The sequence below is a fragment of the Euprymna scolopes genome, chromosome 10, assembly GCF_053919585.1.
Source record: "Euprymna scolopes isolate OS-2025 chromosome 10, ASM5391958v1, whole genome shotgun sequence".
NCBI classification, from domain to species: domain Eukaryota; kingdom Metazoa; phylum Mollusca; class Cephalopoda; order Sepiida; family Sepiolidae; genus Euprymna; species Euprymna scolopes.
Genome location: NC_136491.1, coordinates 68,959,568 through 69,247,925, shown reverse-complemented (window position 1 = coordinate 69,247,925; position 288,358 = coordinate 68,959,568). Strand labels below are relative to the sequence as shown.

The window sequence follows — 288,358 nt, the reverse complement described above, 5'->3', positions numbered from 1 at the left end:
AACTCAAAGATATTTCTAAACTGTAAGTTGTCTTATTTCTTCTCTTTTCCGAAATAAGCTTACATATAACATACAAATTACAATAAACCAATAACTAATGTTAAGAGCAATTGTACAAACTCACTGACATTGAAGCTATTTTATTGTGTTCAATCCAATTCCTCCTTGTAATACATTCACAGCAAGAACTTTTTTTTGTTACAAATAAAAAACATGAAATGCAAGATCTAATGGACAAAATGGAGGTAGTGGATACAAGAATTATGAGTGCTGCAAAAAAAAAAAAAAAAAAAAAAAAAGTCCAGTCCACTTCCTACAATTTTATTTTTTTTAAATTATCAATTATATCTGTAAACAAGACAAATTAAAACTTTTGTATAATCTTTGTGCTTTTTTTTTGACAAAAATGACATTTTTTAAATTTAAATTAAGATTGCCAGTTATTTCTAAATTTTATTTCAGGTGTTTCAATAACTAACATTTTGTTTTCATTACATGTATGATAAATTCAACTTATTTGGCAAAATCAAGCAGGTTTCAACAGCCAAATAAGAAAAGAGTGGTAGAAATTTGCACATGAGAGAATACTGTAGCTCAGCACCTGCCCAAATTCACCTTGAAATGCTGCATTGTTGACACATTTATTCCGCTTGGAAGTCTATTCTAAGGTCAATGGATTCTGATTAAGAAAGCATCCCTCCTTCAATTCAATTGGAATAGGTCAAAGTTTGTTCTGGTTCAAGTTCTATTGTAACAACCAGATGGTTAGGCAAAACGAAATCACAGCAGAATCAGGTCAAATGATAGAAAGTTAGGTTTCAAATTGGCTTTCATAGGAAATATCCTATTAGATATGGAGCAGAGGACAACATACTCTAACAGTGGTTTGCAGAAATAATAGAGTGCTTCTTGCTTTGTTTGCAGCTTGAAAGACAGGTTGACCAGAAGGCCACGATTTTTGTGTCAATAACTTTCTTGAGCAGAGCAATGTGATTGCAAGAGCCAAGTCAGGACAATATACTGTAATACATCAACATTTCTCAAAATTAAGGTTCATGTTCCATTTCCAAACATGCTAAAGGCTAGACTTAACTATTGATTGGATGTCAGCAGGTTTCCACTAATCATTTTCGACATGTTAGAACCCAGCACAGATCCTCAAGGAACACAACTGTCATGCAAGATGAAGACAACAATTTATTTGAACCTTGTATATCAATTAGTAATTATCTTATTCACTTTATAACGGATTCATACAAACCAGAGGTAAACTCATAGAAAAGTAAGCGATTGAGAGTCAAAGGCCTATATAGGTCAAATAGTGCACTCACATTCAGTTAAGCCTTTTAATGAGATGAAATTAGGAAAAATACAAGATAAGAACTTTAACTTTTAAAATGTAATAAAGTTAAATCGGAGGACGGAACCTAAAATATTCTAATTTATGCAGATTTTGTATTTATAGAGCCATTCTCTATCGATTATTATATTTTACCCAGTATGTAAATGATTTTAAGAGTAAAAAAAAAGTCTTAGTGTCATCAGTTAGAATTAAAGCTAAAACATAACTACCGAGTAATTGGTTACCATATATGCATATCAACTTGAAAAATTAATGTAAACTTAAATGTAGATGTTTAGTCAACTTATACCTATCAAGTTATAATTTTGACCCCATAACAGCTATTTTCACTGGGTAAAAAAAAACAAATAGGGATTTGAATCTGGAACAAATTCTATCAAGTTTTATGCAGAACCCCCCCCCCCCCCAAAAAAAAAAAAACTGACTAGTTCATTAGAGACAGTTCTACACAGAGACAAGGTCATACGAGGTCTTTTATTTCCACTTTTTACATTTTATTTCTGTACAGCTATTAGCTAATGTAGTCTACAAATATTAATTGAAAGTCATTAAGTATAGGTAAAAGACATTCTGAATTAGTTTTCAGATGAATTTGAACAAATTCAAGCACAACAAAACAGACTATTCCTTACTCAATTGTAGGAATTGGGGGGGGGTATAAATAACTTCAACTAAAAGAAAAATAAGCGCAAGTAAGAATCCAAACTTAACATTACCATGTAACATTTCTTTGTCCTATTTTTTCTGTATTGGGCGGTTCTGGCTGAAATTTTGTTTTGATAAGGTGCAGCAAACCAAGTATTATGGTATCTGTTCGATGCACAGAAGTTAATACTTAAAAAAAAAAAAAATTATATATATATATATATATATATATAAAAATCCTATTTTAACCATCAATTTTGTATAAAGCACACATTCTAAGCCAATGAATTATAATTTTTGCATGTTTTTAACAGATTAAAAAATTTGTGTATATATGTCAAGGTTTGTTTGAAAGTGACATGTTAAGAGTTAGAATATTCAAATAAGTTTCAATGAGGGTTAAATTTTTCAAGGAATCTAAATATACCATTGAAATCTTTCTTTGATTCTATCTAAGGTCACTAGGCATAATTGTCTGTCAGCTCCATAAGAACTGAAATATTAAAACATAAAACAAGTCGATTTTTAAAATTATATTTTCTTTATTTCCTAAAACAAAGGAAATCTAAAGAATGTATTTAAAGGAGGTTTAAACAATTCAGTTTTAAGATTTAACATTAAAGCTATTTGCTATTTTGCAGAAATAGCATAGAAAGTTTACAAGTATTTTTTTTTTCTGTGTTTGGCAGCTTTTTATTACTTCACCTTATATTGGAAATATTTTTTTAAACTTTTCTTTCAAGACAAAAATTGTAAACTATATTTCAAACAAATTTACTTTTCCTAAAAATGTTTTGACCAAGAAGATATATCCACCGAAGCAAAGCTGGGTGAACACTGCTAGCATAAAACAAAACAAATAGAAGGGAAAATGATTTTTCAAAACATTCACATTAAATTCAACCTACAAACGATGCTACTGTGTTCAGAAAATTAAAGTTAAAAAAAAAAAAAAAAAAAAAAAAAAAAATTATGAAATAAATTTTTAACCTGACAATTAACTAAAATTCATATTTTTTTATTCCTTTTGATTACATTTTAATGGAAAAAAACGTTCAGGTTTATCACTTTGGTTTAAAATCAATCTGAGAGGAAATGTCAAGTGTGTGCTGTGTATTAAGGATTTAAATTGAAGTATCAAAATGCAATAACCAGTAATTTTAACTTTGCAATTTTGGCATCAATTCGGAGAATAGTAAGGACTAATTTACTTAGATTATTCTCGAAGTGAGCAAAAAATTCCTTTAAAATATAGAGCTTCATATCAAAATCATGCATTTCATTTATAAATGAGAACAATCACAAAATTATCAAATGGTGATTAAATGCTTTTTTTTTTTTTTTTTTTTCAAATTAAATATCGAAAAGCATTTGTAAATTAGTTTTATGACTGAAAAAAAAAAAAAAAAAAAAAAAAAAAAAAAAAAAATTATATATATATATTATATAGGCAAAGTATGGTTATTGAATTGAAAATTAAGTTATTAAATCATTTTTATTTGGAAACTGAAATTCAATATATAAAACTCATTGTCTATGTCTCCATTTTTTCAAAGTGCATCTTTGAGGCGCAAGGTCACAGCATGGCACATCAAATGATCACATTTTGTGGACCTTTTTTACTATATAAAAAGCCAATAAAAATAGCTCAAAATTTAAAAGAATTGGAACTTGGCAGATGCAAGTCAACTTAAAGTGTTCTTGTACACAGAAAAATACATAAAAATCAGTTTATTTTACCCATTTATCTGTCTGATGAGAGCTCAAAGGATAACGACTATAGTTGGAACACTGTCTTTGTTTTGATTCAAACTGATAGCACCCAAGCCATTTTTTCTTTTACTTTTCGAAAAGAAAAAAAAAAAAAAAAAAAATTATATTGAATACAATATAAAGAATTAGCTCTATAATAAATGAAATCTGGATAAATTGAAATATGTTTAAGCATATTTTACGACCAGGCAACGCTAGGTAGCTTGCTAGTTGACTATAGATTATCATGTAATGAAGTAATTTTTATTTATGCACTTTTGTGTAATCATCTATTATATAAATCTCACCCGTGTTTAAATCTGCCTAAAACTTGACAGAGGTGATGGATTTTCATAAGATCGTTATTGTTTTGAAGCTCGACCCTTCTGACGACAAATATTTACTTAGATTATTCTCGAAGTAAACATTAATTCCTTCACCCTCAACTGGGCACTTTTCTACAAGGAGGGGGGGGGGGTTCACGTTTTCTGCCAATATTTTCAAGAGTTGTCCCCTCTTTTCGATTGACTAGCCTTATTTTAAACCTTCACCACTTCTGGTTTGGCAATGACAACGGCAAAAACATCACTTTTTTTCATGTTCTTTTCCTCCATGGTATTGGTTTGAATCTGCCTGCCAACTACCACTTTTTTTTTTTTTGTTCAACACTCACCTCAAACACTCGAGCAATGCCAGACACCCAGGCTAGTTTTTTTTTTTTGTTTTTTTTTTAATAAAAGAAAAAAATTTTTTTTTTAAATTATAGTTTATATTTCAGAAAAATAGTTTGAAATGCAAATAAATTACTAAAAAAGTTCTGTGGTAATTTAATACGATGAAAATGTTTTTCAATAGTATTTTGTTTTAAAATATTTTTTCTTAATGTTAGGAATATATTTTAGTTTTAGACACTAATTTCGGTAGTTAAAAAAAGTGGGTGGGTGGGGGGGTGTAAAAAAAAAATTATTGAAAAAGACATATTTAAAATTTTGTATTTGGTTTCAAAAGAAGCATTCTTTCATAAAGAATAATGAACTTAAAAAATGCAAGACAAATTTATTTAAAATGTCTTAACATTTACTGCAGTTGGTTAATGAAAAAAGAAACAATAAAACAACCCCATCGAATTAGTTTGAAATGAAAGTTATTGTCACCATTAATAAGAATTCCAAAATATTTTATTTTTTAAATGTCAGCTGTAGTAGATTACATTTTGTACAATATTGTATGAACTGGAAGACAAAAGATATGCAATTTTTATTTGAACAGGATACTAACATGTTTATTTTAATTGCCAACAACTTTATTTTTATAAATAAGTTTTGAAAATAAGATTAAATAATTGGACAATTTGATTGAAAAAAAAAAAAAAAAAAAAAAGAAAAAAAAAAGCAGAGTAAGATTTTCACAAATTTTCAAATTTATAACTTTTCATTTTTATTAGAAAGAATGGAAGGAGAGCCTCCTGATAAAACCCCTTCCAATATACACAATATGCTTTAAGACCATGTGCAGATGTGCGTACGCGCACACACACACGCAAATATATACAGCAAGTGTTTGATGTTAAGTAGTAGTAAGAGTAATAAAATCCTGCTGTCTTTAGGAACTAAAGCCAGCATCAAAAGAGGATTGAATTAAGTATTAGTCCATTCGCAGAAGACAGGCGAGTAGTATAGATTAGTAGAAAGGGACACAAAAGATGTTTGAGGTGCGATGGTGGCGGCTGGGGACGCTGCAACATAAATAATCTGGGCTTGGGACAAAAAGAAAATTCAAGCCATGTAAATGAACATATTAATATTGTCTTCATCTCGGCGCATGTATTTGTGTTCTATCAACCATTCAATCTGTTCTTTAATTAGTTTCTTGGAGGGCAGAAACATATTTTTCAGAATTTCAACAAGTTCCGTTTGCAGAGCAGCATTTGTGATCTTTTTCCGCATCTTCATGATTTTAACAATGGCCTCCTACAAAAGACAACATTGAAAATATTAACTAAAACAGCTTTTAAGCAATAAACCAAGATTAACTAGTGAAAGAGTTTTTCTTTTCTAAAACACATTTTACAGAAAATTTCTTTAGAAATGACTGAATGTAAAGATTACTTCAACATTGCCAGCCAGCATTCACGTATGAAAATTTATGTATGAAATAAAAACTTGTGGCAGATTCTACTTCTACTCTAGATTTGTCTATACTTCTAGTCTCTGATGCAAAATTGAAAATAAAGCCCTATACTGAGATCAAATCATTTTGCAAATAAGTAAAATTCAGTGGTAACAATCTCTAATGTTACTGGTACTACATGTTAGTACTACCAGATCAGAATGTTTGAAGCTATTGACTTCCTGACCTAAAATATACCAAACATTGATGTTATATTTTTCGTTTGCAAAAATCATGTTCTGCAAAGTTAAAACATTTTTTCTTTATAAAACACCGAACCTAAACCTCATAAATAAATATTTGAAGAAAAACATTTTTAAGCATAAACTCGTTTCCAAAATTACTGGATTCAGCATTAAATAACTTAAAAAGGATGATATGTCAGAAAACAAAACCTCCACACCATTTACTTTTAAACTATGACGTCTGCATTTGATATCCATAAACTGGTTCATTTTACTTAAATTATATAAAATAAAAATTCTATGAAGTTTCAGAGCTGGAAGCAGTTTAAATTTCTTCCAAGAACACCTGTGCCTGTGAGCAAAATAGTTTCACCAGCTCTCCTTAACATCAAACCCAGTTTAATAAATAAGTGGCATATACATAAACTAACTCCTTTTTACACCATTTTCACTTTATTATTTCTGGTGGCTTCATTAGCACTAAATACTTTTCTATTTAATGCATTTATAGATGCCTCTCTTAATGCCATATTTTAATCTCCCTTACATATTCGTTATCAGGATTTGAGATGAGGATTGACAATTTATATTATTTATACTGTTCTCGCATTTCGGCTGGTGTTCAACTCTGGAATTTGTATAGAATTTTTAACTGAACCTTTTATTTGTTCTGGTTTCATCAGTCATGATTGGGTAAAAGATTTACACAATTCTTAAGATTAAATCTTCAACCTCCAGGAGACAGACGTGTCAAGACACACGAGTCAGTCAAAGTGTTCCATCACGTTTGGTCTGTAACTAGGTCTGTAGTATCTCTAGTTTCTGCCCATTTGCTTCCAGTTCAGTTTTGGTTTCTCTTTTCTTAGGTGTTCACTAAAGCACTTTGTTAATAATTCTTTCTGAATGTGAAACTTGGTTCCTCAAAATCAAAGACAGGAAGTTAGACATATTTGATTCTAAATGATTTAGGAAGATTCTAGGAATTAAATGGAATTACCAACCAGAAAGTCAAATCAATAGCCTGTATCATCAATCTGCAAGTGACATCTAAGCTGGCTCAAACATGTCCTAAAAACACTGTTGCTTATAATTACTGCTTAGCACATTATCCAGTGCACCAGAGGTTCAGTGAACCATGTTGGAAGTTGCACACAATTTAGTATTAGGTTCAGGAGAGAGAGAAAATTAAAGGAGCATTCATACTTGTAAAGATTAATTTTCATCAATGCTTGCTAGGTTATATTTTTTTCTTTTCCAAACAGACAAAGAAAAAAAAAACCTACAATAAGAGATAAAATCAAATGCTTTTTAATTTTCCTGAATCCTAAGCATTTTAAGATAATATAAAAGCTTCAATATTATCAACAATGATAAAAAAATCCCTGAAAAATATGTAAGTTATTTATCCAAACTTTTAATCTGGTGTTAAGTAAAATCCACTGACCTGAACCCGCAAGATCCTCAGCTGCATAATCCCTTCATTATCTTCCTCTTTACTTTTCTCTGTGGATAATTGCAATCGACCAACCAGGTTAATTCTACCTCGTTTCTGTGGTCTGCCATTCTTTCTGTAATTGTTAAATAGTAAAGTGTGACAAATTTCAAATGTGCAATAGTATATACAACATAAAATTAAGTCTGATTTTAAACATTTAAGCTGACAAATCAAATTGATTCTGACTGATTGTCATACTATGTTATTGACAATACAACACTTTGTTACTATTTATTTTGAAAATGATATAATCTCACCCAAACCCTGGGCTATATTCAGAAAATTTGTCCATAATGGTAATAAAATCTGATCTATTTTAGTTAGCAAACAAACATTTACTTCTTTCCTCACTACTTATTTTTTCCAATTCTCTACTATTATAGTAACAAATCTTTTGTTTATACCAACTTAAACTTGTTTTCTCACAATGAGACACACAGCATATGAATAAATATAAAAGCCCCCCCCCCATCCTAACTATATTAATATCAAAATCAGTTATACTTATTTAATTTTAATGCTAGAAACTTTTGAAATGCTGTATATAGTAATATGCAAACTCTCAAACAAATCCATATTCCTCGTCTGCATATTTTTGAAGTTTCTAATAAATAATATTCTGTAGTGTACATTTCTCATTTGTATTGCCAAATATTTTATATATGCAATCATTTTGTCAATAGTACTATTATTATAATCTATATAAATAAAACATAGGTGTGTGAAAACATTTAACCGATAAACTCTTAAACTACTGGTCACATAACATTGAAATTAACAGGAAATAGTAATCATACACCAAGGATGGTTTATAATGAGTAAAATTTTGGATGGAAAATAATGTGCACAGAAATATCAGCAAATTTAAACTGTTCATTTCAACTTGCTGACATATTTCTATTAATTTTATACGTGCACAAGTTCATTTATAGTTTAAATGGTTTAATTTTAAATCTTATCTGTCGATAGCTCAAACAATAAGGAGTATGGTTTGTGTGCTAAATGTTTTGGTTTCGGTACTAGCTGATGGCACCAAAGTCTATTTTTTAACTTTTGAAATCATTACTATATACTGGGTACAATATTCAATAGAAAATTGGCTCTAATAATACGAAATCTGCAGGAATTAAAATATATTACATAGATGGGGAGTGTAATATAAGTTCTGTAACTCTTATTGAGGGAGGGAGAGTAGTGCTAGTTCATAACATCTGCTCAGTCAGGGGTAAACGTAGCAATACTATCTTTTCAGCCTAGCAAGAAAATGTAAGAGGGAGCTACTGTCAAAGCACATGTTTTTTACGAGATAAGAGAAAAATACTAAGAGCAACATTTTTTCCATTTGAATTTTAAGTTTTTTTTTTTTTTTTTTTTTAAACTTTAAAGTTTACACTTAATAAATCCGTTATTAACATTTCTTGCTCCACTCTAATAAATAAAAAGCTATTCTGGCCACTTATTTTTGTCCAATTTACAGGACTGAAATAAAGAGTATTTTTTATCAAATCATTCTTATAATAGTATTAAAATACTGCTTTGAGTTTGATTCTTATTAATCATTTAACTTTAAAGCAAAATAGATTTCAGCATTACAAATAAACTAATATTTCTTTTACTTAAAGTTTTAGTTAAAAAAAAAAAAAATTAAAAGGTTTTTATGCCATAATGAAACATGAATTGCCAAAATAAAAATTAGGCCAGAAAAATATAGTTGCCATCTAAACAAGTCAAGAGATTAGCTAAGGTAGGATAACTTGAGTTTATAAACGTCTTTGTGATATCCTCAGCTATTATCTCCACCTTGGGAGTGAAGGAGGTCTGTAAGCAGTGTTTTTGTCTACAGCAAAAATATGCAACTGGAGGGAGCATATTTTACACATACATACCTATACACAAATCATGCCTTGGAAGAACAATAAAAAGATATTAAAAATTGCCCACGTGTTTGTTCTTTATCTTGCATTTGACTAGTCTTGAAATACACAATTAAAATAATATTAACACTTACAGGATAGATTTAAGGATCTCAGGCAACAAACATACTTTCTAAGTATTTCATTTTTTGTCTAAATAAAATGCTTTCTATAAAATCTAATATATTTATCAATAGAAAAGGCAGGGTGTCAATACCACATTATAAACGTTAAGTGACTCACATCAGGGCAAACTTTTGATTAATCCAAAATTGTGTGCTGTCTTCAAAATCTTTTGGAGACTTTGCTTCTGGTTCACAAAGGAGAACTTGCTTCTTTAATTTTGGAAATGCAACAAATGACTATAAAATAAAATAAATTTGAGAACTGATTTTTAGACAAGAAAAAGATAAAAATTGCAATTATTTCTGTGTTAAGTTTAAAAAAAAAACAAAAAAAAAAAACCATGATATAAATCTTAAAGAATTTAGAAAGAAATTGATTTCTATATTAGAAAAGATTAAGAGGATCTAAACATTCATAATTATGAATGTTTATTACAAACAGTTTTACAATATTGGAAAAGTTTTGTTTTAGCATTACAGAAATAAATTACCCTATTATAGGTAATTTTTTGTTCTGGTTAGTAAACATTTGGAAATTTAAGTCTGATAAATAAACAAATAAAAGAAAAAAACTTTATTTTTGACATTTTAATAAATATCTAGAAAGTAATTCAATAAGTTTAAATTTTTGTCAAATGGAAAATGTGAATTAAAAATCCTTTGATGAATTTTGGAAAATACGGAATTAAAAATTTGGTACTTGTACAGTTTAATCAAGACATTAAAAAATGAAAATATCGAAAAAAAAAAAAAAAAAAAAAAAAAAAAAAAAAGCTTATATTGTACGTATCCGTTTTGGACTGAAGATCTTCGAAAAACAAAACTTTCATTTAATTTGATTTAGTTGTTTTTTTTACAGCGGAAAAACACGTTTTTATGAGAACGCGTTGAAGTCAGTCATTATGGAATTTGTTAAACACACCACGGGGAAATAACTCCAGTTAAAGTGCCAACATTCCCTCCCCATCTTTAATACTAGCTTTTCTTCCTAAAAATCGAACCTTTTGCTCGGTATCAGAACAAATTGTTTTTTCGCTGTATATATAAAAAAAAACAAAAAAAAAAAACTACTTGATGAAATTAAGTGAAATTTTTTTCTGGAGAACTCCGTAACGGATACAAGCAACATAACCTTTTTTCGATATTTTCATTTTTAATGTCTTAATTAAACTGTACAAGTACCAAAAATTTAAATACATTGAATATTTTTTTACCAATGAACAAAGATGGAACATAACAAAAAATGTTGATATTTGTTAAAGTTTTCAATAGTTTCAAATAGAAAAGATTTGTGTAAACATTCACTTCCATTGTACATCCTTTTTGGTTATTTTTAATACGTCTCAGTCGAACTTCATAGTCTGTACCTTGCACCATTCTTTTCAGGAGCCAAAGTTTGCATATGTAGAACATGATCTCCAAAAAATCATGCTTAATTTGAAATCGTTTGCGTCTTTTTTTTTTTTTTTTTTTTTTAATAAACTCTTGCTAAGAAAGCAGCCATATTTTTCTTTTAATATTTGCATGAGACATTCATTTCAAATAAAGGAGTCATTTTTCATTCATCTAAAGCTAATATTAAATTCTCATACTTTAAAGTTTCCATTAAAGATTCTAATTAAATATGAAATTCGAAATGGGTAAGATAGATATGAACTTACAGAAAGAGTTCGCCTAAGTTCAGAGTCTGGTAATTCTGTAGCTAATCTTAAACTTTCATATGAGATCTTATCTTTCGGCCTTTGATTCCAAGCAAACAATACTCCCATTTGAAAAGTTGTCACTTCTAAGTCAAAACGGCCAAAATCATTACAAAAAGTGATCTGCAAGTAAAAATTTTATACAGATGGATTAAAGAAAATTTTATACAGATGGATTAAAGAAAATTTTATACAGATGGATTAAAGAAAATTTTATACAGATGGATTAAAGAAAATTTTATACAGATGGATTAAAGAAAATTTTATACAGATGGATTAAAGAAAATTTTATACAGATGGATTAAAGAAAATTTTATACAGATGGATTAAAGAAAATTTTATACAGATGGATTAAAGAAAATTTTATACAGATGGATTAAAGAAAATTTTATACAGATGGATTAAAGAAAATTTTATACAGATGGATTAAAGAAAATTTTATACAGATGGATTAAAGAAAATTTTATACAGATGGATTAAAGAAAATTTTATACAGATGGATTAATCAATCTGTATAAAATTTTCCTTAATGAAAAGAAAATGCAAGTGAGGATCACAAACCCACCTAGTTTAGATTGAGAAAACTAGTAAATCTAGTGAAATTCCATCTTATTTTGCTAAAATTACAATATAAACAAAATTTTATATTTGTTATAAATTAACAGTTCTTTGTTCAAGTTACTTCAAGTCTGACTATTTTCAGTGTTTTTTTTTTTGTTTTGTTTTTTTTTTTTACATGAAAGAAAAAATATTTACAAAATAAATTATTTTTTTAAAATATTCTCTCTTAAGGCAGATAGTAAGATACATAAGTATTTATTTGCATAATGAAGTTAACTGAAACAATTTTTTTTCCAATTCTATGTGCCACTTTTTCTTTTTAAATCTTTGTAAAATAAAGTTTTTTTAGATTAGTCATACCTTGATTTTACTAATTATGCATGACTAAAAATAAACGATTTTATGTACGTCTAAATCCTAAAAGATGGAGACAATTTGGCACACTGTAGTGGAAAAAATAATTCTTAGTCATTAAGGGTTTAATTATTCGAAACAACTTCGACAGTTTAAAGTTTAATTTAAAAAGCAACAGACAAAAAAACAAGCAATAGTCGATAATGATACTTTGTAGTAAGATTTTCTAATGTTACATTAGGCATAGCCAAAACAGGAGGAGGGTATTTTTGACAGAGTGTTTAAAAATCTACCAAAAATCAAGTAATTATCCAATTGATACAAAAGTTTTACTGATTAAGTGAACAATGAACTTTATACCAGTGTACTTTTTTTTCATGCTCAATATTTACATATTTTTTGCCTACAAATGAAGAAGGCGCATTGTTTTGTTTTTTATTCAATAATAAATTTGTTTTTATTTTAATAAAATAAACTTGTTTTATTTTTTTATTTTACAAAGATTAAAAAATAAAGTGGCACACTGGATTTAAAGTCTCAGTTTAAGAATTCGCCAAAAATAATCAAATCCAAGTCGTTTTATAGTTATTTTTAAACATTCTTTTGCGTTAACCAACTCAGTAGATCGCCCATGTAAGAGGGAATATTTAATAAAAATGGGAAGTTTTCTTTAATAATTATCTTTTTAGAAGAAAATTAGTTGGAGATTTTCAATTGAATTGATAAAAAGATATTTGTCAAAAAATAAACTTTAGAAACTTTTTTTTTTTACAAGATTGTTTCACGATATTTTACACTGATGGACAGTTGCTTTAATCAGCAATTAATCGTACAGTGATTGTACATAATTTAGTTGTACATATTAAGTAAAACCACACTGAAAATTATTTTTTTAAAACAATAACACAAGGCAAAAAATATTTTGGTGCTAATCTTTATCAAGATGCAAAAGGTAGTTTAAAATAAAACAGTCAAACTTATAAGTATCAGAGAAAAATATTAGAGTAAAATAAATAATTAGTAATACACACGGATGATAAAATGCTTTGGATAATCACAGATTTCAACATGTTCTACTAAAATAGCCATATTTTTTAAACCAAAGCACTTCAAGTCTTCAAAATACTGTTTTGTTTGGAAATGAATATACTTTCAAATTAATAAATATGAATATACATTATATATTTTAAGAGTTTTAAGCAAATAAAATGATAAAAATGTGAATGCCATAAAATGGTGTTTTCAGTAAGGTTTTGTAATGTTTGAGAAAAGGAGTTAAAAATAAAAAAATATACAAAATACTGTTAAAAACCCACTGAATATGTCAGCCTATGTTACAGTAACGTATTGAGTTTCTAACAGTATTGTCTAGTTCGAGTGGCAAGCCCCCCCCCTACCTCTGTAAGCCACATACAAGCGTCTAAAACAAAATAGATCCTTCCTTAAAGAAAAATGCACATGATTTATCTCCCATAAAAAATAAATTGATTAACTGTTCTAAAATGCTAGAATGGCTTGGAAATGGTAAATTATTTTACATTAAATTTTTTTTAACTACCCCCCACCTCTAATATTGTTTTTGTTTCTGTCAAGTATTCAGTATGTTCACAAGTTTCCTTAACCCTACAATTAATTCAAAGTCCGAATGGCAATCCTTTCCATATTCTCATTGCATAAAAACCCTCTTAAAAATCACACAAGTCTTAAGGAAAAAAATCCTGTAGGCTTTTTTTTTTAATCTCCCATAGAAAAAAATACAACAACCGGTTAACTGCGCTAAAACGCTAGAATGACCTGTAATGGCGAATTATTTTACATTAAATTCTAAAATAATTTTATTTTTCATTAAAGTTTTTCATTGCATTTCATACATAATTGCCTAAAAAAGTAGAATCACATTTTGGAGGGGAGGGGGGGATCAGAAGAGGTTGGGTGGGGTTGAACAGAAGGTGTTAATCTACAATAATACCAAAAAAATATTGCAATATATTCATTTTTAAATGGTCCTATGTTTAGATTTAAGTTTTTTGTACATAAAGCACATTACAATTCAACTTTGAGTTCTCCAACTTTTGTTTATGGATACATGACATTTTTAAGGAATTGCAGCATATTTATGCACATTTACTGCAGATTAGTTGGAAACCATGAACTTTTGGAGATTTTCAGTCGCATATTCCGATTCCTTGTACAAAAATACACTTATATGGTAAATTTCATTGCTTAATCTTGTGTTTTAACAAAGATATGACAGTTTTACTGAAAAAGTAGTGTAAAAAAAATGTGACGAAACGCATATAGTCTTAAAGAGGGGAAAATATCCAAACTGGTGAAGCACAAAAAGTCATAACTTTCTTAATTTTAATCAGATAATGTGTATTGCTAAAATAATTAAAGAAATAAACTCTTGTTTCCTGCTTTTCAGCTGACTACAATATGGTCGTCTTCAAGTCCAACGTAAACAAGTTCTTAATGAGTAATCCAATTTACCAAATTATCACTAACAATTACTACGATATTGTCCCATTGAGTACTGTACACTCATTAACCTTTACTCTTGAGTGGCCTCCGGGCCTTGATACGTGGTGACTCCTTTAAAAAAAAATAAAATAAACGAGTAGAATTTTATTTTAAAAAATTTTAAATTCCGACTTAACAAGCCAGCATGATATTATAAGGGAGATAATCTGTGCTGATTTGACAAATATCATCCGTAGTTCAACTCCGAATAGCAAATTAATTTTTAATTTAAAAAAAAAATCTTACTTTCCATACTATTTGGTGTACATCAATATTTTTAATAAATTAAGTATTCCTGTTAATTTTATTTTGAACTTCAAAATTTTGCATGTATCTCAAAAATAAGCACCAATTGTTTTAAATTCCAACAAATTTTGTAGTCATAATTTGGTCTTCACAATTTTGAAAAAAAAAAAAAAATCTTTTCAACTACCTCCAGATAATCTATTCCCTACCTACTCCAGCATGTCAAGTTCATTCTAAAAATTTCCAAAAGAAGCATCCGAGTCAGACTGCTTTCTTTCAACAGATCCAAATGGAGAATCTGATGACCTGGATGGCTTTATCTTGAAAATTTGCTGGCCTAGTGGTTTCCCATCATTACAACAGTTAAGACTAAGTATTTTATCGGATCAAATTCATGCTACGTTAGAATTGTTTGCGGAGAGAAGCGTAATCTTCCAAGATTAATGCACCAATTCAAACATTTAAATTTGATAATTCTAATGAAGTTGAATATCTTATCTGACCATCACAATTATCAAACATTTATGGTGCTTTGTAAAAGAAAAAAGCAGCTGGAGACTTTCACTTGAATGGATAAAAATTCTTTTATAACTTTTTTTTTTTTTTTTTTTTTTTTTTTTAATTAGTTCAGAATTCAAGCTGTAATTACCGTGAAATACTATCAACATATAAAAATATTTTAGGGGGGGAGGGGGAGATTTTAAAGCTTCCATTATTTTGTTAAATTCCTATATAAAAAAATAAAAAAAAATAACATGTAGTAAAATATACACATACAGAGCGCTTTCTGCTACTAGATTTCACTTGCTGTAGTAGACTTGTGTTTATAGGTAAAGACCTCATGTTAAGATTGTAGGTTTCAACCTCAGCTTGAATTACTTGTCTAGACATTAAAGCTGTGATACAAACTGGATGACATTTATATAAGTTAAAATTTTACAACACTTGAAGCAATGACAATTGTAAGCAAACAAAGAATTGAGGAAAATGAATTGAATCAAAATATTTTACATACAACGCCATTGGACATGAGATGATGCCATTGTAATTTACGGCCATTGTGTTTCTGTCTATAGAATTCTTCCACCTGGGGGATATAGTCTTCCAACTCCATGGGCAATGTGACTGAAATACGATCACTTGTCCTAGCCCAAGCACCAGCATTCAAAATCTTTATATTAATTGCATCTACAAAGAAAAAAAAAAAAAAAAAAAAGGACTATTAAATTACTTTTCCATTTTGTCTTAATACTGTATAAAAATAAAAACAAAGAATTCAATAAAAGTATATATATAGTTCATTACTTTTTATCAGAGAATCTTTTTAAACTTGGCTTAAAAAACGGGAGAGAAGCAAAGAAATGATCGTCAATTGTAATTTGAATTGTGAAAGTTATTTTAACATTTTAAAGTTTCCCTAAATAACCTATTTAATAGGAGTAGAATCCTCAGGAAAGCAAAGTTTGCTTATCAGTATTTATATCTATTTAAGATCAAAATATTTCTATGATTTAATATCTGTGCATAAGAAAATGCTTTTTCATTATATCCTTATATAAAAAAATCAAATGAAAGATGACTGGTTTCGTTCAGATTAATGAATATCCTCAGAAGTGAAGATGTTTGTTGAATCAAATGAAACTAGTCTAGTTCAGTTTTACCTGTGTTTGTTTTTTCCTTTCTGTCTTCATACATTCATCTCCACAGCATTTCATTTTATGATATATTGAGCAATTATATATCCGATAGATTTGGACAGGGCTTTAATAATGTTTTTATGAGCCATTACAAAGGTTTTTGCACTTCTGGCGATTATCAAATTACTCAAAATATGAATTGAATTGCTTATTTTTATTGTTCTCACTTCTGGTAATCTTCAAAAATAAAATACTGACTTCCAGATATCAACCCAATTTTTAGTTTTCAAAGTTTGGTGGTGAAAATAGGAACCGCCTTCCTTTCAAATGCCCTCGTGTCTGTCTTTCCTGCGAGTAGAGAGGAAAAGAGATCCAAGATGGCATCTGAGGTTTTAACACACATGGTCTCAGATGATCTTGCAAAGTCGCGCCACACGCATGCAAATGAGGTGTACCAAGCTCCATAAAGCAGGTCGCTTGGAGTTGGGGAGGATTTTTTTTTTTTGGACACCTTGCTTTGCGTTGTAGTGGTGCGTTGCTCTGCGGCAGATATTTTGAAACATGTTGGCACGTTGAGGTGTGCAGAAAAGAGAAATAAAAAACATCACTTGGGATACACACCTTACAACAAGCTATTTCGGCATGTCAGCAGGATTTGACCCCCAAGTTAATTCCTCTGTAACCTAGCATAATAGAGCTCAGCTTCTTTGCAGCAGCCCTGGCAATGTCTTCAATGTAAGTGTCCCAATTCATGTTACCTATAAATGTTAAGCCGAGGAATTTTAAGTACTTTCAGGTAGTATACCATTAGGCATGGCAATCAAAGGGTGACAAGGTTTCTTGTAATTATCAAAAGAAAGAAGCTTAGTCTTGGCAGTTCTATTCACCTATAAATTGGATGTCTAAGATTTTAATCATTTTCTTAGATATGTTTATTAGTTTGCCTCTCTTATAGCAAATATACCCATCTCAGAAAATTTAATCAGGAAGGTCATTTATGAATATCAGGAATAATAAAGGTTTAAGGATCGACCCCTGTGGCACACTTGCATTTATATCATATTGTCTTCATGTATGATCAAGTACAACTTAAGATTTTTCTCTTATTTAAGAAGGATTTGATAATGTTTAGTGTTCGTCCACTAATACCATACGATTTAGTTTCCATAAAACCATCATGCCAAACCCTATCAAAGGCCTTAGATATATCGAGGGCTAATGCCCTAGCCTCCCCTGTCTTAACCAGTATGTGGTATACATGTTCAAAGATTAGTTAGGATATCTGCAGTAGCAGAACTTGCCTAAATAATTTAGAATTTTTTTAAATCCAGTTTATTTTTGTATCTGAAAATTGTTCCTGTTGCAAGCGAAATCAGATTTGTGTTTACAGAAAAACAAAAAAAAAAAAAAAAAAAAACATATGCAGTTTTCATAAATCCATAGTTAAAGGCTATTGATGGCAAACTGAAAATCTGATCAGTAAAGAGTAAAAAATTATTCATTTAATCATCAAGCCATTTTTTTTTAAAACTAGAATTCAGTAGAAAAAAAAAAAAAAAAAAAATTTATGAAAATGGGAAGAAATACTTACCCGCTAATGCATCATTATTATTATTTCGAAAGACTTCTTTAAATTCTTGGTTTAAATCTTCACTGACTTGAATATCCTGGAACATTCTGGCTAATTTATTTACATAATCAGCTGGCATACCCACTTCCTGGAAAAGAAAGGCCAACATAGAGATGTACTAAAATTTTATCAACACTGTGGCACAGTGACCAATGTTTAAATCGTGAAAATTTGATTTGAGCTTATTTAGATTTCAATGTGGTTGATATATGTAGACGAAAGGACACTGCCAACAGAAATATACAATAAAGTTGGCCAGTTCTATGAAGTTTTTAGTAATAAAAACATGCACTTTAAGGTTTAATTTGTGTAATGAAAACATGAAAGCTAATCTGATAAGAGTTTATTCATCTGATCAAGAAAATACAATAAAGAGACAGTAAAACTGTCATTCGATTTTAAAATATAGAAAATCTAGATAGGAATAATGCTTAAATTAGAGTGAATTTTTTTTTTTTTTTTACACGGTCATCATAAATCTTTGGAAAAAGGAGTCAGAGTATTTTTTCAGCCTTCCCCCCAAAATTAATGGGAAGAACCAACTCACCCTAAGCCATTCAACCATATTTTCTTCTTTTTCATTATCTGCTGATGTATCCATGATGAGACGCCGTGTGAGGTGAGCTTTATGATATCGCATAAATACATCTTTATTTTGGACATATTTTAAGACGAGCAACTGAAAAATAAATTAGCTCCATTTTAATTTATGAAATACTGATAATGTAAAAACTTTAATATTTGATACTACATGCAGTAACACATTGCCCTTTCTCATGATTAAAGATTTTATGCTTTTACAATAAATTATAAAACTGAATTACTGTCATGTGAACAAATTAAATTCTGTAGAGACATATACATATAATTACTTCATATAAACTATACTTTATTAATTTTCACTATTTACTTCAATAGTGCACAATGTGAGCAATGCAAGGTATTAAGTTATGAAAATGAGAATTAAGCTATACAGAAGAGTTTTTGAGAGGCATAAGAGATTCAAGGAAGGTAGGGAATCTGTGAGGGATGAAGAGGTGTGGGAGAAGTAAGGAAGTTAGAATACCAGAGTTAATTGGCCAAATAAAGAATTTTATGGATAAGGACTGTGTGTCTATAGAGACAATAAGTGCACAGTTTGATGTCAATTCATTTTTTATACCACTTTCAAGATTCTTTATAAGTTTTGCTTTAGGTGATCAATATGCGCATGGAAGTAATTTGTAATTAAAACAAAAAAAAAAAAAAAAAAAATACTGCTTTGAGTTATAAGCAGAAAACTTTAATGTTTTTGCTCCACGAGTTTACTACAAAAAAGGTAAGAGTCAAACTTTAATTTTGAAAGTTGCCCATAGAAACCATCTAATCTTGAAGACCAGCAGATATGTTTTTAATATTAAAAATTTACAAATATATACTGTAAGTCGCCTTTTTTTTTTTTTTTTTGTACGGATTATTAAAAAAGTGATCATTTCAGATATCGGGCTGGGAATAAGCAAAGAATACCACAAAGTGAAAAATGAGACTTGCAGGTTTCAAACCCATTTCTCAGAAAAGAGAAAATTTAACATAGATGTCATTTGTCACCTGGACTAATGAGCCATATTTCCAGAGAAAGTCATTTTTAACTTTGTAGTATTCTTTGCTTATAATCGCTTCTTTAGTAATATCCACATTAGAAAAAGAAAAGTTTAACATTATGTATATAACGTTTTATACAAGATATTTTAGGCATAATTTATAGAATCATCAAAGTACCAGAAGATAAAAACCTCGAACATTGTATCCAAAGGCTTTGATGTAATCCAAAAGGTACTTTGAAAGTTCAGGATGAAAAGTGGTAAATGATATTTCTACCAGATCTCCTATAAATAAGGTTTGCTCTGCTTACAACCAAAACCAACAAAATGTCTATGCTTGACAAAAACATCTGGAAGATAGCAACATAGTTGAGTGTCGAAATGGAGAAGCTTTGTTAAGCTTCTCCATTTCGACATTCTATTTTTAATAATATTTGAGTTAAGTTAATGTTAAACTTTATTGAACTGGAATAATTTAATTGAAAAGATAAACCAAACTTACCACATCTTTTAACTTTTTCTCTACTTCCTCTGGGGTGAGTTTTTTACTCAATGACGTTTTCCTGAGTAACATATCACAGTAATTGGCAAGCAGTTCAGGACAACGAGATTCTGGCTGAGTTTTTACATTCATTCTATCAAAAGAATGAAAAACAGATTTAGCATTTAAAAAACCTGCAACTACAGAAAGCTACTTAGCTTTAGCAAAAGTTTAGTATCAAAATAACATTATCAAACAAATAGCTCACTTAGGATTGTGGTTGAATTATCAAGATGCAAAAAAAAAAAAAAAAAAAAAAAAAAAAAAAAAAAAAAAAAATTATGAATGAATGGAACATTTTATTTTGTTTTTATTAACACTGATATCTCATGTGCAAGTAGCAATTTCATTTAACTGTCAGCTTAAAGAAAAAAAGTACCAAAGTTTTGACATTGAACTTAAGATTTAAATTGATCTCCCCTTTTCTTTAAATTACTAATAACTTAACATTGACAAAACTATTGCACACACATCTGTCACGAAATGAAAATGTTATATACCAAAAATTACATAAATTGATCAAGTAGTTTTTTATATAGAAAATAGTTCTAGTGTTTTATAGTATACTATAGAGATTACAAGGCTGATTTTAAAATCGTACCAATTCGAATTGAGTTATTTTCCTTTATTAAATAACAGATCAAAACAAGGTCTCACCTTCTAACATTTGATTTTCTTAGTTAAACTACTTGATCAATTTACGCGATTTTTGGAATGCAAAGACTTTCCTGTATTTTTGTTTTAATTAGGTTGAATTTCTGACAAAAAAAAAAAAAAAAAAAAAAAAAAAAAAAAAAAAAAAAAAAAAAAGATATTGTGGAGAGAAAAACCTAATGAAAAGTTCTTAAAATCTTTATTTGGCCCCAAACAAAAATATTCAAATAAGACTTACCCTTTTGTTTTACTTGGTAGCTCTAATTTAAACACCGATATATCATTGACCACACTTTTATAAGCCTTGTCTCGAGAAGTCAAAAAACGTGGGTCATCAACGAAGGCCTCTTTCACTAATTTACTAAATTTGTTAAATAATTCTAAAAGTTGCTCAACATATTTTTCAGAATCCTGAAAAAAAAAAAAAAAAAAAAAAAAAAAAAAAGTCATGTTCTAAATAGAAAAGATATGCAAGTATAGCTTAATCTGTTTCCTTACAAAAGGATAAACACAAGTTACAAGAAATTCAATTAAATGATAAAAACTGAAATTATTAATAGCAAGTCTTGCACTAATGGCGAGGAAGAAGTTAAACAGCATTTGACTTATTTGAACTACTGTTCTCATATCGCAAATACTATGTGTGATGTAACCTCCAACTTTTTTTTTTTTGGTGTTGCATGTAAAACTCTGGAATCTACAGAATTTCTAACTGAACCCATTATATAATCTGTGGGATAGATGGTTCGGATTTCATCTTGATCATATTACTAGTATTGCATGTACTCAGAATCACAACATTCAACCTCCAGAAGACTGGAACTTAGAAATAATTATTACTTAACACTTTATCCATTTCACCACGGATTCATTATAAGATTTTAAAGATTCTTCCTGAATTTTTTTTTTTTTTTTTTTTTGAGAAGTGTAGTATTACTTATTACTAATATATAATGCTATTCTAATTTACTATTTAGAATTAATGGTTCCCACATTGCATTACATTCTATACGAGATCTTGTTATCCATCACATCAAAAGGGTTGTTTTTGTGAAGAGTTTTGTTATGGCCCTATAAATTAGTTTACAGTTATAAATTAAGATTTTGTATTTTATGTTCATAAAAAAAAAAAAAAAAAAAAGCAACAGACTTAAAATGAATAAATTATGCATATTTCATCCAGGTTTGTAAATAAAAAACAAACATTAACCAATTTATACATATTCTGTAAGATTGTAGATATGTTTTCATTAAAAATTAATTAGTGCTTTAAATAAGATTCCAAAATAAAGTCTAGATAAAAAAGCATAAACAAAAAAAAACTGATCAATCATGCACTGCTTAAATGCTAGCTATACAAAATTGTCCAATTCAAAACCAACTATCATTTGTTAAGTTTATATCAAAAACTAATGAAGCATAAAATATTTGTTATAGCTCACAGTGGTGATCGTTCTGGCAGCAGACATCATGTCTGCTAGTCCTTGGCTGACTATATGAGCTTCCAGATCATGCAGCATAGGCGCAATACCATCAGGGACTCTATCCATCAAGCTAAACATCAAACGTAATTCTGGAAAAAATAAAAGTCATCTATGAAAAAATTATATTTTATTTATTTTTCTTGTTCCTACTTTTCAAAGAATTGAATTAAATAATTTTAGAACAATCTAATAAGTTTGTCTCAGTGAAACTTTCATTACATTGGGTGATTTTTTAATAGCCTTCAAATTTCTAAACAAATTTCCTGAAATCTGTAGAGAAAATTGGTCGAAATACAACAGAACAATGAGGTTAGAGTTACAAGCTATCAATGTTAATGACAATTAAAAATTATAGACAAAATAAGCATTTTCACTTCATTAGTTTTAAGTATTAGCTATGCCAAGATTAGATAAAAAATTTAAATTTGTATAATTAAAAATTTATAAATAGTTAATTATAATGAAGATTATGTATCTGTACCTGAAATTGTCATTACCCACATCAGAATTTCAGGCGATTTTATTTAAAAAAAAAAAAGTATGTTTACCTATCTGCTTTTAATATATATTTAGATAAATTTTAGATGCAAATACATTATTTAAATAGCAATTGCATGCAGAATGAGAATTAGGTAATTTTAAACATTTAAAATATAACCATAGATTATTTTGATAAGGTAATGTTTTGATAGAATTTACTTTTGTAGACTTAAAAAAGCCAATGTAAATAACAAGGATTAAAGATCAAATTTAATTTGAAGTGAAGGGTAGAAACAGCAATAGAGACATGTTTGCTTCCTTAAAAGCCAACATGTCACACCCTAATTGCATTCAATACTTTGAGGCATTTTTTTTTCTTTTTGTTAATTTGTATGTTTTTTTTCTGTATGCTTAATTGTTTATTTACAAAATATTTGTCAAATAAAAATCCACTTACTTTCAGTTTCATTGACTTTAATCATTGCAGCACATTCATGGAGTATTGTATCTTTGAATGCAGTGACGAGCACATCTACACAACAATCAACTAACTGGGGAAGAAAGGGGAAAAGCAATGAATGCAAACTTAAAACAATCCAAGGATGCAGGGTCACCCTCCACGAGGGAAAAATTTATTTTCATCATGACTAATGTTTTTGCAAAATTCCAAAAAATCCAAAGCGAGGTTATTGAGAAAAGTGCGAACAAATGAACAGAAGTGAATTACTAGGTCCAATACTTCTTTTGTCGGAGGACAAAAGATATTTATTACCAAAGATTTTCCAAAATTCCATTCTTTCACACGACCAAGAAGTTTGAGATTTTTTTGTTTACTTATTTTATCAACTCTTTTACAGTTATTTTTTAACGTACACGATGCATACACCATATTTGAGATATGGTATAGTAGTTATTTACAGGTTTTGGAATAAAAACAACCAGGATAAAGACAACAGTCTTAAAACATGTAAATGATGGAACACTTTCCACAATCACAGAATCAATTAAATGGAATCTTACATAAATTTCAAAAATTATTTCTAAAAAAAAAAAAACTTAAATTTTGTTATTTTTAAAATCAAACAAGATATTTTGATAACATTTCTAAATTTTTTATAACCAGTTTCCTTTATAAGATCTGAAAAGATTTACATTTAAAATTTATTTTATTCACGTTTTAAAGAAACTTTATCTAACAAAACAGTGGAAAGTCAAGTTCAGAAATGTCTGATCAAGTTAATTTGTGGAAATATATATAACTAGCAGGTTGCCTAGTTGTAAAACATGTAGAAATATCTTAATTCAGAGAGATTTCATATTTATTATTATAGAGCCAATTTTCTGTTGATCATATATATATATATATATATATATATATATATATTAATTTTATTTATACAAACATTAATGACTACATATGTGCATACATGTTTCTGTAATCCCCCAACGCGGGTGATTATAGAAACATGTATGCACATATGTAGCCATTAATGTTTGTATAAATAAAATTAATATATGTATGACTACATATGTGCATACATGTTTCTGTAATCCCCCAACGCGGGTGATTATAGAAACATGTATGCACATATGTAGCCATTAATGTTTGTATAAATAAAATTAATATACCTGCTCTGTTCACTCATTGAGCACTATTTTGGTAGACACATGTTTCATTGGATGTACTTCTAGGAAACTAAACTCTACTGGCTATATATATATATATATATGTATATATATATATATAAGAACAAGTAGTTTATAAATCATGTTAAAAAACACTTTGAAAAAGAGTTAAAAACATTTAATTTTAAAAAGGAAGCACAAAAGGAGTGAATAGTCCTTAATCCGAAGTTTTGAAGAAATACTTTCCTTATCAGAGGGTAGGAATTAGCAAAATGCGGGATCAGATTTTGCTTGCAAAAGTATTCAATGAAACTACAAGTCATAGATCTTACTTGGTAACAAAAAGTGAAGCAGAGAGAATAGGGTGAAGAAAAAGGTGATTTCATGTGAATGAATAGTCTGGTGAAGGGTAAAATCAATACCGGTAAAATCCCCAAAAAGTTGATTAAATTTCCATTTCCACAAGTAAAATCCAAGGAAATCGTGTTATTGGAAGATGGTTCAAAGTAATCCAAAAGGCAGAAATCCGTGGAATAATTCACAAATAGGTACAAGGAAAAAGGGAAGGAGTTCAAATAATATTAAAAGAAAGATAAGTTGTGTAGAAAAGAGAAATGGAGAGACTTAAAACACGACTGTCAAGGCTGAGTTGATTTAAGAAGAAATGAATGAAGAAAAAAAAAAAAAAAAAAAAAAATTATATATATAGCTAAAGCTGAATGTCTGTGTGTCTGGTCACGAATAGGCTCCTATATGGTTGACTATTTAAAAAAAAAAAAAAACTGATTACATATGATAGATGTATCGAGACACAGGAATGGGTATATTTGATCCTGCAGAATGGTGGTTGGTTCATTAAAATTGTGGGATTTGCGTTCGCACCTGGTCCACAAAGTATGGAAATAAAAATAAAAAAATTAAAAAAACGTTTACAAGGGTTTTTGATATAGATGTACATAAAACATACTTATCAAAGTATTAACTTAAATAGGGATGGTATAATAAAATTGTGGGGTCTGCATTCGCGCCTGGCCTCCATAGAATGGAAATAGGCACAAACTTTAATAAAGACTTTTCTTATCTATCTGCGTAAGAATACTTTGATAATTATGTTTCAGTTTGAAGAAATATGGTATAAAATTATGGGGTGTTCGTTCGCGCCTGACCTCCATAGAATGGAAATGTCACAAAGTTGAACAAGGTTTTTTAATATAGATCCACAGAATATTGTGATAAGTGTTTCAGTGTGAACAGGTATGGTATAATAAATTATGGGGTTTATCTATTTTATTTTTACTTTCACCATATTTTTTTTCTTTAGTTTTGATACCCCCGAATTCGAAGCTATCTCTTTACAACCCTTCCTTTTCATAACCTATCATACTTTCATAAATCAGAGTCCATTTTCTGTAGGCTGTTTTTGAACCCAGCCAACGACGGGTACTTTTGCTAGTATACATATATATAATGATTAAAAGAAATACTTGGGTGCCATCTGCTACAATCAAAATCAAAACATTTAGCGCTCCAACCTTAGCCGTTCGTTATTTGTCGCTCCAGCATTGTTACTGTATGAGCAATCAAGATTTATACGAAAGTGTAAAAAAAAAAAAAAAAAAAAAAATTACTATTTTCTATCCTGAGCAATTCTTGTCATCCCAAGTAATGATGTAATAGTATCCATGTTGAATACAGTTATTTTGTAGAAGGTTTTTATTCTTCAAGCTCTTTGTATTTTCAATTGCTAGTTTGTCGTTTTTGGTTTGGTTGTTTAATAGTGAATTTTATTGTTTTTGTTCCCTGCAGAACATGAGTTTTGCAATGGGAAAGGGGTTACAGTATTAATATTTGGTACAGTTTAAGTTAGGAAGTGGGGGAGATACAAAGAGAAAAGGGAAATGGGAAGGAAAAGAGGTGGGTTGTTATTTTTGTTTTTGTAAAACATGATTAAGTTTTGCAAAAGGAAGTAGAAAACCAAAAAGCATCAATGTTAGGTGCATTTCGTCTCCAGAAGCCAATATCTTCAGACAGCCTGATCTGATAGCATCAGAACCGCCATATCAAAATGACCTAAGTATCAGCAAGATTAACATCATAGCAAAAATGATTCATCTACACCAAAATTTAACCAAATCAGGTAAAATCTGCTCTAACAAACTGAATGCCTCAATATTGAATCAGATGCGAGACAGGACTGTGGCCTATCTTCATCACTAACTATATTATCAAATGGATTCAGCAAAACATGGTGTTTATCTGTTCCAATGTTGTTCTCACAGAACTTGATTATAAAAGGAGAGTCACATTCCAATAGGACAAGCTGCCCTAGATGCATCCATCAGTTGGCATGTGGATTAATGTAGCATGAACAAAGATCATGTCAACCTGTATAAGTCCAACATCACTTTGAATGAAACATTAGATCAAGTACCTGGATACACCATTCAAAATATTACTTAATGCTCCTTTATGGGTATAAAACCTGGACAGTGCTGTGAAACTATGTATGCAAACGAGGTTGTTTACTAATGTGTTCAGTAAAATACTTTTAAGCTAGAACATTATACATTAGTTCATTTTGTCCAAGAAATTTAGATAAAACTACAATGTAAACATCAAATAAAGAACTTTAGCTTTTTTGGTTTCATCATGAAGGCTGTAGAAAATTAAATATAAAAATATAAAAAAAAAACTTACTGCTGACACTGAAGTGCAACCCCAGCCAGTTTCAAGATAACGTTTTGCACGGGTTTCTTCTTCTTTGAGTTTTGCATCGGCAAACCGCATGTAATTTTCTACGCCATTTGCCTGCAGGTATTGTGGTGCTTTTACACGGTAGAAAGAGTTGGTTGCCTCAAGATAGGCCTTCTCAAAATTTTCATGGTAAATTTTAAGTTTGTCTTCAGCATCAGAGCTCAGATTCACTAAGAAAAAAAAAAAAAAAAAAAAAAGTATAATCTTCATTATTTGAAAAGGTATTTATAATTTTGTTTTTATACTGTATTCAACAAAATTGGTTTCTTTATGATACTGAAATAATTTTGGAAAGTTTTATGCAAAGGATTGAAGCACTTCATTAAAAATTTGGATACCTCATTTAAAATTTTAATACATATTATATATTAATAAATATTCCAAATTTCAATTTCTTTTGAGCATTTTAAGGGGTTCTTTTTACAGAGAATAACCTATTTGAAAAATTCAACTACATCAGATTTACATTGAATTTGATCCAGAGTCAAATGTTAAGATTCTCTAAATTTTAATTTCTTAAAACCTATTAAGTTGAACTTGAATTTTAGATATTTTCTGTAATCAAAATCGTGTAACTGATTTTGACCAAAATTAGAATAAGGATTCTAAACATAATATTTAGTAGCATTATGTTAATTTTAATCTTAAGTGGTGCAAAACAGTTCAGTTCAGAAAATTTTACCCATCCCGAGATGGGTATTCTAGTTAATTATAAACTTGAAATTAAGAATCTTGTGTTCCTCAGTTTTCTCCAGGCAATGCTGTGAAATGAGTAACTAGTATTTTAGAATCAATTATCTGTTGCTTATTACAGGCTCCAAAACTACCTGACAAAATTTCAAATTTGGCAATTATTTGAGAAATAAAAATGTTAAAATTTAAACTTAAAAACACTTAGAAAACTATTGGTTAGAATTGTCTCAAATTTTGTATAGAGTCATTGGAATGTAGTGTCATAAGGGATCAACATTATCAGGGCTCTACGGACAGCCTTATCTTTAGTTGACCTTTAACAACTAAATATTTTCATTTACTAGCCAAATAGAAAAGTTACTAGCAAAACCAACATGATTTTTAGAATATGATACCATAGTTCTGTGGCGAGTATGTACATAAAGATTTTTTAATAAGTGTAATTCTAAATATACAACAAATTTTATATTGATACTTGAAGGTATACACATTTTAATTACTTCAGATATTTTTTAAATGAGTATATTGTTCTATTAAACTTTTGTTTAAATAACTTTGTTCATTTTATATAAAAAGGTTGAAAAGATACTTTTCATTCAGTAGTGAGCTTTGGAAGATTGATGAAAGAAATACAATTGCCAAAAGATAAGCATTTCATTATTTCTAGTCACTACTTTGAAAAATCACTCGCAAATGCAACGGTTTCACTCAATGTAGAGCCTTGATTATACTACTAACAATAAACAGAACCCCCTAAAATAATGGGCAGAATAGCACTACTTTTGCATGAAGAGCCTTGGAATTTCATGTATATAATAGAGGCTTAAAGCATACCAATGGTTAGCAAAGATACCATAGCGTACAGCAAAGTCCCGACTGTAACCTTGGAAAAAAAAAAGTGTGCACCATTCCTAGGTCATAGACCATGTTAGGTTTGGTCATGATTGGTCTAGTGGTGTAGGAGAAAATATATAAATGGGCTATGACCTTGAGCTTAAACCTTGAAAAATGGTGTGCACCATCCCTAGGTGAGGAACCATTATCATGCCAGGTTTGGTCATGATCGGTCCAGTGGTGTGTGCTGTAGGAGAGTTGCGCACACACATATTCTATATATGTGCGTAACTCCTACAGCCCACTACACTGGACTGATCATGACCAAACCCAGCATGATGATGGTTCCTTACCTAGGGATGGTGCACACCATTTTTCAAGGTTAAGATTGAAGGTCAGTCATAGCCTATGTATTTCTTTTTTTTTTTTTTAATTACATTTTCACCCTAAACAAGACACATTGCCACTTTGTTGTAGGGGGCTACTATCAGGGACATAAGCATCAGGGGTACTGTGTAGGAAGTTGGGCAGTAAGATGTCGGTTCACCTTGCACTTGAACTTCTGCATGTCAGTAAAGTCTGGGAAGCAGGGAATTCCAAAGTCTAGCTGTTCTGGGGAAGAAACTATTGGAGTAAAAGGCATCTAGGGATCTCTATGAAGGGGTGGGATTTAGCTGCTTGTCGGTATTTACATCGAGGGGGCACAAGTACTTGCAGTTCGTCAGAGCATTCACCATTAAAGTACTTGTAGAACAGGCAAAGGGATGCAACATTTCATCGATGGGACAGAGGCTGAAGTTTAGCTGACAGTTCAGGACCAATCAGATTGGCGACTCTTTAGAACCTTGTCTAGGAGCGAGAGACAAGTGTCAGATGCACCAGCCCAAATATGACAATACTCCATACATGGGCAAATGGTGGCCTTATAGAGGTATAGGATACTTTCAGGCGTTAATAGCTTTCTAGCATAGTAGAGAGAACCCACCTTCTTTACAGCAGTCCTGGCAATGTTCTCAATGTAATTGTTCCAACTCATGTTTCCTGTGAACGTTAGGCCAAGGAGTTTAAAAGATGTATTTTCAGATAAAGTCATTGGCCATTGCTATTGGTGAGAGGGAAGGTTTCTTGTAATTATTGAAGGAAACCAGTTTAGTCTTGGCAGCATTGAAGGTCGCCATCCATTTTTGTCCCCATTTCACTATGGATCGGAAGTCTTCCTCTAGTGTTTCTGCCATTTCTTTAGATATGTGTTCATTTGTTTTCCTGTCGTGTCTGTTATAGAGCATGGTGTTGTCAGCATATATACCCATCTCAGACAATTTTGTCAGGGAGGTCATTTATGAATATTAGGAATAACAGAGGTCCAAGGATAGACCCCTGAGGCACTCCCGCATTTATATCATATTGTTTAGATGTACAACCGTCAAGGACAACCTGGATTTTTCTCTTATCTAAGCAGGATCTAATTATGTTATGTATTCTTCCAATGATGCCATATGAGCTGATTTTCTTAAGACCCTCATACCATACCCTGTCAAAAACCTTAAATATATCTAGAGCTACCGCTCTACCTTCCCCCGCTTCGTCCAGTGACTGGTATATACGTTCTGAGATTACATTTAGGATGTCTGCTATGGAACCATATTGTTAGTCTGTCAGAAGTTTAGCATCTGTAAGGTGATGGACTAGAGCTTGGTTAATTATGGTCTCAAATATTTTGTTGAAAAGTGGGAGGAGGCTAATGGGGCGATAATTTACTGGGTCAGTTCTTTCACCAGAATTCTTGAAAACTGGCACTACAGAAGCAATTTTCCAGCAGGCAGGAAAGCAAGATTCAGTAAGGCATTTGTTGTAAAGTTTGAAGAGAACTGGAGCTACTTCGGCGGCATACTTTATACTTTTTTTAATAGCACAGCCGGGATGAGATCAGGTCCACATACGTTTGCAGTGTCAAGCTATCTTATGATAGCATGCACCTGAGCAGGGGTGATTTTCAGATCGTCTAGTGTGGCGTCTGTCTGCAAAGGAAAATCAGGGAGGGGGTAGTTAGCAGAGTCCAGTGTGGAGTTGGAGGCAAACCGTCTGACAAGCATGTTAGCCTTTTCAGTTGCTGAGCAAACAACCTCATGATTGTTGGATAGTGGGGAAATTGTTGATTGCCCATTATTTACTACACTGTTGTAGATTTTCCAGAAGTCTCGGGTTCCTAATTTCTGTGCTCCGATGCGTTTTTGGGTAGTTTCAGTAAATTCTCTCTTAGCTGTCGTTATTTCTTTCTTACAGTTATTTCTGGCTTCTATGTACTTCTGTGTTTGAACTGGACTTATGTCGGTTAAATTTGCAGTATGCACAAGTTGAAGTGAACCATTCGGGAGAGTGGGGTTTGCTATAGAATTATGTATGTATACTCTACTATAACTCACCACTGAAACGATCATGACAAACCTGACATAACAGTCACCGACCTAGGGATGGTGGACACTATTTTTCAAGATCAAATGTTAAGGTTGGGACTTAGCGAGTATATACATAATTATAAATTCCATTATAGACCCTCTAACAATTTTGACAAAGAAACCCTAGTATAGTGGATGTAATAAAATACCAATTGTAATGCGTAGCTAAAAAATTTGTATAGCATGAAGATAAAAAAAAAGGTGACTACCATAAGATTCTCGAACTCCAATAACAAGTTGAGAGTTAAATGCTTCACCGTTACGTTCAGAATGAACCAATTTCATTGCACTGTCTTGCAAGCGATGCTTGATGTTGTTGAAAATACTTTGATTCCATGTATCTAGCATCATCTGAAAGAGAAGAAGTAGTTAAGAAAAACACGAACCAAAATCCTTAAAAAAAATACTGAAGTGTAATGGTTCAAAGATAGAAAATGGTGCAAATTAAAAAAAATTCCAAAAAGGAAAAAAATTTAATTTCACAAACCTAAAAGCAGTTTAATTTGCAGCTTTAGATTTGTTACAAACATATTTGTTTGGAATGGCAAAGATTGTTAGAATCTCCATAATTATTTCCATTAAGGAAGTTATGACTTTCATCAAATTTGTATTCAGCATAGCATGTGAGCATGTCTATGTGTGCAGAAAGTCTTTACCAAACTCCTCTGAATTTTTGGTCTACAGGCTTGAAACTTGATATCTTAGGAGATTTGGATGTGTGGAACAATTGATTTTTTTAGCCTGTGAAAATAGTTGCTAAGGGATCAAAATTGAAAAAAAAAAAAAAAAAGTTGACCATGGCAGAATAAGTCAAATAAAGCTGCTACTCTTATTACTTTTGTGCTTGCTCAAAATTAAACATGGCTTGATCAAACTTTGTCAAAATATTGATCATAGTTTAACTTAGAACCACTTTAAATTTAGGATATCTAGGAAATCCTGAAAGTTTCACTTTTGGTGATAAGTTGTTATATTCATCATAAAGAATCCGTGCTTGGTTTATATTACAGCCAATGAAGTCTTGCATCTTACATAATCTTCAACGTTGACCTTGAAAAGTTAGGTCATGGATGAAGTGGATAGAATTTCAACATCCAATTTTTTTTTTAATTTGATATATGGATCTAATGCTCTTTGATAATAACCATCATGCAACATTTTAGCTTGATCATATGAAGCTTCCATAAGATAACTCAGAATACTTCATACAATATAGAGAAGTAAGGCCCACATAAGACTTGTTCATCCTTATGTTATCTTAAGTCTGTACTCCCATGAAAGACTTTGGTTCTTATTTGCTATGCCTATTTAAAGAAAAAATTACACTAGTTACATTAATGATATACATATATAAATTAAATTTTATTAAATATTCAATAGCCCACTCTTCTCATGCCTTATTTCTTTTAAATATTTCATCTTAAAATGATAAAGCAATTTGTTCCAAAAATAGCAAATGAATTCAATTTATTAGTAGATATATTTTTAAATTTGCTTATATTTGTATATTAAGGGGAGCAATAATGTAAAAAGCTGAAAAATATCTGGATAGTTAATTCTTTATATACAAAACAGCATAATTTGGAGTAAATCTACATACCTTGCGGACAATACTTTCTTCTCCTTGACTTTTCTTAGGCATTGTGTTATGAGCCTTCCCCGCAAGTGAAGCTTCTAGTTGACAAAATGGTTTGGGTAAATAGCCACACTGTGTGAAGAATTTACCCCATTCTGCAATATATGCTTTCAGAAGAGCAGAATCCTCTTGATGCTGTAAAACTCGCTGGAATAATAAAAGGGCTAAAATATCAGAGTTATTAACTAAATTTAAGACAAAATTGTGTAGCTACTGAATTTAATTTCATTAGTGGAGAAAATCATTTAACATTTTCACTACCAAATAGGCTCAAGCCAAAAATATTTCATTTAACATTGCTGTAATGCTACAAAACTTGCACATACATAAAAATTGATTTAAAAACCTTTTGCACATATAAGAAGCGCAATGGATAGTTTGAGCCTATCATTTGATTCAATAGGATCATTGACATTTGCTAAATTAAAAATGTTTGCCTTAATTGTTAATTTTTGTAAAATTGATTCAATAAAAGTCTACAGCATGTTTACTATTTTTATGAAATATGTGCATATTAATTCATTTTGTAAATGGCAGATATTCTTGAATTGATTCTAATAAAAAATAAAATAAACTTCAGTCATCTTTGACCAGATCTTTATTCCACTTTCAAAACCTTTCTTCCTCCCATGTTTTTCTTGGTCTCTCCTGCTACCTCAACTGTTAGCTAAAGAACTCATCCATTTTTTTCAATATGACCATACTAACAAATTTCTTTTTTGCACACATCTCCCTGTACTGTCCAGATTTAACCTTCCTGAGGTCATTGGACCCAAGCTTATCTTTATGACAAACATTACACATCCATCATATTCTCATCCCATTTTTTCCCTATGCAACATGTCCTCAACCTTCACTTGTATACATAATTATACTGTATGCATGCCTGACAAATTATTTCCTTGGTAGATAGCAAGTTCCTTAATTCTTGCAATTACACTAGCACCTGCTCCTTTCCATGCTCCAATGATAAGGTAAGAAAACTCAATGCAACCTCAATATATGTCATCCAAATATACTTTCTCCAGAGTTATTCAGTCTTCATTGACTTAAACTGCTTAATTTATTTTTAACTTGACAAATTTCTATAAGTAATATTGTTACTTACCGTTTGAGCTTGTCTAATAAATTCCAGGATGTCATCTTGTAGAGCTTGGTAGACTTTTTGAGGACCTTTGTCATCCCATAAACATACCGAATGCACAGCCCTGAAGAATAATGTCAATGATCGATTAGATAGTAGGAAAATGATTGTACTAATATCTAGAATTGGATTCAGTTATTAAAAGTGTAAGATCACTTAGAATAAGGTTATTCTTTGAAAAGTACTGCATTATATTACTTCACAAAATGTAATGACACTGTTGAAAGAGTGATACCATCTATAACAGAAACTTTAGAAAATATATGAAAGAAATTAATCAGTTTTAGAAAGAAAAGGTTTTCATTATGAATGTGAAATTCTGTGCACATGCAACTAGACTTATTTGTAGAGAGGTGAACACATTGAAGTGGGATAAAAATAGGACTTAAAAACAAGTTGAGATTATCATTTCTGGTGCTTGTCTGGAATTCCTCCACATTCAACACAAATAAAAACATCTGAATGATGTATGCACCTGTGACTAAAATATTCTATTCCAAAAATCGCATAAATTGATCAAGCAGTTTAAATTTTTATAAATAATATCTTTAAGTGATTGATAGGAATTCATAAATTTACAGTTTGAATTATGTCCAATTACCTCCCTTGTTTCCTTATCACAAGTGCATACATCGGATTTTTTTTTTATATAGAAGATATTTATAACCTGGTTTTGAAAGAGTTCCAAATGTTATTTCTATTCCTAGGTCAGAGTTACACAAGATCAGTTTAGTGTAGAAAAATCCAGTTCCCAAAAAGCATTCTAGATAGAGACAAAAAATAAGATTTCTCCTTCATTGACCAAGGATAGAAAAATGCAACATCATAACAGATACTACACTTCGCTCATAGCCAGAAAACCAGTCTGCTATGCTCTAAAAATGTAAAGTCAAACCAAACAGAAAATCTTTACATCTAGGTTATTTCTGTTTATGCTTGAATGGTGCTTTTGACTCATTTAAACAAGTCCAACCCACCCCCACCTGACAGCTATAAGGAAATTCAAGTGATTAGCATTTATTGAACAGCATGTAATTTGAGAAATTTGGTTTTGGGGTTTTGGGTTGATAAAAAGCAGGAAAATATGATTTACTAATCAAGATCATTTAGAGTACTTGTACAAATCTTTACTTACTGAATTTATTGCTTCCAAAAGCAATAATGAACTATTCTAAAAACGAGAAGTAGATTTCTATGCAAAAGAGTATCCTATATCTCTACAAAGCCACCATTCACCCATATATGGAGTATCATTGCCACAGTTGGGCTGGTGCATTTACTACTAAACTCCCTCTCAGACAGGTTAAAAAAAAAAAAGTCTTATCTAATAGGCTGCACTATTTATCAAGCTCCAACCCAGGTTGCAGTTTTGTCTTTTTGAACCAAGCAGGGAATACAAACTCTTGAGCCGGCTTCACTTAGAAAAGGACAGACTTCAAGTGATACTGCTTTTAACCGTCACCTTGGCACGTTCAAGTAATTTTCACAACCAAGTGTTTTTTTTTTTTTTAATATATATTTACAATTTTAATTAATCTTTGTATTGATATTTTTATTTTAATAAAAATAAAAAATTCTTTAATAAAACTATTTAAATCAGTTTTTAAGGGCAGAAACAAATATAATAACTGACTTGTTTGGATGTTTGCAGAAGTTTTGGATTTTTGCAACTAAAATTGACCTTTTTATGCGGAGTCTTTCTGTGTGCATTTTTAATACAAATCAATATTTAATTATTCAAAACATTAATAATTTTTTTTCTGATTGTCGTGACTAAGTGTGGTTTTTTTTTTTTTTTTATAACTAGTTATTTATCTGTGACCAAAACAAAAAAGGTAGAAGCAATATAAAAAAAAAATAAAAAAAATTTACAAAAGATTTATATTTACACAACTTTAGTGTTTGCAAATGTTTTGCAGATTTTCCCAACCAAGATTGATTTTTTTTTGTTTCATGTAGAGCGTTTATTTTATAAAACTATTTAAACCAAGGTAAAAATATTAGTTCAAATTTTGGTTTAAATAGTTTAAAAAATTTTTGAAAAATAGCATGATCTGTAAACTGCACAAGTACAAAAAAAAGTGTAGATAAGTCTTGACAAATTGATTCTCTACATATAAACATTTTGCTAAAAAGGTGTAGGGTGGGGAATACATCTGTATAGTTTTTAATAAAAAGGTTACCAAAAATTTTAATTTTAGGCGGGCAGTGTTGCATAAATTATGATAGAGACTCAAATTTTAAATCCCCAGAAATCATATATTCAAAACAAGCTTTATCTTTCTAAAACAGTCAATTTGAAAAAGTGATGACATGATACCAAACGTTTTCCCCTGATGTTTTGTTTCATTGAATAAAACCAATAATTCACTTTGATCAGAAACATCCTATTATTAACCGAGAAATTTTAATCATATCTACTGAAATTAAAATTTTATTGAAGAAAAAACAATTTTTGAATTAAAACAATTCATTTTCATGAGAAAAAAAATGTACACAGAACAATTTCATGAGAAAGTAACAAATCAAGTATTGACCTGTTTTGTGTTACTTTGTTTTCTTATACACAAGAAAACATACATGAAAAGATCAATGTTGAGAAATGGGAAGCAAATACCTACCAAAATAACTCTTGCCATTCAGGTTTTGTAACGCTTTCTTGTCGTAGAAGTTTCAGGACTGTGGGGCGCATAGTAGGCCATTTTTCTTCAAATTGTGATTGTCCTTGCTAGATAAGTTAAAAATATTAAAATTTAAAAATTTTTAATTTTCTTTTACAACTAAGTGTGGAAGGAAAACTTCCAAGTACATAAAATGTCAAAACAAATTCAGTATATGAAGCCAATAAATCAATAATTAGCCAGCTCCTACAGTGTTTACCGCTTAGGTAATTCCAATGTATCATTTAATATTTCAACAGAAAAGGAAGAGAAAAAGTAAAAGTTACAGCATTACAAACTATTTTTAAGCTTACAAACTGAAGTTTTAGTTAATTCTTTTAAATATTTTTAATGTAGTAAAAACTTATTCCGACAAAATTATATATAGTATATAGCTATTCCGACAAATTTGTTCATATGCTGAATTTTCCTATTATCTATATATAAAGTAGTAGCGTTTGTGTGTATGTGTAAAACTTCTACAACCCACACCACTGGACCAATCATGATCAAAACCCAACATGATGATAGTCTCCAATCTAGGGATGGTGCACATTTTTCAAGGTCAGGTACCCGAGCGAAATCCTATGCAAACCACAGGTATCTTTGTGTGTGTGTATTAGGTTGGTGCAAAAATGTCATTTTTTTTACGTCGATATATCTGATAGAAAAAAAATATTTGCACCAACCTAATATCTCCTTGGAATAAATTGTCAAAATATTCTTAATCATCTTCATGCATCACTCACCAAAAGAAACTCTAGAGTTTGTTATACAATTGCTATTTTTTTTTATAGTCATAAATCTCACCTGTCTGTTTAAATGTATGTTTGTCTGCCTAAAATTTTCGACAGAGGCGACGGATTTTCACAAGAGCTGTATCATTTTGAAGCTCAACCCTTCGGATGACAAATATCGAAAAATTGGCTAAAAACATTAATTTCTTCACCCTCAACTGGGCACTTCACACTTTTCGCTGATATTTTCGAAAGTCATCCCAGCTTTTCGATTGACTAGCCTTAATTTAAACCCACATCACTTTCGGTTTGGCGATGGGCGCAACAGAAAAGACGTCACATGTCCTTTTCCTCCTTCACGGTACAGGTTCGAGCCTGCCAACCTACTACCACTTTTTTGCTCAACACACCTCCAAACACCCGGGCAATGCCAGACATCCAGGCTAGTTAGTGATATGCAAGAATCCCTGTGTATAACAATAGAACAGCTTATGCAAATTAAGCTGTGTTGCTGTGTTTCTGTGCCACAGCACATGTCTATGAAGTTGGAAAATGCAAACTGATGAAGCATAATTTTTTCTCTATTTTGAAGAGTGTGCATTCGTAAAAATGAGAATAGACTTATTTTTAGTTATGCAACAAGATTGTAACTTTTTCAATTTTCTTTTGTTCTAAAGATGGGGGACCCCCATCAGATGCTAGACATTCACCTATCTCATACATTCTGAAAGGTCTTTTTAAAATTCTAACCATCCCTTTACGTGATAAAGATATGTCACAGTTTATGCATAGGTAAAATAAGGCAGAGATAAAACTGACTGTTATTTTGTTTGTGATTTTAATTTATAAAATTTATCAATGGACAAAACACTTGTATTGCAAATAAAAGGATAAACATGTAAATTATTTTAAATTGCATTCACATGGAATAACAAGAGCACAAATGAGATTCACATAGAAAAGTTGTTTTTCTCAATACCTTTTAGAATGAAAAAAAATGCCATGAAAACCATTAAAACCAGTGTTAATTTTATTAAATTTTACTTGTAAATCATTTTCAATGCATGTCATGAATTTTGCACATTTAAAATTTTCAAACGTTTTGTCTTTTTTACTGGCTTAAATTTTCCTATTCTCTGCATTTCAATATATATTAAGCAACCTGTCAGCATCATCTATCATTTATTTTTACTATGTCAAATATTCATTTAAAGATATATTTTTCCAATTAAAAGTTATACTAAGGGTGGGTGTCAAAACATTAAATGACAAATGCAGCTAATCTAGAAGTTGACTTGGAATCAGTTGTAGATTGGAGTACAAAATGGCTTGTTGATTTAATCCTATTAAGATGAGGCTTCTGTCTTTCAATCGTAGGTGTGCCTCTTTTCGTCCCGAGATTCTTATGGATGGCTCTGCGTGAGGAATAATAGACTGAAACTTTATTTTCTTTTCTCATCCTTTCTGCTTCTCAAAGTAGGTTCTAAACACTTTCTCAATCTCTACAAATTTACTATCACCCCATATAGAGTATTGTTATATTTGGGCTAGTGAATCTGTCCCATTTGTAGGTTCTTGATAAGGTACAGAAACATATCAGCAATTTAATTGACCCCACTATCTTCCGCAACCTCTTTCTCAGACTTGATGTTGCTAGTGTCAGTCTTTTGCTATAAATACTATTATGGCATATGTTTTTCAGAATTCTGATCTTATTCCCTGGTTCTTTTATTCCAGGTAGTTTGATTCATTGGTCTAGCGGTCTTCAATTCGTTATTTTAATACCTTATTGTAAGGTAACTTACAATAGTTTTTCCAAGAACCGCAGGTTTACGAAACTCTTCCTGCTGACCATTTACCACCTACTTTTAACCTTGCTTTTTTCAAAATTAAGGTCAATAAGCACCTCCTGTTTTTGCGATAATCATCTTTTGTTCTTGTTAGCTTGTTACATTAAGCGACTTCATGTTTTACTTTGAACAATTTCCATAAATTTTTTTTTTTTAATTAAAAACATTTTTACAGAGTTCAGAAAAGATGGTTTCAAAAGGCAAACGAGCAAGAATGGGGAAGCACTATTAGTCTTGTGTGCTGATATTTTACTTAAAAAAAAAAAAAAAAAATTTTTTTTTTTTTCTCTCTCCAAACTTTTCTTTAAACTTTTCAGGCATTAAAAGTTCACATATCAAATAATTCTGAATATTTTCTATTAATAAGTAATGGAGCTTATTTTTTTTTATAAAAACTTGTCAAATTTACTTCGTTGTATTTTCTTAACTGGCCAGAGAAAAAAAAAAAAAATACAAGTCTAGTTGTAATTTAAGGAGTGTTCTGATGATTGGGTGTACAATTTGAAAATCGACAAAAAAAAAAAAAAAAAAAAAAAAAAAAAAAAAAAAAAAAAAAAATACAAATTACATATTTGAAAATACTTATTCTTTCCCACCATATACATATGAAAAAAAAAAATTAGCCCGTAAATAAGAAATTGAGTCAAAGAGAATAGAATAAGCATTCCAACGTTAATTTATTTTTTTCTTTTATGCATTCAATGTTTTTATGCTCCAAGTTAAAAAACGAAAAAAAAAAAAAAAAAGGTAAAAAAATGACGATAGCAAAAAGGGATACTTTTTTAATGTTTACATTTCATACGTTACGTTTAGATACACATGCGTGGGGTCAAACTTGATTGGATATGGCTGAAATTTTACAGGCTATATAAAACATAGGTCCATTTCTGCTGGACTTTGATTTATATTTTTACGATCACAGGAAGCAAAGTAACCACCGAGCAAAGTTGACAAAGAATATTTCAAAATTGATAAGAAATCAGCATATATCATCCATTTCCATATAAATAGTTTCATATTTGATGATTATTAATTGTGCGGAAATTTCTTTAAAATGTTATCTTTTATAGAAATTCAAATCCGCTTAATGGGAAAACGGCTCACTATGCGCTGAGCTGACTAGAGTATTCTCTTAAAAATAGAAAGCTGTTTTTCTACTTTCGTCTTACTAAACTAGTTATTTTTTATTCAGAGTTTGTCAATTTAAAAAAAATTTAAGTTTTTCAAATTTTATTTCTAAATACGCACCAAAACTATTGTTTTTAACGTTTTTAGTACAATGTTGAATTTCTTAATTTTACTTAAAAACAAAAAAAAATATTTTAAAAAAATACTTTAATTTTAAATAAAAATTGATAATTTTAAAAAAATAATTATTGAAAAATATTGCAAAGTGTTTACATAGCTTGTTCTTTGGGATGAAACCTCCCTTCCAAAACGAAAAAAGCTTAACCGTTTTTACTATTTTAAAGTTTTTTTTTTTTAAAGTTTTAAAACAAGTAGTGACTAGTTAACTCAGAACAAGTGCACATGGTGGAAATTCTTCAGGGTTTAAATGTATTGTAATGCTTTTATGGTGGTTGAAAAACGTTTTCCATTTACTTGCCTCTTGGTTGGTTTTTTAATGTAGAAAAGCATTTGTTACTAAAAAACTAAATGTAAAAGCAAGTTAAGCTGAAAGTTAAAAGAAAAAAAGTTTCAGTCTATTATTCCTCACGCAAAGAATTAAAAAAATTCCAAGAAATTTTGAAACTCATTAAGATAAATAAGAATTACCTTTTAAGTAGTTAATAAAATTCTTGTACATCATATTAAATGTTATGAAAAGTTCTGACGTTTTTATCATAAATTTTTGACAGCAAACAAATAGTTCAACTTAAAAATATAAGAGAATCGTAAATCTAAGATATTTTTAACAACGCGATTCCGAATCCCCCCATAATACACGATTCTTACAATTAACGATTCCGATTAATCGTCCCACCACTAATTTTAACCAATTTTGACCCCTTAATATTTGTTTTGGGCTCAAATTTAATTAAAATGTTTAATCCATGTCCAAGTAATCTAAATCTAAAATTTCAAGTGTTTAGACCCAAAATTAGCGGAGGAGTTTGATAGAGTCTGCAAAGGTCAACTCTGTAAACTTTGACCTTTTGACAGCCAAATTTTCGCCTAAAAAATGATTAAAAAGCTTGCTGCATGTCTGAATGCCCTTTATAAAATTTCAAATGTTTAGACTCAAAATTGGCTCAATAGTTTGCTAGAGACTGCAAATAAAAAAAAAAAAAAAAAAAAAATTAAAAAGCTTGCCCTATCTCTGAATACACTTTATGTAAAATTTCAAATGTTTAAACCAAAAATTGGCTGCATAATTTGGTAGAGACCGCAGAGGTCAATTTTAAAACTGACCCCAATTATGGCCCCTTGGGCTCAAATCAAATTATAAAATCAGATCCATGTCCAAGTAACCTATATCTAAAATTTCAAGTGTTTGGACTCAAAATTGGGGGAGGAGTTTGGTAGAGTTCTCAAAGGTCAAATCGTTGAACTTTGACCCCTTAACAGCCAAATTTCAGGCCGAAAACTGATTAAGATTTTCCCAAATCTCACTACCCCTTATTTCAAAATGAGAGTCAATAGACCAAAAACTGACAGAGTTATTTGGTAGGGAAGTGTACAGACATTTTCACTTTTATAGATATATAGATTAACTCACTTATCATAATATAGGAATACTCAATGAAAAAAATGTTTACCCTTATTCATTTAGTGGTAGCTTCAAACCATTTCTAGGCTTTTGGACATGGAGCCCCCATAATCTACATTACATACTTGGATAAGTATATTTCATCTTAAGGCATACAACATTACAAGATATGGACAGAGAGGCACATACCCCATTAAAAAAAAAAAACAATTTAAAGATTACATTTTTATGATAAAATAAATTGTGCTTGGATTTGAAATTGCATCAATTCTTATTCAATAAAATAAATAGGATGAGAATTTTACATTAAATTACTTTGCCTTTGTGTCTCATGCTGAGGTCAGAAGTTTCATGACTTTCTCCTGTCTGTTGCCATTTTGCTTGCGTTGCTTACTAAGTTCAAGTTGTTATCAACTGATCTCCATTTATATTAAATGGTCTATCACATGGCGTTTAGCCATCAACATTGATGTAGGACATGTGATAACCGACGGTGATAGATATATCAGTAGAGACATCTTTGTTTGGCAATTTCTTGCGGAAACTTACAGCAAAACCGGCAATTTTCTCCATCCAATGTGTTACAAGGCTAGTGCCATTTTTTTGTTGACCATGTCTTGAAGTAATAGAAAGCAAATATATGCAAGAGTTAGCATACGCTAACTCTTGCATATGATGGAATCTACCATTTTTTTTTAAATGTTGAGCTCTCTGAAGATTCCAGGCAGCTAACATACATGGTCTTAATGTCAGTTTGTCCATTAAAATAGTGTTATCAAGTTAAATTTGACTTTCAACACCTGCAACAATTTGTTTTTGTGTTAGTCAAATTTCAACAGATGCTGCGAATGAAATTGCATTTGCTACACATAATAGAAGATTGGAGCACATTTTGTAACACCATTTATTGCACATGCAGCTTTTGATGGAGTTTGAGTCACTTCAAAATTTATTGCCTTGCATGACATCTTTAGCATTAGATATGTTTCATCTTTGTCATTAACTTGGAAGCTCCCCCCTTAAGTACAGATTTCCACTGATTAAATGCTTGTGCAGAGTGTGCTGATAACTAGCATCTGCATACGAGACCTCCCACGAGGCACCACATCAAGTTTCTGTCACCGTGTCAAGGACAATTATGAACAGCAACAAGCTAAGTACTGATCTAGTGCTCACCTAAAACAATAAAATAGGTCAGAGTAGATTTGTAGTAAAATCTGGAAACTTCAATTAGTTGCTCAAGGGCCCAGAGAATAGTTTTTCTTGGCACCTTGTCAAAAGCCTTTCCTATATTGAAGATGTGAATATGCTTTTTACGTAATCTTTGACTTCAATGCTTGAAAGTCGCAAGGAATCAGAACCTTACTCTGTTGAATTTGCAATTGACATTTTTAAAAAATATAAAATCAATTGGTTGTATTAGTGCTTTAACATTTGCATGGTAGTTTTGAAGCTTAATTTTTTTTTTTTTTTTTTTTCATTTTATTTCCAGGGAAGTAATAAGTCAAATGGGTAATGGTATGGGCTGCAGTGCAAAATTAGAATCAAAAGAATTCCATACCACTTTCATTCAGGGATATTTGCAACCTTCATGTGGTCCCTTCTGCTGTTGGTATCAGAATCAAGATTGGATTCATTAAAAAAAAAAAAAAAAAAAAAAAAAACACTTCTACCTACTTATGGCTGACAGTAACATGTTAATTTCAGGCAACAGATGAACAATCATAAATTCGTTTGAGAAAAAGCTCTAGATTTTTTTTACAGACACAAAAAAACAAAACTTTTCCTTTATTAGAGGTACAGGTAAACCAAAAAGGTCACAACCGTTATTGGTTGCATTTTGATTTCATTAAAAAAAAAAAATAAATAAAAATAAATAAACCGGGATACATCTTAAGATAATTTTATTATTTATGGACTTAATTAAAAAAAACTACCTGGCAAATATACTCAATTAACCAAGTGCAAGAGAGATGCAAGCAATTGCACTTAAAATGACAGAATCTTAAAGATATCTCAGTTGAAATGTATGAGAGTATGTAAATGTCTGGCATCCGATAGGATGCTCCATTTCCAGCTAGAACAATTTTTAAATTAAGAAATTTAAATAACTAAAAGTATCTTTACTTATATTATCCTCATGGATAATATATAAGTAAAGCTATCTATTATTTTACCATATTTTTTGTACTAAAGAATTGCTGTTGCCCAAAGACCTCAAGAGGGTAAGAATACATTTATCAGGTGGACAGTGAGACAACACCTCCAGAATTAGAGATGATAGTTGAAACTGAGCAGAATATAATTAAGAGGATAGATAAGATAAGAATTTAACATTGGACTCAAAAAGGAAAATGTTGTAGCCAACTGGAAAGCAGCCCCATAGTATTGTATTCCATAAACAGGTAGTTCTTGAACTTGGCTCATAAAAGTTTCTTAGTTTTAAGTATATAGAGGAAGAAACGAAATTCAAGTGTGTAGCTTGAGTTTTTGCTGAGAATGCTTTACAAAGTGGGGTGTGGATCAGACATGCAGAAGTTCAAGTGTAACATGAACCAACATCTTGTTGCCCAACTCCGTACATAGTAACCCAGTAGTTCCTGATAGTAGCCCCCTACACCAAAGTGGCAAGGTGTCTTGTTTGGGGGGGGGGGTAAAAAAAAAATTTGAGCAACTACCATGAACATGAAAGAGTAGAGAAAGATTGGCCCATCTATTCTATGAGAAAAAAGTGATTCTATGATGACAGACTTTAATGGTCTAACAAATTTTAGTGAAGATACAGAATATTCTCCATGTTAAGAATTTCTACAAATTCGATGGGTATGGTAGTAAAAATATTAAAACCGGTTTTGCAATAAAATTACATGTACGAAATGTTGAAGTTTAAAATCTCAAATGTTCTTTTGTTTAATTATCAAAATATTTTTTAAATAGGATAATGAATTTTACCATTATTTCCGTATACTTTCGTCCTTAAGTTAAACCAAATAAAACTATTCATATTCTTAGGATTCATCAGACTACTGTTCTCATCTTTAGTGTGATGAAGCATTTCTGCTGATGTAACCTCTGACCTTCAGGTATAACTTGTCAAACTCGGGAATTTGAATGGAATTTTGAACGGAACCCTTTATTTACTTCATGGGTGCAGCATGCTTGTGTTCCATTAGCCATGACTCGATATAGGTCCTAAGAAATTCGCAATTTTATTTTTTGGTCTCCCACACTGAGAATTGAACCTTCAGGAGAAGGTCACTTTTATAATCGATTTTTCCAAGTACTCTAACCACTGCGCCATGGGTCCTTACGGACAATTTTAGTATGAATTTTAGGAACCTTAAAAAATTCATATTAGAATTGTTAGCAAAGACCCCTGGCGCAGTGGTTAGAGTACTTGGAAAAAAATCAATTATGAAAGTGACCTTCTCCTGAAGGTTCAATTCTCAGTGTGGGAGGCAAAAAAATACAATTGCAAATTATTTAGGATCTTTATCCAGTCATGGCTGACTGGAACAAAAGCATGCCCCCCCCCACCATGAAGTAAAAGCTTATGTTCAAAATTCTGTCCAAATTCTTGAGTTCGACAAGAAGGTCAGAGGTTACATCAACCGAAACGTTGCGAAAAATCACTCAAGATGAGAACAGTAGTCCGATTAATCCAAATGATACTCTTAAAAATTCAGAAATGTCAAACAAAACTAAATTTTGTTGCAATATTTTAATCTATTAGATATAAAATAGCTTTCAAAATCTTTTCGCTTAGAATTTTAGGTACTTTGCAGAATTCGGACAGTGCTACTTTTTAGATAGGGAATCAAGTTAAACTTAATTTATGATTGTTTATTAAATCATTAAGTGAAAGTACATAATAGCTAAGAAAAAAAAAAGTGTTAAAAATGAGTTTCAAAATAATATTTCAACATGGACAATTAAATGCTTCCAAATTCCTTTAAAATTTAAGTAATTCATTCCTTTTTTTCAAAGATTTAAAATGGTTGCCTTTCTTAAGATATGAAACAGCAATTTTCAAGTCTTTAAACTGATAAAAGTTTTTTGGCTTGAATTGTTGACTTTATTTTTAAAGCTTTTATATGAAACTGATGAATAAATTATTAATGAACACAATATTTACATTTCTGGAAGGAATTCAATAAAGAGTATGTGTATAAAGAAACTGCTTGCAATAAAACTGATCAGTTGTCATTGAAATGCGAATTGCACAAATGCTTTCAAATATTTTTTAATTCTTAAATTTATAAACTAAGGGCCAGGGGTGTAGTAAAAGTAACAATTTTCTTTGAAGATTCGAAACTTGCATTTATTATATTTTCTTTTTAACTAACTAAAATTTTGGCTTAATTCATATATACACACAATCATACAACATATGTTCATATTTGATAAAGATTAAAAGAGGGATTTTTTTTTTTTTTTTTTTTTTTACAACTTAAACCAGCGTAGTTTTACCTCAAAAGAAATCAAAATCTTTTTTGGCTAATACATTTCAACGACCTTAAAAGATAAAAGGATGTTTTTTAAATAATAAAAATTTAATATTTTACAGTGGGGATCACTTTCCTATAATAATTTAACATAAAATGATTACCCACTTCTTGGCCAGTGGTCAACGAGATCTGTAATCGTAAGCATTTTAACACTTCAAACATTGGCATTGGGGAGGGATGAATCATAAGTTCCAAACATTTTTAAAACACGTAGAAACATTTCAAACATTTGTTTGGCTTAAAATTTATAACTCCACAATTTCCGCTTTTTTTTTTTTTTAAGATTTTCCTTGGCAAAAGATCTCACTGTTAAATATTATTTCCTGATACTTTTAAGGTCATTTACACACAATAAAAACCAGGGTAACATTTAATACAGAGTAAAATTTACTAGAAAAAAAAAAAAAAAGACTCCAGGATGAAAATACTGTTGGTTGGTACAATGCAACTCTTTATTTTTTTTCATGGATTATCGATTGGACACTGATCTCCCATATCAAAAATTTCAATATTTGATAAGCCCCCCCCCCCTCCCCATTGGAACCACTTGACGAGAATACACAACACTCCTTTATAAAAATTTTTTTTCATTTATTAATATAAGGGCAACGATATTATCCAATGTATTCTGTATTATTTTCCCTAGTCATGTTTGTTTTCACGCATATGCATGCAAAAACTGAATATACATGCATGCAAAAACAAACATGGTGACCAGTGAAAGCAATGCAGAATACATTGGACAATATCATTGCCCTGGTATTCATAAATAAAATCTCCTTTATATAATAGGAGTGCGAGTGTTCTTGTCAAGTGGTTCCAACATGAGGGAAACTGAGCACCCTTTACAAATATTGACATTTTTGTGTTTGAAGGCTATATCAATGCGGTTTGTAGGAAACACTGGACACACGTTAACATAAAAGAATGACAATATTAGAGATTTACAATTATATTACATTTATTTGCTAACATAATATCGTATACGATAATAGATGTTGCTGTCCCTAATTTTCAAGAGTATCCTCGGGGGGGGGGGGAATAAAAAGATAGCTTCGCCTAACAGTTATATACATCTTTTTATCCCCACCCCCAAAGAGATAATACTCTTGAAAATTACGGACATCAACACCTACCCTCTTATATAACACATTGTGTTGGCAAATGAACGTAATTGAAAATTTCTAAGCTTGTCATTCTTTCATATGGCAACTCGTGTACAGTACTGTTTGGGTTTGTACACACAGATTCGAAAAAGTTGTCAAAAAAACAAATATATAACAAATAAATGTTATCAAAGGCAAGATAAGTTACTTTTCTACCTAACTGGATATATTTTTCGTGTTTTTATTCAATGTAACATGTTTATTCAGCTCGAAAAGCATAGTGTTTACCGATCTATTGGAAAATTCAAAATGGCGCCCGACACTCTTTAACACGGTAAGTTCAGGAAAAGATGTTATAAAAAATAAACTAGACAAAATACTGTTAGAAATTCGCTCATTATATGTTACCGTGACATAAGTTGACATATATTCGGTGTTTTTTAATAGTATTTTGTCTAGTTTATTATTTATAACACCTTTTCCCATACTTACCATGTTAAAGAGAGTGTCGGGCGCCATTTTGAATTTTCCAATACATCGGTAAACACTGCATGTTTTTCGAGTTGAATAAACATGTTACATTGAATAAAAACAAAAAAATGTATCCAGTTTAGTAGAAAAGTAATTTATCTTGCCTTTGATAATATTTATTTGTTATATATTTGTTTATTGACAACTTTTTCGAATCTATGTGTAAATACAAACCCGCGAGACCTTTTGCCAAAGAAAATCTGGAAAAAGTGGAAATTGTGGAGTAATAAATTTTACCCCCCCCCCCCCAAAAAAAAATGTTTTAAGTGTTTTAAAAATGTTTGGAACTTATAACCCCCCCCCCACTCTCCACCGCCACCAAACATGAAGAAAATGCTTACGATTACATGTCTCGTTGACCACTACGTGACCAAGTAGTGGGTACTCATTTTACGTTGAATTTATACAGGAAAGTGATCCCACTGTAAACTATCAGTATTATTTTTAAAAATCTCTTTCATATCTTTAAAAGGCCATTGCAACGTATTAGAAAGAAAAAAAAAATTTTTTTTTTTTTTTGGTAACTAAACTACGCTGGGTTAGGTTGTGTAAAGAAAAAAAAATAGGGTGGAGGATAAACGAATACTATTCACTACATAGCCAGAGAGGAGAGGAGATTGCAGGAGTACTATGAGAATATTAAAACAAAAACAAATTATATCAACTTAGTATTTATGCAAGATACGGACCGTACTATTTTTTAGAATGATTTTCGAGTAAATTTCAATTTGAGGAATTTGTTTAAATTGTTAAGTGAAAGTACAGAATTACAAACGACTCTCATAGCAAGAATGGGTTTTTAAATCGTTTTAGCACGGTCCATATTCTGCACAAGTGCAGGTAACATTTAATACAGAGTAAAATTTACTAGAAAAAAGAAAAAAAGACTCCAGGATGAAAATACTGTTGGTTGGTACAACGAAAATGAGAATCCATTATTCGTGGAAAAAACTCAATCGAATAAAATTAAGGACTTTTCTTCGATACTAGGGGGAAAAAATACTTAAAGTCTTATTCTATGACTAAAAACATCCAAACTTTTTCCACAATTCCACCTTTGTCCCGAAATAAGCTTCTCACATTTACCACCGGCATTTTATTAGTCATGCCTGGGAACTCAACATAAAATCGATCGATTTAGATGCTATGCAATAAACAGTAATGAATCTGAGTATATGCGTGTGTGTGTGTGTGTGTGTGTATATAATTTACATATTTCAAAATAAGATTTGAGAAACAAGACATTAAAAGTGTATTTTTTAAGACTTAGACTATGTGAAAATGTTAAATGAGTGTGCAGTAAATAAGGAGAATATATAAACAGTTAAGTTATATTTTAAAGCAGCAGATGAATAATAAAAGGCTGTGTACAATAACACAAAAGTGGTCAGCGAGCGTTTCTTTTGTTTATGATTGGACGTACTCTGCTATCATTAAAAAAAAAAAAAAAAAAAAAGGGGGTGAGACAAGATGGAACTAAATGGACGCAAGAGAAAGGAGAAAATTAATTCCACCTTTAAGAATTGGAATTATGGAATAAATAAGCGGTGAACCCGAACCCCTCTCTTTGTGGCCACGGTTTTTAGAGTTAGAAGGTAAAACAGAGTATTGAGTTGAACTATTATCCGTGAAATATACAATTAAAAGGGAATTACTCAGATTGTCAGTTAACATTAATAAAGGTTTGGTTTTAGAAAAAGAAAAGAGAAATGACATCAGAAAATGTATGAATATTATATTGCAATAAGGTAGAATAGGGAGACATTAGTTTGTGTTTTCGGTTTTATTTTTAGTTCGGCAACAAAATAGCGAAAGCGTTTTATTAACTCCCGTATCAACCCGTTTAGGACATAAAGCTATGCAGTTTCTTGCAATTTTAAAAGAGCTAAATTTACTCACTGAAGTTTGAATAAAGTGACCAAAAGACGGAGAAAATGCTGATTGTGCATAGATAATTAAAACATTTGTAATTCGTGTTGTAATAAAACGAGAGATGATGTGAAGTAGGGATAAAAAAAAATCTCACCTTTAGCATCGCCATGTTTGGATTCTCGCGCCGGAGAATCTCGCGAGAGTTTTAAACCAATCTGAGAAGATGGCGACCGACGAGATGGAGCAAACTCGAAACCACAGCGGTATTCCACAAGCAGATTTTGTTGTAAGCCTCTATCTTTTATACACTTGCTATAATTAACAACCTTTTTAAGCCCATTTTCAATTCGACTCTTCTCAGTAATTATTTTATTCTAATATAAAATAACAGCTTAGACAATATCTCTTCCCTCAGAAAGACTTGCAAGGAAGGTAGAGTTCATTTTATAATAAATTGTACTTAAAAAGACCCCCCCCCCCTTCACTTTTCTACTCTTACTTTTTTCCTCTCTTTTTATTTATTTTATTTTTTTTTAATAAATATAAACGCATAATTTTCTTCTATGTAGTCTCTGCTATATTATTTTGCATTTCAAACAAAATTCTTTTCACGGTTGATTTTAAAAAGAGATTTTAATAAGATTTTAATTTTTGGAGTCAATTCGACTCCACACACTACTAGTTGAATATAAAATGTCTTTCTAGTTTAATTAAATCTTATTTCACATCATCAATTAGTTAATTTATATTTAATCTAGACTAATTATTCTAGGATGGATACCAATCAGTATTTTTATTTATTTATTTTAATTTATCTTTTTAAGATCAATGCATCCTCCTCCTCACACACTTTTGAGACATGCTGGCTGTTTTTTTTTTTTTTTTGTAACCAACATTCGTAATTAATTACAATAAAAACAATTATTCTTCCGTTTCCTAACAAATAAATAGTTTTTCTAATTGAATTTTGTGATACATATCAAAAGATGACAATAGCAATAATTTGTTAAATTATTTTTACAAATTGATGAATGAATGGATCATCGTATTGGATAATGATATTTAGTATTTATCAAAAATCTATTTGTTAATTATTCGAAATACAATCAATGAATCAAATTTAAAAATATAATTTTTTTTACGAGAGAGGCTTGGGTTTTATAGGACGCGTTGATTCGCCCAAATATTAGATAAAAATCGATTTTTTTTTTAATTCGAAATTTTTTGTCCCGAAAAAAATTCTGAATCATTTTTTTTAACGCATAGCATGTTTACTTGTCACGGCAATTTTTTATTCGAAAATCTGTTAACTTAAATTATTGACTAGTATATTTAAACTCCTTCATTTTAAAAAAAAAAATTTTTTTTTTAAATTTGTAAAATTCCGCTAAAACTTTGGTACTTTTACAAATACGGACAGTGCTAATTTTAGATAGGATTGTCAAGTTAAATCAATTTTTACGGTCTATTTTGTTTATTAAATTGCTGGATGGAAGTACAGAATATTTAACAAAGCCCACTCCCACTCCTCATATTAAGATTAGGTTTTAAATATTATTTCAGCACAATCCATATTTTTTTGTACTAATAAATCTTTTTCTTTTTGTATAAAAAGAATGTTCCAAATTTTTGTAAAACAATTGTTTTTGTGCAATAAAATTTTAGAACACTAACTGTAAATATTTGATAAATTTTATAGAATCGCTCCCGTCCCAAATCGTCTTTTTTTTTTTTTTTTTTTTTTTGTGCGACACTTCTCTTTTTTAACCTTACCACTTAATCTAAATCCTGGTAGACGCATTCCCAATGTAACTTAGGGTTAGTGGTGGGTGCGGTTAAGGGAGGACTTTTGGAGCTCTCTGCTTGCAGATGGTTAGTTACTTAGTCCATCCATGAGGATGACGACGTTTTCATCATTAAAAAAAATTTTTTTTTTTTTTTAATTGATTCTATGACTCCATTGATGACTGTTAAGCCTAATGCGTGATCTGCACTGTTTTGCACAAATAGAACACAGGGAGACAGGATTTGGGATGATGAGTGACTGCCGCTTGTCAGTGTCTCTGTGTGACGCTCCGTAGCTGCTCAATCATGCTTGTTGTTGAAGAAGGCCATCCCAATATCACATGTGGAGCGCAAAGTGTTTCTGTCCGCTGCCAAAGTCTCCAAAAGATTGAAGGGAATATTGCAGCGCTTGAAGGTGAGCTTGATGTAGTCTTTGTAGTGTTTCTTTGGACAGCTGACGTTTCGTCGTCCGTGAGCGAGCTGACCAAAGAGAACACTTCGAGGTAGTCTGTTTGAGGGCATCCTGATGGCGTGGCTCAACCATCGAAGTTAACGACGGATAAGGAGTGACTCTAGAGGGGCAACAAGCCTTTCTGCAAATCTCTGAATGGGACACCTTGTGTCACCAATGGAGGCCGAGGATCTGCAGTAGTCATCTGATGTGAAATGACTCCAGCAGTGATGGCGATACGGAACCCATGCTGCGGAACCGTACAGGAGGGTGGGTATGACGACTGCGTTGTACACAGCAACTCTTGCATGGGTCCTGAGATTGCGGTTGGCAAACACTGTCGTCCAGGTGGTATGGTACTCAATTGTAAAAAGATCTTAAATCCACGGTTTACCTTTTCTTTCTTCAAATAGTTTTTCTTTTTAATTTTCATTTATCTAAAATCAACAAGAATGCAAAACACCAGACCTAAGTTGAAAATGATTAGATTATTACAAAGAAAGGGTCCACCATCCAGTAAAACAACTTTTTAAAATTCTGTGTATTGTGGTAATTGATATCATTTAATTGTAATATAATTATAACTTAAATCTAATGTTAAGGAGTTAAGCAATAACTAAAAAATGTTTTCTACTTCATTGATTTTAAATAAATGAAAATTAAAAAAATGTCTTACAAAGAACTAAACGCATTTGTCATTAAAATACATTAATTCAAATCAATCTAAAAAAAAAAAAAACACTAATTATTCTACAAGAAAATTTATATCATTAGAAAAAGGAAAGATTACATACTAATTTCACACATAAATAAAAAAACAAGCCTTCTACAGTTTGGTATATTTTATATGGTTTTATCTTGCATATATAGTTGGGATATTATCATAATTATTATTACTTTCAAATCAGGTGAACTTATTAAAATTTGGTTAATAATTATGGCAATATCATAAAACTTACAACACCCAACATAAAAACGTTATCTTATGAGATTTTGAAAGTTTGGATTTTTTTTTTTTTTTTTTTTTTCATTTTTCTTCCAGGGGTGGGACATCCAAGCAGATGTCTGAGATTTACCCCTATTTTAGTGAATTTAACCAAGAGATCTTTATAGGATTCTAGCCGTCCCTTTCAGTGCAAACGTTTGTATCCCACTTGCACTTTGTTCACCGGGTATACTTGCTAAGTACTTTTTAAAATTCTATTTCATAAGCCTAGTTGCTCCTATGATGATTGGTATAATTTAAACGTCTTTTAGTTTCCAATTTTGGTACACAGTGATTGGGTACACGGATCTCTATTATGGTCTCTTTTTTATTCGCTCTTTTCCAAATCACTAGATCTGATTTAACGGCTGCATTTTTGAGATATGTACCAGTAGCAATTACATAGTCATAGTGAATGGTGTAGGTGTCATTCCAAACTGTTCGCTCGGGTACATGTTCCCAGGATTTCTTACTGCACTCAACGTTTAGCTTCTTACATATCTTCCAATGAAGGTATTTGCAAACTCCATTATGACGATTTGTATAATAGCTATCTCTAAGTAAGACTTTGCAACTATAGATCAGGTGGCCCACATTCAACGTCAGTGTTGCAGAACCTGCATTTATTGTTATTGTTTAGACGACTCAAACTGATGTATCAAACTTTGATTCTGATTTGTTATTGGCACTATTTCATACTTTACTACAGTTTATTTTTATACATAATTGTGTTTGACAGTTGGTAATATGGAAACCTTCTTTTAATTATGACCGAAAAATCAGCAAGAGGAATAACATTATTAATTAATGAATTGTCTTCCTTACAACTAAATGTTTTTTTTTTCTGTATAAGTTTTAAAAATGTGCAAATACAAACTAAAATGACTTCACTGCATCCTGGGCAATGCCGGATAGATACAGCTAGTAAATACTAAATATGAATTTTTAAAAAGATCAGTGAAAAATTCTGACTTGTTCAAAAGTTTGGATTGTCTATATTTTCAACTGATAAAGAAATCTCAAAGAGAATTAATGGAAATTATATTATAAATATTTTATTTTTTATATTTGTAACAATTATATAAATTATTTTATAATTTTGATAGTCATACTATAATGAATATTGTGTGTTGCAAGATTTGTTTTGAAAATCATTATTTATATCAGCTTAAGTTTAAAGAAAATGAAAAATAGTTAACCTGTATTTTTGGTTTATATTTGATATTTTTATAATCATTAAAACTTTTGAAAGAATAGAATTCAGTAGTTGACCATATTATTTAATACTATCTTTTTCCCCATCTTGCCCGAGTGGAGATATATTGCTCAGAAAAAATAATTCAAAATGTAATCGTTTTAAGTTTTAAATAAAAGGGGGGGGGAATTTAGCGTTCTCTTATTTTAATTTTTCATTTCAATAAATAATCGATTTATCATAAATAAAAAATATTCAATGTGTGTGTATATATTATAAATCAAAGTTACATCTAAATGAAAACACAAACAAGATCTTGCTTGCTAGTTTTATTAATAGAGAGGTTTGATGTTTTTAGGAAGATGTGGATAGTTTCATGAAGAAAACTGAAAACAATGAATCTGCTGAAGCTGTCCTCAAAAGTTTTGACGAACAACATTGCAAATACAAATTTATGGACTATAACTTGAATACAAAGAAAGCAAGGTAAGTTGGTTTTTTTCTTTTTTCATTTCTGGTTACTTTCTTGAATAACAAGCAAAATCTTAAAGGGGAAATGTTGCATCATGCAACTGTGATTTATTTTCTGTATTTGTTGCTAATTAGAATTGGGTTATTCTTAGCCAGATTTTGCATCGTGCAATGCAAATTTTTAATACACTTGTGTTTTTAAACTCTTTAGATATATTTGAATCTTATGTGTGATATGAAAAGTGCACAGTTAATCAAATTGGTATTGTAAGAGTAAAATGATAGTTAAGGTTTGTATTTAGATTATTCTGACTACTGTTCTCATCTTCTGCAGTTTTCTTATAATGTTTCTGTTAGTGTAACCTCTAACCTTATTCAGGTGCATCTTGTTGAATTCTGTACAGAATTCCGAACAGAACCTTTTATTTCATCTATGAGGGTAGATTATTCTCATTCCATTAGCCATTAGAATTCTTATGTAATTTTTTATTTTATTCATAGTAGTGAGGATTGAACATTAAACCTTCAGAGAACTAACTTAGAACTGATTAATATTTAAGGATTGTATCTGATTATGGCTGACAGAACAAGAAAAATTTACCGTACATGGATTAAATAAAGTGTTTAGTTCAGAATTCTGTATAGATTCTAAAGTTTGACATTTAATGTTAAAAAGAAGGTTGGATGTTAGATTGACTGAAACGTGAGAATTACATCTAAGAGGAGAACATTAGTCTGAATATTACAAATTATCAATCTTCATCCCAATGGGTTTGTTGTTTCATAATGATTACGTGGCTTCTTGATCAAAATAAAGGATAGTTAAAGATGGGTACATAAAAATAAGTTATGCTAATAGGAGTTTTCTCTCTGCCAGTTAGGATCATACATGACTGTTAACATAGCTTCCTTATTATTTGAGCTGATCCGTCGATGCTAAATTGTACTTTATTCCTGCTTTCTCTTATGGCACATTTCTTATCGGCCATCATCCAGTGAGACAATGTATTTCCAAATTCAATTTCACATATTCCTGGTGAGTTCTCTGCTATTTAATTGAAATCCATTGCTTTACTAGGTGTATCAGAAAGTGGCCATTAAAAATGAAGATCAGAACTTTAATAATTCAACTTAGTATTTTTCGAAGCTTATAACTACTTGAAAAATGTAATTCAAACCCTAATTTTTTTTTCAATTAAAGGAGCAAAAACCAAATTTTTAAAAAGTAACAGGTTTAATAGCAAATTATGCAATATTTGCTTTTTTAAAATGGTTTTCTTTAAAAAAATATTAAAAAAATCAACTTACTTTGACTTGCTTATAAATATATGTATATATATATATATATATATATATATATATATATATATATAAATGCCAAAAAATTACTTAAAAAAATATACTATTAAATGGGTAGTTCCATCCTTAATTGTTAAGAATTTATCCATATTGATATTTTAAATTCCATGTATTTTTTAAATAAAAGGATTTTTTATAGCAAGGGTCGTAGAAAATCGCATTTTCGCAACATGTTTTGCGTGAAGCTGCTTCGGCTAAAATGGAATTTATGAAATACGAGTGAGTCCAAGGGATATAAATAATGTCTTTTTTTTATTGCATGTGTTAACCAAATTAGTATTTTTCATCCTCCATATTAAAAAGGAAACGCACATTCACTTATAAGTTTTCCCCCTAGAACAAAAAATCCGCTTCGTCAATTTTTTTTTTTTTTTTATGAAATACACGAGTTTTGATTGATATATTTTAATAATTCTTTATCGACTAAATTTTTTTTTTTTTAAATATCTAAAAAAAGAAAACATTCAATGAAATAGAAATATTTGCCGTCAGCGTCTGGTATTTACTTGACGATGTAAGCATAACATGAGCTTTCATTTAAAAAAAAAGGTTTTACACTTTGGACTTTACAGGTAAATTTTCAAAAACTATCCTTTTTTTTTTTTTTTTTTAAATTAGAATATTTTCTTTATTGATCTTTTATCTTCAATTTGTGATATATAAAACTTTGGCACATAAATTAATTATTAAAATTTTAATAGACATTTCAAAATGGGGGGGGGGTGAATTTGAAAAAAAAACGTTTCTCTAAAATATTATATTTAGTTTATTGGAAAGAGCATAAAATTTCACATTGACCCTGAAAATATCATAAAAATTGAACCAATAGAAAAATTTTGATAGATTTTTAAAGTTTAAAAATTGAAAAATATTTAACTGGTAAACTTCTATTGATTTTATTACGTAAACAAATGGCTGCCTGAAGGCACGCCGGCATTTTGTAAACACTGTTTTTTAAAAAATAAAAAAATAATATTTCTATTATTTTTTAAACAACTTTAATAGTTTATTTTGGAAGTATATTCCATACAGAAAATAAACAACCCACTTTAAGAAATTACGAGTTTTTATATTTTATTCACAGTTTTCTGTTAGGGATGTCAAAATTTCCTCCAAATTTCTGATACACCTATTGCTTCACCCCTCGCCCCATTTAAAAAAAAAAATTTTTGTGTGTCGATTGTAATCCTTTGTGTAGATGACAGTCTGTTTTCTTTGAAACTGAAAACTGTAATTTTGGAACAAGGGTGGGTGAGTTATACATTGCTAGGACTTAAACATTAATAATTTTTTAGAAACTAATATAGACAGGATCGAGGTGGGGGGTAATGGTTTTAGCTGTTTCATCAAAGAAAGCATTTCGGTATCTTTTCCTTCCAATTCAATAATTGTTTTTCCAAAATTAAGCAAAAAAAAAAAAAAAAACAATCTGAAAAATTGATCTTTCAGCTTATTAATAAATTAGATTAATTTATATGTAAATTTTACTATTTTTTTTTAAATGTAATTATTTTGGAATTTTCCTCAATTCTAGGCCCCATATTTATTATTAGTCTGATTATTTTCAGTCACAAAGTCAACTCCCACATAACTAATCAGAGTGTATGTGCATGTAATGAAGTCAAGAATTTTAGCACATTAGGCTGAAACGTGTTTTTTTTATATTAGTTTTATCTGCAAAATTTGAATTATTTTCACATTTTGTTCTTCTAAAGCCTTGAAATTATACATTTACTTAAGGAGGATAAAAAACCTTTAAGTGTTAACTGTCTTTATACCTGTAATTTAAATTTTTGCAAATGTTTTTGGGTGTTTTTAATACGAGTAATATTATTTATTTGCTGGAGAATAAGAAAAAGGAAGAAAAATCATTTTTTTTAATAGTAACAATATTATCTGTTGCTATATGCTGAGGAAGAAAAAGAAGCAACATCATTTTAATAGTATTAATATTATCTACTGGAAAGTAGGAAGCAAACTGATGAAAGACTGTTTCTGAATATTTTTAAATGGAGATTGATAATTTGTTTTATTTGGATTATTCATCGTGAGTGTTATTTTTCACAATGACACTCCAAATACAATTGCAATTATCAATTACCCAGTTATGATAGAACAAGAACATGTTACCCCCATGGTTTAAATAAACGATTCCATTTGAATTTCGTGCAGATTCTTGAGTTTGACAGAAAGATAAGTTCGACAAGATATACCCGAAGAAGATTGGAGGTTGTATCAACCAAAATGTGGAAATAACACTCGAGAATGGCATTATGAATAATCCAACTAATATGAATGATCAGAAACTGTTAAACATTTTTTTTTAATAGATACAGTTAGAGATATGAGCGAGATTGTTTTATTCGAAATAAGACTACACATTAATTGTTCCATTTTTTTTTTTACCTCCTTTTTAACTCCTTTTTTTTTTAACAAATCGTTTACACTTTAATATTATATATGATGTTGGTTACTTCTTTATTTTTTTTTTATTTAAAGACAAAAAGAAAGAAACCCGATGAAAGTAAAGGTTGTGCAAGGTTGGCTAGGTACAGTTAGTATACTATGTAGTTGTAGCCTTGCTTTCTTTGCCTATGTGTGCAATTGAAAACATGAAAATCAAACAACTTGTCTTCAGGAAAATGTTATGAGGAATCCAATACTTGAATACATTTTTTATTTGGGGTTTTTACATTAATATTGTGGGGTTTTTGTTTGTGCCACACATCTATAAATAACACTGATAACTTTTTATTTTTTTACTAAAGTTAAACAAATTAAAGAAAAAACAATATCAATGGTAAGATACGGTCCAGGTCAGTGAACAAGAATAAACGACTTCTCATTCATTCCCATGCCGAGTGTTACTTACAAATATTTATTTGTAGTACTTGGTAAAAGGTGAAAATGTTTTATTTTTTTAATCTAATGAAAAAAAAGATATTATGCAAAAAAAAATATATGAATATCATTTGTTACATTTAAAATAGTAATAAAGAATTTTGAACGACAGTTTTACACAGAATATCTTATGTTTAAAAACCGACAGTTTAAATGCTTCAGAAACGATTTAAAATAAAAAAGTTATTTTCTGTAAGAAGTTGTTTGCATGATGTTTTTTATCAAATGGAAAAAAATGATTTGATATATCTGAAATATTTTCAGAAAGGTTTTATTTTTTATCTAGTATCAATTTTTGGATCTGTAAATGCATATATTGGTTTAAGTTAACAAAACAAAAACCTATGACTTCAATGGATGCCATTATTTGTTCAGCACTGCTGAACTTTAGCAGTAAATATTTTTATCTTGTAGACTGCATCGATTTCATGTTTTTTCATTGAAACATAAGTAATGAAAAATAATGAAATGGAAATGTGTGTGTGTGCGTGTGTGTGTGTATATATATATATATATATATATATATATATATATATATATATAGGGGAGTTAATAGGAATAAGATCGATTCTTGAAGAGGAGATATGTCGGGATAATGCAGAGCTCAACAAATTGCTTTGGAGCTTATATAGCTTATCAATAAAAAAAATGACAATATAAAAATATATACTAATGCAGAGAGATTGTGATATAGAAGGAATATAGCTTTATTCTTTCTATATCACAGACATCACTGCACAATTATTTCACTCCTAATGTATTATATCTAGATGTTGCATCTCTATTATGTTACCTGGCATCTTCTCTCCTCTTCTGATGAGAAGCATTAGGCTTCAAAATAATATGGTATAAAGGGCTTTACTTATCCTACACCTCTAATTGATGTATCATCTCTATTGAATAAACAAATAAATCTATATACATTTGCATATATTTTTATATTGTTGTTTTTTTATTTTATTGATACTCTATAATTAAGTAATAATTATTCTTTTATACCTACAGACACTAGTGTTTCATGCTCATGCAATCATTAGTGTTGGATGACAATTCCTGCCAGTTGTGAGATTCGGGAGATATATATATATATATATAAGGCAAACCTGTAATTTCTTTAACAGTGGGTGACTAAGTAAATGAATGACAAAAGGAAGAGCGGGTTCTTAAAAAACTGATGTCTTGTACTTTGTCATTGTGAACTCAATACTAATAAGGTTTTTTAGCAGTAAATGTTTTTAATCAGTTTATAATTGAAATCAATGGTATATTTAGAAAAAATTATATAAACTTGGCATTAAGTAAACGGAAAAATGAAACACTCCTATGTTTCATATGAACATAGAAATAATATATAAGAACCGTGAATATATTTACAAAGTTTGTGCTTTAAAAAAAGAAAATGTTGAGTCAGTTTTGTTATTTCTATTCTAATCTCAGAAAGATGCCGTTTTTGTATTATTTATAATTAGAAAACATAATTTTGTTATGTTTACTTTTATTTATCATTGAATCATAAGTCATTATAATGAAGTGATTGAATGCACTGTATAATACAAAAAATTGACTCTTAATTAAATTTCCTTACAGTGTATTGGACTACAGAGAGAAAAGTTGTGATTGAAAAAGGGTTATTTCCTCAACTTTTTTTTGACATTATTTTTTTATTTTTTTAAAATGCATACCAAGAATTTGTCTGACTGATGTAATAGATTTTGTCATTAAAGTTATTGTCAAATGTAAAAGCAATTTCTTGTCTATACTTTATAAAAATAGACTTTGTTCAATTCATAATATGTATCTCATCTTCAAATATGTTACAGCCTAGAAATCGATTGTATAATATGAGTATGAATTAGGTTTATAAAAATATACAAAAAACTAGAGAAAAAATGTTATGCAGGAGTTTTTTTTATATATACAAAATAGTAAAACAGTCTTTGAATAAATAAGAGAGGACAGTGACCTTCAAAAAATATAAAATTGTTAGAAAATGGCTTCTAGTAAATGGAGTACATGCAGAGAATAAGTGGATGAAAATTATTATGGTTGATAATGATGCTAATCTTGCAAACCAATTAACTATGATTTACAAAGAGATCTTCAAAACCCACATAGTCAACAACCTATCATCAGCATTCTAAACTAAAATAGTTGAAAGCTAAATGAGAATCAAGCTATTATCAGTAGGGTTGATCGATACAGCAATTTTTGTTTTGTATCAATTTCATTTTTTTCTAATATTCGTAGTTTCTAGTTTAATTTTTTTATTTAGTATCTTTATTTCTAAGGAAGTCATTCTCTTATGTGAACAGTGACTAGTTATTTCATGTCTTCTTCAGTTTTGTTACTATTTCAATAAGGGGGTGATCATCTTTGTGGCTCTCGTTCTATTATTTAATGAGTTAGATGTGAAAATCAAATTTCTATTACTTATTTTCGACAATTAACTCTTGAGTAACCATGATGAAATTCTTCAACCCTCTTTATTTTAATAATGTTTTTTTGTATATGTGGGATGGGGGTGTTCATACCTAAACAACGATATTCATTGATGAGATGTTCATATTTTGAAGTAAATTAATGACGTTAAGAGACATCAAGATTAAGAGGAAAAATATTTGGAACAAATTTCGTTAGCTACACTTTCACTTCTATTGTACTCCATAATCTCCATATTTTCCGTGCATGACAGGGATACTGGTTACTCCAGCCTGAATCCTGCAAGTAGGATTTTGGATAATTTCAAGTGATGTGTTGGCTTAGATGCCTCGTGTCTAACCTCACCCAGACTAGATTAAATCTTTATGATTCAATATTTTTAATTTGAAATTTAATTTCCTTTATGGGGTGCGTTTCTATGATTATGTCAAAAACGCCTATTTGCGATGCCTTCAAAAATCCTCCAACACCTTTTGCAAATTAGAAGTTCTATACATTATGAAAGGCATACTTGTACCTTATGATATGCTTAATAACTTCAATCGACAATGTTGAAACATTTTTTTCCCTTTCCAAAAATGTCCTCTGATTTTGTTTCCCTTTTGTATATATTATCTAATCTTTAGTGATTATATCAAATGAAATAAGGTTATTTGATATATTTCATTGTGTATACAAATGTTATTTAACTAATAAAGCATGAAAATGTTCTTTTTGTTTTTAATCTTTGGTAATTTTCTGGTCAACAATGTTGAACCAATTTTTATTGAAAATATATAGTTTGAAAGAAAGTTTTGTATATGTCGGGGTTTTTTTTTTTTTTTTTTTTCAAAGACACCATCATATCTAGTGTCAAACAAATTATATAATGGCATTTTGGAAAATGATACAGAAAATATATGAGGCATTTTTTCAAAATAATCAAGAGTACTAAAAAAATTAGATCTTTTTTTTTTCTCCCTACTTTTTGAATTTTTATGTTTAGTATCAAAATTCCATTCTTATTTATATGAAGTTTCAAGATTTTTTACCAAAAATGTGTTGATTTTCTTTTTCCAGATTGAAGACTCAAATTCCTGATATTAAAACTTGTTTAGATATTGTGAAACATTTACAATCTATAAAGGTAAGTCCACTGCATATGATTTTTTTTCTTTTTTGTCTGACAATGTTCATCAGGATGGACCTATGTTTTTTATCACTTTCTGATTGTTAATTTTACTTTTGTTTATCTTTTGGGATTAAAATGAGCAACATCTACAAAAAGTTAAGATTCATTGTTATTTACATCAATCAAACCAGGAGTGCTTAAAATACTACCCAAATTTGTTAAGGTTTCACTTTTTCAGAAATATCTAAAACTAGAAGGAGTATATGGAAGAAAAAATAGAAGAGTTAAAAGTTTTATGAATTATCAGTACATTTGAAAGAGAATTTGGCAATCTAACGTATTTATCAATCCAAGCAATTATCTGAAATGGAGAAAAACTACATTTAAAAAAAAAAAAAAAAAATTTCAGATATCTAAAAAAAAGAAGAAAAAAAAAATTATTGTTTTTGTCTTAAATCCACTAAAAGTTATGATCCATGATTCAATTATTTTTGACTCCAAAGAAATTATGCTTTGCTCTCAGGGAATTGAAAATATCCTCAGGTGAACAATTGCAACATATCTATAGTCATATTATGTAAAAATTCTTCTTTTATGTGAATGAGACTTTCAAAATACATAGAAGATGAATTGGTTATAGTCAACTAGCGTATGAGGGGCATGCAATAAGTAATGCCCCTGACCCACTTCCAGTTGTCTGATCTAGCTGAAATTTTGCATGTGCAATGATTTATATCTCTACGGGTTATGTAGCAAATTACAGCTCTGAACTAATTGTGGTTTCTGTTTTACAGGTGTTTGAACTGATTCAGGTGTGAAATGGAGCATGTTTAATGTCGAGCAATGATCCGGTTTTTGTATTTGAAAGGATGCACACCACAGGACTTTTGATGAAATGAAAGAAACTTATGGTGATAATGCCCCATCATATGAACTTGTAAAACGCTGGCATTGTGAATTCAAACATGGCCGGAAGTCTGTGGAAACAGCTCCCAGACCTGGTCGTTCCCCCCCCCCTCTGTCATTGATGAGACATCTGTCCGTAAAGTTGAGGCGGCTGCCATTTTGGAAGATCGGCACATTACTATTTGCCAAATAGCCAAAGATGTCAAGATTAGTACAGGGTCTGTGGAAACTATCATTTATGACCATTTGCATATGCATAAGGTGTCTACCAGATGGATTCCCAGGTAGCTCACACCATTCCAGAAGTGAGAACACGTCGAGTGCTCGAGGATGAATATGGAGATGTTCCATGAAGATGAGTCAAAGTTTTTCAAAAGTCTTATTACACAGGATGAAACCTGGGTCCATCACTATGATCCAGAGACCAAAGCCCAGTCAATGCAGTGGAAGCACTTGGACTCACCACCTCCAAAAAAGGCAAGGGTACAGCCCTCCGCTGGCAAGGTCATGCTCACAGTCTTCTGGGACCAGGACGGAGTAGTGATGACAGATTTCCTGGCAAAGGGTACCACAATTACAGGAGCCTATTATGCTTCACTTTTGAGGAAATTAAGAGAAGCTATCAAATTCAAGAGGCGGGGCAAGATCAGCAAAGGTGCCCTCTTCCTGCAGGACAATGCTCCGGTCCACAACTTGCATGTCGCCAGATCAGAAGCACGGGCGTGTGGTTATGAAATTCTCCCCATCCTTCCTACTCTCCTGACTTTGCACCCTCTGACTTTCACCTCTTCCCATCCATGAAGTTGCTTTTGGAAAGGAAAGCGTTTCCCAGATGATGCAGCCTTAATTTCTGAAGTCACGTCGTGGTTGGAGGACTAACCTGGGGTGTTCTACAAAAACGGTCTCCAGAGCTGCATCAAACGATGGGAGAAATGCATAACTCTGGGTGTTTCCTATGTAGAGAAAGACTAATAACTGTGCCAAGTTTCGTTGCTCTACTGCTATGGGAAGTGGGTCAGAGGCATTACTTATTGCACGCCCCTCGTACTTCTTAATTTCTGGCGTAGTGCTACGGAAAGTGATGACAAGGGAAATCAGTTCCTTCACTTTTATTATTCTTCAGTATTTCTATTGTGAAGTGATTTATTGAAATAAAATATCAGAAAATGACATAATTGAAAAGTTTACAATAAAATTAAGTCTTTATTTGCACAAAACAAAATTTAAAAAATAAGTTTTTATTTTATTTGAAATTTTATAAGATATTATGAAATTATAAAAATAAGTTCTTTGTTTTTAATTTTAAAAACAAAACCTTTTTTTTATCTATATAATAAATATATGTTTATGAAAAAATAAAATTATTGAAATCAAAATAACAAATATAAGCATGAGTGAAATAAGCGAAGGGACAGGTTTGCCTTGTCACCGCTTCTGATAGCACTACACTAGAAATTAGGAAGTATGTTAGCTAACTATAACCGATGAATTTTATTTAAAGGACAAATCATGCAACAGTAGACTGCAAACATCTCTAAGTGACTTTTAAACACTTGATGAACTAACTTTACATTGAATTCGGCTAAAAAATAAAAAATATGGTTGATCCTCGCCTTTCAGCAGTTATTCACATCATGTGGAAGACTAACACAATTTAAAAAGAAATGTTCTTTTTCAAATATGAATTTTTGGGGTTATACAAATTGCATGAGCAAATCATTGCAGCATTTTGTCATCTGTTGTTTTTTTTTTTTTTTTTTTTTTTCTTGAAAAAAAAATTTCTAATGGAAATATCATTGAAAATGATAAATGAATTTGCTCCAAATATAATCAAAACTTTTAGGAAAATTATGTTTTTTATGTTTGATACAACATTATGAATTGTGGAATCTTAATGAATCCTATTATGTTGAATTGATGGTATTTACAAGACATGAATAATACTACATACTGTACAACAAACATGTTACTTAATTGAATTACTCAACTTAAATTTAGGATGAAAAATGGTAGACATGACATAATTAACAAACTTGTAAGGGTTGGTAATGTGGGTTGTATTTAGATTGTTAATTTAAAAAAAAAAAAAAGATGGTAGAAGCCCGGCATGGACATTCAGAAATCTTCTGTTTTTATGGAATTTTAAAATGGATATCAATTAATAAATATTCTCCAAATTTCAGTTTTTTCCTTGGATCTTTTAAAACATTTTATGGATGATATAATGGACATAACCTTTAATTCAAAAATTTGAATGTATTAGACTTGTATTGAAATTCATCCATCATTAGACACCAACAAAGCAAGATTCCCTGAATTAAAATTTTTTAAGGCCTCTTAAATTTTAGGCATTCTCTAAATGCAATTACGATTCTAGAAATAATGTTTAGTATCATTATATTATTTAATTTTCATAAAAGGGACAATAAAAGTGGTGCAAAATTGTTCTGTCCAGAGAATTAAATTCATCCATCCTATATAACTATTCTTCTAGTTATTTATTAAAACTGCTTACTACAAATTATCACATAATTCAAATATATTTCTTTTTCCATGTTTTATTTACTTCTTACCAAATTTTTTTTTTTTCCAGGATTCCAAAGAATCATTTGAAACTCAATTTTTATTATCAGATTTACTCTATGCAAAGGCTAAAATTCCACCAACTGACAAAGTTTGCCTCTGGTTAGGAGTAAGTATCAAACCATTTAGTGTTTCTTTATAAGGCTGGTACATTCACTCTAGTTTATCCTCTGTATTGATTTTTTTTTTTCTATAAGCAATAAAATTAATACATTGATATAAATTAACTATTTCTCACTCAGTTAAAAATTTAATGGCCGGCAAAAATGTATATACATTAAACAGTTCATGCTTATGTGTATGTTATCACCTTTACATGCACTTTTTTTAATGTGATTGTCCGAATAGTAAAGATTAGCGATTTATGTTGCTAGTAAAATATACCAACTTCACTCATTTTAAAATGAATTATTCCAAAATCATTTAGAAAACAGAATATTTATTGTTTTAAAAACAATTGCATTGCTACAAATTTAAATAAAGAAGAAATCTGTTTTATTTATTTAAAGAAAACTTTACTAAACATGACAATTATTTTTACAGAAGAATAAAGAATCATTTTTTTCTTCATATTATTAACCCTGACAGATATTTAGTACTTCACTAGCTGGGCATACCAGGCTTTGCTGGGTTGTAAAATGTGTAAATATATTTTAATTCATGCAGATTTATGAGGTGCCTTAAATGAATTTCCAGACTTTTTCTGTTTGGGCACTTTTATTGATAGTACATACATGAAACTCTAGTCACCTTCAAAGTAATCTCCTCTGACTGCAATGCACTTGTACTATTTCAACAACTTCTGGAGGGCCCCATGGAAGTCCTCTTGTGTGAGCATGTCAATGACCCTGGTCACAGTCTCTTTCATTTACTTAATTGTCTCATAACGACAGCCTCTAAGGTTTTCCTTGGGTTACGGAATAACCATGCCACAAGGAGTAAAGTCTGGGCTATAGGGAGGGTGAGGAACTGTCTTGATCCTCATCTTAATCAAATAGTCTTCTTTTTTTTATCAAGGCCCAGAGGCCATTCGAGGTTAAGGGTTAAAGAGTGTACAATAGTAAAATTGGACAATATAGTAATTGTTAATAATGGAAATTCGGTAAATTTGTTAACTTAAGTGAAACGGCTCATCAAGAACTTGTTTACGTTGAACTTGAAGACAACCATATTGTAGTCAGCTGGAAAGCAGGAAAATGGAAATCAGTTCCACAGGCGTGCACTTCTAAGGAAGAAGCTTTGTTAATGGAATTCAAGTTTAGGTTTAGGCACAGATAAAGAGTGGGGGGAATTATTGATAGTGTTTTCAGCTAGACGAGTGTTTCTTGTGAAAGTTTGGTGAGGGTGGACCATAGATTGAAGCTCAGTCCAGCACTTGCCATGAAAATAACAATAAAACGGAGACAGGCTCGCAATGTCTCTTCTATGAGAAAGAGATTGCAGGGAAGAGAAAAGGACATCTCCTACGAGACTACGAAGTCTATTTTGAACTCTATCAAAGCAGGATAAGTCCTTTCTAGCAGCTCCTGCCCAGATGTGGCAACAGTACTCCATCCTTGGACATACCTGGATCTTATATAGATAGAGAATTGCATCAGCAGTGAGATATCTACTGGATCGATAGAAGGATCCCACCATTTTTCCAGCGGCCTTGGCAATGGATTTGATGTATGTGTTCCATTTCAGATCAGGAGTAAAGGTCAAGCCCAGAAGCTTGTCAAAACATGAGGCCTCCTCAAGACGTTCATTTCAATTGATGTCAGATGGGAATCAAAGCATTGATGATGTAAAGATAAAAGCTTGGTTTTAGATGCATTAAAAGTAACCAGCCATCTCTTTCCCCATTGTACCATGTGCTCAAGATCAGAGGAGAGAGAATCGGAGAGAACTTGGTTGTTTACGGTCTTAGATGTGCTACCATGGATGATAGTATCATCAGCATAAATGCCTATGAATAATCTAAGGATGTGATTTAGAAAATCATTAATGTAGATCAGGAAGAGAGTTGGACCCGAGATGGACTCATGAGGGACTGTGAGCTTCTAATTTCTGCCCATCAACCACTACTCTTATGAACCTATCAGAGAGAAATGAGTTAATAATTGAGAAGACATTTCCAGCTATACCGTAGCTGGAGATCTTGTGAAGTAAACCTTTATGCCATACTCTATCAACGGCCTTTGATATGTCAAGAGCAATTGTCCTAGAAAGGTAGCCTCCGTTGAGAGATTCGCTAATCCTATGAGATAACTGTAAGCACATCTGCTATAGATCTAGCAGAATGGAAACCATGGTTTATTTTATTTTATTCATTTTATTTTTTTGTTTTTCTATTGCTTTTCTTAAAATTGGTTCATTAGCTTTTCACAAAATTTTGCATTAAGTTATATAACCATAAAAGCATGAAACTGACTGAGCTACAAAACTCTGGGAAGCAAAAACCAATGATAGACGAATCAAGGTGTAAAAAAATAATGCGATAAAATGGTACTTTTATAATTTTATTATTCATGCTATTGAAATATGTTTTGATATGCTTTAAAATTATTTTCTAATATTTGTGAATATAAGTGAAATACAGAAGCAATCTTTTCAATGTTATTTTTTTTTTTTTTAATAATCTAACATTAATTTTTGTTTTAATAATCTAACATTAATTTTTGTTTTAATAATCTAACATTAATTTTTGTTTTAATAATCTAACATTAATTTTTGTTTTAATAATCTAACATTAATTTTTGTTTTAGGCTAATGTGATGCTGGAGTATTCACTGAACGATGCTCAAACTTTACTGGAAAAAAATCTCTCTATGGCTAATACTAGTTTAGTACAAGTCGAGGAAGATTTGGGATTTCTTCGAGATCAAACAACTACATTGGAAGTCAGTATCCTTTTGATAAAGATAAAAAGAAAAACCTGCAAAAAACTGGTATGGGCAGATTAATTCTAGAAACTTGTCTCTTTAGAAAAGCTTCTTTTAAGTGTTTAAATGACAAATCAACTCCACAGTAAACAAATATAAAGTTTAAATCCTTTCAATGGAGCTATTTGTATTAAAAAATTTTTTTTTTTCTTTATCAGCATTTATTTAAAGCATTATCTTTTGCTATGGTGGTACCAGTCCAAACAAATTGGTAATGAATCAATTTTTTTTTTTTGTTCACTCCAAACAAGGCATATTGTCACTTAGAATGTATGAGGCTACTATTTGCGATCGTGTCTAACAGGTGATTGTAGCGAGTTGACCAGCAAGATGTCTGTTTACATTACATTTAAACTTCTGCAGGTAAGTACAGTAAAGTCTAACAGTTTGAAAGGAAGAAACTTATTAGAGTAGAAGGCTTTCTGGCATCTAAGGACTTCAACAGTGAAGGACTTTGCTGCTTGTCAGGTTAATCGCGAGTATGTACATTGAGGGGGTCACAAGTGCTATGAGTTCATCAGAGCATATTCCATTAAAGTACTTATAAAAATAGACGCAAGGATGAAACATTGCAGCGATGGGACATAGGTTGAAGCTTTGCTGAGTCTACTACAGACTAAAGTTCTCATTCTAGGGTTTCTACTATTGCCTTGGATATGTGTACTTTCATTTTCTCTTCATGTCTATTATAGTGTGGTGTCATCAGCAAATATACTCATCTCGGACACAATTTTATCAGGGGCGTCATTTATGAATATCAAGAATAATAAAGGTTCAAGGATCAACCCTTAAAGTACACCTGCATTAATATTCTGTTGTTTAGATGTATGGCCATTGAGGACAACCTGGATTTTTCTCTTGTCTAGGAAGGATCTGATTGCGTATTCATCTAGAACTACCGTAGAATTTAATTTTTATGAGAATCCCGTTTATACCAGACCTCGTCAAAGGCTTTGGATATATCTATTACAATATCTGCAGTAGAACGGACTTGCCTAAATTCATACTGTTAGTCAGAAATTTAGCATTTACAAAATGGTTGAAACTATTAACTCCTCTCTCTTTCTCTCTCTCCACACACACATATATACATGAGTTTTTTGGGTTTTTTTAATTACAATTTAGCATTGATCAATATGCAATCTCTCAGTCATATTTTTATAAGATGTGTGATACCTTGTCCTCAGTCACCAACGACATGTAACAGTTTTGGTGACTATGTAAGATTGTCCATGTTATTTACCGGTCCTAAAAATGAAAAGTTGTTACAAAAAATATTATATAGCTTACAACTTATAGCAAGTGGAATGTCAACATTGCTATTAGGAAACTACATTATAGTTACAGCCAACTCCCTACCTTCATGTCAGGGGTGGGGCTGCTCACTTTGGTCATCAAGTTTGTTTTGTTGTTTTTTCTCAATCTGTTCTCAGCTAGTGACATAACTTTGCAATCGTTTTTAATATGTTGTTCAGTTGACATCAAAATAAAACCAATAGGGTTTACAATATAAATTTTAGTTTCAACTTTGCAATTATCAAAACATTCAAGTTCACATTTCGAATGCACCATCTGTGATGATTTACATCTCCTTACCATCGAGGTTATATATATACACTATCCTGCCTTTTCTGATCATTCCAGAGTAATTTCATCATAGTTATAGCAGAACTGCCTTCCATGGCTCCATACCATAACAGCTTTTTCAAAGTTGCTAGAAGTTTAAGATTGTAACATTAGAAACAAAATGTACAGCTGTTGATAGTATTGTTAATATATCATCTACTCATATGGGGTAAGTCATTTCTTTACAAACATGTTCTCTTATACAAATTATATGTAAATATCTTTGATTTATTGGTGGCTGAAGAGATATATATTAGTTGTTCAGAATTTTATTTAATCATGGTAAATATTCGTATAGTGGAAGAGATTAAACTTTTATAGAAGACTGAGATTTTTTTAATTGAATATTTGATGGCTAGAAGCAAAGTATAGTATCAGTTTTGATAGTACACTTCATATTTTTTTGTTCTTAGTGAGTGAAGGAGAAATCCTTCTAAACTGAGGTAATTTTTGTTCCAATTCAGTGCGATTTGAATATATTGTACCTAAAAGAATGGATTTTGTAAGGGAAAAATGAAACAAATAAATGATTCCCTGAGTTCAAATTAATGAATTCTACTGTTGGATAGTGAAGGTGGAGGCTGAGAGATGACAAATGCTCAGATTGATTAATCAAGCAGAATCAGAAGAGGGGAGAAGTGGGTATTTGAAATAGTTTATCAGTTGATATTTAGTGGTCATTGCATCTGGGTTTTCTATCCCAACAGTTTTCCCAAAAAGAAGAAAAGGTTAATGGAAAATTTGTGTGAATTTATGTGCAACTGTCTGATTAGAGAGATTCTTATTTGTACTGTCTTTTTTTTCTGTCCTCTTATTTCTGACATTTTCTGGCAATCTGTAATCTCAGTCTCCAAGCTTGGCAGTTTTGAGGATTGGTTTTATTCAAATTCCACTAAGATTTTTGTTGATGGTTTTCTCAAGTTACTCATCTTTTCTATGGTTTTCCACCTGAAGGTCTCTGCATTTTCCTATTTCAGATTTGCACCTTTCAGTGTTGCCAAACCAATATAGCTGACCAATGTTCAAGAGTTCATCAAGCTTTAATATATTCAGTCTCGTCAACAGGGTATCAAGGCTGATATGCAAGGTCTGATGCGTCTAGACTTTTCATATTCATCTAATCATGACTGTGTCATTATACTGAAGACTAGTGAGTAACAACTGGGCAGGGGTCCAACACTCAGCTCCATACGGCATCACACACATAACACCTCTGTTATATACTTTACACTTGGTAATGAGAGAAATATCTCACAATGTCAGGACTTGCAACTGTTTACAAAACTTACTTGCAGGATCAAATAAATGTTAGGTCTTTATTTATCTGAAGTCAATTTTCAACTACAAGGGTTTTAATTTTTTTTTAAGTAAATTGTTTTAGGCAAGGTAAGAAGCCACTTGATGTAAGGAGCTAAAAAAAACAACATTATTTCAAAGTCAAAGTAAGTCAATAATCAGTATTATATGGATAGATTTCAACCCAGAAAACAACAATTCTTCCCCCTTTGTCAGAAACTTCCCTCAAGACTAAAGGACAAAATAAGTGACGTGAGAGTTATGAAACTGACAAAAGTAAACCCAAGCTCTACTTTCTACTCTCTTTAAATTAATAGATTACAACATACACTTTAAATCCAGATAAAGCCACAAATTATTCAACACCACCACTAGAACAGGTCTTGAGATGAAATAAATTTTAGAGAAAAGTCATAAAACAAAACCAATGTTTTATATGTCATAATATCATGCCTTTGTTTTAATTCACCCAATATAAATATGTAAATGTTTTGTTTAAACCGTTTTCGATTTTCCTTGACTCCTTCTTTTAGATATGGCTCGAGTTTACAACTGGGATGTGAAACGTCGTCAAAGCAATAAGGAAACAAAGACTTAGAGTTTACCTTTGTAGAATATCTCTTCGTTTTTCTTGTCTTTTTCTGTTTTTTGAATAATTATTATTATTCTTTCTTCAGTTTAAAGATTTCCCTACATTCGTTGCTCTCCACTATTCTCCATTTTGTTTATTTGGATGAATAATGCAGCAAAGGATGACATTATGGGAACAGATTTGCTGTGTACAAAGATTCTGTAATAAAAGCATTTATAATTGATAAAGAATAATACTTGAAATTGTTCATGTTGTTGGTTTTCATTGCTACTTTTTTTTTTAGGTTTGACTTGGATTTTTGTTTTTTCCTTTTTGCTTTACACTTACAAGGCATATCACCACTGAAGTGTAAGAGGCAACCTGAGCAGAGAGTTGCGCAGCAAAATGTTTGTCCACATTGCATTAAAATTTCTGCATGTTGGAACAGTTGTAGAAGCAAGGAGGGGATTCCAAAGGTAAGCAGTCTGAGAAAAGATGCATTAGAATGAAAATCTTCTGCTATTTCGGTACTTTTACAGTGACAGAGTGGGATTTTTCTGCTTGAATGGGTCGGGTTATTTTTGCTGCAATAATACAAATGGAGTAAGTTTCTCAGAGCACAATCTGCAGAAACTACTTGTAAAACAAGCACAAAAATGCAACACTGCGACAGAAACTGAAGGACATAGGTTAGAAATTCTAGTGTTTCTTTATTGTTAGTCACAATTGAAATTTGCATTTCAAGCAAAAACCATTAATGTACTTAATAAGTATCCTCACTAAAAATTAGAAAAATATGATCAAACAAAAGATTAATTGCAGGTAAAAATCAATTTTATAAATTGCAGTTTTGTTGTATCATTTACTATTGAAGAGTACTTTGAAAACAGGGGAGGTAACTATAGTATTTGGGGGGGCAATTTTTATAAATGGTTTCTTTTTATTTAAATAAATTTTTCATTTTACTATCTAAGTTTTTAATATATATATTGGCGCTTCTACACTATTGAGACAAGATTTTGTAGTCGATAAATGGAGTGTTCAGATAAAAAACAATGGTTTCAACTGATTTTTTTGTCAATTCTAATAAATTACAATGGTAGCTTCCAAATTATTCAGTCAGAATTACCTGAATATTAATGAATTATTAAAAAAACAACTTTAATCGTGGGAGCAGGTGAAAAATCGCCACCATCTTGTCTAAATCTCCCTTTTGAACTCTCCTGTGTCTTATGGATGTTTTCTTCAAATTATATTTTTTAATAAATAATTTATACCTTATCGATTTTTGTAATTTTTGGATATAATCATCTTAAAAATACGAGGAATACGTAAATACCATTGTTTTCATGTAAAATTCAGTATTACGATTTCCGAAATTTTGTTCTGATAGGTTAGAAGCGTCTATATATTGGTTTATTTAAAATCTTTCGATTTTTACTTGGTTATATGATTTATCTCCCCTGCTTTAAGAGTATTTCACATTAATTCCACACTAGTCAATAGCAGATTAAGAAAATAAGACAAAAAGTTCTAAGTAGTCCACTTTATCGTTTTTTCTTAATTTTGAGTGAAGATACTTATTTTAGCAGAATATTTAAGTACATAAAAGTGCAGATTTCTAAAAAAAAAAAACATCAAAATTCTACTTTTGCAGCCTATCTAAGAGGGAGTGGCTAATAGTGCATGTGGCTAAATGTAACAAGAATACGCTATATTTGATAAGGAGGTAATAAATTTTAAATGACTTGCCTAGGAATATGAGTTCATAATTTTAATGTCTTCACCATCATGACAACATAAACATTTGGCATCTGAGGAAGGCCTGGGATCATAATGGTTGAAATATTATGAACATGCTAACAACCAAATTAAGGGCAACAGTGTGAATATTACTTCTCGTTTCAGAACATGAAAAGATTGATTTGTACTATTTGTCTTTAATACAACACTTCATCCATGTTGTCTTTGGTCAGTGAAACAGAAATCCTCCTAGACTAAGGCAATTTGTATTTTTGCCCCAATTCAGAGTGACCATATTGAGAGAGCTAGATTTAGCCCACAAAGAAATCCAACCTTATGCCTGATTCTGCTCACATAGATGATGCGGTGAATAATGATTTGATGACTTTATCAAATGTGTGTAAGAGAGGGGCACAATCAGGTGGACACAATGGTTCTCGCCAGATCACCAAAGTTGAACCTGGCTAGTACCAGATAGGTGACCATTTGGGAAGGCTAGGCACTATGTACCTTCTGGGAAGATTGGGCGTGGGATCAGCACCCTCAATCCGAAAAAAGAACCCCTCGCTACAAAAGCATCTACAAAGTTACAGATGGCCTATCCCCCTCTAGGGGCTCAAGGCTATGGATGGATGGATGTTGAGGGAGCTAGATTTATCCCACATAGAAATCCAACCTTGTGCCTTATTCTGCTCTTATAGATAATGAAGTGAATAATGATTTGATGACTTGATCAAATGTGTGTAAGAGAGAGGGTCACAAGAGTTTATCAATTAGCCTGATGCCTGAATATTGCTTGTATGAGATTACTTGCTATTCCCACCTCCTAGATATAACAGAGAAAATAATATCACTATTATAATAGAGAAAAACAATCAGGCACATCTTGCATATCAGTCGGTAAAATAATCATTATCTCTATTACCAACCATTGTTATCTTGTTCATGTCACCAAACATACAGGGTGGTGCACCAAAATCCACAAAAACAAAATGATAGAAAAATTCTGTTTATTCAGAAAAGTATTTATATGAGAAATTGCTTTTGAAAATTATTGTATGATTTCTTCTTTTCCATATTATTCCATCCAGCACACTCCATCTTCAATTATAACCTCCACATAAGATGAAAATCTCCTACAGGCATTTGTCACCTTCTCCCTAGACAAGTTTTTCATTGTCCTAATAATGACAGTCCTCAATGAGTCAATAGTATTGTGTGCATCTTTGTGGAGCTGTCTTTTAAGTGTGCCTCATAAGTAATAGTCACAAGGATTCAAGTCTGGCCACTTGAGGGACAGAACCTGTCCAGATGCTCGTCACACCAGGCCTAAACGAAACTGAAGCCTTGGACTTTCTGTTTGTTTGTAATAGCTCATGGTAGCAGCAACGTTGTTTGACTGTGGAAAATGAATTATATATATATATACTAGTGATGGTACCATTCCAATATTTTCACAGATTCCTTACTAAATTCCTGATTCCGATTCTTTATAAATCTCTAAATATTTAACTATAAAGTTGTTTTTCCCCAATTATCGTAAAAATACATATTAAATGTGCAGATATTTTCTCAAGCTTAAAAATACATTTTTAAGTTTTATTATTAGTTTAAAATCAATAAATATTCATTATTTTATTATTACTACCAGCAGTAGAAAATTTTGCTTTTAACAAAATCAATAAAAAACGACAAAACAATTGTTTTTAGCATTGGAAAATAGGTACAAATTTCTGATTCTGATGAATCGTCCCAACACTAATACACACACACACACACATGATATATATACACATACACACATAATATATACACACACACACACACACACACAACTAACTTAAGCAAGATAACAAATGGAACAGAAATCTGGAAAAAAGATTCAAGCAAATAGAAAAAATTGAAAATAATATTGTTCAGAATTTGAGTTTTGAACAACATAAAAAGTGCGGTTTTTTTTTTTTTTTTTTTTTTTTTTTTACATGCAGTGGCCACCATAAAACATTGGTGGGTAGATAACGATCTATTTTTATTTTATTTTAGTAAGACTAGTTCATATTTAAAATCAGTCCTTTTAAATCTATACTCCCATAAAAAATTTTTTGTGTGTAATGATATTCATATTAAAACCCCTTTTTTCTATTTATTTAGTTATTTATTTGCTTTTAATTTTTAGCTTTGCAGCAAACATGTCTTCATAGCTCAGGCATTATTGTCAAAGAAAAAGGTAAATTGTTAGCTAAACGTTTTGGTTTCGATTATTGGTGGTGATGCACGAGTCATTTTTTTTTAAAACTTTTTAAATCATTACTATATATTGGGTCAAATATAATATAATATAATAATACAAAATCTGCATTAATAAAAATATATTATTTATTTATTTATATTATTTTATTTATAGTTTACAACCGAGCAATGCCGGGCTGTGCTTGCTAGTATATATATATATATATATATATATATATATATTGTTATGCCGAATCCCAGCTCTACTGGGAGCAGTAGAGATGGATGACATAACGAGATATATATAAAAAAAGAAAATTCCCCAAGTTTCTTGATAAGGCGTGGTCATGGGAAAGGCTATCCGTCTTGAAGACAACGATAAAATGAAATGTACTGGACAACGAAAACACATAAGAAATAACAAGTAACAATGAAAAAGTAACAAAATTTTATTTATATAAAAATAAATAAAATTCAAGTCAAGAAATGCAAAAGAAATATATTGAACTAAATGAAATGGTTTTATGTTATTCAAATTCAACCGAGAGAAAAATATATAATCAACATAGTCAATATTCACATCAAAGACAAAGGTCGTCTTTTTTTTTTTTTTTTTTTTTTACACAGTGATCACCACTTATCAAGGCCCGGAAGCCACTCAGGGATAAGGGTTATTGCAAGTACATTACGTTAGTGTGGAGATTTGATGAAGTGTTTACTTAAGGGGGCGGTTCATTAGGAATTTGTTAACATTGGACTTGAAGACATCCAAGTTGTAGTCCGGAGGGAAGCAGGCAGACGGAACAAAGTTCCACAGGCGTGCAGTTCTAAGAAAGAAGCTTTGTTCATGGAATCCGCATTTTGATTTAGGCACAGATATAGAGTGGGGGAAATTTTTCACAGTGGATTCAGCTAGACGGGTGTTTTTCGTGAAAGATTGGCGAGGGGGGGACCAGAGATTGGAGTTCAGACGAGCATCTGCCATGGAAATAACGATAAAACAAGGACAGGCTCACAACGTCTCTTCTGTGGGAGAGAGGTTGCAGGGTAGAGAAAAGGGCATCCCCCACTAAACCACGAAGTCTATTTTGTACTCTGTCAAGGCAGGATAGGCTGTTTTTAGCAGCTCCTGCCCAGATATGGCAACAGTATTCCATCCTTGGACGTACTTGGCTTTTATATAGATAGAGAATTACATCAGTAGTGAGATATCTTCTGGAGCGGTAGAAGGATCCCACCATCTTTCCAGCGACCTTGGCAACAGACTTAATGTATGTGTTCCATTTCAGATCAGGAGTAAAGGTCAAACCCAGAAGCTTGTCAAAACATGGGGCGTCACCCAGACGAGAGCCATCCATCACAATTGATGCCAGATGGGGATCAGAGCGTTGATGATGCAAGGATAGGAATTTGGTTTTGGATGCATTAAAGGAAACCAGCCACATCTTCCCCCACTGAACCACGCTCTCGAGATCAGAGGAGAGAGAATCAGAGAGAACTTTGTCATTTACAGCCTTTGATGTGTTGCCGTAGATGGTCATGTCATCAGCATAGATGTCAACGAATGATTTAAGTATGTGTTTAGGGAGGTCATTGATGTAGATCAGGAAGAGAGTTGGGCCCAGGATTGACCCCTGAGGGACTCCAGCATTTATATTGCAGGCCTCCGATTGCTCAATTTAAGATGGTTTATAGGATAAGAGAGATGTTGGAAAGATGCGAGAGAGGTGAAAAGTTTTGGTTAGAAAACTCACGAATTTCTTTTCAAATATGTCTCTTCGTTTGTTTTAGGTTTCTTTCTTTTGATCTGTCCGTATTTGATTGTCTTCCTTTGTTGCTTATATTTGCAAATTCTCGTTCCCGAAGATCATGAAATTAGAGGTTTGTTAGGATTTCGCCATTCTTTCGATTTTCCATCCAGCTGTGTCGTCGTTGGGATTTATTCTTGTTTTGCTCGATAGCATTTGTATTTCCCACCATCCAATGCTGTCATGAATTACATGTGCATGTACGTAGTGAACTTCTCGCTTTATTTGTTGTCTCTAATCCTCTCCACTCATGTTTTCATTAGCTGCACATGCGCGAGCATCTCTTGCCTATGTTGATTGTTGTAGTCGGCGCTGTAGTTACCTGTCATCTTTTGTTGGCTTTGCCACCCTGACTTTCGCTCCTCAGAGCAAGGCTCTAACTGACTGCTGACAACTTTTTCAGTCCCCCCCTCTCTCTCTATACGGTCTATCTCTCTCTTTCTCTATACGGTTCATCTCTCTCCATATACAGTCTATCTCTCTCTATATACGGTTTATTTCTCTCTATTTTTCTCTCCCCCTCTATCCCTCATTTATGAGCTTTCTTTTCTCTTTCCTCTTCCACCATTAGTTTATAGTATCTATTTCTCTTCCTTCTCCAGCTCACAGGTCTCCTCCTTTTTTCTGTTTTTGTTTACAAAATGGGAGCAAGCAGACGATAATTGGCTTTTTGGGCACAAAATAATAAAATAATTAAAAATCAATAAAAATAACTTATTATACATTTTTATAAATGTATCACATATATATATATATATATATATATATATATATATATATATATATATATATATATACATATGTATTGGTCCCCCGATTTATCAGAGAGAGAGAGAGAGAGACCTATGTTTTCAGTGGCGTCCGTGCCTCTGTTAGTCCGGACGATTGCCAGATAACCATCCATTAGTTTTTCCTGAAATTTTGCCACAAATTGTATTTCAGTAAAAAATAATTTTTTGCAAAAATTCCCGTTGCGTCCCCAGGGACTCAAAAGAGGTCAAAAATACCCCAAAATGGCCAAAAATGCCACATTTTACCTCATAACTTTTGATTCATCCATTAGATTTTTCTGAAACTTGGCCAAAATATGGAGGCCATTGTTCTTAATATAAATCCAGTATGGGTGACCCTGGCAAAATTCTGGTTTGTGTCCCCGAGGAGTTATAGTGCTAAAAACACTCCTTTTTGTGGCTCTTTTTTTCATATTTCTCAACAAAAACTTAATGTGTCTGATTATCTAGTGTTTTTTTACAGTGATCAACTCAAATATACATGTGTTAAGGCCTGAAACTGCACCGTTTTCCATTTACACTGAGATTCGGCATATCCAGAGGCACAAAAGAGGTAAAAAATGCCCCAAAATGGTAAAAAATTACACTTTTTGCCTCATAACGTTTGATCCATCCATTAGATTTTCCTGAAACTTGGCCAAAATGTGGAGGCCATTGTTCTTAATATTAATTCAGTATGGATGACCCTGGCAAAATTCTGGTTCGCATCCTTCTGGGATTTTTAGGGTTAAAAACATGCCTTTTTGGAGCTCTTTTTTCATATTACTCAAAAACTTGATATCTATGTCTATATAGTGATTTTCCATGGTGCTGAATTCAAATATACTTGTCTTAAGGTGTGAAACTGCATCGTTTGTCCATTTTCACTGGGATTCGGCATTCCCAAGAGCTCAAAAGGGATCACAAATGCCCCAAATTGCAAAAATGACACTTTTTACCCCATAACTTTTGCCCCATCCATTAGATTTTTCTGAAACTTGGCGAAAATGTGAAAGCAACATTGGTCCTTCACACTTCTCCCATTCATCATTTCTTCACTATTTTGTGGCATGATCTCACATGCAGCACAAGAGAGAGACCACGCATGCGCGGCTTGTATATATTAAAAAAAAAAAATGGTAATAATTATGTCAACCTGTTTAAGAACTCAGTTCTTATTATTGAGCACTCCAAGTTGAAGTTAAAAGTCAGTCACTTAAGCTTATATGCATAGATCATGATATCATTGACATTTAAAAATAAATGTTTACATTTCAACCATATTTCTCGTGATTAACGGTGACCGTGTCGGTTTGTTCCTTGCTAATGGAGTCAAAGATGGCTTGGTTGCCGGGTTTGAATCTCCCGACCGGCAGTAATCGTGACTAATTGCACTGATGATTCTTGAAAGGATGAAACACTAGTGTCTGTAGGCATAAAAAATAATTATAGTAATAATTATATATGTGAATGGTCAATAAAGATAAGTTGAAAATTAAGAATTGTAGAGGAGATTTTGCTATACAGAGTGGAATGATAAAGTTGTCGCCCTAAAGAAAATAACATTACAGCTTTATTTTACAACTTTTATTAAAAAATCAATTCAGATAATTTGATTATGTAGTAGAGCTGACATCTATTCAATGTAGCCACCTTCAGCCTCGATACAGGTCCGGAACTGAGAGCATGCCTTTTCCACAAGTGCCGGCGAGAGCTTGGCGGATGGTGGCGATCAGGTTGACTTTGGTGTTATAGGAGGTCATGTTGGTGATGTTCTTGACGTATGACCAACCAAACGAAGTAGTCCAGTAGATTCAGGTTGGGGGAGGAGTGGGGCCAATAAGAGAAGGGTACAAAGTTGTAACACTCCTTCTGAATCGAAGTTTGGGTCACTTTGGATTGTGGGCCAACGCTGAGCCTTTCTGCCACACCTAGGGTCTGTCAGTGGCCACCTGATTGCACCAGGGGATCATAACACTCTTCAGCACATCCAGGTACACTTTGGTGTTTACTTTCAAGCTGATTTGGAAGATGTGAGGTGGCATGATGTGGCCCTCACTTGAAACTACACCAAAGACCATAACCGTGGCTGGAAACTCATTTTCATCACCATGAGCATGTCCCTGTTATGCGTGGTAATCCAGCAATGCATTTTGAGAATGCTGGCAATGGTCCTGTTGACATAACTTGGATCGTTAGAGAGCATGAGTTGTACAGCAGCTTATTTCCGATCTCGCTCATTAAACATTGGCTCACTTTCAGACATGATAGAAGGATCCTATCGCTCTTGGGATTTGTACATAACTGACCAACTAGTGGATGGTTTATAACAACAAAAAAAAAGAAAACCAGTTTCCATTAAATGGAAATGGAATTATATCGTCTTTTCTAAGGCAACAATTTTATCGTTCCACACTGTGTGTATATATATATATATATATATATATATATATACTCTAAGAACTTAAGCGAAAGAATAATGTGGATATTTGTGTATTTTTAATTTGGAGATTAATGACATGCGCAGTGATATGAACTGAGCTGATATACAGTGTAATTCAAAAAAGTGACTCAAATTAGATTTCATTAATGTTGTTCTGGGTCAAAAAATGTTTGGATTGGGAGGATCGGGGGGGGGGGGGGATTCCTACTCCTGTACTGAAATTACTAAGCAATGAGAAAATGGCTGAGAAGATAATATATTAAAATTGATGAATCTAAAGAAACTAAAATGTTTTCTAAAAACAAGTACCAAAATAAAGTGACTAAAACACATACATTTTATATGAAGCTCGTTTTTGCAATGAAAGAAGAAGATAAAATTCTGATTTTACTTTGTATATAAAATTACTTGAAAATGAATAACATTATAAAGAGTAAATGGTAACTTTTGGAAACCTTGTAGACAGACTAGACAACACATGACTTGTTGGTTGGCTAGTGTATATAAATATACTAACAGGTTTACTCAGCCCTGTCTGATTGTCAAACACGTTGAATATTTATGAATATTTATATGTGCATAAAATTCTGATGTTGTTATCTTGCTTGTTTGTCATCTGTACGTCAATGTATTAAATGGTGAGTTTAAAGGTCGATAACATAAAGAACAAATGATAAGAGAAGTAGTGAGAAGAATGAGATAGTGTATATAATGAAGAGGGAAGGGGGGATTTATTATAACATCATGTTTCAACACAGTTATATATGTGTATAACTTAACCGCACACCCAAATTATAACATTATAAATATCAGATTATAAGAACATATATGTAATAATTACACATGAAATATTTACTTAGCACTACAGTTTACTTTATATAATAAAAGTGAACGTATGTCCAGCTCCAGCTCACTTCAATAGTCGTGTATATACATTTATTCTTATGAGCAGATAAAGAGATGCTTAATCTTAATATTGATAATAATGAAGAAATGAAAGAATAATCACGTATTCAAAAAAAAAAGTTTCATGAGCAAAATAGTAAAGGCTTAATTTTAATAACTGATTATACATATATATTTTCATTTATAAAAAAAAAGAATGAGAAAACCTAACTAGGTAAAGCATGAATGAAAATCAAAAACGCACGTAAGGAAAATTAACTTCTACTTAAAGAAATTAGAGTTATTTCCCTTAGCTAATATCTTTTTGAAGGTGATTATCTTAGAATTTCTACATATTAGAAAACTGACAGATCAGATAAAGAAATTTTTTTCACAAATGAATCGTCTTGCAAATAACATGCTACAACAATAACAAATAAATTTCTTTTTCAAAATCAAATTTCGATTTGTCAGCTTAAATGCTATTTATGTCCAACTCTAACATCTAGCCAACATTATTTTATATATAAGTAGTAGAGTACCTGTCCCAGGATAAGTATAAGCAATAAATATAGCAATAACTTTAAATTTTCATGTTTTTCCTTTGTTTTGAGAATATGGTAGTTTTGGTGGCACTCAAAATAATAATAATAATAATAATAATAATAATGTGCCCACATCACTTACAATAATTCACAATAATGAGTTCAATATTTTAGGATTTTACCAAGCACATATATATTATTGCTACTTACACATGCTGAACGTTTTAAAATTATTTAACATGATTCAAAATTTGATGTAGAGCAATTATTTTGTATCTAACTTATTTTTTTAAATTTTGGGGGGGGGTGTAGGGGAGCTTGGTTCGGTACACTCCTTAAATATGAATGTTTACAAAAAAAATAATAATACTAATGTGCCCATGTTACTCACTTGACTGCAGAGAATATATATTACAAAATTCATAATGATGGATTCATCAAATTTAAAAAAAAATAATATACATGCAGTCTTAAAATATTAAAATTTACAAAAAATAATTTGCTCATGTTACCGTGTTGGCTAGAATATATTATACTCTAAAATTTATAATAATCTATTTAAGTTTAAAACAATGCTGATGGATGAAAACCTGGATCCTTGCGCAGTGGTTAGAGCACTGGGAAAAATCAATTAAAAGTGATATTCTCCTGACGGTTGAAGGTTCAATCCTCAGTGTGGGCGACCGAAATATACATTTGCGAATTACTTAGGACCTCTATCCAGTCATGGCTGATGGAACAAGAGCATGCTACTCTTGTGAAGTAAATAAAGGGTTCTGCTCGAAATTCCGTCCAAATTGCCGAGTTCAACAGTAACATTCCTGAGTTTGACAAGATACACCTGAAGAAGGTCGGAGGGTATATCGACCGAAACGTTGTGAAAATCACACTCAAGATGAGAACAGTAGTCTGATGAATAATAATACATATAACCAATCCTCATCTCAAAAATTCAGAAACGTCAAAGGGGGAATAAATAAAAACCTAGCCAGAGATGGGTTACCTTGGAAGTCAATTCATAAAAGCCTTCCAACACATGCTAGCATATACAATAAACATTAAACCGATAATGATATTTCATTTTTTTAATCATATTTATGTAGCTATTTGTTTCTTTTTATAAATGGAATATCAGTAATTGAGAATAATAAACAAATATCTAATCTTTTTCATATTCTAATCTAATATATAAATTTAAGTCTGACTAACCAGTCAGTTACATTATTTATCAGTTGCTTTTCTTCTATTATTGTAACTTGAAATTTCAATTGAATTTATTGATTCCTAGCAGGACCTGTTAACCGGCGTTGCCTGGTGGTAGCATGCATATTATTTTCGTTTTCAGCACATCTGAAACCCTTTTTTTTAAACAAACCTTTTTTCATATATGTTAAAGTACTTGGCCTAAATTGTAAATGGGATTTTTAAGGATTGGTCGAAAGTGGAAAGAATCCTCATATTCCCCGCTTTTTATTTTTTTTTTTGTATTTATTAAATAACGTGGTAAAGTATTTGTTTGCCGGAATTTTGAACATGATTTTTGTTTTCAGCACCTCAGAGGTTTTTCTGCACCTCAGAGGTGCTGAAAACATGTAAGTCATAATTTTAAAGAATCCTCATATTTATCCCTTTTTTTTTTGTATTTGTAAAATAATGTGTTTAAGTGTAATTAAAATTTAATGACATCCTCACATGTATAATAATAGTGTGATTGGAATTTATCCATTTATAGTTTGTGTATATAAACAAACATGGGAACATATAAATCGAGTCAGAAACTGGAAAACCAAATGAAACAAAGTATTATCGGATACATCCCTAGAACTACTATTGGGGTATCTGTATTAATAAAATAAAAGGTTAAACATCTTAACATGTGAAATAATATTGTGAATTAATTTTAGCCATTTATAGTTTGTGAAGTAGTTATAGTGCAAATAAACGTGCAAACTTAAAAATCAAATATCCGATTATAGTTTGTGTATATAAACAAACCAGCAATCATATAAATCGAATCGGTGACCGGAACGCCAAATGAAACGAAATAATGTTAACTACATTCTAACATGTGAACTAATAGTGTGATTTAATTTTAGCCATTTATAGTTCTCTCTCTCTCTCTCTCTCTCTCTCTCTCTCTCTCTCTCTCTCTCTCTCTCTCTCTCTCTCTCTGTATTGCTCACTGGTCGGTGAATGAGTTATGTTTTGGAGTGTAATATTTTCACAAATAAGCAGTAAAAGTATAGAGATTCTAAGCAGAACAGTTACATGAATTGTATAAGCAAATTTGTGGAATAATTGTATAAATATAAACATAAGAATAGAGTGTACTTAGAGAAATGGCGGCATGGTTTATAGTCTAGAAGTGTTCGTTTATTGTTGGAATAATTGAATCAGGAATTGTAGAATATATATAATTCTCAGCCAATAAGATTTGCCGGATTTACATACAAAAGAAATCATTATTTTTGTATGCTGTAGAGGAAAAGAATATACAATTGTGTAGAAAATCTGTAATCACTTAATGACGACTAACATGCAGGAAAGTAAGAAAAATTATAAATGCACCCAGTGTAGAATGGTGTCATAAGAGGACTCGGTATAAAGAGGGTGAAATTTTAGCTACTTCCTCTGCAAGTTAAGAGGATGATGGTTATGGTGCTCCTCGGAATAAAAGTAATGTGTATGCAATTGCATTCTACAGTTAGATAATGTAACGGCTAATGACATAAACATAATAATTTTCTATGTGCCATCTGTTGTTGTCAAATGACAGTTTCGTCCAGAGGGGAAAAGTTGCATCTACTTTATTATATAATAATATAATATAATATAATATAATAATAATATATAATAATATAATATAATAATAATATATAATAATATAATATATGCATATACATGCACAAGAACAAGAACATATGCTATATACAGTTTAACGTTTACTTCAATAACATACAGATCAATACCAGACACTTTGGTTTGTTAATAGGTATATACATTTGCAAATAGCTACACAATTTTAAGTCAGAGATGGATAAAATTGTTAAAAAAGTTGTACGATATCAGTGACACTAACATAAATCCTCCTCCTCCTCCTCCTCCTCCTCCTCCTCCTCCTCCTCCTCCTCCAAAAGTATTGACTAAGCCGCAGTTGATCGTTTATATTTGCTTCTTATTGTATTCCATCAAAACAGATTTAATTCTCTCTTTTTTTTTTTTTTGACAATTCATCCGCAAAGACCCATGTTGCAATGGATAAAAATACTAAGTGATAATCAGTTTAAAGTGACAGTCTTCTGGAGGTTAATGGTTTAATTCTCAGTACAGGCAATACTAAGAATACAAATTACTTAAAACTAGTAATGGCGGAATAATAAGCTGCCCCCTATGAATTAAATAAAAGGTTCCATTCGAAATAATAAGCTGCCCCCTATAAATTAAATAAAGGGTTCCATTCGAAATAGTAAGCTGCCCCCTACGGATTAAAAAAAAGGGTTCCATTCAAAATTCCATACAGATTCTTAAGTTTCACAAAAAGATTCCTGAGTTTAGCAAAATGCACTTAAAGAAGGCTGAAGGTTATTTTGAGTGAAACATAAGATGAGAACAATAGTCCATATAATTCAGAAAATACAAATTATAAATAGAAATTAACACAACATTACCCGAACAACAATTAGTGAATAATAATTTTTAACTTTTTTTTTTTATTTTTTACTTACGTTCACCCCTTACAAAGCATATTGCCACTTGGATCTAAGGGCTGCTATTTGGGGCAATGTCTAGGAAAGATTAACATGATATTTGTTTATGCCACATCTAGACTTCTGCATATCAGTACAGCCAGGGAAGCAGGCAGCAGGAAGGGAATTCCAAAGTCTAGCTGTTCGAGGGAAGAAACTATTAGAAAGCTTTCTGACATTTAGGGACAACAACTATGAAGGGGTGAGATCTTATTGCTAAGCGTTTGTTGAGGGTTTGTTGGGGATATGTACATCGAGGGGGTACAAGTGCAACAAGTTCATCAGAACAAATTCCATTAAAATATTTGTAAAACAGGCATAGTGATGCAACATTGCGGCGATGAGACAGAGGCTGGAGCTTAGTTGATAAAGTGGGACCGATTAGATGGACAACTCTTTTTTGGACTTTATCTAAGAGGGGAGAGACTAGTGGGAGATGCATCAGCCCAGATGTGGCAACAATACTCCATGCATAGGCAAATGGTGGCCTTGTAACGATACAGGATACTCTCAGGTGTGAGTAGTCTTCTAGCTCGATAGAGGGAACCCACCTTCTTTGCAGCAGCCTTTGCAATGTCCTCTATGTATTTGTTCCAGTTCATATTGCTTGCAAATGTTAGGCTGAGGAATTCGAAGGTAAAATTCTCAGGTAGGGTGCTATTTGTCATGGATATAGGGCGTTGGAAAGGTGTTTTGTAATTGTTAAAGGAGAACAGCTTAGTTTTATTAACATTTGTGGCCCCATTCCACTATAGTTTGGAGGTCATTTTCTAACAATTCTGCCATTGTCTTAAATTTATGTACATTTGTTCTTCCCTCATGCATATTATAGAGCGTTGTATCATCAGCAAATATACCCATGTCAGACACATTATTATCAGGGAGGTCGTTTATAAATATCAGGAATAATAATAGTCCAAGGATCAACCCCTGAGGCACTCCTGCATTAATGTTATGCTGCTTGGATGTATGTCCGTCAATGACAACCTGTATGCTTCTATTGTCTAAGAAGGATCTAATTATATTTAGTATACGTCCAGTTATAACGTATGATTTAATTTTCATTAGCAGCCCTTTGTGCCAAACTTTGTGAAAGGCCTTGGATATATCAAGGGCTACATCTGTAGCTTCGCCTGCCTTATCCGGTATATGGTAAATGCATTCAGAGATGACTGTTAAAATATCTGCAGTAGAACGACATTGCCTGAATCCATACTGTTTGTCAGAGGGATTTGCCTTTGCGAGATGGTGAACTAGTGCTTGATTAATTAAGGTCTCAAAGATTTTAGTGAAGAGTGGGAGGAGGCTATTGGGGTGATAACTTTAAATATTCTACTTAAAATAAAAATCAAATTAAAAACAAATCCTGAGTAACACCAAATAGATACAATTAATATTAGAAAATTTAGTGAAAAAACATAAATAATTTGCATGTGTTTTACGAAATCAGGCATTTTTCCTTTTTGAACATCTAAATGAATAAATGCAAAATTTGTTTTTATTTATCGATTTTTTTTTCATTTTTTTAAATTTTAATTTAAATAAGAGTAAACCTATAAAAATATTTCTATATTATCATCAAAACGGTTTACTATTATTTAAATCAATAATGCGACACAATATTTTGAAATATTTGAGGCTGCCAGATTTATACAGTACCATACATGTATACCTATATATGACGCTTGATACTGCATGATTCTGGGGCCTAATAGTGCAGAAGAAAGGCCTGAACAGAGTTATTACAATGACTAATTTGCATAACTAGTTTTTAAACAATTTATAATAAAATAGCTAACTTGTGTCTGGTGTTGCCCAGGAAAGTAGATTAACTCAAGAAATTTCATGTCCAACGTTGAATGATTTGTAGCAGATGGATTTGCAACAAACACAAGCAGGAACGAATTCTCACAGCTGGAGATTTTGAAATACACTTCTGTTGCAATATTTTGGTTCTATAATGGGGTATGATCCCACAGGTTTAATTTTACAGACGAAAACCCGTCATATGAAGAGGATGAAATTATATTACCTCAAATAATTAGAACAAACGAAAACAATAAAAATGACGGAGACGAGAGTGTCCATGATGATGATGATGATGATGATGATAAAGTCGAAAGATATCCCAAAAGAAATAGAAGACGACCCGATTTCTTTGTGGTTGACAATATAAAGGATTATCAAATCGACTATTGCTATTACATGGAAAATGCACCAAAAAGCTTCAACGAAGCAATTAATTCAGAACATTGTGATGAATGGAAAATTGCCATGAAAAAAGAAATAGACGCCTTAACCGAAAATGATACCTATACGGTAGTGCCTCTCCCAAGAGATAAACATGTTATTTCTACCAGATGGGTCTTTACAAAAAAGAGTACAGCATCAGGCGTAGAACAGTACAAAGCAAGATTTGTTGCTAAGGGGTGCTCTCAGATTTACGGTAAAGAATACTTTTCTACGTTTTCACTGACCACAAACCTAAAGACAATCAGAATTTTACTGCAAGTCGCATCACAATATGACCTAAACAAAGTTCTCTCGGATTCTCTCTCCTCTGATCTCGAGAGCGTGGTTCAGTGGGGGAAGACGTGGCTGGTTACCTTTAATGCATCCAAAACCAAACTTCTATCCTTACATCATCAACGCTCTGATCCCCATCTGGCATCAATTGTGATGGATGGCTCTCGTCTGGGTGAGGCCCTGTGTTTTGACAAGCTTCTGGGTTTGACCTTTACTCCTGATCTGAAATAGAACATGTACATCAAGTCTGTTGCCAGGGTTGCTGGAAAGATGGTGGGATCCTTCTACCGCTCCAGAAGATATCTCACTACTGATGCAATTCTCTATCTATATAAAAGCCAAGTACGTCCAAGGATGAAATACTGTTGCCATATCTGGGCAGGAGCTACTAAAAACAGCCTATCCTGCCTTGACAGAGTACAAAATAGACTTTGTGGCTTAGTGGGGGATGCCCTTTTCTCTACCCTGCAACCTCTCTCCCACAGAAGAGACGTTGCGAGCCTATCTTTGTTTTATCGTTATTTCCATGGCAGGTGCTCGTCTGAACTCCAATCTCTGGTCCCCCCTCGCCAATCTTTCACGAAAAACACCCGTCTAGCTGAATCCACTGTGAAAAATTTCCCCCACTCTATATCTGTGCCTAAATCAAAACGCGGATTCCATGAACAAAGCTTCTTTCTTAGAACTGCACGCCTGTGGAAGTCTGTTCTGTCTGCCTGCTTCCCACCGGACTACAACTTGGATGTCTTCAAGTCCAATGTTAACAAATTCCTAATGAACCGCCCCCTTAAGTAAACACTTCATCAAATCTCCACACTAACGTAATGTACTTGCAATAACCCTTATCCCTGAGTGGCTTCCGGGCCTTGATAAGTGGTGATCACTGTGTAAAAAAAAAAATTAAAAAAAAAAAAATCCATCAAATGGACGTAAAAAATGCTTATTTGAATGCCCCAATAGACTCTGAAATTTATATTACCCCTCCAGAGGGATTTATAATGAAAAATAAAAATAGTGTGTGGCGACTTAACAAGTCATTATATGGTCTAAAGCAGAGTGCTCAGTGTTGGAACACAGTATTCCATGATTATATTACTAAATAACAATTTAGACAATGCGCTGTAGACCCCTGTTTATATACCCAACACAAAGACGATAAACTACTGATTTTGGTTTTGTGGGTCGATGATATTTTAATCGCATCAAATTGTGATATAATGTTAACTGATGTTAAGAACAAATTAAGTAAAAGATTCAAAATGACCGATCTTGGCAAAATATCCTGGTTTCTGGGGATAGAATTTACTCAAAGCAAAGGACTTGTTACGATGACTCAATCGAGATACATCGACAAAATACTATTAAAATTTGGAATGGGAGAGTGCAAGAAACGCTCTACACCGGTCGAAAATGATATTAATAAAAATATACACACAGAATCTGAAATAATAAATGACACACAATATCGCGAAATTATAGGTAGTCTTATATATTTAATGACTGCTACCAGGCCCGACATATGCTATACAGTAACAAAACTGTCACAAAAATTATCACGACCGACAATGAAGGATTTAAACAGAGCTAAACAAGTCCTACGTTATTTAAAAGGAACTAAAGAACAGAAGTTAGTATTTAGAAAATCAAGAAATCCCCTAAAATTAGAAGGTTTTTCGGATTCAGACTGGGCAAATGACAAAGATCGCAAGAGTGTATCTGGATATTGTTTCAGACTCTCAGAAAATAGGCCTATTATTTCATGGAAATCTAAAAAGCAACAGATTGTATCTCTCTCTATGTGTGAAGCAGAATTTATCGCGATCACACACACGACCCAGGAAGCACTCTATCTTCAAAATATCCTGAAGACTATTTTAGAGCCAGAATTGATTACAAGCCCCATAGTAATTAATTGTGATAATCAAGCCAGTATAGTCTTAGCACAGAACACGATAATCAACCAAAGATCTAAGCATATAGATATAAAATACCATTTCATAAAAAACGAGATAAAAAAGGAATCCATTATTTTGAATTACATATCATCAGAACAAAATATCGCTGATGTATTTACGAAACCGGCGACAAGGATAAAGCTACAACGTTTTTTCTCAAAACTTGTTGGTGAATTCGACTGAATAATTTTTTTTTTCTTTCACTGCCCTGTATGTATATAGATTTCTATATATTAAAAATACAGACCAGCGAAGTTCCACTTATGAAAAGGCTCTTACTTTTTTGCATGAATATCAGCGGAAAACCCTAGGGGTAATGCTCAGAGTATATAGATTTCTATATATCAAAAAAAAAAAAAAAAAGTCCTGGACAAGACGTTAAACTGTATCCATTTTATTTGTATTAACACTTTAACCTACTAATGCGTAACTAATACATTTGCTTAAAAAAAAAAAAAAAATCTTTGTAATTTTCCTTTTTGACATTTGAACATAATTAAAAATGGCGTCTTTTTAAATGCTAAAATTCTAAGATCCAAATGATTTCTAATTTTTGTTATGTCTAAGTGAATATAAAAATATATATTTATTTTTGAGCAGAACAAATACAAGGGACTTCCCAATTATAAAAAAATAGGGAGGATGTTGCAATATTTTGGTTCTATAATGGGGTATGATCCCACACAGTCGGACGATTCTATTTATAAACGATGCTGCTAAGAACTGATGAATCAAATAAATTCACGTTCTGCTACCAACCAATCAGAAACCAGAATTGCTTCATAAATATTAAACCTTTTCTGGAGCAATTTCACATGTTCTTTTCCCGGGTTTCGACACGGTAAGAATATTTTGTTCTGTGGAACTGCCTACTATAAACAAGTCACCTCCCAGGACTTGTGTGTAACAGCGAACCATCTGAAACTGTTCTGAAAGTCAAAATGGCTTACACTTCTAGAACTTCCTTCCTTGCATGTCCAATCAGAAGCCAACTTTCAGTCATGTGACCGAGTTTATAAAACGTTAAACCAGCAATACACGTTCTTTCTTCTTGGCTTCTTGCTGACAGCACACCCCTCTGTTGGAGCATGACTGCCTGGGCCCTTAACATGAATACAAACAAGCCAACATGGCTACCTCCGCACATGAACTTCTATGCAGTACATACACATACTTTCTTTTTACCACAGGACTCTCTAATCTTTTGGCCCCATCCATACATGGATGCATGCTCTTACTACTAACTTCTAGGAAACAAATAATCCATTATGGCGACAAACTATAAATTCCAACCTACACACATAAACTTTTCCTCTTTCAGCAAGCCTGTCTAATCTTTAATCTATGTCTATACACAGAAACTCTTTCAACGTCTAACCTTTTTTTCATACAACCTTATTCTTACTAATAAAGATAACTAATAAAGTTGTTTTTAAATGTTCTTGTATATTTTGGTGACTCCTGACTTGATGGCACACATGCAATGTTTGTCAACATCTTTGTTCAACAGATTCGACGTAATCATGCCCATTGTATGTACTGATCTATGGTGATAACTTAGACAGGATAAAATTCATTTTATTAGATTGGATATTTTTCTAATTGAATAGAAATGTCATTTGGTATCTATAATTTAAAATAAAAATTGTTAAAAATGCAGTTGGAAATTGAAGATTGAAAACCGTTTAGAAACCTACTATGAACATGTTAAGTATTTGGTGCTTTCACCTAATAATTTAATAAAGACACAGTGAGAATTGCAACGTGAAAATCCTAGCAAATAAAAGTATGGTCAATAAATTACAGAAGTACCAAAATATGGTTATGCATGTACAGTTACAGATAAATCGAGAAGGTATGTTTTTACCTTTTCTTGGTTTTGTTTCTTATTTCAGTCATTTACTGAAGACAGGGTTAATTCTTGAACAATTGAAGATAAAAGTAAAAAAAACAAAATTTTTAATATTTGCATCATATGAATGGATTATTGCTCAATTTCTCAAATTGAAACTTTTAAGATACTTTCAAAAACTGTTGTTTCATCAAATACTTTTGTATGCAAAATCCGATCCCGCATTTTGCTAATTCCTATCCTCTGATGAGAAGGAAAGTATTTCTTCGAAACTCCGCGGATAAAGGACTATCCACTTATCAAGTGTTTCCTTTTCAGATTAAATATGTTTTTAACTCTTTTTCAAAGTGTTTTTTAACATGTTTTATTAACTGTTTGCTCTTATATGTACATATATATATATATATATATATATATATATATATATATATATATTTGGCACATTCAATAAGTTCCTCATTAGAACTCTTTATTTTCGACATAATATTATTTTGTACGCTATCGATTTTTTATGCTATCGATTTTCTCCTGATGAGATGATAGCCGAAAGGAAAGAGCTCTTGAGAAACTTCCGCTTATTATTTTCAAAACTGTATATAAATTCTGTACCTCCAAACATTAATATATATATATATCTATATATCTATAAAAGTGAACGTGTCTGTCTGTCTGTCTGTCTGTGTGTCTGTCTGTCTGTGTACATTTCCCTACGCAATAACTCTGTCAATTTTTAGTCTATAGACTCGAAATTTGAAATACCGGGTACTGAGATTTGGGAAAATCGATGTGACGGGTGTCAGCCAGAAATTTGGCTGTTAAGGGGTCAAATTTCAACGATTTGACCTTTAAGAACTCTACCAAACTCCTCCGACAATTTTGGGTCTAGACACTTGAAATTTTAGATTTAGGTTCCTTGAACATGGATCTAACGTAATAAAGTGATTTGAGCCCGAAACAATAAATTTTAAGGGGTCATAATAGGGGTCAAAGTTTTAAAAAATTAACCATTTTTTTTGTTTTTTTGCTTTTTTTGCACAGCATACACCTCCAAACACCCGAGCAACGCCGGGCACCCCTGCTAGTATATATATATATATATATATATATATATATATATATATATATATATATATATATATATGAGAGAGAGAGAGAAAGGGGGAAACAAGAGAAGAGAATAAAAGATGTTAGCCATTCTATGTTAAAGAAGCAAATATGTCAGCTTTAAATTTAAAAAGAAATCTGTTTGACTTGATACTTTTAATGATTGTATATTGACTTTTAGGGCAGAAAAAATAAATGTCTAATAAATGTATCACAAACAAGTTTTTTTAATCTAAAAAGAAGAAGAAAAAAAGGAGCAAACAACACAGTTTTAAACTAAAACTGCATATTTAAAATGTAACAAATTAAGAAATCGATTAATATTTATTGATTGAATTAAAAAGAATGCATGGGTTTTAGGTTTACTTTTAACGCCAGAAACAGTTTTGTACAGAATTGGAAACTAAATTTTAAAAATTGGATAAAAATCATAATAAAGAAAGATTTAAAGAACACGGCATTGATACTGGTGGGAACCACAGTTGAAGGTATACTAGAATTTGCAATTCCAAAATGACAGTAACTGTCATGTTTATACTTTGCCATATCAGCACTCTGTAGATTTGACATGCATTCCGATATTCATATATTCTCCAGAATAGTCTGAACAAAGAAAAAGCAAGTGAGGGAGCATTCTAGAATTATATTTTGAGTAATAGAATATTTTTTTTTTGTCTATGAAGGGATGAAAAATATTTGAACAATTAAAGTATTTCTGAAAAGTATTATTTTGGAAACAGAATTGTTCCTATTCTTTATTTTCTTTTTTTTTTTTTTTTACCGATGTTCATCCCAAACAAGGTATATTGTCACTTGGATATAAGGGGCTACTATTTGAAACCATGTTTAGGGGAGTTGAGCGATTAGTCAGTTTACATTACATTTAAACTTCTGCATGTCAGTACAGTCGGGGGGGGGAGGTTATGTGGAGAGAATTTCAAAGTCTAGCAGGGAAGAAACTGTTTCCTGCATCTAGGAACCTCTACAGTGAAGGTGTGTGATTTTGTTGCTAAATAGGTTTGTTGGGGGTATGTACGTCGATGGAGCACAAGTGCAATAAGTTTATCAAAGCACGTTCCATAAAATACTTGTAAAACAGGCACAGGGATGCAACATTGCGTTGATGGTATGGGGGTTGGAGCTTAGATAACAATACAGGGCCTCTTCGGTTGGAGATTCTTCTTTGGACTCTATCGTATTTTGTTCAGAATTTGTTATTACTTAATCGTCTAACATACGGAGCGAACATGGCAGGTATATCTGATTGTTCATGCTGTAAAAATTCTAAGGAAGAAATGGTTGCACACATGTTTTTTCATTGGAAAAAGTATGCTCATTCTGGAGTGACATCATATCACTCCCAAACTCTTGATACTGCTAAATGTAGCATATGTTGTGGACAGCATCAACTCGCTGTGACCTTAGTTATAATGTAATGAATGGTCATAGTAAGAATAGTAGTAGTAATTGTAATAGAACTTTGGAAATGTCTGTTTTTCTCATCAAAATATGATTATTCTATTCATGTGTCAGCTTATGGTTAAGATTGGATGGGAAAGGAAACCTTGCATTACTTAGAGTTTGGCAAGTTGTAAGAAAAAAAGTGAAGTGGGAGTGCACGTTCTCTGCTTGATCATAGCACATACAGTCAATAGCCATTGGAGTTCTGCCCTGGTCAAGTAAAAATAGACTCTTTACTAGTGAAAGAGTACTATCTCCACAATTTTATTTTTCTTCAGCCCCCTTTAAGATTCCAGCACCCCGCATTTTCTTACATCATGACCCCATAAGCTTTTCATCTGAGAAGAACTGTATAACAACACAACTCCACCCCATAATAATTTTTAGTTCCACTCTAGAACATCATTTTCTTTAGAAATCCATCTGCTTGCTTCCAGTCAACCAGAAACAGTAGCTATACTATGCTCGGGTGGGGGGATACTCCACTGTACTTCGTTTTTTTTTTTTTATGAATAATAAAAAAAAAAAGTAAAATGAACATATTGATCAGGATTAAATATTACAATTTAAAAAATCTATTGGAAATGAAATTATTTATTTTTATCAATACAGAGCAATATCTAGCATGTTTTACTGATGAAATAGATCTTTTTATGTAGCTTGTAGATAAAGCTATTGATTAAAAAATTATGTGGAAAAAACTTTATATATTAGAAAATTTTTTCTTTATTTATAAAAAAAATGTTGCTCAGGACTAAATATTAAAATAAAAAAATGTATTGAAAATGATTTTTTTAACAACACAGACCAATATATTTTGGCATATTTGACTGATGAAACAAGTTTTTTATGTGTCCTGCAGTAAAAATCTATTGATCACAAAAGTAGGACTGACATTATATATATATCAAAAAGAAAAACTAGAATAGGTGAAAAAGATGATTGTCATTTGCTACTGTATAGAAATGAGATGCACTACTATATTTTAGTAATATGTAATGAAAACCATCAAATGGAAAGAAAGACAATCCTTTTTTATAACAACAATGTGAGGATTTATCTGCACTATTTAGCATAAATGGAAGAAAGGCTGTCAAAAGTCTGTCACCAGTTATCTTCAGGCAAAATAGTGGATAGTCGATGTGTGAACATCCAGTGGACAGGAACAAAACAGAGAGAGAGAGAGAGAGAGAGAGAGAGAGAGAGAGAGAGAGAGAGAGAGAGAGAGGGGGGGGGTCTTTTCTTATTGTTTTCAGAGTTCCTTCTGCTGACCAGCTGTGATTCTCAAAGATTTTGAAGTAGTTCGTTGAGGAATAGATAAAATCAGTGAGCCCTGATTGGTGAATGTGTAACCAAATCGCCGAACAGAGACATTTCTCCACAAGAAGAAATAAGTCCTGAACATAAGATTACAATATATATATATATATATATATATATATATATATATATATATATATATATATATATATATATAATCTATAAAAGGCTATATGTCTGTCTGTCTGTCTTCATATTTTCAAACTCTATCTCTACCGAAACTAAAAGTCGCAGAGTGGCGCTAGGGGCCTCAAATGACTGGATTTTTTATAAACCGTTCTTTTGTGAGTTTTTGCCAATTAAAATAGTTTTTAAAAATGGTTCAAAATTGAAAAAAATCGTTATACATTTTGTATAGGGACCGCCAAAACTGGGGGGGGGGCAGTTAAATACTTTTTGACGGACCATCTTTTTAAAAATCTACTAAAAATCAGGTAATCATCCAATCAATACGAAATTTTCTGCGATTATTAAGAGAAGAATGAACTTTATAACAGTGCACTTATTTTTCATAAACAATATTTATATATATATTTTTTTTGCTTACAACCCCCCCCTTGTTTTGAGGGGGTTCCAAATATGCTTAAAATAATCATCTGAAACTGAACAAAACATATTATGTTGTTGTACGGGACAGGATTATAGATAAAAAAAAACAAAAAAAAACTTGTTTGCATACCTTATTTTGATGTCTGAATATCAAAACTTCGATTGTGTTTAATTATCCCGCTTTTGAGTTATGAAGTGTGAAATTCGGTGAATATGATAAGTAAAATAATTAATTTAAGTTAAGCAAGACAAAAAAATTTTTTTTTAATATTTATACGAAAAAAGCCATTTTAAAATCTTTGATAAATAAATTAACAATTTCTTTTTAGCGAGCCGAATAATGCATTAAACAGGGCATGCTTTGAAGAATTGATACAAAAAAAAAATTCGATAAATATTGTGCCCTTTGTGTTAAAAATATCATCATTATTTTTTCGATCAAGTTTGGAAATGTTTGCCGCTTTTCGACTACGGTGGATCAAACGCGCTGAAATAATTTTTTTTATTCTGCTTTAAATTGCCCCCTCCCCATTTTGGAGAGCCTGGCCCCCACACACATATACATTAAAAACCAAACTCATACAAATGGTCACCCATCTGGTACTGGCCAGCCTTAGCGTTAATAATACATTGAAATTTTCGTCACTGAAAAATAAGTTTTTATTTTGGCTTTTTGGTCTTCCGTAGTTTGCTTTTTATCAAGCACAAATGTAAACAGTAATCAAATCGACTCGAAGTAACTGGTTGCCTATATGGATAAGTGGAATTATTTGAAATCCAGGTACTTATATTATAATATTTTTGCATATTCTCATAGAAAATCACCCTAAACAAAAAACGCCAATTGTTAACTTTTGGGGAAAATTTAACATTTAAAATTTAATTAAAAATAGTAGAAAAAGTTTTACATTATTCTGTTTTCTATATGATAAAATTCAGGATTTTATCTTTCTGGAAAAAAAAAGTTACTCAGAAATAATGGATTTTAATAAATGTAATTTCGTTTTAAAAAACAACAACAACTTCATTTTTCGGCCATTTTTGGCGGTGCCTGATTTTGCACATTCATCTTAGTTTATTTTAAATTTAGCTAAATTTAAAGTTGTTTTTAAATTTTTAATTTATCTATTTTATGGGTTTATGCTTTTGTCCAGTTGGGTTTTGTCAGGTAGGTTTTTGTCTGCTCCCTCACTCAACATTGACTAATATGACAAAAAATGGACAAAACGTTGAATTGAATTTGAAATGAATTTGTGAATTTTAATGCTTCTAGCATCAAATTTTCTTTGATTCTGCCGTTATCATTTGCTTATACTTAGACTTAGGGATTCCAAGGCGCCAGATGGCGACTAAAGCCCAATCAAATGTTTAAGTATTTTTTGCATCTAAATAACGCTTCTAAATGTCTAAATAACGCTTCCCAGAGTTCACTGTTCAAATGAATGGCTAAGTTTTATTTTCTTGGAGCCGCTTTGTCTGACCAACATGTCCTCTGAAAATGTTAATGTTTTATTCTATCTTTATCTAAAAAAAGTTAAAAATATACATTAATATCTCACAATAAATTTATGAAAGTCTTGGATAAATTACATAAAGGGAATACATTTACATGTTTGTCAAATTAAAAAAAAAAATTATATCTACATTTAAAAGTACGCTCCCCCCCAATGATAATCTACTTTTTGAGACGATATTTATGAACCCACTAAAAAGAAAATTATTTAAGAATTTAGGATGGAAGGTTAATAGCGCATATATATTTAGAGCAGTTATTGAATAAATTATCGATTGAAAAAAGCTCATTGTCCAAGAGTCTTTTTAAAAAGCGGCTACCCCTCCCCCAAAATTTTATTAAAAAAAGATATCTTAAATTGTTAAGAGTTCTTTAAAACCAAATAAAATTGATTTTTATAAGCTATAAATGAATCTAGGAAAGCTCGTACTCGGAAAACTCGTATCTGGAAAATGTGTACCCATAAAACTCGTCCATTTTTGCTAGGTAGGAAAACTTGTCTATTATTGAATAAATATCGATTGAAAACACATTTTATGACCGTTCTTAAAGATGTTTTTAAAGGCGACTACGCACCCCCATAATATTTTTTTAAAATTATTTTTACTTGTTTACTCTTGTTAAAAAATAAATAAATAAATTCGATCACATAGTCACGAAGTCAAGCCATGAAAAACGAAACCATATATTTATTTTAAGAACGGTCATAAAATGTGTTTTCCATCGATATTTATTCAATAATGGACCAGTTTTCCTACCTAGCAAAAATGGACGTATTTTCCGGGTACGAATTTTCTGAGTACGAATTTTCCAGGGACGAGTTTTCTGGGCACTGTTATGAATATGGTTCATACTACTACTTGCGTCCTCTAGAGGGTAAAGTTAGACATGAGGTTGTTTTTTTTTTTTTAATGTGGGGAATATCCAGCTCCAAAAAAGGGGCACTCTGGGTTGGAACAAAAATTAAAATTGCCTCAGTCTAGAAGGATTTCTCCTTCACTGAACGAGAATAGAATAAGTCAACAGATTTTAACGTTTCGATCGATGTAACCTCTGACTGAAATTCTGTGCAGATTCTCAAGTTCAACAGAAAAATTCCCGAGTTTGAGAACACAAAACAGAACAATTAATACATTGATATTTTTTAATTGGAGTGAGGGATGAGGGACCTCGTATTAAAGCAATATCTCCTGCAAGAACTGTTCTAAAATTTATTTTCAATCGATATTTATTCAATAATTGCACTTATTTCTAAACTGGTCAAAATAGCCATTTTTCTGTTGCCCTTTCTTCCATTGCCTTTTTTCCATTGCCCAATTTTCCATTGCCCAATTTTCCTAAATTCAAATAAAATGTAAATGATCACCCGTTTCTGGGCCATTCTGACGGTTTTAAAGCAGTTAACTAAATGTTTTACCACTGAACCCAAAAGCCCAATCGGCAAAATCATAAAGCCACAAGTAATCGCTTTATTTTTCGTAATATCACCCGGACTTAGGCTTAGTAGTAGAAAGAGTTTGTGTCTTTTGCGACTTTTGACAATGAAATATTTTATACTACAGTTTGACCAGGAATATGAACATGGCCAAAATTAAAAACAAACAAAATCCTTGAAAGAGGTGATCATTTTATGTTAAATTTATATGTAAAACTGTTTTTCAGATTGCAATAGCCTAAACAACAGCAAATCAAAATTTTCTTTTCACAACAAAAAGTTATAATTGCGATTGGAGAACAATGAAAATGAAAGAAAAAGCAATAATTTCATGAGAATACAGTATTTACATGTACCGTTTTACATGTAACTGTTATAAATTCGATAAACAAGCCATGCATGTGTGGCCTCTAGTGCTGCATGTGAGATGACGCCACAAAAATAGTGAAGAAATGATGAATGTGAGAAGTGTGAAGGGCCAACGTTGCCTTCACATTTTCGCCAAGTTTCAGAAAAATCTAATGGATGAGGCAAAAGTTATGCGGTAAAAAGTGTCATTTTTTGCAATTTTGGGACATTTGTAACCCCTTTTCAGCTCCTGGGAATGCCGAATCCCAGTGAAAATGGACAAACGATGCAGTTTCACACCTTAAGATATTTGAATTCAGCACCATGGAAAACCACTATATTGACATAAATATCGTTTTTGAGTAATATGAAAAAAGAGCTCCAAAAAGTCCCAGAGGGATGCGAACCACAATTTTTCCAGGGTCACCCATACTGAATTAATATTAAGAACAATGGCCTCCATATTTTAGCCAAGTTTCAGCAAAATCTATTGGATGGATCAAATGCGACGAGGCAAAAAGTGTAATTTTTGACCATTTTGGGTCATTTTTGACCACTTTTGAGCCCCTCAGGATGTTGAATCCCAGTGTAATTGGATAATGGTGCAGTTTCAGGCCTTAACACATGCATATTTGAGTTGATCATCATGGAAAACCATTATATAGTCAAATATATCAAGTTTTTGTTGAGAAATATGAAAAAATAGCCACAAAATGAGGCGTTTTTAGCACTGAAAGTCCCTGAGGACGTGAACTAGAATTTTGCCAGGGTCACCCATACTGGATTTATATTAAGAACAATGGGCTCCACATTTTGGCCATGGTTCAAAAAAATCTAATGGATGGATCAAAAGTTATGGGGTAAAATGTGTCAGTTTTGGCAATTTTTTGACCTTTTTTGAGCCCCTGGGGATGCAAAGGGGAATTTTCACAAAAACATTTTTTTACTGTGCATATCTATTTAATGAAATACAATTTGTGGCAAAATTTCAGGAAAAGCTAATGGATGGTTATCTGGCCATAGTCCGGACCAACGGACTCATGAACACACGGAAGCACAGAAGCATGGATGCTACGGTAAAACATAGGTCCCTCTCTGATAAATCGGGGGACCAATAATAATAATAATAATAATAATAATGATAATAATAAAAATTGTAGATTAACACTCTCGGCTAAATCCCCATTTCAAAATGAAATGTTACTTCTATAGGTGTGAAACCCCTAAAAAACTTGAGGGAAAGAAAAGAAATCATTTTAGTATTTAGAGTGGGAGCTCAATTTAGAATATAAATTTTGGTTCGTATCCCTTTGGGACTTTTAGGGCTAAAAAAACATGCCTTTTTGAAGCTTTTTTTTCATATTCATATTTTTAAAGAACTTGATATGTATATCTATATAGTAGTTTTCCATGGTGCTGAATTCAAATATACTTGTCTTAAGGTGTGAAACTGCATCGTTTGTCCAGTTTTACTGGGATTTGGCATTCCCAGGAGCTCAAAAGGGATCACAAGTGTCCCAAAATTGCAAAAAATGATACTTTTTACTCCATAACTTTTGCTCCATCCATTAGATTTTTCTGAAACTTGGCGAAAATGTGAAGGCAAGGTTGGCCCTTCACACTTCTCACATTCATCATTTCTTCACTATCATTTCACATGCAGCACAAGAAGGGGACACGCACGCGCAGCTTATTATTATTATTATTATTATTATTATTATTATTATTATTTGCATCTCAATTTTTTTTTTTTTACAACAAAGCAAATCAATTTAATAACCCACAAATTTTTTTATATATTAAAATAAAATTTTCACTTTATTCACAGAGAGAAGGCACGGAATAGTTAACAAAACCCATGCCCTCTACATGTTAAAAATAATTTTCTAAATAGTAGCATTATTATTTAAAAATTAATTTGTAAAAATGGGAGGCATTGTTAAATATTTTGTTCTTACATCCTTTTCTTATTATTCCTTCCAATCGTCGACTACTTTCAACTGTTTATGAAAACTTTCAAGTATCATATAGCATGTTGTACACTAATGACAAACTGATACAATTTCATCTGGCTTTGTTTTAAATCAAAATGACTCTTTTTTTGTCTTACAATTTTCAATCAATCACAAGGAAAACGTTTCAGAAAAATATATGTGGGGTTTATGTCAGAATTTTAAACCTTACAAAAAAAGACAACAAATCTCTAATTAAATATTTATAAATTTGAAAAGAATCGGAATAGAGAATCGTATCGGAATTGGAAATTTAGAATGGAATCAGTAATTGTATCCGAATCGGGAAAAATTTTGGAATCATCCCAATATATATATATATATATATATATATATATATATATATATATATATATATGGGGTGGAGAGGGCTCCTGTAAGCCGTGATGAAGACAACCTCCCTAGGAGAATGAAAACCCTGATATAAAACCTGTGCTGACTGCCGCATCCAATGATGTTGACTTGCTCTTCTTTTTGGTTCAATGTGGCAGTTGTTCAGAGACTGGGATTGGCTTGGTGCAAAGTTTTTTCTCACTATAAAATGTTTCAAGCACAGGCATTAGTTGATACGCAATGGAATACACATTTTACGATCAGTGTGTATCTCGATAACAAAAACGGCAAACAAATATTCAATGAAGGCTAATACAGATATGAACACCAATGAAACAATTCTATGTTGCCAGAACTAACTTGTGTCAACTGCGGGCAAGATGTAGGCGATTTAAAAGTGACCGTCCAGCATGTGCTGCTAGTAGCACTCATTTCTGCTGCGCCAAAAAATGCCTGAGTTTGGCCAGTTTTAAAAGCCACTTACATATGGCTCACCGGTGAGCAGTCTTCCTATATTAAGTAATGGCAATATTCGAGAACGAATTTGCTTCCATCATATATATATATATATATATATATATATATATATATATATATATATATATATTAAGTAAAGTGATTTTCAATTTAAAAATTAAAAAAAATTTTTTTTAATTTAAAAATCAAATTTTAATTAAATTAAAATAAAAATAATTGTTCTACATAACTTCATGTATACCACAAATAAAAAGCACGGATTTCCGAAACGATCGTACAGATAATTGACTTTGTTGTTGTTCCTTCTTATGAAACTGATTTTTTATTTAATTAAAATTTGATTTTTAAATTAAAAAATTTTTTTTTTAATTTTTAAATTGAAAATCACTTTACTTAATATTGAATTAGCTCTAGGACATTTAACTATCGAGCTTATTATATATCTAAATTACAACGAGCATTTCCTGTATTTTAATTAAGCTAGTAATTTCACTGTTACATTAAAATACACTTAGCTCTTTAGACTATTATTCTAATCTCCTTTAAATTATATATATATATATATATATATATATATATATATATATATATATATGTTTTATTTTTTTTATTACGATTTTATCTGTTTGGTTACATATATTTCGGATGTTGGACCATGTTTACGATCCAACAACCTCGTCAGACCTTACAGAAATGGTTGTTAGCATTTGGAAGAAATGTTTTAGACGAAATACGAGAAAAAAAGGGGGGAGGTAAGAGATAATAAGAGGGAGGGAGACGGGTATCGACAATATTTAAGTTTTGAAGGTTAAAATACATTAGATTGTAGTGTATGTGGGGGGTAGCAGATTCAGGTAGGCGTGGGTGGAGATATATGGATATAGGGAGGGGGAGGGGGAGGGGGAGAGAGAGGATGGTAAAAAAAGGGGTGTACGAAGAGGAGGGGGGAGGAATTTCAATTTTTAGGTTTTAAAATTTTGGCTGCTTTTGGTTGTTTAGCTAGCTATATGAAATAGATGAGAGAGGAGAGGGAAAGAGAGAGAAAGGGTTTGTGTAAGTGTCATATGTGTTTGACAAGTAAAAGGTTCCATTTTTAGAATGTTCGTAGCTATAAGTCGACTCGTTCATTTCAGTTGACAATGAGTTGTTTTTAGGTAGTTAAGGATTAATACATACGCCAACCCAACGCACGCACAAATACACATACATACAGACACATACATATGTACATTTCTACACATCCACATACAGACACATACGCACATACACATATATATAAACAATGTATATGCAGACATACATGCATCTATATGCAGACATACATGCATCTATATGCAGACATACACACACATACACACAACTCCTATACATATATACATATATATATATATATATATATATATATATATATATATATATACACACACACACACACACACCTACATATATACATATATGTGGAGATATAGATCTCCAGTAAGAAGTAGGTGTACATATACATACATACATACATACATACATACATACATACATACATATGTACCCATATACACGTATATACAATTACATAAATATACATATTCATAAAAATATAAATATACAGACATATATAGACATATATATACATATACATAGACATGTGTGTATTTATACTAAGTAATTTATTTCAAATATTCGAACACCATCCCGGATGCTGTATAGGATTTTATCCTTGGATCACTGAAAGAGTTGTTCTAATGTATCACCCCAGTAAAACCTGCTGCCATGTTTCAGCAGTTGTCTGAAAGGTGACATGACAGGGGCCTGGGCAAATGCAGATGAAACTTGGTTGATCAGACCAAAGAAAGATCTAACTCCTGTAATATTTGGCAGTAATTGGAAGTCTCTGATGCCCTCAAATAATTTTTGAGATGGTTTGTATCCTTTAAGGCTGATGTCAAAACCAGCAAACTCCACATTGTCTTTTGCAAAACGGAATTTATCAATGTTAAATACGGTTCTGTTTTCAGCACATATTATGTATCTAATCGTGTGCCAAAAAGATAGTGCCATATCATCATCCCATAAAATAGAGTTTTCCACACAGTGGGCCACATGAGGGAAATCTTCTGTAATGGTATAAAATCTATTTATGTAGCCGTCATTGGATGTTTCGAAACTTTGGGGAGTTTGCAAATGTTGGTATCTGCCTCATTCTGTGATAAAAGTCATGGCATCCCATGCTTTTGCAGCAAAGAGAACACTGTGATATCCATTCCAGGCATCAAGAATGGTTTTCTTTTGTTCTGGGCTATTGCGTTGACAAGGTTGTATGGAGAAGGTGTGTGGTGTGTCTCCCTTCTTGTTGCTGCATTCAAATGCTGCAGGTTGACCGTTCTACTTGAGCTGCCATCTTTTTGAAAACTGTAGTCATTCTGAAATTGTGTCCCTGCTGGTACTGGTTCAATTATGTTCAGTGCTGCATCAGCATCTAGCTGGGATTTAACAGCTTCTTTCGGGTGGTGGGGAATCAGGATTGGTTTGTGAATGACTTTAGGTTGGTAGTTGTCCAGAATGGTGAGTGGATCTCTGGTCATAGTCTGCAATTTTTGGTGAGTATATGTGTTGAACACGCTGCCGGCAAAGTGACATTTGATCCAGTTTTCTAGATCTTCTTGATATTCAGGTCTGGCAGCTTGTTTGGTAGTGATGGGCAAGGTGACCTGTATGGGAATCTGCTAGGGGGTTAATATTTTGTCACCTAGTTTGGGGTCTACCTTTGTTGTAGCTATTTGACTCCTAAGTTCCCCTGGAAAATCATTGTCGATAATCCTTAGTTTTTTCAGGGCCGTTTGTGATATATACGGGCCTTTAATTCTTGGGTTGATGTATCTCACTTCCAAACATGCTGTATCACCAAGTGACATCATGGCAATTAAGGCTCTCATGATGGGCAAGTTGTCATCATTTACGGCATGTAAACAATGCCTAGTGTGCAGCAGATATTTAGAGGTCACCCAAGATCATTTAATATATCCACTCCGGCTGTATATGTTTGAGCTCCCGTATCTACTATGGCAGTCAATTGGGTGGGCAGGTGTTTCAATATCTACATGTATTAATTGTCCAAAGTACTGGTGGACCTTTGTGTTTAACATGACTGTAATATTGATAAATAGAGGTAGCTCCGGCCAACATGGTGTGAATTGTTTGTTGGTCCATGCACCATGTGGGTTTCCCTCTGCTTCCTTCAGTCATCTGGGCCGTACAGTGATGGTTGATATGAATGAAGAATCCTCACCCTGGTCATCATTAGGGTCATCCTCCATTATGGCAATTGATGATGCCATGCTACAGCATGTACTTAAGAAGTGGTTCTCCTTGATGGATTTGTGGCATGCTTTGCCCCAAGTGGGGCATTGTTTCAACCTTTTGGGTGTCTTGCATCCACAACCCTTGCATATATTGTCATAATTTTTTGTCTTATTTAACGGCAGAAATTTTTTTGACAACACAAATTTTAATTGGGCAACTTGTGTGGTTTCTGCTGGTCAAAAGTGGTTCGATGCTCTGGCAGTAGATTCCAGAGTCAAGAGACATCTGGTTAAGTCATCTAGAATTGGCAGGGAAGTAATCTCTGCACAAATTTTGCTCTGGTGGGAGGTGTCTCTTAATCCAGCAATAATTTGGGACTTAATCATGTCCTCAGAGAATGACGTTGTGTTACTACAACTGCATTGTCTTTTAAAGGTGCAGAGCATTGCTTGTGATTTCAGCCAGGAAATGAAAGATGTGATAGTCTCCCCATCACTCTGTTTCATCACAAAAAATTGTTGACGGTAGACCTTTTACTGCAACGGTTTTAATATACCTGAGCAGTTGTTCTTCTGTGGTGTTATTCAGTGCATGTGGCCCAACAAAATTAAACAGCATTTCGTTAAGGGACAAACTGCATGCAGACCGTTGCTCATTTTGGGTTTTGGTAGGGTCGGTGAGTCATATCATTTCTTTGTAGTGTAATAACGCATCTTGGAATATAACTCATCTATTATCTGATGAGTCAGGTTCAATAATTGGCTGCACAGCTTTCACACGTAGATGGTGCAACAATGTGGTGGGGTGCGTTGCTTGGTGGGTAAAATATGTATAGCAAGCTGTTGTTGTTGCATTTGCAACATGAAAGTCAACCTTAGTGTGTCTTGGAGTTTAGGTTAGACATTTTTAGATATTATTAAAAGTTACCTTGTGATGTGGATGCACATCCTTTGGCTTTGCTGTGTATTTTTTTTATTTCCTATTATGATATAGAAACATTACATAATGAGGAATAACAACAGGACACAAGCATTTGGTTATTCATCTATGATGTATGTAAGATCTTTTATTGATTCCGCCATGACAGTGCAATTCTCTCTCCACTCATGGAGAGCTCAGATCAAGGATAGATAACTCAGCATTCAGTTAATACTCCCCTGTAGTGACTTGTTCTACAATACATTGTGGTCTATATTGCACTGTAAAGAATCTACTGTTTATTGTGAAAATTATCCGTAAATAATGGCTTGTATTAAAGTTTAAAATGCAATAGTCAACTATCATTGTTCAATTGTGCTCTAAATGAAAACATTAATTTCAAATGTGCCCCTGTCTTATCAAAGAACCAACTGTTGATTTTTATGAAATTATTTTTATATAATCATTTGAATTAAAGTTAAATTTACAAAAGTCAAGTATCATGGTTCAATTGTGCTCTAAAAAGAAGCATTCATTTCTAATGCGCCCCTGTCTTATAAAAGAATCTACAATTGATTTTATAGGTTGGGTCTATCTGCTTGTGTGGTGATAAAACTTCTTAAATGTACTTATATTGTTAGGTTGTATAAAAGTGTTAACTTTAGTCAAAATCGGACTTTTTTCTTTAATTGGATTTCAAAGAAATTCTATTGTGTGTGTATTGAGCTTTTTAATTTTTTTTATTTCGTTAGGATTAAAATATCTATATATAAATACTGGTATTTATATTAGATTGAAGTTTACCATTGCATATATCTGGTAAACACTGCATCTCCTAGACCACACACTGTCTGCACATCCCTCGGCTAACATCCACATCTGTGGTGACTTCAACGTCCATAATGTGGAATGGCTGACCATTCAAATAAGACAGACAATGAGGGGAGGTTTTGTCATAATTTTGCCATTGCTTATGACCTCACTCAGATTGTTCGCAAACCCATCCGTGTGCCCGATACTCCCGGTCAATATGCAAGCCTCCTAGACCTTTTTCTCTCAACTTCCCCTGAGCTATGTTCATGTTCCGTTCATTCTCCTCTAGGATCCTCCGACCACTCCGTTGTATCAGTTAAGATAAAAACGAAATGTAATAAGTCCCCAGACGTACCCCTCCACCGTACTGTATACCGATACTCTATGGCTGACTGGGATAGCTTCCGTACATTCATATCTGATTTACCTCTGCACTCCATGTTTAAAGAGGAAGTGTCCTCTATAGTATCAGATCTGACCGAATGGTTAATTGTAGGCATAGACCAATTCATACCATCTAAAAAATTCCAACAAAAACCTAACAGCCAGCCATGGTTCTCCCCAGAATGTACTGCTGCTATCGCGCACAGAAATTACTTTTTCCATAGCTACCAACGTAATAGATGCACTGAGAATATAGCTGCTTTCAGGACTGCCAGCAACCACTGTAAAAGAGTAATAAAAAATGCTAGAGAGCTATATGGCCAGTCTGTTAAATCCAAGGTAGCTGATCAGCGGCTTGGTTCCCACCAGTTTTGGCAAATAACAAATAGGATCCTGAACAGAAGTGTGCGTTCTATCCCAACCATTATCAATGGACCAGAGGTCATCACGTCAGCGTCAGACAAGGCCAAACTATTTGCAAAGAACTTTGCAGCTAATTCTACCCTATGCGACGAAGGCCATCAACTCCCCATATTTCCTCCTATAACACAGAACAAGCTAGGTAACATACAAATATCCGTGCATGAGGTCGCCAAGCTAATCAAGAACCTAGATTCCAGTAAAGCAACTGGCCCTGATGGCATCCCAATTATAGTGTTAAAAAAGCTTCAACCAGAACTTGCTCCCATACTTACGAAACTATTTAAGCGATACCTTAAGGAGAAGTGCTTTCCGACTCGTTGGAAAACCTCATCAGTTTGCCCTGTATTTAAGAATTCAGGTGATAAGTCATCTCCCTCTCATTACAGACCAATAAGTCTCCTGTGTGTTATGAGTAAGTTGCTGGAATCCATATTAAATAGAGAAATAGTCAACCACCTCAGCAGGAACAACCTTATTAGTGACACACAATATGGTTTCCGCTCTGTAAGATCTACTGCAGATGTGCTGACGATTATATCCCACAGGATTAGTGAATCTCTTGACAAAGGCTTCCTTTCTAGGGCAATTGCTCTTGACATATCAAAGGCCTTCGACAAGGTATGGCATAAGGGTCTACTTCACAAGATTTCCAGCTACGGTATAACTGGAAATGTTTTCTCAATCATTAAATCATTTCTCTCCGATAGGCTGATAAGAGTAGTGGTAGATGGACAAAAATCGGAGGCCTGCAATATAAATGCTGGAGTTCCTCAGGGGTTAATCCTGGGCCCAACTCTCTTCCTGATCTACATCAATGACCTCCCTAAACACATACTTAAATCATTCATTGACATCTATGCTGATGACACGACCATCTACGGCAACACATCAAAGGCTGGAAATGACAAAGTTCTCTCTGATTCTCTCTCCTCTGATCTTGAGCGTGTGGTTCAGTGGGGAAGACGTGGCTGGTTACCTTTAATGCATCCAAAACCAAACTCCTATCCTTACATCATCAACGCTCTGATCCCCATCTGGCATCAATTGTGATGGATGGCTCTCGTCTGGGTGAGGCCTCGTGTTTTGACAAGCTTCTGGGTTTGACCTTTACTCCTGATCTGAAATGGAACACGTACATCAAGTCTGTTGCCAAGGTCGCTGGAAAGATGGTGGGATCCTTCTACCGCTCCAGAAGATATCTCACTACTGATGCAATTCTCTATCTATATAAAAGCCAAGTACGTCCAAGGATGGAATACTGCTGCCATATCTGGGCAGGAGCTGCTAAAAACAGCCTATCATGCCTTGACAAAGTACAAAATAGACTTTGTGGCTTAGTGGGGGATGCCTTTTTCTCTACCCTGCAACCTCTCTCCCACAGAAGAGACGTTGCGAGCCTATCCTTGTTTTATCGTTATTTCCATGGCAGGTGCTCGTCTGAACTCCAATCTCTGGTCCCCCCTCGCCAATCTTTCACGAAAAACACCCGTCTAGCTGAATCCACTGTGAAAAATTTCCCCCCACTCTATATCTGTGCCTAAATCAAAACGTGGATTCCATGAACAAAGCTTCTTTCTTAGAACTGCATGCCTGTGGAACTCTGTTCCGTCTGCCTGCTTCCCACCGGACTACAACTTGGATGTCTTCAAGTCCAACGTAAACAAATTCCTAATGAACCGCCCCCTTAAGTAAACACTTCATCAAATCTCCACACTAATGTAATGTACTTGCAATAACCCTTATCCCTGAGTGGCTTCCGGGCCTTGATAAGTGGTGATCACTGTGTAAAATAAAAAAAAAATCTCCTTTGATTTCATTATATATATATATATATATATATATATATATATATATATATATATATATATATTCGATTAAAGAAAAAAGTCCGATTTTGACAAAAATATATATATGTGTGTATGTGTGTGTGTTTAAATAAGTATAATTCTAATTAACACCGATGTTTCTGTAGTTTTATTTTTTTTATCAATAAATAAAGCACCCTATTTTGTAATATGAATAAAACAGTAGATGTATGTATATGTATGCATGTATGTGTGTGAAAACATTTAACCGATAAATTTTTAAACTACTGGGCACATAACACTTAAATTAACGGGAAATAGTAATCATACACCAAGGATGGTTTATAACGAGTAAAATTTTTGTTTGTATGGATGACTAATAATGCGTACAAAAATACGTAGGCAAGTTGAAATGCAAAATGTTCAATTTGTCGACATATTTCTATTACTTTTGCGCATGTGCAAATTCATTCATAGCTTGAAGTGGTATAATTTTAAATCTTTCTTATCTATATGTCGATAAGTCAAACAATAGGGAGGCGACTGGAGTGGTTTCTGATGGCACCCAAGTAATTTTTTTTTTTTAATTTTTGAAATTAATACTATATATTAGGTTCAATATTATATCAAATAGAAAATTGGCTTTGTAATAATAAATACGAAATCTACATACATTAAAATATATTTAAGCGTATTTTATGACCGCCAAGGCCGGACGCCCCTGTCCCTTCCTTCGCTAGTTAACTGGACTGATTTAAATCGTTACGGGATTTGCGTTTTAATTCTGTAAGAAAACGGATTTTTCTAAATAAAAAAAATATTTCTGTTAATATTTCTCACACACAAAAATGATTTTAAAAAATTTATTTATAAATAAAGTGAAATTTCTATTAGAATTTATCGATTATCTGATTTTCTATAAATTACTTTCAGTCGTAAATTTTGTAATGATAATTATTACTTCCCTTTTTAGTGGCAAATTACACTTTATTTCAAAACACAATTTTTTAGATTTCATGATATTAAAAAGAAATGGAGTTTCTTCCATCTTATTGCTATGAAGTGATGCAAAATATTTACAATAAAATTATTATTTTTATAAATATGTTGTAAAAGTTAATCGGATTAGTTTATTATTCGTCGTGCAACTCACGGGGAGCTCACTCTGTAGTTTATTTGTCACCGGTGATTCAGGTTTTTTGTTGTCATTATTTTAAACGCTAGGTTGTTTTTGTTTTGTTTTTTCTTAGTTTCCATTTTTATTTTTGCAATGACAGTATTTTTTTTATCATAAACAAATCATGTCGACCAGTCAACAAAAGAAGAAAGAGCATAACCGAAGAAAAGAAAGCAAAGAGCCGACTTCGAGTGGATCAAGTTGTTCTAAAAAACCTCGTCCGGAAAACAAGGAAGAAAAACAAACATTAAAACAAACGGAAGCCGAAGGTAAATTCCTTAGTGGCCTACATATCTATATATTACCAGCTGGCATGATGAAAATTCGGGTCGATTTATTTGTGTCGAAGCTAACGTTATTTGGTGGAATCGCTGAAGATTATTTTGATCCCCAAAAGTGTACGCACGTATTAGTGGATGAAGAAATGACACTGGATCGTGCGTTAAAGCTTTTAAATAAAAGCAACCATCATAAAAATATGCAGCAATTAGTTTGTTGTCCAATTGTGCAGTCGCTGTGGCTGAGTGAATGCTTAAAAGAGAAAACACTTCTCCCGGTTAATGATTATTTATTAAATAAATCCCTCCCATCATCATCATCATCATCATCATCATCATCATCCACGGAACCGAACCTGTTTTCAATGGACAAGCAGAAACTTACAAGTGACTATATGGACAAGTCATCTCTCCAGACCAGAGTTCAGAGTTCAGATTTGGGAGTGACCCAACCTAACTCCAATGAATCTCCGTCGAAAATAATATTACCTAAAATATGCGACAGTGATACTAGTGACTATATAGCTAGTGATGATGAGGATCGTTTTCCTGAGTCTACACAAACGACACTGACACAAACTTCCTCCTCGGAACATGTTTCCAAACAGTTACCTAAGGGTAACTGGATATGCTTTAAATCTTCAAAAAAACGTTCAGACAACAAAAATCAACACATAATCGAGAAATTGCAAGAAATGGTTAAAACCTACAAAAGCACAAATGATAGGTGGCGATTGTATAGTTACCAAAAAGCTATAAGTGCTCTCCAGAGATTTCCAAGGAAAGTTTCTACTTGGGAAGAAGCCAGGTCGATACCAGGAATTGGTGACAGTCTTGCTGACAAAATATGGGAAATTATTGAAAGTGGTGAACTTCGAAAACTTAACGAATTTCAAAATTCTATAGACTGTCAGACGCTGAAATTATTTACCAACGTGTGGGGTGCCGGTTCCCAAACAGCAAGAATTTGGTACCAGCTAGGTTACCGAACTCTTAACGATCTCAAAGATAAAGCAACCCTAACTAGTCAGCAGAAAATCGGTCTTGAACATTACAATGATTTCTTAGAGCGTATGACACGAGAGGAAGTGGCAGAAATTGAAAAGGTGATTGTTGAAAATACACGCAAGTTATTACCAGAAGCGATTATAGATACATGTGGGTCTTATCGCCGTGGAAAACTGACCTGCGGTGATGTTGATTTCCTTATTTCTCATCCTGATGGCAAGTCACACCAAGGTATTTTGTCCAAGTTACTTTCTCTTTTAAAAGAAGAACATTTTATAACCGATGATCTTATTGAAATTGAAGAGAATGGGAATCAACGGAAATACATGGGCGTCTGTCGTCTGCCTGGGCAGAACCAAAAGTATCGTCGTATTGACATTATTGTGGCCCCTTATTCTGAATATGCTTGTGCACTTGTCCATTTTACAGGATCAGCTCATTTTAATCGATCCCTTAGACATCTGGCAAAAAAAATGGGGATGTCACTCTCTGAGCATTCATTGCGCACAGGAGTCATCCGGGGTGAGAATGGAAAGCTCGACAAAGGAATAATCCTGCCAACTCCAACAGAAGAGTCCATTTTTCATCAACTTGGAGTACCCTATCGGCCTCCAACTGAAAGAGATCACTAACATTTTGTTGTATGCATTATTTATTGAAACTTAAAATTTTATTACATTCTTTTAATGAAGAATCCTACAAAAAATGTTTCTTCTAACAAGAAATTTCATTCAAATAGATTCAAAGAATGGTGTTGGTTTTGACTTTATACTAAATTATAAGAATACCTCTCCCAGTACAGGTACAAATCATGTGTATAGCATTTTGAGCTACACATTTTAATACTTTGTGATATATAATAGATATGTATACACCCCGCCCATCTCGTCAGTGATGGAAGGTAATTTATTTTTAACATTTGACAGATTATTTTTTACTAAACGTTATTTATTTGATAGAAAATTCTATCTTGCTTCTTTAATATTTTGTGTGTGTGAGAGGGTAAGGTTTGGCTTTGGAGAAACACTTTCTAAATGGTAAAGTTTACAAAAAATAAATAATGTGCGCACATTACTGTGTGGCCTAGAATATGCATCCCATAATCTATTATAATAAAGTCAGATTCCTGTCTGTTTGTTTGTTCACAATTTAATTAATATGAACAAAAGACACACTGTTTCAAATTAATTAATTGTTATACTGAAAACGGCCGTGTACACACTTTCATTCAGTATGATTTTTATATATACTATTTGTTCAAAGGAAATCTACGTTCAAGAAGTAACCCCATTTGCATATTACATTAAATAAAATCTCTCGTGGGTGAGATGGCTAGGTCCTAGGTTTATTTTCCATTTCATTTCCACCGCCACGTCAAAGGTTCAGGTTTCAAGCCAACGTTCCTACTAAAAAATCTATCTATATTTATCTATCATGTCATTAATTGTTTGTTATAATAGAATTTTTAATTGTTCTTTTTATGAATATTATTTAAAAGTGATGTAATTTATTTAATTTTAATTTAATTTGTATTTAATTCAATTTATTTTTAATTATTATTATTATCTGAGACCATTTGCCTTTAAAAACGAAAGTAAGTTTATTTAAGCCGTGAGAGATATTTCCCTTGAAAGATATAAAAATTATTTCCTGTTTAATTTTCATACAATGTGTGGTTCACATTCAGGAAAATAGGATATTTGGTGTATCTTAAATAGTATGTGACTAAACCCTCCACCCACCAATATGTTTCAACCTGGCAACATCTAGTATATGCAGTTAGTTCATAATAAGTTCATTAGTTTAGGAGTTTACTCCACAAATACATATTATTGATGCTTACATGTTCAAATCCAGTAAAAAATTACACTGGATGTAGAAAATGGTGTAATGTAAACATATTATAAGGTATCTACAGTTTCTTTTCCAATTTTCAGATTTTTAATTATGTCAAAACGCACTTTATCTCCTTTTGATGGATTGATTGTTACTATTTCTTCTGATTAATAATTATATATTATAAAGGCAAAATAGATTCACTGATTGATATATTAAATCATTGATTTTGTGCTACGAAACGGATACTGTTAAGAATTGTAAATGTCAACTGAATTAAAGGAATAAATTATAAGATGGTCAACATCATGAACTTTGGAATATAAACTTTTGTTATTCATTCACTATATTGCTCTGTAATTACATTGAGCTTCTTAAATAAGGATTGGTATATATTATAAGGAAATAAAGTATATTTCTACAGAAATATATATATATATATATATATATATATATATATATATGTATATATATACTCACACACTGCGTATCAAATTATTAACGAGTTTACATTTCAAAAAAAATAGTTAAGAAACATTGAGAAAGTGCTTACAATACAGCTACTCCGATCAGAAAATAAAAGTATTTAAAGCAGTATTAGCAAAACTATGGCAGAAGATAGGAATATCAGTTGATTTCAGTGTGTCAAGTTATTAACGAGGTTAAGAAAAAACACCATATACCCATAACTTGTTTATTGAAATAATTTTCAAACATTAAATGAACTAGGAAAAATGCTTAGAACACAATAACTACATAGCAATTTCTACGTCGACATAATTAGTAGGGGATATGCGATCCTTTTTAATGAATGACTTGTAAAAGATGTTGGTCCACAGAATTAGTCAAATTTGTGATTTCGTCAACAGTTATTCCTTGCAATACCTCTTGGAGAATATCCTACAACTCATCTTTGCTCTTCAATTGGCGTCCACTTGCATAGAGGTGTCGCTTCATCACACTTCAAAGGTTCTCAATTGGGTTCAAATCTGGTGAATTCGCAGGCCACTCCATCTTCCATAACCCAGAGAACCCCAGTTGTTGCAAATACTCTTTGCTTTGGCTTGCTGCATGCAAGGGAGCATTATCCTGCATAATAATAATGGTTCTTTTAAAAATCAACTTTTGCTTCTTCAGCCATGGTTCAAAGTGCTCCTTTAGAAAAGCTACACCTTCTGGGACTCTCCATAGGCCAACTAAAGTACCTCCGATAATCCCAGCCCAAATCAATATCCCACCACCACCTTGTTGGTGCCTTAAATGCTGATGACGATGTCGTCCATCTAGGACCCATCCCTTGCTCTAGCCATCTGGGCCATCAAGAGTGACACTCACTTCATCCGTGAACAAAACTTTAGAAAATCCATTTTCATGTTGTCCTCTGCCCTTCAATCGGTTTTGTATGTTATTTTGCTTTAATGGAGGCTTTGTCACAGGCTTAACAAACTTTGCCACTTCTTTCAGAAGGCGACATCGAGTACTGTTTGAGACATTCTTCAATCTGGCTTGATCAAAGACTTCTCGACGTCTGCCCAGGGTTCCTAACAACTTCATGTTTAATTTGGAGTAGAAAACGGCATGAAATAACTCTAGATTTTCCTTTATCAGCTTTCTTATGTACCTTTGTAGGGTTCTTGACAAAGTTCTTCACCGTTTGATGGTATCATCCTATCATTTTTTATATTTTGAGGGTAGTTTTACCTTTTGCTAGCTGTTCTGTAATAATACTCTTTTCAGAACTAATCAAACCACCTTTATGACCCATTTTATTGGTGAAACAAACTGCCTTGTTAATAATTTGACAGACCTCAAATACTGTGGATTCAACAATTACGATGGCAAGTTGTTTGTATTGCGCGGAACAGTATGAAAATTTCACAGTACGTGCAGCTCAGCATTGCCAACATTTCCGAAGCTTTTGATATGAAATTACTGGTAAGTTTCTGAAACTGGTAAAAAAATGTTATGTTGTTAATAATTTAACACGCAGTGTGTGTATATATATATATATATATATATATATATATATATATATATATATATATATATATATATATATATATATGTTGTATATAAATGTATGGGATGATTATGTTTAAACATCGGTTCTTGCCAGATCACCGAAGTTAAGCAACGATGAGCCTGGCCAATACCACATGGGTAAGCATTTGGGAATGCTAGGCACTATCTGTACCATGCCAGGATGTAGAAATTTCTAGGTTGGCATATGAAGGCCTGTTTGATCCAGTGGGAGAGATGCACCCTCAGTCTTCATTAACACATGCATCTAGGAGAAGAAAAACTCTGATGTAAAACTTGAGGTTTACTGTCTGTTCTGTCTTGTGGCATCCATTGCACTGACTGAGATTAGCACTTGTACCAAAGAGTATGGTTGGTTTTGCACAAAGTCTTCACTGCTATAAACAAATCATCTGTGGGATTTCCAAACAACTTAGTTGTGGTGACGGACCTCATATGTTGAAATTGACAGGAGTATCATCATATATATATATATATATATATATATATATATATATATATATATATATATACATACAGTAGCAGCCATAATATAAGGAACAGAAACAACAAAGACATTTATATGTGTATTAGTTAAAAAGTAATGCATGATTAGCAACAAAAGTTTTACTGAATAAACATTAGGGTGTAATGCATAAATATTATACAAAGTTACAAAATGCTACACAATAGTTTTCTTAAAAGTAAACATTAAACAGAACAAAGGAAATAAAATACTGGACGAAAAGTTAAAGAATAATCTTGTTAATATTTGATTGTAAACTTTAGGATGGCAACACACATACATACAAAAAAAAGCACATGGGTAAATAATAATAACAACGGCAATAACGAAAATGATAATCATACTTAATAAATAAATAAATGGATACATAAACAAATACACTAGTATAAAATAAAATGCAAGTTAAGAATAGTGATATTAAAACCAGATCAGTTTCCAATACAAAGAAAAGAGAAAACCGATCCCTGCCAAAAAGGACAAAGTAGCAGGTGAATTAGAGATCAAATAACCTTTGCCTAATAAACGCATGCCCATTGGCTACAATTAATGGGTGTGTGAATAACAAAGAATCTGATTGACTGACTAGGAAAATCAGTACTATGGGAACATATAAAAACATATATCAACATCGATTCCATGCAACAGCCTAACGAAGCCTCACAAGGATGAAATGCGGAAAACTCTGTGTAGCTTTATATATATATATATATATATATATATATATATATATATATATATATATATATATATATAGAGAGAGAGAGAGAGAGAGAGAGAGATCAGAAAATTTAATTAAAATAGTTTTTCATACAACCGACATGATATTTTGAAATTTTAATCATTTATTTGTTTACCATATAATTTAGCAACTACCCATGATATAATGTATAGAATGTACTTCCATTAAATTTTCTCTATATATCATTGTGATCACCGGACAAATTTGAAAGGTTTACTTATTAAATTTTTAACAGCATTAAATGGTCACATTATTTTATTTTTAAAAATCGATTCTGTAAAAACGAAAATTAATAAATTTACAAATTAACTAAGTGCACTTTTTTGTAATGATTTATATTGTCTTTCAGGGAGAAAGAAAGAGAGAGATATGTGTAACACTACAAGAACCAATTATTTTTCCAATAGATTATCTTGATAGCGGCTTATTAAATAAACAGCTGGAATCTTGTTGTGTAGCTGACACATAGTAGTAATTGGTTCTTTCTTCTTATTTTTTTTCACATCTGTCAGTAATCTATTATAATGCATGTTGATTTTTACCTACTTTTTATACCAGATGTTGTAAAAACTATTAAAGATCAGTTCAAAATCATTTGGGGTTTGCCAAGCAGTCATAAACATTTACATTTTTTTGTTTATGTGGAAAGCAGCCCCTAGCTTCTAGGACACATTAATTTGAACAGAGCTTTGAAGGACTACTTTCGAACCCCATAGGATTTGAACAGAAGCTCCAGAGAGAGTCTTAATACCAAAGACTTTTGAGAACTAACCAAACTTTCTTAGTTAATTCCTTTCTTCGCTTTGACACTGTCCTAACTTTCACTAACCTACACCCGATGGTGTAGGTAACATAAACAAATACTTTTTGGCATTGTTTATAAAAGGGCTTTGTTTTGCTTTCATTTGATGATGGTCCATGTTGTTACAAAATATTATACAAGTCTGTCTTACAGTCCATGCTAAGATATGCTTCTATAGTTTTTATTTTGATCCTTATCCAGAATTCCCCCATATTAAAAAACAAAAATAAAGAAAAATCTGCATGATGTATGTACACATGATGGAAAAAAAAATATCATATTCCAGAAATCACATAGATTGATCATATTTTTGTGATTGAAATCATTTTTAAGAAAATTTGTCCCCATGTTAAAAATTGCTTTCTAAAATCTTGCAAGTTTGAATTATTTGGAGTTATTTCCCTTATTTCCAAAATGGTGTCACAACATGTCGCTGTTCACTTGGCCACAAAATTTCATTTTCTCATTTAGCAATAAAACTACTTATCAATTTACATGATTTTTGATGTATGATATTTTCTTTCCATCACAAATATGTACATCATACACATTTTTCTTTATTTTGTTTTTAATATAGGGAGAATTCTGGATTAGCACCTTTCTTTTTCTTTATATTATACATTGATTCTACATAATAACCTGTAAGTGTACTTAATAAAAGTCCAACTGACGTGTTTAAGGGAAAGTATGGTGATAGATTCCCCTCTCACGAACTAAAAATGAGTACAATTAGGTAATCTATTTTTGCAATCAACTCGGTAGATAAATAAACATTTATGGACGAGAAAAAAAAAAGCTAGCATTTAATACAACAGAAATACATAAATTAAATACTGAAATAAAATGTAGTTATTAATATTGGAATCTAAAAATAAAAAGTGCGAATTAGTAGAGAAAATCACTTATCACAACAACGCTTCTTCCGTCTCCAAACTGCAAACTAGTGAAGAATTTAACTTTTAATAGCGTTCAGAAGATTTTTTTTTTTTTAAATTAACCGTTAAGAGAAAGCGTGATTTTATTCTGAACTTTAACTAATCACGTTTTAAGCAACTAATGATATAAAGGAAAATCAGATGGGGGGGGGGGTTCTTCCGAAGTTAGTTGGTGACGTTATAAGTAATTGCGAGATAAGATGGGAGCCAGAAATTAGGGGTGGGGGACTGAAAATGATAATATAATGGATTGATTATACAATATTTAAGATCAACTTGGTAGATAAACATTTATGGACGGAAAAAAAAAAAAAAAAAAAAAAGCTAGCATTTAATACAACAGAAATACATAAATTAATTTCAATCTTTCTAGGGCAATTGCTCTTGACATATCTAAAGCCTTTGATAGGGTATGGCATAAAGGTTTACTTCATAAGATCGCTAGCTATGGTATAGCTGGAAAAGTCTTCTCAATTATTAAATCATTTCTTTCTGATAGGTTCATAAGAGTAGTAGTTGAGGGGCAAAAATCAGAAGCTCACAGTATTAATGCCGGTGTCCCTCAGGGATCCATCCTGGGCCCAACTCTTTTCCTGATCTACATTAATGATCTTCCAAATCATATCCTTACATCATTTGTAGACATTTATGCTGACGACACTACCATTTATGGTACCACATCTAAGACAGTAAACGACCAAGTTCCCTCCAATTCTCTCTCTTCTGATCTTGAGCACGTAGTACAATGGGGAAAGGAGTAGCTGGTTACTTTTAATCCATCTAAAACCAAGCTTCTCTCTTTACATCATCAACATTCTAATCCACATTTGTCATCAATTGAAATGAATGGCTCTCGTCTTCAGGAGGCCTCAAGTTTTGACAAGCTTCTGGGCTTGACCATTACTCCTGATCTTAAATGGAACACACATATCAAATCTGTTGCCAAGGCCGCTGGAAAAATGGTGGGATCTTTCTATCGATCCAGTAGATATCTCACTGCTGATGCTATTCTCTATCTATATAAGAGCCAGGTACGTCCAAGGATGGAATACTGTTGCCGCATCTGGGCAGGAGCTGCTAGAAAGGACTTGTCCTGCCTTGATAGAGTTCAAAATAGACTTCGTAGCCTCGTAGGAGATGTCCTTTTCTCCTCCTTGCAACCTCTATCTCACAGAAGAGATGTTGCGAGTTTGTCTCTGATGTATCGTTATTTTCATGGAAAGTGTTCGACTGAGCTTCAATCTATGGTCCCCCCTCGCCAAACTTTCACAAGAAACACTCGTCTAGCTGTAAACACTATCAATAATTTCCCCCACTCTTTATCTGTGCCTAAACCTAAACGTAGATTCCATGAACAAAGCTTCTTTCTTAGAACTGCATGCCTGTGGAATTGTCTTCCGTTTCCCTGCTTTCCGGCTGACTACAATATGGTTGTGTTCAAGTCTAAAGTAAATAAGTTCTTGATGAGCCGTTCCATATAAGTTATTAAATTTACCAAATTTTCATTACTAATGATTACTATATTGACCAATTTCTACTGTACACTCTTTAACCCTTATCCTTGAGTGGCCTCTTGGCCTTGATAATGTGGTGATGCCTTTGTAAAAAAAAAAAAAAAAAGAAAAGTGTTCCTCCAACCGATCCCTTTCATTTATTCGTAGTTCAAAAACAAGAAAAAGATTTAATCAGCTTATTCATTATGCATCACTGGACTTTCTATCTATGACATCATATCTGAACACATTCTAATCCTAATATTTAAACTGCTAAAGGAATTTTCTACCTTTCTATTTCATCTAACCTTATATACACAATACTGTTTTTAATATTATTTTGCACACTCATATCTGGACTAGCTAAAGAGAAAGGAGGACAAGTATTTTCTAAAATAATAGAATGATTATATTTAGAGCATGTTGACCAAGAAAGACTTGGCTTGAATGAATAAGTGATCTGACTTGATACAACTCACTGATGTCAACCCTTTAGATCAGATTGTATTGAGAACAGACGTGAGACATTGTTTGGTGTTGCTCACCCTAGAATAAAGCACACTCACAGCACCCTAAATCCAAAAACCGAATGGATGAGGAATTTACACCGTTATTTTTTTTTTCTTGCAATAGATTAATTATCCCATAATAGATATTATATAGAGTGTTTTTTTAGAAGCAGTAAACTTTAAATTAAAATAAATCAGAGAAAAATATTTTTATTATACAAATATGTGGTTCATTCCAAAGATTAATTTTTGTCATTTATAAATTAAATAAAATTTCAGGCAAATGAACCTGTCGCTCGCATGTATATCGCATAATCTAAAGGTCCAATTTTCAGAAACTCTATGCATTAAATTAGGCTGTATTTCAGCAATGTGTTGATTGTTGTCTTCCAAGTAGTCTATTGTGTCTGGTTTATTAGCATAGACATTGGACTTTGTATATCCCTAAAAAAAAATAATCTAATGAACAAGGTGGCCAGTTGATTGGTCCATTTTGTGAAATTATTCCTTTATCAAATGTTTCTCTTGGTAAATTGATCATATTATTTGCAATTTACAAATGCTGTTCAGGTGTAAGCCTTTTCATGATGAATTGCCAAACCAAGTTGAACTAAAAATAACTTATAGTTGTCAAATCTGCAATTAAAGAAAATAGAGTTGTCAATTTAAAGTTCCCCACCTCTCAAAAAAAAAAAACCTTGGACTTGAACAGGTTGTTCTCTTTGGCCTTTAACGCAGGACAGAAGACTAAATGATGAACAAACAAAAGAAATTACAATTTAAAAGTTTTATCAAAAAAGTTTTTTCATTTAACAAATTTATATATCTTATATCTATATAATAAAATTGTTAGCACATTTATATATCTTATATCTATATAATAAAATTGTTACACCAGATATTATCTGTCTGTGACGATTTCCATTCAAACATCAATTTTTAACATACATCTTACATGCTGGCATGCATTGGACAGCTTTATTAAATTAACTTCCAAACCAACCTATCTCTATCTAGGTCTTTATGTATCTCTCGTTCTCTTAAGTTCATTTTCATCCCCCCCCCCCATATTTTCTTTGGTCTTTCCCTGGGAACTAAATTTGCTAGCTTAACTGTTCAACATCTACTAACCTAAGAACTGTTATCCATTCTTTCAACATGGCTATTATACTATAAAAATAAAACAATTCTTGGTATTATTGTACATTATGCTAGCTCAACTAAAAATAAAAAAGTAAGATTTCACATTTTTGGCAATAATGTACTCTGAAAAACTTTGCGGTAAAAAATAAATGAATATTTAAAACTTTAGCATATAAATTTAATGTAAAATGATCGCCCACTTCCTGATCAGATAGTGTTTCAGCGATATGTAACCATCTAATGATTTTAGTTATTTTTTTCTTTTGGATGTGTGTTGTGATAGGGTCAATGAAGGCATGTAGTTAGAGACTTCTAGCCCAAAATAATTGTTTATTCATTTTTTTTCTTTTTATGTCTTAACATATAATTACCCAAAAAAGTAGAATCTCATCTTTTTGTGTGTGTTGGGGATTACCCAATTTGGCGCTTCTACACTATCAAAACAAAATTTTGTAGTCAGTAAATGGAGTTTTCAGATAAAAAACAATGGTTTCTACTGATTTTTTTGTCAATTCTAATAAATTACAATGTTAGCTTCCAAATTATGCAGTCGAAATTGCCTGAATATTACTGAATTATTAAAAATCAACTTTAATCGTGTTAGCAGGTGAAAAATTGCGGCCAACTTGTTTAAATCGAAATGGAAAATTACTTCCTTTTTTAACTCTTCTGTGTCTTACATAAGCAAATATGATCATTTTCTTCAAATTCTATTTTCTTTAATAAATAATTTTCTACTTTATAGATTTTCATAATTTTTGGATATAATCATCTTAAAAATATGATAGTAGATTCCATTGTTTTCATGTGAAATTCAGTATTACGATTTCCGAGATTTCGTTCTGATAGTGTATAAGCGCTCCCAATTTTTTTAAAATTACAGTAATAAGCAAACACTGCCATAAGTAATTTAATAAAACTTCACAGAAATCTGTTTAAAAAAGATCAGTATGCATTTATTTCTTGGAAAAATATCCGAGAATTAAAAAATATGTATGATTGAAACCTTAAAATTATATTTGGAAGTCCTAAAGTTTTATCCTTAATCTTGAAGGATTTCCAACAAAAAAGAAAGCACTGTTTTCAAAGAGAATTTATCGCCTGTTGATAAGAACTTATGAGTAAACTTTAAAAAAACATGCATACACAAGCAAATTTTTTCTTAAATATATATACATTAGTGTTGGGACGATTATTCGGAATCAGAATCGGAATCAGGAATAAAAAAAATCGGAACTTTTTGGGGTATTGGAATGGGTATTGGAAAAATTATAGCCTAATTTCTGATTCCAAACCGATTCTTTTAATTTTTTTTTTGACAATAAAAATTAAAACAAGCACAAATTGTTTTTTTTATTAGAAGTGGTTCATTTACAACATAAGACTGAGAAGGGCGACAAAATGGATTATAAATCTCATTTACAGATTTAACATTGATTCACAGAGTTTAATTTATTTTATTTATTGGTCATTTATTGAAAAATAACTTGCCTATGTAAACTTTTTACATGGATTCGCTAAATATCTATGTGCCCCCATCTGAGGGAGTTGATTTGATTATTAAACGTTTTTAAATGCTCTGGACGGGTTTTTTAAATTTCGTTGGCGCCAGCAGAACATTAGCGGTGTCTGTCATTGACTTCTTCTAAAACAATTAAAGTTTAAAAATCTTGGATAAAATACATAAAGAAAAACATTCTGAAGATTTTCTTAATTAAAAAGGAAATTATATCTACATTTAAACTTATACACTACCTCAAAAAGAAGAATTGGTTTGGGACATTTATTACTGTAATTAACAGAAAAAGAAAAGAAATAATAAACAAATACTCAACAAATAAATGTTACCAAAGGCAAGACTCTACTACATATCTGAATAAATTTATTTGTGTTTAAACTTCTTTTAAAGTGTGTTTTTGTTTCCAAACAAACTTAGTGTCTTCTCTTTGAGTTGGAATTAAATAAAATGGCTGCCCAATAATGTTGACAGAAGGACCATTGATAACTGCTCAAAATTGAAAATTAAACAAACGCTGGTAGAAACACACAAATAAATGTTAACAATCGATCGAAGCTGTTATGGTCTAAGAGTATTTTGTTTAATTATCGATTTTTGAGTGATTAAGCACGAATGGACCGGAAATGCATATTTTTTTTATGTTAATTTAATGTGCGAAACAGTTTTTCTACACGAAATTTTAAAATAATTGTTTTTTTTTCATCACAAAATCATTTAAAAATGTAGAATCCCATTTTGGGGAAGTGATTTAGGTAAAGGGATTAATATATTTGCTGCTGCTATTATTACTACTACTACTACTACTACTACTACTATTCGTAGTATTATTTGTAGTAGCATATCTAATTTGTTTTACTTTTACATTAACACAAATCAATCTAATAATCGATCAAATGTGTATAATTGCGAGAAAAAATATGAACATTTTTACAAAGAGGAAAGCTACAGAGTAGTTAACAGAAATTCCCCCTAATGTTAAGAATGTTTTTTTCTAAATAATACGTTATTATGTAGAAACTCATTCTTGACATGTGACGGTCTTTCTTAACTATTATCTCCTTACACTGTTTTCTTATTTTGCAAACCAATCATCGGGTAATGTTTGGGGGGACGCCAGCACGCCATATTTAAATCCGTCATTTTGGTTCGCCAAAAAGTATGCCAATGTGCCAAATTTCATTCTGTCATAAAAACAAATTTCTATAAATAAAAATTATTTTTACATTTTTATCTAGCGATTAAACATAAACGCACATATGAAAAGCCACGTTTATTAAATTAAAAAGTCCAACAATGGAGCTGAAGTCAATGTTTTGCCTCTAAAACAAAATTAACTCTTTTAATAAATCTCTGCGTGGTATACGGGGAAAATATTTTTCTAATGAATAAAAATGAATGCAATATATTTTTACAAGAATCTTTATGCATTTATCTAGCCAATAAACATAAAATTACGTATGAAAAACCACGTTTATTATTTTAAAGAATTCAATTTATATTCTAATACACCTAAAAAAGAAAACATGATTCTCCACTTTTAGGCGATTATATGTAAACAGCTTGAAAATTTTAGTGGTAAAAATACAATAAAACACCAAACAATAGGTTTCCTTTATAAATATAATGCAAAATGATCACTCTTTGTTGATCAGACAATTATTATTGGCTCACATGGAGCTTTCACACAAGTCAACAAACGATCTGATTGGAAATCTGTGGTGTTCTCTGGAAGCTGAGTGAAAACAAGTCTCCCCAGACCTCCAGCTCTCTCCACCTCCTTCGATAGCATTTGCAAATGAATTTGCATCATCGCAACAGCCGCTTACCATTGATTTCACGCTGGCAGCGGCCATTGATTTATACTGAAATTTGAGTGGCACTAAGCCTCCCCAAGGTCTCAGTTCTCTTCGCGCTTGTCCAGCCGATGTCTGGCCAGCACTCTCTCCTTGGTCTTTCAGTCCTTCTTGATCCTTCTCGGCTCTTTGGTATCACATTTATTGGGAGGACCGGTGATGAAACAATGGGGAGGGATGCATGATGGGAGTGTAGAACTTGTAGATATGCAGCTTTCGTGTTCTTCATTCCCTGTAACGTTTCTTCGTTATATTGTCTTCTTGTATTATTCTCTGCATTCAAGGGTTTTCCTTAATATTTCAGCCGTTTTCATTATCGTTAGTCATTATATTTTTGCAGCTATTCCTCTAATTCCAATTTCTGACATTCTTTTTTCGAAGTTTTTCGGAATTGTTCCTAGTGCTCCTACTATTATTGGTACTATTTTGATTTTCTTCATAATCCAAATCCCTTTTAACTCTCTGGCTAGCTCTTTGTATTTGCTTCATTTCTCCTTTTCTTTCATACTCACCCTGTGGTCAACTGGGACAGCAAAGTCTACGATTTGACAGGATTTTTCTTCTTCTTCTTCTTCTTCTATTATTATTATTATTATTATTATCATCCTCCTCCTCCTCCTCGTTTTTATTTTTGTTTTTTTTATACCAAAGGAAATCAATTTAATAACCCACCAAATTTTTATATATTATATATATATTCCAAAATGGTAGCCTCAACTTGATGGACAGATGCCTCATCAATGGCAGAAGGAGGCAACCAGTTTTGGGAGCTGTTTCCACAGATTTCTGGCTATGTTTGAATTCACGATGCCAGCGTTTTACAAGGTCATATGATGGGGCATTATCACCATAAGTTTCTTTCATTTCATCAAAAGTCTCTTGTGGTGTGCGTCCTTTCAAATACAAAACACGGTTCACTGCTCGACATTCAACAGGCTCCATTTCACACCAGAATCAGTTCAAACACCTGTAAAACATAAACTACAATTAGTTCAGAGCTGTAATTTGCTACATAACCCGTAGAGATATAAATCATTCCACAGGCAAAATTTCAGCTAGATCAGACAACTGGAAGTGGGTCAGGGGCATTACTTATTGCACGCCCTTCGTATTTAGAAATTCGTTCGTAACAATGGGAGGGGGGAGCGTTGTTAATATTTTGTTCTTACATCGTTTTCTCATTTTGCCCACCAATCGTTGACTATTTTCAACTGTTTATGAAAACTTTCAACTCGCATGTTGTACACTAACGGCGAACTGATATAATCTGGCTTTGTTTTAAAACTAAAATAAATCTTTTGTTGTCTTACAATTTTCAATCAATTACAAGGAAAATATTTCAGGAAAAATATACGTGGAAATTCTTTGGAGAGTTATGTAATAATTTGAAAATTTGCAAAACAATTAACCTCTAATTAAATATTTATAAATTTTAAAAGAATCAGAATCGAAAATTTAGAATGGAATTGGTAATTGGATCTGAATTGGGAAAAATTTTGGAATCATCCCATCACTAATATATATATATATATATATATATATATATATATATATATATATATATATATATATATATATATAATTGTAAAGGTGTGATCTGTAAGTATTTTAAGTATTACTTTTTTCTTTTTATATGACATATGGACAAATATGCATGTTAATAATATTTTTCCTTTATTTTAAAAAGTATTTCTGATTCTTTAATGTACAAGCTATTATATAATTTTATTCTTATTGTTAAATTGTTATCAAGAAAAAGAGCGTATAGATGAATATGTCTTATAACATAATTTTTTTTCTCAACATTAGTTTCCATAGCAACACAGTGCAAACCAACTACATTTCTTGCGAACTTGGCTGTTTTTTTTTTTTTTTTTTTACAAGGTGATCACCACTTATCAAGGCCCGGAAGCCACTCAGGGATAAGGGTTATTGCATGTACAGTACATTAGTGTGGGGTTTAATAAAAATGTCTACTTAAGGGGGCGGTTCATCAGGAATTTGTTAACGTTGGATTTGAAGACATCCAGGTTGTAGTCAGGTGGGAAGCAAGCAGACGAAACAGAGTTCCACAGGCGTGCAGTTCTAAGAAAGAAGCTTTGTTCATGGAATCTACGTTTTGATTTAGGCACAGATGAAGAGTGAGGAAAATTTTTGACAGTGTTTCAACTAGATGGGTGTTTTTCGTAAAAGATTTGCGAGGGGGGACTAGGGATTGGAGCTCAGACGAGCACCTGCCATGGAAATAACGATAAAACAAAGATAGGCTCGCAACGTCTCTTCTATGAGAGAGAGGTTGCAGGGAAGAGAAAAGGGTATCCCCCACTAAGCCACGAAGTCTATTTTGTACTCTGTCAAGGCAGGATAGGCTGTTTTTAGCAGCTCCTGCCCAGATATGGCAGCAGTATTCCATCCTTGGACGTACTTGGCTTTTATATAGATAGAGAATTGCATCAGTAGTGAGATATCTTCTGGAGCGGCAGAAGGATCCCACCATCTTTCCAGCGACCTTGGCAACAAACTTGATGTACGTGTTCCATTTCAGATCAGGAGTAAAGGTCAAGCCCAGAAGCTTGTCAAAACATGGGGTTTCTCCTAGACGAGAGCCATCCATTTAAATTGATGCCAGATGGGGATCAGAACGTTGATGATGTAAAGATAGAAGCTTGGTTTTAGATGAATTAAAGGTAACCAGCCACCTCCCCCCCCCTGAACCACGTGCTCGAGATCAGAGGAGAGAGAATCAGAGAGAACTTTATCATTTCCAGCCTTTGATGTGTTGCCGTAGATGGTCGTGTCATCCGCATAGATGTCAACGAATGATTTAAGTATGTGTTTAAGGAGATCATTGATGTAGATTAGGAAAAGAGTTGGGCCCAGGATAGATCCCTGAGGGACTCCAGCATTATTACTGTGGGCCTCTGATTTCTGACCATCAACCACTACTCTTATGAGCCTATCGGAGAGAAATGATTTAATGATTGAGAAAACATTACCAGTGATACCGTAGCTGGAAATCTTGTGAAGTAGGCCTTTATGCCATACCTTGTTGAAGGCCTTTGATATGTCAAAAGCAATTGCCCTAGAAAGGAAGCCTTTGTCAAGAGATTCACTAATTCTATGAGATATAACCATCAGCACATCTGCAGTAGATCTTGCAGAATGGAAACCAGATTGCATGTCACTAAGAAGGTTATTTTTGCTGAGGTGGTTGACTATTTCTCTATTTAATATGGATTCCAGCAACTTACTCATGACACACAGGAGACTTATTGGTCTGTACTGAGAGGGAGATGACTTATAACCTGAATTCTTAAATACAGGGCATACTGATGAGGTTTTCCAGGGTGTTGGAAAGCACTTCTCCTTAAGGCAACGTTTAAACAGTTTCGTAAGTATGGGAGCAAATTCAGGTTGAAGCTTTTTTAACACTATAATTGGAATGCCATCAGGGCCAGTTGCTTTACTGGAATCAAGGTTCTTGATTAGTTTGGCGACCTCATGCACAGATATTTGTATGTTACCTAGCGTGGTCTGTGTTAAAGAAGGAAATATGGGGAGTTGATGGTCATCGTCGCATAGGGTAGAATTAGCTGCAAAGTTCTTGGCAAATAGTTTGGCCTTGTCTGATGCTGACGAGATGACCTCAGGTTCATTGATAATGGTTGGGATAGAACGCACATTTCTGTTCAGGATCCTATTTGTTATTTGCCAAAACTGGTTAGGCCTACAGTTTTCAGTAGACAGCACCAGAAACATGCACAAAGATACGGATTAAACAAAAGATAAACATACATTTATACAATGTTGTCTCATGTACAAAACTTACAAATTGCCACATGCAATCTCACACGGCAACAACCGAAATAAACAGCTCTGCTTAATTTTTTCTTGTAGACAAAGCAACTCTTTCTTGTCTTAATACATTCATGGGCTTTTTGAATTCTCATTTTTATCCACTCTTTTACTGGTTTGAAACCGAGCTTATAAATATGTTTTAATTAATATTCATATAAATTGTCTTTATCGGTCATTCATGTTGCTTCTTCTCTACAATAAGAGAAAGATCGAAAGGAGACAAATAAATAAGAGGAAAGGTACAGATAGATAAATAGATAGATAAATAGATAGATAGCTAGAGAGAGAGAGAGAGAGAGAGAGAGAGAGAGAGAGAGGGAGGGAGGATAAAAACGAATGGTTATTATCCAGGAAGAACTATATATATTTATTAGAAAATGGATGACTTCACAAAATAAGCTTTATTTTTTCAAATTCATCCTTTATGATGTCATTCAATAATTCCTTGTACAGAAAAAAATTATCAAGCAATGTCAAAGTTAAGGAATTATATATTTAATGATATATATCTATCTATCTATCTATATTTTTATAAAGTAATAGGGTTCGTGTGTTTCTGTCTGTGTGTACAGCTCTCCATCATCAACGAAATATAAAGGAGGTAAGAGGGTAGATCTCTCCTGGTAGAGAAACATTAGAACCCATTTTAGGATGTTTCTGTTATAGGAGACATAAGAATCAATGCCTAATTTCTTTATATACTAGTCTACAAACCACCCCCATATCGAATGACTTATGCTCATTTGCATATCACATTATATTAAATCTCTTTAACTAATTACCTCGACCTTATTACATATTGGAAATATTCTAATCATTTCAACTGTACTATTTACAAAATCTATTTAACATTTAATTATTTAATATATTTTCATTTAATTTTATATTCGATTTATTTCACTTTACGTATATTATTAAAACAATTCATTGGCGAGGAAAGCTTTATGTTTTGGGATTGTATTGAAAATGTAATGGAAATTTCAATTTCGTTCCGTTTTAATCTTTTATATTTTACTTGCCAATATAATTGAAAGAATACAATTCAACTATCGTAATTTTATATAAATAAACAAAAACAAATATTTTAAAATAAAACTTTATTAAAAAAGAAATAATTTTATTTTTAAATGAAAAAAATCAATTTAGTAAAATAATTGTATTAAACACCCCCAGCCTTGTCAGCAAACCTGTAAACCTATAAAAGTTAACATTTCGAATGTAAACAGTGATTTTTCGATTTTGTTAGCGCTTGCCGCAATTAAAGACAATTAAAACGGAACTAACTTTATTTCCATTCTATTTTTTAAACAACCCCCAAAACATAACGCTCTCTTCCAGTTATAGCCAATGTTTTTTTAATTAAATAAAACAGGTCAAAATAAACAGATAAGCGCATTTTCTTTTACATTTTTCTTACAACCATTGTCATTTAACCAACTGCAGGATATCGTTACTTTTGTGGGGTTGTTTTGAAAATGGCACGGAGATTATAATTTCGTTCCAATTTAATCTTTCTGGTCGAGCCTATTTCGAAAGCCTGTCTTATCATAGATTTGAACTACAAATAATTTATTACATTTTGATTATTACTATCTTAAGACTTAAAGCTTATATTTATTTCATTTTTCTATTTATATATTGAATTAGTTATTTCCAGTCTTATTTAAACTTAGCGCTTTCTTTAAACCGGATGAACCTTTTATAAAAATATGAGTTTGACGTAAAGAACACGAACAAGGTTTTATTCAACTGAATTTCTTCCAGTTTACTAACAAAATATATAAATTTAAAAGAGATATAGATAATAAAATAAAAAGGTTATGTAATTTAAAAGAAATACACGTACTCACAAAAGCAGAACTTTTTTTACACATTTTTTTCTTTAAAACCATAACAATGAGACTAACAATTACCTAGATCTTAGTAATTATTTGTTTTAATAGAACTGTTTTAATTGTACTGTTTACTTAGTTAACCTAAGTTGGTATTACATTTATTTTACATTTACTTTTTTTTTTTAATTATTACTTTTAGATTGTGACGTTTACACCCGGAAGTAATGAGTCACACGTAGGTCGCTTTTATTCATTCCTTTTGGTCAAGATCAAAGTGTAGTATCTGTTCTTCAGATGCTGCACTTCATTTTCTTGTTCTCTTTCGGTGGAGGAGAAATCCTTCACGACTGAGACAATTTTTATTTTTGTACCTTTTCTCCACGTTAAAAAACGACCCTGGTGTCTAACTCTGTCCCGTGGGGAGGCATAGTAAATAGGTACAATATAATTGTTTATAATTGTACTATTCAGAAATATTATTTATAGTTCGTCCATTTCAGTTAGTATACATTTCCTTTACGCTTAATTAATTTACAATCATTAATATCGTTAAACAATTCCGTTTAAAACCGAAATTATGCCACCCAAACGAAGTAGAAACGAAAGTGAGGAAGAAAGAATGGAAAGATTGGAAGCTAATAGACTAAGAGTTGCTGCAATTCGCTCCAATGAAAACAATTCAGATAGAGAAAGACGTCTAGAACTTAACAGGATACGTCAAAGAGAAAGGAGAGCAAGACTGTCAGATTTGGAAAGAGAAACCCAACGTGAAGCTGACAGAACTAGACATGCTGTAAGGCGGTTAAATTCATCACAAGATGAAATTCAAGAAAGGCAAAGATATGCACTGGAAAGAGAAGCAATATTACGATCGAATGAATTATATGAGGTAAGTAGACGTACACAAGGTCAGTTGAGAGTGGCTCAACGACATCAGAATGAATTGGAAACCCAACGAAGCTTTCGCCTATACCAAGGGCAACAACGAGAGGCTGCATGGAGAGAGAGTATGACTTTGCCCCAGCAATTGACAGAAAACGAGGCAGCTAGACAACGAATGACTGCTTTGAGACACCATGAAATAGAACACTGCAATAGAAAACGATTGCTCTACAACAAAAATGACTCTCTCACTACAGCTGATATAGGAAAAATGGACAAAGTATGTCAACATTGCTCAGCTGTAAAATTTAAAGGAGAAACCCCTGGTTGTTGTTGTTCTTCTGGCAAAGTTGTGCTTGATAGCTTTCCACCACTGCCTCAGTTGCTTCAAGATTTGCTCTCCAGCAATGGTCCCATCTCTAAAGATTTTCTGCAAAATCTACGCAGTTATAACAATTGTTTTGCAATGACATCATTTGGTCACAAAATTGCGGCAGTACATGGGTGGAATCCTTCTTTTAGAATTCGAGGCCAGGTTTGCCACCAGATTGGGAGTCTTTTACCACCTTAAGATGAAACAGCAAAGTTTATTCAAGTCTACTTCTTGGATAGTCTGGAAGAGGAACTACATAATCGGGGACGTGACAGTAGACTCAATAGAGACATTCTCCGAAGTCTGACTGAATTTTTACATGAGAACAACAGCTTCATTTGTCAGCTGAAAACAACAAAGGAGAGGATTGAAGAAGAACACTTGGTAGAACATAAAGTTGTCATAAGGGAAGACCGAAGGCCGCAAGAAGAGCATCCACGGCGATTCAATGCTCCAACAACAACGTATGAGATTGGAATATTAATGGAGAATGAACCAACAGCTAACCGGGATATTGTCTTGCGTTTTAGAAATGATACATTAAAATGGATCTCCGAACTACATCCCCTCTACGATACTTTAATGTACCCGTTAATGTACCCCTATGGTTCTCCATCTTACAACATCTACATGAAGGCATCCAATGGGCGAAAAGTTACCCAACAGCAATTTTATTCGTACCATTTAATGACTCGGCCTGGAAACTATTTTCTCTGGTACCGAAGGCTATTTCAACAATGGCTGGTGGATGTGTACTGCAAGATTGAAACAGAACGTTTACAGTTCCTGAGGCGTGAGCAACAGACCCTGAGAGCTGACAATTATAGCAACTTGAGAGATTCAATTCTTAGGGAGGATGGGAATCCAGAACAGTTTGGTCAACGAGTTGTACTTCCGGCAACTTATACAGGAGGCCCTCGATACATGTTTGAGCGTCAAAGTGATGCCATGGCATATGTTCGGCGAATGGGCCGAGCCGACCTCTTCATCACGTTCACAACAAATCCAAAGTGGACAGAAATTACAGAAAATTGTCTTCAAGGGCAAGACCCTCAGGATCGTCCAGATATTGTTGCCAGGGTTTTCAGGCAGAAGCTAAAAAAGTTACTTGAATTTATTAAAAAGGGAGGATTTGGCAGGCTGAGGGCTTTCCTGTACAGTATTGAATATCAAAAAAGAGGACTGCCGCATGCACACATCCTCACCTGGCAGGCCCCAGAGGACAAACTTCTACCAGAAAAAATGCATATCTGCAGAGATCCCTGACAAAGAGGAAGATCCTGATCTTCATGCTAAAGTGATGGCACATATGGTGCATGGACCTTGTGGACCATTTAATCCAAATTGTCCATGTATGATTGACAACAAATGTTCCAAAAAATACCCAAAAGAATTTCTTTAGTGTACCGAGCAAGGCCAAGACTCTTACCCCAAGTACAGGCGAAGAAAACCAGAAGATGGAGGCCAGACTGGTACAATAAGGATGAAGAGAAATGGTCGGTATGTTAATCAAGAAATAACAAACCAGTGGATTGTTCCGTACAACAAGGTCCTCCTTCAGCAGTTCAACGCTCACATTAACGTAGAAATTTGCAGCTCGATCCAAAGCATCAAATATGTCCTCAAATACGTGAATAAAGGATGTGATCAAGCAGTGTTTGAACTACAAAGAACTGATGGAGCAGCTAACCAACAAGGCCAAGTACAAAGTCACATTGTGGATGAGATCCAGTAGTTCCAGAATGCAAGGTATGTCGGCAGTTCAGAGGCGGCCTGGAGGATATTGGAACATCCCATCTATGAACATTTCCCCCCAATTGTACAACTTTCTGTTCATCTTGAAAATGGGCAGCGTGTCATGTTCTCAGCTGATACTGCTCTGGAACGAGCCCAAGGTCCACCGCCTGCCACAACTTTGACAGCATTTTTTCAACTCTGTCATGAGGATGACTTTGCAAGGGGTCTCAAATACGCAGAAGTCCCTGAGTTTTACACTTGGAACAAATCGACAAAGAAATGGATGAGAAGAATGCGTGGGGTACAAGTTGAAGGTACTGAAAATGATGATGTATGGAAGGCACCATGCATTGGGAGAATCTACACGATTAGTCCAAAAGCAGGGGAGTGTTATTTCTTACGCCTGTTGCTCAATGAGGTTGCTGGTCCAACTTCATTTCAAAATTTGCGAGCATACAATGGTCAGGTGTTTGAAACATACAGAGCAGCGTGCCTTGCTCGAGGCCTTCTAGAAAATGACCATCACTTGCATCAAGCAGTAGGAGAAGCAAGTGCCACTCAATCACCTTCAAATTTGCGAAGCCTATTTGTGATAATTTTAACAGCCTGTGAGCCAAGAAATCCTCTTGAGATCTGGATGGCTTTTCGTGATGTAATATCTGAAGACATTCTTCACAGATACAGGCAAGAAGTTAACAATCCAGAAGCAGATTTTAATGAGGACATCTACAATAAAACTCTTTGTCTAATTGAAGAAAAAGTTCTCCTTATGTGCGGTCAACCATTGGCAAGCTATGGATTACCTGCACCAACGCAAGGGAGAGATGAAAGACTCGCGAGAGAGTATCAACGTGAAGTTACTTATAATCTTGAAGAACTTTCCCTACAAGCAGAAAATATGCAAGAAAAACTGACCGATTCTCAAAGAGAAGTTTACAATTCATTCATGGCAATGTTGGAAGCACAAGGTGAAATGAACAAAAACATGATGTTTCTTGATGCTCCAGGTGGTACGGGCAAGACTTTTGTAATCAATTTGATCCTTGCAAAGATTAGATCCATGAGAAAGATTGTGCTTGCAACAGCATTCAGTGGCATTGCTGCTACTCTACTACAAGGTGGCCGCACTCTTCACAGCACTTTTAAAGTACCCTTGGATACTCATCGAATGGATCAGCCAGTTTGCAAAATTACTGGTAACTCAGCCTTGGCAAATGTAATTAGAGACACCTCTGCAATCATTGTAGACGAAGCCCCAATGACGCACAAGAGTGCTTATGAAGCAATTGACCGAACACTGCAAGACATCACAGGAAACAAGAATCCCATGGGTGGCATTCCAACCTTATTTTGCGGTGATTTCCGTCAAATCCTCCCAGTGGTTAAAAATGGCACAAGGGCTAACATTGTCAATGCAAGTTTGAAACAATCCTATCTCTGGAGGCACGTTATAGTGAAGAGACTGACTACTAATATGAGAGCCTATATCTCTGATAACACAGCTGCAGCAGACTTCTCAAAATTGCTTCTCCAAATCGGTAATGGTCAGTTTCCTATCACTTCTTCACCTGACACAATTAAGATTCCAACTGCGCTTGGTAAATGTGTCGGTAATCAGAAGCAACTGAAAGACAAAGTGTACCCAGACCTGCAAAACAATGGAAAATCACCGGATTGGCTTGCTGAGAGGGCTATTATTTCGCCATTAAACAGCAATGTGAATCATTTGAACAATTCAATAATGGATGAATTTCCAGGAGACAAAGCAATACAAGTCAGTTGATTCGGCTACTAATGAATATGAAGCTGTTCACTACCCTGTGGAGTTTTTAAACTCTTTGGAGATATCTGGAATGCCTCCACACATTTTAAATCTCAAAATTGGATCGCCAATCATGATTCTTCGATCCTTGGAACCGCCAAAAACAACAAACGGAACCAGATGTGTTATCACCAGATTGCACACCAATGTACTTGAGGCCACCATTTCCTGTGGTCCCTACAAAGGCGAAACCGTTCTACTGCCAAGGATCCCCTTAGTTCCATCGGACTCAGAACTTCCATTTAAATTCCGGAGACTCCAATTTCCTGTGAAGGTGTGTTTTGCAATGAGCATAAACAAAAGTCAAGGTCAGACATTTAACACCATTGGCGTAGACTTGACATCAGACTGCTTCAGTCACGGTATGTTCTACGTCTCCATCAGCCGGACAGGAAGTTCAGAAAAACTCTACATTCTGGCTCCAAATCAAAGCAGCAGAAATGTAGTTTACCCTGAGGCTCTTCAGTGAAAAGTTCGAGAAATGGATATGAGGAAAAACTGACATGATCTGATTGTGGTAAGTTTTTAGTATTGAATGTGCAAGATAAAATTTAAGCAAGAGTTGAAAATTACTTCAATGAAAAATTTACTATGTAACATCAAGTAACCTTCCTTTTTGATGAAAATGTTTTGTGAAGTTCCTGATTGAATTTCAGTCACTACAAGAGGTAGTTAAAATGTTAATCACCTTATGCAATCGTTGCTCTTACAACATGAACTTACTGGAAAGGTGCCCACAGATTTTGGTACCCGAGTGCGCAGCAAAGCTCCGTGCGAAGCACGGGTATCTTTGCTAGTATATATATATATATATATAACAAATACTGACCAAACATATATAAAAAGATAAAATTGTCTGTCCGTACTCAGAAGCACACTCACATAATATATGATATTATAATTCACTTCTCTATATTCTTTTAAATGTGAATACTACCAGTTGAAGATAGCAAAAATGACGATGTTCGACATTTCACCCTCAGCCTTGAAAATTAACTTTTGTCTATTCGCTGTGGTGTTGGCCTTTGCTTGTTGTTGGTTTAATTGATTGAAAGCATTGAGTGCCCTCTTCTCAAGTGGAACTTTTTTAGTTTCTATTAAAGTGCAAGATTTATTAGAAAATGTGTCTATTTATTTCGCATAATATGCAAACATACCCAAAATTTTTTGTTTTAAAATGATTTCAAGTTTCCTGATAGTGGTAACTCTCTTTAGGGACAAAATATTTCTTGGTTAGGTTTAAAAACCAGGCTACCGATAAAGTATATTAATAGAATGTGGAAAAACTACATATTATGATTTGTTAAGAGTAATTTAATCTCCATATTAGTTTCAAGAATTTTACATTTTGATTGTGTCCTCAAATCAAGTCAAATTTATTGACAAAAAATAGCAAAATGGAAGAAACCATGTAAAAGGACAGTTAGATGCATACATCTGCATAACATCTGAATGTTTGTCGAAAGCAACTTTAAACATGGCTATGATAGGCATCATCACAGGTAAGTTGTTCCACAGAGCAGAAATACGGACAGAAAATGCTGTCTTTCTTCTAATAAAAGTGCATATGATACATTTTTGCTGGGCCCTGTGGAGAACATGGCTTGTCACTGCATTGAAAACTTCTCAAAAGGTAGATTTAAATACCCATTCTGTTTGTGGAGACTCTTCAAAAAGAAACCACCATATAGGATTTATTTCTTTAATGTTTTGTCTATAGTTCTTTAAAATGTTGCACTTACATTTTTGACTTGCTATGGAAAATAAACGACTATTCTGCCTATTCCATCTATACCAAATGGTACAGGTAATAAAATAAACTCTCCCATTGTTGTTGTTAAGTGCTGAGACATTATGTTGAACAAATCGGTGAAGAATCAATGTAGTTCCAAGCTTGAGTGTTAAGTAATTCCTAGTAAAAAGGATGGCAGCGAAGAATCAAATACAGTTTCGATCTTGGGCAATTCCTAGTAACAAAGATGGCAGCGAAGAACCAAATGCAGGATTGTGACAGAGACGACGGCGAACTGATTGAATCCAAAATTCGACATTTTTTTGAAGCTTCTGATTGGTTGATTATTATTACTGTGGTTATAAAAACGATCGTCAAAATCATTGGAGTCAAAAACATTTTTTTAAATTTTAAAAGGTTTTGTTTTTCTTTTCATGCAACGGTTTTTATTACTTACTAATAATATACAGTAGTTTGTCCCATTTCTCATACATCTTATTTTCAACTTAGTATATACTTCTACTTACCTGACCAGATTGCCTTACAATCAGTGGTACAAACACACACACACACACACACACACACACACACACACACACACACACACACACACACACACACACACTCTTTCATACATAACATCTTTATATGCAGCACTTTAGCCTGCTAATAGAGGGTATCTTGTTCAGTTAAATTAATAAATATATTGGGCATCATTTTCATCTGACAAGATGGAGCGTATACAGCCTACAGGAAACTTATAAGAATTAATCTTGACATAAAATGCAAGACGAACTCATAAATAATCTTTAACAAAAAGAGTTACCAAAGAAAGAGGAAAAAGGGCTTCTATATATAACAAATTATATGTTTATTTAAGTGACTTACACTATAAGATGTTGCCTGAAGTTTAGACAGTAAAAAAGGAATAAAAGAGTAACAAACATCGGATGCCAAAAGTACTCTCTTCAGCAGTATATTGTCCAGTGGAAATAGCCTTGTTCCATATCAAATTAACAGAGGCAGAAGAGGGGATATCTTTCTTTGTAAGTGCCTGCAAGCTTTCTGCCTGCTCTGCAAATTCCAGAGAGTTTGGATATAGTCCAAAAACAATCTGTTTGAAATTAATCTTCCCAGTTGTCTGATTGGTTATTCTGTGACCAAAACGACCTCACAAGTGCTGTTTTCTGTACAAGGAAAGAAATATTAATGCGTATGATTGCATTACAGACTGATCATAATCACGGAATTAGATGTGTGCTAGAAGGGTTTTTAGAGGGTGGGATTGGAAAGTGTTGTTAAGCTGAACTTTGTTATAGGGTTCTCTGATGCCCTCTCTATTACATTCTAACAGCTCCAGCAGACACGGACTATGGGAAACTAATAGCAAAGGTAAGAGTACTGATGATGAATGGAGCCCTGATGTAGTCACAATTGTGCAACCATCTCAAAGTGATTTCGTAATTCTGACAGTAGTCTTTTCATCATTGTTGTCTACAGGATAACACAACAAAAGATTGCCAAAATTTCTTGGAGGTGTCAAAATAAAGAATTGTAAGATTTTTCAGGGATTGCACTTTCTTCCTGTTTACACTCTTAATGCTACTGCACTCTTTTCTACTGTCTTTTCCATCTTCTTCTTCTTCTTCTTCTTCTTCTTCTTCTTCTTCTTCTTCTTCTTCTTCTTCTTCCTTTCTTCATCATTACGTTTACTTCAATCAAACTCATGCTACATCCACTGAAGAATTCTTTGCCTTATATACTTAAACGAATATTTGTAGTATATATAAACTGAGGCTGCCTGTGCATTCATCTTTTCCAAACTTAACATAATGGACAAAAGTGAGAGTGTGCTCATTTGATTTCACGTCACAGGTACACTGTTATTATTCTCTTTTTGCTATAATCTATTTTAGTATTCCCGTTATATCAAGTACCAAAAGAATACCCGTCCCAAGAGGAGTAAAATTAATTAGCCGAACAAAAAAAAATTTGCACCACTTTTATGTCCCTTTATGAAGATTATAATCAAGATATAATGATACTAAACATTATTTCTAGAATCCTTATTTCAATTTGAGCCAAGATTTATTACATGATTTTGATGCTAAATAATATCTAAAATTTAACACTTTAAGAGGTTTTAAGAAGAAATTGAAACTCATAAGATCTTGCTTAATTGGTGCCTAATGACTGTAGATCAAATTCAATGCAAATTTAATATATTTTAAATTTTCAAATGGGAGCTTGTATCCATATTATGTTGCTTAAAAAAACGTTTAAAACGTTCCAAAGAAATTAAAATTTAGAGAATATTTATTAATTGATGTCTAATACCCATTTCTAAAATTTCACAAAAGCCGGAGGTATTTGAATTTACTCTTTTGCATAAAACTAAATTAAACTAAATATAGCTTGCATTACCTACCCTTACGTCTAGGAGCTGTGTTCCAAAATTCATAATGATCGGTTAGTTAGTTTGATAGCTAATCTTGTACATATAAATAAATATATAAACATACACATACCTATTTTTATAAAGAAATATGATAGCAAGGGAAAAAAACCTAAAGAAAAATTTTACAATTTAATCGAAAATACAATAAAAATAGAAATAAAACCTATAGAGTTATTTATAGATGTTATTGCCTTTGTTACTGTCAGGTGATTGATTTTGTGGACACATAAAATATAGTTAATATTAAAAAGATAATATTATTCCCAATAAGTTTATTATGTTTATTGTTTTTGTGCTATTACTGTTGTTGTTGCCATCATGCGAGCGGTCTTATGAACATCTGAATTATAATTTGAAGGTTTTGTTATCTAATTGGTATATATAAAGATGAGCTTGTAAGTTGGTTGGTTGTTTTTGTTTTATGGCATATCAACCCTTTTCGGATTATTTAATGCCGAATCCAAAGATTTTGAAGAAAAATTTTTTTAATAGAATATATTTGTTGTTTTCACGTCGGTTTCTATTTAACCCATAGTTGGAACCCTAACAGGTACTACCATTCCGGGTCAGAGTGGACCTGGGAGCAATGGTAATTAAAGGGTGGCTCCACACTCCCCAAAGCCCACAAGCTGGGGCCTCACCACTGGATATAGTTTAAAGTCATATCCATTGAGGGACTTTTACCCTCTGCAGGGACGCAGTCGGCGTATACTAATGCCCAACCGACAGGACCGGAGCTTGTAAGAGAAGGGAGAAAATGTTGCCATCTGCAAGTAGAAGGTTACTATTAAAGAAAAGGCAAAGTCAAAGCTGTCAATTGTAAGAGGAAAAGAGAATATCGCTATTAGTAAAAGAGAAAGTAAAGAGGTGTTGAGTAGATGTCCATCCTGTAGGATCCATTAAGTAAGAAGAAAAAGCCATTACCATTAGCTTGGTGATAAAGACGAACACTTATTTTACATTTTAATCAATTTTATTCATATGTACATCTGTACTATTAGTCTTGAGTTCACTTGTTTTGTGCACATCAAGTCTTTGTTTGGCAGACAAGAATGGAACATGAGCATCTCTTCAGTTTGGTATCTAAAATATTGGCTAAAACATGATACATGGTGCAGTTCTTAATTGAGAATGATGTGTCTAGTGATATCTAGGAGATCAACTGTAAACTTCTACTTTGCTCATATGGATCTACAGCTAAAACATTATGCAGTGGTGATTCAGTAGGAGAACGGTAAATACGTGAACACTCATGCATGATGTTTTGTGGTTTCTTTGTGAAGGTCACATTTTCGACGTACAATGCTCACTGATTGGTTGAATTTGGTAAACCAGTACTTCAAGTCCAGATGAAGATCATTGTGTAGGTGGTTAAGATTCAAACAGTTCTGCACATGCGTGTGACGTTCACTCATTTCTGTTTTGGTGCGCAAATTCAGTTTCAGTCTAGACACCAACAAGAACAAATGTGATTTGCCTCTAACTCGGACTTTGGCAAGGGGTAAGTTAAAAGACTAAGACTCAATTACATTTCTACACTAATATGTGCCCGCCAAACCAACTTTCCTTACATTTCTGCATTTCTTTGTTCTGGTTTTGTTGAACGATACTATTACATGGAAGTGATTTTATTGTAGAGAAAAAGTTTTTTTTTTTTTGGAAGCCGATGATTCTTTTCTTATTTATTTCAAGCGAAATTAGTCACAGAGTACATTACAACATTCAACTCACACCAATACACCACTCTACAGATTCTTCTCAGTTAGGCTGATAAACTTTTCTTTTTGTCACTGTACAGTCATGTTGGATAGGCTGTGTGAATCATAATGACAATAGACATTGTCTTGGTCTTTATTGGCAATCTCTCTGGCTTGATCATCATATTACAATAAAATGTTTTTGTTGTGTTATCAATCTCATGACATCAAAGAAAAATGTGCTGGGAACATGAATCTCATCTTCATTTTTGTTGCATGTTTCTCAAAATTTTTCTTTGCTGGCTGCTAAAGCATTTTCTGACTTATTTCGCTAGTGAGTCACATAGGGTGCTTGTCTAGAATTGTCCCTATATTAAAAAACAAAAATAAAGAAAAATCTGTGTGACCGAAAGAAAATATCATATTCTAAAAATCACATAAATTGATCAAGTAGTTTTATCTTAATAAAGAAAATCAAATTTTGTGGCTAAACAAACAGCCATCATATTGTGATGCCTTCTTAAAACCGGTCAGAAGGATCAAGGGAAATAACTCCAAATAATTAAAACTTGTGAGATTTTCTGAAAGATATTAACGTAGGGAGGAGGGGACAATAAAAAAAAGCTCAAATTTGCTTAAAATGATTACCTTTACAAAAATAAAACTACTTGATCAATTTATGTTATTTTTAAATATATTTTCTTTCCATCATCAGTAGGTACATCATGCAGATATTTTATTTTTGTTTTTAATATGGGGGAGGGGGGTTCTGGACAAGCACCTCACATAGTTTATATAATCATGACATGACAATTGTTAACTCCCAGTCGCTAGTTCCATATTTAAGAAGAAAGCTTCACATTCGTTAAAATGTGTATTCCAGTAAAGCAACTGGCCCTGACAGCATTCCAATTATAGTGCTGAAAAAGCTTCAACCAGAACTTGCCCCCATACTTACAAAACTGCTTAAGCGTTGCCTTAAGGAGAAGTGCTTCCCAACACCCTGGAAAACCTCATCAGTATGCCCTGTATTTAAGAATTCAGGTGATAAGTCGTCTCCTTCTCAGTACAGACCAATAAGTCTCCTGTGTGTCATGAGTAAGTTGCTGGAATCCATATTAAATAGAGAAGTAGTTAACCACCTCAGCAGAAATAACCTTCTTAGTGACATGCAATATGGTTTCCGTTCTGCCAGATCTACAGCAGATGTGCTAACGGTTATATCTCATAGAATTAGTGAATCTCTTGACAAAGGCTTCCTTTCTAGGGCAATTGCTCTTGACATATCAAAGGCCTTCGATAAGGTATGGTATAAGTGCCTAGTTCACTAGTTCCAGCTACAGTATAACTGGAAATGTTTTCTCAATCATTAAATCATTTCTCTCTGATAGGCTCATAAGAGTAGTGGTTGATGGTCAGAAATCAGAGGCCCTCAGTATTAATTAGTCCCTCAGGAGTGCATCCTGGGCCCAACTCTTTTCCTCAATGATCATCCAAAAACACATACTTAAATCATTCGTTGACATCTATGCTGATGACACAGCCATCTATAGCAACACATCAAAGGATGTAAATGACAAAGTTCTCTCTGATTCTCTTTCCTCTGATCTCGAGCACATGGTACAGTAGGGAAAAGGTGGCTGGTTACCTTTAATGCATCTAAAACCAAGCTTCTATCTTTACATCATCAATGCTCTGATCCTCATCTGGCATCAATTGAAATGGATGGCTCTCGTCTAGGGGAAGCTCCATGTTTTGATAAGCTTCTGGGAGTGACCTTTACTCCTGACCTGAAATGGAACATGTACATCAAGTCAGTTGCCAAGGTCGCTGGAAAAATGGTAGGATCCTTCTACCGCTCTAGAAGATATCTCACTGCTGGTGCAGTTTTCTATCTATATAAAAGCCAAGTACATCCAAGGATGGAGTACTGCTGCCACATCTGGGCAGGAGCTGCTAAAATAGCCTATCTTGCCTTGACAGAGTACAAAATAGACTTTGTGGCTTAGTGGGGGAGTCCCTTTTCTCTTCCCTGCAACCTCTCTCCCACAGGAGACATTGCGAGCCTGTCTTTGTTTTATCATTACTTCTATGGCAAGTGCTCGTCTGAGCTCCAATCTTTGGTCCCCCCTCGCCAATCTTTCACGATAAACACCCTTCTAGCAGAAACCACTGTCAAACCCCACTCCTTATCTGTGCCAAAACCAAAACGTAAATTCCATGAACAAAGCTTCCTTCTTAGAAGTGCACGCCTGTGGAACTCTATTCCGTTTGCGTTTCCCAGCTGACTACAACCTGGATGTGTTCAAGTCCAACATAAACAAATTCCTGATGAACCGCTCCTTTAAGCAAGACACTTTATCAAATCTCCAATACTAACGTACTGGTGGTGACTACCTTGTAAAAAAAAAAAAAAAAAAATGGCTTCCAGAAACAAGTGTTTTATTTCTGTGGGAATGTTCTTGATTATTTCCAAATCAAATAAAACAATCAGATATTGATAACAATATTATAACATTTTCTATCTACACTATTTAATTAATCTTTTCTAATTTGTGTAAATAGCTTCATGATATCTTCCAGTACTTCATTTTTAAAGATTTTAAACTTTGTTGGCTTCAAGAAGAACAGTATGTATATAAAGCATAAATCTAATTACTGAACAATGTAATCCAAAACTATCTCAACACAATCATTGTAGTAGCAACCTCATCCCTTCAGTCCAACTCTTCATCAACATGCGTTCCACAGATTCAACTGACATAAGTCCAGTTCAAACAGACAGAAGTATATAGAAGCTAGAAATAATTGTAAGAGAGTAATAGCGACAGCTAAGACAGATTACACTGAAACCACCAGAAAACGCATCAAAGCACAGAAATTAGGAACCAGTGATTTTTGATTTTTGATTTTTGGAAAATCTACAACAGTGCAGTAAATAATGGGCAGTCAACGATTCCCCCACTATCAAACAATCATGAGGTTGCTTGCACAGCAACTGACAAGGCTAATCTGCTTGCCTGTCGGTTTGCCTCACACTCCACACTGGACCCGGCACACCACTCCCTCCTCGACTTTCCTTTACGCCACACTAAACGATTTGAAACTCACCCCTTCTCAGACTTGTATAGTCTTTTTATGCATTATTATTATATATATATTTTTTGGTACATGCTCAAAAATTATATTCTTCAAGAAAAAAAGCCAGAACAAGCAAGATGCTAGGTAATATTTTTCTTTATTTTATAAAGTGATAATATGAACTGCCCCCACCCACACACACACACCAAGCCAAGACTCTGGAGAATGTGAGGAAACGATCGATCAGAAAAGCTAAAATCATCAGATGTATGAAAAGTTAAAGACGATTAAGCACTGACAAAATCTTTTGAATTCTCGAGACAGTATGGGGTCTCACAATTGGTGGTCAATTTTTAAGTGGATAGCTGAAAGCTGAAAGTAACTGAGAGAGAGAGAGAGAGAGAGAGAGAGAGAGAGAGAGAGAGAGAGTATAGAAGTATATCATAAGAGTGTGGTAACGAAGATAAAAACTGGACATCGCATTTTCGGTTATAAGATAATATATTTAGTAGTTCCTGAGAGAGTTTAGATTGGAGCAAATTGGGGTGGATGAGAGGAAGCAGACAGACGTTGGTAGAGATTTAGCAGATAATGAGATGAGCTAATTTCAGCTGAATAACAATAAAGCCTAAACAGACAAATTATCTATTAGGTCTTAGTTGATAGTGTTTAGGATCCTTTCCACGACAATGTCATACACACACCCAAAACACAATTGACCTATACATAATGTATCTGAAGTGTTTTTTCTTGGGAGTTTGCATTGATTTGTTTTTGTATATTTGTAAACAAATACACAGCTATCGTTACTGTGATAGATGAATGACATGGCGAGAATGAAAGATGAAAACAAACAAAAAATCATGACACACAAACATTGGGGTCAGCAGCAATTGTCAGGTACCGGAATATGGTCTTAGTAATCCTGGAATAAAAAATTCAGTTGGGCATTTTACTTTATATATATATATATATATATATATATATATATATATATATATATATATATATATATATATATATATATATATAACAATCAGATGTGGTGAGAATTCAAGCTGTAAAGTATTGAGAAATAAGAGTGAAAATTCTGTTGGAATGAGAAGTTTTCATTTTTTTGTTTTGTTTTGATTTTTTTTATCATATCAGGATTTCCAATTTATAAAGAGGTAGAATGGTGTCAAATTGCCATTTTGTAGTTGGAGTTGCTGCATAGATATCCATTCTACTGGTCTTGTTGGATATGAAGAAAATGGATTATTAAGTTTTGGTTAAAAGGACCAGACTTCTACTCACAATTTAAACCACTGTATTCAAACAATGTAATCAACACAAAGAATGATCCAGCATGAATTATGAAAACAGGAATACAAAATAGGTTCAGTTCACAGATGTATATGTACTATATAAATGATATTAAGTTTGTTAGTTTCATTTTGTTTAGTGAAGCCATAGCTAGAGACAAGTGGAGGGAATTATCAGGTTTTATTTACATGGAAATCTCAATTGGAACTGTTTCAGGATAAAAGATTTGAGCAGAAGTGGAAGTTCATCTATGCATTTTTTTTTATCACGCAACATCTATATCACTCCATGAGTGAGAACTTGCAAATGTGTTTTTACTGGACCATGTATTAATCACTCTGTGAGTAAAAACATACAAGTGTAAAACAAAATATATTGTAATGTAACTACTACAAGTCCAACACTTATGAATTCCACTGTCCTTTTCAGGACAAGTCTCAGAATTTTATTTTTTAACTCTATCAGCCAGCAAGAGGTGCCGGGTGTAAGATAGGGGTTCAACCCTTTTTGCCTTTGTGGAGTGGGAAGCCTGCACTTCTTGACCTGGTATGGCTGGACATAGGGCTGTGATCCTTTACCTTCCTTGCCCTGACAGGAGTGAGGGAGTCAGTGAGGGGGGTCTCTTTGTCCCTTTTCTTCAGATTGAATATAACCGGCCTTAGAGGAAGGATGCTGATTTCGTTCTCTGTTAAGTTGAATAGAAAGTTCCAAATTGTTCTCCTTTAGAGAAAGACGTTTGTTTGGAGCTTTGTTGAGTGTTACTAAACTTTCAACGTAATTTCATTCCAAGTTAATTACAAGGCAAAAAAGCTTTATCAACTGGGAAATTATTAGTCTCAAAAAGATCAATGGAAGAAACCGACTGTGTTTTGGGGGATTTCTTCTGTAAGAGACAGAATTTAATGTCTGGCAAGAAGAAGATGAGCAGATTATTGGTTCATGTGATCTCCAGGAAGGGAAATTCCTTCTTTGTTTAGAGAACTTAAAAGAAGAGACCGTCTTGGAAGACAATTTAACCGAAAGTGTTTAGAGAAAGAAGTTCCCTTCATAAGACATTTTTATTTTAAAGAAAAAAAAAAAAAAAGAAACATTAGAACCAGAAGATTCCAGAAGATTGAGAGAGCGTTTACTAGAAGAAGAGAACATTTTAAAGACTCTTTCTATTTTTAATATTTCTTGCATTTTAGGTTTTTATGTCAAGTAAGATTGTTTTTTATTTTAAAAAGGAAAACAAATATTTTCCCATTTTTTCTTATAATTTTTTTTTCTATCATTTGGACAATAAATTTAACTTTGTCGTTCCAGTCAATAGAGTTAATTCTAAAATAGTCTCTCAATTAGAGATCCTTTTTTACATATGTTTCTATTTTTTATTTTTTGCAGTTGTTACTTTAAAGTTGATTTTTTGACCCTTGCTTTTGGAAATAAAAGCAACGACATTTCATTTCTTTTCAATAAACTTAGACTAAATTAACATTTGTTTCTTTTTTTTACTTTGCTCTCCCTTTGTTAATTGTGTGGTTTGAGTTGTCCCCCTTTGCAAATTGGCTGTTTGGAGAAATGGAAAACTAGATGGCTCTGGTTGATAGTCAATTTGCATAAGTGGAAAAATGGGCAGCATATAAACGGTACTTTTTTTTTAAGCGGGTGAAGAGTGCAGAGAGTGAAGCGACGGTTGGAAGAAGTGACGGTGAATTCTTTTTGTGACGGTGAATTATTTTTGGACGTTGAAGAGCTCAACCTTTTGGAAGGAACAGCTGTGTCTTATATATTTTTTTTAAATTACTTTTTTTTCTACTTCACTACAAGCTATTTCAGCGGGAACTATGGAAGCAAAGAGGATCAGCAGTGAAATGCTTAAGACGTTCTCTGGAGAGGGAGATGTTATAACCTGGCTGACCAAGGTTAAACTTGTCGCTAAGTTGCAGGACATCGCGGAGGTAGCCAGCTTGATACCGCTGTATCTTGATGGTGATGCTCTGGCCCTATATCTGGAGATGCGGGAGGAGGATCGACTGTCTGTTGATGCCATTGAGGAAAAGTTTAAGGAAGCATTTACCGAAGGACCGTTTGTGGCATATGGCAAACTAAGCCATATGGTGTGGACCGGAGAGCCTGTCGATGTTTACGCAAACAATATCAGGAGGTTGACGGGACTAGCAGGATTCAATGGAGGAGGCCGTCGACAGATGGTTAAGATGGCCTTTATCAATGGCTTCCCGGACCATATTTCTATAGCTTTGCAGCAACTGCCCGGTGTAAATAGTATGGAGGTGGCGGAGTTGATTACACAGGCTAGGGTGCTGGCCAGGAAAAAAGAGAGTGAGCAGGGAATCGTAGCTGTCGCTCAATGAAGCAAACTGCAGCAGGAAAGTGTGAAGCACGAAAAGCAGAGAGGACTGTGGCAGAGGCCCAGGTTCTCTGGCAGATGCTACCGATGCCAAGGCCCCCATATGGCGAGGGAGTGCAGGGAGCCAAAGCCAGAAGTCACGTGTTACCGCTGTGGGGAAGTCGGCCACATCAGCAGATTCTGTCCCCAGGGAAACGAACAGGGGGAAGCCACTGCGCCGGTGGCTACCCCACTTATTCGATGAAGGCGCTTCAGGGTATGTCACCACAAGTAGAGGTGACCCTAAATGGACGAAGTGCAAAAGCCCTTGTCGACACGGGCTGTACTTCAACAATTGTCACCAAAGACATGGTTGACACATGCAATGAAACCAGCAGCATTACGGCAGTTGACGGCAGAGAGGTGAAGTGCAATGGCACAAGTATCATTCAGTTGATGGTACGTGGGATGTCACTAACAATCCAGGCGATTGTTATTAACAAAATTGTCACGGGTGTCGATGTGGTGCTAGGGATGGATGCAATTGCTCAACTAGGGGGCGTTATGGTATATAGGAACTCCGTGAGATTTGGAGGACATCAAGGGGCTGCAGGTGTGCAATTCGAAAAAGGTATCACAGGAACGGCCGAGTCTGACAAAAGTTGCACGATAGAGGACCAAGATTTCTCTGCACACTTTGATGGTGAGAAATGGACAGTCAAGTGGGCATGGAAGGGAGAACCTCCCATACTGAACAACAGAGTGGAATTCTACGAGCATATGTTGCGAGGAGGCACAAGAGTTGAATTTGAGAAGGAGGTGGACCGATGGATCTCAGAGGGGATTTTAAGACCATGGACGGAGAAGGTGGAAGGTGTGCTGTCATTAATGGCGGTTGTTCAGCCCACAAAACAAAAAGTTTGGCCAGTACTAGACTTCAGGGAGCTGAACGTACATGTTGCATGTCACACGGGAGGCGATGTGATGGACGTGTGCGGAGAGACCATGCGAGAGTGGAGGCAGATTCAGAAGGCTGCAACGATTTTCACAGGAATTCTGGAAATACCAGCTGGTCAGATACAAGGGCCGAACGTACTGCCTTACTAGGTTGGGTTTTGGCCTGAATTCTGCACCAAAAATCATGGCAGCAATCCTCAAAACGGTGCTAAGCAAGGAGGACGCAGTCAGAAGAGCCACCAGTTCCTACATAGATGATATTTTGGTGGATGAGACGGTAACAACTGTGGAGGATGTAGTAAAACACCTCAACAGCTTTGGACTAATTGCAAAACGCCCGGAATCGTTGGAGGGACGAGCTGTGTTAGGGCTCCAACTAAGAAAGGATCAGATAGGACGATTAGTGTTCCAGAGGGGAAATGAGATCCTGGAGGTGTCGGAAAAATTGAGCAGGCGAAAACTCTTCTCAATATGCGGAAGACTGGTGGGCCATTACCCTATTGCTGGATGGCTACGGACTGCATGTAGTTATATCAAAAGGCTAGCTAGTGGAGCGAAGTGGGAGGATGGAGTTGATAAAGAGACTGTGGACATTATGAGAGAGATTATTGAAGAGGTGAAGAGGGAGGATCCAGTGAGAGGTGTTTGGTATGTACCCAACAGTGCAGAAGGTGTTGTGTGGTGTGATGCAAGCTGTATAGCAATGGGGGTCACCTTGGAGATAGGTGGTGTTACTGCAGAAGATGCTGCTTGGTTGCGGAAGAAGGACGATATGGCTCACATAAATGTGGCGGAACTGGATGCGGTTATGAAGGGCATCAACTTAGCCTTGAAATGGGGGCTACAGAATGTTGAGGTGAGGACCGACTCAGCCACTGTGTTCTCTTGGATCCCGTCCGAAGCTACAGGAGAAAGGAGGGTGAAGATGAAAGGCACTGCCGAGATGCTAGTAAAGCGTCGATTGATGATGTTAAGGGAGCTGATTAGGGAATTTGATCTTCAACTTAGGGTCACTATCGTTCCTTCAGCGAAGAACAGAGCAGATGTGATGACGAGGGTGCGGAAGACTTGGCTAAAGGTGCCGAATGAGGCAGCTGTTGCAATATGTTGTTTGAATGAAGACACTCTGAAGGATTTGCATGACATGCATCATTTTGGAGTGGATAGAACCTTGTTCTTGGCCAGGAAGGTGGACCCCAGAATCACAAAGGAGGCCGTTAGGACAGTGGTTGAGAGATGCAGCCGGTGTCAATCAATCGACCCTGCGCCGAGTAGACACGAAGCTGGTGAGGTTCAGGTGGCAGAGAACTGGAGCAGGTTGGCAATAGACATAACGCACTATCGACAGAGGCCATATCTGTCAATGGTCGACTGTGGACCAGGAAGAGTAGCCATTTGGAGGGAAATCAAGGCGGAAAATGCAGGTGAAATTGCAAAGGTCTTGGAAGAGGTGTTTTTGGAGAGGGGTCCAGTGACGGAAGTGCTAATGGACAATGGAACTGCCTTTCGCCCAGCTGCCATGGAGAATGTGTTGGATAAGTGGGAGTGCGGCGCTATTTCAGGGCTGCATATAGACCAGGCGGAAATGGAATTGTGGAGCGGCATCACAGGACCATTAAGGCTATAGCTGAAAGGGGCCAGATTTCGCCGCCAGAAGCTGTCTTCTGGTATAATATGGCTCCAAAGTCAGGGCAAAAAGTGGAGTCAGTGTCACAGAGGGCAGTCTTCAAGTACGAGTGGCGGCATCCCCGAACTGCACAGCTACCTGCGGAGGAAGGCGAGAAGCGAGTGACTGTGCGAGTGGGAGAGGAAGTGTGGATCAAACTGGCTGATGCTCGCTGTACCACACGCTGGGGGAGGGGCATTGTGACAACTGTCCAATCCCCGAACAATGTATCTATCGACGGCATCCCTCGACACATCCTTGATGTGCGGCCGGTAGTGGTGTCATCAGAAGAAGACAGTGACGTCGAGCCAAGTAGCGACGTTCACGAAGAGGCTCCGCGGAGATCGCAGCGAGAGAGACGGCCGCCATGTTGGTCGAGTGACTATGTGATGGGTTGACATGTGATGTGTGATGATCGTGTAGATCAAGGGGGCGTGTGGTTTGAGTTGTCCCCCTTTGCAAATTGGCTGTTTGGAGAAATGGAAAACTAGATGGCTCTGGTTGATAGTCAATTTGCATAAGTGGAGAAATGGGCAGCATATAAACGGTACTTTTTTTAAGCAGGCGTGAAGAGCGCAGAGAGTGAAACGACGGTTGGAAGAAGTGACGGTGAATTCTTTTTGTGATGGTGAATTATTTTTGGACGTTGAAGAGCTCAACCTTTTGGAAGGAACAGCTGTGTCTTATATATTTTTTTTAAATTACTTTTTTTTTCTACTTCACTACAAATTGTTACTTTTGCTTCTATTTACGAAGCTTTGTTTTACTTTTTTCCCATTTTTTTTATATATTTGTTACACTAAAAAACGTATTTTGGCAACAACAGCTAAAAAACACATTACAACACTTGTTCTTATCTGGACAGTTTTTCTTGCAGTCTGCCAAGCTTTCCTTCAGCTATAATACAATGCCGATACCTCACTATCATTAATGAAATGGTAATCTAACCCTACACACAACATTAACGTTCCTCTGATGCCAGCAACTGAACTTTAACATAAGTAATTGTATGTTTTGTCCAAATAAAACAAGCTATATTTGTATATTCAACTAAATTTCTGCGTTTATCACCTTTGCTCATTATCATATTGTCTTTGTATCTAAAATATTGTCAGCAGGGTTGCAGAGACAAAAGGTTTATAAATCACAGGATAAAATGTTTAGGCATAAGTGGAAGTTCACTTACTATAAAAATATTGTTCTTATCACACAGCCTTATATCATTCCATGAGTGAGAATATGCAAATGTCTTCTTACCAAATTATGTCTGATTCTAACTTTAACGCATAACATTTAAAAAACTCGACTCCCATTGTTTCAAAATATCCTATTCCGGCTCTTTATTTTAAAGTCTTCCAATATTTAGATTGTCTGTTTATTCTTTGGAGATTAAATCACCTGAATTCTGGCTCTTTTCCAAACCTTCAACTCTGCAACCCTAGTTGTAAGACCGCTTCATATTTTGGTTCCTTCGATAACTTTACCTGGAGAAACCTGTAACAGTCACAAATAAACATCTACTCTTGTAAATCAATGCCTCCTCCCTGAATGATTCAGTTACCTGCATAATGGTCGATGCAGTATGGAATTTTGGTTTGCTTTCAAGTTACATTGAATCTTTCGATAGCTCAGATAATATCACCTGTGTGAGCTACGTCTACAAGTGAAATGTAGTAGTCTCTCAATTAGACTGGTTGACTCTGACCATTGTTTAGAGATTGATTCTTCTGCTCAGCATCTTTTGTACCCTGTCATTGAACGGTTCTTTAGTTCTTCTGTCAAGGCGCTCCACTATCATGCTGCTCCCCATGACATCACTAGACCCCCGTTAGCTAGTTCAGGTTCTACATAATCCTGTTACATGAGCTAGAAAAGTCTGCAAATAGCATTGGTCTTTATGTTAATGTGGATAATACAAAGTTTATGACTTTCAATGTGGAGGAGGAGATCAAAGCTCTAGATAGAACAACACTGAAAGAAGTTACTGAGTTTACATACCTGAGCAACAACATAGGATCTATGGAGAGAGATATCGAAATTCACATCTCAAAAGCATAGGTTGCATTGGATAAGCTGCAGTCAGTATGGATTTCAAGGCTAACTGATAAACTGAAAAGGGAATTCTTCAGAGCAGTGATGAAATCTTTCTTTGTTTATGGTGCTACAACCTGGACACTCACCAAAAGATTGGAAAGAAAGCGAGATGGTACGTACACCCATATGCTATGAACAGTGGCAAGATCACCCCACAAAGCAGCAACTTTATGGCAACCTATATGCCATATCTTCTACCATTAGGGATCGACATCTACGATTTGCTGGTCACTGCCAGAGGAACAAGCAACAGCTGGTGAGAAATGTATTGTTGTGAACTCCACGGCATGATGGCATGAGCATAGAATGACCTAGATACACATCCATCCAGCAAATTGCACATGACTGTGATTGTGAAGATCAGAGGCAACTGATGGAAGACAAGGAAATCTGGAGAGAGAGAGAGAGAGAGTCACATTGGTCTGGGCGAGGAGCCTGACTAGATAGATAGAATGATTTGCCCACACACTGACCAATCAGCTGGCAAATAAATATAAATAACTTCTTTAGCCCCTTTTGGGAACAGTAGTCTGCTAGCAGAGAGAAAAACCAATCAGAAGAGAAGCCAGACATCTCTCTCCCTTCTCTCTTGTCCCTGTCCACTCAACATTGCAGCATCAAAGGTTTTCACAATAAACAACTGCTGTCAACTCAGCACTCCACAAAGAACTGCTGTTTGACCGACACAGCCAAAGAACGTTTCATTCCTTCTTTCTTCAACCCAAACACTGTCTAACTTTTTGCCACTCAAATAAATGCTTCTGTTATTTTGTTTCTAAAAGAGGTTTGTTATTCATTCCATGCTCAGTGTTTGAAAACTACTATTTTATTAGAGGTACAATCCCCTAAAAAACATTTTAATTTGAAAAGCATGTGTGTCTTTTAAGTAGGATTTTGCAATATTAAGTTGGAACTGTAGAGTGAAGGGGGATCGACCAGTTTCTGAATTCATGACGAAGATGGGAGCAGTGGTCAAAACTCCTTTCTGTAGCAAGAGAAAAAAAAAACATTAGCAAATAGCGATGACCCGGGAACAATTATAAACATTTAAAATAATTTTTATTAACAAGAAAAGAATCATTTTGTGTGTGCTGTATATGTAAGTCACAGTACTTCTTGAATGTGCACTATCTCCCCATGTGTATGAAATTAAAAAGATTGGGGTCCATTAATGGTGAGATGTGTATTTTTTATGAGATGTGTATTTTTTATACGACAAGAATTCTGGAAATTCCAGTTGGAAAAAAATGTATTACTGGAAGCTTCTAGTGACTAAAGAAATTCTCCGAGACTAAGGAAATTATTAATGTCAGCGTAATTTTACGAAGAAAACTTTATGAATGAGAAATACTAGGGAGAAAAAGTTTGTGAGCATAGAATATTCATCCATCGTTACTTGCATAGCTTCCTTAGTAAGGGCTAGAGTATTTCGTTCATTTTCAGTTTTTTAATGGCACTTTTATTTGTGCTGCCTTTTTTTGTAAGCAGTTGGTAATAATTTTGAGAAGCAGTTATTAAGTCTGCGAAAAGCTGACTGGCGATCATGGAATCGTTGCTAGGACTTGGCGCAATTTAACGTCCTTCGGATGGAGTTAAATGTGAGCAACATGACAGGCATCAACGAATGGTGACTTGCAGATACACTGTCTAGAGTGTTTTAATTTTGGCGGGCTAAGCCTTTTATAGCCTGTTTCGAGAATGTTCCAACCTGTTTACTGTCTTCATACGTGAAGAGATAAAAATATAGTCCCATCGATTTGTGTATCAAATACAGCCACCTCTCTTACGCAATACAGTTTTGCGTGGTGACTGGTGACAAAATTAAATTGTTCCTGAAATGAATAAATTCCGGCTGTATAGATTCTTCTGTTTATGTGATGAGTTATTTGATTTTGCTGGTCACTATAGAACTAATATGTTCTTGCAAATATATTTATTTGGAAATTTTTTATTTTTACTTTTGATATTTATGTGAGAAAAGATTGCAGAGGAAAGAGTGAAAGGTAGCAAGTCAATTAAAATTTAAAATTACATGTAGGTTCCCCCAAATATTTTGTCTAAAAATACAACCCATGTTATGTTTTAGTAACTTAGAAATTTGGATATTTCAATTATAAAAGATTAATAAAAAGAAATTATTAGTCTTTTTTACAAAAAAATGAATTTCCTTCAAAACAAAGAAATGATTTTAATAACTAAAATCAAGATTTTTTTCTCCAAAATAACTATTTTCAATATTTTTTTTATTTTTAAGTACAATTGTATAGAACATTTAATTGAATCAATTGATAATTGACTTTTTATATGCATATAAAAAACAAAAACACGTATACTAACAATATAAAATTGAAGTTGATTGTTTTCATTTTTCTGAGAGGAACTTTTTCACTAACACCGAACGTGTGTCTCACTACGCATGCGCAAGAGAAAGAGAGAGCAAAAGAATGAGAGTGTGTGAGAGAGAGAGTTGTTGCGCCATTATGGTAAGCACAACACGCATAGACTTTCTGACAACTGTTTATTTATTTCTACATCAAACACGGTGATACATTTTGTTAACATCCATTTCTTATCAAGGAGTCTTTCTGGTTGGTGATGGCTTGTCTGGCCACTTTGAAACAAGACATTAAACTACTTGAAACTGCATTTCCTAAGGCTCACGGACGATTTCAAATTCTGTCAGCTTCCGTAGACGAGCTCGCCTGTCGTTTTGTCGGACGGAGAGGCGAACATTACGATATTCATGCCAACATAACGGTAAGATTTGGCGACCTAAAAGGTTCACTTTAAAAAAGAAAAGAGTAATATATATATATAATCTTTTTATATATTTTTTTTTCACGATAAAAACCTCTTTCATTTCTTTTCTCTATTTTTTTTAAAAATCGCTCCACCGCCTTTTTTCCTTGTCATTTCTATCTGACCATAAATTGGGGGCTCTGTTTTTGTATATTGATGATATTAAGTAGATCCACCATTTTGTGACTTGTGCTAGAATGCGCGTGGATATTGTCTTTAAACAAGGCTATTCATTTTCTGATGCTCCATCGATTGAGAATTGATTTCGCGATGGGAGATTATTCTTATGCTCATCAGAGAACCCGAGTTTTTCTGTCGGCGAAGAGAAAGAGGTTTGCTTTCCCTTTTCCCCCTCCCCCATTTCACCCAACTTTAACTCTTGAATTATTTAGTTTTTAATTCAAATTATATTCTTCTTTATTTTTTTATTATTTTCCTTTACGATAGTATTTCTTTAAAAAAAAAATACTTTTATAATTTTTTTTATAAAAAAAAAAGAATGAATAAGTGTCGATGTTATTGTGACAAACAAAGAAAAGAAACCCATTCTTTCTTTCAATACCGAGCGTTGCTTTTGATATTTTCCCCCTTTTTCAATCCGATCAATATTAAAACTTTAAAACCTTGATTAAATCTTTACTTGAATCCTCGTTTATTTATTAGAAAGGAAACTTTCTGACTTCATAATGAACAAATCCCATTTCATTGCCACCTTGTGAAGAAGCGCTACTTTTCATTCGCTCTTTATCTCTTCCCATCCATCATTTTTTTAAGCGTCTCTTCGTGTCGTCATTCTTTCAATGATGATGGATAGTTTTATCGAGCCACCTCAACCAAGTCTCAATTCTATCCTTCCAAATCATTTTCGGATTATTTATCAATGATCAAATCCTATCATAATGATAAAAATGTCTACTATTGACTTGTAAACACGGATGCTATCGAGTTTACAAAATGGCTGCAAAATACTAGTAAACAGCTTTATGGTAATCGGTTTGTCAGGTTTATTTTTTTTTTGTCAGTAAACAAAAGATTTAAATAGTTGTAAAGTTTTAAGGATCTACTTCAAATAGTATACGTTTACAAATCGATCCTATGGCTGCCAATATTGGCTCGCTAAAACCGTAAATGAGTTATGGCAGTCGAAAGTCGACCATACGAAATGAAACTCTAGTACTTGAAATTGAAAAAACACGGCATTGTATTTTTTTATTCAGTTCATTGGATCTTATTGTAAATTAGCACCCTCAATTACCCCCCCCCCCAATGATATTCTACTCTTTTTTTTTTTAAGAAAACTTGGAAATAAAAAATATTTTACAATAAGGGATCAGTTTTACATGTAAATTTAACGAAAATAATCCCCGATTTTCACTCTAGTATTTGAAATAGTTAAACATTTTTTTCTATGGGAGATAAGTTTTATGCGTTTTTTTTTCTCTTTTTTGTGGGGTGGGGGTATGTTTGCAGGCAATTTGGTGGAATTTTTCACGAATTTGCCAGTCGGACTTTGGGTTAGTGGTAAAAATTTAGTTAACTGCCCTAAAAATTTAGATGGCTCGGAAATAGGATTTATAAGTTAAATTCAAGTTTTACATTATCTTTTGGTTATTGAATTGGGTACTTATGCACTTATTGATCCGTGCTGAAATAATAACGTTATTATTTAAAAAGCCATTCTTAACATGGGGAGGGTGTTTTGTACCTATTCTGTACTTTAACCTTACAATTGAATTAAAAAAAACAAAAAAAAACTTTAATTAAACTTGGAAATACAATTTAAAAAATAGCGCGGCGCGGATCAGTAAGTGCATTTAGCACCTTAAATTGCTATGTGAAAGTAATAATACTCGTTAAATTTATATACGAAACTGATCCCCGACTCTAACTCATTTTTTTCTCTCCGCTAAATTTTGCAGGCTGCTCACACGTAATCACCTAAAAAAAATAAAATCGCTTTACTTATCTTTTATTGTTTCTATTTTCTTTTCTCGGTCAGGTGGACATTCTATTCGTTTTTGTAAATTGTTTTATTTTCTTTATTTTTGGTAATTAATGAATATTAAATTTGCAATGGCTTTTGTATGTCGGGGGAAAAATGGGCCGAATGAGCCTATTGGCTTCATGTCTGAGTCTACCTAATTCACGGAGTGGTTCAGTGTTCACCTTACAGCACAGCAGTCCTAGCTAGAAACAATTAATAAAAAAAAATTATAATGTCCAGGAGACGCTATCCGGGAGACGATGGGGTTGCATTCAAAATAATTTAAAAAATGCAATATAAATAAATCCTAAGTGTATATTCGTTTCAAGAACCCGGATTTCATTTGTTGTGGTTGCCTTTGGACTGTTATAACGCATGAAAAGATTTCACCAAACCAATATTGACAGCCATGGGGCTCGATCTGTTAAAGCACTTCCAATTATTTCAACACAGATTATCTTAAACGTTTTTTCTTTGTTGATAAACCGCCTTACCTGCTTCTATGTCGCTTTTTTACGATGCACATAAACTTGTCCTTAAAAATATGAATACCGAATAAAAAGCAAAATTGTTTCCTTTTTTTTATTCTAATTTTTACTAATGTCAATTGATTTTTAAGACATGTATCTAATGCAAAAAGTCGATCACGTCTGCTTGCATTTTTCTAGTTAGTAAATACAGGTTAAACTATCTTTCATTATTGAAAAAGTTTATTGATAATGTTTAATTTCATAAACATTAGCAAACAACTGTTCAGGTTTTAAAAGCCGATATTTTTTAGACGTCTTTTTGTTAGATTATTACTTCAATTTTTAAATTCTTTATTTTGTAAATATTCTGAAAATTGAAATTTTCATCAAGTTTATCTGAAAAAAGGAAATATGAACAATAGTTTAAATAACGAAACCATCATTAGAACCTATCCGCCCTAAGATTTTATATTTTTTAGTTTGAGAGAAAAAAAAAAAAATCAGTATTTTAGTTATAGTTAGTGATCACTTTCGTATATAAATTTACCATAAAATGATCACCCACTTTTGAACCAGATAGCGGTTTTAAGGCATGTAACCATTAAAAAATTTTAATCTTGGCCATTTTCTTAATTTCTTGGAGATCAACTTTTTGGTTTATGTTAAAGAGAATCTATTTTTTTTTTTTTTCAGAAAAATACATTAAAATGTGTCATAAATAAAATAATTATCTTGGTACTTTTGCAGTTTACGGACCGTGTTTTATTTTTTAGGTAGGATTTTAAAGTTAAATTCAGTTTTTACATCTTTTGTTTATTAAATTGTTAGGTGAAAGTACAGAATGGTTAACAAAGCCCCCTCCCCATGTTAAGAATGGGTTTCAAAAGCGTTATTTCAGAATCGTCTGCAGAATTACCATTATATTTTCCTCTATATTATGAATGAATTGTGGTCATGACTCTCCCTTCCCCTTACCCACGATGCTCTGCCAGAATTACTGCACATTCAGTCCCAAATCATATTTATTCATTGCCCCCCCCCCCAACCTTTCTGTGTTAATTCCTACGAGCCATGCCCTTTGTTTATTTTCCCATACGGTCAATCCGGAATGATAGGTGGACATTTTTATCTCCCTTAAAAAAATATTTGTTTATATATTCTTAAAAACGGTGTTTGGATGGGATCATTACATCTGGTGGTAAAAAAATTATAAATATATACACAAAAATAATTCCGGTACTTATGCACTTATGTTATTGTGCTACTTTTTTATTTTTATTTTTTTATAGTATTTTCAACTTTTACGATATCTTTATTATTATTATTATTATTATTATTATTATTATTATTATTAAATTCTTAGGTGATAATAACAAAACACCGTCCTCTCCCCATGTTAAGAATGACTTTCTAAATGATAACGTTATTATTTCAGTACGTTAACATAAGTACATAAACACCATAATTCCTAATTACTATTCTTTTCACTAAGTTTTTCATGCTGTTTACATGTAATCGCTTAAAAAATAGAATCTCATTGGAGAGAGGAAAAAAAGTTTGTTTTACCAAAAAATGAAAAATGCAAGAGTTTGTTTTAATTTGTCCTAGTGAAATGAAAATCTGAACCAGGGCACTTATTTATTGCATTAAATCGCCTGTAATAATAATATCTCTATACTACTAAAACTCTGCATCTTGTTTGTATCTGTGCACATGATGTCATTCGCTTAGAGAATGTGTTCAATAGACAGGAAACAAAAGGATGTCATTACCCATTAAAGTAGAACATAGGCGACCTGTGACCCAAAGCATCACATATCTATATGGACAGTTACTATGTATACTAGACAAGCCATCTAGATCTGGAGGGTATCCTACCAAAACTTGCTTGTTTATCCTAGTGCACACGTGATGACATCATTAAAGGATAACATCATCCATTAAAATAGATGAAAGATAACCGTACACTGTGGATGATGTCATGAAATGATGTCTTTCATCAAATAAGAGAGCGGTGGGGAAACAGATCATTTATTGTGTTTTATCTATACAACCTGTGACCCGTAGAGTCGTCTATTCGATTCTTGGGCTGTATTATATTTAAAAATTTGAAGATAATTAAAATGATAAAAAGAAAAAAAGAAAACAATTGAAATGTTGACAGGTTCCACATTATAGCAATAAGTGATTATGTAACTCTGTTCATCACACTTGATTAAAGGTTTCTATAACTTCGATATATTGGATGTGTACATATTTTTCCAGGAATTTGAAAGATTAAATAAATAACATCTCCATATATAATATTTTGATTGCAGAAATTCCCCTCTGGATCAAAGTACTGTAGTTTTACAACAAATGCCACATACAAATTTATTATGTCTAGATTATTAGACACTATCTTATGTAACTTTAGAACAACATTTTAGATATATTTAGTTATGATAAAATTCTACATTTCATCCTAGGATCAACACCATCACAATTACAGCATCTTTAGAGGAAGTAATTCCTATTTTTCCTCCAAAATATTAAGTTCTCTTACTGACCCCAGTTAAGATTAGAAGGAAATATACACATTCTACAGATATTGTGCTTGCACCCTTCATAACTGGATCATAAACTCAGACATAACATAATTTTTCCATTTCCCGATTCAAAAATAATAAATTCTCCCTTCTCAAATTCCGCCCATTCTCATTGCTGAGAGCTGACAATTCGATTATTCTGGAATCTATCACTTAATACATAACTTTTCAAATATGGCGGCACTCTCTACAAGAGGCAATCGCTTTAAAAAAAATAAACCAAATACAAACATCGCTCATAAACAGAAAATTAAATACTGATAACCTTACACTTACCTATGCGCACATTAACAACACGCCACTATCCCCCCACCCCCAACAAAAACAAACTCTGAAAAAAAAATATGTATGGGTACCATTATTTAATTTTTGATTTTGGAGTGGCTTAGTGAACCTTACATGATGGTATTTTTTTGTTTTCTTTTACATCTAATTTTTTTGTTGATTTATAGTATTTGCGGGTGGGTATCCTGACAACAATTATAAAGGTTAAATTTGGGGCAAATTCTTCGACAACCCCCCCCCCTCACAAATTGAGGTGTCTATTTCGATAGCCGTTATGTTTGATTTTAGACAAATTATACTTTCTGTGGGGTATTTTGTTTACTTCTCTTTTCCGGACTCTGTATCAACACTGCACATACATTACCTTTGTTTACATATATTTATTTTTTTATTTTATAGATAAATTTTTACCTTAGCTCCACTTCCACACTTCTTTAAAATGATGACTTATATAGGTTTTTGACGCTGTTGATTAAGAAAATCTCATATTTGGCAGATACAAGTAGTTTTTGAGATATAAATACCTGTATTATGCACTTGAAATCAGTGGCCGTCAGATTTGTATGCATGCGCGAGGAACAAATCTAATTCTATCTGACCGACATCCCCCACCCCAATTTTTTTGTTGGTTTATAGTATTTGCAGGTGGGTATTCTGACAATTATCAAGGTTAAATTTGGGGCAAATATTTTGACCCATCCTCACAAAATGGGTGTCTATTTCGATAGCCATTCTTAACATGGAGAGGTTGGGGGTGTCCATTCCGAAAGCCATTCTTAACATGAGGTATGAGGAGGTGGGAGGCTGGGCAACAACAACAACAACCATACTTTAATTTTTTACAAGGGGGGGATGGTATGCTTCCACCGGGTAACAGGTCCTGCTAGTTTAAAAATAAAGTAATCTATAAATATAAAAGCAAAAATGTGTGTATGTATGTATGTTCGCTTTTTGTGTATGTCTGTAAAAGGTTTTTTTTCGAGAAGCGATCGTCCGGTTCACAACTTAAAACTTTTTATATCACGTCTAAATCATAATATCTATGAGTTAACAACGGACGTCGCCTGTCTATTTAATTTGCTCGACTTTAAAAAGATAAATATTCAACATTTTTCGCTCGCCGCATGTGGATTAGGCTTTTTCGTATAATAAAAGCGACACTAATTTTGGCGGTATTTTTCCGGTCGCGATCGCCGGAAATGTCCGAAATCAATCAGATTTGATCAATGTGGAGTTTTTCCTTATATCGGACAATTGCTATTCAATTTGGACAATCCCCTTTTTATTGGGAGCTGGTTTCCCCCCCCCAACATCTTGGGGGGGGGGAATTAAAAAAGCGTTCCCGCAGTAAATAAAATACTACCCCACAATCAAAGTTGACCTCATTAAGTAATTAAAAACGGGCACCTGCTAATTCTAAACAGTTAAATAAATTCAAATGTGTTTCCGTTAGTGTTTCGTGGTGGCCCAGTGGTTAATGTCGCATGTTTTTTGTTCACACTTTAATTACCAACTTTTCCTCAAGGGTTCGGGTTCGATTCTTCATACTTACCTACCAAAATTTTTTATTTTAACCCCCCCCCCCCCCCCGACACAAGCACTCGGGCAACGCAGGGTACTAGTCAAATATATATGAAACTAGCATGTGTGCCCCGCGTTGCCCAGGTGTTTGGAGGTGTGTGTTGAGCAAAAAAAAAAAAAAGTGGTAGTAGGAATGCAGGCTTGAACCGTACCGCAAAGGAGGAAAAGAACTGGGAAAAAAAAACGTGACGTCTTTGCTGTTACGACCACCGCCAAACCGGAAGTGACATAGGTTTAAATTAAGGCTAGACAATCGAAAAGAGGGGAGGACTTTCAAAAATATTGGCGAAAAAAGAAAAGTGCCCAGTTTAGGGAGAAGAAATTGTTTTTAGCCAATTTTTCGGTATTTGTCGTCTGAAGGGTCGAGCTTTAAAACGATACTGATCTTGTGAAAATCCATTGCCTCTATCGAAAGTTTAAGGCACACATGCAAACATACATACATACATACATATATTTATATATTGGTAGCTCAAATTTTCGACCCAAACCGATTAAAAAGCTTGCCCTATCTCTGAATGTCCTTTATGTAAAATTTCAAATATTTAGACCAGAAATTGTCAGTAATTTCGTAGACCACAGAAGTCAAATTTTTAAAAATTTTGACCTCTGAACATTTATTGTTTTGGGCTCAAATCAAGTTAAGTTAGATCCATGTCCAAGGAACCTATATCTAAAATTTATGTTTATACCCAAAATTGTTGGAGGAGTTTGGTAGAGTTCTCAAAGGTCAAATCGTTGAACTTTGACCCCATAACAGCCAAATTTCTGTCCGGAAAGATTACAAAGATTTTCCCAAATCTCAGTACCCTGTATATCAAATTTCGAGTGTGTAGACTGAAAATTGACAGAGTTATTGGGTAGGGCAATGTACACACACACTTTCATAGATATATAGATATCTGATTTTAATAAGATTATTTTGTTAAAATCATTGTTAGAAAAAATATTGTATGTTTGATAAAAAGCAAATACTATCACTTTTAATTTTTGAAATTTAACGTTCAAGAATTTTTTAATTACATTTTATATAAATACTCGTGTAGGTGCCTGGCATTGCCCAGGTATTTGGAGGTGTAAAAAAAAAAAAAAAAAAGTGATAGTAGGGAGGCAGTCTCGAACCCGCGATGTGAAGGCAGAAAAGAAAGTGAAAGAAAACCTGATATCTTACCCCTACTCCATGACGCGACCGGAAGTGTAAAGCATTCAAACTTAATGTAGTCAATCAAAAAGATGACTTGCAGAAATGGCGTTGCTTTTAAACCTCCTACGACGGTCGTTTTTAATGTGGGGGAAAAGCCGCTACCACCTCAAAAAAGGGGCACTCTGGCAGTATACAAATAAATAGTAATTGTCTCAGTATGAAGGGTTTCCCCTACATTGACCAAGGATGAATTACAGAACAGATACTACCCCGGTGAAGGCCGGGAGTTAGCGCCAGCGTTTAATTAGTTTTGTTTTATTTCTACAAAAAGACAAACAACAGAGACGACCACACGGGAATTTTTTAAAACTCTTTCAAAAAAAAAAAAAAAAAAGATAAAGACGATGTCCATTTGCGAATCTGAAATATTATGATCTAGGAAGTAAAAGAAAACTTCTCCCAGAATCTAACTGACATGAGAACCCCTACCGTGTAAGCCTTTTCTGGACATACACAAACACTCGCGCCCATTTTGCCTTTTATATATTAGACTATATGAAATAGTTGACATGTAGAAAATGAAAGTTAAGTGAATGAGTTCAGTCAGGTGAAGAAATGAAATCACGCACTTAGGTTTGGCTATAAGCCAGTTAAGTTTCCAGCTCCCCCCAACAGGGGGGGGGGGCTTTAGCAGTGTCTTAATTAATAGCTATTGTCTGATATGAAGGGTATTCCCCACAGTGATCAAAGCTGATTGCCCTTTAAGACGTGTTGGCCATGAAGCAAAACATCGGAAAAAAAACCCCACAAAAAAAAACTAACGTAAGGCAAACGAACGATGTTAAATGTAAAAATCGAAAAAACAAAAAACAGAAAAACGAACGTTAAAACTTCAGAAAAATACCCCCCCCCCCCAAAAAAAAAAAAAACATGTGAAAAATGGCTTAAATAAGCCTGTTTCAATATTAAAATTTAAAAAATTATTGGGTACCCGGATGTTTTTGGGTGTGTGTGGTCGGAGGGGGGTGTTAATGAAAACCTAAGAATAAGCGAAGTAAAAAAAAAAATGGAAAAACGAACGTTACGTGAAAAATGGCTTAAATAACCCTGCTTCAATATTAAAATTTAAAAAATCGAAAAAAAAAAAAAAAAAAAAAAAAAGAAGACATCTCACACCACGATTTGAACCCAAAACATTAAGATAATGACCCAATGTTCTAACCAACTGAGCTAACACGACGTACATGAAATTGTCAGTTCTTCAAATATTTAAACTAAATCAGGTTATGACGTCGTCTGACGCATGCATAGAACTGATCTCGTCATGAGAGGATGGTTTTTGCTGACCCCCCTCCCTCCCCTGTAGAAAAGTGCCGATTTCAGGGTGAAAAAAATTAACGTTTTTGGCCAATTTTTCAAAATTTGTCGGGCGAAGGATGGAGCTTTCATATGAGACCAAGTTTGTGAATTTTTGTTCTGTCTGTCGAAAGTTTTTAGCAGGCACACACACAAACATACATACATACATACATACATACATTTTCGCTTTTATATATATAGAAGATAGATGAGCATGTAAATACTGTTTTTCTTATATTTTTTTCTCTAAAACTTTTGATGATATAACTTCAGTATTTTATTTAAGAGTTCTTTTTTATTTCTTATATTATATTTTAGATCCATAATCTTACATTGTTGACAGAAAGAATGATTCGATTTAAGAAAATTCGAATTTTAAGTGTTTCACATTTTGTTAAGTTAACGGCAATTTTTTTCTCTGATTGCATATTGTAAGCAAATTATCATGCCTGTTTCATCTGAACTGATCCTTTTTCTCACTTGCAAAAAATGCCAGAAAGACTGAATGTATGGGATATTTTTTTGGTTTCTCTTGCTGCCCAATATTGTCTTGTATGTTTCAGATTTTCATAATTATTCATGCTATTATTCTCATTTTGGTGGTTGTTTTTGTGTTTCAGTTGATGTAACCTCTGACTTAAGGTGTGTTTTGTTGGACGTGGAAATCTTTCTGTTTAACTCAGAACCTATACAAAATTAGGCTGTTCTCATTCTATCAGTTATGACCGAGTCGAAGTGCTAATTTCTATATCATTTTTAGTTATTTATAAAGAGGAAAATTAAAACGTGTATCGTTTATTAAAAGCTTTTTTACCCCCTCTCCTAAAAATAAAAAAATACGAATTATCATTAATAGATGCTGCTACCAAAAAAAAATACAAAGAAGGGAATTTATTCTCTAAATACACTGTTTATCAATCACATCTCTGCTGTTCTAATGTTGGATTTATATTGTTTTGCTTTAAACATAACACTTTCATTCGGACAATTATTATTTTAATATATTTTAACAATGTAATTATGTTTCATAACCTATTTTCTTTCATTTATTTTTTTCTTTCTTCTGGTCTCTGTTTTCGTAATTTATCGACTTTCATTTAAAAAAGAAAACCTTTGCTGCAAGGCTAAACTTTTGGTACACATTGAAAACCTATTCTTGAATTTTATTTTTGAGAATTTTATAAAGTATTCTAATACTGAAAGTCTGACACATGTTAAGCAATTTTTTTTCTCTGTTAATCCCCAAAAAAACAAAAGCATGTTCGATTTTAACATAGAGGTTATTGAAATACATCACCTTTCTTCTTTCGACCAACTTGTATATAGTCTCAATTTAAATTCTATTTACTGTTTCATAGATATAATTTTAATTTACCATCCACTTAAACTTATTAACGCATATGTTTGTTCATTTTTTTTTGTTGTTAAATTTATACAAATATAAACTCACATTTTTACTTAAATTTTTTTATATTAACAATGTTAAAAAATAGTTTTCTTCTACATAAAATGAAATATATTAACTTTTAATAATTTATCTGCCATTTATTACAAAAAAAAAAACAAACATAAAATACAAACGAATTACTCCCAGGTAACACTAGTTAGATATAGGTAGAATAAATGATGTTATCTCGGTGTTCTAATGTACTATTTATAATTAAAGGTTCCTACATTGTATTTAATCTATATAATTATAAAACTCAAATGACCTTGTAACGGGTGTTGTAATCCCACATCTGGTTTACGACTTCCAGTTGCGCATGCGTACATAAACATAAACCCATAACAGCGTAAACAAATAAACACAAATCGCTACTTTTGCAGAATTTGACCTGCGGACTGAAATATTAATTTCTTCTCCATTTTCTAATACACCTTTCTTAAAAAACATTCATACATTTTCTTCTACACTACCAACATAAATAACCTGAAAATGTTTTTTTTAATTTGCGTTACAAATAAATAATCAACACGACAATAAAACGTATTATTTTACTATGTATGTTTTCAGCGTCCCAATTGTTATTTTCCGCGTTTAAATTATCCAAATAAACAATTGTTAATACTTTCTGCTTTTTTTAAAAAAATTTTTATATCGTTCATTTCCGCATTATCTTAGTTTCATTGACCTTATTATTAACATATAAATTAAATATTTGACTCAATAGGTCATGAATGTTTGTTTAAAATAAATGAAAAAAAGTTAGCTTTTATTTTCAGTTTCTATTTAAAAAGACATTCTTAACATTGGGAGAGTGTTTTTAACTATTCTGTGCTTTCAACTAACGATTTCATTTAAAAAAGATATATCAAAATTTGAATTTAACTTTAAGTATTATGGTATCTGTTCAGTGCACATTTACCTATAAGTATGGCAAACCACTTATAAATCAATGGCTGTAAAGTTTTTTTTTTTTTTTTTTTTCAAAAAACAGAACAACTCATAGAACTCTATCTATTCTTTTTTCATTTTACTTTCATAGAAATGTTTCTGTTATGCCACAAAACTATTTTCTTTATGTCACAAGTATTACGCTCATACATTAATTTTGTTGGTTGGTGTCTTTCTGAACAATGCACCACACATAAATAATCCATAGGTTTGCAATCTCAGGCAAGTTCAGAAGAGTGAAGCAGATGTTTTATCACTTTTTTGCACTGCATTTTCAGTAAAAATGTTATATCTTTATTAAAACACAACATAACTTAAAGCAAAGTAGAATCTTATTTTTAAAAAATCATTTTGACTAGAATTAAAGTTCAAAAGTTGAGTACATTTAAACTCTTAAATCTAAGAAAAATTATTTTGCAAAAAAGCCACTGTTTTATGAAAGAACCTCAAACTGCATTGATTTTTGATAGTTAATTTATTTGAAGAATACTTTGTTTTTAATAAAATAGTTTATAATTTGTTCCGGAATAAATATAACAATTCATCAAATTTTCCCCCCATTTATATAGAAAGAATATGCACAGTTTTTGATTATGAAGTTTTTTGTAGTAGCTTTAACTGATAAGATATTCTTGAAGAATTGTTGCTTTTAAATACTGTCTTGATTACATATCCTTTGAATTATTTCAAACAAGCCTTTCGTATATGGTAAACAAGATGAGGTTTAAAGCTCCCTAAATTCATACTAGAATTGTAGACATGTGGCATAACAGGTGTTGAGTAACAGTTCTAAGTGACATTCTGAAAGTTGACGATTCAGTCCTTACTTCAAGCGATAGTAAGTATAAAATAAAGATTAGCACTTCTATTCCATCACTGCTGACAAAAGGGGAATTGTTTACTCTGTGAAATAAAGAGTTCAGTTTGAAATTTTGTATGAGTTCTTGAGTTTAACATAGAAGATACATAAGTTTGAAAAAAAAAATGCTCCTGAAGAAGGTTGGAGGTTACATTATGCAAATGATGACCAAGATGTGAACAGTTGTCTGAATAATATGTATTGTGCTGCATGTATATCTACTGCTAGAAAACCACACAGTTTTGATTCATGCAATTCTTTCTTCAGCAACTGCGATCTTGTTAGACAATGACTTCTTGCAGACTTGGCATCTTTTTTTTTCTCTTGAACATTTACATTTACCAACAACATAAATGTCATTGTGGACATGTAGTTGGCCTTCACCGTCTTGTCGCCAGAGTGTCAGTTGAATACCATGTCACTCAACGATTGATGGCATTTGATGAGCTTTAGATTTTAATGGCTTCCCTTCTATTTTAGAATCTGTTGGTTTTGACGGAACTGATGGAAAAAGATAAGTTAAAATTATGAAATTCACCTTCAAATGTAAAAAATCTCATCTGCTATGCTACGTATTCTGATTCTTTTTTGTATCCATACTATTACCTCTCCAAAGCTATCACAAGAAATGTTGAAAACCACAACATAAATACCTGTTTCTGATGGGTAGTTTTTTTTTCCTATCTCAGTTGTGCCATAATATTACACCTTTTGATGCAGCTGTCAAAATCAAAATGGGAGATACACTAGCTGGCCAGAATATCAGAAAATCTCTGGAGGAAATCATTTCATAGCATATTTTTTAATATAATTTGTTCTGAAAAAAAAAAATACAGAATTTTATAAAAAGAAATATGTTGCAGAAATAAGATTGTTTTATTTCATTCAATAAAATCCGGATGTATTTCTTTGTTGGCATAATAATTAAAAGAAAATGGACTATTTGGGAATTAACCTTTTCAATTTAGTTACGAGTTAACCTCTTCAATATAGCCATATTAAACTTCCATACTTTGTTTTTTGGCATAATAAAAAAAGAACACTATTGTATTTTGTAGGAGAAATCTTAATGTAAAAGATGCAAATATTTGGGAACTAAACTCTTCAATATATAAATTAGCAATACACATGACAAAATCGAAATGGCTTAACTTATTTCGATATTAGTCTATATAGAAAGAGCTTGATGAGCTAAGAAAGAATCTTTTTAAATTTTTGAAGTCCAATTAAAATTAAGGAAGTTATGACTATTTTTGTGCCTCACACGTTTGGATATTTTCCCCTCTTTAAGACCATATGCGTTTTATCACATTTTTTACACTACTTTTTCAGTAAAAATTCTATATCTTTGTTAAAACAGAAGATTAGGCAATAAAATTTACCATATAAGTGTATCTTTGTACTAGGAATTAGAATATGCTCCTGAAAATCACCAGAAATTAATGGTTTTCAAATAATCTGCAGTAAATGAACATAAATATGCTGCAATTCCTTATAAATGCCATGTACTTATTAAAAGAAAACATCTTACCGAAAACGCTGTTTTATGATGTTAGCATTTTTATCATTTTATTTGCTTAAAATTCTTAAAATATATAATGTACATTATTATTATTATTATTAATTCATTTGAAAGGATATTCATTTCTAAACAAAACAGTGGTATCTGGAGGACTTAAGATGCTTTGGTTGTTAAAATATGACGATTTGAGCAGAATCCCTTTAAAATCTGTGATTATCCAAGGCGATTTATCGTCTGTGTGTATTGCTCTATAAATACGTATGTAATGTGACGATTTGAAACATCGCCAATGTACACGTAGTGTGTTTAATGTTAAAAAAAGAATTTGAGAAACTGTAACTTTGTTTTGATGTCATTGTAGTCACAAAATAATTAACAAATACACTTCCGTATTTTACTGTTTTTGTTTGTATTTTGTTTTTGTTAGGAGAAATCTTAATACAAAAGATGCAAATATTTAGGAGCTAAGTTTGTCAATATATAAATATATATGCTATACGACCGTTTGAAAAATCACCAATGTACATGTAGTGTGTTGAATTTGTTTGCATTTGTTTTTTTTTATGATAAAACTTAATGCAAAAGACACAAATATTTGGGAGATAGTTTGAAACCTCACCAACGTACACATAGTGTGTGTTTAATGATAAAAAAAAACTCAAGAAACTGTAAGTTTGTTTATGTTTTGACAAAGAAACAGTTAACAAATACACTTATATATTTTGTTAATTGTTTTTTTTTGTTTTTGTTTGTTTTAATTTTTTTAGAAGAAATCTTAACATAAAAGAATTGATGGTGGGGGAAATAATGTCTCTTAGTGACACCAACTAAGTGACAACTGGTAGCAGTGGGAAGACTAAATATTTAGAGAGAAAAATAGGGAATACTTCCTCTGAATATGTTGTGATGCAACCATAAATCATACTCTACGTGAATCCTTGATGTAGCTTTCACAGTACCAGGATACCAGGAATCCTGATAAGCAACAACTATATATTCACCAGTTGATGGTAATTTTCGTCATTTCTATTCTGTTGTTTTACTGAAAATTAAATTATGTAAACAAAGAAATAAAATGGTAATCTTTAAAATGATTACTTTTTTAGGTTTTAGGGTATGCTGAAAACAAATATCGCATTTAAATTTTCTGCAAATAAGTAGTTTTCCGGATATTAAGCAATGTCGTTTCTTATGTTATCTCTGGTGGCTATCTTGGTACGCGTGAGCGCGCAAACCTAACCCCGAGAAACTATACTATTATATAATCGAAAGTTTTTGTGTTGCAAAAAAAATTGGTACAGCGAAAAAGTGGAAATACAATTAAGGGAATTTCGAAATCGATTTGATTTTTTTTTTTTTTGTAAAATTTCTTTCATTGAAAATAAAAGTCAAAACAAAGATTTCTAACCATGAATGAAACATGCACCATGAAATTAATAACAATCAATTTCAGGAGTTATTTTATATATTAAAAAAATATAAAGAAAAGGGCGGACATCCACAAATGCTACCCCTTTAGTGAAATATGCATCGGCTCTGATATTGTATGTTGTTCGACTGAGGGAGAAGTTATTATTTTCACAAGGGAAGAATTTTTGCGTGTGTGACCTAGTTTTAAAAAAAAAATTTTTATTTTTATTTTGCCCTGAAATTTGCGCATAATTTTTGTTATTATGATTTTGTTTTTTTGCCGGAATTTATATAATTATTAACAAGAAAATTGGTGAAAGTCAAAATGGAATCCGCGCTATTTTTAAATGTTATTTTCAAGTTTATGTTCACGGGACTATAAACGATTCACAAAATTTTGTGGATCCGCTTACTGGTATTTGCACTTATAATATTGAAACCTACTGGTCTCGTATTAAAAGAAGACTGAAATACATATCGGGATCAGTAGGAGAAATGAAATGGTCTCATGTCGATGAAGCCATGTATGGAGAGGCTTATAACATGAAAAGTGAAAAAATATTAGATAATTTTGAAACATTTTTAGAGCATGTTCACGAAAAATATGGTAATTAAAAAAAAAAAATCTCAAACTTTGGGAAAAAAACATGTTTTAAACAATTGACATTTTTATTTTTTTTTATTTTTGAATAAAAATAATTATTAAAACAAAAACAGTAGTGTTCTCATCAAGTAGTTTTTATTTTATTCAAGAAAATAAAAGTTACTCATGCACTTATTGAGCCGTGCTGAAATAATGACATTATTTAGAAACAGGGTTGCGGAGTCGGATGGTAAAAGTCTGACTCCTAGAATACAGACTCTGACTCCTTTTATATCTCCGACTCCCAACTCCTATGTGGAAATCTATTCTGCAGATCCATATACCAGCCTCCCACATCTATTTAGCATGCATTTTATTACTTTTCATGTATATCATTTTTGACGTTTAACATTCACTTGTATGATAAATATACTCACATATACATTATACCAGTTTTATTTATTTTTTTACTCACGTCTACTCCTAACAAGGCGTATCACCACTTGGGCGTAAAAGGCTACTATTTGGGACCATGTTGTGGAAAGATTAACAAGAAGTTGGTTTATGTAACATTTTAACTTTTGCATATCAGTAAGACCAGGGAAGCAGGAAGTAGGAAGGGAATTCCAAAGTCTAGCTGTTCAAGGGAAGAAACTATTAGAATAGAAAGCTTTCTGGCATCTAGGGATCTCAACAGTGAAGGGGGGAAATGTTATTGCTAAGCGGGTTTGTCAGGGATATGTATGGCGAGGGGGTTACAAGTGCAACGAGTTCATCAGAACACATTCCATTAAAATATTTGTAAAACAGGCACAGAGATGCAACAGTGCGGTGATGAGACAATGGCTGGAGCTTAGTTGATAGTGGGACCGGTTAGATTGACAACTCTTTTTTGGACCCTATCATGTGAACAATACTTCCTACATGGGCGAATGGTGGCCTTGTAGAAGTACAGGATACTCTCTAGTGTGAATAGTTTTCTAGCTCGATAGAGGGAACCCACCTTCTTTGCAGCAGTCTTTGCAATGTCCTTGTATTTGTTCCAGTTTATATCGCCTGCAAATGTTAAGTTGAGGAGTTTGAAGGTAGAATTCTCAGGTAATGTTATTTATCATTGATATAGGTGGTTGGAGGCGCCTTGTAATTGTTAAAGGAAAGTAGCTTCATTTTACTAGCATTAAATGTTACCATCCATTTGTGGCCCCATTCCATAATTTTCTAACTATTCTGCCATTGTCTTGTTATAGAGCGTTGTATCATAAACAAATATACCCATCTCGGACACAATATTATCAGGGAGGTCGTTTATGAATATCAGGAATAATAATGATCCAAGGATCGACCCCTGAGATACTCCTGCATTAAAGTTATGCTGCTTGGATGTACGTCCATCAATGACAACCTGTATGCTTCTATTGTCTAAGATGGATCTAATTATATGTAGTATACGTCCAGTTATAACGTACGATTTAATTTTCATTAGCAGCCCTTTGTGCCAAACTTTGTGAAAGGCCTTGAATATATCAAGGGCTACAGCTATGGCTTTGCTTGCCTTATCCAGTACATGATAAATGCGTTCAGAGATGAATGTTTAAATATCTGCAGTAGAACGACATTGCCTGAATCTATACTTTTTGTCAGAGAGAAGATTTGCTTTCGCGAGGTGGTGAACTAGTGCTTGATTGATTAAAGTCTGAAAGATTTTAAACGAATATGGGAAACGAATAGGGCGATAAATGAGAGGGTCTCTTTTTTCACCAGAATTCCTGTACACTGGTACTACAGAGGCCATCTTCCAGCTATTAGGGAAGCAAGATTCAGCAAGTCATTTATTGTAGAGGTTGGAAAGTATAGGGGCTAGCTCAGCTGAACATTTCTTAATTAGTAATGCAGGGATGAGATCAGGCATTTGAGGTGTCTAAGTTTTTTATGATATTGCGGATATGAGAACGGGCGATTTTTATATCATCTAATGTGGCTTCAATCCGCATAGGGAAATGTGGGAGGGAGTTGTTTGTTGGCTCTAAGGTGGAGTTGGAGGCGAATTGCTGGGTAAGCAGTTCCACCTTCTCCATTATCGTGCATCCAACCTTCTGGTTGTTGCTCAGTGGGGGAATTACTGATTGCCCTTTATTCACTACACTAGTATAGATTTTTCAGAAATCACAAGTTCTTATCTTTTCCAATTCTATGCGTTCCCTGATTATTTCAGCATGCTTTCTGTCTTTCCAAGTGGACTGTGGGTATTAGTTACACAATCCTCAGATACTGTGGCAAGGAATAGGTCTAGAAGTGAAGCCTGCTGAGGTTCACCATATGGTAGGCGGGTTGGAAACATTACTATCTGTGTGAGGGAATGGGCTATAGAGGAGCTATAAGTAGAGCGTCCAGCTGCATCTGTGTAACCTGAGAAACCAAGCCAATTTTTATGGTGGACATTAAAGTCACCAAACACATGTATTTTGGCGTTACTATCTAAGGAGAGTGCTGCATCTATATTATCAGAGACATGATCGATTAAGGTACAATCCTGACTTGAGGAAAAACGGCAGAGAAAATATAAGTAACTAACACAGTGATGAAATGTTAGTTGAAAGCACATAAAAGCCTGGTCATCTGATTCAAGATTTTTCTCTCTAGTTTAAGAGAGGGTGCTACGGATATAGACTCCAAGCATGTGCATATATCTATCAGTCCTTACGGCAAAGAGCGAGGTATCTTGTCATGTTAAAGTAGTTAGAGGGGATTGAAGAGTGTAAGTTAATGCTAAGATATCTGAGGAGTTTACTAAAAAGTAAGACTCTACATCATCTATTTTACCTCTAAGCCCACGGATATTTGAGAAAGTGAGCCTCAAGGGCAAAGGTGAATTGGTTTTGTTTGGGTAGTTGTCTGGTTTTATTGTGATATTTGTTTGGGTTGTCATTTCATTACGTTTTTTTTTAATGTTAGGGGAAGAGTGTTAAGCAAAGTGGGCCGGTTTTGACACCAAGTATACACACAGTAGCCCATTAGCTGAATTCTATCTAGAAGTTGTGGTCTCGTAAAAGCCCACCAGATATAGTAGCAGGGTCACTTTCCATGCGTGACATGGCACTACAACTATCCTGATATTATACAACTGATGACAGACCAGTTGGTCTAAGCATTACCAAAGAGTTAGGGCTCCTGTACTGTCAGTCGGAAACAGCAGCCAGACAAACTGTCAATCAGTTACCCTCAACCTCTCGGACAAGTCCGGCACAAATAAGTCATGTGAGCACAAGTGGCATGCAAGCAAACCCAATTTTCTCAGTTTCTGATAGAAAGAGTGAAATTTAACATAGGGAATAGGGGGACAGCGTTCAGTCTTTTTCTCTCTTAATTTCCCGCTCTGTCCTGCTCTAACCAAGTCTGTCGACCTGTTCCACAAATACCAAAACCTCAACATGAAATATCTCCAGAAAAAAACATGAATAAACCTAGAACCCCATCCTCAACGTAGACCCCTACTACCATGTCTCCTTCTCCAACATCAGGGGTCTATATTCCAACCTTGAAACCCAATTACAGGAGACAAAACCGACCATATTCTTTCTAAGCAAAACTGGCATAGGGCCAACCACTTCCCTAGATGAGTTCATAGTTAAAGGATATTCTAACTTAATATCTAAATCTAACCATCAAGATCGCCATGGGCATGGAATATGTGCCTACATTAAAGATGGTTTTCCGTGTGGTAGGGATATCTCCAGAGAAGACCCCAATTTACCTTATATGTGCTTCTGGGTTGCACTTGCTTACACCACCGCATTTATATTTGCCCTCTGTCACCCCCACAACAGTGAGTTACTATCTTTAAGAGTATATCTTTTAAGAAAATTGACCATATTTTGTCTGCTCATCCTTCGGCTTAACATTCACATTTGCGGTGACTTCAATGTCCATAATGTGGAATGGCTGACTCACTCAAATAAGACAGATAATGAGGGGAGGTTCTGTCATGATTTTGCCATTGCCTATGACCTCACTCAGATTGTTCATGAACCCATCCGTGTGCCCGATACTACCGGTCAGTATGCAAACCTTCTAGATCTTTTTCTCACAACTTCCTCTGAGCTATGTTCATGTTCCGTTCTATCTCCTCTGGGATCCTCTGACCACTCCGTTGTATCAGTTAAGATAAAAACGAAATGTAATAAGTCTTTAGACGTACCTCTCCACTGTACTGTATATAGATACTCTATGGCTGACTGGGATAGTTTCTGTACATTCATATCTGATCTACCTCTGCATTCCATGTTTAAAAAGGATGTGTCCTCTATCGTATCAGACCTGACCGAATGGTTAATTGTAGGCATAGATCGATTCATACCATCCAAAAAATTCCAACAAACACCTAACAGCCAGCCATGGTACTCCCCAGAACGTAATAGATGCACTGAAACTAAAGCTGCTTTCAGGACTGCCAGCAACCACTGTAAAAGAGTAATAAAAAATGCAAGAGAGCTAGATGCTCAGTCTGTTAAATCCAAAGTAGCTGAGTAGCGGCTTGATTCCCACCAGTTTTGGCAAATAGCAAACAGGATCCTGAACAGAAGCGTGCATTCTATCCCAACCATCATTAATGGACCTGAGGTCATCTCGTCAGCATCAGACAAGGCCAAACTATTTGCCAAGAACTTTGTAGCTAATTCTACCCTATAACAGACAACACTCTATGCAACATACTACAAATATCTGTGCGTGAGGTCGCCAAGCTAATCAAGAACCTTGATTCAGCAAAGCAACTGGCCCTGACGCCATTCCAATTATAGTGTTGAAAAAGCCTCAACTAGAACTTGCCCCTATACTTACAAAACTGTTTAAGCATTACCTTAAGAAGTGTTTCCAACACCCTGGAAAACCTCATCAGTATGCCCTGTATTTAAGAATTCAGGTGATAAGTCATCTCCCTCTCAGTACAGACCAATAAGTCTCCTGTGTGTCATGAGTAAGCTACTGGAATCCATATTAAATAGAGAAGTAGTCAACCACCTCAGCAGAAATACCCTTAGTGACACACAATATGGTTTCCATTCTGCTAGATCTACAGCAGATGTGCTAACAGTTATATCTCATAGAATTAGTGAATCTCTTGACAAAGGCTTCCTTTCTAGGGCAATTGCTCTTGACATATCAAAGGCCTTCGATAAGGTATGGCATAAAGGCCTACTTCACAAGATTTTCAGCTATGGTATAACTGGAAATGTTTTCTCAATTATTAAATCATTTCTCTCTGATAGGCTCATAAGAGTAGTGGTTGATGGTCAGAAATCAGAGGCCCACAGTATTAATGCTGGAGTCCCTTAGGGGTCCATCCTGGACCCAACTCTCTTCCTAATCTACATCAATGATCTCCCAAAACACATACTTAAATCATTCGTTGACATTTATGCTGATGACATGACCATCTATGGCAACATATCAAAGGCTGTAAATGACAAAGTTCTCTCTGATTCTCTCTCCTTTGATTTTGAGCGCGTGATACAGTGGTGTAAGAGGTGGCTTGTTACTTTTAATGCCTCTAAAACCAAGCTCCTATCTTTATATCATCAATGCTCTGATCCCCATCTGGCATCAATTGAAATGGATGGCTCTCGTTTTGGGGAGCTCCATGTTTTGACAAGCTTCTGGGTTTGACCGTTACTCCTGATCTGAAGTGAAACATGTATATCAAGTCTGTTGCTAAGGTCGCTGGGAAAATGGTGGGATCCTTCTACCGCTCCAGGAGATATCTCACTATTGATGCAATTCTCTATCTATATAAAAGCCAAGTAGCTCCAAGGATGGAGTACTGCTGCCACATCTGGACAGGAGCTGCTAAAAACAGCCTATCCTGCCTTGACAAAGTACAAAATAGACTTTGTGGCTTAGTGGGGATCCCCTTTTCTCTACCCTGCAACCTCTCTCCAACAGAAGAGCAGTTGCAAACCTGTCTTTGTTTTATCGTTATTTCCATGGTAAGTGCTCGTCTGAGCTCCAATCTCTGGTTCCCCCTTGCCAATCTTTCACGATAAACACCCGTCTAGCTGAAACCACTGTCAATAATTTTCCCCACTCTTTATCTGTGCCTAAATCAAAATGTAGATATCATTAACAAAGCTTCTTTCTTAGAAGTGTATGCCTGTGAAACTCTCTTCCGTTTACCTGTTTCCCACCTGACTACAACTTGGATGTCTTCAAGTCCAACATAAACCAATTCCTGATAAATCGCCCCCTTAAGTAAGACACTGTATCAAATCTCCAATACTAACAATTACTATAATACTATCCCATTGATTACTGTATACGCAATAACACTTATCTCCAAGTGGCTTCCGGGCCTTGATAAGTGGTGACCTTCATGTAAAAAAAAATGTCCTAGTCAGAAAACAAGGCCAAGCACAAGGTGGCTCTGGTGAGTTCCTTGTATTGTACCTCTGGTCTGGCTAATAGACAAAGAAAAAGTGTGAAAGCTAGCGATAGACAGAGCCTACCTACTCCTTAAGCAAATTAGGTTAGCAAACTAGGAATTTGTTCGAGTCACCAGCTCCAGGAAGATTGTCAACCATGACTGAGGAGGCCTCCCTCCGCCAGTTTTCTCATCAGTTTTCTTTCTCTTAGATGAATGATCTGACATGATCAACGGGTCCATCACACCAAGAGGGGTAACCATGCACCTGATTTTTACACCAAGTATTTTTTTGCCCCCCGCATGAATGAAGATATTGAGTATCTTACTTTAAAGTTTTTCTCTATTCTACATAGATAAGCGTAGGATTAGAGATAGATTCCCCTCTTACATTTACAAGAAATTGTATCTTTCACGTACCGTGAGAGAATCAATCTGCTCTAGCAACTTATTTGTTTTAAAATAAACGAATAGGATATTAATTACTTAAATATGTAAGGGGATATAATATAAAGGAAAGAAAACAAAAGAAATGGTGGGACTAGATCTACATAAAGCGGTTACACACCACATGGATAGATAGATGCACTTGTTCTTTGAGCGACCCATGTTGGTCTATCTAAAAGACCAGTGTCTTCACATGGAAGGAATTGAGGTGCAAAGATTAGCATTTATTTGAGAGCAGTAAGAGGGAGGGAGGAAGTATCTGCCTTAAGAGCCAAATGTGTGCTTTGATTTTAATACTTCCTTCGTTTATTTAATTGAAACGGTATAATTTTTGATTTCGGTTTAATAATTTAAAACATACAAACTCATTTATCAAAGGTGATGAATGCTAGAAAAGAGATGCGTATTTCCACTTTTTCTATTGTGTATATACATATATTGCATACTAGAACTAATATATTACGAACAAATGATATGCGAGTGGGTAGATAGCACGGAATATAGAAATGGAATAAAATAATACAATAAAATAAATTTAATTCTTTTAGTAATATCTGTTTTAAAGGTAAATTAAGGGATGGTTAAAATTTTAAATAGATCTAAAAAAATTTTTTTTTTTTTTTTTTTTTTTTTTTTTTTAATGCAAGTCCCCATAACAAAATTTGATTATCGTATTTTATTGTATAACATGACAAGTAGACGCGCCAGTAATTCAGATAAGAATGAGAGTTTGTAAATGTGGTTAAAAATACATTATAAATACATTTAAAAATACAAACTAATTTTATAGAATAAGTTAAGATAACAAAAGGATAAAAAATTTACAATTAAATTTTATTATGCTATCAGTTCAAAAGGGGACTACAATATTTCCGGATAGGGGAACCTCTTTAGGCCATGGCATTTCGAAGCCAAACGCTTCTCATCAGAAGAAGGGAGTAAAGACATATTATACAAAGAAGAAATTTTTTAAAAGATAGTATTGCCTTTATGGAAAGGGATCACAGAAAAACAGGAAGCTGTGCTGAGATTGAAGCCGATTCTAGGACTGCCAGCAACCACCGTAGAAGAGTGATAAAGAATGCAAGAGAGTTGTATGTTCAGTTCGTTAAGTCCAAAATATCTGTGTGTGATCTGGCCAAGCTAATCAAAAACCTCGATTCCAGTAAAGCAACTGGCCCTGATGGCATTCCAATTATAGTGCTGAAATAGCTTCAACCAGAACAAGTTCCCCTACTTACAAGGCTGTTTAAGCAGTGTCTTAAGGAGAATTGCTTCTCAATACCCCAGAAAATCTTATCAGTATGCTCTGTATTTAAGAATTCAGGTGATCGGGCATTTTCCTCTCACTGCAGACCAATAAGTCTCTTGTGCGTCATGAGTAAGTTGCTGGAATCCATGTTAAATGGAGAAATAGTAAACCACCTCAGCAAAAATAACCTTAGTAACATGCAATATGGTTTCCATTCTGCTAGATCTATAGCAGATGTGCTTACGGTTGTATCTCATAGGATTAGTGAATCTCTCTATGGAGCCTTCTTTTCTAGGGCAATTGCTCTTGACATATCAAAGACCTTTTATAGAGTAGGGCATAAAGGCCTACTTCACGAGATCTCCAGCTAAGGTATAGCTGGAAAGTTTTCTCAATTATTAAATCATTTCTCTCTGATAAGTTCATAATAGTAGTGGTTGATGGGCAGAAATCAGAAGCTCACAGTATTAATTCCGGAGTCCCTCAGAAGCCCATCCTGGGCCCAACTCTCTTCCTGATCTACATCAATGATCTTCCAAATCACATCCTAAGATCATTTGTAGACATTTCTGATGATGACAATATCAAAATGCTAGATATATCACTGCTGATGCAATTCTCTTCCCATATAAGAGCCAGGTACATCCAAAGATGGAGTACTGTTGCCACATCTGGGAAGAAGCTGTTAGAAAGATTTATCCTGCCTTGACAGAGTTAAAAATAGACTTCGTAGCCTAGTGGGGATGCCCTTTTCTTTTCCCTGCAACCTCTTTCCCACAGAGAAGACACTACGAGCCTGTCTCTACTTTATCACTATTTTCATGGCAGATGCTCGTCTGGACTCTAATCAATACCCCCTCCTTGCCAAACTTCACGAAAAAACACTTTTCTAGCTGAAAACACTATCAATAATTTCCCCCACTCTTTATCTGTGCCTAAACCTAAATGTAGATTCCATGAATAAAGCTTCTTTCTTAGAACTGCATGCCTGTGCAACTCTCTTCCATTTGCCTGCTTTTCAGCTGAATACAATTTGGTCATATTCAAGTCCAGCCTAAACAAATTCTTGATGAGCCGTTCCCCTTAAGTAATCCAATTTTGCAAATTTCCACTAACGATTACTACGATATTATCCCATTGACTTCTGTACACTCATTAACCCTTATCGAGTGCCCTCCGGGCCTTGGTAAGTGGTGACTCCTATATAAAGAAAAAAAAAAAAAGGAAGGAAAAGCTATAAAGGGCTATAGTTCCATGTGTTGCTTCTTGTTGATTTATGCCCGTTTTTTGGCGGGAGTGGATAGGATTGTAATTCCGGATCGATCCTGGACTAATCCAGACCCCCTCCCCCCAATTCTAGTAGATTCAGGAACTGGATAACTATCAGACTATAATCCGATTGTTATCCAATGTAATTCACAGTGATCCTACTCAAAGACAGAATTTTCATTGATCCTGTGTGACGTCACAACCAAAACGAAAACAGCTGTCCAGATTTGAAGTGATCCGACAGACCGAAATATCTTGAAGTAGAAAGAAGCATTACAGTACAGTACAAAATATATCTCCAAAAATAAAAACAAAACCATACAAAAACTGCTAAATTGTGCAAACCACTGCTTACGAAGCAATTAAGTTATTGCTTATTCACCAAACCTGTTTTCCTGCTCTTATTTACTTATACTACTTCCCTCTTTTTGGAAATCATAATTTATCATTCTATGACTAAGTGTAATTTTTAAATATAAGGCCTATACTGGCCACATGTATATTGTTACTGATGTATGTTACTAAAATAACTTAGGTTATTTCTAAATATTTGCTTTGAAGTAATAATACTTGCCTCCAAGACACCTGCCTGTCTGTTTTGCATGATAAACATTAAAAATCCTTATACTCCTAAATCCTCCCCAAATTCCTGTACAGTAGCGTCCAAAACTAAGGGATGAAATTTTAAAACCTAATATTTCTATTTTTTTTTTTTTTTTTTTTTTAATTTTGTCTCTTACTTTTGACGTTCCTATTTTGAAAATAATAAATCATTGTTACAATTCTTTTTCTATCCTTTGCAAATGATTCAAATTTTCGTATGTTATTATGTATGATAACGACTACCAGTTGTCAAAATTTCAGCTTTTCACAGTTATTTCTAACAAATATTAGCTTTTAAAATGTTGTCCCTTAGTTTTGGACACTACTGTATAAATGCTGTATTCTTGTTAGTATATCATAAGTGCACTAGCACGAAATAACATTTCACTGTGTTTCATGAGAAATACGTACACGCTAAAACTTTTGTTTATCGCCACAAGTGCTAATTTTGACTTTCACCAATTTTCCTTTAAAAAACAATTAGAAACTCTTCAAACATTGGGCAAGGCACTTTAACCATTAAAAAAAAAAAAAAAAAAAAAATGACGGTAACATAAGTGCATAAGCACCAAATTTTTTTGCTTTGCTTTGCTTTGCTTTCATTTTGTTTGTTTGTTTAATCCGGCAAAAAATAAATAAATAAAAATAACAAAAGAATGCAAAAACAATAATAAGAAAAGGATATCGTAAAACTTTAATTAAACTTGAAAATAATATTTAAAAATAGCGCGGATTCCATTTTGACTTTTAGTAATTTTCCTGTTAATAATTACATAAACTCCGGCAAAAAAAAAAAAAAATCTATAAAAAAACAAACAAACAAAAAAAAACAGATTATATCATAACAAAAATCATAGAAAGTTGAGATAAACGCGCCTCGTTCTGACATTCGAAAAATTTAGGTTAACAACCGATGAAGCTACTGAAAAGTAACCCTTTTGAATAAAGATGGATACAAACATAATTTTTAAAATTAATTTCTTAATTTTACTTAAAAACAAAATGAAAGCATATATAAACAAAATGTTTTAGAAAATAATTTCTTAATCTATATATAAAAGTGAAAGTGTCTGTCTGTGTACATTTCCCTATGCAATAACTCTGTCAATTTTCAGTCTACAGACTCGAAATTTGATATACAGGGTACTGAGATTTGGGAAAATCTTTGTAATTCGTTTTCGGCCAGAAATTTGGCTGTTAACGAGTCAAAGTTCAACAATTTGACCTTTCAGAACTCTACCAAACTCCTCCGTCAATTTTGGGTATAAACAATAGAAATTTTAGATATGGTTTCCTTGGACATGGATCTAACTTAATAGATGTTTAGGGGGCAAAATAGGGGTCAAAGTTAAAAAAAACTTTACCTCTGCGGTCTCTACCAAATTACTCAGACAATTTCTGGTCTAAACATTTGAAATTTGACATAAAGGGTATTCAGAGATAGGGCAAGCTTTTTAATCGGTTTGGGTCACAAATTTGAGCTACCAATATATAAATGTATGTATGTTTGCATGTCTGCCTAAAACTTTCGACAGAGGCGACGGATTTTCACAAGATCAGTATTGTTTTTAAGCTCAAACTTTCAGACGACAAATATCGAAAAATTGGCTAAAAACATTAATTTCTTCACCTTCAACTGGGCACTTTTCTACAGGGAGGGGTCGATTTTTTCGCCAATATTGTCGAAAGTCCTCCCCTCTTTTCGATTGTCTAGCCTTAATTTAAACATAAGTCACTTCCGGTTTGGCGGTGGTCGTAACAGCAAAGACATCACGTTTTTTTCCCCATTCTTTTCCTCCTTCGTGGTACATGTTCGAGCCTGCCCTATTACTATTTTTTTTTTTTTTTTTTTTTTTTTTTTTTTTTTGCTCAACATTCACCTCCAACGCTGAGCTGAAATGCTAGTTTTAAATAAAAATTGATTGTAAAGAATTTAAAAAAAAATAATTATTGAAAAATATTGCAAAGTGTTTACATAGCTGATTCTTTGGGATAATAGGGGCGCCGGAAACCCCCCTCTTCTAAAACGAAAAAAGCTCTAGTGTTTTTACTATTTTAAAGCGGGTTTTTTTTAATATTTTTTTATTTTTTTTATACTTTGAAACACAAATAGTGGCTAGTTAACTTAGAACAACAAGTGCGCATGGCGGAAATTCTTCAGGGTTTAAATGTATTGTAATGCTTTTATGGTGGTCGAAAAGCGTTTTTCAGCTGCCAAATTACTTCCTATTTATTTGCCTCTCCTCGAGGGCAGAATTAGACACAAGGTCGGTTTTTAATGTAGAGAAGCATTTATTACTAAAAAACAAAATGGTGAAATATAAAAGCAAGTTAAGCTAAAAGTAAAAAAAAAATTTTTTTTTTAATTCAAAGAATTAAAGAAATAAAAAATTCAAAGAAGTTTCGAAACTCATTAAGATAAAGATTACCTTTAAAGTAGTTAATAAAATTCTTGTACATCATATTAAATATGTTATGAAAAGTTCTATGACGTTTTTATCATAAATTTTTGAGAGCAATAATCTCACTTCAGACAAACAGTTTGACTTAAAAATATAAGAGAATCGTAATGAAAGAATCGTAAATCTAAGGTATTTTTTAATGATGCGATTCTGATTCCGAAATCCCCCCAAAATACACGATTCTTATGATTCCTATTAATCGTCCCACCACTACTGAAAACCTTAAAAGATAGTCATTTTAAAGAAAAATGTTAAGGTGGAAACAAGGTAAAAATTTACAAAATGCATCACAATGAAATTCTTTCTCGAATTACCTAATTATTATTATTGAGATATGTTCAGTCAAAAAAAAAAAAAACTGATTTGTTTTACAGAATTTCTATAAAAGATAACATTTTAAAGAAATTTCTGCACAATTAATAATTATCAAATATTTACATATTATACAGGAAAATAATTCTGAAACTATTATCTATATGAAAATGGATGATATATACCGATTTATCTTATCAATTTTGAAATATTCTTTGTCAACTTTGCTCCGTCGTAACTTTGCTTCCTGTGGTCATAAAAATAAAAATTAAACACCAGTAGAGATGGACTTCTTTGTTTATATAGCCTGTAAAATTTCAGCCACATCCAATCGAATTTAACCCCGTGCATATGTATCCAAACGTAATGTATGAAATTTAAGCATTGAAAAAACTGTTTCCCTTTTTGCTGTCATAATTTTTTTTTTTTTACCGTTTTTTTTTCATTTTAAACTTGGAGCATAAAAATACTGAACGCATTAAAGAAAAACAAATTAACATGCTTATTCTATTCTCTTTTCATCAATTTAATTCTTTTAAAAATTGACCAAAAATAAAAAAGATGACTTGTTGAAGCACATTAGGTATGTAATATTGCCGATGTCCACGAAAATACAGCAGACACTTATAATGCTATTTACATTGTCATATTTTCTTATAGAAATACAGTTTTATTTATAGTAACATGCATAATGTTGCTGTGATGTACATACATACACATTTTGAATTATTTGCGTAAAATAGAAAAATTTAGATTTAGAATAAATTAGGTACAAGGCCATCAAAAGTAGGGAAACTAAGTCCTTAGTTATCTTTTATCCAAAAATGATAATAAATCTCTATTCTACTCTAACTTGAATTGTCTCATTAACCACAATACCACATTTACTCTAAGAGATATCTTACTGAAGATATCCTGTTATATTGGTTTGAAATTTTTATTTTTCATAAATTTGATCGTATGTACATATTGGTTTGAAATTTTTATTTTTCATAAAAATCGGTTAGTAACACTTTCTAAATAATAGACTGCCCATTGTTTTCTGGTTGGTTCGGAACCAAAAAAAAACAGACCAATCTCTGAGTGGGATTTATAAAAAAAAAAAAAAAAAAGTGGGGGATCAAGTTAAAGAATTGGTGTCCTTCCAAGATACAGTTTAGGAGAGGTTGAGGAAAAAAATGAAAGTGGATAGTGGACATCTCGGATGATTTCTATTACCAAGAGATGGGAGCAACTAAGAGGCTAAACTTAACCCAAAGGGTTGGGGTCTTACAAGACCAGGAACTGCATGTGCCATGCTCCTTTTTGTACATACAAGCTTGCTACTTGTGTTAAACATTTTTCCCAAAATCATGGAATGTAATTTTTTCCTATCTCATCTGCTTGAATAATGCGATCAGATCATGATCAGCAAAAGATTTAAGCTCCAGGTCATCTATCAATTGCAATATTCACACCACCATTCACACAACATCTGGGATTGTGAAACACCATTCGTCTCTTCTCATTTCATGGTGGCTGTTATTATGTAGCATAGGTTTAGTTTAGTGACAGAGCATGTTTAGAATCTATACAAGCTGTCACCTCATTGATATGCTTTCAAAACTGCCAGAGTTTGTGGAATTAGAAGAAAGTATAATCAGATGTTTCTTTTTCAAGTGTTACAGTGGAGACCTGTCTGCAAATCCAGCATCTTTTCCTCTCTGAGAAGTGAAGATGGAAGGTGCTGGAGGACATTTTAGTGTTTTCCAAGCAGGACGAGTATGGTCAATTGGTAAAGGATGAGAGGAAAGACATAAGTGGTGCACACCTCAGTTCTATCCTTTAAGGATTTAATTCAAAGTCAAGTGTTAACCGATGCTTTAGCCTTTGACTGCATCTCTGATTTCTCTCAAACCGGAAGTTCGGTCTGAACCATATGCTGAAGATTTGAACTGGGCCATCTGTCCTGTAGAAAGGAGCCGAAAAGGTGGTGTCACCGCTCGAGGCTCTGGAGTCCATTCCAAGATATGTCTTGACTTTTCCAATGTATCTATCTGAGCCATGTTTAGAAACTTCCTTAGGCTCATCTACGTTCAAGTTCATGGCTTCATTGAAAACTTTCCTTAGTTTAGCCCTACTACTTACCCTTATAATGATTTTTAGTCTCATGCTGTAGGTTCGGCTTAACTAGTTTTATGCTTACAGTATCCTTCATAGCCACTGTTAGTTTCTTTTCTAAATACTTCTTCAGCTTGGTTTTAATCTAGTGCAAGACGCTGAGTGTATTTGATGGAGCAGATTTTAATCTTAGTTTTCAAGCTAAGCCACTACTTACTCCTCGTAATCGCCCCACTAAGTCCACTGGATAAGTAGTTGTAGTTTTTAGCAAATCTTCAGAACCTTTTCTATGCGCCTTTTTCTTTTAAATTTTATTTGTTTTTATTCTATTTTTTATAAGATTCCAACACATCAATATGAATAATCACACTATGGTCAGTTTAAGTATCAAATCTTTTTACACTAACGTATGTATAGCCAAATGCTTTAGATTCCTCAAAATACATCTCATTAAGTATAAAATGAAGCCCCTCCCATCCCTACCATTAAATTATGCTATTTACTGCAAAGACATATTATATCATCTAGAATTTGGGTTCTCCTCTCAATAAAGTCCTTACCTGTCTTTTCTTGGAGTTTCTAGAGGATAGTCCCTCAAGTCCTTCTTTATGCGCACTATCTTAGATACCTTGATGATACACTACTTATTATTTGTCAATAAACTGAAAAAAAAAAAAAATTAGAAAATAATCACCTCGCCAATTTCCTTGATATCATTCTGCACAACACTCCAAACAGCCTAAACTTCTCAGTCTACTCCAACCACAACAACTGAATAAAATCTGAAATGATCATAGGCTTATGTCTTAAGCAAACATCTTGCAAAAACTGAATTCAAACAATGGCAATGTGCCTTGTCATTGTATCCCAAACTGTGATCCTGGTTAAAATATTACTCATTTTTTATTGCATTTCATCTATGTTTTTATTTTTCTTTCTTTTCTTTTCCTTCTTCCCCTTTTCCCATTTTTATTTCTATCGCATGCACTGTATAATTTTATTTTAATTTTAGATAGCTAGACACGTTTCCAAAACATCATGTTGTGTATTTTTTTTTTTTTTTTTTTTTTTTTATTGTTTTTCAATAAATTTAAAATGTTAACTTTTTTAAAGATATTTGTTGATATGAACGAAACTGGTAAATCTCAATTTTGATTTCTTCCTGTGTCTAATTTTCTTTTCCTTTTTCTTTTTCACACATCCTGTCTTCACTTTCATTTTATGTGTATTTTATCCACACACACACACACATTAAATATAATAGCTACATGTTCTGAATTAAGGACAAAAAAAAATCTAAAAGATCTAGGAAAATCTTATCCATACATTCCAGGAATGCAAATCAAGTTTTTAATAAATACCCCAATATATTACAATGTACACAGCAAATCGTTTGAGGGATATGGTTTCTTAGCTCATCTCTGAATAGTTTTGTTAATAGGAAATACTAACAAGTTAACCCTGACCTACTTACATGTTTTCTTTGTTACTGAACAGTTTAATTTTGTGATACAGGGTGACTCCCCCCCAAAAAAAAGCTAAATGGAGGCCATCTAGAACATATGCTGTAGAACGGAGAAAAAAAGGCCAAAGACCCTAGTGTTTTGATGTGATGTTTTGAATATAATAAACTAGTTATGACCAAAGTTTCATTTCATTCAGACAAAACACTAAGAAACGGGGCCTAATTAGAGTTGAGACCCTTTTTTTTTGGCCACCCTGTATGAATCTATAAAATACATTTCTATATTTTCTTGAAACACACAGATGTGGTACAAGATAGATGCGAGATGGTTTTAACTTGTTTCATTAAAGAAAGCGGTCTTGTCTCTTATCATTTTCAGGAGTGCAGTGTGTTGTTTACAATAAAATTATAATTTCTTTGTTTGATTAATATAAGTAAATCTATATATTCATATGCCTTCACCTTTTCGTTTTGATACTAATAATACATAGGTATTAAAATAAGTTAGTCGATATTACAACTTTGTTATGTTACAAAAAGATTTCCATTTAAATTGATATTTTGTTTTTACATTATTAATGATCAGCATAAAAATCTATATTTTTATACCACTCTTAATTTATATATATTATGGAATTTCTATAATTTTGTTGATAAAGCTGAAAGCGAAGTCAAAATCCAAAAATTAGATAATAAATTACAAGATTAAATATTAAAATGAGAGAAATATTAATTTGTGTTTAAAGATCATTTTATTGATAGTTTAATTCCTATTCTATTATCATATTCAGTTTAATGTCCCTTTTTCCATGCTGGCATATGTTAGATGAATTTTTTAGAATTTAACTTCTAAACTAACCTATCTTAGGCCAATTCTTTATTTATCCCTTTTTCTCTAAAATCCATTCTTATCAATTCCTCTGTTTTGTTTGGTCTTCCTCAGTGAACTGAACTTGCTATCTCAACTGTTCAACTAAGCAAAATTCATTCTTTCAAAGTGACCATACAATCTAATTCCTCATTGCGTATACATCTACTTATATTATATAGATTTAATCTTCCTCTGAGGTCATCAGATCTAAGTTTCTTGAAGACTTGCACTACACACAGTCCATTTTCAAGAACTTTTCAAGGCTTTTCAGTTTTTCAAGGCCTTTAGACAAAATTCAAGTTTTCAAAACAAAAATTAGAGTGTTTTACAATCCACAGCAATTCGAAAAAGTGATAAAAAATCAAATATACAACAAATTAATGTTACCATAGCCAATAAAAGTTACTTTACAACCTCCCTGCATTATTTTTTGTGTGTATTTAAATAGTTTTAAATGATTTTTATTTCATTTTCAAATATTAACTCTTTATGGCTTTTAAATTTCCAACCAAGATCGCTAATGTCTTGTCCACTTTTTTGGCTTGTCTCAGCAGGAAAGTTTTGAGGTTTTTTTTTTTTTTTTTTTTTTTTAAGGGGGTGGTCATTTTTATGGTGGCTACACTACCCCCCCTTCATTAAATTATAAATGAAAGCAAAAATAGAGGGAAATTTATTTCGATTTTATTTTTAATATTTCAACACAAATTTTTACAGGACATAAGGCCTTTCAAGACATTTTGAAGACATTTTCTTTATTTTCAAGGAATTTTCAAGGTAATAATAGAAATAAAGGCTTTTCATGGCAAAAGTCAAAATTTAAGGACTTTTCAAGTCTCTGCGAACCCTGTACATATCTATCGTATCATTTTCATTTTTCTCCATGCAACTGTAAAAAAATAAAATAAAATTTTTTTTCCTCTTTTAATATCCATGAAACTTTTCTTTTGAAAGAAACATTTCATTTTAATAGTGGTCCTGGATATGACCTTAAACTATATCCAATGGTGAGGCCCCAGCTTGGGGGCTTTGGGGAGTGTGGAGCCACCTTTTAATTGCCATTGCTCCCAGGTCCACTCTGACCTTGAGTGGTAGTACCTGTTAGGGTCCCAACTATGGGTTAAATAGAAACTGACTTGAAAAAGAACAAATATATTCTATTAAAAAATTTTTCTTCCGAATCGCTGGATTCAGCATTAAATAACCTGAAAAGGGTTGATATGCCATAAAACAAAAACAACCAAACAATCATTTTAATAGAACAATTTTTGGAACTACCATTTATTTGTCTTTTTTATTTTAATAACTTTAAAAAATGTCTTAAAATTTTTGTCATATTTTTGTTGCATTCATATTGCAATTCTTATTTTCCCATTTTTTAGGAAACTTACCCCCAATCTGCTCCAATATGGTTTAGTGACATTGAAGATCCTATGGTAACCAGTGCCATTGAACATGTGTGCAATGCCACTGCTGATAAATATACAGTAAGTGAACATTCTTTCAAAGTCTATTCCGAAAAATTAATGAGTCAATCATTTTTATTACTCTTTAGTTACAATATATATTTTGTCACTTTCAAATTTTTTGATTCGAGATTTGAAAATCTGAGACATTTTATGTTTTTTAAGCATATAAGAATAGATTTTACTAGTGGTCGAGTAGAAATCCAATTAAAATTTATTTTAAGAGCTCAGTTAATATTTGTATATTTTCATACATATAGATTGTATTTTTTTTTTTTTTTTTTTTTTTTTTCAATGCTTGATTAAAAAAACATCTCAAAACTTGTATAAATTTTAATTTTATCAAATTACTAGCAGAAATATCTGGTATTGCTTGCGATTAAATAAGGAATCCCATGTCTTCTTCCCAGCCAATAATACCATATTACTTTTTAAAATTATTTTTTTACATTTTATAATATTCAATTTTTCGATGAGATTAAAGAATATACTCAGCATTTTGTGAGAAACATTGTAAGTAAAGTGACATTTATTGAAATAATTTTGGCCAATTTATAGTTTTTGACCCTTTGAAGTACACCCAAGATTTCTCTAGAATGATTTCAGACTCTTATGTATTCTTGTCGAAGCCCTTGATCTCGAATTCTGTTATATAATTTTTAAGTAATAAATAAAACCTTTAATTTTTGTGGATATCTGACATGAACAGAAACCCACACTATTACTCTCCATCCCTGCTGATCAAAATGAAATTTACTCATCCAGGTTAATAGTTTCAGAATATATATGATTATGAGCATCTATCCTCTCAAATTATAGGAGTTTGTGAACAAACACATAGGAAATGCAATTTGTATATAATTTATTTAAAAATTATAGGTTACATATTCCAGAAATATACTAGGGTTTCATTGACATAGATATATCTTTACTGTTTAGAAAAGTCTGTCCTCAGTTTTTAAATATTTTTACTTTAGCGCTCACATTCTTATGCTTGAGCACTTTATTGATTTCTTTTCAACATACCATGATGAAATTTTATGTATATTATTCAAACTGTCAATGTTAAAAGCTTAATGGATGTTAATTTTTCTTATCTTCAACACTAGAGCATATATAAATAAACAATAACATGCTAGATACCAGTAACAATGTCTTTTTCACTTGGTAGGCTGTTTTGTCAACACATGAATGACAAAGTATAGAGATATATATCCTGTATTTTCCATATGGGTAACTCTTCAGAAGTCCAAAAACATCATAAAAGCAAAAAAGATTGATAAATGATTCATAAATGTAGTTAAAAAAAAAAGAACATAAGATTCTTTTTACTCATCAGACGTCATCTTTAATATCAATTAATTTTTTTGAAACTGCATTTATAAGTCCTAAGAATATGAGTTTTTTTTTTTTGATATTTCTGGCCACAATTTTTGGACTTGTAAATATATTCAGTACTCAGTTATATTCTTTTATATTCTATATGCTGTTTCAATTTTTTTTTTTTTTTTTTTTTTTCAGACAATGTATTAACAAAATTCAACAGCTCCAAATAGATTAAAAGATAATTTTCACATGATCCCCCTGTAGTCTGTCTTAATTATGTTTATTTTTTTTTTATTTAACAAGGTTTAAACTTTTTTGGGAGGAAGTAGGTTAAAAGTGGAATATTTTGGTAATAGTTTTCTTTTAGTTTTAAGCATTAATCAAATGTTAATTACGTTTTGAAAAATAACATTGAAAAGCTAAACAATAAAAAAATTTAAATAATATAAAATGACTGAATGAATTTTTGAAAAAAAAATGTATGTTGTAAAACAACATAGGATACATATTACATTTATAAGTACTTGCATCCATAATGTAAATCATTGTTAACAAGCTTCACCATTTGTTATTGAATATTTCAACTCCATAACCTTTTCCTTTATTATCGAATACTTTTAATATATACAACCATTGTTTCTATTATTATTGAAGTATTGAACTATTTTTTGTCAAGCTTCCATAAAAATGTCATTCTGTCAATTATTTTTAAATTTCATTATTGTTTGTTCACACGATTGTCTTTATTGTTTTAATACATTTCAGCTGGTAATGTTTTGCATATTTTGCTGGTCTGTCTTTATTTAGTAACCTTTTAAACAAACCTTGTTTTTACTTTTTATTTACCAGTTAGTTACAAGATTATATTAATAACGTAAAAAATTAAGTCTTCAATGGTTGATCTTGGAAAATCAATGATACATTAGCATTTCCAGTTTATTTATGTAAAATTTTTAATTGTTATTTACAGTAGTTATAAAGATCCCATCAATGGAATTCAAAACTGTTTGAATCATGCAAATATCCCTAGTGGTTTAAAAGTTGAGAATTTAAAGTTCTGAAATTCAGGGTTTTTAACATATTTGTTTTTTTTTTTATATAAAAAAAAAAATATTCCTGAATTCACAATAATTCATTAACTTTTTCATTGTTTCTCTAGGTTTGAAAAATTTTTGCATTATTATAAAATTGTATATTCTTATCTATGGTATAGCCCATTATTTAGAGAATAAGAGGTACAAATATTAGCAATTAAAAAAACAAAAACAATTGAGCAATAGATAAACACGAAACATACAAAGTTTGTATGTATATTTTCAAAAGTTTAGATAAGTCATTGGTACCATCGGTTTCAAACCAGATATTAGGGAACCGTTTTAGGTCCCAATATCAAGCTCTCGTCAGCCAATCTATCTCCTCTGTCTATAACCGGAAGTGGAAATATACATAACTTCCGGTTATAGACAATAAAAAATATTAATAAAATAATGAAAATAAAAAAAAATATAAATATTACTCAATATTATGCTCTTATTTTGAGAATATTTTATTTATAATAAGAGCATTCTGCTGGAATTCTTTTTTCCCCAAAAATATAACTAAGGATATATATCCATCTGTGTGTGTGTGTGTGTATATATATATATATATATATATATATATATATATATATATATATATATATATATATATGTATATATATTTATGTAAATTAGATGGCAAAATATATTTATTAAAAAATAAATCTTTTACTCTCTAAAAGAAAAGTCTTTTTGTATGATGTACTGATCTTGCCCTTCTGTCATGGAAGTTAAAAAAAAAAAAAAAAAATTGCAAAATGAAAAATTTCAAATGTTTAGGGAAAAAGAGAAAGAAAATAGCAAGTTATGCTCTCTGCCATCTAAAATATATTTGGAAAGAAATTCACTCTATTTCCATGAGTTTACAATGAGATGTTTTTATTATTTTTTATTTTATTTTTTTCTTTCTCTACAAATTAATACATAGTTTCCTTTTTTTAACTTTTCAGTTTGACATATTTTTTCTTGTTTAGGGCGAACATAGGCAAAGCATTTGTTCCATTTTTGTTGACACATGTACACATATAATGATAAAATAAGATTGTATGTACCACACGAAAAGAAACTGGAATCTTAAGATCTACATCATTCCAGTAATTATAGGAGCAATTGCACTCCTGAAAAAAGAAAAAAAAATGTAAAAACTACCAAGTGCAAGAGATATATAAAGAATTGCATTTAAAGGGACGATTAGAATCTTTAAAAATTGCTCATTTGGAATGTATGAGATAGCAGATAAATGTTTAAGATCCAGTAAGATACTTCATCCCCAGCTAAAAAAAAAAAACAAGAAAATTTAAAGTGTATATATATATATATATATATATATATATATAATAAACTAATTTTTTTTTATGCAAGGAAAAAGATGGATCACAATTTATAACTTTCAAATGAAACCAAAAGAGAAATAGAATAAGTCACAAATTGATTAAATATCATGTACAAGAATATTTTTTACCAAGATTAGAATTGGAGGGCCCCCCCCCCCCAAAAAAAAACCCTTGCCATGTGTTAGGATTTGCTTATTACTGAAATCATTAAACTTTATTTGCATCTATACTATTAACATGTTTTATTAATTCATTTTAACTCTACTGCCAACAAATCTACATTTGCAACTTACATCAAAACTTAATATATTTAAAGAACAAACATTTTCAATAATTTTGAGGTGGTCTGTTGTATAACATTTTATTAAGGTTTAAACTTTGATCCTATTTTATAAGAATGGTTATTCACATTATTTTTCAGATCTTAGATCAAGTGAAGATCTTGTTAACGCAGCTTTGCTCACTTCATAATGTACCGATCCCATTTGAGGTGACGGATATTGATAGAGACTTGGCAGCAAAAGTAAGTTGATATCATAAAAAAATATTTTTGAAAATGAATGATTGGCGTTTTTTTTTTTTATTTAACTTCTGAAATGTTGTGTATTTATATATACTTTTTGTTTTGATGAGTCAACTTGATATAATCAAATGTTTTACAAAAAAAAAATTTGTTCCATTTAACAAATTTCAAATACTAATCAAAATATTTATTAGTTACAAAACGAATTTTATGTTGTTTTAAAATACAATTTAAAAAAGGGTACTCATGCAGAGAGTGATTCAGACATAACTCAGCGCACGCTCGGCTTTCCTCGGTACATGACCTCAACAGCTGGAGTAAGCCAAGCCTCACTGAAGAAATTAAGCCGTCTGACGTAACCAATGACAATGTAGCGTGATGGTTTTCAACGCGACATGCGTTCACTCAAGTTGAAAATTCAAAGCAGCAGATAACAATTTGGAAGAGGAAGAAAAGAAAACAAATTAGTAAAAAAAAAAAAAAAAAAAAATGCACACTATTTCATACTTTCACGTCAAAAAACAAAAAAAAAACATGAATTTTACAGCCTTAAAAGTGAGCAGCTGAAAACATCAGCTTTTGTCAAGAAAAAAAAATTACTGGCACAGACGAAAACTTGTGCAACATGTGGACACAGGTGCAATCTTATTATAAGAGGAAAGGTAAGCGATGGCTATGCCTGGAGGTGTCAGGCTACCAAATCCAGAACTTTTACATCCATGTGGACTGGTACCTTTTTTTTTTTTTTTTTTTTTTTGCCAAGTCTAGGCTGATAATTGCCATCATAATTAAAAGAATCTACTTGTGGGTGTTCAAGCGAGCAACACAGAAAGACCTCCAGTGCGAATGCGGAATACGATCTATGGGCACCATTAACAAAATAACGGCCTGAGTAAACAGTAACAACAACTGTTTTAATATGAAAAAAAAACAAACTATCCCACCCAGTTTTGTTTCAACTTTTCTAGTTTTCAGGTTTTTCCTTGAAATAAACAAAACAAAAAAAAACACCCCCAAAAAAACAAAAATAAAAAATTGTTTTAAATTTTTCTTGAAAAAAAAAACTTTACAAAAAAAATTCCTTGAAAGAATTTTGCTTACCTTTTGAACCTTTTCTCGAACAAAAAAAAATCTTTAACATTATTTATTTAAAAATATATATATATATAGCAAAAAAACCCCGAAAAATATAACATTTTTCTTTACAGTTAATAAAATGTAAAATTTAAGGTAGGTTTTCTTTTCTTATGCTTTCATCGGCGACGCTCGGTTTACTCTGGCTGTTGACGTCATGTTCTGGAAAAAGCCGGGCGGACTCTGAGTTACGTTTGGATCAATCTCTGCATGAGTACCAAAAAAAGGCTTAAAATAACAAGAAATCGTAATTTTTTTTTTTTTTCAACAACTTGGGAATCCACTTTTTCATTTATTTATTAAATTTTTTTTAAGTGATCAGCTCATCATATCAAAAATATATTGCTAACAGAAATAATCTGATGCATACCAGTTGGTAGCAATAAAGAAACATTTCTTTGATCTGATTACTTTTTAGTTGTTTGCAATGTTTAACAATATCAAGTGTTTCAAATGAATGCTTTTCACATATATAACCATTTTAGTCTTACAAAAAAAATTTGTATATTATAATAAACATTAGTTTACAATATTACCAATGACCAAATCTTATCAATGATTAATATTTCTTTTGAGTTAATATTTTATTCTGAAACACCAGGTGGAAATCAAAGTAATATACTAAATCCAATTTCAATTAAAAAAAAGAAAAAAATATGGGAGTGAAACATTCATTGATTATTATTTAATCCCAGGCAATGTTGAATCTCCCTGCTAGTACTTTATAAGCAAAAAATATCTGGTGTTGCATACGTGACAGATTTGTAGAATTAAACATCTTGTAAGTGCTTTGGGGGAAATAGTATGCATACAATTTCATAGCCATCCCATGATTGTCTCTGTAAACAACTTGTAAATCTCTCCCACATCCTCTAAAACTTAATAAACAAAAAGAAAAACTAAAGTTAAAATTTCAATGATGTTTAATTACATAGAATGCTTGAAAGAAAACTTTGGATTTTTAACAATTGCTTTTCCATACAATTCTCTATTTAAACAATGTATTTGGCTTCTCAAATAAGAGAAATAATGAATTTTAAATAATTTTGACTTTACTGTTATCTTTATCAAACTATTCCTAGCAGAACACATAGAAATTCCAGAGTTGTATCCTTCATTTGTTGTATACTGCTGCCATGCTTAAAAATATTTCCATTCTATGGACGTTCTGTGTGAATCCAGATTGTACAATATTATTGTATCACCTTTGTTCAAACTGAATCATACTTATCATATGGTTAATATAGTTTCAAAATAGGTGATTATGGAGATCTATCTCCAAAACCCTTGTAAACATATTTTCATTCTATAAACATTCAACACTGACTCCATGATCATCTTTGAATAGAACAAACATATTTTTTATCCTCGCTCAAAAGTAAAGAAGGTGTATTTGAGTTTCATGTTCGACACAATAATGATTTAATCTTTTAAATATTTTAGTGTATTGTATAAATATTTAAAGCTGCATTCTGATCTATTTGTTAAAAATGTGATGAGTGTTTATCACTTTCATTCACTAACAACCAAATTTTGAAACATCCAGATAATGGAATCTGTGGCAAAAAAGTGTATCCTCTAACAAATATCTTTTAAGGTATTGGGCCCCCCCCCCTGCTCCACCCACGCTTTTAAAAAACTTCTTTACTCTTTTTTATTATTAGAGCTTAGTATGACGTTTTGGAATATGGAGTAATTTTTTTTAGAAATTTAAGATTTCAACCTATAAATTGATCACTAAAGTAATTTTTCTTGATTTAATTTTCCATTTTTCAGCGTCATGCCACACGAACTCAACGTGAAGAATCTGATGATGATGAAGAGGACTTCCATTATGAGATGGAAGAAGAAATTCCTGGGTAAGAACTAATAAAAAAGGTTATGTTTTTGAAGATGACCTTTTGTTCTCTTACATTATGGAATCACTAAGTTGAAATCGATCATGTTTACCGATGCTTTCATCCTTTTAGGAAAGATAACTATTGCATTACTATAGTTTTTGAGTAAAATAGAAATTTTTGTTTGATGCTTATAGAAAATCATTTTTGAAACCAAATTCATTGCTAAAAGAGTTAATTTTTCAATAGATGAAAACAATATGAATGAAATATTTCATCTAACTCTGGCTTTCCTCAGTGAGAGACGTTATTTTTTAAAAAATTTTTCATTGTTGATAACTTGCTAAAAAAGATTGGAATCTGATAAAATATTTCATTTATTGAAAAAAATTAACTTTTTTAGCATAGAGTTTGGTTTCAAAAATGATTTCTTATATTCCATTCTATGGTGCTTTCCAATGTAGAATATTGGATCTGTTTAATACATAGAAATTTTATTTTGAAACAGGAATAAGTATATTAAAATATGAATATAAAAAAGCTAATATCTTGAAGTACAATGTACAAAAGAAAAAATGAATGTTCAGTTGTTTTCATCAATAAATTGTAATAGACAACTATTCTGTTTAACAGTTTCAGTTCCTACATGGTCACAATATCAAATTTTATAAAAAAAACAAAATATTTTTAATAATTCAATGAGACCTTATCTATCTATCTATCTATTTATATATATATATATATATATATATATATATATATAATTCTTGGTTCGTTCAACACCGATAAAACCAACATTGCCAATTTAATTGAAATTTTCAGAAAATCTATCTGTAAAGTCAATGAATGTTTGCATGTTATTAAAATAATTTAACATTGCGAATTATAAAAATATTAATTAAAATATAAATATTTTTTGTAAGTCGTTTCTGCGAGACTGCCCGGTTTTATTTCTGGTAACTTCTGTAACTACTCTCGAATTACAAGATAAGTAAAAAAAAAAAAGGTACTCATGCAGAGAGTGATCTGTGCTGAAATAATAACGTTATTATTTAAAAAGCCGTTCTTAACATGGGGAAGGGAGGGTGTTTTGTACCTATTCTGTACTTTAACCTTACAATTGAATAAAAAACATATCATAAAACTTCAATTAAACGTGGAAATACGATTTAAAAAATAGCGCGGATCACTCTCTGCATTAGCAAAAAAAAAAAAATCCCGTATATTTTAAATTTAAATTCATTTATGTATCTTACCAATTTTTTAATTTTAAATTCCTTTATTTATGTTAAGGCTTTTCACTCATGAAACATTACGTTTAAATTGTTTAGTTTCTTTCACAGCATTTTTACATAAAAAAGTTTGTTTTAACTTTTTCTAAACTGTTTTATTTTTACGACATGCCTTAGCGTATTATAAACACCCTAACCTCCCCATGTTAGAAACGGCTTTCAAATTAAACACGCCCTTCCACAAACCTCGAAAGCCGTTCTTAACATGGGGGAGGTTGGGGGTGTTCATTCCGAAAGCCGTTTTAACATGGGGAGGTTAGGGTGTTTATAATATGCTAGGGCGAGTCGTAAAATTAACGAAGTTGCTATTTATTATTTATTGTAAAAATTGCTTAAAATTTATTTATTTGACAAAAAAAAATTACATTTTGGTACTCCTTGGACGTTGAGTTCCTTGGCGACAAGCAGAAAAAATAAGTCGCTCCCTTAGTCCCCCACCTCACCCCGCACATAACATTTTATTTACTGACGTTGCCGTAACTAAACGATTATTTGTCACATTTACAAACATTTATTTATTTTGAAAAAAAAGTTTTACTCTTTATGCATATTAAAAGAAAAATGTTACTAAACATTTATTAATAATTTATCACTTGTACAAACATTTGATTTTAAATTTCTTTTTAAATGAGGACTTCTATCGACTTTTTTTTTTTAATAGTATTTGCGGATGGGTATATTGACAACAAATATCAGTTAAATTTTGTAAATATCCCCCCCCCCCAGTGATTTTTCCGAAATCCGTTAACATAGAGAGGTTGAGGGTGTTTATTCTGAAAGCCGTTCTTAACATATGTGGAGGTGGACCTAATGTAAAAATAAATAAATAAAAAAAATAACTAAATCATTTACTGATAATTTCTCACTTTTACAAATATTTTTAATTTACATGCGCGGATGAACAAATTGTTGAATAGTTGAAAACAAAACGTTTTTGTAATAAACTTTGAGTTTGCAAAATTTAACTCATATTTGTTGTCAGCATACCCATCCGCAATTACTATTAAATAAAAAAAAAGTCGATAAAAGTCACCATTTAAAAACAAATGTTTGTAAAAATGAAAAATTATTAATAAATGTTTAGTAACTTTTTTTTTTTTAATATTCATAAAGAGTAAAACTTTTTTCAAAATAAATAAATAAATAAATGTTTGTAAAAGTGACGATCATTTAGTTATAACGGCAACATCAGTAAATAAAAAATGTTACGTGCGCATGCGTTAGCCTTGACTAAGGGAGGGGCTAAGGGAGCGACCATTAAATAAATTTAAGTGGTCGCCATGGAACTCAACGCCCAAGGAGTACCAAAAGTTTTACTCTTTATGAATATTAAAAGAAAAAAGTTACTAAACATTTATTAATAATTTCTCACTTTTACAAACATTTGTAATTCATGTATTTACTTACGTTGGCTTAACTCTTCATGAATATTAAAAAAAAAAAAAAAAAAACTAAACCATGTATTGATAATTTCTCACTTTTACAGACATTTTTAATTTACATGAGTGGATAATTTTTTGGGTAAATATTTACATTTGGGTCCACCTCCACAATTTTCTTTTTTAAATGACGACTTTTATTGATAAATGAATCTACTTCTCTGCAACGGGCATTGAACCCCTCCTTTTTTTTTTTTTTTTTTTTTTTTTTTTTAAATAGTATTTTCGGGTGGGTATGCTGACAACAAATATCAGTTAAATTTTGCAAATAGTTTTTCATCTCCCCCCCCCCTCCAAAAATGGTGTTTATTCCGGAAGCTGTTAAGATGAGGAGGTTGGGGGTGATTATAAAGTGGCCCTAATCTAAAAAAAAAAAAAATATACCAAGTTTTTTAAATGATTAAAATAATTTCTCACTTTTACAAGCATTTTTACATGCGCACATAAGCAACTATTTTTTTTATTAACTTTTTTTATTTAGAAATTAGTTAATTTCAATGAATAGAATAATAAATCATTTATCATTAATATGTTTTTGGTTTTGTGTTGAATGAAACTTTTTTTTTTTTTTTCATTACAACAATAATGAACCAATTTAAGTCTTCCGGCATGCGTTTAAGGGTTACGAAATTATCAATAAATCGTTTAGTTATTAAGCCAACGTCAGTAAATTAAAAAAAATGTTATGTGCGCATACGTTAGCCTTGACTAAGGGAGGGGCTAAGAAAGTGACCATTAAATAATTATGCTGGTCGCTATGGAACTCAACGCCCAATGAGTACCTAAAGTGGCACTTATGCACTTATCTTATTGTGCTATTTTTAAAAATAGTATTTTCACGTTAAATTCAAATTTTACAATATCTTTTTCTTTTATTAATTTGTTAGGTGAAAGTACAGATAACCCGGTCGGTTTCTAATGTGTGGAAAATCTAGCTCCTGAAAAAAAAAGGGGGGTACTCTGGATAGTAACAAAAAATTAAAATTGCCTCAGTCTCGAAAGATTTCTTCTCTACTGAACGAGGAAAAAACGGTGAAGTGTAGTTCACCTTCTGTTTCTCTCACCCCCTCTCTCTTCCTCTCTTAATCTCTCTCTATCCATCTCTCCCTTTCCCTCTCTCAATCTATCTTTCTCTCTATATCACCCTCTCCATCTCTCTTTGAGCCCCTTTCTCCCTCTAACTCTCTCTCTCTCCTTCCTCTGTCTCATCCCTCTCTGTTTCTAACTCTCCCCCTCTCTCTGTCCATCTATCAATCCCTTTATCTCTATCTCTTTCTCTATTTTCCTCTCACTTTCTCTTTTCTATCTATATATCTTCCTCTCTATCTGTCCATCTCTAATCCCTTATCCTATTTTAGTCTCCTAAATTAATTACAGTGAATAAGGCATTGTCAAAACATGGATAAATCCTATTTTAGTCACCTAATTTACTGACTGTGAGAATAGAAGTTATTTGGAAATTACTGCTACCTTGAACAGTAACTGGTAAAACCTTTGTAATTAAATTGATTTTGGCAGCCATTCGGTAACAAAATGACATTGCCTTAGCCCTTGCTGCATGAGGAATACCTGCGACCTTGCTGCCAAGTAGAAGAATTATTTATTCTACTTTGAAACATTCAATTTTTCAAAAATCTCCTGTTTGGCATCTCCAAAACATCCAATATGGGGAAAAATATTGCAGAAATGCAAACTTATTGTTTAGGATGAATACCCAGTGGTACGCAAAAAATTACTTGAGGCTCTTGGTCGATTCTTGCAAGATTTGCGTGGCAATGTCAGACCATTTGGGAATGCAGTAATATTGCTTGCAGGAGATTTCAGACAAATGTTACCTATTATTCTTCAATCAACACCAGCAGATGAAATAAATGCTTGCCTCAACTACTCTACTTTTTTATTCCATGTGAAGACATTAAACTTAACTCAAAATATGCATGTCCAGTTGCAGACTGTTCGATCCGCACAAAATTTTTTGCGTCACTTGTGGGAAATTGGGTACGGAAAAGTGCCAGCTGATCAGAGTTAAGGGCAAAATTCTTTGACTTTTAACTTCTGTAATTTTATTACATCAAAAGAAGAGTTAGTTTAAAAGGTTTTTGCAGATATTCAAATTATAAGAAAATTCCACTTGACTGAGTGAACAAGCTATTCTTGCAGGTCAATATAAAGACGTCCATGAACTTAACACTATTATTCAATGTAAAATTCCAAGAGGTAGTCAAATACAAATTCATCGACACTGTTGTGAAAGCAGATAAAGTGGTTAATTATCCAACAACTATATTTGCCAGGGATTGCCACCACATGTATTGCAACTGAAAATTGGCGTACTAATTATCATGTTGTGAAATATAAACCAATCCAAGCTTTGCAATGGCACATGGCTTGCAGTAAAAAAATTAACAAACAATATCGTAGAAACAACAATCTTAACAGGACCTTTCACAGATGAATATATCTTCATTCCATGCATTCCTATGATTCCACTGGATACATCATTACACTTTAGGAAATTGCACTTTCCAATTTTATTGTCGTTTGCAATAACCATCAACAAAGCACAGGGAACAATCTTTACAATTGTGGGGCTTATAATTACACACCGACTGTTTTTTCACATGGACAATTTATGTTACGTATTCAAGAGTCACCAAACCAGAAAATCTCTATATCAGCTAAGAAAATGGAACAACAAAAACTGTGTACCCATACGAAATGGAAAATTAAACCTATAAGAAACATGCGGAACTTTTTCCATTGCGCCAATTTGAGCCACAGCAACGCGTGGCAGGGTATAGCTAGTTTAACATAAATTTTCATACAATTAGAGTTAATGAAGGGCACTAAAGTTTTCATAATTCTCACCTCAGTTTTGCAATTTATTCCCAGTAATCTTACAATATAAAAATAATCAAAAAAAAAAAAAGCCCCCTTTTTTTTTCTTTTTTTAATGTCTTGAATGTCTGCAATTAAAATCCGTCACCCCAGAAAAAGGAAAAAATTATTTCAAATATGAAAATAGTCAGTTATTTTAACCTCAAGACTGCTGCCTATATCTCTCCTGCATTATACATTATCTTAAACCATCTTAATTCAATACTTAACTACAGCCTTGTATTTTAATAATGCATTAATACTGTATTTTTTCTTTGTTATTTAACCAGTTTTCAAACTATTTCTTCTAATCTAAACTAATACAAAATAATGAATCTGCTACCCATGCTGATACATAATTACATTATCGTTTTTTATTGTAAGGGTGATTTATAATTTTTAAAACTTTAGGACCTAAAAGAACTTTATGATACTTAATATCTGAATTTTATAGCTAGCTTTGCTTGACTGCTACTTAAGTTTGCTTTAATTGTTTAGGCCATTATTGTAAAATTGTTGCATAATGTACTTATATTAAATTTTCCATCCTTATAAAATATATATATATAAATTTCCCAAAATCCATGAAAAGACCCCTCTGCTGAGATGCTCAAGTACTGACCACAGTCTGAAAACCAGTAGAAACATTGCTTTCAGCATTATGGGCAGCTATGTGTAATCAAAACAATCATGACAAGCAAGCCTCTTCTTATTCTTTAATTGCTTACTAAGTATTGTAAAGTTACCTTCATTGTCAAATACTTCACTCTTTTTGAAACTCTTAAATTATCATTCCTTGACTAAGTGTATGCTTAAATATACTTGCTGTAAGTATATATGGTTCCTTATGTATGATACTGGAATAATTGGAACATTTCTTTTTTAAATATCAATTTAAAAGAGCTTGTTACTTTACCTCCAAGACGATTGCCTGTGTCCGTTTTGCATTATAAACAAATCCTTATCCTGAATCCTATTCTAATTCCTGTATATGTTAATATGGTATTCTTGTCAGTTAGATCATCTCTTTCGTTCCAACTAGACAAAAACCAATTGTCTTTCTTCTCAAGCTGCTATAAAATCACATACCATGGGAGAGAGGGTTTATCTTCCAGTTCTTAACCTTAGAAAGCAGAAAATTAAAAATCGATACTAAACATAGTTATCTATATCAGTAAACATTAACTATAGTATATACCTATACTCTATGGATTATCTATAAGATGAATACTTATTAGCCATAGCTTGAACTTATACCTAAATTTATATTAAGTAGAAACTCTTTATATTCTTTCTCTTAGATGGGCAAAAATACTGATGATTGTCTCAACATGAAAACTAAAATCTTAAGTTCGAAGCTCATTTTGAATTGTACTCAACTCCTTATACTATACGTTTTTCAAATGCATTTATTAATCCACAAACCATATTTAATCCTCGTTTAACTCTAGTAGATACTAACCTTAAATCTACACCCATTACTCATACATACCCCCCACCCCAGCTTCTCTGCTCATAACGGTTGAATAACTACTTTCCAATCTTAATCGTATTTTGAGGAGTGTAATTTCATAGCACATGCTAACTACCTTTGATACTAACTCGATTAATTCAATACCCATGCAGGAGCATAGAAATACTTGGCTTGAAACGAGGCATGAGGCAAACCCTCTTGGTGCTGATGGACCTATAGATCTCGTCAGGTCCTTCATTTAGGAAAAGGAAAACTCTGATGTTAAACCTACGTCACTGACTTCATACGTCCCGCCACCACACGGGGGAAGGAGGCCTCCTCAGTCCTGGTCGGCAACCTCTCTAGAACTGGTGACTCTATCAAATTACCGGTTTGCAAACCTAAACTGCTTAAGGAGTAGGTAGGCTCTGCCTATCATCTGGCTTCCATACTCCTTCTTTGCCTATTAGCCAGGAGCAGAGGTGCGATCACAGGGACTCAGATGCTCAATGCTTGGCTGCATTTTCTAACTAGGGCAATGAATGTTGTCCCCCACACCTGTCTCATTCCCTTCCTCTTAAACTGGGTTTCTTGGGGGTGCTTGTTTACCATGTATACTAACCTGATTAGACTGGGCAAACCTTGTCTGACACGTTTGAGGGTACCGGTTTAATAGTTTGCCTGGCTGCTGTATTCTGACTAACAGTACAGGAGCCCTAACTCTTTGGTAGCGCTTAGAGCAGCTGCTCGATCATCAGTTGTATAATATTGGGATGATTGTAGTGCCATATAGTGCGTGGAAAGGGACCCTTCACTCATCTCCAGTGGACATTCCCGAGGCCACACTTCTGTGGACGAGGAGTTGGCTGATGGTCTACTTTTGTTGCACGATGGTGGCAATGCATATCCACTTTGCCTAGCACCCCTCACCCTAAATTTAAACTATAAAAATGATTGTTCAATCCAAAATAATGATTAAAACATACACACGAACAACGCTTCACCTCCTCCCTTGAAGCTTGCATTTACAAATTTTCGTGAACTTAAAACTAGACAAGGTAGAATCAGTTCTCCTAGCAAACTCCCCGAATATCTTAGTGCTAAATAAAACTAACGTGCACTCCTCCATCTCCTCTAACCACTTTAACATGTTTGGTTATCTTCCACTTTGTTATAAGCACTCTGACAAACACATGCACGGACTTGGAGTTTATATTTGTAACACCCTCCCCATGACTAAGGAATCTAAACTCGAATCAGACGACCAGGCCTTCATGTGCTTTAGACTAATGTTACAACATAGCATTAGCTACTTATACTTTCTTTATTGCTCTCCCTTGTTCCAAGACTGTATTCTAGTCAATCACATCTTTAACAGCATAGATGGAACTCTCCCGCTAACACCCAAATACATATATTTGGCGACTATAATGTCTACATTATTAATAATGTAATTGACTGAGCTTCTCTAACTACACATACTACTGAAGGATTCAAAGCAGCAATTGAAGCACATGTTCCCATACGGAAGTTTTAAAGCAAATGCCACTCTCCCTAATGGTTTACTTCTTCTTGCTCAGCTGCCATTGCTCAAAGGCAGCATGCATACCACAGACTTTTCTGACATAAATCCAGCATAAATAGACAAAAGTATATAGAAGCTAGAAGTAATTATAAGAAGGAAATAGCCACAGCCAAGAGAGAATATACTGAAACCACCAGAAAACGCATTGAAGAGCAGAAATTAGGAACTCATAACTTCTGGAAAGTCTATAATAGTGTAGTAAATAATGGGCAATCTACAGTTCCTCTACTATTCAACAATCTTCAAGTTGTTTGCATGGCAACCGAGAAGGCTAATCTGCTTGCCCGTCGGTTTGCCTCCAACTTTGGACCCAGCAAACCACTCCCTCTCAGATTTTCCTCTACAGACAGAAATCACACTAGATGATCTGAAAATCACCCCTTCTCAAGTACATGATATAAAAAAAATAGACACCTCAAAAGCATGTGAACCTGCTCTCATCCCGGCTGTACTATGAAAAAAATGCTCCACTAAGGTTGCTCCTATTCTCTCCAAACTTTTCAACAAATGCCTTAATGAATCTTGCTTTCCTTACTGCTAGAAAACTGCTTCTGTGGTACCAGTTTACAAGAATTCTGGCAAAAGAACTGATCATTAAATTATCGCCCCATTAGCCTCCTCCCTCTTTTTGCCAAAATATTGAGTCCATTATTAATCAAGCTCTAGTCATCACCTCACAGTTGCCAAACTTCTGTCTGACCAACAGTATGGGTTTAGGTAAGCTCATTCTACTGTAGATATCCTAACTGTAATCTCTGAACATATATACCATGCACTGGATAAAGGATGGGAGGCTAGGGCAGTAGCCCTAGATATATCTAAGGGCTTTGACAGGGTATGGCACGATGGTCTTCTCATGGAAATCAGATCCTATGGTATTACTGGAAGAATACTTAACATGCTTAAATCTTTCTTAAATAAGAGAGGAATCCAGGCTGTTTTCTATGATCATATGTGGAAACAATATGATATAAATGCGGGTTTACCTCGGGTTGATCCTTGGACCTTTATTATTCCTGATATTCATAAATTACCTCCCTGATAAAATTGTCTCTGAGATGGGTATATTTGCTGACAACACCACGCTTTATAACAGGCATGAGGGTAAAATGAATGAACACATATCCAAGACAATGGCAGAAACACTAGAGGAAGACCTCCAGTCTGTAGTGAAATGGGGACAAAAATGGATGGTGACATTCAATGCTGCCAAGACTAAGCTTCTTTCCTTTAATAACCACTAATAGCCATGGTTAATGATATATTATTTGAAAGTACTTCACCCAAACTCCTCTGCTTAACGTTCACGGGGAACACAAAGTTACTTACGCCTGAGAGTATCTTGTACCTCTACAAGGCCACTATTCGCCCATGTATGGAGTATTGTTGCTGCATTTGGGCTGGTGCATCTGCTTCTATTCTCTCCCTCTTAGACAGGGTTTACTATCATTATAGGTCCCACACTATCAACTCGGCTTCAACTGCTGTTCCATTGACAAAATGTTGCTTCCCTCTGCCTGTTTTACTAGTATTTTAATCATAGGTGCTCTGATGAACTACAAGCCCTTGTACCCCCTTGATGAATCCGACAAACAGCAAAATCTCACCCCTACACAGTAAAAATCCCTAAATATAAGAAAGCCTTTTACTCTAATAGTTTCTTCTATAGAATTGCAAGACTTTGGAATTTCCTTCCGACCTCCTGCTTCCCTGACTGTACTGACCTGCAGAAGTTTAAGTGTAATGTAAACAGACATCTTGCTGCTCAACTTCCTACATAGCATCTCTACAAATTATGTCCCAGATAGTAACTCCCTACATCAAAGTGGCATTGTGCTTTGTTTTGGGGTGAAAATGCAATTTAAAAAAAAAAACTTACAATCAGATTGATTCTTCATAGCAAACTGCATAAATCAGTGATTTTTGACATATCTTAAAAATGATGTTTAATGTTATAGTATATGTGCATGGTGTAAACATAGGATGAAGAACTTTTAACTGTAATATTTAATTGTCTATCTTCTATTATCTAAATCTCAAACATCTGTTTGCTTGTGTGTTCTTATGTCTGCTAAAAACTTTTGTAAGTTGCATCGAGCCAGGTTGAAACCGGTACCATCTGAATGAGCCATTCCTCTGATGCATAATATCAGAAAATTAGAAGAAAAAAATTAATTCTGTGATGGTCAACTAGACCATCTTTTGCAAGTGAGGTCACGTTTCGCGACGTGATTTTCGCTAGTCACGCACGTGTAGCGAACTGAAAATGTTTATAAACATTATTTTGTGGGGTCATGATGTCCTGAGTCGTCGTGGTCTGATGGACAAAAGCGTTTGCCAGTAACATTTTTCCTTCCTTTTCCTCTTTTGTGTTTCAGGTTCGAGCCTGCCTACTGTGGCTAATTTTTATTTATTTATTTTTTGTGGTTGCACAGGCACTTGAATTTTGATCGAAAGAAAAGATGTTTTGATTCATTTATATTTTCTTTAAGATTCCAACGCAACAAAAAATGGGGAAGTTGTCACCCTTTTTTGATGATTCCGTTCTTTTGTGGGGGTTGCTCAATATCCTTAGTATTGCAGCTGTGTCGAAACCGAACTTCATGTCCACCTAGGTAACGCCGGGTATCCATGCTAGTTTTCTAATATTAGAAAAAAAATAGTTGTCTACTCAAGGACAAAGAGACTTTGTTAATGAAAGTTCTATTTTGATTCACAGCTTTTTTTTATGACAACAATAGCCATAATGGTGAGGTTTTGTCGATTGTCGAGAACTCGTGATCCAACAGCCAGGGTTAATTTGGATTACTTATGTCTGAATACCTTGTGTTGTAAGTGACAAGAATCCATTTGGCAAACTGTGGTTCTACTCCTTGGATCAGCTTGGGTTCTTGCTTATGTATCAGTATTTAACAGGTACTCAGCTCTGGTTTCTGATTTGTTGAAATCAGATCTCAGTCAAAATTATTTAGCCAACCAAAATTGAGTATTTTACATAAATTGTTTTTTCTGCTTCTGTTGTGTTAATTCTTCTCTGCTGCTGTTACTTTCGTTGTTTTTGTTTGCCGAGAACAATGTTCTGTCAGTAAGGTGTTATCTATTAGGAGCAAAACTTAATAATTCAGAATGCGATCTTACAAATGATTGTGTAAGTCTAATTAGGCATTATTTTTTGGTTTTATAAATGTTATATTAAAAGCAAATATAAAGGCCAAAAAATCTGAGGACACTGATTTGATAAGTAGTTGTGTTACCTTGACAACACTAAAATATACTTTTGTAGTAGTCCTGTTGGAATTGAGTTTATTAATATTGTTTCGTTGAAACTAAATCAAAGTTTAAAGATTAACAAACGTCCATTAAATTTTTCTTGTTTTAATATTTTTGTTTAGCGAAACAAAAAGTAAAGAAGACATCGATGGCATAGATGCTGGTAATTTGGTTGTTCTTGAGAAATTGAAGCAGAATCAAAGACAAGATTATCTCAAGGTTTGTTGAATTCTTTTTAGATGTAAAATTTTTCGAGAATTTTTTCAAATTATACCCTTTCAGAATCTGACATTAATTTAAATTTTTTCCAGGGCAATGTATGTGGATCCGTGCAGGCAACAGACAGGTTGATGAAAGAATTAAGAGAAATATTCCGATCAGAAAGCTATAAGAAGGGTTATTATTTTAATGTTATATATTTAAAAAATTTATTGAAATTTCAAATGAACACTTTTATTCATATTGGATTTAATGTCTTCTTGGTCGTATTTTGATAAACTACCTTTGGTAAATATAAATCAAGTTTTCTTTTCTCTTTCAGCAATCTATACAATAGATCTAGTCAGTGAATGTTTGTATGAATGGAATGTTAAATTGTTCAAGTAAGTTACTTTTTGTTTTTTACTCATAAAAATTTTTTAAAATCTAAATTTATATATATACTAGCATTTCAGCCTGGCGTTGCCCGGGTGTTTAGATGTGTATGTTGAGCAAAAAAAAAAAAAGTGGTAGTAGGAAGGCAGGCATGAACCCGTCCTGCAAAGGAGGAAAAAAATGGGGAAAAAAACGTGATGTCTTTGCTGTTACAACCACCACCAAACCGGAAGTGACTTATGTTTAAATTAAAGCTAGACAATCAAAAGGAGAGGATGATTTTCAAAAATATTGACAAAAAAGACACCCCCTTCTCTAGAAAAGTGCCTAGTTTAGGGTGAAGAAATTAATGTTTTCAGCCAATTTTTCGATATTTATCGTCTAAAAGATCGAACTTCAAAATGATACTGATGTTGTGAAAATTCGTCACCTCTGTCAAAAGTTTTAGGCAGACATGCAAACATATATACATACATACATTTATATATTAGTAACTAAAAATGTTCGACCAAACCAATTAAAAAGCTCTCTGAATATACATTTCTGTAAAATTTCAAAAATTGTCTGAGTAATTTGGTAGAGACCACAGAGGTCAAATTTTTTTAAACTTTGACCCTAATTATGACCCCTTAACATTTATTGTTTGGGGCTCAAATCAAGTTATTAAGTTAGATCCATGTCCAAGGAAGCTATATCTAAGCTTCCAAGTTTTTAGACCCAAAATTGTTGGAGGAGTTTGGTAGTTCTCAAAGGTCAATTGTAGACTGAAAATTGACAGTTATTGCGTAGGAAAATGTACACAGACACACACTTATATATTTATTTATTTTTATTTATTTTTTTTTTCAGAACGATTTTATTGTACTGTCAAAAATCATTTTTATTAACAAATAGAATGGGATTATTTGGACTACTGTTCCCATCTTATATGATATGTTTTGGCCTCCAATTTGAAATGGAATTTTCAAACAATCTCTCTCTGTCTGCTATGTCTGTGTAGAAGTCTTAATTGTATTTTTAATATTTTCCATATTGAGGATCAAATCATCAACATCCAGCAAACTGTCACTTGGAACTAATTATTACTTAACAGTTTATGTCATGGATTTATGTGGTTACCCCCATGAATTAGTGTTCTACACGAAATTCCAGATTGTTTGCCGAGATTGGTATAAACAGTTTGACAATACTCACCTGAAGAAGGTCGGAGGTTGTATTGGCTAAAATGTTGAGAATAACATCCAAGATGAGAATAGTCTGAATGATACTCAATCCCCATCTAAAAATTTTTAAAATATAACAGATCTAATCAAAAATATTATTACATTATAAAGTTCTATAAAGTAATTTTGTTTTAGATGTAAACTTTTGGCATTTAGTCAGTTTTGCACGACCGTTGATGATCTGTACCTGCAAAGTTAAATCATTTTCTTTAACGCCAAAGAAATCGACCCACATTCCGATTGATTTCTCCATTTCATGCCATTTACTTGCATTGTGTAATCTTGAAGATATTGATACACTGATTTAGTTAAATGTAATCTAAAGCTCTTTATTTTATTAAAATGTTTTTGAATTTTTATGACAGCTTATTAAGGATGCTAACATTTTATTGCTTAGAATCTTGGCTAAAAAGGAAGCAATTAGAATTATTATAGCATGAAATTGGTGATAACTTTTCCATTACTAGGAAATTCAATGTTTAAGTTTTTTTTTTAATCTGAATTTTGTTGTCTGGAATTTTAATTTATCAAAGTGAAATTGAATAAATGTTTTGTATTACTTTCCATAGTTGAATCCGTATATTTTTTATTTTATGAAACTATTAATTTTCTTTACTGTCACAATAATATAATTTTCTTTTTATTGTAGAGTTGATCAAGATAGCCCATTATATGCAGATCTTGTCACTTTCAAGGAAAAAGAGGGCAGAGATCATATACTATTGAATTTCACTTTCAAAGTAAATTAGATTTCTTTTTTGTATTTTATTAATTTTGTTCAAAATTTATTGTATACTTAGATTAATGTATTTAAAATGAATCTTTTCTTAAATTAATATCTACTTAAGTGAAATATCATTTTGAAAACAAGATATTTTGAAATTCTTTTACTTGCATTGTGTAATCTTGAAGATATTGATACACTGATTTAGTTAAATGTAATCTAAAGGTCTTTATTTTATTAAAATGTTTTTGAATTTTTATGACAGCTTATTAAGGATACTAACATTCTATTGCTTAGAATCTTGGCTAAAAAGGAAGCAATTAGAATTATGTAAGTAATAAGTTCTGAAGCTGTTTTATAAAAAGGCTCCATTGTAGTAAAGAAAAAGTGAAAAGTGACTATGAAGAATTTTTTTTTTTTTTAGCAATTTCATTTATCCAGTTCATTGTCTTAAAGAATTACGTAATGCAATATTATGAAATCTTAGCCATTTATTCACTTCTTGTTAATTAAAAAGTCTGTGGATTTTGTTTGTTCCTATGCATGATGTCATCATTTTGTGACATCATCCATTAAAACAGAGTTGGGGATAACTGTACACAGTTGATGATGTCAAAAGAACAAAAACTTAATGAGATAATGATGAGGAAAAGATTCTTCATCCTGTTTTATCTAGATGAACTCTGATCAAAAGGGTCACAGGTCATCTACTAAGAACTGTTCAAACTCTTGAGAGTAGTATACTATTAAAACTTATTTTGCTAATCACTTTGCACACTTCTCATCTGTACATAAAACTTTTAGATGATGGAAGGAAAGGAAAATGACAATAACAATATTAAAAAACAATAAATTAAATTGAATTAATGATTGTTTTTGAAATAATGTTCATTTTGTGACATCATCTATTTTCAAATAAATAAGATGTAAAGGAAGGGGGGGAAACAGTATAATGATATCACAAAGGTTTCATAAATATATATAACTGCTAGCTGTTACTAATATATATATATATATATATATATATATATATGTGTGTATATATATATATATACTAGACTACCCGTGACCCGTTGGGTAAGTGTTATATTAGCTATGGAATTCATGTATGAGCGTGACACTTGTAATGTAAAAAAAATAGATTTTTTTTTTTGATATAACAAACATTTCTATGAAAGTATATTAAAATGAAAAATCAGACGGATCACTCAAACAAACAAAAAAAATCCTCCTTGTTTGTGTAAAGTTACCTATTTTTCTGAATAATCGCTCAAAAATCGAAAATTAAACACGATTTTCCTACGACTCAAATGCCGACGAAAGTCATTTAGCAGCCAAAATGCACATAAACCTACCGATGAGAAATATAAGAATGAAAAACCCATATTGGAATCCTTCAACCAAATTATAGAAACTTAAAATCTAAAAAAAAAAATAATTAATAAAACCTGAAGTAAAAAATAGAACCTAAATAAATAAAATAAATAAAACTAATATTGAAACAGATTAATAAATGTGTCAATAAATTTACCGTTTTCACACAACTATTTTGTATCTAGAAATGTAAATAAAAAAAGGAGGAGGGAAGGAAAAGGGACGGATAGAGAGTAGTAGTAATCTTGGCTGTACTACAATTGTTCTTATGTTTGTCAACGAGTTAAAGTTGTTTAGTTGTATGAAAATAGCGACAGTATAGTTTTAATAAAGAATAGTTGCAAAACACCCCCACTCTTCCCCCCATGTTAAATAATAATTTTGAAATTAGAACGTTAATATTTCAGAGCACAGGTCAAAATCTGCAAAAGAAGTGATTTGTATTTATTTGTTTACGTTGTTATGGGTTAATGTTTATGCGCGCATGCGCAACTGGATGTCGTAAACCAAATAGTGGGTTACATCATTCGTTACAAGGTCATTTAAGTTTTATAATTATATATATATAACAGCTAAATACAGACCAAAAAGCATAATGAATTTAAAAAATGAAAATAAAAGGTTAGCTAACCAGGTTTTGTTCCTCACTTATCAAAGCTAAATCGAGGAAAATATGATTTAAAACAAACAAAAAAAGTCATGACTATGGCGGGGGTAGGGAAAACAAACAAACAAAAAAACCCAAGTAAATGGGAGGGGGGGATTACATAGACTAAATTAAGTCCTGGATTTTCTTTTTGCTTGCAAAGGGAAGGTCTCAATGATTTAAAAAGAGTCTCTAAAATTTTCAAATGATAGGGAGAGTGCGACTTACTAAGGATCGTAAATATGTCAGCACTGAAATTCGTGGCACACGCATGGTTATTTATAAGATGGTCGCAAATCGCAGAACCATACGCATATCACAAAGATAAGATTTTCGTTTGAAACAGCATGTGCCTTCAAAGATTCGTTATGCAAATTTTTCACCCTCGGATGTTCTGAGTAATATGTATGGGTCTGCGATTTGCGACCATCTTATAAATAACCATGCGTGTGCCACGAATTTCAGTGCTGACATGTTTACGATCCTTAGTAAGTCGCACTCTCCCTATCATTTGAAAATTTTAGAGACTTTTTTTATTAGGTCATCGAGACCTTCTCTTTGCAAGCAAAAAGAAAATCTTCTAGGACTTAATTTAGTCTCTATGTAATTTTTCTTGTTAATTTCTGTTTTTTTTTTCCTACTCCCCGCCATATTCATGCCTTTTTGTTTGTTTGTTTTAAATCGTATTTTCCTCAATTTAGCTTTGATAAGTGAGGAACGAAACCTAGTTAGTTAACCTTTATTTGCATTTTTTATTTTTTAAATTCATTAAGCTTTTTGTCTATATTTAGCCGTTATAAAATTCTGTACCCCCGGAAAATTTTCATATATATAAAATACTATGCTTGTAGACATATATATTTGTTTGAAAACAGGAGCTTTAATAATATAACAATACTGACCCAATGGCCCATAGGTGGCCTAGAATAATAATGAAAGGATTTTTTAGTTTTTTTTATTTTTTATTTTATTTTTTTAGTTTAATGCACTATTTTCAAATGCGCTTGTAATATTTTTCTTCTTATTAGGACACATTTCCATTTGATCCTCCTTTTGTTCGAGTCATCAATCCTGTCATCTCTGGTGGATATGTGCTCAGTGGAGGTGCCATTTGTATGGAACTCCTTACAAAGCAGGTACTTCATCATTTGGAATTGCTATTATTTTGTTCATTTTGAAATTTATCTTTTTAAAGATTTTACATATTCTTTTTGTATTTACCTTTCAGGGTTGGAGTAGTGCCTACAGTATAGAATCAGTAATATTACAAATAGCTGCAACTTTGGTGAAAGGAAAGGCACGAATAAACTTCTCTGCTTCTAAAGTAAGTAATTCATATATATTTAAAAATTTTTAATTGACTCGTGTTTGGATAAAGTGAATTATTCTCATCTTAATAATTATATGTTCATTTACAATGTTGTCATAAGTTTGGAACATCCAATGCATATTATTAAAAAGACAAAAATGTTTAAAATTCAAGATTTTTTATTAAAGAAAAAAAAAATGAATAACCAAGTAACAACATAAAAAAATTCTTATAAAATGAAAAAAAAAAAAAAACCAAACACTGCACATAACACTGGTAAAAATTAAAACAAAAAAAAATTCTATACTTCTTTTTTTTTTTTTTTAAAACAAGGAAGTCACCACTTATCAAGACTCGGAGGCCACTTGGGGATAAGGGTTATTGGGTGTACAGTAATCAATGGGATAGTATCGTAGTAATTGTTAGTAATGGAGATCTGATAAAGTGTCTTAAGGCGGGGGGAGGGTCATCAGGAACTTGTTTATGTTGGACTTGAAGACATCCAAGTTGTAGTCAGGTGGGAAAGAGGCAAATGGAAGAGAGTTCCACAGGCATGCAGTTCTAAGAAAGAAGCTTTGTTCATGGAATCTACGTTTTGATTTAGGCACAGATAAAGTGAGGAAAATTACTGACAGTGGTTTCAGCTAGACGGGTGTTTTTCGTGAAAGATTGGCAAGGGGGGAGACCAAAGATTGGAGCTCAGATGAGCGCTTCCCATGAAAATAACGATAAAACGACAGGCTCGCAACGTCCCTTCTGTGGAAGACAGGTTGCAAGGAAGAGAAAAGGGCATCCCCCACTAGGCTACAAAGTCTATTTTGTACTCTGTCAAGGCAGGATAGGCTGTTTTTAGCAGCTCCTGCCCAGATATGGCAGCAGTACTCCATCCTTGGACGTGATTGGCTTTTATATAGATAGAGAATTGAATTAGCAATGAGATATCTACTGGAGCGGTAGGATCCCACTATTTTCCCAGCGACCTTAGCCACAAATTTGATGTATGTGTTCCATTTCAGATCAGGAGTAAAGGTCAATTCTAGAAGCTTGTTAAAACATGGAGCCTCCCCAAGATGAGAGCCATCCATTTCAATTGATGCCAGATGGGGATCAGAGCGTTGATGATGTAAAAATAGAAGCTTGGTTTTTGGCCACCTCTTCCCCCATCGTACCACACGCTCAAGATCAGAGGAGAGAGAATCAGAGAGAACTTTGTCATTTACACAAAATAAAGATGGAAATGTTCTGAATTTGCAAACCATTCTTCCAGTTTAGACCTAGAATCGTCCAAATGAATTCCTGCTGACACTAAAGAAACATAACTGTAGTCTTTACATTGTTCATATCCCCTTGTGGATAGACAGGATTCCCAAGCAATAGCATCCCCAAAACAATTCTCAACCAAAAAAAAAAGCCCTCGGATATCACTTATTATCTATGAACAAACAAACTTTATCTTTTTAGGATCTTTTAAGCAAACTTATTGGCAATTCTTTCAATAAATGGCAAGCATAATTTCCAAATTAGGTCTTGTGTAATGACTGATGAAATAACGCCCTCCCCCCGGTTTAAATAAAAAATTCAGTTTGACATTTTGTACAGGTTTCCAAATTTGATAAAATGCTTCTGAAGAGGAACAAAGGTTACATTAGATGAAACATGAATGTAACAACCAAGATGAGATTAGTATTCTGAATAATCCAAAGCTATTTCTTGTCATAAGACAATCTGATATATTGCTATTTGATTAAGGCTAGCCGATTTTTTTTTTCTTTCAGAAGCGTCAGATTAAGCCTTTCAGGAAAAAATTTGGCAATTTTATTTTTGTATATTGACTAGCTGATAACCATCTGAGATCTGCACAATTTGTTCATTGTTCCTGAGAATTAGTTTAAAAATATACATTTGTTTTCAAATCTATCTGCATTGTTACAATTAATTTGTTGATTGATGTATTTTTTTTCTTTTTAGACTCAATATAGCTTGGCAAGAGCTCAACAAACATTCAAGTCCTTGGTGCAAATTCATGAGAAAAATGGTAAGCTAATTCATTAATTTTTTTTTTTTTTTTTTTTTTTTGACATTTCTGCATGGATGACCTAACTAGTAGATTGTATATAACTGTAAGAAATGTTCTATATTTCTTCTAGATCAATATTGAATGAATTTGTAAAAGTAATTTGACATAAAATTCTTGTAAAATTTATACTTCAATTTAATTAAAAAAAAAAAAAAAAAATTTACATGTTATTTGTATTTAATTATATTTTCTTCTAATTTTAGGATGGTTTACACCACCAAAGCAAGATGGTTAATTCAATGGATCTGTGTAGTTGAAGTGCAAGATTTAATCTTTCTTTTTAAAATATTTTTTTTTATCATTTTGGGATTTATCATAAACTTTGTCCCCAGAATGCTACCACCACTACCATGGGTATGAGTGTAAAGCCAAGTACTGATCCTCCCCTACTTAACTGCTGCTTCTTTAAACATAATCATTTAAAATATTAAAAAAAAAATCATGGCAGACTTTAAAGTAATGGAGGGGGAAAAAAGCAGTAAAAGAAAAAAGAAAAGTGGGGCAGGGAACATGAGGAGAAGAAGCAGCGATAAAGGGGAAAAAATGGCCCCTTCCTCTAAAAAAAAAAAAAAAAAAATCACCATTAACACTCACTTTGTACAGATGCACCAAACACTGCTAACGTTATTCACACCAAACACAATGACTGCAGAACTTGAAGACTTTCCTGGCTGTTGATCTGCACAGTCAGTTATCATGAAACCTTCTTGTGCAGACAATACCTTTCAAGCATGGAAAGAGACACATTTTAAAGGAAATATTTTCCAGAATTCTTTTTGTCAAAAATGATAGGTGGGGAAAAAAAAAAAAAAAAAAAAAATCGTTTAAGAATTTTTTTTTTTTTTTTAATTAAATTTCAAATTTAGACCCCCCCCCCTCACAGCAGAATTTGATGGTCATGGGTTAATCTTTCCTGCTTGATTAAATTTATTTTAATATCCAGTCCTATATCATCCTATCTATATAAATGACTTTGTAATGGTTAAGGGTAACTGTGGGACTGGACACCAGCATCCCACTGCTTTCCAGCTCATTTGTTTTGACATGAAAGACAAAAGTTTCCTGCTCGTCATGTTATTAAATGTAAAGAAATAAAAACAAAAGACCCACCAATTTTTTTTATATGAAAAACCTGAAACAAAGTTGAACAAAAACAGCCTTACCAGTTAGGAAAGACCGATTTTTCTTTGTTTCAGTTTCACTTAGATTTTTAATTCAGTTTTACGTGATTATAGCAGCAGTAACATTTCCTGAACTGAAAAGCCATTATTGGCATGGGAATAAGTTTTAGTTTTTTTTTTTTTTTTTTTTTAAATTCAGCCTTAAGTTTCATATCTCCATTTTATTTAATTTTTTTTTTTTCCTCATTGGCTGCTAAAAATGCTCTTGTCTCTAAATAAAATTGTAATTCTTTCACTGATCAAATGTTCTTTTCTTAAACTGGTATCTATTCATGCATAGCTTTTGATAACAAATGTTTGAAGACCACCACAATCAAGTGAATTATCTCCAATGGATTCATACATTTGATGGAATGCTTGAAATGAAGTTAAGCAAATAAACTGGGATTGAAAACATTAAAAAACGTTTACTTGTTGAATTTCATTTTCAGTTTTTTCTTTCCATTGTCTCATTTACCGACTAAAACTATTCCTTAACTCTTGTTATTAAAATAATTTTGTTCAATTTTTTTTTTCAATTTGAATACATCTATGGTTGGTAAAAATAATGAAGTTATGTTGCTAAGGTAATTTTTATCTTGAAGTTATATATGCAGAAATGTGAAACAAGTTTGTTTCCAAACTATTTTTTGTATGAGAAAAAAAAATGATTTAGAAATTAAACTTTGCCCGGTTGTAAAATACACTTAACTATGATATTTTAATTTGTCTAGATTTCGTATACATTATGATATTTTAATTTGTCTAGATTTTGTATACATTATTATTTCAAAAGTAAAAAAAAAAAAAAAAAAAAAATATTCGAGTGCCATCAGCTAGAATTGAAACTGAAAGCAAAACTGTAGCATTCAAAGCTAGTGACGTTACCACTGTACCAACATGACACACATATTAACTAATCAAAAATAAACTAAGATGAATGTATAAAACATAACGATTTTTTTTTTCAATTTCGCTCTCTTAAAAAATATTTTAACTGGTTAAAGATTCATAAAAGAACGGTCCATAAAAAATCCAATCATTTGGTGCCCCTAGCGCCGCTTTGCTACTTTTAGTTTCAGAAGAGATAGATTTTGAAAATATGGAAACAGACAGTTTTATAAATTAAATTTGTCTCAGTCTATTGACAATTTTAGCTCCATAATGTCAAGAAAGATCTACTCCCCCTCTCTATAAAAAAAGGGTTTATTCACATGAAATCAGAAAGCAATTTAATATTTGAAGAGAAATAGTAAGTAATTTGCTAATGAAAACATCACGTGCACAAGTTCATTAGCAACACAACATGCACGTAGATGTGATGTTAATTGAAGAAAAACAAACGCCCAATAATAAAAATAAAATTATTTTATTTGAATGTTATTTATCTAATAACCTTGCAATAAATATAAATTGTAAGATACATTTTTCTCTATAAAATCTTTCTAGTCTACAATGGAAATGGACACAACATTGTCACCTCTGATAAAAAGTTGATTGACATGTCGGTAACAAACTTTGGTTTTCAGTCTATTGTATACCAAACATGGTTCGATCACTGATGAGAGACAGTGTTTACTAAAACGTTGCGGTTCTTCATCCTGTTTTAAGACCTCAATATTTTTCCCTAACCGAACTTGCCAAGAACTTTTATCTTTTTCTGTCAAATCCATTGGTGTGTAACTTTCGGATTCTGAATTTTCTTCATCTGTATTAGGAGGACTGTCTGATGGAATAACAGGAACCATCTTTAAAATATAAAAAATAAGTGTTGTAATTTTTTTGACAAGTTTGTTGAATTTTTAGAAAACAAACACCTTATTTTTTTTTATAATCTGATGATAAATCGTTTAACATGATGGGCTTCATTTACATGACTATCAAAACATTTCACATTATTTTCACTATCATAATAAAAATTACAACATTTAAATGAAGATGTCTAATTATAACTTAGTCGATATAATTTTAGAATTTCTTTTGCAATGATTAGAATTAAGGATTCTTTGTTTTCTTTCCTAACTTTTGTAATGAGAAAAGTTTTAAATGGAATAATTACCACAATCTGTTTCTTGTTCTGTTTTGGAAAGATTGGTTTTCGGTAGGTTTCATCCACATCTATCATGGCCTGGAAGAATACAGAAACATAACTTTTTAAAGAATATTAAAATCTATCCATCAACAACTAGTTGATGCATCTATAAAAAGAAAAATATATAGAATAATGTAAGTTTTATTCCTACTCCCTCATTTGTCTTATTCAAAGGGACTAACTTGTTAATACATGTAACATCTTATTTGCTGGTTTTGCAGTTGTAGCTTTATCCTTTCTTAGCCAGATGATATTAGATTTCACGCATAACATTAAAATAATATCTGGTTGCAGTTCCTTACTGGATACTACTTTTGAATAATCATTAGAAAATCTCAACTACCACCGGATCCAAAAAGATTTTTATCTCCAGGTATAGCTCTTTTGTCTTTTGTTTAGAGGTAACATCCCCCCCCCCTCCAACAAATTGATTCTTGTTCTAATGAGTTGTTTTTTGGGAACATTGGACATGTTGTGGTTTGTCATTATACACTAAACAGATCAGATTGCTTTATGTCTTCCATCTAGCAAGATTACTTATAGATAGAAGTAGGTCACATTTAGAACAGATTAAAATAACTCAACTTGAATGCATCCATCTGTCAAATCTTGTTCAAAGATCTTTCCAATGCCACTTCCCAGTTTGTCTATTGGGCTTGTTTATTGCTGTGCACCTTTTGTTCTTCTCAAATGAAAATGTCTTGGTGCTCTTCACAAGTAATTTTTGATCACCACTGTTTTTCATTCTTTTCTAATTCTTGTCTCCGTTTGAAAGTCTACACCAAGCTCAACATCTTCATTTCTTTGAGAAACAGCTGAATTGCTAGAACAGTAGGTATTGGTAGCAATGTACATCTTGTGATTCCAACCTAAAATAAGTTTGTTGAATATTTTGTGAACCACATGAAGAATTTTTCAAAATGCCTAACCTATTGGATATTTTGTCTGTAAAATTTGTAGGCATATCAATCTGTGAACATTAACCAAATGATGTCTAAATTTTTTTTAGTTTTAACTTTTTGAATAGTTTCCCCCAGATTGTTCCCATGCTAAAAAAATATCAACTATTCCAGAAATAACGTTCTTCTGTACATAAGTATTGTTTTTGAGAAGCTATTTAGTGTTGATACCAAAACTGAAAAGAAAGAAAAACTTTTCTTGTACCTTGAAGTGAAATAGCTTGATAACTTTTGAACTTTGTTATTTTACTCCATCAGCTTTTAACCAATTGTCACTGATTTTTCTATGCCAAATTTAAGATAGCATGGAACCATTTATGAACATAATATCAGTAGCCAAATTAATCCATAACACAATTTTAAATTAGAACTTGTCCACATAGCAAAAAGAAAATAATTATTTCTAACATTAATCAATAATTTAGTTATTTTGAGTTTCATTAGTAAATATCGAATCTATAAAAGTACCATTGTCACCAAAGTTACTATACAAATGGCAATTGGTTGACATAATAGGTTCATAAATGTAATTAACTACCATTATCCTAGCTATTAGGTTGTTTTTGTTTTATGGCATATCAACCCTTTTCAGGTTATTTAATGCCAAAGGCAGTTATTTTGAAAAAAAAATTTTTCATAGAATATATATTTTTTCAAGTCTGTTTCTATTTAACCCATAGTTGGGACCCTAACAGGTATTACCACTCCGGGTTAGAGTGGCTCTGGGGACAATGGCAATTAAAGGGTGGCTCCACACTCCCCAAAACCCGCAAGCTGGGGCCTCACCATCGGTAATAGTTTAAGGTCATATCCAGGACTGGTGCAAAAACAATATCGTTTTCTCACGTTACTTTTATATATGATTTCTGAATTGATGTATAGATGTTATATCATTTTGAAGTGCGTTTTTCACTCTATGGAATTGTTATTTGTTACCATTCTCAATCTCTTCATTCACTTTTTGCAGGCTTTGTGACAGCATGGACAAAATTCAAATCTGCAAGATTTTCTTGTTCCAGTTAAAACTAGGCTGAAAAGGTGTCAAGACAGATTGTGATATCAATGATGCGTTTGGCTCAGGAACCACTTACAAACGTGTGGCACAACAGTGTTTCAAGAAATTTTGCAATGGTGACAAGAACCTTGAAGATGAAGACTGTCGTGGTCAGCTAACTGCGGTTGAGAACGAACATTTGAAAGCCTTAACTGAAGCCGATCCTCGCAAAACCACATGAGAAGTTGTTGAACTCTTGGTTAACCACTCAAGTCATTCGCTATTTAAAGCAAATAAGGAAGTACAAAAAAAGTTGGATAAATGGGTGCCGCATGAATTGAATGCCAATCAAAAAAAATTGTTGTTTTAAAGTGTCTTCTGCGCAATAAAAATGGCCCATTTCTGGAGTGGAGTGTGACGTGTGATGAGAAGTGGATCCTTTACGACAACCGACGACGGCACAGTGGTTGGATGCCAGAGAAGCTCCACAACACTTTCCGAAGCCAAAAATGCACAAAAAAAAAAAAAAAAAAAAAGTTATAGTGACTATTTCACAGCTTCTTGAATCTGGGCGAAACAATTACGGTGGAGAATTGCTGCTGACAAAATGATGAAATGCACCAGAAGCTCCAATGTATGTGCCTGAGATTGGTCAATAGGAAGGGACCAAATGCTTGCCCATATGTTGTTCAATTGACCATAAGAGACTGCCTTATCCGCCATATTCACCAGACCTCTCGCCCATCGATTATCACTTTTTCAAGTATCTCAACAACTTCATGCACAAAAAATGCTCCAAAGGCTGAGATGATGCCGAATCAGCCTTCAATAACTTCATCGCTTCCAAAACTCTGGATTTCTATGCTAATAAGATGAATAAATTTGTTTCTCGGCAAAAATGTGTAGATTCTTATGGTTCTTATTTCGATTAATAAAGTAAAGTTTATTATGAAAGGAGTTATGATCTTTTAAATTGAACATCAAAAAACGACATTATTTACCTCTATCATATTGCAAACAACTCAGATATGAACCAAAAATACTTAAAGAAAAAACTGCAAACTTCTTTTTTTTAATTTTAAACCTACAACTTTCTGAAAGACATACATCTTGACACACACTAACATTTTTGTGATTAAATTAAAAATATATTAAGTAAAATAATTTTTAGATTATAAAACAATTTCACAAAATGTTTTTGCTGGGACATTCGCTTTAGAAGTTTAATAAAAATAAAGTTAAGGAGCTATTTGATTTTTCACTGGTTTTCAGTAGAATAATTGATGCTCTAGTGAAATATGACTGTTAAAAATAAAATAACAGGAAAATTTATTCATATACTAACTTATACCAAAAATTACGGAAAATTATTGAGTAAAATTTTAATAAAATTAATTTAGAATTATTAATTTGTATTACTTACAAACTCCAGACATTTGTGTTGAACCAGTGTGATGTAGATTATCTCCCTTCTTGTAATATGAACCTGCCATACAGTCTTGTTCAGAGTTTGCTTTTTTGTTCAATTTTAGAAATATTAACTTAACATTTTCAAATTTTTTTTTTTATACATAGGCATCACCATTTATCAAGGCGAAGAGGTCACTCGAGGATAAAGGCTAAAGAGTGTACAGTAGGCAATTGGACAATATAGTAATTGTTAGTAATGGAAATTCGGTAAATTTGTTAACTTATATGGAACGGCTCATCAAAAACTTGAAGACAACCATATTGTAGTCAGCTGGAAAGCAGGAAGACAATTCCACAGGCGTGCAGTTTTAAGAAAGAAGCTTTGTTATGGAATCTACATTTAGGTACAGATAAAAAGTGGGGGGAATTATTGATAGTGTTTTCTGCTAGACGGGTGTTTCTTGTGAAAGTTTTGCGAGGGGGGGGCATGAATTGGAGCTCAGTCGAGCACTTGCCATGAAAATAACTATAAAGCAGAGACAAACTTGCAACATCTCTTCTGTGAGAAAGAGGTTGCAGGAAAGAGAACAGGACATCTCCTACGAGTCTATGAAGTCTATTTTGCACTCTATCAAGAAAGGATAAGTCCTTTCTAGCAGCTCCTGCTCAGATGTGGCAACAGTACTCCATCCTTGGACGTACCTGGCTCTTATAGATAGAGAACTGCACCAGCAGTGAGAGATCTACTGGACTGATAGAAGGATCCTACCATTTTTCCAGCGGCCTTGTTAACAGATTTGATGTACGTGTTCCATTTCAGATCAGGAGTAAAGGTCAAGCCCAGAAGCTTGCCAAAACATGAGCCATTCATTTCAATTGATGCCAGATGGGGATCAGAGCATTGATGATGTAAAGATAAAAGCTTGGTTTTAGATGCATTAAAAGTAACAAGCCACCTCTTCACTGTACCACATGATCAAGATCAGAGGAGAGAGAACTTGGTTGTTACAGTCTTAGATGTGCTACCATAGATAGTGTCATCAGCAGAAATGTCTACGAACGATGTAAGGATGTGATTTGGAAGATCATTAAATGTAGATCAGGGACTCTAGCATTAACACTGTGAGCTTCTGATTTCTGCCCATCAACCACTACTCTTATGAACCTATCAGAGAGAAATGATTTAATAATTGAGAAGACATTTCCAGCTATACTGTAGGTGGAGATCTTGTGAAGTAAACCTTTATACCATACTCTATCAAAGGCTTTCGATATGTCAAAAGCAATTGCCCTAGAAAGGTAGCCTCCGTTGAAATATAACTAAGCACATCTGTAGATCTAGCAAAACGGAAACTATATTGCGTGTCACTAAGGTTAATTTTGCTGAGATGGTCGATTACTTCTGTATTTAACACAGATTCCAGTAACTTACTCATGACGCACAGGAAACTTATTGGTCTGTACTGAGGGAGATGAGTGATCACCTGAATTCTTAAATACAGGGTATACTGATGAGATTTTCCAAGGTGATGGGAAGCAATTCTCCTTAAGACAACGTTTAAACAGTTTTGTAAGTATGGGTGCTAGTTCTAGTTAAAGTTTATTTGAGTACTATAATTTGGAATACTGTCAGGGCCGGTTGCTTACTGGAATCAAGGTTTTTGATTAGCTTGGCAACATCACGTACAGATATTTGTATATCACATAGCATGTTTTCTGATACAGGAGGAAATATTGGGGGTTAGCGGCCTTGGTCGCAAAGTGTAGAATTAGCTGCAAAGTTCTTGCAAAGAGTTTGGCTTTGTCTGATGCTGACAAGATTACCTCAGGCCCATTGATGATAGTTGGGATAGAGCACACGTTTCTGTTCAGGATTCTGTTTGCTATTTGCCAAAACTGGTGGGAACCAAGCCGCTGCTCAGCTACTTTGGACTTAACGGACTGAGCATACAACTTTCTTGCATTCTTTATTACAGTAGTTGCTGGCAGTCCTGAAAACGGCTTTAGTCTCAGTACATCTATTATGTTGGAAGCAATGGAAAAGGTGATTTCTGTGCGCAATGGCAGCAGCACATTCTGGAGAGAACCACGGTTGGCTATTAGGTTTTTGCTGGAATTTTTTCGAGGGTATGAAACACTCTATACCTACAATTAAACATTCCATCAGGTCTGATACTATAGAGGACACATCCTTTTTAAACATGGAACGCAGAGGTAAATCTGATATAAATGTACGGAAACTATCCCAGTCAGTCATAGAGTATTGATATACTGTACGATGGAGAGGTACATCTGAGGACTTATTACATTTCATTTTTATCTTAACTGATACAACAGAGTGGTCGGAAGATCCAAGTGGAGACAGAACAGTTTAATAAAATCTTTAATCCTGAAAATCTTAACTGAAACAGCAATGTTTATGAAGTCAATTATCGTATATTTCACTTGTATAGAGAAACTGATCACTGTTTTGTTATATACATAAATAAAAAAACTATATATCTAAAATGCAATTATGGTTGTAGGAGATTTGACAACCTTGTATGTATAAATGATAACTAGGAGTTTGAAAAAAAAATTAACATCTCATATATTGAAAGGAGTTAGAATTAAATTGTGAACATAAAGGAACACAAGTTACATTTCTAGATTTAGATATAAAAATGGAGGATGGAATTTTTACCTATAAAATGTTTGATAAAAGAAACCCCTTCCCCTTTTAAATGGTTTGTATGCCACATGTATATATTTTACGGGAACATTGAATTTTTAAGGATAGCTCACGTTACTTTAAAATTAATAGATTTTATACCTTCAGTCTCTATTTTCGTAATAAAAATGCTTAAACAAGATGGTGATAAAAATAAAACAGTTAAAACATTTGTTTGTTATCCTGATGTTTTTAAATCGTATAAAACTTATCAAAGTAGATAAATAGGAGAAATCCAAAACTACATTAGTCCATAGCTTGTGTATATATTTATACTATTTTAAACTTGTTACACATTTTTAAAGAAACTAATAAATATAAAGAGATTATTTGCAAATAAGAATGTAAATATATGAATAGAATATTAATAACAAAGGGGGTGATAAGTATGTATAATGGAATCGCCTAAATTATGCAGTAGATTTGTTAAAAAATAATAATTGCTTCTTTTAGAGATAAAGGACGAATGACGCAGATAAGAAAAAAAAAAGTTTTTACTAACACGAATAGGTTAGTTTAATTAATCTGGAACATTTTTTTTCTTTTATTTATTTTTGATCAACACTGCTGGAGAGCCATGGTTTAATATACTGTTTTGTTTATAAATTCCCAAAACAGTGTTTCATTGTAAACAATTGATGATCCCTGAGAACATAAGACTTGTTAGTTTGAGAAAGCAGGTTTGTCCAGCAATTGCAGGAGATTAAACGAAGGATTAAAATTCTTATAATATAATAATGAGATATATAGTATTGAAATCTGCATTAGCTTGACTAGATATAAACGGAAATATTTTCCTTTAGCTTTTTCACCTTCTGTGGAAATAAATTATTAGATACTTTAGGTTTGTCCTGACACATCAGCTTCCAGATGATAAATATTTCCTCTGCCTATTAGATGTTCAGTATTGATTAGACCAATGGAAAGATGGCCTCTTGGCCTTGATAAGTGGTGATGTCTTTGTAAAAAAAAAAAAGATAAGTATTTAAATAAATAAATAAAATAACAGCAATTTCAAGTTTTATTCATTCCTCTCAAAACTAAAGAAAAAAAAAAAGAAAAAAAGTGTTTTGGGGTAATCTAATGTGTTTCCCTTTGATCTGAGTGAATCTATTTTGTACAGCTCGTACTAACTTTTCAATTCAAAGATAAAATTAAGTGTTAATTTATATGGCGTAAATAAGATATCGCATTCAAGGAATGAAGTCAAAATATAATAAGGAGATGAACTATCATCTGTGAGAATTAGACTTTTGTCTTAGAAGCAGAGTTTAGAAATATATGAGAAAAATATAACTTGGAAAATCTGGATTATAGATTTCAAATAAGTGTGTGTGTGTGTGTGTGTGTATATATATATACATACACACTCATAATTTTTTTTTTTTTTTTGTGTATTGTTAATCATTAAAAACGCTTTCCATTTATTTAAAAAGAAAATACAACTGTTATATATGGGTTGTGGAATCGCATTCATCTTCAAAAGATCTAGCGAATTTGCATACTCTTATTAGTTTTTTTGGTTTTCTTATTGGACGATCATCTTTAGTTAACTATCACGTGTAATTATAGTCATGCAGATATTCTACATGATTTATACTTGCGTAATATTTGCATAAAAGGGTTATAGTAAACACAAACCTCTTTCTATATATATATTTATGTATGTGCATATATATTTGTTTAAAAAATTTTGCCTACCAAACTCCTGTCAGTTTTTGGTCTACAGGCATGAAACTTAATATATATGGTATTCAAACCCATGCAAAACTTTATATTTGTGTTTTAGCCAAGGAAATTTGCCAGGTGAAGGTCGAACGAATATGCATGTGTAACTGTTCATGTTTTAATTTTTAGCCTTGCAGCAAACATGTCTTCATAGCTCAGGCATTAATGTCAAAGGAAGAAGTAAATCGTAAGCTAAATGTTTTGGTTTCGACTCTCAGTGGTGACACATGAGATGTTTCTAGATGATTTATTAGTAAACAAACACAGGAAATATTTAATTGGAATTTATTATTCAGATGAATTTATTTATTTACTGCAGACTATTATCCTCATCTTTCTTAGATGTTATTTCACAACGTTTCGGCCAACTATTCCTCTGGCATTCGTCAGGTGGTAACCGCGACGGGATAGGAACTCTGAATCTCCTAACTGCATTCTCAGCAATTACTGCCATCTATAGTTGTTGTTGTCGTCTCACCACATTTTGGCCAAGTAAGCCTCTGGCCGGCTTTGGGTAGGATTGAAACCGCTATCTTCAGACAATTCTCATCTTGAACCATAGAGATTCAACATCTCTATCCACTGCGCCACGTTAGGAGATTCGGAGTTACTATCCCGTCGCGGTTACCACCTGACGAAGACCAGAGGAATAGTTGGCCGGAACGTTGTGAAACAGTATCTAAGAAAGATGAGGATAAAAGTCCGCAATAAATAAATTAATAAACACAGGAAATCCGTGCCATATAACTTTATTGAATAATCTAAATGCTGAGCTACACTTACATTTTCAAATCAATATTACAAAAAACGATTTTAGAAATAAAAAAAAAACACATTAAAAAATAAAATGAACAAATAGAGAGCTGCAAAAACAAATATCAAAACAAGTGTTCAATAATACAAATATAAAATTATGTCGAGCTGATATATATACATATATATATATATATATATATATATATATTTCACTAAACAAAAGTTTAATACTTAGGATCATCAGGTTTACTCAATGATGAAACACTAGTAGTAAACTTTTTACCTTGAATTTTTCTATATGATCAATTTATTCAGGAGAACGGAGCAATTAAATAAAATCAAACTAACCATATTAAAATGTTTGTCATAAGCAACAATATAACCTTGACAAAAACCTCTGATATAGGCACCACTTCGAGTCCACACTTTAACACAAAGCTGTTCAGCAACACTTCTTCTTAGCATCGACAATGGACCGCTTTGATCATGCTCTAAAAAAAGAAAAAAAAGAAAAATGTAAACTTATAAAAAGCCTTATTGGTGTAGATATACACTACTGCCATTGGAAGTGTAATTAGTTGAGAATCTTACAGTAATTCAACTTCAATTTTGAAGATTATTTTAAAGATATGTTTGTCTATGTGTAGTTTTCCTTTTTCTATCAACAAATATATGTGTATATAACATTTAAATTCCTATACGAGACAAAACCTTATATATTAGATATAATTGAATTTTGGCATCCATTTAACAAAGCTGAAACAAAGTAATCCTCAATCAACAAGGCGAGCCTATCACAAATCTTGATAAGCACTTCGAATATTCACCTCGATGTTTAACCCCTCAGATCCCAATTGTTCCTTCTGCAGTTTATGACTATGCCCCCTCCCCTCACTTCCTACACTGCTATTGAAATCCTGGACGTCATCAAAAAACTGAAAAAAAAAAAAAAAAAAAAGAAAAAAAAAAAAAGGGTGGTGGCAAGATAACATGACCTTTCATCTGAAATCTTCAAACATTCTTCAGAAGTATTGGTCCCAACCCTCCACCAAATCTTCACCTATGATGAGGAAACCGAAAAACTCCTTCAAGACTGGAGCGATTCCATTCTGCTACTCTTTTACAAGAAAGATGATAAACACTGTTGCAGTAATTATTGTGATATCAACTTTATTGATATCATTGTAAAAATCTTTGCTACTATCCTGTTGAAGTGATATCAAAGACAAAGAGACACACAGTCAATGCCAATCTAATGCGAATTTCACCCATACTGACTAGATTTTTACTTTCTGAAGAATATTGGATTATTTGCTGGTAACTCCATCATTGGAGTTACCAGCAAAAGATTATTGTCTGCTTCATTGACATCATTGCTGCATTTGACTGATCATGGAGCTCTTTGGAAGATCATATATGCCAATGGCATGCCCGTTAACCTGCTCGACTTAATCAAAAGCCTATTTTTCCACTCACACTAAAGTTCTTGCGGATGGTGAGGAATCATGCCTCTTTGACATTCATTCTGGCATCCAACAAGGATGCATTCTCTCGGTCACCCTCTTTGATTACACCATCGACTGGATCACATCCAACATCCAGGCCAACTTTCATAGTGTAACATGGTCTACAAATATCGGATCTCGACTATGCTGATGAGATTGTCATATTGTGTGAAAGTTTCACTGACATTCAGTCGGTCATTGACAAGGCAATCTTACACCTCAAAGATTGGCATGAAGATAAATACCAATAAGGCAAAGTTGATGATAGCAGGTTTTCTTCCAAATGAAAAACAACCGGTCAGTCTTAACACGAAAACCCTTGAACAGGTCAATCGGTTCAAATATCTTTTTTCTATCATTATCACAAAAGACCCAGGGGAGGAAGACATCCTCAACTGCATCAGCAATGCTCGCTTTGTCTTCTGTCAGCTTCAATCACAGCTCTGGTCTCAAAAAGAAATAAGACTGAACATGAAAGTCAGAATTTAGCAAGCCCTCGTCTGCACCATTATCTTTTATGGTTGCAAGAATTGGCCTGTGTGGGCAAGTGACCTACGTAAACTGGAGGTATTTGACCATCACCGTCTTCATCGCAACAGTATATTTCGCACTTGCTGCAAATCCATTTCCTAAAAAAAAAAAAAACTCTCTTTACCACATGTCTTTGTTAATTTAACCTTGCTCTTCGATGACACCTAGGTGACTTCATTCGTGAAGTCATTGATCCAGCTCCACCACCAAACTGGAAGAAAAGTTGCAGTGGTCAACTCAAATCCTGACTCAAGACAGTCAAGCAGCATGTTGAACTGAGTTTGGGCCCTGAAAATGTGAATGGCTTGGCACTCAGAATGGAAGCAACCTTGGATCACTGTACCTGGTCAGTCAGTGTTCAAAACATGGTGAGCTTGTTAGAAAGAGCCAGTTCAACAGACCCAGAGTGAATGCCACAACCATGATCATAATTTAGAGCCATTTATATGCTCTCAGAATTGGGCTCTTAACTAAAGTAGTTATGTTTTGATTTGGTCAAGTAAAAATCTCATTTTGCAAGTCTATTATTCAACTTAAGAAAACCAGTACCATTGTAAACACCAAAAGAAAATAAATCCTGTTAATACATACAGGTCCACTAAATAAAATTTGGTGCTTGTACAAAGTAAGGCAACAAATCGATTTTGATTTAAAGATTTCAGAAACAAGGGACATAACTCAAATTGCTTATTTTAGAAAGCCTATTTTAGATTAATTTCAATTTTAGAGTTCCATTATCAGAGGAGTGCAATATGAATGTTAATAACCTCAAAGATGTATTTTATTTTCAATGGACACTGCCAAACTGGTTAACTTTCTGAAAACCCAAAAGTTATTGGCTGGTGAGATTACTTGTTCTTGTCAGAGTGCTATGAGAATCGTATGAAGGAAACAACTAGACAATGGTTTCATGTGGTTATGCAAAAATAGGACCTGTAGAAGTCCAAATCGATTAGAGTTAGCAGTTTTTTTTAAATCCAGAATTCCTCTCAAAATTTAGAGACACCAGAATTGGAAAAATATTTACACACATTTACATTGTTTGTTATTTAATTAAATTACTTTTTATATTTACAAAAAAATAAAAGTTTGTTTAATTAAATTCAGAACTGATTTTTTTTATCTTCCTTGTTTGATCTGTTGCTTTTCTTTGTACAAGCACCTGAAATATTTTAGCCATTATAAAATAATTACAATTTCGAAATAAATTACAACAGCTACTGTTTTTATAAAATATACAACTTTAGAAAAAAAAAAAATTTTTGAAAATGCAAAACTTTTTAAAGAAAATATAAGATAAAGATAAAAACATGAAAGCTTACAAAATTAAAATTTCGTAATAAATCAAAATAATCATTTTAAATTACAAACTCAAAGAACTACTTAAATTGTCTCCCTTGAAATTCTTACAAAATGAAAATAAAATAATTGTCCTCCAAGTGTCGATTTTTCTGCATTTTTTGTATATTCGTTTTTCAAAATAAGTAATTCTAAATAAACAAATTATGTTCTTTCTTTTTTTTTTTTTTTTAAATTTATCTTTTAAAATAGTTTCTTGTTCTTTATCTGGAAAATTATAAACTTGAGTTATCATTCTTGGACATTTTATAAAGATGGCAATTATATTTTTCAAAGTTTTCATTTCTGTGTTTTATGTGTATGATTAATTTTTTTCATATTCATATTTTTTCTTTTTTTGCTAATGATAGCATTGTTGCCCCCCCCCCCAACCCCCAAAACACTACAGCTTCATTTTAAAACTCATTGAAAAAAAATCAATTCAGGTAACTTGATTAAGTAGTAGAGCTGATATCTATTCAATGTAACCACCTTCAGCTTCAATTACCGCCAGAACAGGGAGCACACCTTTTTCACAAGTGCCGGCGGATGGCGGAGATCAGGCTGGCTTTGGTGTTGGGAGATGTCGTGTGGGTGATGTTCTCGATGTATGACTAAGCAAAGTTCAGTGGGTTCAGGTTGGAGGAGGAGGGGGCAAAGTGAGAAAAGGGCACAAAATTGTAGCACTCCTTCTGAAGCTAAGCCTGGGTCTCTTCAGACTTGTGGGCCATCGCAGAATCCTGCTGTCACACTCAGGATTTGCCAACAGCCACCTGATTGTACCAGGTGATCACCACACTCTTCAGCATATCCAGGTACATTTGGTGTCAACCTTCTAGCTGACTTCGAAGATGTGAGGTGGCATGATGTGGCCCTCACTTAAAACCACACTAAAGACCTTCCGTGGCTGGAAACTTTGTTTTCATCATCCTGTTATTTGTGGTAATCCAGTGATGCATGTTGAGGGTGCTGGCAATGGCCCTGTTATAACTTGAATCAGTAGAGAGCAGGAGTGGTACAGCGGCACATCTCTGATCTTGCTCGTTGAACATTGTCACTTTCAGACATGATAAAAGGCTCCTATCGCTCTTGGGATTTGTACACAACTGGCCAACTAGTAAATGACCTGCACCCAAAAAAAAAAAAGAAAACTGGTTTTCATCAAACGGAAATGGAATCATATCGTCTTTTCTATGGCGATAATTTTATTGTTCCACCCTGTAGTTCAAATTGTTTAGCCATTTCACTCTAAATCTTGGTTATTGAAACAGGATTTAATCATGCTTATATGTCATGTGAACGATAGTATTTTCTAGGTGATAAAAAAATAAATTTGAAAATTTACAATTATTTCCTTAAAAAAGACTTTTGGACACTAACATTAGGCATATCCAAATTCTTGTCTTATGCAGTATGAGTGATGTCATCATTAGGACTGTAACAATAGAATATTCTTTACATTCTTTTGACTCTCGGGTATATATCAAACACAGACACACTTAATCAATTGAGAACCACATCCGTCTATATAAAAACATATAAGATATTAACAGATATATACTCAAGAGTCAAAACAATGAAAAGAATATGCTGTTGTCACAGCCCTAGTCATCATTTTGTGTCTAATTTATAATTGCTTATAATTTTTACAAATGCCACAAGATGGTAAATTGAATAAGAGAAGCAACATTTTTTTTGCTATTGTTTATTATTTTTATTAATTAGAAGCCTCCATACATTTTTTTAAAATAGGTGCGAGAATAAAGTTGACCCGCATTCAAATAAAAATCTTTTAACAATTAAAATAATTTTAAGTTGTAGTTGAATTTGCTATTTTAAAATTGCCAATAGTCATTTTTTTATATTATATCAAAATATTTTTTTTAAATTGGAAAACCTATGTTTAAAACTTCCTCTCATGGAATATTGAAATTTTATTCTATTTAAATCTTAAAAAGTAATAATTTTTTTTTTAAATTCTGTTTTTTTTTTTGTTGCAATTCAACTAATTATATATTATTGAGAAAACAGTAACAAATGCCCATAACTCACTCAGGAATGCTGACCGTGTGATAATGGTAGGTTGATCCCAAGCTGAAGAGACAAGATACTATAAGAAGGCTGGCTGGCTGGGAAGCGATCAGGGATCACAGAGACGCTCCTTGGGGGAATATCTTTTCTCTTCCTGCGGAACAGTATGCAAATGAGACTACTGAATGGTTCAAAGCAGCAATTGAAGCACATGTTCCCACACAGAAGTATTTTATCAAACCACACTCTCCACAATGGTTCACGTCTGATTGTGTAGCTGCTATTGTACATTCCACAGACTTATCCAACACAAGTCCAATACAAATAGGCAAAAGTTTATTGAAGCTAGAAATAATTGTAAGAGAGAAATAGCCGCAGCCAAGAGAAAGTATTTCAAAGTCACCAGAAAATATATTGAGTCGCAGAAATTAGGAACTGGTGATTTCTAGAAAATTTATAATAATGTTATAAATAATGAACAATCAACAATTCCCCCATTATCCAATAACCTTGAGGTTGTCTGCACAGTGACTGAAAAGGCAAATCTGCTTGCCTAATGTTATGCTGCCAAGTTCACTTTAAACCCAGCAAGCCACTCCTTACCAAATTTTCCTTTGCGGACAGTAGCCAAATTCGATGATCTGAAAATTACCCTTTCTATTGTCTGTGATGGCATAATAAATCTAGACACCTCAAAGGCTTGTGGGCCCAATCTTCTCCTTGCTTTACTATTAAAAAAATGCTCTGCTGAAGTTGCTTTGATTCTCTCCAATAAATGCCTTTATGAATCTTGCTTTCTTGACTGCTGGAAAATTGCTTCTGTTGTATCAGTTTACAAGAATTCTGACAAAAAACTGACCCACTCAATTATCGGCCCATTAGCTTCCTCCTTCTCTTCACCAAAATCTTTGAGTCCTTAGTCAATCAAGCACTAGCCGGCTACCTCATAGACCATAAACTTTTATCTGACAGATAGTATGGATTTGAGCAAGCCCATTCTATTGCAGATATCCTAACTGTAATCTCTGAACATATATACTAAGCACTGGATAAGGTAGGAGAAGCTAGGTCAGTAGCCCTAGACATATCCAAGGTATTTGACAGAGTTTGACATGGTCTTCTCATGAAAATCAAATCCTATGGTATTGCTGGACGTATACTTAACATAATCAAATCCTTCTTAGATAAAAGAAGGAATCCAAATAGTTCTTGATGGTCGTACATCTGAACATGGTATAAATGTATGTGTGAAGTCAATCTTTGGATCTTTATTATTTCTTGATATTCACAAATGATCTCTTTGATAAAATTTTCTGAGATGGGGATATTTGCTGATTGCACCATGCTCTATAGCAGATACGAGGGTAAAACTAATGAACACATATCTAAGGATAAAACTCAAGAGAAAGACCTCCAGTGGAATGGGGCAGCAATATGATTTTGTTCTTTTTGGCTAGGAGCAAAGTGTAATATTTGTTCTGATACTACACTCCACCTTTTCTGACCTCGATCAGTGGAGGAGAAATCCTTCTAGATTGAGGCAATTCTTATTTTTGTTCCTAGCCAGAGTGCCCATTTTTGGGGCGCTGAATTTTTCCCACATTAAAAACCGACCTTTTGTTTAACTCTGCCCTCGTCGAGAGGCAAGTAAAAAGAACAATCAATGCTGCCAAGGCTAAACCTATTTTGTTTAATAATTACAAGAAACCTTCTCAACCACTGATTGTCATACACAGCTTGAAAGTACTTCCCTCAAACTCCTATGGTTAACATTCACAGACAACATGAATTGGAACAAATGTTGCATATTGGTTATATTAGAAGGGATCTGTTAGAAGTACATTCATTAGTGTGTGTCTTTGCGTATTATGCCTAAAGATCCTTATATATATGTGTGTGGGTGTGTTCTTATCAATATTCTTTTTATGTGGGTGTGTGTGTGATTCTTCTAATGTCTTTTTGCCTTGCCTAGGGATGTTTCCGATGACGTGTATATGCCAACAAATGCAATGCGAACATACCTGAATTTGCCTTGGTCAGCGATGATATTCTCTCCTTCGCTGGTTCTCCATCTTGCTGGGAGTCGGGTCACTGCAGACAGATTCATTGATGAACAAACAAGATGGACTTGAAATTTCAATCTTTATTCAAGGCAAATTCTACATCTCGGATCCTGGTTGTTTTCGGGAGGCACCCAAATTCCCGTCCGCTTAATCTGCCGCCTAGACCCTCTCTCAACCGTCTCGTCATCACCGGAAGTTACCCAGAATTCAGTGTCACCTTCCAATTTCCGGTGCACTCCATCTGGGCCACTCAAGGTGACTGAGTTTGACAGCTGTCAAAACTAACCCTGCTAAACTATTTAATGAGAAAATAAACATTCTTATTTTCTTTATTTCTAAGCTAATGAGAAAATAAACATTCTTATTTTCTTTATTTCTAAAAACTACCTAGATAGCATTTAAGCTGGGACTCCTAATACAACACAAATTCATTGAGCTAATTGCCAAGGCTGCTGCGAGGAAGGTGGGCTCTCTCTACTGTGCTAAAAGGTTACTCACACCTGAGAGTATCCTGTATCTCTACTAGGCTATGGTTCACCCATGCATGGAGTATTCTTTTTACATCTGGGTTGATGCATCTGCCACTTGTTTCTTGCTCCTAGATAAAACTTGTGCCTGTTTTACAAACATTTCTGTTAAGTTCTGAGATATTGTGTTGAACAAAGATGCCGAGTAATATATTGTCAACCCAAAAAACCAAAATCAACAATTTATTATCTACATTTTTGGTATACATGCACGCGTCTACAGGACATTGTTTGAATTCCTGTTCTATTAAATAATTATGGAATGTTAAATTCCAATTGTGTGCACTTTGTTTTAGTCCATATAACGATTTATTTAATTTCCATACCCAATTTTTATTTTTCATTTTAAATCCCTCTGGAGGGTAAATGTAGATTTCACAGTCAATTGGATCATTTAAATAAGCATTTTTTACATCCATTTGATGTATTTTTAAATTGTACTGCATGGCAAGTTGTAATAAAATTCTAATTTTCGTTAAATTTGTCGTTGGTGAAAATGTTGCAAAATATTCCACTCCAGAAATTTGTGAGAAACCTTTTGCCACAAATCTTGCTTTAAAAGTTTCACTGCCAGAAGCTACGATTTTTTTGGGAAAAAACCCAGCGTGAAAAAAATATTTTTATCTGTTGGTTTTTGCCACTATTTCGTATGTTTTATTTTCAGATAAAGCTTTCAATTCGGATACCATAGCTTGTTCCCATTCTTGGTGATTTTCTGAATTAATCGCCTCATTCTAACTTTCCGGTGCGCTGTTCAACGAATAACAGTAATCCATGGTGTAATTTTGTATCTTTTCAATTTGTAAGAAGTCTGGCCTTTTTCGCTCCCTTATTGGGTATCGACGTGTCTTGTTAATATTTTCGTCAGAAGTACTGTAATTGTCTTGTCGTCGTTATTAATATTTTCATTGTGATCGATTAAGATGCTAGGTAATATTTCATGTTTTTCATCCACTGGATCGCCATTTTTTAAATTTAATGTATCGTTGAATTTTACACATCTAACCCTTTTTATGGCATTTTGAGTTGCGAAGTAGATTAAGTATGCCGGGCTATTTTTCTCGTAACCTACGAAAGTACCTTTTTCGCTTTTAGCATTTAGTTTACTGGTGTTTTCTATAAATGCAAAACAATCAGAACCAAATAGATGCATTCTGTTCATTTTAGGTTTTACACCGCAAAACGCTTCATACGGCGTTTTTCCTAGCCTCTTACTGAACAATCTATTTCTGATATATGCTGCTGCCATTAAAGCGTATGTACATAAACTATGCACTAATTTTGATTCAATAAGTAGGCATCTTGTCATCTCAAAAACGGTTCGCCATGCCCTTTCAGCGGTGCCATTTTGGAAGAGGGAATATGGCGCCGATTTCTCGTGTTTAATACGGTGGTTAATTAATAGAAGTTCAAAGTCTTTACTAGTAAATTCAGTCCCATTGTCTGAGCGAATACATTTTACTGAACCGTACGGGGCAACATTAGCTAAATATTTCTTAGTGGCGAGGATAGGGTTGGATTTGTTTTTTAGAAAATAAACCATAATTAAACCGGAAAAATCATCAATAAAGTTCAAAACATCCTTAGATTATTTCTCCCGATTGGGCTGATCGGACCTGCTAAGTCACAATGCACAAGTGAGAGAATTTTCGTAGCTTTTTTGTCTGGCGTTCGGCTTATATCTTTTGTCATTTTCCCCTGCGCACACACATCACAATTTGGGAGATCATCTGAAGGTATTATTTTCATGCCTTCAACTACATTTGGTAATTTTTAAATATCAGCTGTATTGCAGTGTCCTAGAATTTTAGGCCAGGAGTGTCAGCGCTTTAACTGGAATTATCTCCCCGTGGCGAGTTCAATAAATTCCATAATGGCCGACTTCAATGCGCTCTCATAAAAACGTGTTTTTCCGATGTAAACAAAAAAACTAATCGATCAAATTAGGTGAATTTTTTTTCGGAGATCTTTAGTTCAAAACGGATTAGTACGATATGATCTTTTTTCGATATTTTCATTTTCAATGTCTTGATTAAACTGTACAAGTACCGGCGGTACACGGTACTTGTACACTGTACCGCGGAAAGAAAAAAACAAAAAAAAAATTGGAAAAAAATGAAAAGAATAAATATATATATATAAATGGAGGAAGTGTGCATTTGTACGGATCCACCATAGTTTTTTTTGTGTATGTGTGTTAACAGCCTTTAAAATATCCAGGAAATAATAATTAATTGATTAAGTGAGACCTTTTCAAAGCAAATCTACCCCACTCCCCGTTTTGAAGTGTTACTAGGTATTTTTAAAAATGTTTGGAACTCATGACCCCCCCCCCCCATTTTTCCTCTTTCTGTCAATAAACTTGAAAAAATGCTAATGATTACATATCTCGTTTGCTGCTACATGGCCAAGAAGTGGGTGCTCATTTTACGTTCAATTTTCATAGGAAAGTAATTCTCACTCTAAAATGCTAAATGTTTATTATATATATATATATATATATATATATATATATATATATAAGTAATGTGATTGATAATTTAAAATTTAAAAATCAAATTATAATTAAATTAATCCGTTTCATAAGAAGGAACAACAACAAAATCAATTATCTGTACGATCGTTTCGGAAAACAGTGCTTTTTATTGTGGTAGACATCAAGTCAAGGACAACAATTATTACATATAGTTTTTTAATAAGCAAGGTCTCCTCGTCAGCAAATTTTGAAGGGTTTTTATTAAATTTAAAAGAAACCATAAATAAACCTAGCATTAAAAGTAAGGCAGATGTATCTTTTAATTTTTCGCCTTTTGAAATCAGGAACTATGGTTAAAATATTCATATATATGTTTGCTATAGCTTTTCACCTTATATATATATATCCTTCTTTCTACGTTTGATATTATCGTTATAGGTTGCTAAAACATAATCCCCCCCCCCCCGCAAGTAAATTTTGATTTCTATGCTGGGTTAGGTCGTAAAAATACCACAAATATTAGTTTGAAGCTTCTTCTTTCAAATGGTACAAAACTTAGGATCACATGTGTCATGCATTGGAGATCCCTACTAGCCTAGAACAACCGCCAAAACTGGGGGAGGCAGGTCAGTACTTTTTGACGGACCGTCTTTTTAAAAATCTACCAAAAATCAGGTAATTATCTAGGCACCGCCAAAAATGGCCGCAAAATCAAGTTGTTGTTGTTTTTTAAAACTAAATTACATTTATTAAAATCCATTATTTCTGAGTAACTTTTTTTTTCCAGAAAGATAAAACCCTGAATTTTATCATATAGAAAACAGAATAATGTAAAACTTTTTCTACTATTTTTAATTCAATTTTAAATGTTAAATTTTCCCAAAAAGTTAACAATTGTTATTTTTTGTCTTGCACAAAAAACGTACATAAATATTTAAAAAAAAAAAAAGGTTTTTGAAATAATTAATTTATTTATTTATTGTCTAACTAAGATTTAGGATGATTTTCTAAGAGAATATGCAAAAATATTATAATATAAGTATCTGGATTTCAAATAATTCCACTTATTCATATATGTAACCAGTTATTTCGCGTCGATCTAGAGTCGAGATCGACACTGTTTACGTTTGCGTTTGATAAGAAGCAAACTATGGAAGACCAAACAGGCCCAAAAAACTTATTTTTCAGTGACGAAAATTTCAATGTATTATTAAGCTGAGGCTGGCCAGTACCAGATGGGTGACCATTTGTATGAGTCTGGTTTTTAATGTGTATGTGTGTGGGGGCCAGGCTCCCCAAAATGGGGGGGGGGGGCAATTTAAAGCAGAATAAAAAAAAAAATTATTTCAGCGCGTTTGGTCCACCGTAGTCGAAAGGCGGCAAACGTTTTCAAACGGGATCGAAAAAAATGATGCTATTTTTAACACAAAGGGCACAAAATTTATCGAATTTTTTTGTTGGTATCGATTCTTCAAAGCATGCCCTGTTTAATAATGGTCATGCATTATTCGGCTCGCTAAAAAAAAATTGCTAATTTATTTATCAAAGATTTTAAAATGGCTTTTTTCGTATAAATATTAAAAAACAATTTTTTGGGCCTGTTTAGTCTTCCATAGTTTTCGTCTCATCGAAAGAAAACGTAAACAGAGTCGATCTGAACTCTTCGGCGACGCGAAATATCTGGTTACATATATGAATAAGTGGAATTATTTGAAATTCAGGTACTTATATTATAATATTTTTGCATATTCTCTTAGAAAATCATCCTAAATCTTAGTTAGACAATAAATGAATAAATAAATTATTTCAAAAACCCTTTTTTTTTAAATATTTAAGTACGTTTTTTGTGCAAGACAAAAAATAACAATTGTTAACTTTTTGGGAAAATTTAACATTTAAAATTGAATTAAAAATAGTAGAAAAAGTTTTACATTATTCTGTTTTCTATATGATAAAATTCAGGGTTTTATCTTTCTCTTTCTGGAAAAAAAAAGTTACTCAGAAATAATGGATTTTAATAAATGTAATTTAGTTTTAAAAAACAACAACAACTTGATTTTGCGGCCATTTTTGGCGGTGCCTAGATAATTTAGTGCATACATACAACCCCACTGAATTATAAACAATCGAATTACATATATGCTTACCTTCCATTCGTAAAAGGAAATTCCTTTGATGTCGTGAGCGAACTTTGACTCTTGGCGGCGGCGGTGGAGGTGCATCTTTCGGTCGTGGTGCTGGGACCGGACCACGCGGCACAACTGTCTTTGATGTTTCTCCCTCTTCTTTCTTTTTCTTTTTGCCGCTGACCAACGAAACATACTGCGCAATATTGTCGAGTGGTTTCACATTGGGACATGGTACAGGTACGTTACCCAATGTTAGAGCTCTCAGCGCATTAAAATTCAAAGAATCAAATTGCAATTCGTCGTCATCCTCTTCCTCTCCTTCCAATTTTTCCGCCATACTTGTAAATATTCTTATCGTGATATTATCAGACACTGTTTAGTATTCGGTTGTGCTTTAACTGCAACAACAATCAGCATAACGTTGATAAAAAAAGGATATTTAATTATATAAATTCATTTTAACGTTGCAATAATTGTATATCATCGATATGCATTATTCTAAATTAATTGGATTTAACGTAAAATAAAACCATTTTTGAAAATTTTTAGATCTTCTTTTTTAATATTTAAGATTTATTAATATTTATTTTTATTCTAAAATAATTTAAAAGAATTTTTAAGATAAGAATCAAATTAAAAAAAAATAATTTAATTTATTTGTTATAGTGTGAATTCGAAAATACGCCATAAGTGCAGATTGTCATGACGACCACATAAAACAATATGAAAAAAAAAAAAAACAAACAAAAATTTTTAAAAATGTGATGTTTTCGTGGATGTGCAGGAATGACGAAAAGTCAGGATGTCTCCTCCAACAAAAGATAAGAAGACCATTGTTTTCAAAGAATCAACCCCTAAAGATAAAACGGCATTAGCATCAGAGAAAGAAGCGATTTTAAGTAAACAGTAAATATTCCACGATTTAAACTATTTTTGTTTGTTTTGTTATTTTTGGTTCTTCTACACAATTGAACCAAACTTTTTTAAAAACCTAACTTAACCTTAAACTAACCTTACCCCAAGTTTTAAGTTTATTTCGGTAAAAATCGAATTAGTTCGGTTCAAATTCTGTAGAAGCACCCTTAGATATTTTTTTACAATAGTCAACAAAACAAAAAAAGGGTGAAAAAAAAATAAATATACAACAAACAAATGTTACTAGAGACAATAAGATAAGTTTTTGTGCTTTACCTTATTTCAAAGCGTTTTTTTTTAACTTTAAAACGAAAGAGTTAAAACGAAAAAAAAATGGCGGTTTCGTTAAAGTTTTTGGATCCTCAATAATCAATAAAAAATCGAAAATTAAACAAAAGACTTGACATTACTTTTATTTCAAAGTAACTAAACTAGGCACGGCGAAAAAATGGCGGCAAAAAAAAAAAAACATTTTTTTTTTTTTTTTAACGAATGGAAATCGATTAAAATCCATTATTCTAGAGCAACTTTCTTTTTTTTTCCAGAAAGATAAAAGCCTGAATTTTATCATATGAAAAGCAGAATAATATAAAACTTTTTGTACTATTTTTAATAAAATTTGAAAATTTCCAAAAAATACCATTCACCGCGATTTTTGTCTTGATAGATAGATAACACATTTAAATATTTTTTTTTTTTTTTTTTACATGGAGTTAACCACTTATCAAGACCCAATGGCCACTCAGGGATAAGGGTTATTGTGTGTACAGTAATCAAAGGGATAGTGTAGCATTAGCAATAGTATTGGAGAATTGGTAAGGTGTCATTACTTAAGGGGGGGGCGGTTCATCAGGAATTTGTTTGTGTTGGACTTGAAGACATCCAGGTTGAAGTCGGGAGGGAAACAGGCAAGCGAAACAGAGTTCCAAAGGCGTGCAGTTCTAAGAAAGAAGCTTTGTTCATGTTATCTACGTTTTGATTTAGGTACAGATAGGGAGTGGGGAAAATTATTGACGGTGGTTTCAGCTAGTCGGGTGTTTTTTGAGAAAGATTGGTGAGGGGGGACCAGAGAATGGAGCTCAGACGAGCAACTGCCATGGAAATAACGATAGAACAATGACAGGCTCGCTACGTCTCTTCTGTGGGAAAGAGGTTGTAGGGTAGAGAAAAGGGCATCCCCCACCAAGCCACAGAGTCTATTTTGTACTCCGTCAAGGCAGGATAGGCTGTTTTTTGCAGCCCCCGCCCAGATGTGGCAGCAGTACTCCATCTTTGGACGTACTTGGCTCTTATATAGATAGAGAATTGCATCATTAGTGAGATATTTTCTGGAGCGGTAGAAAGATCCCACCATTTTCCCAGCGACCTTGGCCACAGACTTGATGTATGTGTTCCATTTAAAATCAGGTGTAAAGGTCAAACCCAGGAGCGTATCAAATCCTGGGGCCTCCCTTAGACAAGAGCCATCCATTTCAATTGATGCCAGATGGGAATCAGAGCATTTATGATGTAGAGATAGGAGCTTGGTCTTAGATGCATTAAAGGTAACCAGCCACCGCTTTCCTCACTGTACCATGCGCTCAAGATCAGAGGAGAGAGAATCAGAGAGAACACCATCATTTACGGCCTTTGATGTGTTGCCATAGATGGTCATGTCATCAGCATAGATGTCAACGAAAGATTTTAGTATGTGTTTTGGGAGATCATTGATGTAGATCAGGAAGAGAGTTGGGCCCAGTATGGACCCCTGAGGGACTCCAGCATTAATACTGTGGGCCTCTGATTTCTGCCCATCAACAACTACTCTTATGAGCCTATCTGAGAGAAATGACTTAATGATAGAGAAAACATTTCCAGTTATACCGTAGCTGGAAATCTTGTGTAGTAGGCCTTTATGCCAAACCTTATCAAAGGCCTTTGATATGTCGAGAGCAATTGCCCTAGAAATGAAGCCTTTGTCGAGAGATTCACTAATTGTATGAGATATAACTGTTAGCACATCTGCTGTAGATCTAGCAGAGTGAAACCATATTGCGTGTCGCTAAGAAGGTTATTTCTGCTGAGGTGGTTGACTACTTCTCTATTTATTGTGGATTCCAGCAGCTTACTCATGACACACAAGAGACTTATTGGTCTGTACTGAGAGGGGGATGACTTATCACCTGAATTCTTAAATACAGGGCATACTGATGAGGTTTTCCAGGGTGTTGGAAAACACTTCTCCTTAAGGCAACGCTTAAACAATTTGGAAAGTATGGGGGCAAGTTCTGGTTGTAATTTTTTTAACACTATAATTGGAATACCGTCGGGACCAGTTGCTTTACTGGAGTCAAGGTTCTTGATTAGCTTGGCGACCTCACGCACAGATATTTGTATGTTGCATAGCGTGTTGTCTGTTATAGGAGGGAATATGGGGAGTTGATGGCCTTCGTCACACAGGGTAGAATTTGCTGCAAAGTTTTTGGCAAATAGTTTGGTCTTGTCGGATGCTGTCGAGATGACCTCTGATCCATTGATAATGGTTGGGATAGAGAGTACGTTTCTGTTCAAGATCCTATTTGCTATTTGCCAGAACTGGTGGGAACCAAGCCGCTGCTCAGTTACTTTGGATTTAACAGACTGAGCATCTAGCTCTCTTGCATTTTTTATTACTCTTTTACAATGGTTGCTGGCAGTTCTGAAAGCAGTTTTAGTTTCAGTGCATCTATTATGTTGGTAGCTATGGAAAAAGTGATTTCTGTGTGCGATGGCAGCAGCACATTCTGGGGAGAACCATGGCTGGCTGTTAGGTTTTTGTTGGAATTTTTTTGATGATATGAATTGGCTTATGCCTACAAGTAACCATTTGGTCAGATCTGATACTATAGAGGACACATCCTTTTTAAACATGGAATGGAGAGGGAGATCAGATATGAATGTACGGAAGCTATCCCAGTCCGCCATAGAGTATTGGTATACAGTACGGTGGAGAGGTACGTCTGTAGATTTATTATATTTCATTTTTATCTTAACTGATATGACGCAGTGGTCAGAGGATCCCAGAGGAGATAGAACAGAACATGAACATAACTCAGGGGAAGTGGATAGAAAAAAGTCTAGGAGGCTTGCGAACTGACCGGTACTATCGAGCACACGGGTGGGCTCACGGACAATCTGAGTGAAGTCATAGGCAATGGCAAAATCATGACAGAACCTCCCCTCCTCATCAGTCTTATTTGAGTGGGTCAGCTATTCCACATTATGGACATTGAAGTCACCGCAAATGTGAATGTTAGCCGAGGGATGAGCAGATAGGATGTGGTCAGTTTTTTCTGATATACTCTTAAAGACAGTAACTCCACTGTTGTGGGGGCGATAGAGGGCAAATATAAATGCGATGGTGTAAGCAAGTGCAACCCGGAAGCAAATATAAGGTACATTAGGGTCTTCTCTGGAGATATCCCTGCCACATGGAAAGCCATCTTTAATGTAGGCACATATTCCATGCCCGTGGCGATCTTGGGGGTCAGATTTAGATGTTAGGTTAGAGTATCCTTTAGTTATGAACTCATCTAGGGAGGTGGTCGGCCCTATTCCAGTTTTGCTTAGAAAGAATATGTCAGGTTTCGTCTCCTGTAATTGAGTTTCAACCTCTGGAAGGTTAGAACGTAGACCCCTGATGTTGGAGAAGGAGATATGGTAGTAGGGGTCTACGTAGGAGGATGGGGTTCTAGGTTTATTTGTGTTTTCTTTTTTGAGATATTTCATGTTGAGGATTTTGGGGTTTGTGGAACAGGTCAGCGTACTTGGTTAGAGCAGAACAGAGAGGGAAAGTAAGAAAGGAAAGACAGGAAAATTTTTTTTTTTTTTTTGTAACACATGATAAGGTAAAGCCGTAACAATTACCCACTAGTATGGCATCGAGATGCCCCACCAGAGACTACTGCATGGTCCAGAATCCATTCACCAAATGGCAATACAGCAGCCCCAGTACTTTGCACCTGCTGATAGGACAACCTCCTTAGTGGTTATTCCAAGGTTCGGGTCCCTGACTATCAGGCGGTTAACGTCAGCCCAGATGAAAACGTTTACGTCAAGCACCCTTACTAGTGACATGGCCGCAAGGATAGACATAGAGACAGAAAATTTCCGACATCTCAGATTACTGTTCACGAAGTACTACCAACCTGGGAAGCAGCTTTTACTTCACCCTTTGTCAGAAACATCAATGAGGACTGAGGGACAAAAAAGGAGAAGTGAGAGTTACTGGAGCTGCCGATAAGACATTCACTGCATTATCTACTCTCCATCAAAAAAAAAATGGTAAGAGGGACTTATTTATATCTACTTTAAGTCCTTTGCCCATTCCAAGTTTAGAATAGAATTTGAAGATAGTCTCCCCTCCCACATTAATCCGTGGAAGTTTTTTTTTTTTCCATTATTTTATTTATTTATTTATTTTATTTATTTTTTTTTTAGCTTTTGGTACTTCGCGGTAGAACCTTCGAGATTAAACTTATAATTACGTTTCAATAATGCAACTTGTGAGGTCAGCTTATGTTTTTAGATTGGGCGCATCTTATTTAAAGGCTAGTTTAGGATAATACCAGACGTATTTAACAAAACAAGTTTAAAACACGAGTAATAAGACATGATAGGTAATGTTAAGGAGTTTCAATTTTTAGTAAGACTGCAATAAGAGAACAAAGATAAATAAATAAAATATATATAATACACAAAAATTGGCAAAATTAAGACAGGATACATTTCAACAGTTATGGATAATGAATATGTACACATGTATTTGTAAGTTGTATTAATAAAACTTTCTCACCTGCTTCAGCTTGTGTCTTTCCGTTACCTCTGCATTGTACCGCCTTCTACACATCCCATTTACCTACATACTATACAATGCTTCAAGCAAACTACATCCACTCCTTAATTTGATCTTTTATTTCAGTATATAGATATCACGTGGCGAAATTAAAAAATCCAAAATTTAACGTTACAGTAGTACCCCAGGATACGGCATTAAGAAATACAGTACAGTATATAATACACAAGTTTTAATCAAATAACATTATAAATAACACCGTAAGACAGAGCAAATACTATAACCAGGGGCCAGAAAAAATCGTATTCTATATCATAACTTGAAAAAACCGTATCCTAGAGCCACCATATCCTGGGGTTCTACTGTACTTTTAAAGAAATTACGGTAGGCTTTACAAGATAAAATAAATTCATTTAGTCCTGACGTTTGTTTTGATGATTAAGTAAAGAATAAGGGTTTAATTTTTTCATAAACGATATATATATATATATATATATATATATATATATATATATATAAAGATTTCTCCTTCACTGAACGAGGAAAGGATAGTTATCAGCATCAGAACAGATAGTACACTCTGATCTGAGCCCCAAAACCAGTGATGTCTGTGGTCTTCATTGACAATGATGGATGACATAACTCCCCCTTCTTCATTTGTGGTCACTCCTACCCTTATAATATTTTTTTAATGTAACCAAACATGCAAATACTCTTTTTTAATAATTGAATTCAGTTATAATTCCAAACGCTATTTATGGCTTCAATATTGTTATTTTTGCTTTATATTTTTCCTTCACACTAATTTCTATTAAGCTTTAAATTTTTCCTAGTAAAAATACCTAAAAACTAAAACTGTAATAAACTAAAACTGCAATAAACTAAAACTGCCTTTTTTTTATATTTATTTTTTACATTAACCATAAATTCTTTTATTTTCCAAAATTGAATGCATTTTTTATTTCATGATTACAATCATTTTCCCATTTGTAACCTGTGAACCATATACTTGTTCCATAAACCACATGAAACTGTTTTTTTTCCATAAACCATATGAAATTATAACAGCACAGCAAGGAAACAGGAGTCTTTTTTTTTTTTTTTTTTTATATAGGCATCACCACTTATCAAGGCCAAGAGGCCACTCAAGGATAAGGGTTAAAGAGTGTACAGTAGACATTGGACAATATAGTAATCATTAGTAATGAAAATTTGGTAAATTTGATAACTTATATAGAACGGTTCATCAAGAACTTATTTACGTTAAACTTGAACACAACCATATTGTAGTCAGCCGGCAAGCAGGAAAACGGAAGACAATTCCACAGGTGTGCAGTTCTAAGAAAGAAGCTTTGTTCATGGAATCTACGTTTAGGTTTAGGCACAGATAAAGAGTGGGGAAAATTATTGATAGTGTGTACAGCTAGACGAGTGTTTCTTGTGAAAGTTTGGCGAGGGGGGACCATAGATTGAAGCTCAGTTGAACACCTTCCATGAAAATAACGATACATCAGAGACAAACTCGCAACATCTCTTCTGTGAGATAGAGGTTGCAAGGAAGAGAAAAGGACATCTCCTACGAGGCTACGAAGTCTATTTTGAACTCTATCAAGGCAGGACAAGTCCTTTCTAGCAGCTCCTGCCCAGATGTGGCAACAATATTCCATCCTTGGACGTACCTGGCTCTTATATAGATAGAGAATAGCATCAGCAGTGAGATATTTACCGGATTGATAGAAAGATCCCACCATTTTTCCAGCGGCCTTGGCAACAGATTTGATGTACGTGTTCCATTTAAGATCAGGAGTAAAGGTCAAGCCCAGAAGCTTGTCAAAACTTGAGGCCTCCTGAAGACGAGAGCCATTCATTTCAATTGATGCCAGATGTGGATCAGAATGTTGATGATGTAAAGAGAGAAGCTTGGTTTTAGATGCATTAAAAGTAACCAGCCACTCCTTTCCCCATTGTACTACGTGCTCAAGATCAGAGGAGAGAGAATTGGAGAGAACTTGGTCGTTTACTGTCTTAGATGTGCTACCATAAATGGTAGTGTCGTCAGCATAAATATCTACAAATGATGTAAGGATGTGATTTGGAAGATCATTAATGTAGATCAGGAAAAGAGTTGGGTGCAGGATGGACCCCTGAGAGACACCGGCATTAATACTGTGAGCTTCTGATTTTTGCCCCTCAACTACTGCTCTTATGAACCTATCAGAAAGAAATGATTTAATAATTGAGAAGACATTTCCAGCTATACCATAGCTAGAGATCTTATGAAGTAAACCTTTATGCCATACCCTATCAAAGGCCTTAGATATGTCAAGAGCAATTGCCCTAGAAAGGTAGCCTCCATCGAGAGATTTGCTAATCCTATGAGATATAACTATAAGCACATCTGCTGTAGATCTAGCAGAACGGAAACCATATTGAGTGTCACTAAGAGGGTTATTTTTGTTGAGATGGTTGATTACTTCTGTATTTAACACAGATTCTAACAACTTACTCATGACGCACAGGAGACTTATTGGCCTGTACTGAGAGGGGAATGAGCGATCACCTGAATTCTTAAATACAGGGCATACTGATGAAATTTTCCAGGGAGATGGGAAACTATTCTCCTTAAGACAACGTTTAAACAGTTTTGTAAGTATGGGCGCTAGTTCAGGTTGAAGTTTTTTGAGTACTATAATTGGAATACCGTCAAGGCCAGTTGCTTTACTGGAATCAAGGTTTTTGATTAGCTTGGCAACATCACATACAGATATACGTATATCACATAGCGTGTTTTCTGGTACAGGAGCAAATATTGGGGGTTGGCGGCCTTGGTCGCAAAGGGTAGAATTAGCTGCAAAGTTCTTGACAAAGAGTTTGGCTTTGTCTGATGCTGACAAGATTACCTCAGGTCCATTGATAATAGTTGGGATGGAGCACACGCTTCTGTTCAGGATTCTGTTTGCTATTTGCCAAAACTGGTGGGAACCAAGCCACTGCTCAGCTACTTTGGACTTAACAGATTGAGTCAGCACAGTTTGGGCAACCAAAATTGTGGCATCGCGTAGCAGCACACTTGGACGTAATTTTGTAAAAGGCGGAGGTAAATATAGACCGACTGCTTTTAGGCCATATGGTCTTTTGTAAATGAAAAAATATCACATAACAACAAATTGCCAAAAGAAATTATCCTATTTTTAGCAAAATACGTAGTTATTTATTGATTTTTCCTTTTTTTGGTATCAATTCTTCAAAACATTTCCTATATAATAGCATATTGGTAATATTGGGCTCACTAAAATAAAATTATTCATTTATATTTCAAAGATTTAAAAGTAGTGTTTTTTGTAAAAATAATGAAAATATATAATATTTTTTTGCTAATCTGAAAGATAATTATTAACATATTCAACGAATTTTACAATTCAAAACACAAAAGATGAAAATGAAACACATTAAAATTCGGATTTTCAACCTTAAAATCTTAAAATATGCACAGTTGCTTTTTTTTGTTTGTTTTATCTACAATCCTCATCCTCTGCACAATACAATATCTTTTGTTCATTTTCGGCTAATTATTTTAAGCATATTTGTACTCACAAATAAAAAAAAGGGGGGTTTGTAGGCAAAAAATATATAAATATCGATTATATAAAAAAACAAATACACCATTATAAAGTTTGTTCTTCACTTAATAATCTGCGAAAATTTCGTATTGATTGGATAATTACTTGGTTTATAGTAGATTTTTAAAGAGAGACTCCATCAAAAAATGCTTACTCCCTCCTTCCATTTTGGTCGTGCCTAAACTAAACATTTTAAAATAAGTTAAAATACAAAAAACTTATCCAGGTAGGTGGAAGTATAACTTATTTTGCCTTTGGTAACATTTATTTGTTAATATCTATTTTTCATCCATTTTTGTTTTTGTTTTGTTAGCTATTGTAAAAAAAAAAAAATGCTGCACCAATTAAAGAAAAGTTTTTTTTCTCTTTTACCTGAGATTGTTCCAACCCAAAATTACTTCTGCTAATATAGTGGTTCAATTATATCATAGGGGCTGTTGAAATATCTCACCCATTCCACTTGATTTTTGCCTAAATTTTAAATACAATTGATTATTGGTTTCTAAATTGTATTTTCTGTTCTGAAATAAAATTCCAATTTACTTTTTAAAGTATCTAAAATGTAACTTTAATGACAGCAATAAAAATGGCAGTTATTTTGAAAAATTTAGGCTAAAAATTCTAATTTATGAAAGATAAAAGATTTCAGGCTAATGTATATAAAATCTAGACTTTTTCGATTAATTTTTTTATTTAGGTTTGTTGTCAGAAATAAGCGAAATATAATAATAATAATATAATAAGATATATTTTGCGTATTGTCCATCCATCTCCAACTTTGTTCCACTGTTTTAACGGTTACAGCTTATCAATCACATCCAATCCAACAACAATAGTGATCTCATTGATAATCGCATTCATTTACGTTTTACCTCTCTTCCACCAATCATTTTCAGAATGCCATTCTCACTACTACTTGTGAACTTGTGCATCCAGTATCGACGAGAGCTGCCACTATCACACCATCCACAGAAACTTAGATTAATAGTAACAGTTGTTATTGGATCCTTGTTCAAAAGGGACAGGTACTGTCACAAATGCTCATATTCATTCGTTTCCCTGAACCTGAGGGCAATATCTAACAATATGTTCTAATCTTTTGCAATTATAAAACCTTACAAGGGATTTCGAATGCTTGATGAACTCATTTCACCATCATTTTCTTTAGATTCTGCGCTCTGTGCAACCACCACGACTGTCTTGAATTCCTAAAGATTTTTTTGGTGTGTCGGGTTTTCTGCCTAATCAGGGGTGATGTAGCAGTTATAAAAGTTGACATTTATTTACTCTGGCAGAGACCAGCTATAGTGAGGTTGTTACATGATAACCAACCAGACTTCAGGACATTTTTATTTATGTTGCATCTTTAAGAACTCTATCCAGAGTCCTCTAAGGATTAGTGGGCAGACAGATCTCCCAGGCAGCCATGAAGAAAGACATTGGCACTCTTCTGTCTCTGTTGATTAGCCTTTCCAAAGTGAAATTGTAACATCTATTTTGTCATTCACACACTTAAGGTAATCAACATGACCTAGCGAATGTTTTATTTATAAACCAAAAAGTCTGTATTTATTTTTGTTGAATTTGACACCAATGTGAATGTTGCATTTTCATTTTAAAGAGTTCATATGAAATTCATTTATCTTTACAAAAAAAAAAACCCAAAAAAAAAATGACATTCACACTATCGTGGTTAATATTTTTAGTCTGGATTTTTTTCATAAATTTGACAAATGTGCTCTTTTTTATGATTATAATAGAACTGGATAGACATGCTATATTGAAATATTAAAAATAGGACAGATACGCTATTTTAGGGATGACAATAGCACTGGTCATTTTTTTTTCACTGAAGAATCACTGCTTATCAAGGCCTGAAAGCCAGTCGAGGATAAAGGTTAGAAAGATTGCTGGTTTGGCATTATTCACTATCACAAGGATGTTGGAAACAGTGGGTGGAATGGAAAGAGGATTTCTTAAGAGGACTTGATTTTCCAAGAAATCAGCTCAACAAATATTTGTTTACATTTACTAGAAGACTACTATCCTGTAGTTAGCTGGGAAGCAAACTTGTGGTATCTTGTTCCACATATGAAATGTTCTGGGAAAAACTCTGCTCATGCAAGCTCCAACTGGTTTTTGGTAGTGAGAGAAAGAAAAAGATGTTCTTCTTGTGGTTGTAGTCAGACGAGTTCTTGCTGTGAATTTTTTCAGGAGCGGGGCAAAGATTAGAGCACAGTCGAGCACCTATCATGAACATAATGATACAGTAAAGAAAGGCTAGCAACATCCGTTTTGTGCGAAAGAAGCTGCAGGGATGAGAAGAGATCAATCTTCACTGGATTACATTGTCAATTCTGTACTCTGTCAAAAAAAGAAAGAGTTTTCCTAGTGGCACTTTCCCATATATAAGAGCAGTATTCCATCTTGGGATGAATCTGACTCTGATACAAGTAGAGGATTATTCCAAGACTCAGGTACTTTTTGAAGTGATAGAATAATTTGACCATTTTTCTATCAACCTTCGCAACAGATTTCATGTAAGTCTTTCATTTCATGTCTGTGGTGAAAGTCAACCCTAGAAGCAGCTTATCAAAGGGAGGGGTGGGAGGCTTCCTTGATGAGACAGTCATTCATTTTGACTGGGGAGAAGTGAAGATCAGAATGCTCATTGCGACAAGCCACTTCTTCCCTTATTGCACCACGTGCTCAAAATCAGAAGATAGAAAACTCTTGATCATCAATGGTCTTTGAAATGCTGCCATAGATAGTTGTGTCATATGCATAGATGTAAATGATTAAGTGAAAGGTAAACGTAAGTAAAGTGACTTTTATTGAAATAAATTTTGGTAAAATCTTTAAGGATTGATAAGGAACCCCGTGTATTCCTACTCCAAACCTCAAATTCCTTATTTTCATTTCTATTCTTACTTTTTTTTAATTTCCATAATTTTCAAGTTATAAATGAAGTAAACTGAAACATCATATTTTCTTTTTTATGGATATTAAGTGTGAATGTAAACCACACAATAATGCTGTATCTATTTCCATCAAAATGAAATATACTTCTCCAAGTATCCTGGGTAATGCAGGAGAAGATTATGGACAAAAACTCTCTCTCTCTCTCTCTCTCTCTCTCTCTCTCTCTCTCTCTCTCTCTCTATATATATATATATATATATATATATATATATATATATATATATATATATATATATATATATATATATAGAGAGAGAGAGAGAGAGAGAGAGAGAGATTGTTTTTCTTTATTCTAATGAAATAATCTTTTATGCATATTATCTTTTTGTTTCCTGTTTTTGCATTTGTTAAAATTTTCCTCTTTAAAAATGTTTAACTCATTTTGTAGGCTCCTTTTTAAAGGTTGATAAATAAAAAAATAAAAATATTTTTTCAATTATTTTCAAAATTGTAAACATTTTCTAACTTTAGTCTTTGCAACAGATGAAACACATTCAAAATTGAAAAGTTAATTAAATAAAACAACTGCTAATGATGATTTATTTTTTATGTGTTTTCATTTTTATGCAATTTCATTTTTATTTATGAATTCCAATAACATTAGTAAATGTTATGAATTTCTATTAAGATTTTTACATAATTTTCTTTAAAATTAGAACATTTCATTTCATAAAATTTTTTTTTTTTTTTACAGCTTGGAAGAAATCACAGATGAACTTGAAAAATGTAAACTCAGAGTTACAGAATTGTATCCTTTGACTTAGTTGTGTAAAAGACTTGGATGTGTTTCTTTTGAATTAGGTATCTCTACTAATCTAATATATAAAGTAAAGTTAATCTCTTTCTCAACTTTTGTCATTTTTTTCTATATTTTTTTCTAGTCCATCAGTCTTTATTGTTAATCATTGCAGCATGTTGTATGAACACCAGTCGATATCATCTGGCTTGGTCCGAAGTCGTTATCTGATCTAGTCAACCCTGCAACAAGAAATTCTCCCTCCAAAGCAAAAACCGCAAGCCCAATTTATAAATAAACTAGCGAGAGTAACTGGCGTTGCCCGGGTGTTTGGAGGTGTAAAAGAAAAAAACGTGTTAGTAGTCAGGCAGGCTTGAACCCGTGACGCGAAGGCGGAAAATAAAGTGAAAGAAAATGTGACATCTTACCGCTATGCTACAAGGCAATAGGAAGTAAAAAGCGTTCAAATTTCAAATGTCAATCAAAAGGTTGACTTGCTAAGTGCAGGTGCAGAAATGAAGGTTGGCTGAAGTCCAATTCAGTTTTCCGACATTTCATTTATTTGTTTCCCCACAATGTTGGGGAAAACCAGCACCCCACAAAAAGGGAGTGTCCAAATGAATAGCAATTGTCTGATATGAGGGGTTTCCCCCACAGTGATCAAAGCTAATTGTTTTCTGAACGTCCCTGCAGAAAAGCCAAGAAGCTGCCTTTGCTTTCGATTAGTTTTGCTTTTATATGAAAAACACAAACAAACACGCGAGAGGATGGAATAACGTGAATTTTAAAAAAGTCGATCGAAATAAATTTAGAGATGATATTCCTTCACAAATCATAGATATTGTAATCTAGGGAGTATATAAAAAGTTCTATAACATAGTACCCCCCACCCCCACCCCAGAACCCTCGTGAAAAAGCCTTTGCTGGACATACAAAAATATGTGCACCAATTTTGCCTTTTATATATATGGATAATTGTTTGTTTGTTTTATTTTTGATATTACAGGTGGTATTCAGACTCGCAGGATGAGAGTTTTGCCTGACTAGACTGAAATGTGCAATTCCCATTGACACAGTCATACAGTCAAGAGTTCCTAAAGGACCCAACCTGCTTGGACAGGCACATTGGCTTAATTGTTCGCTAGCTCTCATGAAAATCAACTTCTCTAGACAAAACACGGATTACAGTCATCCTTAATATATGACAGAAACTCCTTATTGTGAAAGGCCCTACTGCTTCTAACTGATTTTACCAATTTCTCTTTTGATGTATGAGACAAACTGTTTATATAATTTACTCAGTCTTCGTTCTTTTCTCCATTCTAGAGCATTTTTCTAAAGCTTCACAATGTAACACCTTTTCAGCTTGCAAAAGCATATTTGTCAATGGAAGACTATAATGTCTAGAAATTATCTTTTGCAATCTTATAAGCCTTAGGGAAACAAATGTTGGTTAATTCACTTTTAGTATAATAATATAATAATAATATAATAATAATATAATAATAGATAATTGCTATAAATAAAATGGAGTCAGGAATTTAACCAGTGAAAAAAGATGGTAAAATTAAACTTGGATTAAATCTTTGAATTGTTGGAGTTTCTTAATCATAAGTATATTTTTATTACATGAAATACGATCATGGTCTTTTATTAAAATGGCTGTTATAGTGTTAGTCTTAGTATGATTATTATCTTTAGTATAGTTCAAATCATTGTTATAACGATTATAATTAAAGTTTGGCTATGATAGAAAGGTCATCTAGTTCTATATTCAAAATAAGTAGATAGAATGTCCATTTGACTCATAGATGTCTACTTAGACAACAACAGAAAACATGGACGGTTAATAGAAATACCTTTTATTTTGGCTGTGCTGAAAAGGAATTAAAACAGCTAGGAGTCAATTTTGACAAAGGAGATGTAATATATTTTTGTTGATTTTATCATCTTGCTTGCAAGTTGGAAGAACAAATGACAGAATGTTCAGCTAATACAATCTTGAAACTCCAACTTTAGATGGGAAAATCAACTTGCATGTGTGCTGTAAGACATAATCCAACAAATTTCTGTATTCTTATGTCAAGGCATTTAACTGGTCAATGGGCCGATCACCCAGAGGTAAACCTCTCTATTTATACCAAAAGAAAATAGTATATCAAAATATGTGACTGGTACATTGCCAGAGGAATAGAAAACTGTATAATCATTACTGATTAGAGGCTTGAAGCTGTGATTATAGAAAAATAGTTCCAAGAAAAATCGATTGCAATTTCTTGGAATTCATGAATTCTATTATATTGTCGACTGCTGAGATATTTTGAACATTTACTAAAAAGGAAATTTTTTTTTTTATTTCAAAATTCAATGTTATTGTTCATGCGTTCATATATGTTTGTGTGGTTTTAATTTTGTTCACTTTAAAATGAGAGAAAATATTACTTAACTTTTATTACAGACAGAATTTCAATAGATGGTTGGAAGATGAAGCAGCCAAAACTCGAATTGAAAGTGTAAGTCTCAAGATTGATCCTTGCAGGAATTTCACAAAATTTTGGATACTTTTCTTGCTTATTAATCTGCATACAGATAACATCAATAATGGTTTGTTATATGAACAGATCTTGGTATTAATTACAAAACCTGTTTTATAATTAATACAGCTAAAAAAGAAATAAGTACAAAATATTTGTAAAATTATTGTATATTAATAAATATTTGAACTGTAATTTTGAATAAATACAGGTCTCAAGCATATATTGTCCTTTTCTTGGGAAGGAAGAAGGTCAGTTACTCTGTATGTGAGAAGGTATGCTGGAAGTTTCTCTGTGGGTTACCTGGAAGCAGGAAATGGGAGAGGTAAATTGTTGTCTCACTGATGTCGAGTTGATAATTTTTCTCTCCTTCCATCCAGCAAAACACTATAAGAAGTTTATAAGAACGTCACTACGCTGAGCCACAGGATTAGTCCACACATGACCAATTTCAGTTCAGCATAACAACTCTTCATTACTAATACATCATAAATCATTTTTAGCTCGCAAATAATAAAACATAACAAAAAGGAATTGTTAAGGTCAAATAATTGTTACCTTTAGTTGAATATTTCTGTATTTGAATAGAAACAAGAATTTGTTGGTCAGCATAAAAAAGGTTTTGATATTTTTGCAAATGCCACACAATTTTATAATCATTATAACAAGCAAAAATCTTGAATCACCTTAAACTATAATCATTAAAAAATATATATGTATACTTATAAATTAATGTTTTCTATCCTTTTTCAAAGATGATACATTGACCCTATCAGTGTTATTTTCATAACATCAAAATCTATTGTGAATGTTTAAAATGTTGAAAAAAAATATAGGTTGACTGGTGAAAATGTTTATGTGAAAGTTTGGGTTCATCCTACCAAGCAAAAACATTATTTTTTATCAAAAAAAGAAGACTTCATTATTAACTCCAAAGATAAAAAAATATACTTGATGATAGTAAAGAGTTATTTCCTTTTGATTTTGATTTATGGAAAGTGGCCCAAAACTTTTACATGATAAATTTTACGTGTCAGAATGTATTTGTCCTTCTAATTTAAAAGTACCTGCAATAGACTGTGTATAGTGGTGAGGGAAATCATCTGTGAACAAAAATAAGTAGAACAAATCTATTTAGAAATCAGAAATTTAGATCAGAAATTATCATTTTTTTGTACAAAACTTTTCTATGGGATTTGAACAGTTCCATCATTCTTTGATTTGGCAAACATATATGAATTCAGTCTATGCTGAGATATTGGTAGAAAAGTTAAGATTCTTTTGGATCTGGCAATGTGTTTCATTAAATGTTAAAATACTTATGTATGTTATCCTTTATTAAAAAGCTTTGATATTTATCCCCTTTCTTCTCAAAGGGACTTGTTATACAAATAGGGCATAAAACAAGGGAAGATAAGTAGTTTGACATGAGCAAGTGTATGCTTTTCAGTTTCTTTTCCTGTCACATGATTAAACCAACCAATCAACTATCAACTCCTTATAATGGGCCTAAATTAACCACAAGAGTATCTGCTATTAATAATACCATATAACCCATTGCAACTAGTAAATAGTAGCTTCATTTCACTCCAGAAGCACACTACATCAAGGTTGATAAACTTTCAAATATTTTTAAAATGAATCTGGCATCAAATAAATTAACAACATTTATACATTTCCTTTTTTTTTTAATCTAAAACTGCTTTCATTTAATTTTTTTTACTTTCATTACTGTCTATTTAGAAATAAATAATCATAATCTACCCATTGTATGTCTGTTTATAAAAGTTCTATTTTTTCCTGTAAGAATCCATTATGATATATCAAAGGTAAAGTAGAATACGTCAGATTTTTTCCAATGCTAATAGTCCTCCTCCTCCTCCTCCTCCTCCTCCTCCTCCTCCTCCTCCTTCATTTTATTGTCTTATTTCCCTTAGTTTGGTGTTTGACAAAAATTTTATTTTCATGCAGGATAGAGGTAGAAATGTTCTTTTTTTTTCTTTTTTATTAAATTTTTTTTGTGGGGAGGGTTAGATATAAAATATTTGTGTTTAGAAATTAATCATTTTCATAGTAATTTATCGATCAAAAGGTTATCTCCTTTTGGAGGTTATGGATTCAGAGTTATACCTCTTGAAAAAAAAAGATCAAGTCCTAGAAAAAGGGTCATGATCTTGCCTTGGTTCTCATGTGGTCCAAGTGTAACAGCGCATGTACACATATATGCGAAATGTAAAATGATGTCACTGTAAGGAAAAAGATTATAAAAAGGGGAGAGAGCATGTTAAAGAAGACCATCATGTGGGTGACGTCACGTACCAAGAAGTCATGTGTGGAGAATGAGGAAATAAACGTTGCTGTTACAAAAAAAGAATTTGTGTTATTCTTTGTCTTAGTCTCCTTTGCGATGTAGACTGCTACAACGTATTGTTCATATGTGTGTAAATGTTACCCAAGAATGAATCTAATTTTCTTCATTTTTGCTCACTATTCACTGAACGAAGCTGATCTATTGGGTCATTTACTTAATCGATGTGTCAACTGTAAGTAAATTCTTCATGTGTTTTGCTTTTGTTATATTTTTGAGATACACTGTTTCACAGTGTGATAGCATTGCTCTGCTATACCATTCCCGGCCGGGGCATATGCACAACGATGGTTCAATGCCATGAAGTTCACACCCCATTCATCTGCAAACATCCTGAATTTTTTGCTGCAGAAAGCTGTGTTATTATTTGTCAGTAGTTCACAAAGTGGACCACGTTAAAAAATGACCACTTCTAGTAGGTGAATTATAGTTGCTGAATCCTGCCATGTTAACTGCCTTTACACTGAAAACCAGGATCGGCCACCATCTGTGATAATTAGGAAATGGTAAGCACCATAGTGTGTAATGTCCATTCCCAACTGTTGCTAATTGCTGCTCACCTCCAGTTTTCCTTTCTCCTAGATTGACTTTCCGCACACATTCATATTGCCAATCTAACTGCTGCTCTTGTCGTCACAAGGCAAAATCTTTGGGCAAAATAATCAGTGCATTGCACTCTTGGATGTCCACTATTTCTGTGAATGGCCATGATTTGGGCCGCTTCTAGCTCAGCGACATGCACTGCACCAATCAGTGGCTCAGGTTCGGCATCCTTCTTCATGACATTAAACCATTGTTGTAGTACGCTCGTCAATTGATTGGCCATGTTGTGAATTGACGCAACCAATTTCATGTCTATTGTGAGCTCATATTCCTTCACAAATTCTTTGAGGGTATTTAGTCGTCTTCCAACGAGCATTTCACGGGCAGCTTTGGTGTGAACTCACACTTCTCCACTAAGCGTGTCTGACACTCAGTTATGTATACACGCAAAGTCAGTCTTTATGTGCAACACCTTGGTCAGCCACTGAAGCAACAAGTTAATTCCCTCTCAACATGGCATCCAATTCAGCCAGATTAATATGCTGAGCATTGTCCTCAGATTGCAGCCAATAAGCATCCTCCACCACAGTTCCATCTCTTTCCAATGCTACTCTTCAGTTTCCGGCCATCCACACACCAATACCCACAAGCTTTGTCATTCTGTTTTACTGTGCCCACAGTCTCACGCATCATACGCCAGAGTAAGGAGTCTGTCACCTTGTCATTCCAGCCGTTTGTGATTGAAGAGACTTCTCTCTTTATTACTTCATACACCACACGCAGCCACACGCATACTTAGAGGCGCCCTATGAGCTTTCTACGAAGGAAAATACAATCTGTCATGTTATGATATCGGAAATTTCTGCGACTGCATTCCATTGTTTCCAGCCAGTCCAACCACCCATCTGATATCATGTAAACATCAATCTGCTCGCCAGCCTATTTTACCATGGTTAACTTCCTACAGTCTGTGAAAGCATCATCTGTGAATGCCTCCTTTAATCAAGTAAATGGCTTCACCATGTCACTGCTTAGTCATATCTTCACCATGATAACAGTCAGAATAGCTTTGTGTTGAAATTAAAGTTTACCTTTAAATTGCCAAATACCGTTAAATGTTTGTGCAAAGAAAACAAAAACAAAGAATTTTTCTTCAGTTTGCAATGTTCTCGGCACATGCAAAAATGACAATTTTCAACAACAATTTTCCTGTTTTGACATTCGTAGGAAATCCGTATTTCTTTCTTTCCACTGACATGCGAATTAACCATATGTTCAACTGACTTCCGAGTCAACAAAAAGAATGTTCTCACCAATGAAAGAAATACCGGCTTTTTATTTGCTCAAATTCAACTGCGTCTTAATTTGCATATGTCACTTTTTCGCTTTCTATTAGTCAGATTTCAAATTAGAGTGTCAGTGATTTTTTACAATATGCACATGCTACCCTTGAACGCGTGTTTCCATGAGTGTTTTCATAGTAAGTTTTAATAAAGTTTTTTCAGAGGTTACAAAATCTATGACATCATTTCTGGTGCCATCAGTTAAATGAGAAAAAAAAACATAAATGTTCTTAAAGTAATGGAAGGGCCCTATTGTATTTCAGCATGAATATATGAACTATATGGGTAAAAAGACCAACAAAAGACAAACTGTGATTATCAGTCTGAGTGAACATAATAAAGAAATCATCAAGAATATACGAGAGGAAAAGAAACAAATGGAAGAAGAATATGAAGAGAAGAAGAAAGGTAATGGTGTTTGGCTTTCAGTTCTGATAAACGGTTACTATTAATTTTAGAGGAATTTTAAAAAAAATGCTGCTAGACACTATTTCAAAACAACATATCTTATAAAAAAGTTGTAGTATCACAGTCAAGAGCCACGTGAAGGCTTCCTTTTCATTAGCTTTCATTAGTGAAGTGTAGGACAGAGTGCCCCTTTTTCCCAAGATTACTCCACTTATCCTTGACCCTCACATAATGCTGAGTGTTTAGAAAAAGGGCATCAAGTACCATTTTTTTAGAGCTTTAATATGTCTACTAAGATTTGAACCCTGCTCTCCTGGTCCATTAAAGAACACTCTTCCTATTCTAAAAAATGTGTGTCCAGCCAAAAATCAGAAACTATATAAAATATATTTACAAATGATTCAGTATCACCAAAATCTGGTTGCAATAAAGAATATGAAGTCACCAGGAATCAAATTAGCGCACAGGGGGTGGTGGTGGGTGGGGTAAAAACAGATTACTTTTTTCATTTTTACTGGTAGTTGGTTTAAAAACAACTCTGATATTCATAAAAGCAATCAGGAACTTTTCTTTTTTCTTTCTTTGTATTATGATCATATTATTATTCCAAATGATATGAGTGTTGGTATCTTATATACGTGATTTTGAGAACACATGAGAGTCAAAAGTAAACAGTAAACTAATAAAGATGAAAAACAAAACACAGTAATAATAAATATAAAGCTTGCATGTGTGTATACACACACACACACACACACACACACACACACACACACACACATGTAATATATATATTTCACAGATAAGGTTTGTCAAAGGCAAATCCAAAAGTGACATAATACAAGATATTACATAAAAGCGAGTAAAAATTACAGATGTAATTACTAATGAACGAGTTCATGTTAAAACATAATAAGAGCGCATGAATTGCCATGGTAAACACACTGTAGAGAATACACATGCTATCTATATATATATAAAAGCCAAAATGTTTGTTTGTGTGTGTGTGTGTGCGTTTTTGTGTATGTCTGAGAAAGGCTTTTTTCCGACGCCTTTTCGTGGGTGTCACTTCTTCTTAAAACTTTTTATATCACATCTAAATCATAATATGTACGAGTTAACAGCGGGGGCCGCCTGTCTATTTAGTTTGCCCAACTTTCAAAAGATAACTATTCCACATATTCAGATTGCTGCATGTTGCTTTCACTTTTCAGTATAAAAACAGCGAAACTGGATTCGAACTGGATGTAAACGTCACCGTCAATTATCCCGCAGTAAAACGATTTGACCTCATTAAAAACTGTGGAATAGCGTGATGTTTGACATTCACTTTTTAATCGCTCTTACATTGACTGTCGCAGGTGTGCAGGTGTTCAGGCTCAGCCTATGGGCCTCAAGGCTGTGGGTTGAGCCGACCTGTCACCAAGCCCCCCCCCCTATTTTTTTCCATTTTTAAAATCGCTGTTTTTTATCGTTTTTTTTTATATTTAAACAGGGTTAAGTTTCCTTTTTGTTCTTCTCTATTCCTCCCCCCCCCAAAAAAAAATGCACACACCTACAAGCACCTGGGCAACGCCGGGTACCCCCCCCCCCGCTAGTATAAAGTAAGTACAAGTTATTTAAATATTGTCTGAAAAATATTCTCAATATAATTTCTGTAATCAGTAGAAAACTGCTAAGATTTCTAGATTATTGAAAGGGCCATTATTGAATGAGTGAATGATGGTTGTGACCAGTAACTAACATATGTCTGATGTCCATTCATCATTCATTGTGAGAACCATTACTAAGTGTAAAGTTGAGCTAGACACATTATTTAATAATTGAATTTGTTTTTTGAAGTTCATAATTTAATATTTTCCAATAAACATAATTTATATTTCTTATATGCAGTACAAGAAGATGCTAATTGTGAGGTTTTTTCAATTAATAATAATATCGATTTTTTTATTCCCATATATATTTATAGAATGTAGTACTAATTTTATATTTTTTATGAATATTTTGTAGATCCTATATACGCTTTTTATTTATTATTAATATTGTTACTTTGTATATTAGTTGTTAAACTATTCATTAATGGGATCAATTAAATTTTAGGGATCCCACAAAATAAGCAAAACAAAAAAGATGTCTTTGGATCAATACCGATCGATTTCTAGGCATGTGGCATCTATAAACATACAGATAAGAAAACTAAGTAGTTTTGTTTTTTTTGTCGATTTTTGATATAGGTAAAGATTAATTTTAAGAAAAGGGAGAGATATATTAAATATTTATTTTTTTAATTCACAAAACTTGTTAATAAACAAATGCAGAAATCGTGTTCTTCTTGTTCTACATTCTCATTTTAATATGAGTTTATTTCCTATTTCTTATTTGATTTATATTTAAATTATCATAATTCCAATAAACATAAAAAAATTTTTCTTTTGAAAAGGAATAATTATTTTATATTTTGTTTTGCTTATTTTTTAGGATCCTTAAAACCTAATTAATAGCATTAATGAATGCCCTGTTGGTTGAGGTAAAATATTTGATAACTGCATTTCAACCCCGAGGGAGTTAAGATCTCCCTGAAAATTGGTCACCTATTAATCATGGTTAGTCATTCTTAATTCCTGAGGATGAAGTCCTAGTGACTGAGCTTTCTGTATCTCACATGACACACAACACTTCATTTTGGATCCTATCTTTGACCAGATCAAATTAATTAGCTGGTCATGTCAAGTCTTAAAACACACACATGCACGCACACACTTTCTCAAAGTTATAAGGTGGTAACTTAGATTCAGTCTCAATACTTTTACACACCCCAAATATCTTCAATTTAAGCTTTAATAATGGAAGTGTTAGAGTTTGGATGCCTTTGGAAAAATTTACCGCCAAGTTTTTTGTTTTTACTTGAACTTGGAATAATAATAATTTGTCAACACAACAAGACTACATAACATAATGTTAGGATCTTATTTAAATTCTTTAGGCGTAATTGTAATACCAAGAATGTCAAAATGGACCAATTTTCCTTATATGATTTTTTTCTATCTTATTTACAGATATGGAAATAATTCTTTTGGGAAAGAAACATGTTTTAGAGAAAACCAAACAGCAAATGAAAGAACTAAATGAATGCAAAGTAAGAATTTTTATTGACAAATTCCAATGCAAGTTAAAAGCTAAAATTAATTTTTTTAATTTTTTTATTATCTTAAAACAAGAGAAATTCTCATCTAAGGTAACTGTTTATTGATTACCTTTTTAATATTAAATGGAAGTGGAATTTGTTGCTCTAGAATGGTTCTGAATAATTTCAATTTTATGTAAAAACAAAGGATTTCCATTTTCTTCAAGGAATTTTCTGTTTTATTGTTTACTTTTGACACTTTTCATTATTTTAAGTGCGTCCTTTAAGAGTACATAACTAATACTATTGTCGATTAAAAAAATAATTTACTGAAAACTTTAATTTTTCAAAATACTAGCAAGAATACACAGCATTGTTCTGGAATGAATGTACCAAGTACTTTACCTTATGTTATTGCAATGAAAATTGCTTAAAAATTTAACCCCGCCTCCACCCGCTCAACGAAATTGTCTCAGCTGCTATCTCTTTAAAATGAGATGAAATCAAATTTATGGTTTTAATCCTGATTTTAAAATTCTCGCCCACCAGTTCATACTTAGGCTTAGTGCTTTTTTTTTTGTTGTAAAGGAGTCACCACTTATCAAGGCCACTGAAGGATAAGAGTAGTCAATCAGACATTATCGTAGTAATCGTTAGAAGTAGAAATTTGGTAAATTGGATTACTTAAGAGGACGACTCATCCAAAACTTGTTTACGTTGAACTTGAAGATGACCATATTGTAGTCAGCTGGAAAGCAGGGAAAGAGAAGAGATTTCCACAGGCGTGCAGTTCTAAAAAAGAAACTTTGTTCATGTTGGGTTTAAGGAAAGCATGTTGTTGACGATATGATTATCATGAAAATTATAGAATTTAAGGAAAGCATGTTGTTGACGATATGATTATCATGAAAATTATAGAATTTAAGGAAAGCATGTTGTTGACGATATGATTATCATGAAAATTATAGAATTTAAGGAAAGCATGTTGTTGACGATATGATTATCATGAAAATTATAGAATAACAAGAAATGATTTTCAGTTCTATTCACTTGTATTATGCTTGTCTGCCATTATTTGGGATATCGATAATGATACAATAATAGAATCAGTATTAATTAAAGAGATGGGTGTTTAGTGTAAAATTTTTAAACTTTAAAGAAAAGCGATTATTTTTTTTTTACTATATCATGTTTCTTTGTTGGGTTTTTAAATGGTCGACTATGAAAGAGTATATAAGATTTTATTACTGCTTACTAGTTCTAGTAAAAAAAGACTAAAATTCTACCTGGATAATCACAAAAAAATATATAAAATAATAAGTATTAGAAATTATTTGTTTTCATTTTCATACATTTATACTAATGTTAATATAATGGTAATATAATGGTAAATCAATATTAAAATGAAAAAAATGTATTTGATGTTATGTTTTAAGCCACAGCATTATTTTCCTATGATTAATGAGTGAATATTCCCTTTTAGTTATTTAATTAATCGAATACAAATTAAAACCTAATTTATTACTGGGTAGTAAACGGAGATAAACATGTTTTGGTAGTGAGCGTGGCAGCACACCCTCCACAAGAACTTGTGTGCAACAAAACAAAAATTTATATTTCAAAGAAATAACTAAGCATGTTAGTAAAGAGTTAATTATGCAGTGAATCGATGGGAAAGAATGGGTTGTTAGCATAGGATGATGATCTTGGTCGAAATGGCCTCTTTTCTTTCATTGAAAATTGTTGACGTTTGATATTGTTGCTGTTGTTCTCTCATTCATCATTGTGATGATGTTTAGCTGGCAGGAGACAGTTGTAGTTAGTTGTTTATAGGGACAAAAATATTGTAGTTGCTGTTATTTTGATGACTGCTGCTGCTGCTGCTGCTGCTGCTGCTGATGATGATGATGATGATGGCAGGAGACGAAATTGTAGACAATGATAAATGTTGCAGACATAAGAAACTGCAGTTGATGTCATTGTAGATTAGATATGGTTGATGATTATTGTTGCAGTGATTAAATGATGTTGAGTAATCTGGTAAGAATTTTTCTTGCAGAGATGGCGAGGTCCCAAGTACTTGCTTAGAGAAAAAATGCAGCCTTTTTATACTGCTGGGTCAGCTGCTGCTGAAAATGCTTGGATAAAATGCAATTGGTTGGTGGAATGACAATCTATGCAAAAAGAAAGAAATTGTGTTGATTTCTGACATACAAGACAATCTGTTCCAAGATCAAGCATCCAGTTTTATTAAAAGTACTGAGTTGTAAATGAGGGGAGGAGGTTGGGGTATTTTATTTATCTATATATATAAAAGCGAAAATGTATGTATGTATGTACGCTTTTCCTCAATGTCCACAAAAGGCTTCTTTCAGAGAAGCGCTTGCTCGGTTCACAACTTCTTAAAACTTTTTATATCATCTATAAATTGTAATATCTCAGAGTTACCCACGGAGCTCGCCTGTCTATTTAATTTTATTGACTTTCAAACGTTAATTATTCCACATTTCCCGCATCGGCACGCGTTACATTCGGTTTTTGGTATAAAAAAAAGCGAAAGTCGACTCTAATCACAGGCCGAAAGCCAGTTGTCTCACGAGAGCTAAGTAACTTCGTCATATCAGACTGTAGCTTTCATTTTGCTCCTCCTAATAAACAGGGAGTGGGTTTTTAAAAACAAACAAACCGATATATTCACCTCATTCAAAACTGTCCCTTACAAAATGCTAACTGCTGAATACCTATCGCTGTCACATCAATGAAAAACGCGCACCTGTTTTTTTTAACACTTTACTATTTTCCAACTGTGCGTCATGAAGGATTCGTTTTTTTTTTTCACGGGCACCTGTTTTTTTTTTTCACATTTTCGGGTTTTTTTCACATACCCTGAAAAACACCCGGGCAACGCCGGGTACCCCTCGCTAGTCTTATATAGAATACAAATAAGTTTATAAAGATGGTGCCATGGTTTAGATATTTTAATTTTAATGTAAGTTGTTTGTTGGAAAAGTATTGAATGTTTTTGCTTTTATAAATAAAGATATGATCATATACATTACTATTGCAGTGTGATTAATATTTATGAAATAAGATTCTTTACTGAATTTTATGAAGATTTACCCTATAGTACTTATAATATTAATTAACATTCAAATAATAATAAAAAGATAATAAATTGTAATAGTTATTGGAGTCTTTTTACCATTCTTTTCACTTATTAAAAGGTATCATTTAGAGAAAGAGATACACTTTTTTAGAAAAGGATATTGAATCTTAAATTTAATTAGTATGCTATTGCTGGATCATTAAATTATTAATTGAACTAACTGAACAAAACTGTTTTACATTAAAACCCACATTAAACTTTTATATTGGAATGTGAATTTCTACAGCAGATGATAACTTATTTGATTATCTAGAAAACTAGAACAACACTCACCCCAGGATTAAATTAATTCCCTAAACAGAACAGTTTTGCACCACTTTTATGTCACTTAAAAAAATTAAGATGAAACGACCAGAGAACACATCAGAAATGCCACATGGACCAATATCTTTCCTCTTCTTGCTGTACAGTGTACCAATGAGACAACTGAATGGTGCAAAGCAGGCATTGAAGCACATGTTCCAACATGGAAGTATTATAGCAAACCCCACTCAACCCTATGATTCACTACAGATTGTGTAACTGCCATTGCACAAAAATAGCATGCATTCTACCGGTTCGTATGTCATAAGTCAAAGACAAATAGGCAAAATTTTATAGATGCTAGAAATCATTGTAAGAGAGTAATGACTACAGCTAAAAGAAGGCATGCTGAAATAATCCGAGAACACATAGAATCGCAAAAGATAGGAACACGTGATTTCTGGAAAATTTATAATAGTGTAGTGAATAAAGAGCAATCAGTAATTCTTCCACGATCCAACAACCAGAAGATCGCATGCACGGCAACCGAGAAGACAGAAATGCGTATTAATGCTGAAGTCCCTCAGGGGTCAATCCTGAGTCCCAAAAATCACATCCTTACATCATTCGTAGACATTTATGCTTATGACACTACCATCTATAGTAACACATCTACTACCGTAAATGATCAAGTTCTCTCTGATTCTCTCTCCTCTGATCTGGAGCACATGGTACAATGGGGAAAGATGTGGCTGGTTACTTTTAATGCATCTAAAACCAAACTTTTATCTTTACATCATCAACGTTCTGATCCCCATCTGGCATCAATTGAAATGAATCCCCATGTTTTGACAAGCCTCTGGGCTTGACCTTAACTCCTGATCTGAAATGGAATGTATGCATCAAATCCATTGTCAAGGCTGCTGGAAAAATGGTGGGATCCTTCTATTGATCCAATAGATATCTCACTGCTGATGCAATTCTCTATCTATATAAGAGCCAGGTATGTCCAAGGATGGAGTACTGTTGCCACATTTGGGCAGGAGTTGCTAGAAAGGATTTATCCTGCCTTGATAGAGTTCAAAATAGACTTCGTAGCCTATTAGATGTCTTTTTCTCTTCCCTGCAACCTCTTTCTCACAGAAGAGATTTTGCGAGTTTGTCTTTGCTTTATCATTATTTTCATGGCAAGTGGTCGACTGAGCTTCAATCTATGGTCCCCCCTCGCCAAACTTTCACAAGAAACACTCGTATAGCTGAAAACACTATCAATAATTCCCTCCACTCTTTATCTGTGCCTAAACCTAAACATAGATTCGATGAACAAAGCTTCTTTCTTAGAACTGCATGCCTGTGGAACTGTCTTCTGTTTTCCTGCTTTCCAACTGACTACAATATGGTTGTCTTCAAGTTTAATGTAAAAAAGTTTTTAATGAGCCGTTCCATATAAGTTAACAAATTTACCGAATTTCCATTACTATCATTTATTATATTGTCCAATTGACTACTGTACACACTTTAACCCTTATCATGGTGATGTCTATGTTTAAAAAAAAAAAAAGAAGCCCACCACCTTGCAAAAGCTAATTTTCTCTCTGAGAAACAGTACGGATTTAGGCAATGTCGTTCTACTGCAGATATTTTAACAATCATCTCTGAATGCATTTACCATGCACCGAATAAGGTGAGTGAAGCCAGGGCTGTAGTCCTTGATATATCCAAGGCCTTTGACAAAATCTGGCATGAAGGGCTGCTAATGAAAATTAAATCTTATGGTATAAATGAACAAATACTAAATATAATTAGATCTTTCTTAGACCATAAGACCATCCAGGTTGTCATTGATGGATGTTCATCCAAACAGCATAACATTAATGCAGGAGTGCCTCAGAGGTCGATCCTTGGACCACTATTATTCCTGATATTCATTAACAACTTCCTTGATAATATTGTATCTGAGATGAATATATTTGCTGATGATACAACACTCTATAACATGCATGAGGGAAGAACAGATGTGCACAAATCTAAGACAATGGCTGAATCCTTAGAAAATGGCCTCCAGACCATAGTGGAATGGGGTGTAAATGGATGATAACATTTAATGCAAGTAAGACTTAGCTACTCTCCTTTAATAATTACAAGAAGCCTCTCTAACCACAGATATTCATGACAAATAACACCCTACCTAAGAATTCTTCCTTCAAACTTCTCAATTTAACATTCAGAGGAAATATGAAGTGGAACAAATACATTGAGAACATTGCAAAGGCTGCTACAAGGGAGATAAGATCCCTCTATCGTGCTAGACAACTGCTCACACCTGAGAGTATCCTGTACCTCTACAAGGCCACCATTCGCCCATGTATGCATTATTGTTGCCACATCTGGGCTGGTGCATCTACCATTAATCTTTCCCTCTTGGAAAAAGAAAGAAAAAAAAGTTTCCAATCTAATAGGTCCCGCTTTGTCAATTAGGCTTCAACTCCTGTCCCATCGCCACAATGTTGCATCCCTGTGCCTGTTTTACAAGTATTTTAATGAAATGTGCTCTGATGAACTCATTGCACTTGTGCCTCCTTGATGTACAAATCCCTGACTGTTGTACCTTTTTAGGATATTTGTTAGTACGAATTGAGCTACAAAGAGATTTATTATTCTGATTCAAAGGGACGCAACTCGTACAGGCAAATAGCAAAACAAACAGGATAAGATAATCCCTATCATGACATCCCCCTCTCATTAAAGAAATTAATGTTCAAACAGAGTTTGCTAATAGGTTTCCAAGTATGAATCCTTCCTATAGGTCATACCTTCTGGGTGGTTTTATGACATGACCCACTATTGTGATTGTACTGAACTGTGTTTTATGTACAGGTCTATTTGTTTTTGCAGGGAGACTGCAGATGCTGGTGTGTGTGTTGGGAGTTTCTGGTGAAAGTTGAGTGTGATGTGAGGGTGTATTATGCAGAAATATCTCTTTGTTGTATTGGAAATGTGGCCATCTTCTCTCAGATGCCTACGGTTTCTGTGAAGAACTTGTCCAGTTGGGGTCTCACCAATATAGGATTGTGATTCAGTGCAAGCTTGTCTGACGACCGCTGGAATCCATCTTTTTGTGTCCCAGACCTTGTACTCATACCCGTTGTCCTATGCTACGATTAGGGAGATTCTTAGCATATTTATCATGTCTTTTCTGTAAGAACTGCTCTGTAGTAGGCGATCTTGAATTTCCTCCTTTCAGACATTTTGGTTGATACATTTTGTAGGGAGATTACTGACCAGTTTATGATTAAATTGTAGTTCTCTCGGGATGGGATATGATCTATCAGAGTTGATTAGAGACACAATAGGCTCATGTTTATGTCCTGCTTACTTAGCATGGCTTTCTTCATGGCTGCTTTGATGATCTGTATGCAGTATTCTGTCATTCTGTTTCATTGGAAATATCTTGGAGAAGAAGTAATGTGCTCAAAATCCTATGTTTTAGCAAATTCTTTGAAATGTTAAGAGCTAAACTGTGAGCCATTGTCATTGATAAGCCTTTCTTGCACTCCTTGTTCAGCAAAGATTTGTTTGATGAAATCAATGACTTCTTTGCTGGAGAATTCCCTTAGTTCACGGATAAAGGGAAACTTTGAGTAGTAATCCATAATGAGGAGGTAATTAATCGCATTAAGACTGAAAAGATCAGTAGCTACAATTTGCCATGGTTATACTGGGAACTCATGTGGTATGAAGGTCTTAGCAGTTTGGGATTTCTGGAGCTCTTGACATATTGCACATTGCTGTATTATCACGTCAATATCATTATTGATGCCACTCCAGAAAATGCAGGTCTTGGCTCTTAGTTTACATTTGTCACTTTCTTGATGGCTATAATGTAACTTTTCTAATATCTCTGGTTGCATTGATTTAGGGATCAGTCTCCTGTTATCTTTTAGCAATATACCATTCTCAATAGAGGGTTTGTCTCGATAAGACCAGTTGAAGATCTTTATGTAGTTTTCTGCAAGATTCTGGCCAACCCTTAAGGATCATGAAGTTGAAGTCCAATCTAAACAAATTCAAAGTCCAAGGGACAGGAAAGCGATTCGATCAGTACACACACAGACACGGTGACACACCACCAACATGAACCAGCGTACACAATTACCAACCGTTCTTTCCTCACTGCTTGCCTTCCAAAACAAACTGAATTTATAGTTGTCGAAGACCAACTGATTTGCATATATGCACGAGATTTCGCGAGAGTTTCCGAGATCATACCATTACAAAACGCCGTCGGCGCCATCTTGGAATTCTTTTCTTATCCTAGCTTCACAGCGATGACAAAGCACACACGCACACCTAGGTCGTTTGAATGGTAAGCCCTCATTTTCACAGCTTTTGCCACAAATCAGCACCCTCAACTTGCACACAATTGGATCAGCTTTTGTTGCTTGCCGAATCTGCATTAATTTCTCAATCGAGAATTGCACAAAGTCTACCTTGATATCTAGGTCAATGATTTCTTTATCCTTTTTCTGGGAAGCTTAGATAATCCATCAGCCAGTAGCATCTCATTGCCTGGTCGATATCTGATGATGATCATGTCATATTCTTGGAGTCTCAATAGCATTCGTGAAGTCAGGGTGGTTCTACTGTCAAGTTCATGAAGCAGATCATTCCCAAATATTTGTGGTCACTTTCAACTTCAAATGAACAACCATAAATATATGTTCGAAAATGTCAAGGCTCCTGGGCGCTTCTCAGTGATCATGTCCATTGTCTTTTGGAAAAAATCCTGTGATATAATTAGGCCAAAAGGCATTCTTTAGAAGCAATATCTCCTGAAGGGTGAATTGAAAGTGGTCAGAAACTGATGCTCTGTCAAGCTTGACTGACCAGTAGCCATTTTTTGTGTCTAGTTTCAAGAAGAATTTGGCACAAGACTATTTGTGTGACAGTTTCTCCATGATTGAGAATTTGTGGTGGCAATGCACAATGTTTTTGTTTAAATCTTTTAAGTCTAAACAGGTGAAGTTTGTTGTTGCTCTTGCACACATATACAATGCTGTTCACCCAGTCCGTTGACTCACCAACCGTTATTTCCTGGGATACCAGTTCATCCAGTTCTACCTTTCTCTCATCCCTTATGTGGATGGGCATTTCCTGGATACATGAATTATGGGATGGCTGTTTGGACAGAGCACAATGTTGTATTCCCCGTGAAGTTGCCAATCTGATTGAATTGACCTGGATACACTTCCATCAAATCACTCATAGAGTTGATTGGGGCAGCTGTTACATAATTGAGTAGGACACATTTTGCTTTCTTGATGGAACAGTGTAATGTAACCAGTTTAACTCTTGAAGGGAGGGTAACCCTAATATGATAAGCCCATCGGAGGTTACCACATAGAACTTCACATATCTCCATAAATCTGCTGTTTCATTCTGTGTTGTGCCTGAACGTGGATGTCCATTCTGGTCTACACATTCCAAAAACATTTGCTGGAAGGTACGTAAGAAAAGTGTAATTTTCTCTACACCTGTGTCCAACTTAATCTTCAGTTTGTGAACACCTTTCCTGTTTGGTTGTATAATGTCCAATGTGGCAAATGCTTCTGACCGAGAGCTCTTTTTCCCATAGTCCTGTACTGAATAAAATGACAGCTTCTCAAATTCATCAGCCACCTGGTTCTGAACGTTAATACAGTTCTGACGGTTTCTAAATGTAGGTTGTGCTGGTATGAATGTCTTGTGCTTTGTTAATCTATTCGCTTGTGGTTGCCTGCCAGTTTTTTTCTTGATTTTTTTTTGGTTTGGCATCTTTCATCCACATGCTAAGCAAATGGTACCTCTAGCAGGGAAATCCCCACACTGATGGTGAAGCCCACATCTACCACAGATGTCTGTGCTCTCGTGTTTTATTGCGTTAATTTGGTTGTCTCCCTTTCCCTAGCTCGGCCATTTTTTTTTCATGTAGTCAGTTGAAGCCTCATAGCGTCTACACATATTCAGCACCTTTGACATGGCTTTGTTTTTGCGATGCTGGAAATTAAATACTTTTTTAAAGAAATTAAAATTTGGGAAATATGTATTAATTGATATCTATACCTATTCTTAAAATTTCACAAAATTATCAAGACTTTCATGAAAGGTTTTCACCTCTTTTTTACCCCCTTTGCATAACACTAAATTAAACTGAATATATCTTGCATTAGGATCCCATACATACAAGTACATATATGTATACCTATGTAAATAAATATAAAACAAAGACACATTTGCTATTTGTATGATTCTTTTTGTAAGATAACAAGACAAGGATTTTTTAGTTCAATAAAAAAAAAATGGATTCTAAAAACTTTTGATTTTCATTTAAGTTAGATTTGCAAATAAATGATTTATGAAAAAATGATAGAATGCATTCTGACTTGATTTGTCTTTGGTCTCCTCTCAGGTGCTTCGAACAGAACAGTTGGTTAAAATCCAAGAACTTGAAAATGAAGTGATGAAAACAAGAAATCAGAATGCCAAAAGCATTCAGGCACTCAAAGAGAATTTTTTGAAGGACAAAGAAAAATTTCGACTACAAGCAGAAACTAAAATACGAACATTACAAAAAGAAGCGAATAAGGTTTGTAGTTAAACTTTAATTACATTAAAGAAACTTATGGCTTTTTATTCTAGCACATTAATCAGTTCACGGAGTGTAGAAAATGAACCTTGAGTTTATTTTCAGTACCTTTGTAACTCTGGTTTCCCTTATTTTGTCCTTTAGTTCTCACATTCTATGAGCAATGTTTCTGACAAACGAGGAAGAATTTCTTTTTTTCTAGGTTAGAATTTATCCATATTATAACATTTATCGTTGGCTAATTTTTTATCATAAAGTGATATTTATTTATGTTTTAACTCCTTACATCAGCTGGCTTCATACCTTGTCTGGAGCGATTAATGCAGCTAGTATAGTCTCATTTGCATAGAAACAGTGAGAGTCTGCATTACTAAAAAGCAACTGCAAGTCACTATTTTTCTTTTCTTGTCAAACAATCGAACCCTACAAAGCACAATCTAGTCAGGTAAGTTACGATTTTCCTTACATAGTGTTAAGCATAACTTGTACTATACTTACAACTACACCAGAAATTATGACTGCAAGTTAATATAAAGTATTTTTCTTTTCAATTTTCTTATAACTTTGTTCAAGCTGGTGATGGGACATCCTACCAGGTTCCACACATTCACCCGCTATCTCATACAACTGAGAGATACTTTTAAAATTCTAACCATCTCTTTAAATGTATGTTTATATCACTCTTGCACTTAGTTCACTGGGTATATTTGCCAGATAGTTTTTAAAATACCTTTATTTGTAGTCTAGTTGTTCCTATAATTACTGGAATGATGGAGATCCTCCTAAGATTCCAATTTCCTTTCATACCATACTCAAGACCTTGGGATTCCACTGTCTTTTCCTTCTCAGCTCTGTTTAACCCAGTATCATTGCAGACACTAACTTCTAAGAAGGTAAAGTATAACTTTTTAATATGAACAATCAATATAGTATTTAACCAAAGCAAACAGATTCCAGCAAAATTTTAAAAGCAGCCTCACTTTTCAGGCAATTTCAAAAGGTCCCTTTAAAAATCCCTAAATCTATAAGCATTCATGCAGTCAAAGATGATGATACATGATATTTCCAACAGAGAAGAATTGTTATTTTTATTAAAAGAAGAATGAAGAAAAATGTTAAATCTACTGAAAATCCTTATTTATTTGCCTCCCTCACCAAAGCAAAATTAGACACAAGATCGATTTTTAATGTTGGTAAAATCCAATCTAAATCTAGTGTCACTCTGGATTGGGACAAAAATTAAAATTGTCTTAGTCCAGAAGGATTTCTCCTTCACTGACCGAGCACAGAAAGATGAATTGTAGTATCAGAACAGACATTTTGTTGAAGGCCAAGGAATTAGAAGTCTCTTAAAGTTATTTTTATTCCTGATTTTTATTTTTAGGTGATAATTTATAAATGTTTTTCATATTATCAGTTGTCCAGGCCAGATTAAATAATAAAATAGAAATAAAAATAATAAAAATAAATAAGTTGCAGCAAAGTATGTTATATTGTGAATAACAGAATACAATAATAACAAATGAAAATTAACCAGCCAAAAACAATGTTAGCTTAAATGCTATTTAGGACTAACTTTTAAAATCGATGAGATTATGAGTATAAGTAATTTTTTTGTAAATTTTTTTCTGCAATACTTTATATGAAAATTCCAAGTATTTTATAGTAAAAATAAAAAAGTTTTTGATACGTAAGTGTGTTTATATTTGGCCTCATCTTCTCTTTTGCTTTGTTAATCATTACAGGAATCTTTACGCTGTTTGGCTAATTACACGCAAAACATTCAAGATGAGAACCGTGCTCTGCGGAAACAGTTACTTGAATTGCTAGAGAAGAACAATTCCTTACAGATGCAGCGAAAAAAGCTAGAAAAACAACAAAGAGAACTGATACAGGAACAACAGTATGCAGCAGATTTGCAACAGCTGCGCGGAAAGAGATTGCAAAATGCATTGAAAACAGAAGACCCAGGTTGTGGCCATGACTATCCTGGTGTCTGATCACCAGCACTCTTGAATCATCCTCTTACAGTTAATCACAAAATCTTGGTCCTCGTGACACTGGTAGTAATGAGTCTTACAAGTAAAACTAAAAATCTTCTGCTGTAAATGCGTATATTTTCTTTCCAATAACTGGTAATATTCCCATCATGCATCACAATCTATTTATAGATTATATGAAAAAATGCAGATTATGCCTGATGAGAGAGAGAGAGAGAGAGAGAGAGAGAGAGAGAGAGAGAGAGAGATTATGTAAAGGTTGTTTTTCTTTAACCTGGCAAATATTTCTTTTTTATACAAATATTTTAAAATATAATTAAAGTACAATAAGACAATGTAATGAATGTACAATAAGTGACAACTTATTTTATCTTTATTTCTGGTGTTTAATTGGTTATATAGAAATTAGTTGAATACCCGTCCCAGGACAAATAAAATTAATTCCTGAACAGTTTTGCACCACTTTTACATTCCCTTACAAAAAAATGCTTATGTTAAGAATCCTTACTACAATTTGGATTCTAGAAAATATCTGAAATTTAATTATTTAATTAGAGGTCTTAATAAGAAATTGAAATTCATGAAATCTTGGTTGACTATAGATCAAATTCAATGCAAATCAGAAGCATTTCAGTTATTAAATAAGAGATTGTTCTCATATTATGTCACCTAATGCCCTTTTAAAATACTCCAAAAAAGCTGAAATTTGTGGAATATGTATCGACTATTGTTAAAATTTTACAAAAGGCTTTCATTTTCACCTTTCCTCCTTTACATAAAACTGCATTAAACTAAATTTAGCCCACATTTGCACTTCTTATGCCTAGCAGCTATGTACCAAAAATACATAATGATCAGTTAATTAGTTTAAGAATGAATCCTATCCATATAAATATATAAACATGTATACATATTTAACTTCATATAACCAAGCAAAAATTTCATGTCATGCTTAAATTTGAAATAACTTCTCGTTTTTAAGTCCTTTTTTGTCCGTGATGTTGTCTCCACAATTGTTTATCACTCACATCTTGATTTGTCAATTCTAACCATCCCATATCTTCAACCGCTAACTGTTTCCAACACATTCAAGTTCTATCCACTTTTTTGAGACCATTAAAACTAATTTCCGTGACAAAACAATTTAATCTACTTTGGAAAACTTTGTGACAATTTTTTTTCTTGCAATCATAAATCACTTTCACACAGAAACTATGGAATAGCATTTTTAACTATCAGTTACGAAAAGGACTTAAAATGATGCCAAATAAACATTGTGTTATATCACAAATATCCCATCATTATTTTTTGCTAAAAATGAACAAAAAATATTGTGGTCAATAATTGTTTACATTTTTCAATGAAAATTCTAGTTCGATCTGTTTAAATCAAAAAGAAAACTTAAAAATTTTTAACATTAATCCTGATTTTACAGTTAAACGAAAAATATTTTCAGTGAGTAAATTGCTTGTTAGAAAAATGAAAATACTTAAGACTTCTGAAATTCATATTAGAATTGTCTGCAGAATCCACTGATTCATGGTTTAACGGATAAAGTACTTGATAAAATTCAGTTGTAAATGACATTTTTCTGGAGATTGAAGAATACAATTGTGAATTACTTAATACTTCTACCCAGTTTATGGCTGATGGAATGAAAGCATGCTACCCACACGGATTAAATAGAGATAGCAATAAAAATACAAATAAATAAATAATAAAATAATTATATATTAATATATGTTTATATGAATAAGTAATGTGCATATATTTATATATTCATATGTATAGGATTCATCCCTAAACTAATTAACTGATCATTATGAATTTTAGAGTATAACTACTAGGCATAAGGGGTTGTAATATTAACTATAATTCATTTTATGTAAAGCGGGGGGGGGTAAAAACGAGGTGGAAGCCCTTTCTAAAAGTTCAGATATCTTCGATTTTTTGCAATATTTTAGCAATAGGTATTAGACATCAATTAATAAATATTTTGTACATTTCCGTTTCTTTGGAGTATTTTAAAGAGCATAATATGGGCACAATCTCCCATTTGAAAATTCAAATATTTCAGATTTTCATTAAATTTAATATACAGCCAATTAATTAAGATCCTCTGAATTGTTATTTTTTTCTAAAGGATTTTTTTAGCTGAAGTCTTAAATTTTATAACTCTTCTAGAATCAAAATCATACAAGGAATTTTGAACAAATTGCAACAAGGATTCTAAACATGAAGTTTAGCCTCTTGATCTTAATCAATAATCTTTGTAAAGGTCATTAAAGTGGTTCAGCACTGATCTATTAAAATAATTGATTTTACCCATCCTAGGATAGGTCTTGTTCTAAGTTTAAAAGTGAGATTTTCCCTATTTAATTGACTGGTATAGCTTCATAAACAAAAGCTGCATAAAAAATATTTTTGATATATGAAATAGTGCACATTTTATATTCTGATCAAAATAATTTTTATTTCTAACCCAGTTTTTTTTTTGTATACTTAATCTCTACAAGCTTAATGCATCTTGTACCAACAATCTTTCATCATTTGTTAAGCTTCTGTCCAAATGTACACTGTAATATGAAGTGGTAATCATATCTTCAGTTTAGTCTCTCCAAGATTTCTTCATTAGCTCCTTCACTTTTTCTATAGAAGTAAAACATGATCTGGGCATCATCTTTCTATTGTTGCCCATATATATGGCATATTCACGTTAGCACACCGGTTTCCATCAGATCACTAAAGTTTGCAACGTTGAACCTAAAATGGTGGACCATTTGGGAATTCCTGGTGTTTTATGTAATTTCTGTTTATCGCGGCATTGTTTCCAGCAGCTACCCTTACAGTAGGGGTGTCCATTGTCTCTTAAGACTGAATGGTGGCATCTCATATTATATATATATGACAAAAAAGGATAAAATAAATCAGATGGTGTGAACTAAATGGAAAAAGGAGAGTAAAATTGTGTGTGTACATTTCCCTACCAAAAAAATTGGGGTCAAAGTTAAAAAAAAAATTGACCTCTCAGCCAATTTTTGGTCTAAACATTTGAAATTTTACATAAAGTGTGTTCAGACACAGGGCAAGCTTTTTAATCCATTTTTGGCTATCAAGGGGTCAAAATTCAAAAGATTTGACCTTTGTGGTCTCTAGCAAACTATTCAGCCAATTTGGGATCTAAACATTTGAAATTTTACATAAAGGATATTTAGACATGCAACAAACTTTTTAATCAGTTTTTGGGTGAAAATTTGGCTGCCAAGAGGTCAAAGTTGAAAGAATTGACTTTTGTAGACTCTACCAAACTCCTCCACCAATTTGGAATTTAAACACTTGAAATTTTAGATGTAGATTACCTAGACATGAGTCAAACTTTTTAATATATGTTACGTACTGGTGTTATTAAGATGACATATATTCTGTATTGTTGTTGTTGTTGTTCGTTTTAGTGTTTTATCTAGAGACAGTCTTAGGAGTGTTCATGTGTTGAGTATTCATATGTCTTAAGATGTCCATGTTTGTGGAAATATATCATGTTGTTGGATGTTCATGTTTGTAGTGATACATATTTGAGACATAAACAGGTATATATAAAGAGAGAGACAGTTCTGTATATATATATATAATAGATAGTGCACATGTTTCTACACAATGAGAGGAGATTTGATATATAGATAGATAGACTGAGAGTTTGTGTGTTTGGCATTTATACGTTTGACAGTCCTGTATGAACGGGAGTGTTTCTATAACCAATGACATATATTTCTTACCTATTTTTGAGATGATGATTTTCACAAAGTTCTTATAATATAAATGGACAATACCTTTTCTGTTGAATCACAAAACGAAGACGCAGATACACAAAGATGATGACGTCCTTTATTTCATGACCGGTCCATGATTTCGCTCGAGGAATTCAAAGTTTCTTTACATGGCTTTTTTTTCTCTAACCTTTCGCTTCCAAGGTTTGACGTCAGCAGCTGTCTCTGACCTCTCTATCTCAGCTCTTTCTCCCTGACTCTTCTCCTTCTCCCAGACTGCATCTAAAACTCTACCTATATTGAGAACTCGTCACGTCATCGCATGATTAAACATGCTCATAAAGCACATTGGATGACATGCATCACACTGACATGACCCAACAAGTTCAGTAACCTATTTTTCGAGTAATATGTTTACAATTTCAATTTATGATTAAATTCCTTATTTTAATTTTCATTTTTATAACAGAACAAATTTTATTATTACATTCCTTTTCCAATAACAGATATGTAAGCTAAACAATTGCAATTCCACATTCCTTATTTCAATAACATTCTGTATTTATTTTAACTTATGATTGGAATTTTCAATTCCAAATCTAGCTTCGCAAGTTCGAATCCTTGACTATCCTATTTCATATTTACATTTAACTAATTCCCTATTTTTTTACTTACATGAAAAGGGGACAGCCCTTTATCATGTAACATATATATATATATATATATATATATATATACTAGCATGGATGCCCGGCGTTGCCCGGGTGTTTGGCGGTGTGTGTTGAGCAAAAAAAAGTGGTAGTAGGAAGGCAGGCTCGAACCCGTACTGCGAAGGAGGAAAAGAATGGGAAAAAAGTGACGTCTTTGCAAACCAAAAGTGATGTAGGTTTCAATTAAGGCTAGACAATCGAAAAGAGGGGATGACTTTTGAAAATATCGGTGAAAAAAGCGAACCCTCCCTCTAGAAAAGTGCCCAGTTGAGGGTGAAAAAATTAATGTTTTTAGCCAATTTTTCGATATTTGTCGTCTGAAGGGTGAAGCTTCAAAACGATACTGATCTTGTGAAAATCCATCACCTCTGTCGAAAGTTTTACGCAGACATGCAAACATACATACATACATTTATATATTGGTAACTAAAGATTTTTGACCCAAACCGATTAAAAAGCTTGCCCTATCTCTTAATACCCTTTATGTAAAATTTCAAATGTTTAGACCAGAAATTGTTTGAGTAATTTGGTAGAGACTGCAGAGGTCAGATGTTTTTTAACTTTGACCTCTATTATGACCCCTTAAAATTTATTGTTTTTGGTTCAAATCAAATTAAGTTAGATCCATGTCCAAGGAACCTATATCTAAAATTTCAAGTGGTTAGACCAAAAATTGGCGGAGGAGTTTGGTAGAGTTTTCAAAGGTCAAATTGTTGAACTTTTAACAGCCAAATTTCTGGCCAAAAACTAATCACATAGATTTTCCCAAATCTCAGTACCCTGTATATCAAATTTCGAGTCTGTAGACTAAATTGATCTTAGTTATTGCGTAGGGAAATGTACACAGACACACAGACAGATACACAGACAAACACACACACACAAATACACAGACACGTTCACTTTTATAGATAGACTAACAGTTCCACCCGGCTTTGCTCGGGCCCTATATACTGTTCATAAGGTTATGTGCATATGTATATATTAAAAAGTGTGAATATGTAAAGTAATGCCTTTCTGTATAATAGTCTTCCTTAACTACTATAGAGAAAAGACAGACAGACAGACATTTTCACTTTTATATATATATGTATAGATAGATAGATAGATAGATTGGATGCAATATATAGTAATGATTTAAAAAGTATTAAAAAAAAAATCTTATGCACCACTACCGAGAATTGAAACCAAAACGTTCAGCTCACAATTTATTTTGCTTCTGCCATCAATGACTGGGCTATGAAAACATGTTTACTGCAATGCTAAAAATTAAAACATGAACCAATAGCTACTACCTCACGCATTCGTAATGCCGGTTTTCAACCTTCACCTGGCAAATTTCATTTTTTTTTAATTTTCACACTTTTGCACCGATTTTTCTGGACTAAAACCAAAATATAAAGTTTTGTATGGATTCAAATACCTTATATATGAAGTTTCATGTCTGAAAACTAAAAACTTTTGGAGGAGTTTGGTAGGCAAAATTTGTTAAACAAAAATATATACGTATACATAAATATATATGGAAACAATTTTGTGTTTACTATAAACTTTTTATGCAAATATTATGCAAGTATAAATCATGTAGAATATCTGCATTAATATTATTATTTAATGGGTGGTATTTTTAGAAGAAGGTACTAAATATTCGTATATTTTTCGTTGTTCTTATTTAGTGTTCCTTTTTAGATGACGACTTATATATTTGTTGTTGTTCATGTTGTGTGCTGTGAGCGATAACATATTGGTGACATTAACAAGTATATATAAAGAGAGAGACAATTGTACATTTTTATAAACACAAAGTTCATATTAATACAATTTCACTTTACCTTTGTTTTGTGATGATTTTCACAAAGTTCTTATAACATAAATGGACAATACCTTTTCTGTTGAACAACAACACGAAGACGCAGATACAAAAAGATGAAGATGTTCTTTTTATTATTCCATATGACCGGTCATTGGCTTTGCATCCAGGAATTCAAGTCTTACATGATTTCTTCTTCTAACCTTGCTTCCAAGGTTCCATGTCAGCTCTCTCTCTCTCTCTCTCTCTCTCTCTCTCTCTCTCTTCTTCCCGACTCTGATCTGACTCTCGTTTGACTCCTTCAAACTGTTTCCTATATTGAAAAATCACATGTATGTCTGGTCAACGTGACTATAATTCACGTTTTATCAACATGCGCGATTTCCACGTTTTTGAAACCATTTCTGACGACCAGGAAATTTCCTATACTCCTTGTTGTTTTACAAAGGAATTTAACCTACTTCTCTAATTTTGTAACCCATATTTTATTATGCATTCTTTCTAAGAATGTGAATAGTTTCCAACCAAATTTGTATTTATTAAATATTTTAACAGAATCAACAATTTACTGGACATTCTATTTATAACCTATTGTTCTTTAAAACTTATCTACAGGGTTCGATTCCCAGACAGCCCTTTTCATGTAACAATATAATTACACGTAATAATTAACTAAAGATGATTATTCCATGAGAAAACCGAAGCAACTAATAGGGAATTAATTAAAATGAATATTTAAAAGAATATGCAAATTAGCTAGATCTTTTGCTAGTGAATGCAATTCCACAACCCATATATAAGAAAATTGTATTTTGTTTTTAGATAAATAGAAAAGAGGCTTGCCTTTTTTCTGCTCTTGGCCTTCAGGCCGGGATCAAAGTGTAGTATGTATTTTGATACATACATCACATGAGGCAGTGCTGTTCTGATGACACATTCTCGTTCCTGGAACAGCTGATGAGCTTTTTGGGTAGCGTTCTGTCCGCACCCCCACTTTGTCTGTCTTTCTCTGCTCTCCCCCCTCACGAAGGGATCCAAGCTGATAATTTACGACCTTCTCGCGAGGGAGGGTCGAAAACACTTTCTCTCTTCCCTCCACTAACTTCCCACTCCCTCTCTCAGTTCTATCTCCCTTCTTGCTGCCTTTGGCACCAAAGTCGGCTCCCCACTTTGGACGCCATCTCCATGTCAGTCAAAACAGTGATTTTTTTTTTTTGGATTTTACCAGACACATTGACTGACCATATGTATATACATCAGAGGAGCTTCGCGATGTGGGACGTACTGTTCCCCAACAAGAATGAAGCAGGTATCAAGTTACTGCCAGAGTATCGGGGCAGGAGGAGAATCCGAGTACAAATATTCAATGCTCCTGTTGATCTACACACAGAACTGCTGGGAGCTTTCCTCAGTAATTTTGGAGAGGCGGAGCGGATGGACCCGGCACGCTCCAAAAACGGTGTTCCCCTGGGAAGTTATACAGTCGCAATGCGGGTCAAAAAAGAAGGCTTCCTAGGCATACCAGCAACAATATCTTTCAAGAAAGCCAACATGACAGTGGTGGTTGAGGGTCGGCGTCCTCACTGCTGGTTTTGTCTGAAGCAGCGCCACATGGCAAAGAACTGCCCCCAAAAAGCAGTTCCAAGCCAACCCGCACCACAAGTAAACACAGTTCCAGCAGCGGGGGTGGCAACAGTCACTGAAACTAGGGAATCACAAACATCAGCCCTTGAGTTGGCAAAGCCCAAGGATCAATGGAGTATGGTGGCAGGGCGTAAACGGAAAAACACATCTATCTCCACATCAACCCTACCACCTGCTCAACAGTAACAGCAGCAACAACAACAGTCGCAGCTGCAACGACAACAGCAGCAGCAACAACATAAGCATCAGCATCAGCAGGAGCAGCAACAGCAGCAGCAACAACAGCTGCAACAGCCAAAGCCGCAAAAGCAGCTGCAACAACAACTGTCGTAGCAGCAAAAACAGCAGCAACAACAACAGCAATAGCCAGACAAACAGCAACATCAACAACAGCAGCAACAACCAACGGTCCCCACACCAATCGAGACAAGGACCAAGTGGAGAAAAAACTGCTCCTCTGAGGATGAATCAGCTAGTGAGAGGGAGAAGAACCCAACCTCACCACTCTCTGGTTCATTTGAAATGCAGAAAAAGAAAAAGAAAAGAAGAAAAAGGGAAGAAAATGTGGCCCCCACTCCCTGTGAGCATACACCACCCCAAACAACAACACGACCCACTTCCACCCACAAACTACACATTGCATCAACACCAGACACCACACCAACACCAGACACCACACAAACAGCTAGAGCGGCTAGTTGCGAGGGCCGGGTGATGGAGTGGGAGGTCTTTACTGCGCTGAAGCAGGTCAGACACAACAC

At 33.1% G+C, this 288,358-nt stretch overlaps 6 protein-coding genes across 7 annotated transcripts; 4 read left to right on the top strand and 2 right to left on the bottom strand.

The window, feature by feature from the left end:
- Positions 1-5,157: 5,157 nt before the first annotated feature.
- LOC145286072 (cullin-5-like) lies at positions 5,158-50,443 on the bottom strand. The gene is made up of 17 exons (XM_080134744.1): positions 50,306-50,443; positions 36,799-36,905; positions 34,142-34,241; positions 32,998-33,180; positions 31,607-31,748; positions 27,358-27,584; positions 23,492-23,585; positions 22,513-22,643; positions 21,309-21,481; positions 20,378-20,510; positions 18,843-18,974; positions 18,257-18,383; positions 16,044-16,216; positions 11,309-11,470; positions 9,766-9,884; positions 7,559-7,682; positions 5,158-5,730 (listed from the first exon to the last, which is right to left on the bottom strand). The coding sequence occupies exons 1-17, from the start codon at positions 50,318-50,320 to the stop codon at positions 5,536-5,538; spliced, it is 2,337 nt and encodes a 778-aa protein (XP_079990870.1). The 5' UTR covers positions 50,321-50,443; the 3' UTR covers positions 5,158-5,535.
- On the top strand, positions 50,301-73,017 carry LOC145286073 (prefoldin subunit 3-like). The gene is made up of 6 exons (XM_080134745.1): positions 50,301-50,437; positions 54,926-55,053; positions 62,797-62,863; positions 66,348-66,446; positions 69,085-69,223; positions 72,717-73,017. The coding sequence occupies exons 1-6, from the start codon at positions 50,375-50,377 to the stop codon at positions 72,779-72,781; spliced, it is 561 nt and encodes a 186-aa protein (XP_079990871.1). The 5' UTR covers positions 50,301-50,374; the 3' UTR covers positions 72,782-73,017.
- A 39,428-nt stretch (positions 73,018-112,445) lies between these two features.
- LOC145286071 (DNA polymerase lambda-like) lies at positions 112,446-119,342 on the top strand. Its single transcript, XM_080134743.1, has one exon. It carries the CDS (start codon positions 112,747-112,749, stop codon positions 114,538-114,540), a length of 1,794 nt encoding a protein of 597 aa, XP_079990869.1. The 5' UTR covers positions 112,446-112,746; the 3' UTR covers positions 114,541-119,342.
- Positions 119,343-157,512: 38,170 nt separating this feature from the next.
- On the top strand, positions 157,513-221,425 carry LOC145286066 (ubiquitin-conjugating enzyme E2 Q1-like). Its single transcript, XM_080134739.1, has 12 exons — positions 157,513-157,865; positions 192,660-192,764; positions 196,904-197,005; positions 199,916-199,998; positions 212,016-212,112; positions 212,205-212,289; positions 212,435-212,495; positions 214,360-214,450; positions 217,483-217,590; positions 217,683-217,778; positions 219,732-219,798; positions 220,044-221,425. Exons 1-12 carry the CDS (start codon positions 157,704-157,706, stop codon positions 220,073-220,075), a joined length of 1,089 nt encoding a protein of 362 aa, XP_079990865.1. The 5' UTR covers positions 157,513-157,703; the 3' UTR covers positions 220,076-221,425.
- Positions 221,426-222,353: 928 nt separating this feature from the next.
- Positions 222,354-283,634, bottom strand: LOC145286070 (U7 snRNA-associated Sm-like protein LSm11). Its single transcript, XM_080134742.1, has 5 exons — positions 283,497-283,634; positions 244,268-244,647; positions 231,998-232,140; positions 223,060-223,128; positions 222,354-222,748 (listed from the first exon to the last, which is right to left on the bottom strand). Exons 2-5 carry the CDS (start codon positions 244,584-244,586, stop codon positions 222,446-222,448), a joined length of 834 nt encoding a protein of 277 aa, XP_079990868.1. The 5' UTR covers positions 244,587-244,647; positions 283,497-283,634; the 3' UTR covers positions 222,354-222,445.
- Positions 244,967-280,118, top strand: LOC145286067 (coiled-coil domain-containing protein 166-like). Of its 2 annotated transcripts, none has more exons than XM_080134741.1 (7): positions 244,967-245,155; positions 257,274-257,327; positions 259,774-259,828; positions 264,367-264,511; positions 267,568-267,647; positions 277,493-277,669; positions 279,415-280,118. In XM_080134741.1, the coding sequence occupies exons 1-7, from the start codon at positions 245,052-245,054 to the stop codon at positions 279,667-279,669; spliced, it is 870 nt and encodes a 289-aa protein (XP_079990867.1). In that variant the 5' UTR covers positions 244,967-245,051; the 3' UTR covers positions 279,670-280,118. The 2 variants fall into 2 exon arrangements, with proteins under 2 accessions (XP_079990867.1, XP_079990866.1); XM_080134740.1 differs by lacking the exon at positions 244,967-245,155 and adding an exon at positions 254,480-254,622.
- Positions 283,635-288,358: the final 4,724 nt, after the last annotated feature.

Excerpts from the sequence above, each read along its gene's own strand:
- LOC145286071 (XM_080134743.1), top strand. The coding sequence starts at position 112,747 with ATGTCGACCAGTCAACAAAAGAAGAAAGAGCATAACCGAAGAAAAGAA.
- LOC145286066 (XM_080134739.1), top strand. The coding sequence starts at position 157,704 with ATGGCTTGTCTGGCCACTTTGAAACAAGACATTAAACTACTTGAAACT. Across the intron at positions 197,006-199,915 it reads ATAGAGACTTGGCAGCAAAA|CGTCATGCCACACGAACTCA; the intron begins GTAAGTTGATAT and ends TCCATTTTTCAG. Across the intron at positions 212,113-212,204 it reads AAAGACAAGATTATCTCAAG|GGCAATGTATGTGGATCCGT; the intron begins GTTTGTTGAATT and ends AATTTTTTCCAG.
- LOC145286073 (XM_080134745.1), top strand. The coding sequence starts at position 50,375 with ATGGCGACCGACGAGATGGAGCAAACTCGAAACCACAGCGGTATTCCA. Across the intron at positions 62,864-66,347 it reads AACATTTACAATCTATAAAG|GATTCCAAAGAATCATTTGA; the intron begins GTAAGTCCACTG and ends TTTTTTTTCCAG. Across the intron at positions 69,224-72,716 it reads AACAACTACATTGGAAGTCA|ATATGGCTCGAGTTTACAAC; the intron begins GTATCCTTTTGA and ends TCCTTCTTTTAG.
- LOC145286070 (XM_080134742.1), bottom strand. The coding sequence starts at position 244,586 with ATGGCGGAAAAATTGGAAGGAGAGGAAGAGGATGACGACGAATTGCAA. Across the intron at positions 232,141-244,267 it reads TTTCCTTTTACGAATGGAAG|AGCATGATCAAAGCGGTCCA; the intron begins GTAAGCATATAT and ends TTCTTTTTTTAG. Across the intron at positions 223,129-231,997 it reads ATGACAAACATTTTAATATG|GCCATGATAGATGTGGATGA; the intron begins GTTAGTTTGATT and ends GTATTCTTCCAG.
- LOC145286072 (XM_080134744.1), bottom strand. Across the intron at positions 34,242-36,798 it reads GAATGGCAAGAGTTATTTTG|GGCTGTGCATTCGGTATGTT; the intron begins GTAGGTATTTGC and ends ATTATTCTTCAG. Across the intron at positions 5,731-7,558 it reads TGAGGATCTTGCGGGTTCAG|GAGGCCATTGTTAAAATCAT; the intron begins GTCAGTGGATTT and ends TGTCTTTTGTAG.
- LOC145286067 (XM_080134740.1), top strand. The coding sequence starts at position 254,495 with ATGCCATTCTCACTACTACTTGTGAACTTGTGCATCCAGTATCGACGA. Across the intron at positions 254,623-257,273 it reads TCCTTGTTCAAAAGGGACAG|CTTGGAAGAAATCACAGATG; the intron begins GTACTGTCACAA and ends TTTTTTTTACAG. Across the intron at positions 257,328-259,773 it reads AAACTCAGAGTTACAGAATT|ACAGAATTTCAATAGATGGT; the intron begins GTATCCTTTGAC and ends CTTTTATTACAG.